This window comes from Cyanistes caeruleus, chromosome 13 (genome assembly GCF_971803275.1).
Source record: "Cyanistes caeruleus chromosome 13, bCyaCae1.hap1.1, whole genome shotgun sequence".
Lineage (NCBI taxonomy): Eukaryota > Metazoa > Chordata > Aves > Passeriformes > Paridae > Cyanistes > Cyanistes caeruleus.
The window spans coordinates 5,411,557-5,647,163 of NC_141713.1; the positions used below are offsets into that span (position 1 = coordinate 5,411,557).

At 41.6% G+C, this 235,607-nt stretch overlaps 1 protein-coding gene across 5 annotated transcripts; it reads right to left on the minus strand.

The window, feature by feature from the left end:
* Nucleotides 1-54,712: 54,712 nt before the first annotated feature.
* MCTP2 (multiple C2 and transmembrane domain containing 2) lies at nt 54,713-172,422 on the minus strand. 5 transcript variants are annotated; one of them, XM_086848288.1, is made up of 24 exons: nt 172,296-172,422; nt 167,819-168,002; nt 156,323-156,901; nt 151,020-151,082; nt 149,785-149,893; nt 139,029-139,171; nt 138,147-138,223; nt 136,897-137,008; nt 134,971-135,006; nt 126,377-126,541; nt 124,903-125,033; nt 118,258-118,444; nt 117,430-117,523; nt 113,531-113,633; nt 111,781-111,883; nt 102,664-102,765; nt 101,619-101,693; nt 100,670-100,789; nt 77,555-77,677; nt 74,661-74,702; nt 64,472-64,581; nt 62,034-62,143; nt 59,615-59,712; nt 54,713-57,429 (listed from the first exon to the last, which is right to left on the minus strand). In XM_086848288.1, exons 2-24 carry the CDS (start codon nt 167,822-167,824, stop codon nt 57,361-57,363), a joined length of 2,757 nt encoding a protein of 918 aa, XP_086704414.1. In that variant the 5' UTR covers nt 167,825-168,002; nt 172,296-172,422; the 3' UTR covers nt 54,713-57,360. The 5 variants fall into 5 exon arrangements, with proteins under 5 accessions (XP_086704414.1, XP_086704416.1, XP_086704417.1 ...); XM_086848290.1 differs by having other exon boundaries at nt 167,864-168,002; nt 172,296-172,415; XM_086848291.1 differs by lacking the exon at nt 156,323-156,901.
* Nucleotides 172,423-235,607: the final 63,185 nt, after the last annotated feature.

Sequence of the window (235,607 nt, forward strand, 5' to 3'; positions counted from 1 at the left end):
CTTTATAGAGGGGGATAACCTTTCGTGTCCACGTGGTCTTCCATAGACTGAGGGTGCTTGAGGTCATGGCCAAGCAGGGTGTGGGCAGCCCTGGCTGTGCAAACTGCTCCTGGACACATCAGGAGAGCCCTGAAATGCCACATCCTTGGGAGAGACAGGCTTGGGGCGAGCAAGAACAGCGTCCCACAGCCCTGGGACATCCCACAGAGTCCTGGCACAGGAACCTGCCAAAAGCAGGGGGGGTCTGTGGTGAGAAGGTGCAAACTGGCCCTGCCTGCCAGGAGCACGGCTGGATCCTCACCGAGCCCACAGCCCCTGTCTGGGCACCTTGTGCAGGCAGAGGAGAAGAAACAGGAATCTTCAGCAAGTGATTCATCGTGCTCTAAAATCTGAGCCTTGTAGGAATGCTTCAAAACACACAAGTTCATTTCCTCCCAAAATGCAGCAAAACTGGATTTGTTTTTTCCCTTAACTGCCTCTGTCCTCGCAGGTCTCAAAAATGTTGAAGAGGGAAAAAAAAGAAAAAAAAAAGGAAAAAGATGTGCTTCAATACTTTTGATGTAAGCCTGCTTTGGCAGGTGTGAGGTGGGAATGGAGAAGGGATTAACAGGATGGCAGAAAGATCCACTGATGACTGCATCTGATTAGGGTTTTTTCCAGCCCAAGACTACAGGTTCAGAGAAGGGATCTCCTTGTGACTGCTGCTTTTAGCTGATACAAATGTTTGCATAGCCAGGCTAAAATACAGTAGGAAAGTTGTTTTTGTCTGGTTTTGCTTCCACTTCTTCCTCAGTTACTGGAGGTGAGGCAGCAAGGAGACAGCACCAGGTGAACACCAGCTGTGGGAGAGGCAGGGATGATGGAGGGGATGGGACAGGACCGAGAGGGGAAGGGCATCAGTATCCAGCTTTTGGACATCTGCAGTGAAACATCCTCACCCCTGGCAAAGCAAAAACACCCCTGGAGTACAGCTCTGCCTGCTGGGTGGTCCAGCATGTCCAGGAGCTCCCAGTACGAGTCTGAGTTGCAAATTTAAATACTAAAAAATTCTGATAGCCCAAACTATTTAGAGAGAAAAGGGCTATTGACTCACATTTGGAAAATAAATGTCCTCTTGTCTGCACAACTCTACATTTTTCAATCTAAAATTGGAGTTTTGGCTACTGTGATTTTTCAGGGTATGAGATGTGGGTGGGTATTTTTGTACAAGATAATGTATATCTAAAATGATACAGACTGTTGCTAGAGCCAGAAAGATGTTACAATGTCAGAATTGTGAGGAACACAAAATATGCATTTTAAAGACTAAGAAACAGAGAACATCTAAGTGACCTGGCTGAGGTTAGACCATGAATCACTCATGGAGGCAGGTGGGGAACTTGCTTCTGTGATCCAAGTCAGAAGCACTTGGAATTCACTCACTGTAAAAAAACTCAGCAAGAAGGGTCCTGGGGGTTAAAAAAAAAAAAAAAAAAACAAAAAACAGAATGGAAAGATTTACCATGGTCTATGGGTGCAAACAGTGGCTTAAATGGACACCCTGATGTCTCTGAAGCACTTGTAAGCAAGGGCATGCATTTGCAGCTGTGCATCAGCAAATAGAACTATAGAAGCTCTGGCCTTTTAAATGGAATTCATGGATCATTTTTCCTTCTATAACTCTACAAGATCTCCCATCCTCCTCTCCAGCCATTGCAAATGTTTCTGCATGGCAGAAACAATGGCAAGGGATACATTGCTGTGCTCTACAAACAAACTTTGGCTGGTGTTATTCTTATAAAATCCAAGTAATGGGAGACATACAGTCAGTAGGTGTGTATTGTAACATCTCAATTGAAGTCAATGAAACTGCAAAACTACACAATAGTCAAGGGATTACCTGAAGACATTAAAATCATCAGCCTGACTCTTGATATCATGGAATTAAATGAAAGAGAGAATAAGCATTTGTGAGGTCTTGTTATAAAAGAATATCCCACCACCACCTTACACAAGTGACGTGAATGCAGACTGAAGAACCAAAAAACACAGCAGAAAAGGAAAATTCGTGAAATTCATTTTAAACATTCTGATTCTTTCAGCCCGACTTCATGCTTTTAGAGAGCTCTGTGATGACAATACAAACAGTAGCTCATTTCTCAATCAAATTCCACCCACATCAGTGTGTCACACTTGTGCCTGATGAGCAGGAAAGGGGTAGTGGTGGGGTGCTACATACCCAGGGGCATGCAGATACACAGAAATACAGATACTGCAAGTCTCTTTTCAAGCTTTTTAGTGCCTGCTCTAGTCCTAGATACAGGGCTGGGCTGGCAGCAAAGCAGGTTACCAATATTGCTCATAACAATACCAGAATCTTTTGAAATTTCAGAGGGGAAATTATTATAACTCACATATTTAATTATGCTTTCTGATGTGTCTCTGAAATAAAGTCAGTGGCTGTGATGATTTCTGTCTTGACAGTGGGCAAACTGAGGCTGACTGACCTGATCTGCCCCCAGCCACCCTTCTGTGGCTGCTGGGACTGAGCTCTGAGTCCCCCTCCCCTCGCACAGCCACCACGCCGCTCTTTTCCAGGGCATAATTGCCACATCAGTAACGATGAGAAGATTTTATTTGACTGAAAGGCTGCTCTAAGTGCCCAGCTTGCAGGTTACATCTCACCTGCAGGAACTTAGGGGCTGTACAGACATTCGATTTCATGATTCATTTAAAGCGATACGAAATGTTGCTTTGAAGATCCCCCCCCTCCCCATTCCCTCTTCACATCCGGTGACTGCACACTGAGTGGAATTACACTCAGCATGTCAGTGGACAGGGATGGTTTGTAAAAGCTGATAAGCCTCGTTAGGGTTTGTAACTTTGTATGAACTTCAGTGATAAATACTGCGTTCGTGAAATGCCAAATACTGCTGGAATGTTGGCGTGAGCACGACAGAGATTACAGCTAATGTGGGAGCGCGTAGGTACACTGTGCAGCAAATTACAGGCATGATGTGCAGCCACTTTCTGTGAAAAGTGGTGGGGTTTGAGCCAGGGGCATTTCCTACAGCACAGTACTAATAGAGGATCTAATAGAGCTAGCAGCTTGGAGTGAAATTAATGAAGTGGGAATGATATGACGAGGATCCCGAATGGATACGGAAGGAAGAGAATATTTGTCAATATTCTCTTACTCATGGGTTACCTGCTCTGGTGAGGATGTGAGTTTATGAACACACCCAGCCAATGGCTGATGGCTAAAGAGATTCCTTTTCCTTTCATTTTAACAAAGAAATTACGACTCCCATCAAGAGCAAACTTTCAAATTGTCTTCCTTTCTTTTTTTCCCCCCCTACATGATCAAAAGGAATTTCAGAATGATGTCCCGCACCCAGATGAAAGCAAAGTTTGATGTTCTGAAGTGCTAAACTTTTCCGCTTTGACCTGCACGATTGAGATGAAGGAGAAATTTGTCTGTAGTAATTAACATGACAAATAACTGTGAATGGGAACTTGCTGTTCTGAATGACAGCGTTGTCTTCTGCTTCAGGGTGAGAAACCCAGGGCCAGGATCCTGGGGATCTATCCCTTGCTTCCATCTGACTCTTAGCAGGTTTGAAAATCTGTCTCCCACCTGATGGAGACAAGGATGGAGGGTGGTGTCCTGCAGGAGCACAGCACCTTCAGACACATCCTGCTACATGCTGCAAGATATTGCAAGGGGGGAGAAGAGCTGATTGCCCAGAAAAAGAATAATCACCAGTGATTAAAGGTATTTCATGAGCCCTGCCTTTCATGCTGACAGTTCTGCTATAATCATTCCCAGCATACTGCTCTGCTTCTGTGCGTATTCATCTGTTGCCAATTGCCTTGTAGTTACTTTGTGAGCGTGTTAGTTGGGGACTCTTCTCTTCTTCTTTGTTTTCACAGCCCTCAAACACAAGGACCAGGATCCTGGATGCTTTGAGGCACCTAATAAATAATTGTTAGCATCCCAATACCTGAACTATGCTTTGCAGTATCAGGAAGCCTGTACAGCAAGGAGATAACTGGTATTAGCTAATTGCTATTGAGTGCCTTTCAGGCAATAGATCATGGAGGTTTTCCTTTGTTTTCAAGTGGGCTGCTTTTTGCCATTTTTTAAAAATTTTAATTATGGTATGAAAATGCAATGCATTTTATCATTAACTTGATAGTAGATGGCTCCAGCAGAGAATCCTAAAACTTTCCAAGCCGCAGAAATAGATTGAATTGGGTTAAGCTGTATTATCAGTACAGAGGGGGACGTGTCTTGATGTCTATGCTACATCCATTCTGTGCAAGGCATTTGTATCTTCAGACATATCATTTTGGCTTTGCTCATCAGATCAGCATTATCTGCAGGAGACACTCCTCAGAAATCCTCACCTCATTCATTTCTCCTTTCTGCTCGCTCGTGCCTGGTGGGAAGAGAGCAGCTCCTGAAACCCTGCCCCAAGTTGCTGGTGGCAGCAGGATCTGTAGAGCCGTGTGGGAGGAGAACAGAATCATCCTCACCCTTCCCAATTAAAACTTCATCACCAGCACCAAGATAACAATGCAGCAGAAAAACACTGAATGCTGCTCTCACTGGTAACCGACTTGACCTCCCAGCTCAAAAAACCCAGTGCCCTCTTCTGCTGCTATTCCCCTGCAGCCTCACCCACGGCGCCCATCAAACAATCAGTCACAGACCCCATCTGTCAGCACGGGGTCTGCAGTTCATGGAATCTGCCCGACCGTGGTGTTCTATTACTGAGACTCTCTGTAAACAGAGGTGCTTTGAATGACTTGTCGTCTCTTACAAATTGCACAGGGAGAATGAAGGCTACAGGACTGAGTGACATAATTGTAAGACAAAAATTACAAAGGCTCTTCTTTCACTTACCCTGGCAGTCTCAGAACTGAGCTAGACTTTCACACGCAGTGCCAGGGCCGATCAAAGCTGCCTTGAAAAGTTTTTTTCTTCCTTTTTTTAAATTTTTTTTTTTTTTTTTTTTTTTGGCTAGGGATCCTTGATGGTAAGTAAATTTGCATCAGGGTTCCTTTGTGCATCACAGTCCTGTGTGTTGTGATGGCCAAGTGTTCCCCCTCCAAAGGCAGTTACTGATCTTGATGTTTAGTGTGAATCTTGACAAAATACAAACTCCTAACATTATTTTTTTGTTTGTTTGTATTTTGTGTTTATATCTTCTCACTTACATGTCTTCCACCCCTTTCTTCATCTCATCCGTTAAACAAAATTCACAGCACCTTGAGGCTCACGCCTGAAGATCCTGGGGAAACCTCCTCTCTCATTTTCATCCAAACCAGTCACATCCTGTTGAAGAAGCACTTCTGTATCCCAGTCCTGTCCCTGAGAAGCAAAGGTCACGGTTAGACTAAGTGTCCAGATGTCAGAACAAAGGGACCACATTTGTTTAATGGATTATGGAGTCCAGAGAGATATTTGGGATCTAGTGATACTTCCAGTAGGTCATGTGGTCCATGTATTTATCATGTTTTCCATTTAAACAACACAGAGTCTAGCTAGATGCCATTGTGATGGGTGGCTGATAGCTGTGTGTAATAAATAATTTTTTAAAAGCAGGAATCAGTTACATTACCAAAAAAATAAGTCTGGCTTCAAGGATGCTTTTTGTGTCCCTATGTGTAATGCTGTAAAAACTTTTTTTGCTCATATGAAAAAGATTTGAGACTTTTGTAAAGTAGAAATCAGCACCACCAAAGGCTTAATTATATAATGTAACATTCTCGAAGCCCTCACATTAGCTCACTGATGCTTAGTGGAAAAGGCATTACCTAGCAACAGTCACTTACAAATCACAGGAAAAGTAATGGAGATTATATGCTACACCACTCCATATAGTCAAAATTGTTAGCAGGATGTGCTTGCCCTTTCATTACATGTGGAAAAATCCATTGTTTACAAGTGTGTGGATGTAAGGGATGCACTTCAGGGGGAAAACAGGCCTGTTTATCCCTCATTAAAAAGTAGTCTTTAAAAGAAGCCCAAAGATGGAGTGAGACACATTAACATGGCCAGAGAGGGCAAACTACAACACAAACACTAGAAAAAATACCTCTACTTTTCTTTCTCCTCAAAGAAATTGCTCTTCATATGTCATTCATTCTCAAGTGCTTAATTAAAACAAGTAACTCATTTTTAAGTGCTGACAGGCTTGATTTCCCCAGCACCAATGTCCTGCATGTGCCTCAGACAAGTTACTCACATCAAGGTGTTCAGCAGTTCCTCAAACACCAAGATTTGGTGGACATTGCCTCTGTATTTTGTTTCCGTCCCACTTCTGTGCACCACAGTGGCAAAAACTCTTAGAAACTGCAGGAGAAATACATTGGTATTTAAGAGACAGAGTTATTAGAACCAGCTCCATATTGCAAATGCAGCTAGCAAAGAGAGAGCTGGGTTTTATTCCGAATTATGCTTTGTTAACAAGTTGTTAACTAAGTTCTCACTCCAGAATATTTAGAGCCAGCTAAATAATATGTGTCAAATCATTGATCTGACAAGTTTCACAACTTTTTTTTTTCCACTTTAAATTTCAAATATCTATTCAAAAAATAGCATGTTCAGTTTCTTCGCTCAGTTTTAATTACTGGCGACAGCAGGGGAGGGAGAAAGAACAAAGCTGAATGCACAGATCCCAGAGGGAGTTTGCCATCTCTGACCATTAGGGGAAAAGAGAAAAAACAGGATCTTTTCACTTGGAAACTGAGCCCACTTAGTGTGGAGGTCCTGGGAAGAGAGGAAACACAGAGTCCTCCCAGTGGAAGAATCCTCCTTTGCCATCGCTTTGCTGATCATTCCTGTAGGCGGCTGCTATGGCAGAAAACCTGGTACAACAGCACTCTTGGACTGAGGCAGAAGTTCTGCAAGGGTGCAATGTTTGTTGGGTTGGGAATTATACAGCTGGCACTGGGGACAAAGGGAAAAGTTACAGCAGAGAGCTCTGCTCATTATACAGAAAACTGTTCAGAAACAGGTGGCTTCGAAGGATTGTGATTCTGAGGGATGAAACTTTGCCTTTTGCATGCGTTGTGTGTGTGTGTGTGTGTGTGTGTGTGTGTGTGTGTATGCAGGCACACGTGCACACATCGATGAGGACTTGTCTCAAAAAGCAGTGAAAGTGTTTCTGCTTTCCCTGGGCAGTGCTCAGGCAGTCAGCTGTGGCTCAGAGCAGGCATGTGTGAAGAGAGTCCCCCATCTTCCCTCATCAGCCCAGGATTTTGATGATGATGTCAAAAGCAATGTCCGTGAGACTGCACTTGAGATTCTGCTTTGGGACTCCTCCCTTATTACACAGGTAGTAGCAGGATTTCTGTCTGGACCTGAGAAATAAAGATGTATTTCCTAAGTGAAATACCCTAACCTAGCTTCCTTAATGCAGCTGAAAGTCCCTCAGTGGGCACAGACCATTAGCAGATCCAGCTGGAGTGAAGTTTAGGCAAGGCCATAACTTGCTTATCAGTAAAGACTTGTGCTCTGTGACAATCTTCCCTCCCACTTTTGGAGATCTCAGACCAAGCAGGGCTGCTGTGGATACGATGCTGCTCAAGTGGCACAACTGGATTCCTACCAGCTCCAGTAATTATCAGGTATACACGAAAGAGCCAATCAAGCATCCAAAAGGACAGGCTGCCCTCTGCTCCCCCCGGGTGCAGCTGGCTCCTTATTTCAAGCACAATCTTAAATTACAAGGAAAAAAGGATTTGCTGCAGAAGCAATGTTGTTTGGTATCAAAAAAGATTCCTCCTTCCTTCTGCCACCTCCCCCCATCTGCTTTTCATGTTTTATACAAAACTTGCTGCTCTGAACACTCCTGGATTTTCTCCCCTTCTAATAATAAAGAAGCGAATCTGATGTCTCCCACTGATGGCTTTCTAACCTTCAAAAGCATGTGTTTATCATGAGTTTCAGCTATCCAAAATAGTTTTGACCTGAGGTTACCATGCAGGCTCAGCCTGCTTCGAAGCGGGTTAAACGGATGATAAGCAAACATTTCATTACAGACCCTCAGTCGTTGTAAGGATGTGCAAATCCCCGAGAAAGATTTTCAGCATATCCTCCCAAGCAGTGTGGGGCTCCGGACCTGGGAGGTTCACTCAATCAGAGCCCTGCTGTCACTTTGCAAATATCTCCGCTGACTGTGCCCTGCATCATCACTTTGTGAGGCCCCGGGTGAGCCGCGGGGCTGGGGAGAGATCCCTCCCACCTGATGCGCTCTGAGGGATGAGATTTTTAAGTCTTAATTGAAAACACTCTTTTTCTGCTACCCTGTCCCTTCTCTGGTTTCTGTCTGAGCACAGGAGTGTGGAGAGGTGCTGATGAAGAGTTGGGTGGCCCTGGGGGAGGTCAGGCCTCCTCCCAGCCCCTGCCTGCTGCCTCACGTCTCAGAGCTGTACACATCCAGCACTTCCAAACCTGCCAAAAGTGCTTTAGGCAGCACTATTGCTGTGTCAAGTGGCAATGGTCCAGTGTGGACATCACACAGCCTCACCCCACCAATAGGGAAACCAGCACTGCTCAGAAAGCAATGCTTATTCTGCACCTTCCTCAAAATAAAAGAGGTGACAGCCCTAGTGGCTAAGCACACCCCAATCCCAGAAAGGCACATCTACAAAGCACCAGGTACTTTGTGTCTCTCAGCTCTGTCTCTTTCCTAGTTTAATCCACACAACAGCAGCCCTTTATGAGTCGCCACTTGCTTTAATCCTGAGCAGGAGTTGTAGCCCCAGCTATCCAGACAAGGACCAGGCCTCATTTTCTTTATTCCTGTCTCTCTTCTATATCCCTCCAACTAAAATGTTCTCTACTAAAATGTACAAGAGCCTGGACTGATTAAGGGTAGAGAAAGGTGAAGCCTGGGAGAGAACTCAGAGTGTACACCCAAAATGGGCACATCTCATGTCTCTGGTCCCTGCAGCACAAGGGATGTGCAGGGCATCGTGTGCTTGCTCCGTGTGCTCCAGGTTCATTATCCAGCCGGTGGATTGTTGTTCTCAAGCAAGTTTCTGATAAATGCATGAAGAATATTGCACTGCTGGGAAGGGAGCTTCCCAAATCTCTAATTCCAGCCAAACTGCACCAAGGAAAACAGTACCTCTGCTCTGAAACTGCAAGAGTGACATGCTAACACAGCTGTGCTATCCAGCTTAGCTTCACCTGTCCTCAACAACTACTGGTCTCCAGAACTATTTTCCTTCAGTCCCAATCACTCCTGGTGTTGAGCTGAACACAGAAGTGTTCAGTACAGCCCCTTATTTCGATGGCATCACTGGGACTAGCATGGATTTACCTATATATTTTTAAAGAAAAGTGTGCAGGAATACATCTAATTATGCTTTGCTAAGTATGAAATGTCCTTCTATTTAGCAGATGCTTGGGCCCTACTTTGACCTAACACTGAGTGTTTCAAGTAAACTGCCAGCAGCCCCGTCAAACTGTTGTGGGTAATTTGGAGTATGAAATGTGTTAAATTATTCAAAGAGCTGAATAAGCATAAACAGGCAGTACAACAGGAGAGATATGCATACCCAGCGATGCTGGTGTGACATTTAATACATCATATTAGCACTCCTGTTAGTACAAAGAGCTGGATGCCTAGCACAGCAGCCTGCAAATTCACAGGCAGAACACAGCCTAGCAGCATTTTGTCCCCCATATAGCCTTCCTCCAATGGTTTTCCTTTGAAAAGCAAAATACTGCTTGTCTATAACCAAAGGTGAAAGCTAGGAAGCAAAATTTGATTCCTTCCTGAAATTCAAAGTGCATGAGGTCCATCTAACCCACCTCTGCTTCATGCTGGGGTCAATCATCCTGATGAGAGCAACTGTCTGGTTTAGAATAGTGGTGTAAAATAACCAGAATCAGGCTCAAAATTCTCTGAGGCTGGAAAGTAGACCCCAAGACAGACAGACTCTGCTTAGTAATAGAGCTGAAGCAGCAGAGAACACACACAGGATCATAACACATGTCTAGCTCAGGAATACACATAAAACCCCATGTCCTAGTAAAAGCTGACACTAATTCAACACAAAACCCTGCCTTTTACCTACTGTGGAAGTAGTCCATTATTTCTTATCCTTCAAAACAAAGAGTGTTTTCAGGTTATGGAGTATTTCTGAGTTCTCAAGAGATTACACTTCAGGGGATGAATGAGATGCTTCTGTAGTCAGGGTTTCGTGATGGTGAGCAGCAAGGGGGAGGTGATTCTACTTTGAAAGCTTTTTCCCATTCTCAGAAAAGAAAAAAAAAATCCAACCTGCACTGTGGAGAAGCTTGGGCCTGGCAACCCAATCTTTACTGCTTGGTTTGTCAATGGAAATAAAAATAAAACTTTAAAAAAAATCCATACAGCCAAATCATAACAAATAAATGGAATGATCTCTCCTGAGAGAGGATGGAAGCCCCAGTGATGGAGGTAAAGTAGCCTGGACAAAGCACTCATGGATGTGAAAATACTGTCAGCAGCATGCCTGGATCAGCAAGGGATGGACTAGCTGACCTTAAAGGCTTTTCCTTTTAATTTTCCCCCTTTTTCATTTTTTCATTTTCCTCCTTACAGTTTTAAGTAAGGGGCTGTGGGGCAGCAGAATTCCCTTGTGCCAGGGGGAAGTCTGATTTTTAGTGGTTCTGGAGATAGTTTGCTGGCTAGCATAGAGCCACCAGTTTTGTCCCATTTGGTTTATGCTAAAATTTGATTTTAACGTTCTCTTAGAAGGTGAGAAGAGACATTGGTACATTTTTTTTCACACTCCTTTGGGACAAATACATTGCAGGGTGTCTCTTGGCTCTCCTCTTCCTTGCTTCTAAACTCCATTTAGTGATAACATGGGATTGATGAGTCTAACTTCATGAAGAATGTTTACTAGTTTTGTTATCATGAGTGCTTAGTGATACTAAAAGGAGCATAGCTCAGTTCTCAGATGGTGAAGGGGAAAGTTGTAATATAGGCACTTGGAAAAACTCCATTTGAATTCATAATCTGAGCCAATTTTCATTCCTTTTGGAGCGAACTACAGAAAAAATATTAAATGTCAACTTGCCAAAAACATAACCTCTGCCTATAAACACAATGGAGACGGACAAATATAGTGTGGGGAAATGTCAATTCAAATTCAAATCTTAATATAAATTTGGGATTTGCAAATACTTTGAGACATACAAGTTGGCTGTTTCCCTAGGAAAATGTATCAATTATTTAGGAGTGTTTGTGAGGAGCCAGCTTAAATTCATAACAAGACTATCAGTTCAAGCAATATGAATCTAAACACAAAGTTCACTGAGTCAGGCAACAAAACTAAACCAATCTCTTGATCCAAACTGAACCAACGTCTAGAATCACCTACCGAAATTATGTGAGAACCATTTGAAATTATGAGTTGATACAAAGAGCTTTTTGCCTTCTCATAAATATCTCAAAAACAAGAAAGGGGAGGGGTGAGGGGAAGCTTGTATTCTCCATTTCCCCTGTTGCTTACACCAGTCTTTCTGATTTAGGGAGGATCGCTTCTCTGAGCCAGCTCCTCTTCCTCATAAGGCAGCTGGGAAGAGGGAAACGTAGGCTGAGTCTATATTTGTATATCTGTTTGGATTAGAAATGTGCTTTTATCTCCCAGTCACCCCCACAGTCTGCACTGTGGTGCGTGTTACACAAGGTCAGATAAAAATAACAAAACTTGAGCCCAAACTGTTGAGGGAAATTCATTTTATGGGACCACAGTGGAGGAAGCAAAAAAACAAATCATCCCCCCAAACACATATAGCACAGAAATCAGGCTCACAGCATCAGCTATTGCCCTCCTTGGAGTAGCTCAGAAGGTGATGGATGACTTATTGATATCGATGCCATCACACAGGAGGCAAAACCATCTGGGGAAAGACTGGGAAAGGCAGCGAGACCATCGAGGGCTAGCTGACACGGCTTGGGAGCCAAAGTGGACTCCAGGGTTCACCCACTTCCCAGCACCTCAGCAATAAAAATAAATCCCATTAACTTCCATCACAATTGAATTCTTCTTCAACCCTGCCACAGTAGCCAGCTCTTATTAGAGAGAGGGCACGTCAAGAGCCCACGCTTAATCCCTGCTCCCAACCCTACGTGGCACCGGTCAGCATCCTCTGGTAGTGAGACTCAACTGGCCTGTGAGATCCTGGAAATTGGTTCAAAGAGGCTGGAGAACACTTTTATGAATCCAGCTGCCTGCAGACAGGAGCTGAGTCCCTTTTCCTTGCTGACTTTACGTGCAACAAAACCACTGCATAAAGCACGATGTATTTATTAAGAAATAAAGTAAGTGCAGATTAGTTCCTTTTAAACGTTTTAAGCTACCTACTAAATCAGATCTGTAATAAAAGCTAAAGCAAAAAAACGTGAAAATCTTCATTAACATAGAAAAAAAAATAAATGGTCACTGCTATGGTTTAAATTAGATGAATTGGGAGGGTGAGGAGAGATTGCTTTGAAGTGCCTTCATTCTCCAGGAATATGATTATTGCTGCTGTTTTTTGCTTATGTTCATTCTCACAAGCCCAACTCTTTCATGAATCACCTGGAACTGGTTTCAAAGTTTTAATATTGCAATCTAGAAGTCTTATTGCATCCAACCTCACTGCAGCTTTCTTCTTTTAGCTCTTCTAAATGATTTCTACAACTCTGCAAGGCTTTGTTTTGACTTGGTTTTTTTCTTCATTTTTGGTATTTGTGTATTATTTTTCAAACAAATTCTTCCTGCAAAGCACCCCCTCAAAGCAAAAGCCCCCACCCGTTTTTATTTTTTTTTTCTCTTAGAAATCAAACTATTTGTGTCATTCTTGTGCATGCTACATGAAATATGATCAAAGAGAAGTCACAGAGCTAAAAAAATAAACCCAACTTTCACTTTTCTTCCTGCTTTACTGATGTAGTAGGTTTTGCAGTTTCTCTGCACTAGCCAAGCTGCACTTACTGTTTTCTTTACTTTCCAATTGCTGATGTCAGTGATGCCTTCTTACACACTTCATCTAGCCTAGAAGAGTGCAAGAAGAGCCAAAGCTGAAAAAAAAAAAATTCTGAAAGCTTTCATAGCAGCCTTTATCCAGCAAGTTTCAAAGAGGGTCATTTTGCACTTTCCCTGTATTTAATGAAAACAATTTCAAAGTTGAATTGTCCTCAAGCACTTTCAGTTTTGTTTTCTTCTTCTCATTCTCCTTTCTTGTTCCCCATCTGTGAATGGACTCAATAGCAGTAGAAAGCCAAAATACTCAATCATTGTGCCCTTTCAATGGGCCATAATGGTACTAAGGCTGCATAGAGTATTAGGCAATACAGTGTGAATAAACCTCTCTTTTTATATAATAATCTGGATTTTACAGGTCATTCCTGGGAAAACTGTACACTCATCTGTGCAAGTTTTCCACAGGAACATACAGAGCTATTATCATTTGCCAGAACTTTCTCATTTTAGTCCTAGAACTGTCATTGTCAAACCAATCTTGTGTTTCTTAATGACTGAGAGGTAGCAAGAATCGGTACTGAAAGCTCTCCAGGGCCTTTAAAAGGTTTGTGTGTTTGTAGCAGCACATCTATCTAATCTGCAATGGTCTGCTCACTTAAGAACACTAACTGGTAGAGAAAAGCACAGGTTTCCAGTTTCTTACCTGCAGGGCAGTGGTTACGTGGTTCATAGGCAAGATGACCTCAGGTTGTGGCCAACTTTATCCTGTTATTCTGGGTGCTCACGTAAATGTCTGAAGTTGTACATGTCACATTAGCAGGCACCTGAAGGCTGGATGTGCTATCTATTCTCCTCCTTCACAGGAATGGGGGAGAAAGCAGTGGGAACACATCCAGTGCTTTCAGCAGGTGCTGAAGGGGAAAGAGGAGAACAAAGTGAGCAACACTTTGTGACTTCATTAATAAATTTTCGTGCACTAAATCAGAATCAAGGAAATCTGAGTGCATGAGCATCACACAGAAAAAGACAAAGTGCAGAACAACTGATGGGATTTTTCATAATCTTAAAGATATTTTGAATAGTCTATTTAGATTATTTAAGAGCTTTCACCAAAGCAGAAGAACTGCCTTACCTGTTGTGTGATGTTTCTAGATTCTTCACTGTTCCTCTGTCCATCCATCCCATCTGTCATGGCAGTGTGGCTGTCTCAGATCACTTCTACATCCAATGGAAAATGTTTGAATACAGAAAAAAAATACAAATTCAGGACCATCAGGGTAAACTGGCACCCCTAAATCCAGCAGCTGGAGGATTTTGTGTTGCTTTCAAGCCCAGGGCAGAGTTATATTTTTTTTTCTGCTATAATCTGGCCAGGGTCACACCAGGCTCTGGTAGCATTTCAGCAGCATCACACCACAAATGGGTGACCCTGAGGTGACAGTCTCATGCCTGGGTGTAAGGAAAATAGTGGATCTGATTTTAGGGTTTTGCAGCTTTGACGCTTAGATCAACACCTACTCCATTAATAAATGGAAGTTCACCTACGAGAAGACACACCCCACACTTAGTATAACAAGTCTCTGCTTTGCTAATCAAAATAAAAAAGTATTTGTGATTAATTTGGAAAAGTAGCATCAAGCAGGTGACTGTGGCATCTGCTTGACATATTTCCCATACCTTTTCCCTCACATGATGCAGACTCTGTGTACTAGTAAAGCAAGGTATTATAAATTCAATATCCAAATTTTCCACCATGCCAGCAATTGTTTTAGGCCTGCTTCTTGTGCCTTTTATCTCTCTTACAAATCTTGAAGGGAATCGGATTCATCATTACACAAATGGCCTTTATTTCTGGCTGTTAAAAACCTGATGATGAGCAACATTTCCAAGGAAGAAAAAGCAGTCAATTTCCGAAGCATGTGCAGAGTTAATGTCTGCAGTAATTGCGACTAAGTACGGTAGAGCAGAGATGCTCTGCCAGCTGGAGCCAGGGATTAAAAAGGAAACATCTGTGCTGAGATTATAGGAACAGAGGAAGCTGTGGGAAGGAAGGAAGCAAGAATGCCCATGTAGGTCCACCTACCTCGTTTGAACTTCTCCTTTTCCCCATGGTTTTTTTACCTCTCACTAAATTCTATGTATTTACTACCACGAGTGCAGAAAAAGCTTGTCTGATTTCTCTGCTGCTTGACCTTTCCTTAAGATCATCCTCATGGCCACACATCTAATCAGAATGAGACTTAAGAGCAGGAGTTGGGCATATCCTTAAAACTGAGCATTTTTAAAAGTGGTTTGCTGAGCAAGGACACCTTTGAGCATAATGACTTGAGATAAAACTTTGGGCCTCAACCAACAAACTATTCAAAAAGAAACTAACTTTAAGCAGGCAATAAACTCCCTTACTCTCACTGGGACTATACACAAACTTAAATTTAAGTGAGTTTAATTATTCAGCTAGAATAGGAGCTAAACAAGCAGGAAGAGTACAGTCCAATAAGTATTGTTCATTATATCAGAACCGAAATGCATCATTGTAGATATTGAATACTGACTGTATGCTTCATTCTGTGTTCAATAAAACATGCTGAATGTAAGGAAAATTGTCTTCTTTTCAGGCATCACAATTTTAAAACCTGTTCTGCCTTTAGGATTTTTTTTCCCTTCATTCTTACTTAAATAGTGAATGAAAGCTACAGGAGATGCATTCCAATAAAATGATAAAAAACTCTGGTGGCTAGGTAATGTGTCAAGGAAGATGAGACATACTTAAAACAATTTTTAAAACACAGCAAGGAGAAATTTCTACACATGCACAGACACACATTTAGCTAGTCAGCTTAAATTCTAATGAAATATTTCATGTTGCTTTTATCCCTCCCAGTACTGAAGATTTACAAGTTTGCAGTAGATTTTCAGAAATTGTCCTTTGTACAGGAAGGTCAAAAAGAGATTAGAGAACTCTTCACATTCACAATATTTTGTTTTTATTTTTATTTCTACTCCAATTGCTTTTGAACTCATGTTCCTCTGGTGAGGTGAAAACTCAGGAGTGAAGGAATTGAAGGTGGGGAGGAGGAGGGAGGAGAGGAGGAAGAAAAGCTAGAAGGGAATTACTCCTTTCAAAAATAAATCAATCAATAGAAAAAGCACAGAAGTATTACTTTAAAAAAAAAAAATAAAAATTCCCAGAGCCAGCACACACACTCCATTTCTACTAATTGGATTGTGATGTGTTTGCCTTTAATATGTGCAGCCAGCCCCTATGCCCTGCCTTGTGCACATGTCATGTCCTTTTAACATCAGCAGCCACTGGCCTGATTCTCAGTCCTTGATAACATGTTCCCAAGTAGGATCGTGTAACGAGGGGGAAGGAGAGGGAGAGCTGGGGGAGAGCAGCCAGTGCTGGCACAAGAGATTGGTGGCCCTGTTGAAATGCTACAGACAATTCTCTTCTAATCACCGACCCTTTGGTTTGATTTCAATTCTTTGTTTCCTGTTGAAATGTCGAGGAAAGGCTGCATCAGCCATAAAACAAAAGGATGGGTTCGAGCAGGGCTTTTCCTTAATCCTCTCTTCTCCTTTCCCCCTCGTCCTGCTTTCAGCAGATTTCCAATATCATTAGTTTCTCTGAGTGTCTGCATTTTGCTGTTCTTGTTTAGAAAGGGAGGAGCTGTCAGAGACCACAAAAACTCTGTTGGGTTCAAACCACACAAGTTTGAAATGCTTCAATAGCATTGATGAAATCCTAAAAGACCGTGAAGCTAGGGAAGAGCATGATGGGCAAGGAGAGGACGCTTGCTTGCTCCATCCTCTCTCAGACCAAGTTCCCTCTTACTCCTGCACCTTTAGACTCAGTATTTTATCCATTTATTTTATGCAATTTGCTGAAATAACTTGCAAAGGTCCCCTTTGCCTACCTGGTGGGACAACACATTCTCACTCCATAGAGGAGCCCTCTGTGCTACATGGCTGCCAGAAAAACCAGAAGAAATTTATGAGCTGCACTGCCATAATATTTTCCTTTCTTTTTATTCACTTATTCTGTAAAAGGCATTACAGGAAGCTTTAGATCAAGTATTTTGCCAGTTCCTTGAGGAGAGAAACAGGTTAGCCATCTAACTCTACTGTTCTTTTAGTGAGATTGCCCAGACAGGACACTCAAAATAAAGAATTTTGAAAATAATTCGCTTCCACCATCACTAAAAGTGAAATACACTTGAATAACTTTAACCTTCTTTTAAAGTGTATAGATGCTTCTGCACAGGTTAAATGTCAGATTAAAATCTACATGGACTTTTTGAGTGGCATGTGAGCAGAAATCAGACAAGACCCAGACACCACAAAACAGACTTTGCACTTATTCTGGGACCACATCTGAATTCCTGATCATTTTGCCTGATTTTTTTTCCATTTGATTTATAAAAAGAGAGCAGTGAAGTTGGACTGGGATACATCAGACTGCAAATTACTCCAGACTTGGAGGTCTCACTGGTTGACTCTCCAGGGTTTATCTGAACTAAGTGCACATTGGGTTTGCTCAATGGAACCTTCTCCTAAATGCAGCTTCTCACCGGGTTCCTGATGTGTCCATACTGGTGTGAATAAGAGATACCTTCTGGTTCAGTGAAGATACAAGTTTGCCTGAAAAGTTACTCAGTCAACATCTCCAGTGTTTACTTTCTGCTTTAAAGTGAACTAGAGGACTTTTTTGGACTCTATCAGAACCACTGAACCCACTGACAGTGGCATTTCCTGAATTCTGAGATCCTGAGTGATGCTTTGCCTAGAGATCAGATATCCCTTGAATACCCTGAGAAACAGTTAATAAAAAAAATTCATTCAGTGGGGAGCAAAAGAGAAATCAGATTCACAAATCCAAACTAGAAAAGGGAGTATACTGCCTTCCTTATTTAAGTCATAACAAACACCAAACTCTGCATAATAAAAAAGGCTTTATGGTGCTATTCTTTGTCACACTGTATGGGGTAACACAGAGATCAGCCTGCCTTTCCTGTTTTGGATCCTCAGCTATCCCAGATCACCAGCTAGGTGACAGTTACCTGCCCTTAGCATCTCTCATTGTGTCACCTGTTAAAAACAAAAGTCCAGCAGCAGCTTTAAAATTTTGCGAAAAGACGACTTATGGTTGTCACTATCAAAACAGACCCAGAATTTTAACCTGTAGCTTTTATCACTTTACACAGCTGAGCCATTTGTTTTCTTAAACTGCTCTGACCATCTCTTTGGGCAAGAGCAGGTCACCCAAAGCTTTCAACTAATGACAGACACGACAGAGAATAAAAGAAATAAAAGAGTGCAAGCATGGACCATTTCAAAGAAAACCAATGCAAAATTAAAATATCCTTGGAAAGGGGGAAATAAGGTAGCATATGGGAACTCAGCACTTTACTCACTTTCCTTAAGGAAATGCTAATAGCAATAAAAAACCCAAACCATCGAGAGCTACAGGGGGAAAAAAAACCCAAAAACAACAAAAAAACACTGATATCCTTAAAACAGCAAGGATCCCGGCTGATGCAGCTTGAAACATTAATTAGTTCCCCCCTTGACCTGTATTTGATTAGCAGATGTGCACATCCTGAACTCTGAAACCTCTCCTGCACCCTTATTGTGTGTCACTCCGTGCTCCATCCCAGTTCTGCTGCCGTGGGTTTCAGTGGCTCTGGCACAAGCTGCTGACAATCCCTGTACCTGCGAGCTGAGCCCGTGCTGTGCCATGCACCAGTCAGATGTGCAGCTTACCAGCGTGTTACTGCGAGCAAAACCCTGTAATGTAGCAGCTTGGCAAGGGAATAGTTTCCCTTTTATCTCTTATTAAAGGGGATCAGGTGTTTGCCCATGAGAACTGCACTCTAAGCGACATGATTCTATTTTTTTTTTTCCCTTGAATATGCCCATAAACTAGATATGTGTCTGTTTAAATAAGCATAAAATTATGAGTATCCTGCAGCAAAAATGAGACAGCAGCGTTCAGGAGTAATGTGGATAAAAACGCTCATTCTTTTCCCCTTCCATGACTTTGGTGGTGAACTTTGAGCCTACGCAGAATTTTCAAGGACACAGAAGAAGGGTCCCTACAGATGACAAAGCCTTTTTAGAATAAGCTTTTCAATGTATTTGATTGAGAAGTAGCATTATAAAAGCTGTGATCTGTATTTCTGTGCACATATAATCCTCAGTATGCTGGCAGCTCGCTGTGTTGAGGAGCAGCGTCTCCCTCAGGTTTGCCATACACCCTCCACTTTTCCAAACAGAGAGGACTTTACTGTTCTCTGAGTCGAGACTTTATTAGTTGCACTGACTGCAGGATTCTCGTGGTCTTGAGCCTTCTTATTTTAAAGCCTTTCATTTCCCACGACAGCTGCAAGGTGTCCCTTCAAGGATTTTGCTTTTTTTTTTTTGATTTATTCTTTTATACACTCAAGCCTCAATGGAGATATCCCAGCCTCATTCTGTTCCTGACCTCACGCTATCAAACTGGACTGACCCTCCATCTCTCAGGACTGGGCTGGATTCCAGCCCAGGTTATGGAAGCACTGGGGCAGAGCTGCCAAGCAACCCATCATCAGAATCCCAGGGAGACACTTCACCCAGAGCTGGCCACGTGAGCCCGCTCAGCTCTCCACCCGCTGAACTCCAGCCTTGTTCTCAGCCCAGGGTTCGTCCTGGGTTCACTTTGTTTTTCTGAGAAAATCCTGACCAAGCTGAGCGTGGCAATCCCACAGGTGGCATGGAAGTGGATGACATGGGGCTGAGAACTGCAGACAATACTGAGAATTGTCTTTTTTTCTTTTTTTTTTTTTTTTCAAAAAAAGCAGCAGTTTCAGCTAGGAGTGAGCTTGTTGGCAGTGAGTTGGAGTTCCTGAGAGCCAAGGCACCTGCTTCTGGTCATTGTTCTCCATCTACCACACCTGTAAGCGTGAGGATATCCAGGTATTCGATAAACCCCAACCTCAGCCAAGAAGATCCAGCCCACAGAGAAGCAACACCCAGGGGCTGACACTTCTGTGTCACAAATCTGCAAGTGAAACACACCCAAATGAAATAAATACCTTCACATTACATCATCACGCTTTTTTTAACTTTAAAGGGAAGGGAAAAAAGGAGGTGCTTTACTGGAGTAACCTTACTGTCAGGATCAGACTGGAAAAATGCAGCTGTTGTGTAAACCTCTTGCTGAACATCCTTTTGCTATCAGAAAGCCCCTGTTCTGCACAATATATTTCTCTTAAATTAATACTATACAAAAAAAAAAAAATAAATCAGTAGAAGTAAGAGAAAAGCAGCTCTAATTCAGGAGAAACTGAGGCAATTTGAGACAGTATAGGCTGGATTAGCTTCCAGCATGGAAGCCATTTAAATAAACCTCTAAACAGTCCTTAGTACTTGCTTAAATAATAAAGTGGGGGGGAGAAATAGAGGTTTTAAAGCTGGAGGTCTATAAAATCTCTATTCTTGTCCTATTCAAGAGCCACCCTTAGCTGCTGCTGATGAGAGCAAAATTGGGAGCAAATAATACTACCATCCTGCTTCCTCAATAATGCCTTTAAAACATATAAGTGCCAGTTGAATTAGCCTATTTACAAGACTTCTTTCTTCCCCCTGACTGTAAACTCCTAATGACTCTCCGTTACACAATGCAATTCAATATGACTCAAGCTTCCAGGGGTCTTGATCCCCTCTAGATAGTGTACCACAAAAGTGATTTATAAACTACAGTCTGAGAAAGTCACAGAGACTGAAGTGATTTGAGAAAATAGTTCAGGCTTGTAAGTGAATACAAGTGCTATGAATTCCAATGACAGAATAATACCCCCTCCCCAAATCTTTTTTTAGCTCATTTCATACAACAGAGAGAAAGGTAGTGTTGAAGGAAAGAGAGGAAAGGAATAAAAAGCCCAAAGGGGATAAGAAAATTGAGAGCTGTATGGTGAGGGCTAATCAGGCACACACGAAACTAAGATTTTTATTTTTTTTTTGGTATGAAAAAGTGTAATGAGAGCCTGTTTGCATTGCAGATCATATCTCTGAAACTGAGCAATTTCGAATGGAGCACTCTGGCTGGAGGAGGCAGGGAAAGAGCTAATAGAAGCAGAGACCACTGATAAGCTGAACTCAGATATCAGGTGTATCATTGGAGGGGAAAAATACATATTTGTCATCCTTCCTTCTCCTCAAAATAGTGAGCAGCAAACCTAGGTTCTTGTATTTTCTTTTCTCAAGAAGGACTCTATATCTCAAAAGTTATTTTGGATTGAACCAGGGCTGGGGTGGGGGAGAACAGAAAGAATCCCCGAGCATGAAGTTCCTTCTCACAACACAGATTTTCCTATCCAAATTTCAAAAGGGGCTGTTATTTTGGAGTCTGTTCCCTTCCCCCTCCCCTTATCGCCTCTCCCAGTCTTTCATATTGAGGCGTTTGGTCTAAAGACAACCAGGGAGCTAAATATATATTAATTAGAACTCTTGAGGCTGCCATCAATGAGATACAATTATCCCAAACTGTTGCTATTACAGGCTCTGATAGCTTCATTTAAATTCCTGAATAAAACATGAAATATCTTTAATGAGAAATGAATATAGTTGTCAGGAGGGAGTAGTTGTGATATTGTTACTAGTTGAGATATAGAAGATGAAGACATAATATGAATACCTTCGAATTTATATAAAAATGATGGCTGTTAGCAAAAGACAGATACTCCTTCAGAGACTTCATTTGGGCTGCATATCAAAAAACATGGAAAATAGCAACACATCTCTTGCAAGGAAACTCTGCTATCCGAAAGGCAGCTGGGACTGCTGGCATGCTGCAAACCATATCAGCTACAAGGTGTAACACTGGTCTAAAATATTCTTTACCATTAAGGGGAATGTAAACAAATCATGTGAAGCCCAGTGAGATATTCCTTTTGCCTTGTTACTCAGTGGCTGGCCAGGGGGCTCAGCATGGAAAACTCCCACACTCAACCACACACTCCCTTGGTTTTCTTACTTTTTTTTTTCTTTATTATTTTTAAGACAAATGCCAGTGAGGGAGCAGGGACACGGTTCTCTCCCTTTCAAGGCAACTGAAAGGCACAAGGCCAGGCTAGCAAAGAGCAGTTCTTTAAATCACACTGTCAGGGAGAGAGGAGCTGCAGCACCTCGTCATTCCTCCACAGCTGCTTGATGGACTGCACCAGACGTACTGAAAATTCACCCCTAAGCTGCAGCCCAGGTTTCCTCACCTGCTGTTTATTTTGCTGCATTTAATGAATCTCCCCTCCTTCCCACACTTGTGTATTTGTCTCTTTTTTCCTTAAAGTGAGATCTCCTGCATATTTTAGACTTTTCATCCAGGAGAATTGCTGAAATAGCATACAGAGAAGGGGCAGTCTGACTCCACCACTGGAATCCCTCACTTTCCTGGTTCCACCAGACCACAAAGCTCTCCCACTCTGGCATCACTCCTGGAAAGCAGTGGCTCCTGGGGTGGAGCACAGCAGCTATTTAACAGCATGTACCATCACTTACACTTCAGTGTAGGTCACAAAGTGGAGATGATTACCATACTAATTGAAAGGGCATGGGAAACATTAAGGAAGCAGAACATAATTATCCAAACTGGAAATTGCCAGGTCGTTCCCATTCTTGAAGGATCCTCTAGTGACCACAGAGAATGGTCAGGACCTCAATTTAAAGTCTCAGCACAAGTTTGCATCAAGCTTTTTTACATTAAATCAATTAATATGTATGTCCTGACTATTATTTTTCAGATACTTGTAGTGTGGTGTCTCCGTTTCTTCTCCAAGCATCAGAGTTGCCTGTAGTCTCTAGACAGAGAGACAGAAAATTATCTCAGGGATACAATTCAATTTCTCTTAATCAACACCTCTTTGCTTCATCGAGTAAAGCATGTTTAATCCATTTAGAGTTAGTTGTCAAGGAACACACACTCTAATTAATATTTTCCTGAAGATGTTCATACATGACAGTATAATAAATTAAACAAAGAAAGTGAAGGATTGAAGAGGTCCTAAGTGCCTCATTCAGACTGGACCAGAAGGGAGACCTCCATGGATTCTGTTTTTCTTCCACACAAGATAAGACCTTACAAGAATTAAAGGGAATTCATGTATTTAATATGCCTTCTATTCTTGGAAGCTGCAGTTTTGGCAATGAACTGCTGTGCCTCAAAACTTGCCCTTCCAGAAATGGATCAACAATTACTGGCAGGTTCCTGGGATGAGAGAAGAGTTTCTCAATCTATTGCAAAGCTTATTCTGTCCTTACACTTGCCATGTTTGTGATTTTGAAGGCTCACAAGCTGATATGTATTCACACCCCACAATAAGAAAATGGTTATAATTCAGCACTCCAAAACTGGGCACAAAATGCCTTGGAAGCAGAGATGTGCAGTCATGGGATCAAGAGTATGACACAACCTCAACTGCAACACAAGCAAGAGTAAAATACAAATACCTGAATGTCAACCTGAATATTTATGCCACGTTCACATGCGTTAGATTTATATGAATAACAACCATTCCTGGGATCAAAAGTCAGCTTTAAGGTGAAATATTACAACCCAAAAGCAAATAGGTTGTATTAACAAGCAAGTCCTTTTCCTTTATAGCAAATTTGGGATCCCCTTGAGACAGTCAAACTTGCTGAATCAAGCACTCACCCCTGACTGCATAAGTCATCCTTAAGGAGCAGAATTAAGGGCCTCAGAGCCTGACACTGTGAACATCAAGCACAATTTACAGCCCTAGAATCAATGGTACCAGAGCCATATCAAATTAAACTCATTTTATTTATATAGTTTATTTCCTCCAAAAATTAATTTTATGTTCCAAAAAATTTCTGGATTAATAGCCCTAGTAACTGAGGCCATCCATCAACACAAAATATACAAGGCAAAACAGTGACTCTGCAGATTTTACCATTTGTTTGAAAGCAGGATATGGCCAGAAAATGCTTGGAGAGTGACAAGAACATCCAGAGACCAATATTTTTACCCTTTTCTGAGATGTCATCTACGGTGTCAGCCAGCTATGACCAGCTGCAGTGGCGCTATTTCTGATGGGAACAGGCATTTTTTTCCAGGAGGCAACTGACAGCAATAACTTTTTCACTGGCCCCTTCCAGTTGCTCAAATCTTAAACTGTGGTTAAATGGAAAAAAAAAAAAAAAAAAAAGAATAAAAAAATTAGTGTTACCCAAAAGATGGATGTTTACTTCAAATTCAAAAGTTATTTTCTCCCTTTGCTAGATTTTACCCAAGCTCTCCCTTTTTTCCTCATCCCAGGACTGCTGTATTTAGGCCCTGGCAGCTTTTGTCCATATTCCTGCTATATCCTGGGCAAGGCAGGGAAGTTTTCTGGGCAAAGGAAACATGAACATGAGAGAGAAAAGAGAAGCACTGTGATCTCAGGGTGGTGACATGTAAGAGCTAAGATACCTAAACTGTATGCACAGAGAATTTACCATTGGGTGTGGTGACAATAATTTGCATGTGTTGTTTGTACCAAAATCTTGGCTTCAGATCTTCTCCAAACACAGATTTCAACTTCACCTTCCCATTGCAACCTCCCCCAGATTCACCCCTCGCCCCTGGGGCTCACTGGCAGCAGTGGGAGGGGGAACAGCAGCCAGCGAGGGCTCAGATAAGACACCCACCTTTGGCCTCACCTCTGCAAGATGTTGGTTGTCCTCTCTTTTCTTCCATTGTTCTCCTAATTCTTAAAATAAAATCCCTTCTGACTGAAGGTACCTGTTTGTTCCTATATCCTGAGAAGCCTAACAACAAAGCACTTGGAATTACTTATTGCTATGGCTTGGGGACAAGATTACATCTCTAAGTTTATAAAGCAGAGGCTACATTTGCCACTAAATACAAATGATTTTAATAATCAGCATTATATTTGCTTCCTTCAGCAGGGTGCCTTGTCATTACTTTAACGATAATAATACTCGCTTTTCATTTGCTAAGTGTTATTATGATTATTATTCAGAAGCTTTACTATAATTAACTAACTGAGCCTCACAACACCCCTGTGAGTCAGGTAAAGAATTATGACTCCTTGCTTTTTTTACCTGGAATTGCTGCAAAAAGGAAGCTGAGGATTGGAACACAGAGGAGGCTTGGATTAAAACCAGCAGTCCTTACCTCAAAATCCCATACACAAACCCACACCCTGAATTCCCTGCCTGCAGTTCACCATCTAGTGATGCTGTCAATTCAAATTCTCCAAGATGACATTTTGGAGAGGCAAGAAAAAAAGAAGGAGAAGGAAGAAGAGACGTGGCAATCCCTAACAATGCTGAGACACTTTGCTCTCTGCAGCTTTAACAACCTCGTCTGGCAGCTCCCGCTCCCGGCTGGTGTCAGTTCCCAAATCCTGAGCACTCATGTTCAGTGCATGCATTACACACATCTGTATCTATACAGGCGACAGCTTCTGCCTGTAATAGCCACCTGTGAGACCAGGGGAGGGGCATTAAAAATTAAAGAACTGCAGAGTAGATTGGAAGCCAATCTTGGGCTTTATAGACAGGGAAGCGTTTGACAGGTGGTCTCTGCAAAAGAAGTGGCCTTAGAGACACATTTCTCTTGATTTTATTTTTTAATTAACTTTTATTCTCAGTATTATCATGTCCTCCCCACACACACACACTTCCTTCCCTCCTCGTTTTCAGCCTGAAATGCTGATTAACTCACCAGACTCTCACCACAGTGCAATTATAGGTACCTTCAGTGTTGAAATCCAGCAGGAATGTTTTAAATATCTTTTCATCTATCTACATCCTGATGCCATCCATCTACCCAACAAGCCCAAAGACCTTGACAACCACACATAGTCAAACTGCAGTGCTTATCATCAAATTAAGGCAAGTGGCTTATCCTGTAACTTGCTATAGTGACTGTCCAGCAAAGCCTGTAATTACAGGGCTGCTCGGTGATGAGCAATCCAAGCCCTGGGTCAAGCATGTGCCTGTTAAGCTCTTCCACATGTGCCATTCAGACCCTTCCTGTTTGGGTTTCGTGTGCTGGCTTTGCACCTCTCGCCTGACATAAAACCAGATGACCTCAGAGGGACCAGAAGGGCCATCTCCATCACTGTCTGCGGGGTAGGCTTCACCTCCTGCCATAAAAACGCTTCCTCACCTTCCCTCCCGCTCACCCCTCGCATTCCCGCTTTCAAGTTAATTGGAATAACACATCTGCAGCCAAACAACAGAACCCAGTGCATCCCCTCCAGGCCCCCCCTGCCCTCTCCACCCCCCTAATCCCGCTTTGCTTCATTGACTCCTCCAAACCCACCGCATTTCGACAGGAGCACTTAACCTTCTGCAGAATATCTTTATGCTCCATTTTCCTTTCCATTAGGAAGGAGATGAAAGCAAGCAGAGGATGCTTTTGTACAGCTGCTGCTGCTGCCAGCAGATGTGCTCTCCCAAGCCTCTATGTGTTTTAAGCCTAGGCTTGAATACTTTGGGGTGTGAGGGGTTTTGGTGTGGAAGGGATGTTTGGAGGAAGCTTAAACAATGCTGAGTTTAAGCCAAATGCAATGATTTACACCCAAATCAGAGTAATTTGAGTTCATGCTGTCCTCCACACTCCTACCAGAGACTCTGCTAACCAGAACTGCTGCTGTACTTTGAGTTCAATTTTCCAATTTCTAAATGTATAAAGTCAAGACTCAAACAGACTAATCATAGACCTTTACCACCTGAGGAAAAGATCTGTTATGAACCTGCAAAACTTTACTGTGGTATTCACTTCTTTACTTCCAAATTAAAAATCACTTCTGAGGCTTTCTTCATAAAATTTAATTCATGGCAACAATGGGAATGCATCCATGTGTATACATACATATATACATACATACATACATATATATATATAAACACTTTCTAAATAATTTTTAGAAAGATAAAAACAATCATTAGGAGCTTCTACACTGAGAAAAAATACCCTGCCCAAGTGACTGATGAGCAGCAGTAACTTTCTGTTCATGTGTGTTCCTGAGGTTCCTGGGTTCTGTTGCATCCCACTGAGAACCAATTCTGAGTCAAAGCTTGGGAAGCTCCGAGTGCAGGAAAACTGGCTCTAATAAAACTGTCCACATTGTGTCCTCCCAGGAGTCATTTCACCCACCAAAGGTGCAAACACATCTGGGGTAGGCAGCAGCTGAGTATAAATATAATATAGAGGGAAGTGATGAGTTTTTTCTGCACCTGAACTGCTGAATGTGTTTTAGGAAGATCCTGTTTGGAAGCTGATCAATCCTGTGCCTACTCTTGCTTGTTTTCCATGCTTTAAAGCATGCCTGGTTGTGACCTCTCTTTTCCATCTCGGGTTGGACGAAGGAGGATGGTGTGGGGATGGGCAGGGGTTAGCTCAGGATTTAAGTTTCCCCAGTTCAATCCTTTGCCCTGGACAGTCTTTGTGTATGTCTTGGGGCAAGTCAGTTAAACTCAATTTCCAACCTCTGAACTCACAGTACTATTGAAAGTGCAAACACTGCTGGGCCAGGGAGGGACAGAAAGCTGCCAAGTCACCAGAGCAGCAGCACCATTGTGATAATGGATTGTAATGAAAGTGTCCCTCATTCCCTGATACCCAACCCAAGCCAGCTTGAGGTGGTGTTAATGAAGCTGTAGCATACCCAGGCTTTGGAAGGGCAGGTTCTGGTTATAGATTTCAGGCAGAAGCTCTCCTGCAGCAGGGCATGGGGGGACTGCAGCAAACAGGGCAGTCTGAGACCCCCTCAAAAACCACTTTGGTGGCTTTCCCAGCTCCAACAACAACAATCACTCTTTCCTCCTTAGTGCCATCATGACAAAATCAAAGCTACATGAATCTCTGTCATTCTGTCCCTTCTCTTATTGCACCAGAGGCTCAGAGAGCCTGGCTCTGCCTTAACAGTCTCATTGTATTAGCCTGATAAACCATCCATTTACCTATAATTCAACAGACTGTAAAAATCCTCGTGGCTATTGCACAATAAGGAAAATAAATAATAATATGCCTTAACAAGCATCAGTCGAAATAACCAGGATTTGATGGACCCGGTGATAAACAGCAGATTTACTTTCCCGGGAATGCAGACAAACTAATCAGATTTAGTTGGCAGCTATGAAAACACAACTGATGGGAGGCTCAGCGCCGGCTCACACAATCCCCTCCGTCCCCGCGAACGCAGAGGGGCATGAAAGGAATGGGCATTAAAAAGATATCCTATCTTCATGTCCCTGTGCTGGATGCAATGCCCTGGCACGCTGACAGCTGGCTGGCAGCTTTCCATCCCTGGGAAAGGGGGATCCTGGCCTGCACAGCCCAGACAGCAGTTTAACCCCAGGGTCAGAGGCCAGTCAGGCGTTATCTACCGGCTGGGCGCATTTCCTCCGCATCTGTGGCTTCACTATTCCCCAAAAAGACACTGATGGGAGGATGAAAGCTAATGGGAGCTCCTCTGGTATTTAGAAATTTAAAGGCCTACATTCATTTTTAATGACCTTGGGAACTCACTTTTTAAAAAAATAAATAAATAAATACCTAAAAACAAACAAACAAATAGTCAAAAGCAATTTATGCTTTGTGAGAGGAAGAAAATTACTCTCAGCCTGCCTTCCCTACCTGGTTTTTCAGGACTTCTAGCTGTTGGACAAGAGGAGAATTGCTGTGTGCTTTGTTAACTAAAATGTAATTTTCAGGATAATATTCTGACTATGAGATGGATTGTACAGTTGTGCCTTGCATGCACACCATTAAGCTTTTATTGAACAGGATGAAAATAATTCCTACCTTAGCAAGGTAAAAACCATCATTATCTCCTCCCTGTTCTTCTGCACAGGTAGATTTTGACAGACCCTTGTCAGTCTGCATGAGGCACAGGACCAGTTTTCAAGAGAAGGACTTATTTGGTGCATCTCTGTGAATGTTTTAAAGCCACTCTTGCTTTCCAGCTGTCTTGGAGGTGCCAGCGCTGTATAAATTTGAGCAGCCCCTAAATCTGATCACATTTATGGTGCCCACAAAAGCAACAGGGAGCTGCTCCAACACCTCGTGGCCAGGCAGGCAGACGGGGGCCTTGATTGTGTCCCATCTGCCAGACACCAGGATGGAGAGGGCAGAGATGTCCCCAGAGCCCTCCTGCTGGGCCAGAAATGTTCTGCTGGTGGGTGCCCCAGGTACCAGCCCTCCCACCAGAGCTGTGTGGCAGCAAGGGCCACCAAGCAGATGATGATGCTGCCACAGACCACAGGGCCAAGGTCTGTCAGGAGAGATAAAATCAAGCCCTTTGCCATTACCCAGGTGGAGCTGAGCTCCTTTTATTGATTGTGCTACAGCACTAGTTCTAGAGGAATGCAGCTGTGGATGGAGCCAAGATGACTGTCTCCAGTGGATGATGCTCCAATGTTTTTAGGTGTACTGCAATTTAATCTTCTGTCCTTTGTTATCTTTTATGATGATGAAATCAAAACACTACCTGATGGGGCACTATTAATGGACCAAATAGCTTTTCCCATGTGCTCAGTTGATTGCCATACAGACCTCACCACAAGAACAGTCACCAGAAGACACATCAGAAGGACTTTTTGCCAATTCTTATGAGTCACTGATATTTACTGTCTCCTTCCCATCCATATCACAAAACCACCTCTACGATTAATATCTTTACTGGCATCCTCTGTGGAGTGGTAGCCAACACCAACATAGCCTCTGCATTTTAAAGGTGACAGAGATGGATGAGGTCATTTTCCCATCCCTCATGCCATTTCCCTCCCTCTCTACAATGGTGCTCCTTAGGAGAATATCCTAATGGAGGGTTTGTCTAGACTAGCCTTTAATTGACTCTAGCAACAGGACTTCCTCCATTTCTCCAGGGAGATCATTCCACCACCCTGCAGACCTCACTGCCAGGAAATGCTTCCTGATATTCACCCTACCAGCTCCTTCCTCCTGGAGCTGTGCTCAGATAATGTTTTGTACAACCAAAGCTGTAGATCCCACCCATCCCACCAGGGTATTCTCACATGGACCACATTTCCAACAGGCCTGATAACTTTCTTCTTGTCAACTTTTTTCCTTTCAAAAGCCCTAGATCAACAGAATTATTTTAGTTTTCTCCCTTGGCTCCACATTAATTTTATTAGTTTATGGAAAGGGGTTTTGATAGCAGTGGCAGAGGAAATAGCACCTTTTAGGCAGCCATTATAAACAGTCAAATGTTTCTAATTTACTACAGGAACAAAAAGGTGCTCATGTGTATTCTTCAGCAAATTCCAAATTCAGAGTGTAGAAGAATGACTTTTTCAAATGATTGTTTAAAAAGAAATCGGTTTAGATTAATTTACTGCCAGAGCAATCACATAAATAGTGAACACATTAATAAGGTAGTAATATATATATTAATAATGACTAAATTGATTGTTATGGGCTGTTCAATACTGTGCTTATTAGCCAGGTTTATATTCATCTGCACTACTAGAACTGATGAGCTTTAAATAATCTATAACATGTTATTCATGACTTGGGTATTCTTCTCTATTAATAATTTACTAACAGTTTATAAACTATTCATAATTGCATCCTTCATCTCAAAATATGATCTTTGATCTAAAAGTGAATTATAACTTAGGACAGTCTCCACTGGCCTGACCTGATCACACACAGGGGAACCACCCTGGAGCTGCTGAAGCACCACCCGAGCAATTCCCACAGTCCCCACAACTTGCTTCAACTCGTGTTGTGGCTCTCAGGAAACCTGATAGGCAACACAAATCTGATTTGTAATTTTGCAAAACTCAGTAGCAAAAGATGCTTAGAGCATGGCTAACACTCTCATTGCATTTGCAAATCCCTTTTCATCTGCTGGTTTGGAAACATGAGGAAGAAGGGCTACTAGGGGGTCACCTAGACTACCATGCAGGTATTATTACTGTTATCATTATTATTATCATCATGGTCATGGGACTTGAATTCATCTTACCAGTTCTGTCAAGGCACAGGAACAAGCCCTGCTCTTCTTGGAGCATAAATCGTGCAGAAAATGGCTGAGGAGATGCCAAGAAGAAATGGAGTTTTAAGATTTCACCAACAAGCAAAGGTCAACAATCAAAGCTCTGGCTTCCTCAAACTGGAATTTTCATATCTGCACTCTTCCAAAGATTCACCAAGTCCTGGAAAGAGAGATGCCAAAACCTTGGAAAAAAAATAATCCAATATGTGCTACAAAGGAAAAGAAACTGGCTTATTGGTCATTCAGGGAACGGCTAGACTGTGTTGGGAGAGGTGTTTTTGATAGAAAGCCATCAATGCTCAAAGCTTGGATAAAAACTTGTGTAAGTATTTCATCTAGTTCTGGTATTTAGGAACAGTCACCTTACTGGGACAAGTGCAGAGTAGGATATAAATATGAGACAGGAATGTGCTAGCTCCCTCATGAAGAGGTTAAGGGACTTTGTCTTATTTAAACACCTAAGGATTTAAAAGAGGTTATGATGGCACTTCTTAAATGCATTCAGGATGGTGAGACCAGGGAAACAGTAAAGAAAGATTATGCAATTTGAAGGACACCATTTGAACTAGATCAGTTAATTATAAATCAACCAAGAATAACCTCACCATGAAAATAAAACAACACAGGTATTTATTATTTGAGTATTGAAACACTGTTATCATTTTCTAAAATTAAACAGAAGGGAATCTGAACTGAAATTTGATAAGCCTTCAAAAGGGGCTGTATTGCCAAGGAGACATGAATCCTGCATTTCAGTAAAACCCCAAAGGACCGAAAGGAGTCTGGATTCTTCTTTGTTTGCGTTGTATTTATCTTATGCATCAGGTTTCTGTGGTTACTTCTGGAGAGCAAAAAGGATTTATCCCCTCCTCACCCTTTTTGTCTTCTGACAGGCCTGTGGGGTTTGTCTGGGCCCAGTTTGTGCCTTTCTTTGAGCACAAATTGCTGATCAGCCATCATAATGAACAGGATGTAGAAAGATGCAGTGATATACTTACAGATCCACATGTCCCCAGCTTAGTTGGAGGCTGGAACTGATGGATGAACTCTTGAGAGAGGAATAAAGTTTGCTGAATATACCTAGATGACATAAACATGCTTTATTTCTTTAGATAACTCAATAGTACAATATATGAGTGATGGGGCAAAATAGAAAATGGAAAGAAAATTCTTCTGGGTATTTGTAGTACCTAGATTTGATTTTGAACTCAATCCCCACATGCTTGCTAGATGGTCTGTCTTAGTTTTTGTCTGAATGACCTTTGAAGGCTTGAATATCCTGGACCCTTCAGAATCAGGTTTGGGGCTGCAATCCTCCCTCTCTGGAGGAAAAATAATTTCAGAAAGAGCTGGAACAGAAGAAAGATTTGTTATGGCTTGTAGATTGGGTGATTTATCCAGTTTGGAAACAACGACAAAAGCACTCTCTCCTGTTTCCCCAGAATAAGTCTGAATGGTGGAGAAAATTAGCCAAGTTTTTTCAATTCTTTTTTCCCTCTAATTATTATTATTGCCAGCTCAGCCCCATCATTCGACTACACTTAGGAGATTAATTTTTTTTTTATTTTTTTTTTTTTTGTCACCCTGCAAAGTACTTTCTAACAATACTTATTAATTTTGCTGGAGGAGTGGCCCAAGTAACTGGAGTATTCTCCTGTTCTGTCCTCCCACACACGACTCAATCTTCCCCCGTGCTCATGGAGGAACAGCAGCCTCCTCTTTCATGCGTCTGTGCTAAAAGTGGAAAGAGGATTTGACTTAAAGGCACACTGACAACTGGTTTAAAATCTTGAGTTAATTTGGTGTCAAAGTAAATTTTTTTAATAAAATTTGAGGGTTTCGTTAGAGTGTCGAGAGAGTGAGAGATCTGTTAAATTAAAAGAGAATTAATTATTCCCAGCCATTACTGAAAATACAAACACAACCTGGCTGCGTTAGAGCAAATGAAATTGATTTTAAACAAAACTGAACCTGACCATTCTTGTTTCACCACCTGCTCTGTAGCACTGACAGCCACCCTTCTCCAAGGCACTCTGGCTACTCCAAACTTCACTTCTTGTTTGACAGAATTAAGTATTAATCTGGCCACTTTTTGAGAAAGCTGAACAATAACCCTGTTTGCTCAGACTGTCTCAGCTGATTAAGTCTTGCTTCCAAACTGATTGGGAAGACACATGAGGGTGACAAGCTTTTGTCTTGTAGAGATCCTCATGTTCAAAGTCTCTAAATTCTCATCTCTCTCTTACCACTCCTGTTTCTCCATCTAAGCAGACACAAACCTAAACAGCAAACCTGAAATTTAGGAATTGAACAGAAAGCTCTAGCTTTTCTCTTCCCAAAGCCCTTCAAATATTTCTGGCATGTTTTTCTTAATCTGCCACTTGATGTTACCCCTTTCCTGCTAAAAGATATTAGAATACAGGTTTTGTTGTTGTTTGTTTTTCATGAAAAACATACTATTAGATCCATTCACACAGAAAACCAACACAGCAGTAAAGGCAGAGTAGGGGGTTGCTAAATGCTGATGAGAGCTGAGGCAAATTAACCAGGTATGAATATGCTGCTCTATTCTTTGGCTTGGAAATCATTGCTAACAGGCTTCAAACCTGCTCTCTCACGGCCTATAACAAAGACAGAGAGGTGCAGAGGAATGTAATTAATTCCTCATTGGCTCTTCCTTGCCTCCATAGCTGCACAAGAAAGGATGGTGTGAGACTGATTCAGCTATTCCATTAAAAACAAAGAGAGATGGTGAAATGAAACCTTTCCTGGTGGGTTTTTCCAGCCCCAGAGTGGCTCTTCAGACCACACAGAGACACAAGCCTTGCTCAGGGGGTGCTGTGAGGTGGCCAAGGCATCAGTGGGGCACGTGGAGAGGCACAAGGCAGCAGCAGTGCTGGGACGTGCAGGACAAACCCCTGGCTTGGGAACCCTACCAGCACATTATCCAGCTCTCCTCAGCCTCCTCCTGCATAGAAAAAGGGAGAGATGGTCAAGAGATGTTATCCACGGAAAGAGTGGGCAGAGGAATTTAGAGGAACTCAGAGGATGGCTTAGGTTGAGCTCATGGCACCCTGCTGGCATAACTATAAAGTCAGTGGCCATCACATCAAAAGAGCTCCAAGACACCTTGGAATTTTCATCAAGGCCAGGCTTGCCCCTGACAGAAGTGAGAGCTGTGCTCCTTGCCTGTGACAGTACTCACAAGCAGATACAATCACTCCTGGTGGGGCATTTCACAAAAACATTTTCTGTCAGCACCTTTTTAAATATTAAGCAGCGAGATCTGCTGGCTGCCTCTCCGGAATTGCTGTTTCTGACACTGGTGATCCCAGTGTGGCAGCAGAATTCAGCAGCCAAACCCTGCCTCTCAGCGAGCGGCTTGCAGATGTGGATTTTAATTAAAAATATTTAATTTTCAGCTCTGAGCTCCATTTGCTCTACCTGGCATTACAGAGTGAGTGGCGCTCATCACACAGACCGCTGCAGTGTTGCTGTGTGGAAAGCTCAAGCCTATGGCAGCTCCATGAAATGGCCCTGCTGAGCCCTGTTTTGTGTTCAGCCATAACAACCAAAAGAGAGCTGAAAAAAAATGAAAAACATTTGGGGCTCAGAACCTGCCTTATACTGGAACAATTCCCTCAGAGATTAGCAATATGGAAAGAGCACCTTTCTAGTCCCACCAAGACACATCCCTGTAGAACCTCTTTATTGTTTTTCATCTGCAGGAGGCTGAAAACTCTAGGCATTGCTCACTTCGAGGGGAAAAAAGTTAAATTTAAATTGGCACCTCAGGCTTGTATCACATCCACAACTATCTCCAAAGCCCCCCTCATCCTGTGGCCATTTTTCCTTGAGATGAGATGCTGCATTCCCAGAGCTCCAGCAGCTTCCCAGGATGGACCTCTCATGGTCCAGTGGGACCTTACATAGTTCCTTCATTGTCCTATTTTCCTTGTAAAAAATAAGTTAAGACAGTTGTTCAGTGAAAAGCTGCTGTTCCACTTGTTATTACTCATCATTTAATTTGCCTCTTTTCAAGTTATTTAGTGAGCAGCATTATATACTTTATATACTTATATATATACTTTATATATATTTTCCCTAGTAGGTTTCTACATCTACGACTTGAATGAATGAATCCTTAATTGACATTGTGGAACAGGATTTAGTTCCTGCTCATAAAAAATGTTCTCCCTTTGTCCTCTGATTGTCCCCTGCAAGCAACATACAGAGCATTCTTCCACATATAAACACTTCTTCAGAATTCAGCAGGGAATTTTCAGCATTTTGAAAGTCCTACATTATGGCTGATAAATAGCTGAAAACCAATTTTATGTTTAGGTCCCAGTTTTTTAGGGAATGTGGAGGAAGCATGTGGAAGAAAGGGCAGAAAGCAAGAAAAATACTCCAGGGCAAATAAGCTTCTCTATATTAAATATCCAAATATAATATACTGGATTTTGATGTATTTCTAATTATTGTGAATTTTGATTGTGAATTTTGATTATGAAAAATATTTTGAAATATTATTGCACTTTTTATATCTTGTTTTACTTCCAGTTAGGAGATTCATAGGAGAAATAAGGAGTCCTACACCCTCTAAAGAAACTCGTGTTAGAGGGCATGTACAAGTCAGTGTCTGCAGTGCCAGTGAGAGCTCATCCCCAGTGAAAGACTTTGTGAACTGTTTGTGGGAAGGACAGTACATGGTTACATGGCACCTGATGCAAGGGAGGCATGGCATATGACCCTTACTGCAAACGGAAAAATAAACATCAACAAGACAGATTGAAGAACACATCAGAAACAGTAAAAACAAAGTTAAAAATAATCACTGGTAACATTTAGCCCGGAGTGCTTTTCGCTTTGTTATTCTATATTGACAATCCCACCTACAAACGGGTCTCTAAGACTTTTTGACTTGCAGACAGCCTGGTTTGCTCTGCAGACCCCCATGTATCCATTGTCACCCGTGGGAGGGCCTCAGGGACTTCGCTGCGCTGCATCTTTGGGGACGGATCAAATGGCTCCCAGACGAGAACAGAACCAGACATTTTCCAACCAAATACCTCTCAGGTCACTGAGCAATGCTCTGGTGGCTCTGCCTCGCCAGCAAATGCCCACGCTGAGGCACGTCAGTGAGTAGCTTTGCCTGAGGAGCCTTCCTGCCTCCTCCAGGCTTTCTGGATGATGGCAGGAGGGACGTGTGCCCTGCTTTGGCCGGTGCCAGCACGGGCCAGCGAGCTGGCAGCAACCACTGACACGGGCTGGGCACGGGCTGAGAGCCCAGGCTGGGAACACAGACACTGCCACCACACACAGAGGTTTAGACCCACCAGAACCACTGCTGAGGAAGTTAGAGAAGGTGCAGGTGGCTGAGGGAGAGCAAAGGAGGAGAAGAAAGGCTCCCCTGATTGACACAGCTCCACGGTCACTGCTGATGAGCACTACCAGACATGGCAGGGCACGAACACAAGGAGTGTTTGAAAGGAGTTTCAAACTGGGCTTGGGGGTGAATTGCACCAGCCTGTTGCTGCTGCTCCAAAGTCCCAGACACAAGAGCCCCCGTGCCAAATATAAAGCCAAAACAAAGCCCAGTCCCTGATTACAACAACTTACAGCCTTGGGACATGCAATTATTCATTCAGATGAAGCTTTATGTCAAGAGCTACTGCTTTACAAGACAATTGGGTATTGCTGCAGATGACTGCCACAGCAAGGACATTTAGGAAATCTCTCAAAATCACCCTGTGAGTGCTGCCATAGGATCCAGAGCACAGCTGCTTCATCACTCTGTTCCGGGCTGTCATGTCGAAGGATAACAAAATAATGTCAGGCAGTTGTTTCTACTCCATGGAAATGAGCTGTGTTACCTCCACAGGGGGATAAATCTCTTCTGTAGCTAAACCAGACAGGCTTTGCAGGACACCAAGCCCTCATCCCCCGCCATCTCAAGTGACAGACTGGACACTGGAAATTATGCCATGTCCCATGATCCACACTACAGGATCCCACAAAGACCCTCTGACTACTGCTTTTCTTTTCTTGTGTCTGGAGGAGTCCACCAATAGTGATGGATTGGGTGGGCAAGGCCTGTCAGAGGACACTTTGGATGTCAGACAGCTTTCCTATGCCCTCTATGTGGCTCCAGAACATGAGCAAAGATGAACTTTTGTTGTCATCTTGCTCAAGTCCCTCTACATGAAAGTCTCCAGGCTGATTTCTGAAGATCCTTGAAGCAGTCAAAGAGAAGTATACCAAGGTGTCAGACGTAGAAAAAACATGTCAAAGCAAGAGCATTCCCTTTCCCTTTCTCCTCTTGTCTGCCTCAACACAGTCAGTGGTTTCAACATCTCTCCTTCCTCACCACCCATGAGGAACAGACCATGGACCAGCAAACCCAGAGAAGGGCAATTCCTGCCCAAATCCAAGCAGTTTCTCCTTCCCCAGTCAGAAATTGCATGAGTTTATGGTAATGATGTTCTGCATGAACTTGTTCTCCAAACAAGGACCAGCTTGTCACCAGACAGAAGTGGAAAAGGGTCAACCTTTCCTGCCCTTTCTGCACATAACAATTCCTCCTTTCAGGGGGGAATGACTTGAAATCTCCAGTTATCAAAGCCTGTTTTCCAGAGTGACACCTCCAGACCCAGGCTCCTCCTTTCCCTTTTTTAGCCTATGAACAAGTCCTTGGTGTTTTGGCCAGGCCTCTTCTCCAATGCAGCTTCTGTCCTCAGGAAAAGAAAAAGGAAAACAAAAAAAAACAACATCTGGAGGGGGATTAAAAAAAGAAAAATCTGTGCTTTTTTGGGGGAAAGTTCTGCAAATATTATATGCCTCCTCTTTCTTTTTTCATTCTATTTCTTGTATTTTTTTCCCTTCTTACATTCACACAAGCAAAACAACAAGAGCGTCCTCTGATGAATGTGGCAGATCGCCATGGTTACGGTTCAGAGATGCAGCAAAAAGCAATTATGGTGGGACAGAGTAGAGAAAAAAAGAAAAAAGAATAAAAAAAGAAGAGAGAAATGCACCTCTTTGTCAGAATTTCAGAACAGCTGTAATAACACTTCTGCACCCCAACCACTGCAAAGTAACTGAAATATTGTGGCATGCTAAATGCCAACGCATTAAATACCAGGATTTCAATGTCACATTATTTAAAAAGACAGGAAGCATTAATTTCCAGCTGCACTTTCAGCTTGTTAAATCATCTAGGGGGAATAGGGAAAAAGGAGCAAGTCCATGGCACAGGGCCTCACATTTTGAGGTGTGAAATAAAACACTGTTCAGCAAGGCAGTGGAATGCACTTGTAACAGATTTAATCTGACAGCAGCTGCGGTTTCCTATTTAAGCTTTGTGTGATTTATTTTTCCCCTTGGTGTTGGAGCTCCTGGAAGAGAAGGCAATGCTCTCCTGACCTTTCCTAGTCAGAGGATCTCAAAGCACTTTACCCCCGTGCATCCAGCGTTGCTGCCTGTGATGGGCAGGGGAGGTGGGCTCTCATTTAAGTGTGCTCACAGAGTGGGTGAGACCTGCTCAGCTCTGACCAACCAAGGGTCACAGGTGGTTTGTCTTGGCTTGGGCTTCTGCAGTGACTGGAAGAAGAAGGCAATTCTCCTTTTACATGCTACTGTTTTAATATTATATTGAAAATAAAAGCTGCATGTCACAGGTTGGGATTATCTAACTTTTATATCTCTGCAGGTAATAAAAAAAGATTCACCTCTCCTCTCTTCTATTTAATCGTGATGGTTTCCATCATTGGTCTAACAGATCTATTTTTGGTGATAACAGCAGCATAAAATATTTCCCTTCCTTTTCATACCTGTTGCATACTTGCAGCCTCCAGCTGTGTCTTCCTGGCTATGAATCACACCAGAGATGAGATCCTGCTGAATTTTAGACCATGGAAAGAGGCATAAGGTGAGAAATGACTAAAGTGGATCTGTCTCTCATCCTGTTCACCAAGATGTTCTGAAAATTGTAGTGCCAAAGGGTAGAGGGAATCATGAAAGGAACAAATGGTGCTGTGTTTGGTATACTTGGGAGTAACAAAAACAAAGGATGGACAGAGTGAAAAAACAATGAATAAACAAAACAGCCCAAACAGGACAAAGACTAAACACTTCACAGGTTATTTACCTCTTTTCTGAATGTTCCCTTCTGGTTTTGTCTCCTGTCTCTTCCTCCATCTGACCATAAGATCAAGCTCCTCCATCCAGCCAACATCAACTCAATCAAAGGACCGAGACAAAAATTAGGTTTCCCCATCATGGAAGAGGTCCCCTGTTCCTCTCTTCTTCTTTCTATATTATGCCCAGCAAAATCAAAGCTCCAGACTTGCTTCCTCACAAAAGAAATCTGAGAAAACCTGTGCATGAGAAGACACTAAATTTGAAGGAAAAATGAAGTATTGCCAAGTCTTGTGGTTATATATCACAAGTCTATTGATATTTTGACTTTTTTAATTGCTTTTTATAGCGCTGTCTTCTAAAATCAAAAATCATCATGAACCTCTTATGAGAACAGCAGAGAAATCATGAATAATAGAAAGAAGGGACTGCTAAAGGTTTAGCAGTGAGAAGGAGCCTAAAAACACCCAGAGCTAGAAATTGTCTTGCTTTGTAAAAGCAATTAATGATTTAGACAAATCTGTTGCAACTTCTCAACACTGGGATACATCATGTTAGATAATGTATTTAGGAAGGACTGAGTACTGGGGTATCACAAAAAATTTGTCATAGGAGAAAAGCTCTGTGGAGTGAATCTGAGACCTAATATTGCAGGTCATGCCTTTACTGACTTCTGCAACAGAAGTCTCAAGGGCTAAACCAAACCCCAAAATGAATGCTCCTCTAAATCCAACATTTGGATGCACAGGGAAGCTGTAGGGTCTCAGAGAATTCCACTGCTAATGCATCCTCAAGGCTTTTGTTCTGTTAGCACTGGAAATGTAAATCTGAAAACAAACAGTAAAATTTACCTCCAGTTTAATTTTGTATTGGAAAAAAAAAAAACAAAACAAAAAAAAACCAAAGAAATGAACAGCCTCAGTTTCTCTAGGCAACTCAAAAAAAAACGTAGTGTTTAAACCCATCAAAGCATTTTTCTATACATAAAATTGAAAAGGAAAACAAAAGGCCATTGGAAACTCTTTTCCAATTAAATTCAATTTTGGTCCAGAATCACTTCTACTGTTAAACTCTCAGGGGAATTATCAACAACCCATACTCCAGGAAGGTGGGGTTAATCCTTCCCTTGACAATTTACACCTTTGGAGGTTTGGTTTCCGCTTCATTTTCTCCTGTCTCTGAGCAGCTCCCAAAGCAGAGGTTTAGTTTAGGTTTAACCAGCCTAAGCAGTGGGGCAGGCTGGGGGTCTCTCAGGACTTCAAGGGTCCCAGGGCAGCAAACATCAGAGCCAAAGCCAGGCTTGAGGTACCAAACAGGAAGGGGGGCAAGGCAGGTGAAACAAGCTCAGTTTCTATGTCAGACTTCAGGTGAAAGCAGAGAATGTTTGCAAAAGTGTGTCAAATGATGAGGAAAAAAAAAAAAAATAAAAAAAAAAAAAGGCTGTTTTAGGAGTTTCAAAATCCACTTCTCTTTCCAAGAGAGGCAAGACAGCAAAGCCTGGAAACCTTAAAAGTGAGTAATTTAGGAAGCTCTGTTTTTGAACATGGTGATAGCCCTGAACCCACCATGGAGAGCTCCAAGAGGGAAGGATCATTAAGGTGAATGAATTCCAAGCTGCAGCTTCAGACCCAGCCCTGCAAGTGCTGAACTACCCCAAAACCAGAAGGATCTACAAGCACACTGAGCCATTTCTGTCAAACACCCTGTGTGCCCAAAGGGGAACATCCCTAGAGATGGAAAGCAGATCAGAACAACCAAAAGTGCCCCAACCCTCTGCAGCAGTGAGTGCCATTGCCAAGGCATCCTTTGTGCACTCGACATTTATATGAGAGAGAGATAAAAGAAGGAAATTTAAAACAAAGGTTTCATTGCAGATTGCTACTCTGCCATTGCTTTATTATTTGTTATTTTCACATGTCAGATAGCTGGACTTGCAAATAGCCTTAATTAGAAATGCAGATTGCACTGGGCCAGAACACAGTGGACACTTTCACTCCAACAATCCTGCTGGGAAAACACATGACCAGTTTTCTAAGAGACAGACTGAAAGTCAAAGTTAGCTTCATTTTTAGGCTGTGTCCTGTTCATAACCCAGCAGCTGTGAATAATTCTTCATTCTTAAAGAATTTAAAGGAAGAACTGTGTTTCCAGTAGGAATTCCCACTGAAAGAGGTCTGCAGCTCCTTGTAGTGGTTTTATGTATTGAGGTAGAATCAGACATGACCAATCCTGAACTTGAGAGCTGCAACCAGAAAACCAGTGTGTTGTCTCAGACCTGACAACAGGCTTTAATACTTGAAAACTTGTCTCCCTGCCCACAGCTGAGATTAGTGTGTCAAATAAAAGGTGTTACCTTTCCTCACATCCCTTGGCTTGTTTACCAGCCCTCCTCCTAAGAGGGACCTCTCCCTCTGAACTTCATGATACAAAAGCAGAGCTACCAGTTCCTGGAATAAATGGCCATTTCAAATCCTACTGACCATTTGATGTTTTGCAGGTGATTTCTTTGAGATTGGCCCATTGCTTCATTTGATTTTAGCAGTGCCTAAAATCCTCCATGCGTTACTCGAGATGTGACTGTTTTCTCAGCTGGTGCTTTCCAATCATTACCAAGTCAAGAAACAAGCAAAAATGGACTAAAATTAAGGATGAAAATAAGATGTTTCATGTCATCACACACACTTCATTACACAGGACACTCACCAGAAGGATAAAAGCTGCTCCAGTCCAAGTGAGGTTCACTGTTTGCAGGCAGAAGCTCCTGGATGTTTGTACTACTGGACATCAGGTGGCAGAGCAGCAAGATGGGTCCACAACACAGTGAAGTCCCAGCTTAGCCTGAAGACCAAATCTGGAAAAACAGCACTAAGAAAGAGGCTGTAGAAATATATGTCTAAAAAAAAAAAAAAAGGTTGCCTGGAATGACAGGCTATGGATATGGGCAATACTTTTGCTTTTGTTAAGTGTTTATTAATCATTGTGACTTTGTTCAGTGTTCACTGAAGAAATGTAAATATTTCACTAAAGACAAAGATAAAAAGTGTGCAGCTGGTTTCAGATAAACCATTAAACCTGTGAACCTGAAGGGAAATATGGATGTACATCCAAAAAAATCTGGTGTGAAGATCAAGCCCATTCTCAGACTCACAATTATACAGAAATCCCCATCTTCATTGGTAATGTTTTTGAATGGGTTTGTGAGTGGCAAAAAAACAAATCAGCAATCTGCTCAAAAGGATGCTATCATGGTTACAGAAGGCCACAACTTGATCCCAAGACATGTCATAGCTGTCTTGTGTGGCTGGACAATCTGGTCAGATCCATTTCAGGAGGAGTTAACCCTGCTGCATCTCCAGCTCCTCAGACATTGAATTCACACAGCAGAGGTGTGATTTGATGCTCTCAAGTAAGGCTGAAATTCAGGTGAGAACTGGTATCCTGACTTTATCTAATTTGCACCTGAGCTGATATAATTTTGGAGCCATGAATCAGAGTTTTAAATGTAAGGGACTGAATTTCAGACCTGAACCTGGTCAATCACACCTTGTAAATGTGTCATTTAATGCAACGACTGTGAGAATTGGCAGGTGGACAGAGAATGAGAAGAGAATTAGCAAATATTTAAAAAAAAAGAAAAGGTACAAGACTTTCAGCATGGAAAAGAGAGCTGTGAGAGAAAGCTCAAGGACCCAGAATGGCCTTCATGCTCTGAAACACTTCCCCTTCCACAAGGCTTTAAAGGAAATCTGTGACTTTGAAACTTTCCCCACCTATTTATTATTTCCATTTGTTTGTCCAGGGAGGTCTGTTGAGAGGATGTGCTTGAATTGTGATGTCACTGAAATCCTGACCTTTCTGACAGCTCCCAGCTTCCCGTCAGCACCGTGTCAGGGCCAGGATTGGCACCTTCCAGCCTCTGCTTCATCCAGCCTGCAGCACAGTAGCAACTTCTTTAAAATCAGTGGATTCTTTCTTTTTCACTGCATCACAATGGCACCTGTGCAGGTATTTTTAGAGGGGGGTGCTCCACCTCAGCTCTGGAGCTGCTCAATTCAGGTTAAACAGAACTGGGCTTATTTATTATAACTCCATTTCAACCCAAAACCAACCAATGACTCAACTGCTCCTCTCTGTTAATGCAAAAATTAAGGGGTTAAACATTTATTCCCTTCAAGTCAATGAAAAAAACTCTTTTTGCCTATGGTGGGAGTAAAATGCCATTAAAGTCTTCTAATACTGCTTCTAAGAAAAGGTTTGGGTGGGAAGGATAATTGTTGAGAATTTTTTTTCTATGATATCTTACATTGACTTACTGTCAGAACTATTGCACTGTTACAAAATATTTTCCAAAGTCTTGCAATAAAATGTAGCTGGAGATGTAAATAAAACATATAACTACGTTTGTGACTTTCCAATTTAGAAATGGCAAGAAGGTCTCAGCATTTCAGAGCAATGTATAAATTTCTATCACAGTACTTATTATCAGGTTATGAACTCATTTTATCCTTATAAGTGTCTCAAATGTATACACTCCACTAAATTTCACAAAGTATTAGGTCTAGGTGAGGGTTTTAAACAATGTTTTTCAGATATTTGGATCCACTTAAATTGCTCCAGTGGTGCTGATGCATCTTGGGTGTTTTATAGGGTCAATTTTACAGGGAGAGAATTTTATGTGAAGTAAGGAAATTTTAGACACATGGAAAATATGAGCAGCCACAAGTTAACATCAGTGTCAGAAACATGTCTTCAAAAATGTACTCAAGAAGCCAAAAATCTCCACAGGTCAGAGTCCAATGGAAATTACATGAAATGCAAGTGGAACTGGCTATGAGCAGCTTAAGAACATCTTTACCTCAGAGTCCAGGACCAAGACATTTCAGGTTGCTCATGAAAATCCATCAGGACAAGGTCTCCGTGTGACATCATTTAGCATTTTCAAATGTTCATTTGACAAAGTTCTGAAAAATACTTTCCCTGCTTGATCAAGAGAATATGTAAAGGGAAAATTTAAATTATACTCTAAAAACTATTCATTTCCATGGACTATGCCAGCAAACCTGCACAGTTCTCTCTCTCTAGACAGGACCAAAGCTCTGCCCCTGGTGCTGAGCAATTCTCTTTTCCCCCTCTCTGGGAGCATCCAGACCCATTTCTTTTCCAGGAACTGCTCAGGACTCTGAAGTCTCCCTCTGCCACCATTCCCTGCTCCCAACATGACCCTGTAAATGATCCCCAGCAAGCACCCAGCTACACAACTCAGGCAGGCAAACACCAACCTATGGAGAAACCCTAATTTCAAGGCAATGTTGAATTTCTCCCAGCAGGAGATGCAAAACTCTTCTCTCAGCTAAAAACATTGATTTTCTCATACTAGAAAATCTTCCATTAGCTTCTATAAATAAGAATTAGCCAGTACTAAACTATCATATCCCTGTGTGTTAATAATTTCTTTTAAATTCACATGATTTTGGATATCTTCCTGTCTCTAACCTTATATTTACTTCTAATCTGTGATTTCAGTGTTTTAATATTTCACAAGGAAACCTGCAAACAAGGTTTCAAACAAACTATATTACTGCATTAATGACCTCAGTAAATGTTTATTTACATCAAGACAAGAAACCAAACATTCTTTCCCTTAGGTCTCTTCTATGAAGCAGGAAAGAAACTGTTTACAATAATGAAGCATTTCTTCTTCAGTGTGGCTTTTGTCACTTTTCCAAAAGCACAACACCTGATCTAAGGCACCTGGCCAGGGATTGCCCAAGGCATCAAGATTTTACTTCTAAAAATGAACATTAAACTTCAAAGCCACTTGATCAGGCAGCTTTCTCAAGCTTCCAGTTTAATCTAAAACTCTGTGATTAGGTGGCACACTTGCATAAATTTGGTCCCTAAATATTAGAGACATAACAGGTTTCCAGTTCTTTTTTCAGAAAAGTGACTTCAGTTGGACAAATTTTCAAAGTGTACTTTCAAGCTTGTAATTCAGATATTCATGGACTTGATCTAGTGGTTGGAGTAGGAGAAATAACCCTCAAACAGTAAAGGACAGTGCAAAAAACCAAAACAAACCAAAACCCAAAGACACAAGATTCAAACAACAGGTTCTTTTACCAATGAGAAAATATTTTTTTCTCACCATTTCACACAAGGCCAGATGTGAATGTGTTTGGTATGTTGAGCAAGGGGTATTGGGTGACAACCATCCTTAACTACGTTGGACTTGAAAAACTGGAGCAGAGAAATGTTCTGTGTCTATTTCTGGCAGCCCTATGGGACTGTGTTTTCTGTCCCAAGCCCTGACCTCGTCAGAGGTTCCATCCATTTGGAAAGCAGAGATAAAACAAGTGCTCAGCGCTGTAGTTTGCAGCACAAAACATTGGTGATGTTTCAGTTCACCAGGCTGCACTGTGGTGGTTGGGGAAGGAACCACTGGAGCCCTCCAAAAGTGAGTCATCCTCAGCTCCAAAGGATATAAATTCACTTCTCACAGCAGTGCTTGAGAGAAAGTTTTGCCCCATGAAGTCAGTCGTTGAATTTTCGGACAACAGGCTCCCTACCTGGGAGGGAAGCTGCTCTCAGCGCTGGTATTTTAACTTGTGGAGGATGGAAAACACGCTAGCAGAGAGTTTGTTTTGGCCCCACAATACAGGGATGGCTGAGCTCTGCATCCAGCAGAAGATTGTTGTTCCAACAATGGAAAACGGAAGGGGGGAAGAGATGAACTCAGAACAGACAGCACACCAAAGCCAAAACACACATTGCAGACATTTCTGCTGTGGTGGGATACACAGGTTAAGCCAAGTCAATGCTCTGCAAGTCTAAAAACTCACGCTCCAACAAGCATCAGCCCTCGGTAGACCTGGGCAGAGCAAAGGTTTTTACTGTGGCAAAGCGACCATTTGAGGGGAAGTGTGAGGTTTTCAACAAGTTGCTCCTAAGAAGATTTAATATCATATCTCCTCCTCTGCTGCATTGCCCTCTCACAGCCTACCCCTCCCAGGAGGCTGTGCAGAGTTAAATCATTTGGCTGCAAAACAAAGGAAGAGGAGGGTAAAGAGCAACTGAGGGAGCAAAAGATGAGAGAGGTGGGAAGACAACGGAGAGGCAAAGGAGAGTGTTCTCCCAGGGATGTGAGGGAGCTGCTGAGGGCAGCGATGGCAGAGAGAGCACACAGGAGAAGCCACTGGCATAAGCAGGTTGTCCTCCCCCAGCTCCACACATCAGTCACAGCACAGGGATGTCTGGAGCAAGTTCCTCTGGAAAACACAGGCATCCAAACTCACTGGTGGCAAAACCAGAGGCTGTGGCTCGGCCAGCTCCGTCAGTGGGAGCAAACACTGGTGTGTGCAGCCCTGACAGATTGCAGGGGGTGAAGGTGGCCAGGGGCTGTGTCCAGCTGCTGGCCCAGCCACAGGCAGGGGGAGGTTTGTCAAAGCAGCCCCATGGAGCAGGTCAGCACACCTGAGCATCTGCCTGCCCCTTTCCCCAGTGCAAGCACAGAACCAGCAGTGCCCTTGGACTGAGGTATCCCAACCTCTCCCTCCCCTAGCTGAACCTCAAGAGAGATAATTAAAGCAGAACAGTGGGGTATTTTTTTCCTTTTTCCTCTTCTAAACAAAGGGTGTGAATTGAGCTTTAGAAATATAAATTTCTTTACCCCAAACACAGAGGACAGGACTGTGTGCTTTAGCACTGCACATATCCTGGATTTTATACCTCACTTCCTTCTTTGCCTTCACTCCCTCTTTCTCTCCTTCCATCCTTCCCACTGGCACAGGCTGAAATCAGCCCTCCTTCCCCTCCATCCTCTCTCACACCTTTTCATGCTCTTCCCAAACCTGATCCAACATCCCAGCATCAGCTGAGTTCAAGCTAAAGCACTCAAATATACTACTGTGAATTGGATGCAAACTCAAGCCTGGGAATTCTGCATACCCTCCATGAATTTAGCTTATATCAACAGCAGTAGATATTTCTGTCCCTTCTACACAGGCACACACATGCTCCTGTTGCTCCCAACCCCACAGGCATTCCCCAAAAGCCATCTAAAATTATTGCAAATGCAACACCACATTATGGCTTCTAAAAAATTTAAAAAAAAAAAAAAGGAGTGAATAAAATAAAACACTATTACACTAATACAAAATTAAAACAAGATAAAATAAGATAAAAAAATAAAATAAATAAAAAGAAATAAATTAAAAATAAAATAAATAAAAATAAAAATAAAATAAAAATATAAAAATAAAAATAAAAATAAATAAAAATAAATAAAAATAAATAAAAAATAAAATAAAATAAATAAAATAAGAAATAAAATAAAATAAAATAAAATAAGAAATAAAATAAGAAATAAAATAAAATAAAATAAAATAAAATAAAATAAAATAAAATAAAATAAAATAAAATAAAATAAAATAAAATAAAATAAAAGTCAAGCTCTGGAGTACCTCCAGAGAGGAAAGCATCACATCTCAGCTAGTAAATAAGATGTTACTGTGAAGCTTGTAAAGCCAACGTTATTTCTCCTTTGTAAAGGCTCTACCTGCATAACATGAAGGGGGCTCAGTGACAGACACATTAAAACACCATTAAACTGTGAAATAGAACACAGTGTGAAAATAGATTTAACCTTCACAGCATATTGATCTCTACCCCGCGCCGTGCCTAAGTTCTTGGACAACTGTTTTATAATAGGTTTTACTTATTTTCCTGTTGCTATTCTGACTTCCTCAGAGGAGGGTGTTATTTCTAAAAGCTCCTGACAGCTAAGGGAAAAGTGGGCTTGTTTCTTAGTCATCGCTCAGTGCTCAAGCCTTGCTGCTGCCAGCTGCTCCATAAACAGAAATCAGTTTTGTGCAAGTGAAGGATGGGTCTGGGCAGCAGTGATTGCAGTGGGATGGGAGGAGGAGGAAGGGGAAGCGGAAAGGGAAGAGGAGATGGGCTGTTTGCGAGGACTCTGCTGAACAAAACTCTGCAGGATGCAGGCAACCAGGCTGAACCCAGAACGCCTCCTGGAAAGGACAGTGCCAAGATTTATTTAAGCGTGCAGGGACACGGACGCTGTTTGTGAAGATAGGTAAAATAATTGTGCACACATCTGCATATTCAGACGGGAAATCCTTCTGATGAATTGGCTGCCACAGATCACGCTGCTGCCAGCCAGGCCTTAGACTTTCACTGGGAGATAGGGATTTCTCACAGTGATGAGTTATGCCACAGGACCTCTGACCCACCCGTCACCTCCCTCTGACCATTCATCCATCTCCCAGAGCCTTATGCTAAGAGTTCAAACCCTTGCAAACAGCCAGGTATTTTTCTTTTTCACTTCAGTTCAACAAAAATGTTCCACCCGCCTCTCCACTAGGATTTCCTTTCTGACCACCCCAAAATAAACCCAGCCGGAACACAGGACAGATAATGTCCAGCCGCTTCCTGTAGCCCTGAACAAGGGTTTTGTAACACCCATGCACAAACTAAATGAATTTTTGGGGGCCGTGGAGGGGTTATATTTACGGAAATATTTCTGATGCCTTCCCCACTGCGGTCATCTGGCAAATTCTGGTCGGGCTGGAGATCTCTAAACACATGTGAAAGGGAGCCCATCCATCAGATATCCCTGACACGCTGCATAGAAACCAAACCTCTACACTGGCTGCTGGGCATGGCTGAAGCACCCCTGGAGCAGAGTGCTGGAGCCGTGTACCCAGCCCTTGCCAGTAAATTAGCACCATACCAGACACGTTTGCACGCATGGTTCATGGGCAATTTGCAAATTATCTGTGAGGCGACCGTGCAACTGCCCCAGGGGTCACCACTCAGCAAGGGTGGCCAGGGCTAATTCCAGAAAAATGGTATGGACTTCAGCAGGGCTGGGATGGTGCCCACTGAATTTAAGGCAACTGCCCACTGAAAATCTCAGTATGCTTCCCCTTCTGGTTAAGTCTTCCAGTTTTCCATGACATCGAGCATTCTGGTGTAGCATGGATGCCAATCATTCCCCAAAAATCTGCAGTCAACCAAAAGGCATGACAACGTTAAATTTATCTCATGCACCTAAACTCTAAAAATTAGAGTTATAAAATGGACAAAGCTCACCTTACAATCCGGCAATAGGAAGAATTTTTTCTCATTAAAATTTCTGAGGTTTTTACAGGATGTCCTGTTTTGAATTACCTTTGATCCAAGTCACACTGTGATGATGGAAATGACTGAATATGTGAGAAAACAGAAAATAATTTTGGAAAGAGATTCCCTGCAAAGAAGCCTAAGACTCTGCATGTGCAATAGAAAAGTTGCCAAAATCCCACTCCACAGAGCCCTCACTTTCTGAGCACATTCATACCTGGCACCTCTGGGCACTGCCTCTGGTGAGCAGCAGCCCTGCAGAGCTTCAGAGGACAAACAAAATCCCCCAGAATCCCTTCCCTCTGGGGAAGGAGGGAGCTGGCAAGCGGAAAAGGGATAAGACTGAATTTTCTGCTGCAGGGGGTAAGCCAGGAACAAGTGCTGAAATCATCCAGGCTCTGCTGGCACAAGCAGAACGATGGTGCCCTTTCCACTGTTAGTGCTGCAGAGGAGGAGAGAACCAGCCACTGCTGCAGAATGTGACCTGTGCAGGAGCTCTCTCCTGACTGATTATATGGAAAGTGGTTTATTCAGAGTGTTCTCAGCAACCTTTTAACCTCGAGATGTTCAGAAGCTGCCAGATCTTCTGTGCTGCCCCATGCCAACCCTGGGCAGATGGGCTTTGGCTGTCTGACAAGAGCTGCATCACATCATGCTCAGGGCACAGATACCTTCTGCTGGTTTGTGATGTAGTGAACTCACATAGTTTGGGTCTTAATGGGTCTGAATTAAAGTATTTCCTCTCTCCTGTAGTGGATCTGGGCATGGGATCTCCTAATCCTAACACTAGCAGAATCATTTCCATGGAACACTGTCTTACTGTGAGGAATCCTCTTTTCAGGGCATCAACATCCTCTCAGCAATAGGGGCACCTACTTTATCAGCAGCAAATTTGGCCACGGTTTATAGAGTTTTTGAATGTTCATAGAGTTTTGAAGACTGATCCAAAACCTTTGAGCTCCACAGGCATTTCATTTCAGTGCACTTCAGGTGCAGCTCATGAAGAACACCACTTTAGTACAGCAATGCAAGTGCAAAACATCAACTCTTCATTTCTTTTTCATGTAGAGGGGTGGTTACATTTACCTACAGGAATCCTGACACTGCTTCTATTCCCTGAAAGGAATTTACTTTTTCCCTGTGCTTTAGAAAGGGCAAACACACTCTCTCCAGCACAGCTGAAGAAGTTGTTTCCATTCTTGATGATGCTGGATCACAAGGACAAGTCACTCAGCTGTTTGACTTGAGGGGAAAAGAAGACTTTCACCTTCCCTATGCCTCAGCCATTCATGGACATTCCCCCTCTGTTTTTAGAGACTCTCCAGAAGCTTCTGTCTCAGCACACAGGGTCTTAGACAGCCCACAGCTCCTATGGATGGATCATGGCCGGGTGGTACAACCAGTTTGCCACACAAGCAGAACAAAATGTAAAAACAATGCCAAGGAAAGTGGACAGCTGAGACTAGGGAAGCCTAAATCAAAATCCAGGCTGCTTTTCCTGCCACATACATGCTCTGTGACCCTGGGCAAATGCTTCTTCAAGAAACGGCTCAAGTTCCTCCACTTGCCCTCTGGCCTTCTGATCAAAATAGCAAAATCTTCAGGGTAGCACCTGAAGGTTACTCATTGTGTTTGGATGTTGAAGTTCAATCATTTAATAAACCCATTTAACTGTAATCTCAAGTGCAAAGCCTGAGATGCAAATACCTCATTCAAAAACATATTTTGAAGTAGCTGTCACACATGGCTATGGAAAGATGATGTTAATTGTAACTGCTTACATCAAATGGTACTGCCCAAACTGGTATCATATCCTACTCAAAAGGTCTGAACAGAAGCATCTGGGCCATCATGGCAGAGTTAAAAACAAGCCCATCGAAAATGGATAAACAATTAAAAATGTATTGAAAGAAAAAAGAAAAAGAGAAATCATTCCTAATTAATTCTAGTGCCCTGCACAACCCCAGACTATTTGTAATCCTACAGGGAACATCTTTATTGATCTGGGGGACGCTGCAGCAGACTTCTGATGCTTATCTCAGCATAAAAATAGGCTCTTGTGATGAGCAGTGATTTAATTACATGACAATCACTGCTAACAATGCATGGCGAATACCAAAAATATGCAGAGCAAGAGTGGCAGTGATAAATGCAAGGGAATGGCATTGACTTTCAGTAAAGTCGTCTATTGCCAGAGCTGGAGGGAGACTTCACCCCCCTCCCACCCCTTCTTCTTAGGCTGTAGCTGCTGTGTGGTTTCTGATACTCTGGAGTGAGCTGACCACGGGCAGACAGAAGATGGAGGGAGAAAGAAGACAGCCATGATCAAAGCAAAATTTAGCACACAAGTCACTGAATCTAACAGGCTTTTTTTGTCTGTAGGAACATATGCTCTTTCCACTGTGCATCTCCTCTTGAAAATGAGGATGAGAGATATTCTTTACTTTGAGAGATGGCAGTACTGAGCAAGTGAAAAATACGTGGTTTTGCTGAGCACGGATTCAGGCCCATAAAATCAGCTGCCCTATGTGCTAGTGAGAGATCAAAGACCAGTCAAACACCATGGTCCACATACAGTAGCTAGGATAGAACTAGCAGCGTTTGCTCAAGAAGCAGAAATAATTTGGTTTGTTTCTTTTCATGTGTTCTCATTGAAAAAAAAAAATACCCAGAATAGAAATAAATAATGTGACACTCCCCTTTATATTCGCTTTGCAGTACTGAGTGTGAAGTATTCAGCAGCATCTCTGAAGGCACTGTAACATTACTGGTGAGAAGACTGCACTGTCCTGAAGGCATTTGGACCCTTTGGGACTGCAGGAGTGTCGAGGCTGATCATGCATTTGGAGGTGGCAGGCCCAAGCCCTTAGATTTTATCACCTTCAGTTTCTTGATGACAGCTCAACATTCAGTGTTTTATTCCACCATAAGAGCAACTTACCAAAATGCAGAGATCAAGAGCAAAAAAATTTGTTCTTTCATCTGCTGGAAGCCTGATCACAACACATCCAGAACAGAGAAGAGACCCCCAGCTAAGCAGTCCCTAGGTTCCCATACCCAAACCACTGAGGGCCAGGGCCTTGTGCTTCCTTCTTGGACTGAAAGCCACTCTTTAAATGTGCTGGCTGAGCCATCCTAGCAGACAATAATTAAGAGTGAGAGGCAAAATCTGTTGACCATCTAAACCTGACCACAGTTGGCCCTTTAAGACCCAGAACCAGTGCCCAGTCCATGAGACTGTCCCACCTTCCTTCTACAAGAAGTTTTCAGGAGTTTAGAAGGCTGGTTCCAGTAGGACATCAACACAAATTTTACACCAGCAAGTCTTCCAGCTCTTACTTTCTTCCCCTGCAAGAGGCACACCGTCATGTTCAGCCAAGAGGGAATTTGCAGGTGTTCAATCCAACACGCAGGAACCAACTGGAAACATTCATTCACGTAAAATTTAACAAGAATCACCAGCCCTCAGGTTAAAGCCACACTGAGAATTTGAACTCATGCCTGCCCAGGTGCTGGTGCTGTTGCAAACACTGAGACCTGGATGCCATCTCCCCATGCTCAGTTTCATGATTTATGTCAGATGAGCACGTCTTTCATGCAAAACCAAATCACCCTCTAAATTCTCCTGAAATGCTGTTTTCAGTCAAAGCATCACAGAGAAAAGTAGATTTAAAATGCTGCAATGTCAAAAGACCTTTTTTTTTCCCAACACTATTTCTAAAGATTGGTGAATATTTACATTAATCATAAATATATCCTTTGCTCACATTTTCCTTGAATTACCCAACAGTAATTGGGGTAGGCTGAGGGCCTTCCCCTCTGACAAACTCTCAGGCAGATACTTTGTCCCAAAATCATATTTCACCTGGCTTAATTTACCCAAGTTTGAGAATGATTAAAACACTCCATCTGGATCAAACCAACAATAATTTGGTGTATCTCAGCTTCCTTCTGAGTTGGTAACTCTTAGGATGCAGAGGAGCAGATATACTTATCAAGCCTCTGTGGGATTTACAGGGATAGATGCACCAGGGCCCTGACACATGGAGCTTTACAGATAAAACACACAATATTAAAATCAGAACAGGATTCACTACTAACACATGCCATAGTCTCCAAAGCCAAAGCTAACATTTCCAAAACAGTCCACCAGCTTAGTTAAAGGATGGAAAATCTAAAGGTTAAGGTTTGTTTAGAATGTATTCTGTCATTTTTTTAATTAAGGTATCAAAGAAGCCAAATTCCTTGCTGGTGTGAACCTACTGGTCTGATGGGAAAATAATTCCAGTTCCATTTGTGGTAACACCTGCAGAATCAGGCCCTCCAAATTAAAAATACAAAAAAATGTAGCCCCATATAGAGCACAGGAAATTAAATGGCAAGCCTCTGTTTTCTAGTGGGACAGCCCAGTTCAGGGAGCTGTTGTACCCTTACCCCAGGCAGGGAATTAGCAGCAGCCAGTTTAATTTCTAGGGGACAAGCAGCTTCCCTTTCCCATGCACAGGGGTGCTGGGTGCTGATCCAGTGGGATCCCTGGGCAGCAGGACAAAGCCTGGGCTCTCCCCTGCTTTGTGGGTGGCTCAGGAGGGGACTGAGGGGGAAGCAGAGCTGTGGCTGAAGGTTAAAATCAGAGGCTTTCAAGCAGAGAAAAAGGAAAGGTGTGTGGCATTTCCTGCTGTGCTTTACTCAGTTATTTGCTTGCTTCCCACAAGCTGTGTTTCAGTGATTGACTTTTACTAACAATGATCCATAGGGAAGCCAGGTCCTCAGTCCTATTCATGAATATTCCAAAAAAATCAAACCTTCAAGCACCACCTTATGTTTGGGCAAATGTGAGTAAATATTGCATTTGCACATACACATCAAATCCCATTATTTACAGACTGTACAGTCAGTGGACATGTTTCACATTCCCATATCTCCACGATTCTACAATCCAAAAGACCCAAAGTTAGACTGGAACTTCTGAATGGCTTGTGGTCCCAGAGACTTTAGACATCATGCCCTGAAACAAGTACCTTGAAGTAAAAAGCTAAGTTTTTAATTTCTATGCTATACATTGAATACATTAAAAATGTAAAAACTGATAATTTGCATGGGGAAATGGACACAGAGAGATAGTCTTGCTTTTAGAATTTCATGACAAATCTCAATTTAGAGTTTGATAAGTGGACTGTGCAGTAAGTACACATAATCTTCCTTTCCTTTAAGTAGAGCCTAGTAAATCCCAATATAGAGCTGTAGGCAGGTGAGATGAGGCTTTACCTCATTTCCTGCTGCAGCAGGAGATGCACTTACACTCCTTACTCCAAGCAAACTCCAGTGTGAATTGTTACACTGCACTGCCCACGGATGTCCTTGCTTACCTAGTCAGATACTAAATGTTATAGCACAGCATTTTGCAAAGAATGTGAAACATATTTCCTAATCCAGACAAATTAAAAGCATCAGTTTAACCTCAAATGTTTATTGCATTTCAAACAGCATTTATCAAAACAAAGAGCTCATCACAACATATATAGGTACTGGACCATCCAAACCCCTTCATTTGGTATGTCTCCAGCATAACAATTAACACAAATTATTCTGAAACCCAAGATATCTACACCAAAGGAAAAAAAAAATAAGAAAAAGATAACACCCCATCTCCTGAATAGAAATCAGTTCCATGTGGAAAAACCTAAAGAAAAACCCCCCAAACTAGTAAAGAATCAATCCAAATTTCTGAATAAATAAACAGTTTTTCCTGCAGTTTAATGTTTCCACTCAAATCAACGATCAGATCCCACACGCCTGCTTAAATATGCCTGACTTTGGTCCTTACAAAATGACAAGATTACAGTATGATAAACCAGATGATAGTTTGAAGCGAGACAATGAGGCATTGTTTACAGAGAAGATTGAGAAACTGGTTTAACAAAAGGGTTCCGTGGACATCTATTGTATGTACAAGAAGGAGATTTACTGGAGATTTTGTAATTTCTACAAGGCTCTTTCCAACCAGCTTCATTAAGTTGAAGTAAATCAAATCATGCAGAGATCTGGCTCAGCCAGAGAGACATGCCGGGAAAGATACAAAATGAAGAAGAACAGACGCGAGATGATAAGCTTTAGAATCTTTGGCATTTTTCATAAACATTTTCAAGGTTTTTAAATCTGTATACTCACCCATTTTCCCCCACACACTCGCCTATAAATACATTATATATGTACTCTTTATACACAACTCTGTATATGCATGGGTACACAAGCACACGTGCAAACAAAGAGGCATTTTTGTGGCTTTTTAAACCAGGATAATCTTTCCTCAATCCTTCCATTTGCAGCTACACACAGCTTTGCATGAGCAAAATACATTCTTTAGCCAATCAAGTATATGAAAATGTGCCTGTCTTTATTCAAAGGCACAGTGGGACTTTGAAAAAAGAACTTATGAAAAACTACTGAATCTGGCTAATAACCCCGTGGAAGATAGTCTGCTGTTAGTTTTCCTTCTCCAGATTCTTGGAACAGGCCCCCAAGACTGCTACAGAACCACACACGACTCCATCTGGATCACCAATCCATAAGTGAAGTTTTAACCATTTTACCTTTTATTAGATGACTTTCAGAGCCTTTTTCTTTTTTTTTTTTTTTTTTTCCAAAAAGAATCCTTTCTCTCAGGATTTCTGTATTTCTTTGTACTGTCAACTGCCCCAGGGAATGCTGGTGGTAATCCCTGCCTGGGAATCATAAGCAACAACTCCAGCCCTCATACTACCGAAGGCTTGTGGTGACAAGTCACTCCCAAAATCTCCCACAGCACCTAAAGGACCGAGGGCTGCAGTATCACCAAAATTAAGAAGGTTTTACACATGATTCTGTGTTTTAGTTTCCCCAGCCAAACAACCTGACTAATGCTGGTTTTCTGGAATACATAAAGCAAATGCACAACTGCTAAAAGATTGGTAAGCAAGCAAGAAATCACATTCTCCACAGAACACAAAATGGGGTCCTTTCTTCTGTCTTTCCCTTGTTGTTTCCACTTGACTTCACTTTTGGGTCCTCTCCTTGTGAACCACCAAGAAAGACTGCAAGAAGACATCAGTGGTGGACCAAAGCCTGCACACTATTGCACAACCACTTCTTTGGGCACATGCTCTCTTTCTGCACAAGCACTTGTTTCTTTAAGGCTATGAAGTGTGTTTTTTTTCCTCTTGGATCTGTAGTGTTGACCCCTCTGGATTTAGACAGGAAAACAACAGCTATGCTGAAGATATCTGATGAGATGGAATTATAAAAGGCAAGCCAACAGAGTCTTTTCAGGTCACTGAGTTAGCCTTTTCTCTTAATCCTTTCATGGCATAAGGTTTTCATGCATCCATTGCCAGCAATGGATCTCTGATGATTCCAGTATACAAAGAGTTAACCACAGTCTGGGCTTTAAAAAAAAAAAAAAAGAAAAAAAAAAGGAAAAAGAAAAACCCACAAGTGCTGGATGAAATATTGAGATACTGTTGGAGCTCCTAGCTCTTTCTGCTAATTATGATAAAAAACTTTTTAAAATGTACACTGCTTGAACAGAAGATGGGTATCAAAGACTCGTTAATTCAGAGCTTAAACCTTTCTAGGCACAGTGATTTAACTCAGAAAAGAATAGCTTTCATATCTTAATGTAAATCTGTTGGATATGTTAAAAACTGGTTCAGAGCATCTCCTCACATCAGCTCAGCTGATCTGGTACACTAAGCAGAATTATCTCTTCCTACATAACACAGGGAGTGCTGCCACATCCAGCCTTGTCTCTGCAATCAAAGGGGGGGAAAAAAAAAAGAAAAATAAAAGGTGCAGTTGCACCATCCTCTCCCATTCTCCTCCCCATCCCACAAACTAATTCATGTTCCACCTTGCTCTTTTTTTTGGGATGCCATGCCAAAAAAGACAACCCAGAAAACAAACCCAAGATAGGTGTTTATCAGAAACCACATCTTCCAAGAAAGAGAAAGTCCGTGGCAGTGACTCTAGTGTTGTTCTGAAGCAAGAAGGAGGGGAGGGATGCTGTGTGTGCAGGCGTGTGCAGGGAGGGAGGCGCTGCATCCCCAAACCCCGCCGCATCCTAGAGCGCGCTCCGCTTCTTCCTGATGGGGCTGGAGCTGCTGGATGGTTTCAATTCAGCGTGCTGCACCTGTGAAAACAAACAGGCATGACGTCTGCACTTAGGTAACTCTAGCTCACTACAGCGTGTGTTAATGGCTCCCCCAGGACAAACCCAGGGAAACTAAGGAAGGTTCAAAAGTAATGAATCATTTTCTAAACACAGGAACATGGGGGATTAATTGCAGGAAGGATTTGAGAAGTCATGCATCATTTCTTGAAACAAAAATATTAAAAGCAGATTTTTCTAATGAGATACATGGGGTTCTACCTGATTTCAGCGATCTTTTGGGTTTGTTTTGGTTTGGGAGTTGTTTTTCTTATCTTTCTGGCATTAACCTATTAGTTTAATAAACTTCTCTCAGGAGTCTCAATTCAAGTGGATCCCAATAGACAATAAGATGACAGTTGTCTCAACCATACACAGACCCTGGGATGCTGAAACACTTAATAATTTCAAAAAAGGAAAGTATTGTCCCAGATAGAACCTGGACAAAGCTACCTCCACCTTTCAAACAAATTCATACACAATATAATGATTAAAACACGTGTGGTAAACTGTCAAGGATGGTGTAATCTCCAAATTGTCTTTTGTGTGAGACAAAAGCATTCCCACTGAAATCACGGGGGAAATTGGGCTGAGCACACCATCTTTTTCACTCCTTCTCTGTCTTTTGTCCAACACACGTGGTTGTAAATGGGTACTGTACAGACAGGAGTAATTTCCAGCTCACTGCAGCAGCCCAGTGAAATGCTGATGCATTGATAGCACGCAAAACAAAGCACATGGAGGGGCTTTGGAGCTTCCATGGATGACTATGTGTGGCTATCACCATTTTCAGCTCTAGTGGAAAACTCCAAGGTTTGTCCCATCCAAGGAACTCCTATCATTCCTCCCATAGAAAACGGTGATCATTTTCCTTGGAGAGCTCAAAGGATCCCAATATGATAGAAACCACTCAAGGAAATGTTGTAAGTGTAAATGTTAAATAAAGCATAAATAGAAAAGCAGCTTATCTTTAAACATAAACACTTAAAGGGCATATGCAAACCATCACTGCAAATCCAGTGGCCTCTACAAGAGCAATGACAACAAATAAAAATACACTGAAGCTTAATGGTTCTATGATTGTTCCTGCTTAGCCTTTTTCCTCCCACCAGTCCATGGTGGGATTTCTTTCCAGCCAACCAGTCTGGTGGCCTCCTGAGATAAATGTCACCAGAAGCTTTTTCCAACCCTGCTTCTACCAGATGCCTCAACACTGCATGTGAGCAATTCAATTTCTGTCTCTAACAGCATGAAGTCACTACAGGTGAGATTGTGATTCCCTTATTCCCAGTGAGCAGCACCTCACAGGGAAAGTGCCACAATTCACAGAGAAAGGTACAATGCCAGAGGGATCCTGGGCATCAGGATCAGGGCCTGGAGACACAGATTCCAGTTAGTTAAAACAAAAGAAAGAATCCTTTATCTTGTGTGGCTTCATTACCCAGCAAGACTATTTTCCCTCCTCCAAGAGAAATAAACAGATCTTGACATTCGAAAGGATTTATTGTTCAAATAATTTCCAGGAAGATAGGCGAGATTGCTGAAGACAATGTTGTTGTTTCAAAGAAATGGGAGAAGAGACAAGACTTGACTGAAACTGAGGGAGGATTCTGGCTAGATTAAAACTTATAATTCCATAATGGTAGAAGATTGATCTGATCAACTGTAGAGTATTTTATACACATTTGAGGGGTTTTTTTAAAGGAAAAGATGAGCAGGGCATTGTCCAAAGGAGGCCTGGAGCTCAAGCACAATGTCACAGAAATAATTCCCCCCATTCCTCCCCCTATCTTGAGAAAAAGGAGAATTCAGCAAATCCTTTTGGATGGTTATCTCTATCAAAGAGACCATTTTTCTCCTCCCTCTGTACAAATACCGGAGCAGAAAGGTGACGAAAACCACAGCTCAGTAACCACGCTGAGTGATTTTCCAGATCATTTTTAAGTAGGTCTTTTCAGGATAATTTTTCTGCAATCATTTTATCCTTCTGACAAAGGATTTTGGCTCCCCTCTCTTCTAACACTCTCTCCCCCTCCCTTTGTGGATTTTCCCCAGATTCCTTATCTCTGTTATTCAAAAGTCTTTGGCATTGTATTCCCAAAGGGAGCACCCAGCCGCTCTCTGTGTCACTCCCTGCCTCTGTTGGCTGTGGCCATTCATTACTTACCTTTTGAACATCAGATGGTACCCTGGAGAGGAAATCTAGTAGCTCATTATTGTCGATGGCATAGGGATTTCTAAGCTTCTTAGTAAATTTATTTATGCCTAGGATAAAAAAATAAAAAATAATAAAAAAAAATAAAGGCAAACAAAATAATACAGCCCTTTTCTCCTCCCTCCCTCTAAATTTGTTCAGGCAAGGTGAAAAAGGGAAAGGGAATTCACAAGTAAAAATTAGTGTGAAAACAGTGCCCCAGACTTGAAGCCATACACATGTTCCCTGTCACGTGGAATCACTCACAAGTGCTTCCTGGAGGAAGTAGAGGACATTATTGATAAAGGTATTTCTCTACTTTCGGGATCATGTGTTGCCAACAACGTGGTGAAAAGCTATTGCAGCATGAATTCTTTCTGGGGGATACTACAGGGAGAATACACACATTGAAAACCAAATGTGCTGTTAAATCTGCTACCCCATGTGACCAACTGGAAAGCTCTGAAAATAATTGGGAAAAAGGCTTTCTTTTCCTTCCATCTTCAGAAAATGAAAGCTTCTCTTCCCCATCCCCCATGGCTTATCCCCTTTTTGCAGAGCCACATTTGCCAAACTGCCCATATTATGATGCTGTGGGACACTGTAAAACCTTATCACAAGGTTTACTTTAGTTTGACTTTTGTGTGAATAATTAGGCTTATTAACTGCAGCAATAGCATCTCCATGGACTTAGTTAAGCTTCAGTTGGCAGAGGTGATCCCTAGTCTGGACAGAAGATCCATGGGAGTGTAATATTATTGTGAAGTTCATAAGGTCTTCTCTTGCCTCTCTTAAGGTCTTCCAGGTGAAGAAAATCAGCTAACCCATTTTAAAGAATAGCAAAAAATTCAAATGTTGGTTGCCTCTCAGGATCATAATACAGCATTCAATTCCATCATGCCCCTGTCCAAAATCTCATAGTGGTTTCCCTGAAAGTGATTTCAAATGCTCCAGCCTTCTCCTCTCCCTGAAATGTACCTGCTTCACATCTGAGATTCAGCTTTTAAGCCATATACTTGTAGCAAAATGACAACACAATTTTCTGTGTACCTGATTTTTAAAAAACAGAAAATACCATAAGGTCTTTTGAGGCCTTGCCACAGGGTAGTTGTTTAACATGTATCATATTTGAAGGCCCTGTCACTCTAGATGATGTTGAACGGATGTATAGTTTTCATGTACTCACCATGTCTTCCATACAAGAACAACAATATTTTGTTACTGAACTTTTTACTCCCAGCAATTTCTCCTCTTTCCTTTTGCCCTTTCTTTTTGTTTGATTTAATCCTTTAGTTCTTTGCTGCAGTTGCCCAAGAATGGCTTTTTTTTAATGCCACCTTCTCATTCCCTCCCTTTTCTACATCCAAGGCAGCAGCAGATGGCTCAGCCCCAGGGGTGATGGGGGTCCCTACAACTCAGAGCCACATCAGGGCTGAGCTTCTGCAGGTCAGTGAGAATTTACCTGCACTGTGCTCTCCACACCTTTCTACCTCAAGGCTGAGATAAAAATTAGCACCCTAAATAAGGCAGGAGGTCATCTGGAGATGCAGAAAGTCTTCAGCAGCTGGAATCATAGAATTGTATGGGTTGGAAGGTGCCTTAAAAACCATCTCAATCCAACCCCCTGCCACAGGCAAGACACCTTCCACTAGGCCAGGTTGTTCTAAGCCCTGTCCAACTTGGCCTTGGACTCTTCCAGCTTCTCTGTGCACCCTGTGCCAAGGCCTCCTCACCCTCTCAGTGAAGAATTTCATCCTCATTTCTAATCTATACCTGCCCTCTTTCCATTTAAAGCCATTCCCCCTAGTCCTATGCCCTGGAATGCCATCTCCTGTGAAAGATGATCCCACATTTCTTCACAACACCACCAGGAAAGTTTTACTTTCTAAAAGCTCCTCTTTTAGTTCATTATGTATCTTCAAATAGTTTCTGACCCATGACAAAAGGAGATGCTCAGCGTGTCCCACTGGGCACAGCCTGTCCTGGCTGCCAGGATACTCAGATCCAAAAGGCTCCCAGGGTCCAAATCTACATGGTCCAGCTCTGAAAACACATCTTGTCCACTTCCTACCATTTCCCAGCTGGAGGGCTCCAGCACCAGGAAGCTAATTACTTTCCTGCAGAAGAAGAATAACACTGAAAGTAGCTTATCTAGGCTAATGCTCTTCTTGTGGTGCTGTTGGAAACTTATAAAGAACCCTAAGAAAAGCAAATTATCGGATAACCCAGGGGGGAGAAACGGTAATTTTAAGAAGTTCATAACATCTTTATTCACCTCTAAGCAACAGCACTTGTTTGTCTGTGTAACAGGTCGTTTAAAGCTTGTTTGATTTCACTCTGAAGACGTATATTATATTTATCTCATACAAATGAGACACTGTGGAGTACTTACCCCAGATTAAAACAATGTACCTCAGTGGTATAAAATACAAAATAACTGTTGCTGCTGCCAGGACCAAGCAGGCCAGGACAGAGAGGAAAGGCACGGTCCAGTTGAATGTGCTGTAAGGAAAAAACACAACCCCTCTCAACATTTCTGTTCTTGGACACTGTTTGTGCTCTGCTACCCAATAATAATTTAATGACCTCTTTGCAGTGCTCAGTGCAGTGGGATATGCTGTAAATTGCAGACCCTTTGGAAGGTGGATAAGCAGATTCCTCCATCTGGATGTTATAATGGATTAAGGCAGAGAGAGGCAGATATTGTGATAAGGAAGGAGAAGAGGAGCCCTGGGGAGCTCAGTGAAGTTGTTAGGTGTGTAAGTGAGTTGTTTTGGTTTCTTCTGTGTGTCACACTTGTTACACATCTCTGCTCTCCATTATTCATGAGCAGGTTATCTGATCTGGAGACAGGGCTGAGCCAGCTCCACTGGGCCACAGTGGAGATAACACGAGATGTGTGACCAGCCCAGGTGTGGCAGGTAGCCAGAGTCAACCCCAACACATAACTTGCACTGGATTAATTATGATACCAAATTGTGAAAGAGCAATTTGATTAATTTCTGTGTACAACATTAGAGCCATCATATTGTATATAAATCTATGTGTATATATTTTTTCTTCTATATCTTTACATTTTCAGCAATGCTTTACTGTACTGACTATAGGAGGGAGGCTGGCTTGGATAAGCTGTAATAAACCAGCAGCAGCCCAAGCTTCTGCATTCTAACAATCCACATCGGATTTTTCCCTAGAGAAGCATTCCTGAAAGGCTCAGTTACTACAGCATTTCAGACTTTGGCCACATTGTAGTGAAAAACAGGATTTTATTTCGCTCAGACCTCTCATCTGCAAGTCAATGATGGACTGAAGGTGAGAAGCCACTGCTAACACATCTTTGAAATATTATTTTGTCCCCCTGTGCCCTTGTAAGACATAACCCTATGCCCTGCACCAGATATTGAGATACCTGGACTACAAGGATGCCCACTAGCCCACAGGTGGATTTATGGATCTGGGCATCTCTGTTTCACACAATCTGCCTGCTAACTTCATCATACCACTATGATGGGGAGTAGGAAGAAGAGAGAATGAATCTGGACCACTTCTCAGGCTATAAAATAAGACAAACTTCCCTTGACAGATAAAATTAATAGGACGCTTCAAGAATTACATTTAAGCTTCAATAGACGTATTAAATATTAAGTAAAAATAGGTGGGAGAGGACCCATCATTATCAATCAATGTAGCTTAAGTTAAAGCAAAAAAAAAAAAAAAGCAAAACAGCTCAATTGAGTTAAACTATGAAAACTCCCTATGATTGTGTAACTGGAGTGACAGACGGAAACTGTAGCACAATTCAGTCTGTCACTTACAAAAAAAACTTTGATAGTAATTTTTTAATGGCACATCACTGCCGAGCTACAACAGAATTCTTCTGAAATTACATCGGGCATCCACATTAATACCCAACGTGTTCTTTAAGACCATTGTTGCCAAAATGAATACAAGAATTAATAGTGTTTAAGTGCTTTGAGCCTTCCTGCCATGCAGCTGGGCAGAACAGTGCCCTGTTCATGGACTGGAATACATCTTTGGGCCACTTCCACCCCAGCTGGGGTGTCCAGAGTGGCACCACAGCACATGTGGTTGTTGTATTTTTAGCTTGAACCCGGCTCCTCATTAAAGTGAGGCTCGGTCACAAACCATCACTTTGTGTTCAAAACAGACAACAATATGGATCAATTAAGCTCCAATAAAGACTGAGTTATGAAAGGTTTGTGTGGGGGATTTTTTTTTATTTTTTTTTAGGCTCTTCACCTCCCTCCTTTGTAAGGTCAGGAATATCCTCTGTGCCTCCCCCCTTGCCATGAGACCCTGAAAACCCCCTTTGGGCTTCCTGGTGGCACCAGCAGGAAGCAGACAGCTCAAAATGGTAAAGACAGAAGAAGATCAATGTGTTGGCCAGGGACACAAGTGACTGATAACCCCCACAGCCAGGTCAGCATGGGGAGGGCGTGGGAAAAGCAACACTGACCATCAGTACCCACTTTCTATGATGAGACTGAAATGCCTGAGGCTTCTGTGCCCCACATCTTCAAGCAGGATCTGCCATCCATGACTCCCCACCCCATCAGAAACAAGCAAGACCAGGAAATCAGGAAAACATGAAAGCTACATCAGTAAAGAACACTGCTTCTCCTCTTCTCTGTGCTCTGCAAAGGTTTTTTGGAATAAAAAGACTGAAAGAGAAGAAGCAGTGGTGGGACTGGACAGTTCATCCTGCTGCACCTTGCAGCCATTTTTGGGGCAAGACAATTACACCACATTGATTGTCCTGGTTCTGCCTCAGTTCAAATCATGGTCAAGCAAGAAAAATTTATTACTTACTTTTTAATTCTCTCTCCAAATGATGCTATTTCTTCCAGGATGCTCTGAACAGCTATGATGATCTCTTGGACCATGTGGATTCTCTCAATTAGCCCCTTTTTCTCAGACTCCTAATCAAAAGAAACCAGAAAACCAAAACTTTTAATAATTTGCTAGGGTGTTCACAGACCTTGGTGAAACTGAGATTTCCAGCACTGCTGATCCATCCATGACCTCAAGTATTTCCCTGAAGGAAGGACAGAACAAATTCCCTGGGTTTATCACACAGAACTAACATTATTTGTATAGATCCCTGTATTCTCTTCCTTTTCCTCAACGCATGGGCAGAGTTTTCTTCATCTTCTAACACGACTGCAGGATCTCAACCAGGATTTCTCACAACTGGATGCTAAAACACAAGAGGTGCTGAGCACCCCTGGTGTGGAGTGCTGGCTGCTAAGTGCTCCTCAAGAACAAAAATATTCTTGTCCAGAGCTTCTAAATATCACTTTTCTGAGCTTTGTAGGCTCCCCACAACCACGCTGGTTTGTGTATATAAATTAGCAGCAAGATGGTGAATGCAATATTTTTTGAGCATTCTGTATACAGAGACTCATTCTTTTATTGGGAAAAAAAAAAAAGGATCAAAGGAAAAAATGTCATTTTGCCTTTACAGCGGCCATCTCAACTTCATTTCTTACTGCTTATTTTAGGCAACAACATTACAGGACATTACTACACATGTGCAGAAATAAAAAGGAAGCACAGAATGAATTAAAAATCAAAATTACTTAAATCAGGCTTGAAAACCAGTATACAATTATCAGCATTCAGCATTTCTTTGCCAGCAATCTAACACACATACAGGCATGCAAATTGGCATGGTTGCAGATATTCTAGCAAGAAATCAGCAAAACATTCACTTATTACAAAATGCAGAGCCCTGGACACTGATTTTTTACATCACATTTAGACACTTAAAAATCAGTCCAATTCAGGAAAAAAAAAAAAAAACAACAATAAAAAGCCCAACAAAACATTTTAAGCTGTGTTTTAACCAATCTGTTCCCAGAGAGGGGAGATGATGGCATTCTGTATCCCTGCTCTCTGTGGCCCACACCGGTCAAGGCAGAGGAAAGGGTGGGTGGGAGTGAGCAAGGGCCAGAGATTTTTGCATCAACACTGCTGCAATCCTGACAATAATGTTGTCATCCACATTATTCCTCCATGCAGGAAAGGGTCAGAGGCTATTTAAAATCACACAGGGCTGCAGAGGTGAGGGCCCTTGCTCCAGCATTTTGGCACTGCTGTGCTGGGAGAGCGTCTGTATGGGGCTGAGACAGGGCACCACTCTACAGAGGGTGCAGGAATAATCTGTGACCCATCCTTGGATGCTGAGAGGCAAGCATGGGAATGCTGCCCTTATACCACTTTGAATTACTCACTGCCCATTTCTCTCCCCAGTAATTTCTGAGTTTAAAAAAGCCAGCCAAAACCACCATGGAGTTATCAAGCTCCAGACATTTGAATATTTGCCTTTAGGTTGCAAGTCAGTGCACAATGAATAGAAGCAGCATTTTAAATAATCACACATTTGGGTGTGAAAATGAGTATTTTTACATTAATAAAACAACCAACAAAAATGAAACCCTTGGGGTGTGAAATAACCCCAGAACAAAATAAATAAATAAATAGTCAGTTTATGTGAAAATAGCACCAAAAAGTCATTTTCACACAGCTCCAGTTATAATCTCGTTAGGCTCAAATGTAAATGACACATTGAAATTATATTTAACTATTTCCTCACTGGAATGGAACAACAGTCCTTTAACCATGTCTGGCTTTTTTCCCACCAAATTTGGAAGCAGAAGTTGGGGAGCAGCTCATGGAAAACCAGACAGTGGGAATTTCATTCTGTCCAAATTCAGGCAGAGGGGGTAAAGAAATATCACTTAAATAAAGTGATATTGCAGGGCAAGCCTACTCTTGCTGCCCAGAGCTGCAAGGCAGATCATCTGCCAGCTCTGTCTGCATCATGCTGACTTCATTTACACGTCCTCGATGGAGCTCAGGGATGTGGTGATAACACAGTTTAACCAACACAACACAACACAGCTCCTTCTGCAGCCACAAGGCAGAGCCAGAAAATAAACCAGAAACTGCCAGTCCCTAAGTTATGACAACTGCATGCCCATGCTCACCTGGCCACATGCTAAAATCACCCCCAGACAACAGTGCCTTCAGTTTCTGGTATAAAACATGGCCAAACAATGTAAGGGCAAAGACAAACTGGGATTAGAAAGCCTTGTAAATAAAATCAGTTTTTTGAGAGAAAAACAGGCTGCAACTGTCCCTGCAGTATGCACTGTGTGCATAATAGTTTGAAAATCCTGGGAATTTGTCAACGTCATTTCTTTGTTATTGCTGTTTTGTTCTGGAAACCTGCAGTCTAAACACATGGACAGGATTATTGGGTCACTGGTTAAGCAGCAGAGAAGCAGACAAATGAAGTACAACAAATGGGATTTTCCAAATTATTTAAGTTTTGGAGCGTTGTTTATGCTTTGTGAAGCCAGCACCTCACAAAACCCTGTCAGAAGCAGTAAGGGTCCATCAGGGTGACAGTCACTGGACCCTATTTATTAGAAAATGGGAAACTATCACGGAGAAAGCTAGATTTGAACACTACCATGTTCGTGGAAAATGTAAAAAAAGAACCCAAAATACATCTTCCACTAAACACACTTCCTTATCTATGCAAGGCCCCACCACCCAGACAATCCTTCTCCATCCTCCTCAGGTATCATTCCTTTCTGATTTCTTCTGCACTCAATGTATTATACTGCTTGAAAACTGGATGTGGATACCGATAGTTTAAGATCACAGCTCAGAAGCTTTTGCATGAATTGAAAATGAAATGTCCTGCCTGTTTCTGGCATTATTTCCCTAAAACCAGTCATGATAACTTCCATTAATTCAAGGCCTTTTTCTCATTTATTTCTCAGCTGATTACAGCACTGTGGGTGGACCAAAACTAGTCTTCAGCCTCTGGGAAAGAATTAACTCCATCAAAATGAATTTACAACTGAGAATTAATTATATAATCAGTGTGTTACTTCAAATCTTCCTTGCATATCCTGATTTAGGAAACCTTCATTTCTACATTAATTGCCTGAACAAAACCACGAAAGAGGTTTACAAAAGATTAAGCATGACACCAAGACCCAGCAATTTCAGAAATTAAGTCTTTTGTCTCCAGCTAACATACATCAACTCAGAAATGATGATACTGAATCTCTGCTGTACTGGAAGATGCTCCTAGATTTTTCTGTTTCTGAAATATGAAACAGTTAAACAGGATATATAAACACACTTAAAGAGTTACCACAGCTCTGGGATCTCCCTCCCTTGGAAGGAATTTATGCTGCTCTGAGACATTTGGGGTCTCAAAAAGAAACCTTCACACAACCATGGAGGGGCTCCCAGTGCTGAAGACTTTATAAGAGTGGGAATATGGGGCAGGCCAGGACAGGATGTCCCCAGCACTCACACAGCAATTCACAACGGGTGAGCTACAACAGCCAGAGCTGCTCTTGCAAGGGAAAATCCTAAGAGTTATGGGGGAAGACACTGAAGGCAAAATTCTTCAATCGTCTGCTCTGGAACAAAGGCCAAATGCCACCCATTAGTGCTTCTTCTCTAGCCAAGCATCCATTACTGAATTCAAAGCTTGGATGGTGGAGATCCCCTAACTTCTTTTGATCATTTGTTTCAATGATTAATAGCTTTCATCTTTACAGAAAGCTGTTTCCTATTTTTTTAAATCTATCCTTCAAATATTTTTCCTCTGGATACATCCAAACCAGCAAGCAACGCTCCAAATGCAAAGACAATTTTTGCTGTTGTTCTCCGAGTGTGTTTCTGATGTATACTGCAAATATCATATGCACACAACGAGAAGTTAGGCTTGAAGCCACGGGTAACTTCTACATAATACTTGCTCACTTGGATTTCATGGAAAACACTTGCAGAGAAAAATCTTGCATGCAACTTTCAAACAAGTGGTATTCATCAGCAGATTTCTGGCCTGCCAAGGGAAACTTAATATATAAAGCTGAGGAACACTTGGGGGCAAAGATGAGGAAAAGGGGAGGAGAAAACACAAATATTGATTAATGCAAAAGGAGGAAGAAAACAGGATACAGGCAGCTCAGTTAGGAATGAAAATCCTGAATATCTTCAGGGACTGGAAGAATTAGTCTGTCTAACCCTGGGCTGGCCTAACCTTCAGGATTAGCTTTCTTACAGTAGCTGTCTCATTATGCTACTGCTGCTACAAGCACATTAGGGCAATGTTTTACCAGGATTTATCTAATGTACCAGTTATTAATTCTTCAGTGTATTAGCAACAAAACAAGATTGATGGAATGGGAAAAGAAAGGAAAATAGCTCAGGCATGCATTCCTTTTTGCTCCACCATTATTCTGCTTTAAAAAGAAAAAAAAAAATCCAACAAAACATGCTGTAGTTATTTAGAGAAAAGCAGAGTTAGCCAAAGTTGGATTTAATTTTCAACTTGCTGGACTACAAAACTCCAACCTTACTGGTGTCCAGCAAAACCTGTGCCAAACAACATCTTAGGGCCAAAATACTCGTCCATGAAGAACTTCTGAAACCAAAGGGATTTTATTTGGTATAAACAGCAGACCACTGGCCTCTATTGTCTGCGGGGAACACTTCACTAACAGCTCCAGTCTAGCAGCAGAATGAAGCTCTTGTGGGAGGTGGCAGCCATGGAGTGACAGACAGTCTCTTGGTAGCTAAAATGAATTCCAGGCAGAGCTTTGCAAACAGTCACCACAGCAACCTTGAACTGGCTCCTGCCTTCGTTGGGAGCCAAAGGCTGCTGAGAGGAGCCCAGCAATGCGCCTTGCTGAGTCACTGCCCTGCCCTGTGCTGCAAAGGCTGCTAGGAGAGCTCCTCGGCACTTCCAGGAGGACGGGCACGCCGAGGGGACGGCTGCCAAACTCCGAGCAACTGCCTCGTGCAGTCCTGAAACTGTGCATCACAGGATCTTTTTGTTTATTAACACCATGCTGCAAATGTGCCTGCCTGTGGAAATTTAGCGAATCTGAGTGTACTTGAAATAATTACCAAATAGAGGAAATGCAACACATACAGGTCAATTTATGCTCTCAGTTAAAAAGGTGTGAAATCTGGAATAATTCCACCAGAGCCAATAGAATCACTTCAGACTGGTATGAAGGAGAGCAGCATCGGTCTTAAAAGGAGACATTTGGAAAGCAACAGCACATGATGCTACAGCTCAGGCTGGGGAATACTCCCTGAAGGGCAGAAGATGACCACTTCATGCCCTGTTCAGCCATGCCTGCACCTTCTCTGCCTATAAGATTAGATGAATTTCATCCATGCACAGGGGTCCAGCAGAAGTCTCATAAGCCAAGCCCATAGGAAAAATCTTATATGGAAAACCCTAAATCATAATTCAGTTTCTTTCTCTATGCACAGGCATGAAATGCAGGAGGCTTAAGAAGCATTTTCCGTACTTGCTCACGTTTTCATAGATGTGTAAAGTAATCTAAAGTCTACTGGTATTGCCACAAGATTTCAAGCAATATCAGCAGTCACAATAGAATAAAACACAATTCAGGTGAGGAAGACATGCTTAAAAAGCAACAAGAATCAATCCTGAATGGAGATACAAAGTCATCAGTCATCTTTGATTTAAAAAAGAGAAAGGGAAAGAAAATAAATTTTGTCAAAATAAGTGTTTTCTCCTGGAAACACATGAGACTTAAGAACAATCACATGGATTTTAGACTTAAACTACAGGATCATCTATGATCCAGGTAATGATCTTCAGCAATTTGGGGTACAGGAGAAAGAGATCTATTCATCTATCTTGCCAATTCAAAATGAAATTTAACAACATTATAAATAGTTTGAATTTTTAAGGGACGAGAACTCCCTGAGGCTCATGTGCTTGGTCCCGTGACCTGCCTAGTGCTACTTAATATTTTTCCAGAAATTTAGAGAAGTTGCAGTGTTGACTTTTACCTACATCTAGGTAGGTAATTCTCTCTAAGAGGGAGAATTCTGGAGTGCCATAGGGCTGCTAAGGTTTCCTTGCGAGGATATCTAAAAGTCCCCTGCAAGAACTTTCTTTCAGCTCCTCTCCCCCATCACCTCTAAACCTACAAATGGGTGGCTCATGGCACTGATACAAGGACTGTGCCAATTTATGGGATGCTTATGGATAAGACCAGCCCTAGACAATGCTGCTGTGCAAGATTTAACAACAGACCATTTAACTTCCAGTTTCTTGCACAAAGAAGGCTCCTAGGAAAGAATCAAAGCAAAACCAAAGCAAGCCCTGCACTTGGGTCTTTTTGCCCATAATTTTGTGGAGGACATGGATGCTCCTTGCCAGTCTGAACATACTCTATGTATCACAGGGCATTTTCAAGTCCTTACCATCATTTCTCTTCAGCAATCTTAATGGGGGATGTTGAAATATTATATTGCAATGGTTTTATTGAAGAGAAGAAGAAAAAACTAATGAAATTATTTATACTTCCAGGGAAGAAAACAATGAGATGATATTGTCTTGAATGACCTTTCCTAAGTATGGGGATATAGCATCTTACACAATAGACTCTTGGTTCATGTTTCAATTACTGACCTTTACTGCGGAGAAAATTAATGCAATTTTCATCGTAATCCACCCGTACAAATAAGATCCATACGGAAGGTTTCCACATGCTGAATCTAACTCAAATGGAAAATGTCAGCTGTTTGCTACTGGATGAATTTGACTTTAATTTGTTCTGCTGAAGTCTTTTTGAATTGTGTTCATAAAACTTTGTATATCTTTGGTACCTGTATTTGACAGAGATTTTCCTACATTAAAGGCACTGAATTTTTATTCTTCGGTGATTTTTTTCCCACTTCTGTTTTTTTCCCAATACATGAGATACTAAACATTTCTTGGAAGTTGCCAAATAACTTGGCTTAGAGCCACGGTATCATTTGATTCTTCCCTGTTACATTGCACTAGCCAAGCAGGACTACACTGGCTCAGCACAGGACAGAAAATCTACAAAAAAAAAACAAACCAAAAAACAACAAAATCCCTGTACAGGAATTGCTGTTGATTCAGTTTTGTCCCTGATTTTCTTTTGAATCAGTTACCAGACCTGAAAATAGTAGTAAATTAGGTTTTGTCTGTTGTGGAGATGTAAAGAGACAATGGAGAAGACTCCAAGGCTCTTTCCAGTCAAGTGCTATGACACAATCATTCACATGTCTGCTCTTGAAACTCTACAGTTATTATCAGAAACAGAAAAAAAAAATAATAATAAATAGAACTGGTTAACAACCAGACAACTTAAAGTGAGTTGCATGCAGCTTGTCTATACCTTCTTACTGGCAGACCAAAGATGCTCCAGTGATGCAATTTTAAAACAATCCTTCCTCAGCCTGACAGACCCCAAAGCTGACAGGACACAGGCTGAACTCCGTGTCCAAGATGGCACAAATCCGAGAAGGCATTTATCCACTGCAGGGCTCGTGCCAAAGGGACAGAGCACTGCTATCTTTTACAGCCCTCCATGCTGGTATGTGGGGAGGGCAGAGGGGGAAAGGAAGGGGGAGCTGGCAATTAAGCCCTGTCATTTAAGACAGATAGTCTAGGTGGAGGGAGTTAATCTGCTCTTGGGTTTTTGAACTAAGTGTCTGTGTATTTATAATTTGTAAACAGTTCATCTCTTCGAGGGTGTGTTACAATTCCCAGAAGCACGGTCTGTTATGTCTAACAGGCAGCAGAACCCAGAAGGGCTCTGTGTGCGAGTATTTTGATACAGCAGGATGACAGGAAACAGAAACAGTGACCTCGTACACCACAACCCAACTAGCAGATTTCAACTTTGGGAGCTCTTGTATTAGGGAGGAAAAAAAAATACACAGACTTCTTTTTAAAGTAGAGTTGTCTGTTTAAATGTTGACATTGCCATGAGATAGTGTCATAAAATCACATTTTTCTTACACTCCCCAGAGAGCACTGGCCACCCTCAGACTTGGAAAAGAGACTTAGAATAACTTAATGTACTTAAAAATGCAAGTCATGGGAGTGCAAGCGTGGCCCATCACTGCACAGGGCTACACACAAGGCACAGTAAAGACATTAAGGCAATTCTGCACAGCACTGGACATGGGACAAATGTAGGGGCTGGCAATTGTCTCTTCTGGCAACTCTGTGAGAGAATTCCATAGACCCCTAACAATTAGAATGAATTATGAATTATTACTGTAATGTTGGGATGTAAAGTGCTCAAGAGAAAGCTTGCTGAGGGTGTCTGCTGTGAGAGGCTTTAGCCAGGGCTACCAGCCCTCTGTGTCAGAGAGTCCTGGAGAAATGGAGAGAGAGGCAGCTCCCATTACAAAATGGTAGGGCCAAACCATCAGCAGCTCCACACTGACTCTCAGGAGTTTTACCAAACCTGCACATTCAGAAGAGAAAACCAAGAAAGGGAATGACAGTGAAGCTGTTTGGGGGAAGGCAAAAACCCAAAGTCATTAAATCCATATTGAAATGACCCAGTTGTATTTGTAGAGAGAACCAAAGTCACTGGAGTTAAATGCAGGGTAAATGTAACCTAGAATATTTTAGCATTGCAGCAATGAATCCATTGCACGCCACAGGAAACAGAGGATTTGATACCTATTTAATACATTCTTACTTCTCTTTTCCCACCTCAGCATTTGCAAGGGAAAAACAGGATTATTAAAATTGAAAAAAGTAAATGGGATTGTTCCAGTGAATAAGTTACACCTTTAGGCATCACACAAATAATACTTACAGGTGTTCAGAACCAGGTACCCACTAAATAGACATTATTTACTTTTACAGATATGCAGCATTCTTTTGAAAAAGATGCAACTTTCATTTGGCAACTTCTGATGAGTTTCAGATATTGGTCCATTCAGTTGACACATTTTACAATGTGAAGAGTAAATTATAAATGAGAACATTTAAACAACTATTGTGTGTTGCAAGAAACCTGTAATTCAGCTGGATTGCCTAAACTTCACTTTATAACTTTGACGAATTTCTGGTTGCTCATTAAAATATAACCACAGCAGAAGAGCAAGTTAAATTGAAATAACTATTCCCATCAATTAGTCTGCTGAGCTTCAATCCCAGGGTCTGTCACTGAGAAGAGTTAAGGTGAACTTGCTAGCTGCATTATTGATTTACTTCTTAATGATCAACAATTTCACTGTAGCATTTTTAAAACATAGAATATTCAAGAAGAGTCTTATTAACTTAGTATGCAATTTGAAAGTTTCACATCCCCTCATGAACATTTTCTTCCTAACAGCTAATGTTCCTTTGCATGCTGTTGCTCGTTAAATAATTCCTCACCTTTTAGCTTTAAAGTATTTATAGATTATCAGATCCTCCTTCACTTACTTATGTTTTTTCAAGCTGTATACATTAAGTTCTCTTAATCTTTCTTCATATGTCATGCCCTCTAATCCTTTTATCATTTGTCACTGTGGTTTGATAAACTTGGAAAAAAATCCAATGAATTTTTCACAGTGAGAAGAATGAGTAAGTATGTTCCAATAAAATAAAAAACAGGCCTTGCCAATTCCAATTCTTTCCACATTTCAGCCGCTGAACTAAAACTGTTTTTTTTCCCAGGCTCTGAGAGAAATGTTGAGAAAACTCTAACCAGCCCTCCACAAATCACACCAATTCTGGCCTACTGAAGTGGAAATGCCAAATGGTTTGGGGAAAGCCATTAGTAGGGAACGTCATCCAGCGCTCCAAACAGCAGCGAGGGGGGATTGTACATCCTTGTGTGCATCTTTGCAGCTCCCTGACCCACACACACCCCTCCCTGCAGGGGCACACACATGAACATGTGCCCACTACAGGGTCAGGCACAGCCTGGGGCTGCCCAGAGTCACTTGGTTCTGGTTCAGGTCTCACCCAGGTACCGCCGCTGTGCAGTGTTTCACAAACCAACCCCTTCCTACCTTCAAACTTGCCAAGCAGCAAACTGCTGACAACTGTTTTCCCAGTCAGTACAGATAATAACTGAAGATTTATGGAGAGATGATTTGTTTGTGTTCTCCCACCTTCCCTCTGATTCTAGCCAACACAATTGAGAGATACGCTTACCTTGTCATCTTCATCCTCGTCTTCATCCAAGCCCATAAGCTCCTGCAGAAGCAGATGTCCACATTACAAAACACAACACTTATTTTTTAGTGACAGGCAATGTTCAAAAAGCTTATGATACTCCCACAACGTTTCACTATACAATTTTCTCCCACTTCTATTGAAAGTCATTAAAAAACCCCACCACTTTCTCCTTTCCAAAACAGTGCTTTATATTCAAGGACCTTTCTTTTTTGTGGTATTCTGAACAAAGCATACAACACCCTACAAAAATTTGAAGTCTAAATAAAGCATTAGTGGCTGTGTCCAGTAATCTGAAGGCAACAGGATTTCAAACACATTGCCAACTTTTACTATCTGTAAACAGCTTTGTTCTCAGTCTTGCAAATGAACCAACTGGTACGTCAAGGCTGAGGACTCTATACTCAACTTGTTTCATCCCCACTGCCACAATGACTGCTCCCTCCCTTTAGGGCCATTACTGAAACATCAGACTTTAGACATTAGTATGAACATAATCAATCTCACAAAGAATCACAGGCAGATTTCTATGCAGCATTATTTCCTCCTTTTAGCTTCTGTGGTGACAGGTAGGACAGAAAACAAAAGACTTGGCAAAGGCTTGGAATTAGGAGCACTTGGCTTTCAATTCAGGTATTTAATAAACTGAGCCTTTAACAGGGACCTTCAGGTTTTTTCTTGGTTATTTAATATCTACATTTGAATTTGTGTACTACAAGTTTAAATACAGCAAACATGCAAAGAATGTGAAGAATCACAATAAAAAGATGTTTTGGATTTAGGGTTTCTTAGGGGGTTGGGTGTTTCTCTTTGGGGTTTTTTAATTTTCCCCTGAAAAGCAGTTGTACTGGGAGTTCAGATACCCAGATTTATTCTTTGGCTCTCTGGAATACCCTGAACAGCTGAATTAACACTGATCATGGCTTAAATTTCTATAGAAGCTCCCCATCTGTAAAACATAAAACATTTTACTAATATTCACGAATTTAGCCTCCTGGCAAGTGGATCAGGAGTACAAGGTTAATTCTGTTATTCACATTTTATAGCACAGAAATCAGAATTTGAGGTTCACTTTTGCAAAGACACTTGCTTGCATTCCTCTGTATACACAAAATGTGTGTGCTGGCACACAAAAACCAAAGGCAGTGAATATCCAGCCAAGGCCTGAAGAAGCAAAAAATAAATAAATGACTGTGTAAAAAGCATTGGTATTTTGTAGAAAACCTTTTCTCATCTGCAGGACAGATGTGACTGGGACTAGCACCTGATTGTCTATTTTTGACCTACAGATGGTTGGAATCAGAGACACACATAAAAAAGGAATCAGGTAATATTAAAGGCACTTTGACTACTTGTTCCATATGATCCCAATCCTGCAAAGCACTTTGGCAGACGTGTGATTTTGCTTATGCAAAATGCACCCCTGAATTTCATGGCATGGCACTGCTTACAGAATGTGTGACAGGAAAAAAGCCAAATTCCTGATGGACCTTTCCTTCATATTACCACAATTAGCTGTATTTTTAGAAATAGCCTTTTTGTAGTGTCCACCTAAATGATGCTCTGCTCAGTTTTTCTGTCTTATGTGAGACTCTCCTCACCTGAACATGCAACAAACTCACCACAGGATGAGAGAAGGGGCTGGAAGGCATTCTCTGTGTATTTTTTTCTGGATAAGTTATTATTGTTATTATTTACTGCCTTTTGTATTAAAAACAAAAACATCTGTTTGCCTGGGATTCTCCCACATGGGAAGTTCTGCTTTTCTTGATGAAATCAAGTCATCACTGAAAACACACAGTGTCTTTCTGCATTATTCTGGACTTGGCTGAAACTGGGGAAAGGCATTTCTTTTACCATGTTTTCAAATTAAGCCTCCCCTGGTCTGGATAATGCAACTTCTCCTGTTTTCTGAGAATATTTCCACTTGAGAGTGGGTGAAAACTAAACTAGGAGCAAATTTTCACAATAAAACTAATAAACCAGCCACTGACTTTTTTAATTCTAGGATATTAAGCCTTTATGTAAAATCCACTTGACTAATTCAGGTAAAGTTATTCTTCATGGATACCAGTGAAAATTGTCCTTTTGTTAGAAGGAATCATCAAAAGTCAGAAGCAAGCTATCCTTTGACTTCCATTTCATTACTGTATTTACTTCACTTTTTAAAACAGAATATTATGGACATTCATGAATTTACTCTCCTTTCTAGCTCTAATTACCATTGTTATGGAAGTGAAGACAGTGGTCAACATCAAACAGCATTTCATATCCCAACAGTAGCACTTTTTCACACTCGGTTATTTCTGTATTCAAAACTTCTGTACTCTCGATTATTTCTCTATTTAAAACTTTCTTTTTCCCAAGTAAAAAAAAAACCAAAGGCTAAATTTCTGGGGGGAAAAAAAACCATTAGTCTTTCAAGAGCTGGGAGTGGGAAGGAGGAATAAAAGCTTCTTAAGACCTCAGATCACAGGACAAGCTTTAAAAGAACGACATTCTCTTTTGGATTCTATTGACTTTCCTCTTCTGTGAAACATGAATCATTAGTGTGTTGCAAAGTGTAATGGCAGGAGGGGAATGGCATTTAGGAACTTGCTGCTTTGCAAACCTTTCTTAATTCAACTTTAGAACGCTTGTAGTTATTTAGTAAGTGAAATCTTCCTCCTACACACTCTCATCTTCTTCTCCTACTCTGAATGGTTTATTGCTTTAATTGAATAATGAAAATTGAGATAATTGAGGTTTCTTTTCAGTAACTTTGAAACAGAAGTGCTGTTTAGCTACACAACAGCAAAATGCCATTCAGACGCATGACACTTTGCTCCGGGGCAAACTGGGGCTACCAGAAATCTTACTGCCATTCTACTTGCCTGGGCATCCTGGGCATTATTGACCTTCCCTGTTGTGATGAGGGAGAAATTGTATGCAAAGAGCACCAGCAAAGCCAGGGGCACCATGTACAGCTCCACGGTCCAGACGGTGACCACAAATACCTGGGAGAACACATACAAGTTTTGAAAGAAAAAGACATGTAAGAAAGGCTGCCAGACATTATCACTCTGCACATTCATCCTTGAATCTCTGCTAATCTCATTCAGATTATTAATTATTTTGGCAAAGAAATCTGCTCCCTCTGTTCTGTGTGAGTTCATTAGGCTGCTGCTCGCTGGGTTCTGCTCCACTGAACCTGGGGCAGGAGAAGGCCATGAGCATGAGGTCAGTCCAAAGGCTTTCTCCACTCCTTCCTGGGACCCCTCCAGCCTTTTGTCCTTAGTGCTGGAGTACAACAGATGCACTTGAAGAGGTAAACCTGCTCCACTTGATCCAAACCCTAATGCCAGAAGATCTTTCCCAGGCTAGGGAAGAGCATTTTCCTCTTGTGCAACAGGAGCCACGGAGCTCCCTGGTCACTCCACAGGGGATGATCAGCAAATGCATCTTCACCATCAATCCACCTATATTCTTGGCCCAGCAGCACAGAGAATAGGACTGTCACCTTGCAGGGGGCAAGGCCTTAGGTTGCACATGATGCATTATTTTGGAAAGGGTTCCAGTCAGCCTAGTCTCCATTCTCATACTCTTGCCATCACAGCATATTCTTGTCAGCACAGCATATTCTGATTTCACTGGTTCTTTGGAGTCTCTTTTCCTAAAAACCAGTATGAGTCCGTGTGTTTGGACTGGTATCTGACAAAACCCACTAGCAGCAAAACCAGAAGCCAAACTGGAAGGGCAAAACACACAAATAACACGATGGGAATCTAAAAAGCACATAGGATTTAAAAAGAAAAACGTTACAAGCCAAACTGCAATCCTATCTTACAAGTACCAACAACACCTGCAAACTTGGAGGGGTTGGCAATGCAAAGTTAATAAACTAAATCCAGAACTGCCATAAAATGTATGTTGTGATCCCATTTCCTTTTCTACTACATACATAGTGTTTCCAGAAGAACTGCCTAATGCTGGTAGCAACTTGAAGCTATTTTAAGCAATCTCCTTCAAAGACATGGCACAAACACATTTTTCTGATTTTTCCTCCCCCAAAAGAGGTTGGTTTGATCAGAAACAACAATCACATTTTTAGAATAATACAGGTAAGTGGAAATGAGTCAGATCCAGTAAAAGCATCTCCAACAACAAAGGGAAAACTCTATGGGTGATGAGGAAGCTAAATCTCCACCTCCTCTCATCCTTGGCCTGACAAATAGTACATATAAAGACAATGCTGGAAGTTGTAGAATGGGAATTTTTATGGCAATGTATGTTGTGTTATGGACCTGAAAGTGTAACCACATTGTACCAAAGAAACACTTCCCATTGCATTCAGCACTGTGAGAACTTACACCCCCACAAAACAACAGCTGTTTTAACTTTTTAAACAAAAAGACTTGTCTGACATCAGACAAATGGCAAGTTAATACCTACCATGGGCCAAACATAAACCAGGAAACAATGCCTCTATGCATAACCTTGCCCAGACAGCACTTGCATTTTCTGGAGTGTACCTGATTTCATGTTAGCTGTTGCTATGCAAGGAATTAGACTGTCATCCTGTTCTTGGCATTTGTTGGCCAGTAAAGCAATCTCTGAGATATATTCATTTATAAAATGGGCTGACATCCAGGCAATATATCCCCATGCTATTGATTTGCAGCACAGGAATGTGGAAGACGATTTGGTTTGGGTTTTTTTTTTTTTTCCCTTTTTGATCCTGTTTTTCAACATACTAAAAAATTAGAAGTGATAATGATTCACACAGCCACATTTAGTATGTAAGCAAGGCAACAGAAACACATGAATCCAGGCCAAGAATTGGTACTTGTCTTACAGGAGTCTTGCATAACTTTAGCTAATAAAGCCTTCAATAATTTTGATATTCCCAGTTAAAACATCTCCCATAAATGAAAAGTTCTAACCTGAACAAGTTCCTCTGAAGCTATTCCAACTCCCTTGGATGAATATATGCTTGTCTTTTAAGACAAAGTGAAGGTGATAACAGCTTCTGTCCTACCCTAAATGTCACTCCAAAGAACAAAGACCTGTTATTGCACATAAATCCACAGGTATCTCTCTCAGGTACACACAGATTAAAAAAAAAAAGACATACATATAAATATACATCTGATTCTTATGTAAATTCCTTTAATAGAAATTCTTATTTCCAGGTATTAATTCAAAACATTTTCTCCAGTCCATGGGAAGGGGTTGCCTTTGCACCACCTCCCTGGGCTACGAGCAAACTCAGCCTTCTCCTGATGCAGCAAAAAGGCCCCAGCAGCAGCCAGCCAGGCAAAGTCCTACAAGGAGTCAATGAAGCTCTTGAAGAACCTCTCTTCATTCACTCAAGTGCAGGACTTGACCCAATTTTAGTGCATCTGTCACCATCCTATGTGAACATCACCCTGCTCGGCTGCAAGTGCAACACAACCTTGCAATCACAGGTCACTCAGGCAAGCTAAGAAACCAAGACCTTGGTGATTTTAGATCTTGCAGTACATTTTGTGTATTATTAAGTTGCAGACCTCAAACAAAACTTCAAACCTAATTACAAAATCTCACTGTAGGCTCAATGGGTAGCTGAGGCATGCTGTCTCTTCCTTTCTAATGCTGACTGGTTAATCAGCTGCTGAGTTATGTCTCAGACAGTGAAGCTTTGATAGAGCTCCCACATCTCCTTAACAAGAGCTGCTTTGCTGCTATTGCCACAGTACAGGGAACTTTCATTACTGTGACACGACACAGACACAAGACAAATTGATTTAGCTATTCAGAAATTATTTAGCCTCGGAGGTATGGGAAATGATTGCTGTGAACATACAGTACATAATTAAAGTTCAGAGTGTGTTTATAGAGCGAATAGAAATATTTCTGTTGTTCTAACAGCCTTTTGAGTAGTTCTGCAGCATCAGTTTTCAAAGCAGATCCCAAGCAGGCCCATGTCCTGTTTTATCAGCTTTCAGGCAGCTCCCTGACACTGACCACAGCACCAGCAGTCCTGTGACACAGATCCCACTCTCCAAATGACAAGGTCCTTAATCACGCATGCTTTTACTCTCTCCTCATAAAGTGATACTTTATGCCTGGGAGAAGGTCTTGAATGATGCTCCCTAAATTACTTCCTTATCAATTTTTTTTTGCCAAAACTCAAGAATGCTTCAGCTGCTGATGTAAATAACGGCTAATGCAAGGAAGAGTATCTTCTTGATTTCTTGTCATCACCAGTCTGCCTTTTGCCTAATAGATAACCTAGCAAGGGAATCCATTAACAGGTTCAGATCGCTTTCCCAGCGCCACAGAAGTCAGAAAGCCACAAACTATGGCCCTGATTCAAATGATCCAGTTTCAACAAACCATTTCTTTTTTCAATGTTTCTCGTTGTTAGACAAAGTTCTGTCAGACATAATCTGTTACATAATTGATAATTTTTCTGCTGGACTTCACACTGTGAATGGGAAAAGTTAAAAGCACAGCAGCCAAATTCTAAACTAAGAGTTAATGTAGTAGAAGCGAGTTTTCTACAATACTCCTTTTAATGCAATTTGAGAGTATAAAAGCCTATTATAGAAGTGAGCACTTTAATTCACAGCATTCTAAAACAATGATCAAAATAGAAACAGGAATGAGATAGACCTATCTAGAGGGAAAGGAAAAAAAAAAAAAGAGCTCTTGAAACTAATATTTAGACTAGAGCTCTACCTAAAAGACAACAGCAATATCACAGCCTTGGAGAAAGGACCACTTGATTTCAGCTGATTAATGTGTTGCTATTTCAAAGGGCCTAATAACTACAAGTTAAAGCTCTGGAGGTTTGGAAGCTGTTTCATCTGAAAATCATTGAAGAGGGGTCCAACTGTTCCTGTCAAGAAGCATGGAGTTTGAACAACCATGAGAGTGGCCCTTTTGACAGCAGTACAAAAGATGAGAGAAGGCAGCCTCAACTGAAAGTAAAAACAAACCCTTAGAAACACGTTTCAAATCTGGTTTTTCTGCCGTTCTGGTTCCAATTTAGCATCTGACTATTAAGACCAGATTTTAGACGGGTGTCTACTAAAATATGCCCATAAAACATTTGTCACCAGCAAACCCACAGTCATGGGATAGAACAGTTTTAAGAGGCTTAGAAACCTAGCGTAAGATAGGATTTTCTGCGTCATTTTTCTACACAGTAATTACAATTTTTCTAAGTGTAAAATTAACAGGTTCTTTTTGACCTGGCAAGCCTTTGAGGTGCAGAGAGGGATGCTGTGCTGTGTGACAGAATAACTCTTGAACAACACCAGTGATGGGAGGAGAGTGTTACATTCCATCAGATGGAAGAAATAAAAGTGAAAGGAGATTAAATGCATGCAAGGAACCTATGGTAAAAAGTTATTTTCTTGGCCAGTATAGGCTCCAATGCTAATGAAATGCCTCATCAGCAGAGCTGTGAAAAATATTGTTTGAAGCTCCAAGTTTCAAAAGCCACAATTTAACTGAACTCTAAACTTCTAACAGCTTCATCAAAAGTTTCCTTGAGATTTATAAACACGTTCTGTGTAACTCGTGAAGGCAGGAGGAAAACTTGGGCTGATACTGCTGTGAACCTCCAAGTTTTGTTTTGAACTAAACTAAACTAAAACAAATCAGTGCATTTAATTTGAGACAAAAAGATGTGCTCTCCCTTATTCACAGGGGAGAGGGATTCTGTATTTTTAATTTATTTCTGGGCTACATGAGTTTCAAGTTACCATGTATGCATTCAAATGAACCCTAAAAAAAAAGGGAAATTTTTGAGAATAAATATTCAGGGATGAATTCTCTATTTTGGGGGGGTTTCTAAGCTTTAAGTCCCTCTGCTCCAAACAAAATACAGGATATTAGCCAATAACATAAGATACTGGCTCCCCAAAAGGGCACTCAAATCCCTTGGAGGCAATAAGCCTGTCAACAACAAATTATTTCTGACAGATACTTATTCCTGCCCTTAGACAGGGAGAGGACAAGAGTAGAGGAGAGAATGAACACACTCACAGAGAGCAGTACATTTGTGCATATGTGCATATATAGCTGTGCATATGGAGCCATCTCTTCCCGATATGGGCAATATGGATGCAGGAACACAGCAGTGCTGAGCCTTCACTGACAAAAATCAGGATGCCTGGGGAGGGCCCAGACTGATGGGAGTACAGCAATGAGGCTTGTGCTCTTGGGCTGGCTTTCCATGGAATAGTGAGAGAATTAAACTAAAACAAGCCATTAAAAATAATGCAAATTATCTTAATACCCCCCTATACTCTCAAGACATAGGGGAAAAAAAAAACCACCAAAAAAACAAAGGTTGAGAAAACCATGTAGCATGTATTTCCCACTAAAGATCCTCTTCCAAAGATGCATTCCAGAGTCGTTGTGACTGATCCTCTCCTTCCCACATCCACCTGATGCTCCCTCACCTCAGAGCCTGCTCTCATTGCACTTCACAGCCGGGAAGCTGGAGCTCAAGGAGGGTCAGCTCTGAGCAGAGTCTCTCCCTCACTGCAATGCAGTAATGGAGAACGTGGCAGGAAGAGAAATTATACTTAAATAAACCAGCACTGGCAGAAGAAACCTATTTACTTTAGATTCAATTTGTTTTTTGTGTCCCTGGCAGAAGAACGCAGAGCATCTCAACGGCGGCGCGGAACGTGCGCTGTATTGAACGGCAACGACCAAAATCAAAAATGACCTGAAGGAATAGAGGGCTTTAAATATTTATGCCACATTACAAATTATCTCTGCATTGCTCCACACACCAGTGTAGAACTTAGTAATTTTTTAAGGGTGTACCACAAGGCAAAAAGCTCTTTGAAGCCAAGTGTAAGCACAACCAGAATCCAAAAACAAAAGAAATCCACCTAAACATCCCAAAAGCCAAACCAAAGAATCAAACTGTGACCCAAAAAACCCTCAGTCTGCCTAGCATGTGATTGCACAGAACGAGAAGTAGAAATAAAGGAGATGTTTGCACAAGTTGTTACCATGTGCAACAACCTAATGGGTTTTTTCCTCAGGTAATGCTTTGGATAACAAACAACAAGCCATGTTTGCCCAACCCAGTTGTCTGCACAGGCTAAATGACACGAAGCCATGTCCTGCTGCCATATCCACATCCCAACTCTTCTTTTCCCAGCTTCATCTTGCTGAGTGAATGGCCCAGGATGAGGCTCAGGGGGGAAAAGGGGGCCCCAGCTTGTTGGGAGGTACCCAACTTGTGCTTGACAATTTACATCATGTGTGAGGATTCGAGAAGAAAAAGGAATAAAAGAATAAAACCTGTGGTGGATGGGAACTGTGATCAGCATGGTTGCAATTTTACCAAATATTCAAAAGCAGAAGAAAAAAAAAAAAAACAATGTTCCCCACTCTCAACAAAAAAAAAAAAGATATGCAAAACCAACAAAAATAGTCCCAAAAACATGTGAAAAAACTCATACTGTTTAAGTCAATATGTGTTAGGGCCTTTTTTGTCATTGCCTGATTTAGACTCTTCAGGGGGATCTCATTTTCTCTGCTGCTGGTAGGAAGTAGAGACTCATTTGTGTTTTAAATGAAAGCTGTGATTCATGTGCAATCACAGGACTCTTAAGAAATAGTGCTTTAAGAAGAAGCATGTTCTGCAAAAGTCGCAGAGGAATCAGAAGAGCTGACAATATTGCAATCTGTTCTCCACCATCCTCTTGGGACACTGCCGTCGGAAGCTCCATCAGGGAAGGTTGGGATGCTACTCTCAAGACTGCAAACACTTACAAAATGTCCCCACTCTGAGCCTGAATTACTGTTGTCATTAACACCTTCAATGGATTTATCCCCTACTCATAACAATGCCTGGAATCAGAAAGAGATAACAGCAAAACAAAAACGAAGCTAATTAAAAAGTGACGGTTTTCTTTTATTCTGATTATTTTCATTATGTTAATGAGGTTACCCATGCTAGAAAAGTGGAACCAAGATCCATGGGTTTATTTCTGTAATGAGGAGGTCAGGGAAGAGGCACTCAGTCTAAATTTATTTCACTGAACTTATCACTTGTAAAGTCTGCGTGTGAGTTAAGATTTCTACATTGCATTCCAGCTATTTTACAATTACCTGGCACATTGGTCAGTGTGGATGATAATTTCCAACACGAAGGGGTGCCACCTCTGCCCTCTAAAATACATTTAACCCCCAAAGCAAATGCCCACAAGTCCAGTGGGTGCCCCTGCCCAATTTCCCTGTGGATCCTACTTTATCCCTAATCCCTAAAAGAGGTTAAAACAGAATCAGCTACAACATGAGTTTTGGGTTCTATATTTATGTACGTACAACAGTTTTAGAGTAAAAGATTTCAAATCCTTTTAGGCGGCAGACACTGAAGAAATAGCTGTTTGCCAACATGCTGACTGGTCTAATTTTTCTCTCATGCTTTTATCTAACGTATTTTACATTTCCTGTGCCAAGTAAAATACAGTTAAGACCCTCAAGCAATAAAGCTTAAAATCAGGAAAAAAAAAGAGGAAAAAAATAAAAAAATTACAGCAGTTTTCTATGTTTTGGGGTAATCCTCTGGGAATGGGCCAGGGGAATAAATCTGCATGCTATTTATTTCTACAGGGGTTACTATCACAGACCAAGGTGACTGGAGAAGATCCCAAAACAAAGAGGGGGTGACATGCAAGAAAAAAAAAAAAGCAACTGTTGTTTTACATTGTAGATAAACTAAATGGTAATTTTTTAATTCTAATGTTTTGGTTTGTTTTTCAGCAGGGTCATAGCTCTGGAATTATTCTCATACACAAAGTTATAATCTGTTTGCAGGGAAGACAGGCATTATGCAAGTTAAAAATCTGATCTTAAAGTAAATAATTCTTCCAAAAAGCATCAGAAAAAAAAATATTTGTTCTATTTAAAGAAAGCAAAAAGTGTAGGCAAATTTTAGTTATTCTGGATAAGGTGAACACCTTAAAAGGGTCATGGAAAAAATTATCATTAGCTGAGCTGATAAATGTCCACAAATTTGGAGATGTATTTGTTAACATTTTGAGAAACATTAGCAGCAAGGGACAGATGGTGACGTAATTGTTCAGCAGTGGAAGGAGTGGTGGTAGAAGTGCTCTTAAATTTGGGCTCCCAACTGGGTTCCAATTGGTAACAAATGGGAGTCTTAAATGATATGTTTAAACCACTTTAATGACTCCTCCTTCACATTCATAATATAAATTAGAGCTGAATAAGGGGAAAAGAGCTCTCTAATAAAGGAAACATGTTAAATTAGATTGTGTTCAATGAGAATCACACATAAGGTTACTTCCCTGGCATTTCCATCTATGGCACAAGGGGAAAAGAAAAAATCAAAAAACAGATTTGTAGAACCTGGCAGTAAACCCTGTCAAATGAGGATTAGATGATCGTAACACCATTGGTACAAGACTGCCTGGTACCCTCTTTTCCAAAACCTCCAGTCCTAAAAAAAACATTTCTAGACTGAAACAGAGCAAAGGAACAACAACAAAAAAAAAATTGAAAAATATCCCAAACCAACAAACCAGTAAAAAACAACCACAAACCCAGAAAAACACCTCTAAATCACATATAAAGCAGTGAGATTATATCCTTTCAGACAAAGAATTCCAGATTATTTATTCTCTGTCCTTAAACTGGGATTCCCCAACACAGCCCCGTGCCAGAGCCCAGGAAGTCTCTTCATCTTCCTGGGATAGATTTCCCACAGCAAAGAGCAGAAATGCTGTTCATAACTGAGCCCCAGCCCTGACACACACCCAGGACACCAGGAACAGTGTGATTGCACAAGACTTAAACAATTCCAGCAGGTTCATAATCTACAGTGTGACAAAATTGCTGCATTACAGAACAAATGCATGAAGCTGACTGAGGCTCACTGTAATTATACCCTGGATATGTTACCATTGTAAGCTAACAGCAGTGACACACAAAAACACCCCCTGTATATTGACAGCATGACTATGTAATAGAGATTTTCTACTAGCAGACCTGTAGCAGGTTGCTTTTTAAAACACAGAAAAATCTTTTTTTAAAAAAAAATAAAAATTAAAAATTGCAAGACTCCCGCAATTTCAGGCAGCTGTTCAGGTAAAACTAAAGCGAGAAGATTGTTTATTTTAATAAAGCTATTATATGTGCAACTCCAAATTAGGAATGGCAGGAGACTGGGGGATGCCTAAACCATCACCACCTGTTTGCCCTGAAAATCAATTAAAGTCACACTATCACAGCAATCCCTTCCTAGCTAATAAAAGTTATACAGCTTCAACATGCAGCTTTAGGTGCTTTGTGGGAATGTGCCTGAAATCTAAATCCTGAGTCTCACATTACTTCAACACTAAACACAACTCTTAACCACTGTAAAACTTGCTTTTTTGGGGTTAGAGAAGGTGTTAAGAGAAAAGAGATCCCAAAATGCTGTTTTGATGCAGTGGATTGAACTAATAATCAGTAAATTCTAACGATTCAGCCAAGAACATTATATAGAGTTTGAAGTAGGAGAAAACTGAAGTCCTTTATGACACATGCCTGTTCAACATATTCTGTGCTGCAGAACAGATCCAACTTTACAAGTTGAAAGCAAGGGCAGTAGAGACATCCCAAGTGTTTTAGTAATTAAACGAATATGCATAATGAACCATATGCCCAAAGGGCCTGTTCTTCATGTGGGCCAGATTTTTGTTTGAATTTTTAATTTTTATATACAGATGAAACATTTCATGTAATATAGCAACAGTGCAAAGGAACAGGCTATGCAGGAAGGGAAGGAGGAACTACCCATCTGAGAACGATCAGAATACACTTGATGAATTCTGCTCCTCAATTTCCGATTCAGAGCCAAGAGGGCTTTAAAAAAAAAAAAGAAAAGAAAAGAAAGAAAGAAAAAATCCTTTTCTCCTTTGAACAGCTGTATTACTCATCTGCTCAGAGTCTAGAAAAGAGGCATTGAATATATGTATATTTATATAGGTCATATTTATACGTTTATGTGTGAAATGGATTCGATACACCAACACATTTAGATGCTGCAAGACTAGCAAAAACACAGACACTATCAAATTGAAAAGCTTCTGATCCACCAGAAAAAATAACTACAGGATGGCTCTCTGGTCGGCAGGACCTGTCACGTCGTGTGAGCTGCAGTGAAACAGGACCCACTCACATCTGCCTGTGAAACAGGAACAGGCATTTTGAAAAAGATGGGTCAAATTCCACTCTTGTTTCAGCAATGTTGCCCTACTGTGAACGTGAGGGTACCACAGCCTTGTTGCAGAAATATTGAACCTCCCAAGTTCTCCTGGGGTGGAGCCGTGCTTCTCCTTTCTCTGTAACATTTACCCTTTTTTCCATTCCTTGCCTTTAAAGTACTTTCCAAGCAAAAGCAGCATCCTTTGCAAACGTAGGCTATTTCAAATATCTAGACTGCCAAATAATAAACCAATTATTTTAAGTGGTTCTTATCCACTGGGCAAATTTTTATATTGCTTCAAAAAAAATCCAGTGACAGGAGTCAGGTACTTGTCAGTGTGGACATTCTGGTTCAGAAGCAGAAAAACTTTCCTGCCTTGAGCTTTACCAGCCTTCTGAGTAAATTTTTGTTCCAGGATTTATGGACCAAGAGAACTCAAATGCTCATCAGACTTGGTGAGAGAGGAAAATGCTGGGATTGAGTAGCAGAGTGCCTCAGAGCAGCTGAGGTGTGGCACTGCCCTGGGATAAAGAAGCTGTGGCAGTGAGCTGGGCTCGGTCCCACAGAGATGGGCTGGGGAAGCACCAGCCCAGAAATAAGGGATGGAGACCACAACGTGAGCACTTCTGAATTAAAAGGGTGACTTCTCATCAAATTCAGCAGTTAAAACTTTTCATGGGACTTCAGGAACTCCTGTAACCAAAAGTAAGTGGCATGGCAATGTAGGAGCAACCCTGGTCTCAGGACTTACGGTATTTAAAAGCTGAAATAGTTGTAAATAGTAACATTCATTGCTCTCAGTCCTAATTCAGGGTCTGTGCTTTTGCCACCGCTTGGTTTGCATGATCTAGTGGTCTCCATGGAAAGACAGATAAACTTCAACAGCTGTCAGAAGACAAAAATTGACAAGGAGCATCACCTTTCCTGACTGTTTAAATCCTTTAAGGAAGTGTTGGAGCAATTAGAGAGGGAGTTTAATCTTTGCAGAGTGCATTAACACTCTCCGACCTCGCAGACAATAGATCAGACCTCAGACACATAATGCTTCCCTAAGGCTTTTTAACCGGAGCATTTGATCTCATCACCACTCTGTGTGTCTTACTGTAGGTATCAGAGTGTGAGACAGGATTCATTGGGCACTAAAGGACCACGGGGCTCTGACAGTATTCTTACAACTTTCAAGAAAGAAAGCAGGAATTGCTTTCATTGCAATGCATGCTGCTGCAGAAGTACTACTTCCCAGAAAAAGAAGAAAAAAAAAAAAAAAAAAAAGAAACAAAACAAGATTAAAACCATCCAGAGTAGCTCTGCAAAATGTCTTCATTTTTATTAATCTCATATTTCCTTTCTACTGCCACTGTTTATTTCCCAGCTTTGGAATATAAATCTATTTTTTTTTTTCTTAAAAAAAAAAAAGCTTAGATTAGTTTTTTATTCATAGAAACAGTTATCTGATAATAATTTCAAAATACTTCATTTCTTAACCCCTGCAGAGGGACTTAAGGGAAAGGGAATTAGGAAGACAGGTCTAGTTTATTAAGGAAATTGAAATATATCATTGCAAATAATTTTCCCAAATGTGTACATGGAAGTATCTGGGGAAGTTTTCTTAACTGCTAGAACAAGTCATCATCTCATTCCTGATGGGCATGTTCAGTTTAAAAAAGAAAAAAAAGCTAATATCGCTGTATCAATTATGCATTTCCCATTTAATATTCTAAACATTTTAAGAAAATTTGCTTAGTGCAAATTTTTAATGGAATTAGACTTTCTTGCCATCATGTTCTGACAGAAGCCGCATCTCCAATGGCCAAAACATAATGGGAGGATAAAAGCAGCTCACTGCATTCCCACCCACTAAAAAATGGGTGCTGCAGTCTCCCAGAGCACTGGGGGTTCTCCCCCACCATGCAATGCATTTGAGGTACCCACATGGCTAAAAATATTTAGATGAGGCTATGAATAGTTTTCATTAGCAGCAGGTTTTGTTTTACTTTTCTAGACCAACAAAAAGTGCCTTTTTTGTGGAGTACCTGCATTACAAAAAGGTTTGGATGCTGTTGAAATGGGTATCTCAAATTTGCCAAGCCAAGTGCATCACAAATGACAAAAAGGTCACATATACCCAGTATATTTAAAAACAAGCAAGCCTTCAAAGTCAAAGTGTAATGCAGTTATTTCTAATCTGAACAAACAATAGAATGCATCTAATGAAAGCTGACAATTGGCTTTGATACAGAGATGTGCTGCTCTTCTCTTCCATTAAAAGATGAAAGCTGAAGGAAAGTACAGAAGACAGCGACTTCTCCCAAAACAAAAGTAGAAAGTTCTAAACCTCAGCGAGCAAAGTAGTTAAAAGCTGTTTTAGTGAAGACTTTTGCTCACCTTTGGCACTCATCTCTCAGTAAACATGCTGACTTTACAGGGGTAATGCTAAAGGTAAAATAAATCAGCATATTAGACTGGTACAAAACACTACATGTTTTACATATTTATTAACACTTCTCAAAATCACAGCACTACCTTTAGAAAATAATAAAAAAACACCCACACACAGAAAAACACCAAAAGAAACCTGCTAAGCTTGAGTACAGTGTGGATGCCACAATTAAGAATAAGAGATTTAATTTTCATGAAGCTGTTGGGGAAGAGATCAAAACTCTATTGATGTTATTGGTAGCAGTGCAAACCTTTACTGTGGAAGCAGTCAAATTTATACATAATTAATAGTACAGACTTTTTTTTAATCAGATTTCTGGGATTTTGCAGTCCTCCCACTGCTCCAGGTTTATTTCCAAGTGAATATTTAAAAAAAAATAAAATAATGGAAGGGACATACCCTGATTTAAGGTATTTTTACTATTACTGCTATCCTCAAACAACCCAAGAACTTTCTGCTTACTTAAGAATTACCTCTAAGTTAAAGCACATCTTAGCAACATCTTAGTTGCTAATAAAGAAAAGTAAAGCTCAATGAGAACAGGCTTTTTTAAACAGTGTATTTGCTCTGCAGCTTCTCCACTAATCCCTTTTTATTTCAGAACTTGTAAAGGATCCAACTCTCTTATTTAAAAGAAAAAAAAAAAAAAGCCCAACAAGCAAAACTCCTTGAGAAATCCCTCAAGGTGTATCTGTCTCCATCATAAAACCAAAATGTTGCATTACCTTCAAATAGGAAATTTCTTCCAGTTGTCACGATTTCTGCAACTAGTGTTACATTAGCACTGAGAGAAAGGGTGAATTAATTTTTTTTTAAAAAAAATAGTTCAAGCAAGAGAAAGAAAACCTGCCAAAAAAAATCGGACAAAAGCCTGAATGCCAGAGCTGGCTCATTCCTGAGGGTCCATCGCCATCTACAGGCTTTTCCTCCTCTCAGAAAACCTGATAATTCTATTCACACAGGATTTTTTTGCCCAAAACGAGGATGTAGTTAGTTTTTTTTTAACTGATGTTAAATAACACAGGTTTGCTGAGCTAGAGGAGTTACAGTGTTTTAAACCACCTACAGATGAGCCTCTACTTATTCCCTCATTTTGGAAGAATAAAAACTTCCTCTGTGATTCAGTGGAATGTAGTGTTGCTCTAAGCTTACATTTGTGTTAAAAACAACAAACAAACAAACAAAAAACCTACGTTCTTAAAATTAAAAGAGAAAAAAAAAAAATACTGACAGGGGTGTTCCACCAATGACATAGGAAATAATAGTCAATATCTAAAATTTTCCTATAAAACCGAGTGCTTTAAAGCACTTTCTGGGAGGTGTCAGGTCAAAGTACTGTGAATAATGAGCCAAACCCAAGCAGATGCTGACTGAAAGAAAATCAATACACCTGTGGCTCTGGGGGGAAAAAGGAGCACACTAAGTATAAGAATTTTTAATTTCAGTAGCATTTTTGCTTCCTTATATATACCTTTCTCATCCTACAAGCCATGGGTTTCCTGCCTTTTTTGTTTGTTTGTTTGGGCTGAGCCGTATGTTTTTCCCATACAGCTTGCAGAGTCTAACTCCATGCCAACTTCGGGAATTTTACAAATAAGCTTCTCAAATTCTGGTATTTCCAATAGTGGTGGGTAAGTAGCTTCTGTCTCACACTCCTGTTTAATGAGTCTCACGCAGATGCAACATTCATTCAACTCAGAATACTAATTTCATCTTTGTTTATGCAATTTCTAGTCTATGAATAAAGTGAACTTTCAGAAAAAGCACCAGGCAAATTGGGAAAATGAAAATGACTGGATCCTGACATGGAAAATCATCTCTTTGGGATCAGATAAGACAGCAAATTATTGCACATAAATTTTTCTTGGTTTTCAACCTGCCATTCAATTCAGAAGACTTACAAGTCAGAATCTTGTGACAAGAATCAAAAATTCAGAAGATGCCCAAGGGTTTTAATCCGAAGTTCCTCTAAAGGATTTAAGACTGCAAAAAGAAATACAGCACAAGAGAAAAGCCAGATTTCAGGTAGTGGGCACAGCAGCCTTGTCCAGTTTTTTGGTGGTAAATTCCTGAAGTCAGAATGGAGGTTTGTAAGATAACCAGAAAAATCATGAGCTAAATTCACTTTTGACATAACCAAAATTTTGCAATTTTGTTGGGAGTAAAGGAACCAGTGCTGCCTTCCTGGAGAGAGATTTTCACCTTTTCTAAAACAGTTAATAGCAAAAAGTAAAAAAAAAAATTTAAAAAAATAATAAAATAATTAAATGCTAATGTGTGATTACTCTCACAGTTGGGAGAACACAGAATATCTGCCAGTGAGGCGTTAGATACAGGAGTTCAGCATGTTAAATATACAAATAAACCCAGCAACAGGCAAGAGCATTATTTTACTGTGTTGAATAAAGCAAAATAAATACAAGGCATGCAAAAATAAATAGGAAAAGTACAAAATAGCATATGATCAACAGCAATCTTTTGCAAAACTTCAGGACTTCGAGACACAAGACATTATACATTAAGGAAAAATAAAAAAATTGAAAAAAAAAAAATAAATAAATTAAAAAGGGCTTCACAAATCAAACGGCGAAAGTACAACACAATATAGCAAACTCCAGCCAGACCACAAAGAGGGTTTGCTCTTCATAAACATCAGATCAGGCAGCTAAAATTATTACCAAAGCGCTCTTGTAACTGTCACCTGTGGTGGGTATAATTACAGGCTACTGCTGCAAGCACGCCCACGTCATATGGCAATAAAAGGACCTACAGCTTGCCAAGACCAGGCAGACAATGGAGGACACACACCACCTGACGAGAGCCCAAAAAGATCAGCCAGGGAGACTAATAAAAATGACAGCTTCGAAACAAATGGCAAAGCTTCTGTGGCAGAAAAAAAAAAGGAAAATAAAATTAAAAAAAAAGGTAAATAAATAAATGGTGCTATCAAATTAGCTGGAAATACAAGCACTGAGCAGGGTTCTCCAACAGGTTGCACCTTGAGCACAAAGGCAGGCAGAAGGATTTGTGGATGCAGTTAGTTCAGGTTTTAGTTAGAAAGAGCCCTTTTTAATTTGCCTTTTTTATTATTATTATTAGATAAACTGTATCCATTTGATCTTGGCTTTGTGGTCTGTCATTAAATAGCCAAGGAGATGAAAACTACATTTCCAATCTGGTTTAGAAAAGTGACAGATACCTGTACTATTCAGCTATTATAGCACCAACACCTTCTAGGGATAAACCCACATACTATAACAAAGCTGGATTTCCTTCTCTTTGCCTTAATTCTCTCCTGGATGCCTGCATACACATTCCTGCTGACCAGCTGCACAGAGGCTTATCCTACATCAGGACTGCTCTTCTGCCCAAATACTTGGACCACAGAGAGTTTAACACATACAGCCAAGGTATTAAAAGGCTTTATCATCAATTAAACCCAACAAAATGCAATTAAAGAGTGAGAAGCAGTGATTCAGGTCTCTCTCGTTACCAGGGCTGAGGGAATCATTTTGATGTGGTGCATTCAAGTTTTGAGTACATGACACAGAAAGCCTAAAAAATATCAGCACAGCATAGTTTAAGAGGAAGATCCCCAACCCCAAAATCAAGGGAATTGCTATATAGGGTAAATGCCTTGTTAGCCACACACAGAGGAAATGACTCCTCAGATGCAAAACATAGTTGTGCTTTTATTTTTATTTTGGAACATTTCACTGGTAAGAAGCAAATCCCCAAAACTCCTGAGCAGGAAATGTAAGGCCATCCATCTATTTCCAAGTTAAAAGGGATATTTGTACTGGTCTCTGCTCAGCTCCATCTCACCCTGACTCCAAAGCTTCAAACTTTGCTTTTTAAATCTTGTTTATTGTGTTGTCAAGGCTCAAAGTGGTTATTTCCCTATTAACTTTGTCCTTGTTTGTTCTTGCATTTTTGAAAGAGCTGGAAATAACATGTGTTTACTTTGCTGTGCGTCTCTCAGCATCGTCAATAACACTGTTGCTATTCCAGGAATTTTAACTGCTGCAGCAAAGTCTGGGATCTCAAGCTTAAATTGTATTCCCCCTCAACCCCGGAAGAATAATAGTGGAAATGTAAAAATTGCTGGGGAAAGGGTGAAACCATCTCCTCTAATTGTCTGGAGAAGCCTGTTTCTCATCTGAGCAGCCACTTGTGTCGGGTATGGTGCTCCTGACAGCTCTGCAGCCACAACTGGGGATTGCACAGGCACTGCCACCAGCAGCCAGGGGGGAGCAGGATGGAAACGTGTCCTCTGTCATTAGGAAAATACCTTTACTGGGATATAACAGCCCGAAATAAAAACACACCTCTCCATTCCAGCCTTTTCACTGGAGTTCCAAACGATTTTAAAGACGTGCCTTTGCCAGGGATTTGCAGAGGGAAAGAGGGGAAGAGATGTTGGGGGCTCTGAAGAGTTACTTACTAAGTCAAATTCCTGAAACCTGCATCTTGCTGCTCCTCAGCAGCCCTAGGCTTAACACGAATGAATTTCTGTAGCAGCGTTATTTTTCAGCTTCCCTATTTAAATAGAAACTGCCTTCCTTCCTTTGCCGACTGCTTCTTTAGAACTGTAGCAAAACACAAGCTGCAAATGGGCTGAGAACAGCCCTTAGCAAAAGCTCTACAGTAAAGCGGATGTAAAGACCATCTCTTTTGCATTAATACTTTTTTCCTTCTTTTTTTTTTTTTTTTAAGTTTTTTCTTCTTCCAAGTTCCCTATTCAGCGTTTGAAGAATACTCATTCTTCTCTCTTTAGGATTACATCTATTCATTTTATTTAGCTTTTTAATGTGGAGACATTTTAATCTACCATTACTTTAATGCTGTTCCCGAATAGTTTGGGAACAATGATTTATATTTCGTCTTCAGCTGTGAGGATGAAAAAAAAGAGGGGGAAGAAAAAAAGACTATATCCTTCTCATCAGTTACACATGTAGTCATGGCAGGGTGGTTTATGCTTTGTATCAGGAAACTGCTTGTTCAAAATTAGCAGACAATCCACAGTGAAAGTAAGAAATGTTTCAGGGGAGCTCATCTTGCTTCCTCACCCTACAGACGAGTGAGTTATTACCACCTACTGGTAAACACTCAGTTAAATTAAACCTCTTTCTCTCTGCTTGGTTGGCCAGAGGTGCAAGAGAGGTTTGGTGACTCAGTCTCTTATTCCATAGCTGCTAGTGGTCTCCCTTCTCCATAGATTTCTCATGTTCCCTTCATCCCAAGAATTTCCTCTTATTGATCTATAACTCCCCTCCCATCAAGGGAAAAATAAAATAAAATAAATCACTGTGTTGCAAAACAATGCAGGAGTTAGACTGGATGTTTTACCCGTATATTGTTGTCATGTCCAGGGTTGAATTATGCTCAGCACAAACAGGGCTGGAACATTTTGTGCTTTGCTTGGGAGAGCCAAACCATAATGTGCAGGAGACACTTGTCCACATACAGAATGAGAGATTTACCCCAAGTAAACTCCAGAAGGCTCAGATTTTGAGTTAGAAAATATCTTTTCTGAGGGGATAAAGAACATTTCCCTCTTACTGATAGGCAATTAGCAATTTTAGAGGACACTGTAAACAAGCAAATGGCCTTTTGCCCATAGTTCATCAGTATGAATATAGCCCAGCTCAACAGGGATTAAAAATTGTTCAAGTGTAATAAGATGATTGGTATCTTCTCTCTGAGATGAGTTTAGCTGGGCTCAGATCCAGCTCCTGTATCAGGAGCTGAAGTGGCAGTGTTCAATCACACACTCAGCAGAGATGCCCACAAGTTCCCAGGCTGCAGGCTCTGTCCTCTCTCTGCCACTGCCCCAGGTCAGACCTGAAGCAAACTGGCAGAGCAGTGCACATCCCTGCAGCCTCACCCAGCCAGCCCTGGGGCTTTTCAGCCTTCCAAGCTCCCACAGCCCGAGGGGCCAGTGCCAAAACTCAGGCATCCTCAAAGCTCCCCCTAGGCTTTGGAGATCTCAGTGGAGAACAGTGACAAAATCTCACCTCTGCAGCAAGGAGCACAAAAGCTTACATTTGGGTTGTGCTGCTGCACCCACAGCCCCAAAAGCTTCCTTGCTCTTGCATCAGCCAGCTTTCTGGGCAGCCCAAAGTGATCCAAAACGACCCCACACCTGTCATTTTCCCATTAAATAGCTGCAGTGAGTTCCACCAGAAGCCCCACATTCCCAACACCTTATGCTGCATCACCACACATTCCTCCCCTTCCTCCCAGCACTAAACCATCATAAAATAATTAGTAGACACAGTGCAATGTCACTGCAAAATAAATAAATACTGTCTGTGCCTGCTGCATTCCTTTGTCTGGCTGGCCCTGGCTGCCAGCAAAGGCTGAGCTGGAAAAATCACTCCCACCTGTCCCCACCCTGGCAGCAGCCTGGATCAGCAAGAATCCTAAACCTGCTGGAGAGTGGGAAATGCTGCCAGTGAAAATGAAGTGTTCTGGCATGGGTGAGTGTGCAGGGACCCTGAAGGAACTCAGCAGCAGCACTGCCAGTCACACCAGAGGTGCTCTGGTGGCTGGTTTCCCATCATTTGCCTGATCCTGTCAACGTCTCTTGCAAATATCATACAAACTTTAAAAATATATATATATGATAGTAAAAATTCAAGTCAATATATCCTTTTAATTCCCACCAGATTTTTTTTTTTAATGCAATTACTGTAATTTCATTAAATGGCATAATTACCATTAATGCAGAGAAAACTGTCAATAGAAGGTGTAATTATGTTGTATAAAATCACAAGCACAATGTGCAATGATGCATAATTCCTCATGAAAATCATTGCGACTAAAATTAACTTTTAAATATTTTAAAAATACATATAATACAGTAAGAATGATTTGGTTATTACAGATTTCACTTCCACAACCAGCAAAGGGGGAACAGAGCAGGCAGAGAGTGTTTGCATACAGAAGGGAGGTTTAAGTGTGCAACAGGAAAGTAAGAAAACAAGTTTTTGTATGCATGGGTGGGGAAAACAAACAGGTTATAATCAGACTTGTACACTGAGTTGTGAGCAGACATTCCCCAAGGCACATTACACCACACAACTCCAGCTTTTGGACACCAGTAAAATACTGTGTGGAAGTGATGTCCCAATGGAGAAAAGTGTGATAAGGAAGAAGTGAAGAGGACCAGGCTAAAATTACAATACTGAGACTGCAAATGGGTAGAAAATTGTCCAAGGTAGGATGGGAAGTGTGTCAGGCACACAAGAAGGACCATACAGGGATGTACTGAACTGTGTCCAGATATCTTCAAAATAAAGACCTTTTTGTGATGTATGCTTCAACCAAAACACATCTTTGGCTGAATACAGACATAACTGTACAAGATTAACCAGAAAGGAATGTCTGAAGGTCTTTTTGGTCTTAAAAAATCTACAAATCCTCCCTATCCCTGAACTGGTGGAGAAGACTACACAAAGTGCTTAAAGTATCTCTTGGTATATGAACACTGTCAACTCTACAGGCAACATTTTTCACATGGGGGGAATATTCCTGATATTCCCAGGCACACACAAACATGTGTGACCATTTTTCACACCAGACCAGTGAAGAGAGGTAAACTATGAAGAACCCAGAAATCCTATGTGTGACCCTTTCCTCTGACCCAGGATGTTTTCTCCAGTTGTGTAACACCATTTCCACCAAACCCTTTATGCACAGGGCAAACATCACCAAAAGTGAAATTCTGCTCTTCATCTCATCTCCCTTTCAGTCTGCTTTTCTAAACCTCTAAACTTGAAAAAATTCCCATTTTACATGTTCTTCAGCAGAGCCTAGTGTCCTTTGTGCCTATACAATTAACTCAGATGAAAAATCATCAGATTAAAAGCACAGAACGCTGATGAAAAATGTGATTACATTTTTATAGCAGAAAAAAAATTCATCTACTCACATGTTCTTGGACTGTCTCCTCTCACCATTACATCCTAATAAAGAAATTTAGCCTGGGATGATGAATCTTATAAATGAGGAAACAGTGAGAGCATTTTTCTCATTCACTGGTGTCCTGCCTGTGCTGTTCTCTGTTTCCTCCCTCTTTACCTGTCCCTCTTTTCCTCTTACACCCCCAAAAGCAGCTGATGTCCTTGTCACACACAGGAGCTGTCTCTCTAATGGGGAGGGAAGACTGAAACAGGAAGGTGAAAGATTCCATGTCCTTGGCTATTGCTGTCCTCTGACAACCTCACAAATATTTTATCTGCCTGGCAGTGGGTTTTGCCTGACTGCTGGAGAAAACAAGGCTCAAGATTACACTGTCTGCTTGTCCTCCTCCTCCCTCACTTCATTTCCCCTTGGAAGAAGGGGCATGGGTTACCTGCAGAGGGAAACCAAGGGAAATACCAGATCAAAATGGTAATTGCCAGGGGCTCAAGGGACATCATCTGTAAGGAAAAATAATTTTTTAAAAATGCATTTTCTAGTTTGAGGGCCTAACTGGCACTGAGGCTACCAATGAGGGTTTTGTGAACCCAGCTGAAAAATGGGTAGAGAAGCTTTGTGCATCCTCCTCACCTCATCTTTTAACCAGCACGTGAGGAGTGGATTTTCCACCCAGACTGGGCAGGGAGAGATGCTGCACCTAACGTGCTGTGTGCGTATTTCCAATACTATGAACACTCACGCTGGAAATAGTGAGAGAGAGATGTATAATTAGCATTTCATTTTTAGTGCCAGAGCTGAATTATCTCCATGTGAGAAAAACCAGATAGACTTAAATTTTGGGTTGTAGAAGAAGCCTGTGGTAATTATTCTTAGAGCTGAGTATTTTTATTCCTTTCCCATTACCTTTCCTTTCAGGAAACCAGGAGTATTATGGTTTCCAGTAAAGATGCTATCAACCTGCAACTTGTAACCTGCTCATACTCCTATACACTGGAAATAAATTCCTTTTTCCCATTTTCCCACCTTCTTATTTTTCTGCCTCTCCCCCCCTTCCAAACTTTTCCTAGGTTTGGAAAACAAAACTTGACAGCTGTAACTTCACAAGCAGTTTGGTGAAAAAAGAGCAATCCTTTCAAACATGTGCTTAGATTCCTGCTGTACAGTGGTGGCAGGACCTGGACATTGGGATTTTACCCTCTCTTTCCAGTCCCTGCATGAACAGCCATCTGATTCCCTTGGACACAATCACAGAACTCTTTTGCACAGCCACTCTTACTTCAGTGATGTACCAACCACTCTGCTCTCCAGCCATTAACTATATATATAATACCTACAATATAATATCTTCTGAATGAACTTCAAGAAACAGGAAGACAAAAAATTAGAGAGAAAAGACCCACTTCATCCTACCCACACATCTGTGTGATCCATCCTTCTGACCTACAGGGTGAAGACAGCTCCTCTGTCCTTGTTCTGAAGTTTCTTTCAATCAAGGATTGGTCTACTTTACCCATCTGTGGCAAATACACTGAAGTGTTTTCCTTAAAAAAGCCTTTAAGCATCTTACAATTCACAGACAGTAAATGCAGGAGAAAATCTTAGAGATGTGGATGTTGTATTGCCTAAGAAACACTCAACTCAAAAACTTTCTTTCTGCATGCTGGACCACCACAAAACGATTTTTGCAACCTTTAATGGCATGCCAAACATTTCAAGCATGAAGAAAATGTCACACTGCAGAATAAAGAGCAGGCAAAATCTTTTTGTGCTTGAGTGGGTTATGAGAAAACTGCAAATGGGGTGTTTACAACCAAGAGGAAAAAGGAGAGAGATGAGAAGTGGGAGAGGCAGGTGGAGAACTTGGCTTTTTGTTTGCTGAGTGCAGTAGAACTCACTGACCAGCCCTCTTTTTTTTTTTAAACAATGTATTATTACAGCCAGGTGAATAAACTTGCAACAGGCAATGCCAACACAGGCAGAGCAGGAACTGATAAACTGCAGTGAAATGATGCCTCATTGCAAAGGAAGATGGAAGGGACAAAACCCATCATCTCACTGCATCACCGAGACCAAAAGCATCTCCCTACATCACCACCACCTCCTGCCTTTCCTACCCCGCAGCTGCCACCTTCAAATTAAACATCATTAACCATTCCAAAGGCACCACTCAGCTACAGCCTGTGCCTGGTGGCAGGACATGGCATCCCCAGTGCTCGGTGCAGGAGGTGAACACCTCTGCTCCAGGCCAGGAAAGGCTGCTCCTCAAGGTGGAATTTCCATCCCCACCAGGCCCAAGCTGCCCTCCAGCCACAAAACATCAGCAAACCAGAAAGGGCTTGGTGCTGCTGGGGAGGAACACTCCACATCTCAGATCACTCAGCCCCCATGCAACAAAAGCAAAAATCCACTTACCACAAATGCTATCAGGCTCTTTACCGTGGACTCCCAGAGAAAGCAGCTCCAAAGGAATTGTATTGTATTCCATATTGCCATGGTGATTTTTTTCACGCGATCAACATTTCTTGATAAGATCTGATAAATATTGAGTGGGAGGAAGGGAGGAGAAGAGGAGTTTAATCAAACACACTAATATACTACTATTGCTTCAGAAACAGGGATAATTTAAGCTACAAATGCACGCCGGGGCACATATTACAAATAAAGCCTCTATTTCAGACACATTCACCAGCTCCTGTCTGCTTTCTGATTACACACAAACCTTCCAGATTTTCCTCACTCCTTACAAAAAAAAAAAAAAAAAAAACCAAAAAAAAAACCCAAACAGGAAAAAAGGCACAAAAAGATGCCAAAACTAAAATTAAAAAAAAAAACAGTTAAACAAACCTACCTCTATCCTCATTCAATTCTTAAAATACACCAGCGTCTCAGGAAAAGGGACAGAGAGAATGTAGCCTGCTCCTCTTTTCTACATATTTTGGACTAGTCCATAAAAATAAATAGGGATTTTTAGACTTATTATAGGGCCCCTCTATTCTAAAGAGCATAATGACCATTGTTCTGAAATCCTATGGACTTTTTGCATAAGGAATTTAGCCCTGGTTTCTTCCTTCACAAAGAAGGGAATAAGGCTCTCATTGAGCTTTAAGTGCTTCGAACTGTGCAAAATCCACAGCTATCATTTTCCCCACTCTGAAGCACAAAGCAGAACTACTGATGCAAGCCAGATCAGAAAGCAATTTCGTGTTAACACAAACAAACCTTTTAATATATACAGAAATACACTGAATTTACATGTGTTCAGCATTTTATGCATAAATAGGTTTTGTTCTTGCAACCGTGCTACAGCAATTCAAATCTTCCCAAAACAGACGCAAAAGCTTAGCCCAGACACAATTTTCACCTTTTTAGAAAATTTGCGGTTCTCCTCAGTAAAGCGCTTTTCCCGGGGCTTGAATGTTCTAATACTTGCTTTTATCTAGAAAGAAAAAAAAAAAAAAAAAAAAAAAAGAAATAAAAATAACACCATGTAGTTTAAAAGTAGTTATTTCATTTTCACAGCAGCAGCACTGCACTGCTCAGGAAGATTAGGAATTTCAGCATCTCTCACTCCTCTGTGTGACACAGGAGTTGCTTTTCATACATATTTTCCACAATGAGGATGGAGAGGCAGTGGCGCAGGCTGGCCAGAGAGGGTGGATGCCCCATCCCTGGAAACATTCAGGTGGACAGGACTCAGAGCAGCCTGGTGTAGGGGTCTCTGCCCATGGCAGGGCAGGTGAACGAGATGAGCTTTAGGGTCCTTGGAAACCGAACCATTCTGTGATTCCATGCTGAGGAAAATGCAGACAAGTTAAATGGGGCGAGGCTGGACTCACTTCAGCAGGAGCAGAGCTGAGGCACAGCCCACGATGGCCTTAATAAATAGGAGTTAAACTCAGTAAAAGGCTGGAGGGCATAAACGATTGAGACTGACTCAGCCACCTAAAAACTAAGCACTGTGTCCATGCCTCATTAATTTTCCTGTCAACACCCTGGGAAGAGAACATCCTGGGTCAGCTTTTTAGGGGAGAAGTAGGTGTTAAAAGTAATGTATAATGAAATGAACCTGAAGCCCTTTTTTGGCTGTTGCAATTGAATCTGTGGCTACAGCAATCAGAACCTCCTTCCTAATGTGCTTTTGTTAAGCACTTTATTTTTATTTTAAGGAGGGTTATTTGTCCTTCCAGAAATGCCCCTTCTCTGTTCCATCCACCTGGAGGGGCCACGGCTCTGACTGCCCAAATCTTATTCACTCACAACATCAAACATCCCTCCACCAGATGCAATGGGGACAGGACTTTTCTGGCTTGGTTCATGGTTTTAAAAGCATCACCCCCACCCTTGTCCTTGCAGATTAGTACTTTTCTTACACCAGTGATAAGCAAAAAGAAAATACTTCTACTTACAGGATTAAATAGGACATCCAGCTCCAAGTAAATCACTCCTTTTGAAGCACGCTCCAAGTCTTTATTCTTCAGTGTGTAACAACTTTGTTTACCATTTCTAATCTATAGTTTGGGGTGGGGAGGGGAGAAAAAGCATCGATATTTTCCTGGCTATAATCCTCAATATAATTTAAAGACATTGAAAACAAATAAATAATTAACTATAACTCAAGCACAAAGGAATAAAAAATAAAAAACTTTCCCCAAACCCTGATAATATACTTGGAGCCTAAAACACAAAACAACCATTGGATTAGAGACCTATAAAATTGCAGATTAAATCTCTTATGGTCCAACTTTAATTTTCAGACCTTGTACTTTATAGTAGAGCAGTGCACGCAATAACCAGTCTGAAAATTCTGCCCTGGAAGCCAGTGAGTTGATGGAAGTAATCAGCCTCTGTTATTACAAGTTTAAAATGGGATTTTTCTTCCAAAGTTTAGGAAAAGAGCCACAAACAACAACTTTACCTACCTATTGCACACCCCAGTACATGAAACCACTTCTTAATGCTTAGTTTATTGCGACGTTATCAAATTATTACCCAGCAAACAAATACAATCCAAAGAAATGAATCGGCTGAAGTGGAGCGAATGCTAATGTAACAAATGTTCAAAATTAACTAATTCATGTAAAAGACTTCTCCCCCCAACCCACCCCTGAAATTCAATACCACTTCTCTGCTCTGATCAACGGGTTGGCCCTATCTTATTTAAGCATCTATTAAACAAAAAAACAACCAGCCCAAAACCAAAATATCTTCCTTGCCATTTTGTAAACTATTTGGCTCAAAGCAAAAGCATTCTCTCTTCAAAAATGATGGCAGAAATGTATTTATTATACACAGTAGGATATGTATTGATTAAACATTTGGCTTTTTAGGAAGCAGACCAGTTAATTCTAAACCGCAATAACATAAAAAACTGCAGCTTACCAAAAAGCTATATTGAGGGACTGTAATGATCAAAGATTAAAGATAACGGAGGAAATTTGGGGGCATGAAATTGCAACCATATTTAAAATGGCTATTGCTGCTCTGGCATTTAGAAGAGGCACTCATATAAACCATGGTAGAAATGACTAAAGAAAAAAAAAAAGGTGTAATAGGAACGAAGTGGTTTCACAAGACAAGGGAAAGGTCACTTTCTTTCCAATGTTGCTCCACCCTTTCTATACCAAAACTTGTCAAAGAGTGGATGGGATTTCTGCCTAAGGGCTGAAAGGGAAGGGGGATCTCACAAGGACCAACTTTGCAACCTCAGTGGTGTAAGGCCAGGAACTATTTCCTATTTTCTCATCCAAAGCCTTACACAGTTACAGAGACCTATGTGGAATTCATTTACTACCAATAAATAATAACAATAACACTAAACTCTCACAAAGCACCTCTGCTTTCACCACAAGAGAGCACACACCGTGCTGGAGCTGGCAGCAAAGGATGCTGCAGCTCCCAGGAAAGGGACAGGTAAAAAACCATTTTGCAGTCCTGCAGCCTCAAAACAGAAGAGCTGCCAAAGGGATTAGACCCTTTTCTAGGGCCAAATGGACTGGCACCAGAAGGTCCTTGGGCCAACTGCCACATACAGCATTGTCAACCCATCATAAAGGTTTCTGCTCTCTTACCAGTTTGCTTTTCCTCCATTCAAAAAAAGAAAAGCCAAAAAAAAATTAAATTTACTGAATGAAAACAAAATTTTGTTTAGAAAACTGTGATTTTGTTAAATTTTACAAATTAAAGGATAAATGGTTTTACTGATGGGAGGGATACTGAGACAGAAATATTTGCATTGAGGTCATTGGTGCAAGATGATGCCCCAGCAACAGGTTTAGCCTGAGCTTTGATTCATGGATTCTGCTGTGACAGGATCAAATGTACTTTATTCCCAGTGTGCCTGCAGAGATGCAGATGTCCAGTATATATCACAATATCCTAATTCTGGATTCTCCATGGTTATTAATTGTAGAGCTGAATTTCCTTGTATTTCAGGTACACATATTTCTCATCATATTTCAACCAGTTACACCAAAAGCAACAGCTAGTGGGAAGGTCTCTTTATATTCCTTGGGATATATTTCTTTCTTACATCTTTCAAGAGCATAACCCAAAAGGAAAAGAAATGTGACATAGAGGTAAATTGAGAGAAAAAGGAGAATAAATGTTTCTGAGTATCTGAGCCTGATACTTTCAAAAAAAAAGCTTTGGGGAAAAGACTCTTCATTTTAAGAGCTGGAGCTGAATCAGGCATTTTGGCCATGTGTGCAGGTGTTTTCAAACAGTAAGTTTAAAATCAGCAACAAGTAATTTCCACCTCTGTATTTTCCAATGGGGGTTGCTTAGGAAACTTCTTGAATGGTGTCATTATTATTGTTGCTGCTATTCTTAAATTGAACAGGGCAGGAAGTAATGAAGTGCAAATGAAGTTTTAGAGTCAGATTTATTTGGTATATTTAATTCTGTGTTCAAACTCTCTGGAAAAAGATGTGCAATTATAACTCAGCCTAGGACTAAGCATTCATACAGATACTTTAGCTTTAGACTTTCTTCAGAGGGAAAAAAGCACAAGAGGAGGACGGCAGGCTATGGAATGGCTTGCCTCCATTGCATTTTCATTTGGATAAAATAGGAAAAAAACCATGAAAAAGTCAAACAAAAGACTCCCTTACAGTTTTGGCACCGTGCTAGGGCAGTGGCATTCAACAAAAGGTACAGGGTAATTCTAAGACCCACGACTGCATGGAGATTACACTGGTGGCATGCCTCAACTGTGCCCACAAAAAAACACGCAAAAGAGCCTTAAATACTCCTCATTTTCACTGCATCCTGTTCTTGAGGCAGAGCTCAGATTCTGTTCAGCTTCTCCCCCAACTTGAGAGACAGAGTTACAATAATTTCATTTTGCATCTATTTCTTTCTGCCCTCTGGGTACTTTCCCCCAGTCTCTGCTATTCCCAAAGACTGCTTAAATGCTCTCTCCAGCTGTGGGAAAGAGCAGCCAGGGCTGGGGGAGCAGGATGAACCTCAATGTCAGAAAGATCAGGTTTCTTCTGCCACCCAAACACCTTTTGCTACAAACCTGATGATGTCACACGGACTTGACTCAATGAGTAATTCTGAAATCCGTGTCTAGAACAGCTTAACATCTACTTATAGGAAAAGGAAGGGAAAGGAATATTCAAATTAAACGTGAAAATATCTGCAGGTAAGCACCTTAAAGAGACATAATCAATATTATTCCTTTATTGATGATGGTTTATATCCTCTCTGAATACTAATGCCTGCATTCTCTGAAAGCTTCTTAATAGCTTACTGGGGCTCAACCACCAAGCAAGACTGCTCATAACCCTGGGATTAACACGAGGACAGCAGTGCCTACCACACCCACATGCTGCATTTTGCAAGGTCACCATCAGAAAAACAGTCTGGCTTTTCATCCCATGGGAATTTCTGATGTTTGGGGCATTCCCCTCTTCTGAGTCAACACAGAAAGAGAAAACCATATCTATATTTTCACAGAAAGAACTGTATATTCTGTGTCACATCCCTTCTCCATACAGGACCACGGAAAGGAAATTATCAGTTGGAAGAAAAGCTGAAATTCTTTTTTGCGATAAATATTTCAAGCTACAGAGGCACTTGAGGCAAAACACTCTCTGAAGTTGCCTCTAACTGAAGGAAATGTTGAGGCACACGAGACCACCATCCAGTCAAGGTCCAAAGTGCACCAGGTTCCTCTCAAATGAATGAATATATTTGCTAAACTCTTCGCACAGATGTCCCCAGTAAAACAAATGTGACTAAACACAGTATTGATGTAGCCAGCCAATGCTAAATCTATTAAGCAACAACCTTCTGACCGCTTGGGAATTTTAATGAAATAGCAAAAGCCAAGATTGATATGACACAAAACACAGAGAAGACAGGACCCTTACGCAGCAAAGCGTGTTTTTTCATTGCTCTTGTCTTAAAGAAATATGGTTTAGAGGCTTTTTTTTTACATTGATTTTAAGAAAACTTCACTCTGTATCCAGCTTTGATGCAGATTCAATGTCATATATTGATGACCTGACAGAAGAACGCTGGGTTAAACCTCTGTACATCAACACCCGTGACGTGTGGAGAGGGTAATGGCTACTCTCCAAGGGTAATTCATCTAAAGCATTTGGGACCTCTGATATTCCTGCTTGAGCTCATTGCTGATGCACAATGTCATCCCATTTGCCCTGCATAGCATAAAGCTGTCTTGTAATAGACACACACCTCCCCTTATCAAAGGACACGTTTCCCCAGGAAAAGATGAAAGCAAGCCACATATTTGATCTACCTGTATGTGAATAAAGAGGTTTTTGTTCCTCCCCTTATTCACTGAACCAATTTTGTACAAAATGCCTGTTCCTTCACTCCAAAACTCTACCCCAAACACTTCACTTTGAATAACCTTCTGTGGGATCCAAAGCGGAACGGAGATTTGGGGTTTTGGCAGTGGACTGCTGTCCAAAGACCAAAGAGATATGGAGCTGATGGACTGAAAGAAAGCAGGCAGGGCTTTCATATGAGGGCTTTGAGCCAGTTTGAGGAGGAGCTGAAAACCCTGGGAGCACAAGGACCCTAGGTGATACTTGAGACAACATCCCTGTTGATACCTCTTCAGTGAGCAGCGCGTGGCTGGGGGAGATTCTAATGTCAGAAACAAGACATTGTTTTGCCTGGAAGAGATGTGGGGGCATTTTTCCCCAATCCAAAAATCCTGGTTCATGATCAGGACAAGAGGCAGAACAGACAGCACACTTCACAGATGCCTCCATTGCATAAACACAGCCAATTTCACTTTTCTCGAACACTAAAACTTTCTCCTGGAAAGGACTCTGCACTTATGGTCAAGTGCTAAGTAAGTGCAATCATCAGGTGTCTGCTCTCTGAATCCAGGCCATCCTTTAGACAATTAAGCTTGCCAAAGGCACACTCCTTGTTTTCAGTGTATCGTTGGCTATTGACCTTGCCTGGCACTTGAGAATATTTCAGACCTCTTCCTGTTGGCTGGAAAAAAAGGGTGCAGCTGAGGACTACTCTGAGCTGATAATCCAGCAGATAAAAAACATCCCATTCTGCGCTACAACTCTTCACTCAAAGGCCTTTCTACATCAGGATATTTGATTTACTCTGCTTTCAAATTCATTGAAGCACACTATATGCTCCCATGTCTCTAATAACTTGCAGCCTTCTAGGAGATAGGAGTCTCTTGAAGCAGAAGAAAAAAGACAGACCCTCACAAAGAGACACGCGGTTGCCTTTACTAAGATCCAGGACACAAAGGAACACAGAGATAGAAAGGACTCCTTTGATAATTAGTTCAAGTCCCCCAAAACCTACAAAACTTCTAAAACCTATCAAACTTCTTTCTTGAAGTAATAAAGTTTTTGCCCTACTTCTCCGTTCCCCCGGTTCTTCTCCGGTTTCTGGCACAAAAACCTGCTCTGTTCAGCGCTCATGGACTTCCCTTTCACTCCCCACGCCCCAGGATCCCCCTCTTGGCCCAAGGCTTGGCCAAGCCATACTCCATGGGTCAGCTCTGGCAAGAGAAGGATCCATTTTGCTGGGCACCGTGGTAGCACTAATTTCTCTTCTAGTGTAAATTGTGAATGTGGCTGATCAGAGCAGTGTTTGAGATGAGGTCTCATACATGCCTTAGAGGAGGACGGTAATTTGATAAAAAGAACAGGAGAAAAAAAGTACCCTAGGTTGATCAACATGGAAAAGTGAAACTCCAAACTTTTCTCCCTCTGTTGCCAAATTCAGTTTATTGCTAGCAAAATGTGCATTTATCCAATTCTGCTTTATTACATCTACCAGAAAGTGACGTTTGCAGCTTTATTCATCATTTGGCACCTTAAAAGTCTTCTCATGATGCCCAGCTTTTTATTTTTCTTACTTGGTTCCTGTAATAATCCTAAATCACAGGATTGATGTTCATCAAGGATGAACAGAAAGAATACATCATTTCACCATCCCTGAATTTTTGTGCTGTAAGGTTATTCCTGTGCTAATGTGATGATGAGGGTGTAGTCATGTTTGTAAAATGCCAGTGTGGGACTACTGAACACATTTAACCCAAACTTCAGTGTCATATTAATTAAACATTTCATATCCCTCCAACATATACTTTATTCAAGGCAATTTTTCATTAAGAAAAGAATCTAGTCATCCATGAACAATTCCTGAAGTAAACTTCAAATGCTGACAGCTCACAAGTCAAACTTGTGCATTTTTAACAGGAAAAAAGAATGGCAAAAGCACATCTATTTTCAAAAGGCAATTCAATGCCAGGCAAATATTAGGCCTGATTACATACAGAAATTAAATCTACATGATTTGTGAGGCTTCCCTGAGTCTTTAACTTTTGTTCTCCTTTAGTATATTTATCTAAATGGTTCAAAGGATACATTCAAAGTTACAGTCAAAATGACAACATACACTGAAATTCCCATTTGAAGAAAAAGAGCTCAGAAAATTACAGTTCTCTGTCTGAGCAGACCAAGTTAATAGGTGCAAAATGTTTTTAATCAGAAGCAGAGATGAGTATATTTACACTAGATTTGACTGAAATAGGAGGCAGAGAAGTTTGGATGGGAAGGAAGAAGATCAGTTGGCAAAGGAAAGCATAAACAATTTTTTTTATTTTTTTTTTATCCCAAACCTTGGACACAGAAAAACCTACACTGAATAGTTTGGACATTACCACACACATGCACTCCCCTCCTCTGCCTTGTTACATGCTTCCTAAGGGATACTTGACAAATGCCTATAAAATCAACAGAAAATCCAAATCTAACATCTTCTCACTGTGAGCCCACACAGCCTGCTGCTGATCATGCAGGCCATTTGGCAAGCACTGGGTCTGCAGGAGAGCAGCTGCTCCAGCCACTCTCTTCCAGTAACATCAGAGATACGAGGACTTGGGGAGTAATTAACAAAGTGATCAAAAATGGAATAAAAGATGTTAAGAGGTTTTTTCCTCCCTGTAAACATCAAATAATCCACCATGCCCAACTGACTCTAATATTATTCTAAAATAGGAGATATTGACAACTCAAGCGACAAAAATAGATGAACAAACTAAAATATTCCCAAAAAGATCACGTAGTCTGATCCACGGAGGGAAGGGCATTGTAAAGCTCAGAACAGTGTGTGGCCACACAGAGCTCAGTATTTACTCCTGTATCTTAGGCTCTTTATACCCCCAAAATCTGGGGCTCCCCTGTTTCAGACACCAGTGTGAACAGCACAGGGTGGATGAAGCCATACACACTTTTGTGAAGAGATTCAGAAGCCACATTGCTTGCTTTTAATTCACATATACAAGAAATACACTTATTTAGACAAAATCACAACTGGAGCACATAGACCTATTTCTTTGCCACTATAAAGTATTCCTTAGTTTGGGATCATATCCTCTAAGTCACCTCAAGAGTTTTCTGGGCAGTTCATTATTTATTTGGAAATACCAAATGTTTCAGTCCCCCTCTCTGTTCTTGACTGGTCCCTTACCTAAACTGTGCTGGTGCTGTGAGGCTTATATGGTCTGCCTTGATGAGATGAGACCTTTGCTTTTTTTCTAGAAATCTCCCATTTCTCCAGTCTCTGCTGGGACAGAGCCCCACAAATCTATCACTGCCTTTCCTGCAACAGCCGACCTCTAAAACTCAAAGATAAACTCTCGCCTTAACCCTAGAAGATGTGTGCCAGCCTTTCTGCAGAGGTGAATCTGCTTTCACAGGGATGTTTCAAATCCATACTGCAATTTTGTACTCTGCAGTTTCAATCAGGATCCACCATCTGCCTATTTGAGAGTGCTATTACCCACAGCATCACACCGAGCATTACCAAAAGCATCTCACCACAGCTTGTGTTGCTGGAATTGGGTTACACATGGAAAGCATAGATGTCATCATGGAATATCCTGACTTGCAAGGGACTCACAAGGATCCTTGAGTCCAGCTCCTGCATGGGACAACCCTGAGAATCACACCACGATGTTTGTACAACAGATCATCAGCCCACACGCTTGCACAGGGCCCAACTGCACAAATTATCTGCCACAGCCTCCCCTCGGCACAGGGAATCTCCTGCAAAGCATCACTGCCTCACAACTCACAGAAACCCCCCTGCTCACAGCTAAACGTGTTTACACAACTTGGCTAATATGACACAAGAGTCCCATGATGTTTCAAGCCTCATCTACTAATTGATTTAGTAAGTCACAGCCTAGAAAGTTCTTCCTGCACGTTACTGTAAAAGCTACCAGAACCTTCTGTGACACTGCACATACACATGGAGCTGTTTATGGCCTCTTGATCTGGTTTGCTCACTATTACTACCAGTCTTGTTTCAAAATTAAATCAGTCTTACCAAACACAAAGCTGCTTTTCCCCCATTCCTCTATTAAAGTCTTTTAATGATCCTTTCATGTTCCACTCTCTTTAGCTTGGCCTTTTTTGGCTGTTTCTGAAAAAGCTTCTCCTTAATCTCCAGAGCAACCACTTTCCCCTGAGCCCGCTTTGTTTCCAGTTCTGATTTTATACTCCCATGGTAGCGCTCACTCCTCACATATTTGTTTACAGAACAAAAGCCACCAGTCTTTAAAAGCACCATGGAGTGGAAAACACCCCTTTTAGGTAATTTCATTCTGCTGTGCCAATAACAACAGCTATCTCTAGTCAGTCCTACTGCGATGTGCAATTACTTTCTTGGAGTAAAAAGAAGCAAGATGGAACAAAGACATGCTTAAAATGTTACCTTCAGAAGATGATGTGGAAACACACAGAACAACTCAATTATGTGTTCAGACCTACGTGGCACTGATGAAGTATGGACATTTCTGCAATTTGCTTTCCAATCAACCAAATGTGCACTAAGACAGGTTGACAATGCTCGTTACACTAAGGAGAACCATAAACATTGCCAATTAAGGCATGCATAGATCACAAAACCTGTTTAAATCTGTGGGGTTTTGTGCAATGGGGGAAAAATAAACCACATCTTGTTCCCAGCCAACCATGATACATGTGGTAAAGGTAACTTACAGACAGCAGAGGGATGGCAACTTTTCCAAGGAAATCAGGGGGTTTATCTCCATCTTCATCAAACACTGTCACTTCCAGAACATCGTGAATGTCTTTAATAGGGCTGGAACAAAAAAGTGCAGACACATAAAAAATAATATTCAATACAAATGCACACAGTCTCCACAAAGATCTGAGACTACTGTTTTACTAATTAAGTTTGCATCACCTTGGGGTATATAACTAGCATTTAATTAAATTCCCCCCAAAATGAATCAAGTGATGGGTATTCCCCAAGCTTTCCCCTCATGTTTCAGTTGCATAACTAGGTGAAGAAACTACCAGACAGGGACTTTTTGGTATTTTTTGTAGTGGTGATTCTATCAATGTTAAACTCAGCTCTCCAGCAGAGAATGCTGGTGATTGGGAGAGGCCAAGGACTGAATTCAAACCCAAGTTTCATTGCATTAAAACTTGGTGATACACACAGGTATTGCAGAAAACCTGGATATAATGGGTGGACTTTCTAGTGGTATTGAGAGCTCCAGCTGAAATGAACTCATCCATCCAAAACAATCCACACTGCTCCAAAATAAATCTAAATCATCAATATCTTTTAAGGAGACTAATTATTTTTTTTTTTTTTTTTTTAATGGACAAAAATCTAAGGAGAGATGCTGAGTGGCTGTGTGGATTTGGATTAGCCAGGCAACATTAGTTAGAAAGTTAGAAAGAGTCCATAGCTGACATTTCTGAGACCCACAGGAAGTACAGACACAAACTTTCTTTTGAAATAAAATAAATTTGGATTGTTATTGGATTTATTTTCCTGGCAGAACATCCAACAAGACTCATCTGCTGGCATAGTCTCAGAAAAAACAGCGATGAGTGGAAGCTTCTTGAGAACAAAGTATGAGAAAGGACTCTAAGGGAGAAGCATTCAGCTGTACCCTTGAATTAAACAGAAATCCAGCGAAGTATTTCTATTAAAGAAATCAGATAGTTTTTCTCGTGTTCTCATCCAGCTTAGTATTTATAAATGTTGCTTTAGCAAGAAGTTCATAATTTTCAAACTGTTCTTCCAGTGGACAGATGCAAATATCACAAATGCTTCACTGCCAGCCTTTGCACAGACTGCTGCAGCCTTGGGAGACATTTATCTCACTCACTTATTCACAAAAATCTTTGTCAGCATAAAGCAAGATTAAAAAATTGGGCTGCCTAAAAGCAATACCTAAATTATTAACTTTTATTATTAATAAAGTGAAAAAATAAAAGAATATCTTGATTTCCATAAAAATTTAAGCATCTAATTTGGAGAGTGTTTGACTAGTTTAAATTCAGAAGATATACCAAAACCAATGTGAGCTCTAATTCTCTGCTTACTTCAAATTAAACAAGGATTCTACCAAGATTCAATGAAACATATTTTATTTTAAGTTACGGAAAATGTAGGCGTGAGTATCTGGTCTCAACTTTCTGTTACATTATCTCTTGGATCAAGCTATGACTCCATTATGTCTAGTCATGATTCTTCCTATAAATATCACAGTAATTTTTCTTTTAATGACTTCTATTAATAAACTCCATGCAAGAACTAGTAAAAAGTAAAAGGCTTTAATTAAGTTGTATTTGAGATTTCTCCAACATCCTCTCTGACTATGAAAAAAATTACATATCTTAAACTTGACCTTTGTATTTTCCCAAAGTCGATAGCTTTCCTAGCTAAGCTGATGGAGTTGCTGCATGGTTTCCAAAGTAATCCACTTACAATGTGAAAACTTTGTTCCACTCTGGATTGAGGTTCTTGTAAACAGTGTGTGTTTGAAGCATGTCGTTTCCCAGCTCCAAGACACAGAAGGGATCACTTTTGCCTAGAAAGAAAAAAAAAAAAAAAAATTAAGTGGATCACTTATGGTATTTAGTATGCAGACTCCTTCTTTGCAGTAGGGTTGAGGAAGTGATTGGCTAAATAAAATTAGACCCATTAAAGCAACTGCAAAGTGCCCCATTCTGTTGCAATGACTTGCCAAAAAAACAGTATCTCTGATCATGCCCAGTTCTGGAAACTCCTCACAGCATCCTAAACAACATTTACCTGGCAGCTCAGTCAGGGGGCTTCACTCTAACACCTGAAATCTGTGACCTTCAGTGACTCATCTCTCAGCCTTTACAGCAAGAAAGATCAGTTCATGTTGACAATCACTCAGATGCCCTTCCCAAAGCAGCACCATTGCTCTGAGCCAGGGAAGGAGCAGTGCTGCAGTTACACTCCCTATTTTATCCTCTGCTTACAGCCTGTGGTCTTCTTCACTTGATGACAGGATTAAGTATCCACATCATGAGAAAAGAAGCGTGACACTGACTGAAATCAGAAGCATTTCTTCAATTAGTTCCATGTGAGCAAGTTCCTGAAGCTACGAAGGCTCTACACCGTGCCACAGTTTAAACAAAACCCAACATCAACTGGAGAATCCATGCATGATCCAGGTACTGTACTTACAACAAACAAAGCAAACCTCCCAAAACAAAACAGACAAAAACAAAAACCCAAATAAACAAACTAGAAAAACTCCTCTTCAAAGAAGGATGTCAACATGGAATCTATTAGGTGAACATGTTTCCTAATGTATTTTTTGATCACTCATGTTAAATGAATTTGTAGTTTTCCCAACTCTTTGCAGCTCAGCAGTTTTCTTTTTGAACAGAGTGGCCCCTTATCAGCATGTCTGGCTCAGTATCTGATTTAATCTCATCTCCAATGCTCATGTACAACTCAGCCACAGACACTCCAGCCTAAATTCTATGTAGGCAACTAAATATGTCAGCAATGCAGGGATTTAGATACTAGACAAATAAGATATTTAAGCAAAAGCTGTCCTTTTCTTAATCCTTATTTTCTGTATTATTAATGCAAAGCTTTTAAGGGTCTTACTCTCAGAAGTTTATAAACTAAACAAGAATCTTTTCAGTATGTAAACAGTGGGTAATAACTAGTCAATATTGGTAAAGTTTAAAGACCATGTGTATTACTGGAATCTATTTGTCTTCTCCTTTTCAGCTTACATGCCCATTCCCTGATAAGTGTGGAAAATGCATGTAGTCTTTCAGAGAAACTGCTTGAAATGCAAACTGGTATATGCCAAAAACAATCCCACTGTATAATTTGGTATTCTGAATGCTATTTTTTGGTCAGTGAGCAAATGCAGTGTTTGAGAAGAACTCTCATGCGTACACAGAAAACATCCAACAAAGCAGAAAAAGTCATTTCCACGTCAACAGAACTATTATCTAGGAATATATAAGTATGGAAGGTTTAAGCTGGGCTAGCTGTGGCTGAAGAGCTTCTACATATATGATACAGCTGTCTGGAAACCAGCCCAAAAATTTATGTCCAAGAGTAAAATATGGATTTTCAGAGGAACACTGTTCAAAACCAAAGCAGATAGTGTGTGTTTTCTGATCATTATTATTACAGCAGGCTAAAAACTTGCAATTAAAATCTATGATGACAACATACAAGCAACTGACAGAAATCCCAATCACACCAAAATGCAATCTTTACTTTGGGAATGAGGTACAAGGTGGCATTACACTCATCACACCCACCGGTCTGCAGGACTTGGGGGATGTAAGACTGGTGCCTGCTATGGGAAGGGACAGGGAGGAGACACTACCTGCTCACACTGCTCCTCTATTAACCCTTGGAAATCTTTGTACCTCTGATTCCCTCTGTGATTTTCCCTTTATTAGATTTTTAGCTGGGACTTTGAATTTACTTTTATCAATAACAATAAATCTGAGCAGTCTCCTTGGCAATGCAGGAAATATGGCACTGCTCTAGGAGGGCTCTATTATGGAAGCCCATAATTGCTGCACTAATCATTTATGAATGGCTCAGAACAGATAATTAATCTTTATGTCTCTCATTTCATGATCAGAAATTATGCTATTTTTACCTAAAATGGCTGCATCCTTTTGCAATTTGGTGGGTCTATTACAGCATAATACTAGGATATTTTCAGCACTGCCATTGAAAAACAATTTGTCATTTGCTTCATGAATCAGGCTCAAAGCCTGGGTTATTTTGAATATAATGACAGACTGAGTAACCTTTTACTTAAGCAGAATTTCATTCTGTGCTATGCACAAGGAATGTGTGTCACATACTCTGTATGAAAAGTCTTTGAATTGCAGAATCAAGAACCTGCGTGTCTCTTCCAATGTTCATTATCCACCCACATGCTCCTGTTTGAGTACTGAGGGAGAGGGGGCCAAATCCATCACTGATGCAACTGCTTTAGCATCAGCAAAGTTTTCCAGAGGGTAAATAACCTTTTGGGCTCAGCTCTTTCCATGAATTCTGTCCATATTCACATATTTCTAGATGGAACTTTTGGCACATGGCAAAGCTGGGGCTGCTCTGCTGTTCTGCACTTATTAAATCCAATTAGTCAGCAAGGTGCAAGTTACACTCCTAATTCCATATGGACCTACACATTATGTCAATTTAGATATGGATTTCTTTACAAGTTACTTTTCATTTTTGACAGGTTTTGGTTTGGTGTTTTTTGGGGTTTTTTTTTTTCAAATTAAGTTCTTCAATTCCTTAAAATACTGCTCTCTGCTGTAAGCATTTTTTTTTCCAATTCAGGGTTAAGCAGTGAATTGAATATAGCCCTAAAATAGTACCATGATTAATCATGGGCTTTCTCCTTTGCTCCTTTCTTTAGGAGCAGCATTCTCTTATGTAACAATGCCTCCACAAATGTAACAATTCCTCCACAAAGGAATGGGGCAAGAATGTTTTCCTTCTACCATCTTTCCTGCCTTTATCAATAAGTTATCTTAAAAAAATGAGTGTGTCAGCAAATACACAACACACAATGCTCTGCCTATGAATTATGAGCTGCTGTGAGATAGAGAGGGGAATTAAAAGGTCTCCAGAATCCTGGAGATGATGATAATAAAAATAATAATATCCAGGCAGTTGCTACAGAGAAGTATCAACCTCCTAGACTTTCCTCGGAGGTACAATATAAAGTTGTGGTTTTAAAAGGTGTTAGTGTCCACTGCTGTCAGGACCAAGCACAACCTGAGGAACAGCTCAGTGGAAAATCCATACTTTTCATGAAGTAAGAGCACCAAAAAGGTCATCCCAAACTGAAGTCTCAAATAAGCTCCAAGAGAAAGCATCTCAACCCAGTCCCATTTCTGACAAGCTTTCTGTCTCGTTCAGGTGACAGCCTGCAGCATCACCCAAACCCACACAGCACATCAGACCCCCCAAAATCTTTCAGTCTTGTTCCAAACTCACAAGACACCTGACAGAAGATGGAGAACCTTTGCTTTGCAGGCAGCATCGCTTTGTATCAACTCTTATTTTTTACATATTCCTGGTGGAAAAAACACTTAGCATGATGTGCTGTTGTAAAGTTATCTGTCAGATTGCTCAGGTCTAATGGGAAATTAAAATCTCCATCCACTGGACCTTCCCACATGCTTTTGGCAGTCAAAGCCATTTGGTATCTCAGTTCCCTGAGGCAGGTTTCACTGCTGGAGAGATGAATGGGATGATTTACTTCTCCTTGATCAACTGACAGTACTGCACAAAGTCTATCATTTGCAATATATTACAGAATCAAATGCTGCAAAATAGAAACAAAATACCTGAAAAGTCTGCTGCCATCAGGTCCACTGCCTTTAAAACTTTGACTTGTAAGAAGCCAATGTCCTTTATGTCACGAAAGGAATTCTTTACACACTGCAAGGAGAAAAGATGTATTTCACTTGCAATTCAGTAAGAAACAGAGACAACTGGACCACTAAACAACTCATCAGCAAATTGGTTAGGTTGGAAGTAACTTCTGAGATTATCAAGTTCAACAATTAACCCAGCACTGCCACACCCACTCCTAAACCATGTTCCTAAAAGCTGCATCTACCCATCTTTTAAATACCTCCAGCACCGATGAGTCAACCACTTCCCTGGGCAGCCTCTTCCAAAGTCAAAAACCCTTTTGGTGAAGATATGTTTCCTAATTTCCAATCTAAACCTCCCCTGGCACAACTTGAGATACACTTATTCTTTCCTGACCAGCTTTTGAAGACATGGAAGCTATCACAAAGCTTTATTTCCCAACATTTGAAAGTCTGGAAAATAACCTCCCTAAAGGAGGGAATAAAGCTAAGTATATTATTAGCTTTTCACCATATTCAGTGTTTCATTCCCCATGAAAACCTCCTAATACAATTCAAGTTTGCAAAGAACAGCATTAGTAAAAAACTCAGCAAATACAAATAGACAAATTGCTTGGGTCTATCTGCCCTGTAAATCTCCTTGTCATTTGAAATGCAACTACTCCATTTAATAGTTTTCTTCAGTAGGGGACACGTTATTATGACTGGAGAAATTATTTTTTTTTTCCTGCAATTTGGACTATTAAAAAAAACAAAACAAAACAAAACAAAACGAAAAAAAAAGAAAGACAAACTCACATAACGCTGAGAAATCTGTCGCCGTTCATTGGGGTCTCCCAAAGGACAGACACACAGATCAGAGATAGACACTCCTGTACATGGGGCAACAGCAATCAGCATCAGCAGGGACCCTGGATGTCTTTCCAGAGGCAGCTCCAAGCAGTTGGTCTGCTTTGTTGGCAGGGCAGTAATGTCAACGTGGCACCTGGAACGACATTGCCAAGGGTAAATAAGGAAAAGGAGATGGTAAAAAAAGAAATAATAAAGCAATGTTTATATTGATTTCAGCAGCAAGCAGGGACCAAAACTTATTGCTTCTTCAGGATAGAAAGAGTGGGGAAAAAATCATCCCAAAATTAAACATGGGAAAACCAATTAGGCAGTTTCTACTGCACTTAGTGTCAGATTTTGCTTTCTGGTCTGTCTACTGGTAAGGGGAGGTAAAAGGTTTGGGCTGCAAGTGCAGGAGGAAAACTTAACTCTGGCCTGCCTCACTTCCCATCTAAAATCCCCCAGTGTTTTGTGATGGATTTGAAACACAATTTTATTTCACCTGGGGGAAAAGAAAAGGGGCAAATGCAAAATTTAAAACATTAGCCTAAAATAGATTCGTTTCTTTAAAGCCACATACTCCATTTTATGCTACATTATACTGTATGCCCCAATCTCTTTTACAAGCCTTACTAGAGTTACATTTTCAGTGTACTGTTGTATTTCCCAAAGGGAAAGATTGTCTTAAAAGTCACCCCCCACCCATTCTTTGCACGTAATACGTATCATTAACCTGATGCTTCTCCCAAAAATAAAAATAAAGAGGATAAAAGAGAAACATTCATAAAAAGACAACAATAAAATATGAGTATGGGCTACAGCAGAGAGATCACCAGGCAGCCAGTTACACACAAAGGGAGTGGTTAAATGTAACAAAATGTCTAATCACTTGGCTCGGCTAAATTCCTTCTATTTAGAAGTCCAGTAAATGGAGTGGAACTTTCTTGAACCTCCGTGGGGCTTGGCTTGTAAGAGCAGGCTAAATAAAAGTTACAGATGAAAAAGGGTAAAAAACAAAGCAAAATAAAAAAAAACAAACAAAATAATAATAATAAAAAGAAAAAAAAAAGTAAAAGGAGAAGGTTTGCTGCCACACTACAAGAGGAGGAACATTCCTCAAAGGGACGGGCAGTGGATGATGGAGAGTGAGGGGTTTTGCTTCACTTAATGCCTGCCGACAAGTTTTTATTTAAACTAAACTTGTTAAGGTGTTGTCTTAATAAGCTAAAATTCCACAGGGTTCCCCCAGGTGGGTTTCTTCTGGGTAAATGGTGCATGTAGTGTTCCTGATTGATCCCATTCCAGTAGTAGAGCTGGAGCAGTTTATGCCCATCTGCTATAAATTGCATGCTTTCCGCTTCTTAACAGCCTATTTTCTGTGAATGCTAAAGGGGGAGAAAAAAAAAGGAAAGGAAAAAAAATCTCAAAACATTTCAGCCTGAGAGCCCAAGAAGCCGTGTTATGAAGTAAAAGCCACTGCTCTGATGAGTTTCTGAGTTGTCCAGTAGCTGCGTGTATTAAAACACAGCTCCTTAAGCTTCCTCTGACCACAATCAACCAGAATGACTTTGCCTTAAGTGGGCTCTTTTCTCTCCACTGCTCTAGAGGTACAACAGGTTTCAAGTTTACTCTTATTAACTGCTTTCAAGTGCTTTGAAAGAGAAGGAAAATAAACCAGGCAGAGTACCAAGACGGCTGGGCGCGTAGGCTGCCTCTCAACACCATTTCCAAGTGTGAGAGGTTGCATTTAAAGCTCATTGCTACGCCTAGACTCTTCAGAAAAATATGACAGGAAAAGTTACAGCAGGAAGGAAAACAAAACAACAACAAAGAGAGAGAAAAAGACCTTATTTCTTTCTGAGAAAAAGCCCTTATCACTTCCATACTGGAGGTCAACATCACCTTGGCTGCATTAACGCTGCTGATGTCTCAGGCTGCAGCAGTTTCACTGATACTTTGGGTATCAGCACAAAAAGAGGGGGGATGTATCCTTATCCTGGAGTTTAGTTTTTTGGGTTTGTTTGTTGTTTTTTTTTCCCAGATGCAGAAAGTGAAGGAAGGAGAGGGGAAATCTCAAGGTCACCCAGCTGGTCTGAGATTCAGCTGGCAATAGAGGCCATGTCTCCCACACCAGCATTGCATACACCACCCACTCAACACAGGCCACAACTGGGAAAAGCTCCAGTTGCTTTTTATGTTTAAAACTTTCCACGGAGTAAGACAGAAAACACAACTAGTTCAGACAACAGTGCATCTCCCACCAATAGATAACCTCAAACTCTATCATGTGTCAAGGGCAAAGTTAAATATAATTCTATCTTGTTTAGCAAATTGGAATTGTTTCTCTTCTTAAAATAATTTGATTTGCATAAGGTTAAAGAAAAGATGGAGTATAAGGGTGTGGGGGTTGAGGGATGCACATGTGGAGGGGAAAACAGCAGGAGCTGGAATGTAAGTATTTCTTCCTCAAATCATGTCTGATTTCTGTGCAAACTAACTTTCCTTAAAACATCTGCGTTCACTCAAGGTATGCCTGTATTTTCTTGTGAGAAGCAGAAAAGAAAATCCACATTTGCTCTGGCAAAAGGCTTAAGAAAAAACAAAAAAAAGACAATCTGTTTAATTTAGGTTATACAACAAAATTGACCAGACTGCAGAGAATGCAGCTTGGTAAAACAATTAGACATTCAATTTAGTATATAAATTCAGCAATTTCCACACTAACACTTCCACACTATTAAAACGAGTCTAATGACTTCCCTCATTCTCTTGAAACAGAAACTCTTCCTTCTTTCCCATCTTTCTATCTGCAAGATCTTATTACAGATAATTATTTTACAGGAAAGCAGTAAGAGACTATTGTGATGGGCACAGAATCAAACTAATGGAGGCAATCCACTTTTGTTTAAAATCGCCTGCTCTGAATGCAAAGGGCAAAACTCTCAGAACATTTATATTTTAGGTGATACAAATGATCTCCTGAGTTAAATTCTCGACAGTAATCCTATCTTAGGATAGCTCTGCTTGTTGTCATCTTTTGCTATGCAACATATTAAATTCAGACATAATCTTTCACACAAGTGGCTACACACACAATCTATAGGGGCTTCAGTTCTGTAAGTTAAGAATACATTGTGCACACAACTGTATCACTCTTCTTTCTTTTAACACATTTAATTCAATTAATTAAATTCTTTCCTTCCTCCTCCTGATCACTATTGAGGTCTACACCTCTATATTAGCCTCTAATCCTGTACAGATTTAGTTTTCATTTAAGAATGTTCTTCTGACTTGAAGCCCTCACCTGGAGCTTCCTTTTCCCCCATTTTTTTTTCTTTTTGCAAAGAAATATTACTTGAAACACTACACAGTAAATTTGGGATTGAAATACTTATCAGGAAATCACATGTTAAAATTTCACTAAAAGGTGCTGAGGTTAGCTTCTTCCTAGCCATGGAGGTCTATTTTATTTTCCCATTCACAGTTAATCAAATTATGACAGGAATCTTTAAATATATATAAATACATACAAAAAAATCTGTACACAACAGTGTCATTTTACCTCCTGCAGACTTCTTGAAAGCCCTTCACAAAAGAGAACAGAATCATCAGAGAGTACAGAAAGATGTATCTATGATTAATACCTGAAATTTCAAATGCCACAAGTGTCAGGGAAGCAATTAATAAGATCTTATTGTGACTTATTCAATGGACAAATTTTGTTTTTTTCTGATTCATTCTGCAGCCTGATAAGATTTAAGTGCAGGTTTTGGTTGCAGCCATAATGGGGATTTTACTGCTCCATCCCAACAGCACAGCCTTTAAAACACAGGTTGTTTCTTATTGCAAAGACAGTTTCCTGGAGGCATTCATCATAAAGATATTGGATGCACTCCAGTCTCAGAGCTCATGGTCTTAAGTTTAGCAATTTTTGTAAAATCTCTTTCTTGAGGTAAAAATGTGAAGGAAAACCCTCCAACATTCTGCAGCATCTCTTTTTCCTGAATATATCTCCTAATGCAGAAACACTCTCTAACAACCTGGCATAAACAATTTAACTCTGCCTGGACAAATTCTGCACACGTCAACACCTTTGTTTATTCATATACATTAACATCTTCTCCTGTTTATAGCATGCCTCTTATCCCACAGGACACAAAAAGCACTCAATAAACATTACTAACAGTCCTGTGCAGACTAAGTAGAGGGATTATTTCACCCAGCACCAAAATGCAGCCAGCCCTCAGTGTCAGAGCTGCAGGATTTTAAGTGAGGAAGAGTAAATTGGACCCAGCTGAAACTGTAAGAAGACTGCAGGTAGGCTGAATGTAATAATTTAGCTTGTGATATACACTGACAGTGAGGGTTTGTTTTGTGATAGAAGGGTGACATGAAATGTTTCCTCACTAATTCAGAAGCACACAAACACCCCAGGTGTTTGTGTTCAGCACCAGAGGTCCAAGGCATTCCTTATTCTGCATGTTCCATGTTTCCACAAACACTTCAGGTCCTATTTCAAAAAGAGTATTTTACCTTGAAAACAAATTATGCCTGGGAGAAGAACCATATTCCAGACTCTTAAGGCATCTGTACTATCTGAAATCCTGGGTCTAAAGGAATTAATAGGAATCTTTATGTCACAAAAGGTCTGCAGTCAGGATTATCAGATTTGACTCCACTGTGAGCACCTCCAACTTCATTTAAACATTAAAAACATGCATATATTTAAAGGTTTAACCAACACAGTTGGAGGTTGAACAGGCTGGAAGGGACCATAATGAATTCCAACTCTATTCATAAATTGACCACAAAATTATTAAGTCAGATCCAGAAAATTTTGCTTTTTCCTTAAAGCCATGCAAATTATTTGATGGCAGTTGGCTGCACTGCTGTGTGTAATGACCGAATATAACCCACAAAGAATATTTCTTACAATGATGTTGTGAAATCCAGAAATCTCAAAACTCAACTTGGAAATCATGGAGACAATAAACATGGCACCTCATAATGCTGTTTTTCCAAAAGAATCATTTTCCAGATTAGACTGCATTTGAACCCTTCATAAAATATTATTTATAGGGTGTCAAAAAGTTTCTACACAGTAGAAACAATACCTGTTATTATGCACTTGGTGTTTACCTATTCTTGCAATTGCTCTTCAAAAACTAGTGTATTTTTTCCCTTTTTGATGCTACAGCCAATTTGCTGTGCTTAAGACAACAAAAGCAAAAAGGTTTTCTCCATATAGTCATCAAAAATAAATTTAAACATAGAATCACAGAGTTGTTTGGGTTGGAAGGGATCTTAAAGATCATCTTGTTCCACTCCCCCTGCCACAGGCAGGGACACCTTCCACTAGACCAGGCTGCTCAGGGTCCCCTCCAACCTGGCTTTGAACACTTCCAGGGATTTGCCCTTAAAGATTTACCTTTACTTCAAGGTAAATCTACCACATGGACCTCACCAGTGCTGAAAAGAATAAGCATTTCACTGGTAGTTTTTGCCACACTAAACACCACCTGCCAGAAAGCAGTAGGAAAAAAGTGGGGAGAAGCCTAGGGAAAAATTAAAATAAAGGGGAAAAACCTAAGGAAGAATTGCTCCAGCATCAGAGACTGACGTAAGGCAAGCTGCAAACAGCTCTTTATTTCTTAACTCTAAACAGAATATCAGAAGTAATGGAAGTAACTGTGAGAATGGAAGGAACAGATTCATCTTCAGCCACTTCTCCATGTGATGAGCAAGAGCACTCAGCCAGAAAGAATTTCCTGCTCTGCAAAACCACAAACATTTGTAGAGCCAAAGGGCATTGTTCTTCTCAGTGAATAGTCTCAAACTATTTGAATGCCTAAAGTAAGAGAATGTTCTTCTGAGTTACTGTTATTTAGTCAGCACATTGTGAAACCCCAGCCAGGTGAGAGCAGCAAACAACTGCAGGCAGGGTCCCACCCTCAGGAAATTTAGAGTTGTGGCAATGATCCTGCCAGCAGAAGAGCATGGACAGACCAAAGAGGGTGTCCAGTAAAGTGAATGGTTCCTGGTGCTGCTAAATGTACCCAACAGCACAGATGTTGTCTGGGGAGATGGGTCCACAGGATAATGCTGAAAGCCAAAGGAAGGAAGAGAGAGGCACTACTAAGAATAAAACACTACGAATTCAGATAGAGTGGAATGGAATTAAAGAATCTTAGAAGAACACAACATCAAAGTGCAAACAGAAAAAAAGGGACATCACTCTCAAAGGAGCACAAAATCCCTGGGCTGCCAACAGCAGACCGTATAAAGATGTGCAGCAATATCATCACAAAAATACAGAAAAATCCTGCCTCTTGATCCCATTGAGTTCCCACAAGATTTTGGGGTTTAGAGGCAGCTTGAGCGTCTCTGCATTCAGATTTTGGCTAAGAGATTACCCATTAATAGGTTTTAATAAACATAATATAAACATAACCTGGACATGACTGGAATAAGGACAGAAAAATGCATTATGATGCCAGTAATGAAAACAAATTGATTAGTTTAAAAAAATAAAGTCAAAATAACTTTATTTTTAGTGCTTAACACATTCTCCCCCCCCACAAAAAAATAAAATCGAACTCAAATCCAACTTACGTTCCCAAAAGTTCCTCGTGCTTTTTGTTATCCTTTCTCCACACCTCAATGTCCAATATATCCTTCCTGTCAGAGAAGTAGTGAAAATCAAACTGTTCCCTCCACTGAGGATTTGCACTCTTACACAGTGTCTAGAAAACATGCAGTTATAATATTTACTTTTCTTAAACAGTACTTATTTTCACAGTAAATCAAAAAGAAAAAAGAAATCAATTCTACAGAAAAAGGCTGGATGTTAGAGCATCAAGTACTAATTTAATTCCAACCAAAACTCCCCAGCCCATCACATATCGTCTCACCTTTCTAAATATTCTATTTCCTCCCTCTCAATAACAATAAATATACAGCTGTTATCAGAATGAATGGCTGGGAAAAGGTAGACCACACCAGCTCCACTTCCAGTGGACTGTGTTCATCATTCACCATCACACACTGGAAGAAATCAGGAGTAACCCTTCTGAAGACAATCACCTGGAAACAGGTTTGAATGAACTAAGGAACCCAAAGCAGTATTTTTTCACCCTCCTGTGTTCAGCAAACAGCTCAGCCTTGCAGATTCACATCTTTGGGCCATTAAAGAGACACATAAAAAGGGACTGTAACAGGAATAACATCTACTTATTCTAAAGTAACTAAACCATTTGTTATTTTTCAAAACTATTTTTCTAAATGAAAAACATATCATGACCTTGGTTTGAGGTCTGATGTGAGGGACAGAGTGCAGGTTTCAGATGTGCCTACATCCAAACGTTATGTTCTGTGAACTTGCTCTGTACATTTTGTACAGGAGGAGGTTTGTTTTCTCCTCCTCTGCACTTCCAGTTCATGACATGCAGAGCTCCTGCTCTCTCAAAAGAGTATTATTTTAATTATACCCTTTCTTCTTATTAGACTTTCCAGATGAAATGTGGTTTTTTTGGGAACCCCATTCATTTGTTGGATCCTTATATAACTGAACTGTGTACAGATAAACACAGCCTAGAAGAATAAAAATTAGTATCAAAACTGTGGAACATTTTATCTGTTTGGGGGGGCAAGTTCTGCAGTATGTAACATATTTTTCAAGGAAAGTACTTTAAAAGAATAATAATTCCCCTGCACTGGAAACCATTTCAGGTCTACTTTTCCAGCAGATCTAACCACTGCAAGCTCAACTTCTGTATTGGCAGAGAATAAAACACACGTGTGATGCATGTAGCTTTATTTCATTTCATATTAATGTCAAACATCCATCAACATGATGAGTATGTTAAATGCACAAAACACTGATAACACACAATATTTCTAACTTGCTCTTTCTCTACTGGCATGAAAACAGAACAAAATGTTAATGCTTCTGGTCTGGTCTCCTGGTTTTGAATTCACTTATCTAAAAGATATCGAGAATAGTTCCATCTGAGGTAGCAACACTGGTAAAAGAAACACCAAGCACCTTATTGACTTCAGACAACTTAAGGAAATCCTTAATACTTACCTTGCTCTTGTATCTTTGATCTCCCAGTTTGAGGAGAATAAAAATCTCTGCCAAGCCCCCTCTGGGCATGTTCTTCCCCTCCAAGAGGGTGATGGTGACCAGCCCGTTCCACAGCTGGTTCTTGCGCAGAGACTCCGAGAGCCGCATGTTCCGCATGAAACTCGACTGAAAAGCAAGGCAGCAACACAAAATGTGTCAAGACCAAAACACATTTTCATGCTCACGTTAACTGTGCTATGAAAGCACACCAGGAGTGAGAGAGATGCTTCCCTAACAATGAGCAGGCAATGGAAGGCAGTAGGATGTTATGGATTTTCTTCCCGACTGTACTACAGTCCCTGTGAAGGGATGGTGCTCAATGTCACAGCAAAATCAGCAGGGTTTGCTTAAAACCACCAGAGAAATCACCTTCAGCTACCCTGGCTGAGCTCTGGCAAGAGCAGACCTCGAGTACTGAGAGCAATCTGATACCTTGACTCAGGGAAAGGCACGGGAGAGCAATGGGGAACGGAAGAGGGGAGAAACTAAACTTGAAAATGTCTCCAGCTACGTCCATAAAACGCAGGTCTGTCCTGTCTGGGGACACAGCCCAGGACCATAAAGCCCACAGCCAGGTGAAAGGCTGAGCAGCATCTTCCACCTCCTCCATCACTCAGCCACCCACTGCCCGCCTTAGCTCTTTGCCCGCTGCCTCTGCTGTTCCTGCTTCCAGAAACTGAGCCCACGAATCAAAAATACTGATGCCTGCTGAAAAAACACTGACACCACCAGGCTCTTTATCTGGAGTTATGGTTACCTGGTAGCCACATTTGTTACCTTCGCAGCTTCATCTCGCACAGCACGGCTGCGCTAACAGTTTGCTAACTGGCAATATTTTATTGGACAGAGGATGATTAAATAGGCCTTTATTTGGGGGGAGTGAGCTGGAAACATTAAAACTCAAGGCTATACTCTTCTTCCTGCAGTAAAAATCCTGCCATATTTTATTCTCCTGAAGCAACTTTTAACTCGCCACACTTTGGAGCTTCAATCATGTCATGTACAGGTGGGAGCAAGACGGAGGAGAAGATTTCACAAGTCACTTTAAAACAGGACGTGTTAGCTTTAAAAGCAAGTAAGAAATGTTGTTGCTAAATAAAACGATTGCAAAAGCACCTGATGTCTGAAGATTACTTTTTATGGATCAATTACCCAGCAACAAAATTCTTAAATCATAGGTGGTGAACTCACAAAATTTTTACTTGCTTTTTACTGGTTAAAATACCAAATTCTGAATCCCACAAGCATATTAATATACTTCTATTTAAACACCCCGTTTGGCTTTCCTGGCACAATGGGTAAAAATTCCTACCTTTAAAAAGAAAACGAGATTTTGATTCATAAATCCAGCTGCAATGTAATTTCTTTTCTCTCTTTTTTTTTTTTTTTTTTTAAAGTTCGTCTTTTGGGCCAAAAAGCTAAAGCATGACTGTTCCCATGGACATACTTCAAAGTCCCAGCAGATATACTCCTCCCTAAACACTGCAACTATTTCAAAATCCTTTTTATAAAAAAGGGAGTAATGTCCACAAGGGATCAAAGGGCATTCTACAGTCTGGCAATCGCCTTAGAAAAATGGCAGTGCTTCCATGAAATATGCCCTAAAATAATTTTGCAGCTTGGTATGTCCTAATTTCGAATTGGATGTTTATCTTGGAAAGGCTTCTATCTAACTTGTCCATAAAACAGCTCCACTTAGCTCTATGAGCCCTGTGAAAATGGAATCCAAAGCTGGCTATTAAGGGGGCCTGGAGATTGCTTCCATATGGCGTAACAGCATGGGAGTGGAGGGCTAAGGCCTACAGCAGGCGCTGCTTGGCTTGAGCTCCCCATCTATCCATGGACACTCATTGCATTACACCATAACATCTGGATTATTGCTTGTAATGTCCCTGGGAAATATCCACTTCCCATCAAAGCCTTTATCTATCTCGCTTGTACTTTGAACATTTTAGTATTTAACATAGTCATGTTTGATGTGATGTACTCGCTGCTTTAGGAGCAAGGATTTTTCCCTCCCCCTCCTGCTCCTTCCTTGGAGGAGGAAGAGGTATTTGATGTTAGTTCACAAAAAAAAAAAAAAAAGTAAAGGAAAAAAAAAAGGCAGATGAAGTTTATTATCCACGTTACAATTTCTTTTAAAAACAAAGCATCCAGCTCTCTTCAAAGCTTCCAGGCTGAACACAAAAGACAGTTGTTATCACTCAGTTTTCGAATCAAACTTGGATTCTTTTCTTTTTTTCATCCAGGCCAGTATTTTAGGGATTCACTCAGCACTGGGGACCTTCCTAGCCCAGCTCTACAGCACACATAACCCCACCCTTGTAGCTGCTGACTTGACAGTTCAAAGGACTTTTGGGAGGTACCCAAACCAGCCTGGATCCCACACAGCCCCAGGAAAAATCAGCACCTGCACTCAGCATTCCTGGAACACATTGCAATGCGCCAACCTTGACCTCCCAAAACAGGTGGCACCAAGCAAAGAGCCTTCTGCACCCCCTTCTCTGGCTGTGCAGCTGCAGGAGCGCCCTCAGCTCCTCTCAGAAGAGGGGTGTGCTGCTCTCCAGCCACAAGGACCTGCAGGAGATCCAGCAATCCCTCTGCAGAGTGGAGCCAAGATGTTTGCAACTGGTTTTGGGCACGGTGCTGACCTGCAGCAGCTCCACACAGACCCCACGAGTGCCCCCAGCTTCCCAGCACCCCCCGTCCAGCCCTGCCCCTGCACAGGGCTCTCTCCAAAGCGAGCACAGGAAGGCTGCTTGCCTTACACCCCTGCGAGACACAGCACACCAGGAATGCTCTGGATTTCCTGGACATGCCCAGGTCGCCCCCACAGTCTGCTCAGCAGGTCTGGCACATTTCCTGTGCTTCGTAGCACCAAAGAGCCCCTCTGTACTTGCTCTGTGGCCACCTCTCCAGCCTCCCCAGGTATTTGGCAGGCTGTTCCCCTGACCACCCTGATGGAAATCCCGGTGAAGCAGGCAGTGTCTCAGATTCCACTCACAGTTTCTGGAAGGAAGCACGTCTGGGGAAAATCAGATGTGTGGTAGACCCACAGACCCAGGCCTTCAATGAGGCAACTTTAGTGCTGCCTAGGGAAGTCTGCACTATGGAAAATGCCTCCCAGGTGACAAGAAAATGATATTGCCTTCTTTATTTTAGACATCTTACCTCCTTTCTGATACCCCACACCTACTCATTTCAAACTGATTTACACAGAGCTAATTGATTAAACTTCACAGCCTCCCTCTGAGCTGGCAAAACTATTGCAGAGCAGAGCACAGAGAAGCACAGCCATTAGTCAAACAAAGTTACTTGGACAAAACAAGCACTGAAAAAACCACCCCAAGCACTCTCCCTTGCCTCCAGCCACCACTACCCTAACCTGCCTTCACAGCTACACCAGAAAAGCCAAAACCCTGGTCCATTCTGGCTTGAAAATGAGGACATAATTGCTTAATCAGTGACAATTTTGAAGGGTTTTATCAATTCAGCTCTTTCTTTTGCTGTTACCTCCCAAGCTCCTGACACCTCCACACTTGGGTACTGCAGCTCCTCCCCTGCTGAACCCGAGCCCTTCCCAGCTGGGCTCCCACACTGGATGCCAGGTCCTTCAGGCCTCTCCTGCTTTATTTTCCTGTAAGCTCTCTGCTCACGCTCTGGCTACATCCCAGACCCAAGTAAAGGTGCCTTGCTGAGGAACAGAAAAGTTGGCTGAAGCTGGGATCAGGCTACAGGGCTGGAAATTAAGAAACATATGATTTATGGTGGAAGCTGGCACATATCCCAAGCACAAGGCATTGGACAAGCTTGCTTATTCCTTCCCCTCATCATTTCTGAAATCAAGGTAGCCTTGAGATCAGAATTTGAGGGCTGTCTCTAGACAGAGCTCTAATTTTGCCTGGGCTCTGTGTGCAAATAAGCAGTAACACCATAAAGGTCACCTCTGTGCGCAGTTCACTGCTGTAAAATGGATAAAAACTGGAACTAAAGACATCCCTCAAACAAGCCAGCCAGAAAAAAACTAAACAAAATGAAACCACAAAAACCCCAAAAACAGACAATAAGCACAAAAATACTCAGAGATCCTTATTCCTTAGAACAAACTAGATGTTTTTTGAGTCTAAGAACCCATGTCCACTACAGATTTTGGGACTGTAACTCATCAGATAAGTAATGAGCAATATCTGAAGCCGAAGTACGGCCTGGTCATAGAGCAGGACCCTGCCACAAAAGGACCAGAAGATGGTTCTTCTCCATCTGCTTAGAAAGGACACTTGCCCAAAAAACATCCCACAGTTCTGAACAGAAAAATTAAAAATCAGCACTCACATCACCACTCTCAAAATCTTGTTCCTGGTTTCAAAATGAATATAAAAGTTTTTCACATCAACTTTCAATTTTTTTATCACTTTCTGGTCCTGGTTTAAAAAAGAAGAGTGAGCAGGTGGGCTATACTCTGCCTTCACAGAGCCAAATACAGGAGCTGAACAAGAATGACAGAGCTTTGGAGGGGAAAGAACCGGCTCATTGACCCAGCTTCACAAAATCCTTTAGGAGCTCCAGTCTCCCTGATAACTCCATTTGTCTATAATCTCCCTCTATAGGCACCCAGCAAATCCCCTCTGGTGCATCAGGGCTGCTTTCAAATCCGTCTCTTTTCCTGACACACACATACATGCCCCAAGTTCAAACTTGTTTTTGAAGCAATAAAGAGATGCAGAAAAATTGTACATTTAAATGACACGGCGAGGTGGCCAAGTGTGAAGTGAGCCCATCTCTCCCATCTTTCATTTAAAAGGATGAGACAGGACAACAGAAAGCCTGCTGCAATCCCTGTGAAGAGGTCAACGTCAAAACTGGGCCACGTAATTTGCCATTTGAGAAAACAACAACACACAAATAGGAGGACTCTTCGGACCTCTCCTCATTAGGCTGAGAAACCATTTTTGCAGAGGCAGTTTCCCCTTGGGAAAGAGGAGAGGGCAGTGGGAAAGGCAAGTGAACCAACACGAGATTGGCACCACGAGGCGTGACCCTGTGGCGAGCGCGTCCCCGCGAGCGCCCGGAGAGCTCCGCTGCCCACGGGGGACTGGGGGAGAGAGCCAAACACAATGAGGCAGACAAAAATGAAACCTAACAGCCCACACAGGGAAACAAAAAAAAAAAAAAATAGAAAGGAGATTGAGGGATTCTCTCCTGCGATGAGATGCTTGAGGAGCCCTTGGGTCCGGTCAGCCTTTCAGCCAATTTATTCAATCAGCTTAGGCTATCAAGGTGGCAATTCCATCGCTTTTGTTTCAGGACTGAACTGCTGCAGGTCAATCCACCCCAAGCAGACCTGCTTATCTGCCTCCTGGATGTTCAACACTTAAAGGTTATTCAGCTGTACAAAACTGGAAATAGCGTGCAGGGCACTCAGGGTGAGACTCAAGCCACCCGGGACAAACAAGGGTACTGAGCATCAGCATGTTGGGCTCCAGCAGAGAGCTACCCCTCCCTAACTCCCTCTGTGCCCCAGAAAGGAAAGCAGAACAGAGGGGAGAGCTTGTCAATAGACAGATATGAGTGAATACATTAATGCTGCCTAATGGCATCCTCTTTCCTTTGCAATGCCACCCTCCATGAGGAAAAGAAGAAAGACACACTCTTGAAAAAACAGCTCCCACCGAGGACAATGCTGTTCTCAGCTCCCATGAAAAATGAGGGATCTGAATGTGCTGCCCATGTCTTGGGAATCCACCCAAATACGCAGTGATTCCCTTCCAGCAGCAGTGAAAAATATATACTGCGTAATAACCAAGAGATACCTAAATCATGCAGTTCAACAGCTCTTGCTCCAAAATGATTTAAAAGACCATACTGAGTTGCTGGAATCCTTCCTGCATACTCCCTGTAATGACCATGAGGCTACTGGAGCTGGACTGGAGATCTTGTGCTGACACAGTTTCGGTTGCTGTCTGAAATGCAGCTCTTTCTTCAAAAAGCAAGGGAGCTCAGAGAACACACATGAAGAGAGTGAAGTATCCACCACAGCCCACATGAGCCCTGCTGCCAGTCTGACATGGAGCTGCAACAGGTATCAATGCCATCAACATTTGGGGTAAATTTGGGAAGTCAGCAAGAATCCCGTGATTAATGTGAAAAGACTCATTTAGGACACTGATGTGCCAAATCTGCATTAAGACAACACAAAATGGTCAAATTAGAGGATAATCAGATTTCTTTCATGTAGGCAATACAGATTAAAAAACAGCTGTGAAAGTTATATTCATTTTGTCCATCCTTAAAATAAGTCATTTTCCCTGTATTTATAGAAGAGGAAAAGCTAAATATTACAATAAGGGTCAGCTGCAGTTCAGCACATAAAGAAAAAAAAAAAAATCCCAGGAAAACTATTTCAAATAGAAAACTTTTATTTGCTTAAACCTGGAGAGAGGAAATTTAGATGTCTCAGTTCAGCTGCTCAAATGGAAAGTAAACTGTGTTTTCCTCCTGCAGCACCCAACCAGAGTCAGCTCAGGAGCCAAAAAACAGACAAGCTTGTGTATCCATTACAGAGCTCTCTCCATTTCCCCTGTTCTCCTTATCCCTGTATCTTTATCTCGTCCAGCAGCATTGTTTTCTACCCCATCATACTCTCTGGCTATTCTTCCATAACCTCTTGTGCCTTCCCTAGACACCTATATTCCCCATGCACACAATTTTTCTTCCTAGCCTTTATGTTCTGCCACAAACTGCTAGTACTGCTTCCACAGAGCAGAGTTTCCTAACTAAAGATGGTTATTGATGTACAGTACTAGTGTTTTAGTGCAGTAGCAGAATCAATAAACCAGGAAATACTGCTTTGTCAGATTTTTTCCGGCGCATGCTGGGAAATATTTTTTACTGCCTTTGGATGGTCACAGAGGTTTTCTTTAGAGATCACACTGGAGCATGAACTGTGTCTTCCCTAGGAAGAGCTGAAGCTCTCCTACCCTCTAGTGACTGGAACAGAACAGAGCACAGGGTTGAAGCTTTTTTCATTTTAAACAATTCTTTTATGTCTCCTACATCAGCACCACGCTTCAGCATCTCTTAATTTTATTTTGAAAGGTATTAAGGCACAAGACAGAGTCTTGTGAGATGAAAGGATGACAGCTAAAGGTCCAAAAACACATATGAAAAGAAATTATACAAAACGAAATGAGATATTGCATAAAAACAAAAAAGGAAAAAAAAAAACCCTAAACAGAAAAAAAAAAAACACCCCAAAACTTCCAGTAACAGCAACCAAGACAGAATTTTGGCTATTCTGAAGAAAAAGAACCTGAGTTTAAAAACCTGACCCCCTTTCCCAGGTCCCAAAGCCAACCAGCATCCAGTGACAGCTGTGTGAGAAAGATGGGGATGAAGCAACACTGACCGAGCCAGGGCACAGTAATTTCCAGTGTTTTAGTTAAAAACTGAAGTGATGAGCTCTTCAGTTATTCCATCACTATCTACCAAGTAGCATTCAGGGATTCCTGGCAGCTCTCTGCTCCAAGCACTGCAATATCCCTGCAATCAGGGCTCCAAAGGCTGTACTTTGCACTTCTTCTGTTGACAAAAACATTCTTGCTGGCACAATACCTGAGATGGTTGGCTCCTCTACACAGCACACCACAGTTGGAATGAATAAAACAAGAGGAGGTTAATGATTCAATCTATTTAGGCACAAACCGGTAGTTACAGAGGAAAAATATCATGAGAACACACTCATCTTAAGAGCCAAATTCTGCTTTTCAGAGACTGAGACTGTACAGCTCTCAAGCTGGGTATTGGGGCTTGCACTGTCTGTATCATTGTTATTTACTCAATAGCAAATTAAGGCTTTACAGAACACATAAAAAGCCACAGTCTGTTTCCTGAACAAGTCAAAATCTAATGCAAAAATGATACAGGAATATAAAAGTAATGGAAGCCTGCAGGGATCCTACAGGAGACCAAGGGAAGCAATCTACATGGACATGTGGCAACACACAAATCTTGGAAATCCTGTTACAATGGAGGCAATGAAAACTCCCAGCTCAGCCTCCATCCCAAGAACAAAAGAAATTTCAAAACCCACAGGGGCAACCAGAAGAAATACTGCCTCACAAAATTCCACCCATGGTGAGAGGCAGCCCCAAAGACAGACAGGGATCCAGGAGAGCCTCATCCAACTCCTGCACCAGCCACAGTCTGGGTGCTCTGGAACAGATCAAACCCTCCACAGCTCCTTCCACTTCAGTTGAATTTACACCCCTTTCCTTAGTACAGAAAGTTTGTCTCCCTTTCTACAGCTCTTGGTGAATGGGGTCTTATGTTCACTTGCCACTAGACACAATCATGGCACCTACAATTAGAAAACAGCAGCAATTTCCCATCACAATGAATAGAAAAATCAAAAAAGGTTATCATAGCCATCACATTGTGACAGGTTGCCTCTACACTTGTGAGCTTTCCTTTGTTTAGCCTGTTTCAGAGGAGGGCACAGATTTTGGGAGGGGACCTTCATTTTCGTTAATTGGAAAAAAAAAATAAATATGGATTACCTTGGATGAAGTTCGTTTCTTTCGACTTGACCATCTCTGTTCATGACTCCCCATTATTGCACCAAAGAGAATCCAGGGAAAGGAAACAGGTAAGGAGTAAAATGGGGAAAGTGTTTAGTAAAATAATTCAAACAACAGCTTGTCAAATGAGTTAGAAAAGCCTATTACAAAATACAGGGCTAAATCTACAACTGCATCTCCATCTACCTTCCCTGCCTCATGGAACATAACAACCAACATGCTCAAAATACCTGCATTGCACCAAAAAAAGAGGCAATAAAAAAAAAAAGTAATTGAGAATAAAAAGTGGAGGGACCCAGAGCCATTAGTAAGAAACATGGCTTATACTTTTGGTGCCATCTGGTTCTACAGTAAGCTAATTTAAAAAGGGGGAAAAAAAATCATCGTGCTGTTAAGTGCTAATGTGGACAGAGCTATTTCACTGTTCTGATTCCTTTGGAAATGGCTGAGCAATCTGCATTTGAAATATGAGGGCTTAAAACATTGTCTTTAAAAAAAATTACAGTGTGCACCAGCTCTTCTATCATCTGCACTCTGAATGTTAACTAAGCACCCAAGAGTACCAAAAGCTGCTATTTAAACCAATAAGCTTTGTTTCACTGGCTAGGTCCACTTTAGCCCAGGCCTTACTAAAAATCCTAGAATTCCTGAGGTTCTTCTGACTAAACTAACTTTTTTGCTGAAGTAACTTTACATTTTTGCTTCACCCTTTCTTGCAATTCAGTTACACATGCCAACAATGCTGTCTTGTACAAGTTAGAGGGGAGTTCACACTCCAAATAAAAACCGTCTCATAATATAGACGTATAAATACACCATTATTTTAAATATTGCCATTCAGCTTTCAAATAATCACATGGTGAGATAAAAATAACTCTATTGTTACCTTATTAATTAAGACTTCACAATTCTGAAAAAGGCATGTATTTGGAAAATAAATAATGAACAGCAGATATCCCACATTAGCTTCTTCTCATTTTGCTTTCCAACCCCTTGAAACATTTATGTTTCTATAAATAATCCCATTCAGGCTGGAATTCCATACCTATAATTCAATAATGTGCTGTAAACAGCAAGTTTCATACTCAGCTCTGCAGAAAACTTGTAGAAATATTTTCTCTTAATATGTATTACATATATTTAAAACTAGTTCTGGTTTTTAAGACAGTCCAAGTAACTGCCTGATCTTGGGTATTCTCCATCCCTTGCTGGCCAGGAGCAGGATTATTCACCAATATTTGTGTGCTGCACACTCTGTATAAACACTAGGAGAAAACTTTAAAAATAGAAGCAAAAAAGCCACGTGCAGGACCTGAAATTTTAAAAAAAACTATTAGCTTCAGTTATGGTGTTCCCAATCTCTGCCCAGCTTCTCTGGGTTTCTAACATAACTGATCACCATATTTCTGCATCAGGAGCCAAGTTCAGTTAACTCAGTGAAACTGCCAGTGGGAAGATCAGGGTTTTTCCAGCAATCTCCTCCTCTCAGCCTGGTGCTCCTCCACAGGACAGTTTAAGTCTTGACATCCACACTCAGTTTTTAGATTTCACCTGGATAAGTTTTTTTCATTGTTGTTAAAAAAACAAAAAGGAAATATAATAGCTTTTCTTCAACCTGCCCATTGCAGTGCTGGACACATGGCCAGAGCACAGAGAGCACTGCCACAGTGCACATCACACTGACACGACAGAAGCACCCAGCTACAAATGTCCACACAACTTTAACCCACCTAAATACATGGGTTGTTGCTTTTTTTTTTGAAGTTATGCACTATCTCGATTTCAATATTGAGTCTCAGAGGATGAAAATAAAGGTGGCATTTCCCAGTAAATCAGATTATGCCAGCTCTTCTTTTCTCCCCCCTACAAATTCCAGCTACAAATTTGATTTCCTAAGCCACTTACATTTCTCTTGAAGTCTCCTTGCTTGACTGCTAGACTCAAGTTTAATACAATCACTCCCATGTCGTCTTCTAAACTGTTGGGATCTTCCAGTTTTAAAATCTGTTCAGTAGTTCTACACAGCAACAAAAAAAGGAAAAAAAAATAAAAAAAAGTTGTGCATTTATTGACTCCAGTTAACTCAAGTTGATTATTAAAGGTCAGGCTGAGCTGTGCAAATTTCAGCTTCTTGTCTGAAATTCCCAGTATTGAGTTTAAATGTTAAAATGGGAAATCTGGAAAGTTCTTTCTTGGTCCTGAAAAAATACACCCCTCTTTTAATAATGCAGCACAGTGCTCCTATAGCACTGCTCACTACTCATAACCCTCCATATGCAGGTACACACTGAATTAAGTTACTACTACCTCTACTACACAGAAGAGTGACAGGGAAACTGTCACTCCAAGTGAATTTTCTAATATTAATGGTTTGTATTTGACTCCAGAGATATTTATTCTGCTTTTAATTCTCCTCCATGACTCTGTTCCCTTGCTGGAAATAGGAATGCTGGTATTTTACCTGGTGGCACTATCTCATGGACAAATTAACATTTCTAGAAATTCAGATACAACAGCCACAGGAGCTACAACACCCCCCACACAGGGAAAACTCATTTCCCAAAAAAAAAAGAAGTCATTGCACAGCAAGAGAGTATAAAAGAAACAACTAAAACTTGAATTCCTGGCTTCCAGCTCCACACTGAGCCCAAGCAGCAGCAGCAGCAGCAGACAAAAGGCACAGGGCTTGCCTCGGCACTAAATCAGGGCCAGATGCAGCTGCTGCAGGCACGGATGGATGCGGGGGGAGGCTGGAAAAGGGCGCTGGCAGCAGCCAGGCAAAATGCTCCTCAGCCCCAGAGAAAGGCACCCCGTGGGGCTGAGGACAGGTCCCAAACCTTCTCCCCCTCTTCCTTCTTCCACCTCCATAAATTGTCCTGGTGAAGCTTTCCCTAAACAACGCTGAATTCAGAAATTCTTAGTCCCAGAACTGGGCTCCGTCCAGGCTGGATTTGAACCCGGCACATAACGCCGGATAAAAACGTCTGCAGAGATAGATCTCAAGTGATTTCTCTTGAAATCCCCACTCTTCTATCAAAAATAAGTTTTCATGAATAGAAAAAAAAAATCCCCAAGCCAGAAAAAAAGCATTTCACTACTTCCCTCTGTTTCTCAGTTAAGCTGCATTAATAACCTTTAATTAAATGAACTGTTACCTATTGAGTTCAAGTTCAGTGAGCGCTACAGATGCCGAGCCCATGAAGTCTGAAGAGGTTAAATCACGATCGTACACCTGGTGGCAAAATAAGACAAATATTTCCAATTTTCACATCATAAGCCAGTTTTATCCCAGGCGATGAAAGAACAGATATTTTAAGCCCTTTCAGTTCAATTTTGTATTTGAAAGATCAAAGCTTAGATGTAATTCAGGGATCACTTTCCATCTCCCCGCTTTAATTTGTATTTTTAGCTAAATATTTAACCAGCATTTTGAAAGTATCTTCTTAATATTATGTAAACAGAGACATGTGTGCTGCTATGGATTGTGCCTGCTCCTTTATACTCTGCACGACAGCATAATGAAACGCTGCACAAAAATCAGGTACTTCTGCTTACAGATGTTTTAGCAATTAGTGCTCACAACTGGTAGCTTGTGGTTCTGGTAACTGTAACGTTACTCATAACCAGAAAAGGCTTTGCTACTTGTCACGGCTGCATCCCAGGTAATAATTCTGTGCAGCCCAGCCAAATTACACTCCTAAAACGTGCTTCCGAAACCGCCCTTGGTTTCCCTGAGTTTGCACAAGCACCGGGGGAGAGAGAGAGCAGAATTCAGCTCCACGGCTTTAAACAGATCCAGTCAAGGAGTTTTATTTCAAACTTGGGTTTTTACAGACGGAAAGCAAAACATGCAAGTAAAATCTGGGAAAGACATATGTGCATTTTAATTTGAAATTGCTGAAGCTCTTAAATCGGATTGAGTTTTATGCCATGCTGCTACAGCGAATAAAAATCAGTATGTTTCTAAAGCTGAAAATAATTGCTTAAAAAAATATTGGCCAGTCTTTCAAAAATCTTACCAAAAGACCAAAACTTACCTTGATCCAGAGTTTTTGATCGAGGGTCTGTATGGGCAGCACAACAGTTTCATCCCAAACTGGGTTGAGGTTCTTGTAGACTACCTTACTTTTGTAGAGGGTTTTGCCATTCAGTTTAAACTTCACATATGGGTCACTTGTACCTGTGATATTAAATAAAAAATCGATTAGCATGCCTGTATGCAACTCCACTACCGTAAATTGTATTTTCATAAAATAATTAAAAACAGTTAATGGTAATTACCTATTTTACAAATACATGCGTATACTTAATTACCTATATAAAAATTGCTCATTCATACAGGAAATTTACAGACAGAACCAGAAAGTTATCTGAAAGCAGGCAACCAAAAAACCTTCATTGTTTGCCTGATCTCTGTTGTTTCATTTTTAAAGAACATTAATTGTTGTTTAACAACTCTGTTAAAATTTTAATTTGGTAAAAGAGCAAACAGAAGCAGAATTAAAGCACTATTTACAGGCCAACTAATGACACAGTGGAAGAGAGAAAATGTGATGCTGTGACTAGGAATATATTCAAAGGACCAAACTCCAGAGCATCGTAACTGGGATAGGAGCTCCAAGGAAACCAGTAACAATAGCTAAAATACCCGTCAGGATTTCATCACTGGTGTCACTTTGCCAATTTACTTAAAACCCAATTTGGGGTTTCAGTGGAAAAATGCCGACGTTATTCATCAGCTCAGGATAAAAACCACACAGAGAACAGACTCTGTAAAAACAAGCACTGTCCAGGTAACATGATTTTTAATCCAAGTGGCACAATTCGCCATGGCAATTATGTCCCTTGTTTTTATGGAGCAGATGTCCATGGACAGAGCGTGAGGCTCGTGCCACTCAGCAGCAATAGAAAGACTTGCATCTGTCAAAGGAAAACAGAAGAGGGAATCAACTTTTAATTATTGTTATTAAACTGGTGGCATCTGCACTAACACCAGCCACCATGCAGGACACCAGGTAAGAGGGGGAACAAGGCACAGGGAGGATTTAACTAGATGATGGTTGATTTAGTTATTCATACAATTTTTTTTGCAAAAAAAAAATCTTCACAAGCTGCAAATAAAGGGGAAAAATCAAACTGAGATGTAGCAGCATCTACAATTAACTGAGCCTAGGTGCCATTCACCTGTCATATCCAGTATTTTCTGTATTGTACATTATAGTTGGAATTAAATTTCCCTCCTAACAGTTCAGTTTCATTAGAAGGGTAACAGCTAAGGTGATGGTCCTGGCTTCCCCCCAGCCTGCAGCGAGGGCTGCTGGAGGAAAAGACTGATTTCTACAGCAGACTTCAGAGTCAGAAATAATCTGAACTTCTCCTCCCTGGTTCCCACTGGCCCAACAAATATATGGCAGTCCAGGATAACCCAGCCTAAGAGCATTATTCAGTCTTGCCAATGATTTGGTGCACCTGTATGTGAAAAATCTGTATTTAAACATCCAAAGTTTTCATCAGTGTTATGTAAGATAGACCTAAACTCAATAAAAAATAATTATGTGTAAGCATCTATTTGGAATTACGCAGCATTGTAAAGAATTGTGCTCCTGGGAGACAGACATATTTCTAAGAACTATAGAAAGTTTTTATTCTACTTTAATTTCAAAAGGGAAGAGTTGTAGAACCTGGTCTGTTCTGCACATAAAGTGTGTTTCATTCACAGAAGGAAAATATCAGTTTCAAAATATCAGGCTTTCAAATACAGTCTGCAGCTGATCCTTTTCCTGAATAATAATTGTTGAAAAAAACTTTTTTTTTTTTTGTTAAAAAAAAGAGCAAGCTGCAGACTTCTTAAACAGAATTTTCTTTTTCTTCTTCTCTCAGAGAGAATAATAGTAAGGGCCTGATCCAAAGCCAGGAAAGTCGGAGGGCAGATTCTCATTGTTCCCGATGGGTTAGGACTAGACCTTTCCCTAAAAATTTCTCAGAACTATGATTATACTCTTATACAAAGCATCCAGCTTAAAACCAGCACAATTTCCAGGAGTGGGAACACACAGATAGATCATAGCCCCACAGTGTGGGGGGCAGCAGTCCTCAGAAGATGCAGAATTAAGAAATAACAGTGCTGAGCTCTTTGGTGTCACTTCAAAAAGATTTTAAAAGACCAAAAAAAAGCAAAAAATCCACGGACTTTTATTAACGGGGTAAGCTGGACAAAACTGCATAATTAAAAGTAAGAATAATAATAATGTTCACAACCTATTCTGTGCATGAAATAGCAACTGGCCAAGACAAGGAAAGCAAGTGATGAAATGAAAGCACAAAGAGACGATAGAGGCAGGTGGTTTATGGCCATAACTCATCTGCTTTTGGCACAAAAAACCCATGAAAAAGGGCAAAACCTGAAAAGGGAGAGAAAAATAGGAGATACAGAATAAAAGCAAACAGCCAGCAAGTTCAATACCAACAAGCAGAAAACTCCAAGCCCTTTCTCTGAGGATGGGAAGCAGGAAGACTATAGCTAAGTAAGCCTCCCAATTGCATTATTGCTCTGAAAAGCTTTCCAGGTTGTTATACAGTGAAGTAAAATAAAAGGTGGGGGAGGGAAGGGCTGCCCAGCACTGCTCATGTGAGCCAGGCTTTAGCGATCATTCTCATGTATTTATTTTTAATAAACTCTTCCTTTATATTTACACATATTTATATATAGAAACATACACATATATAGAAAAATAATTTATATAAAAGGAATATATAGGAAAGGCATATATATAAAAGGAATATATGTTTTGTTTATATAATAGTATACATTGTACATAAAAAAAAAAAAAAAGGCGGGGGGGGAAGCTATAATAAAAAGAGGCCCTTAATTAAATAAGATTGCCACTCTGGGATCAGGCCTTCATGCTTGTCAGCTTACTCTCAAAATAAACATCTCAAAGCGGGGCCTCAGTGGTGTCACTTACCCCAGCAAGGCAGCCTGGGTAATCCCTTGCTATCTTGACAGCTCCATAATGTTCCAGCGGCTTCACGGGTGAGCGGCGGCATCCGCGCCGCGGAAAATATTAACGCCGCGAATGAACGGCGAGAGGGGGACGGCGGCTTACAAAAGCCAGACAAGGGAAAGGTGTCAAGTTAGCACCGGTGTTAATTGTGAGGGAAAATAATTGTGGCGGGGCGGGGAGGGGGGGTCCTGCGGCGCTCGCCTGTCGGGCTGTCACGGGGGTGACATCTCAACTAGGCCAGAGGGGGACAGGGGTCGGCACCAGAGCGCGGCTGCCGCGGCCTACAAACGACAGGATGGTGCCTCGGTGGCACCCAGCAGCTGGACTGTCACCTGGGCAGTGGGACACAGCACCTGGGGGCCACTGGTGGTCACTGGGGTGAGGCTGGGTGGCCGTGGGGAAATGTCAGGGATGGATATGGCACCACGGCCTCCCCACGGGCCTGCTCCAGGTCGTTCCCAAGATGCTGGAGAAGCTCCCTGCTCATTGTGTCTGGTTCTGGTTTCCTTTAAGATGCCCCAGATTGCATCCAGGTGAGCAGAATAGTTGACAGGGAATGAGAAATAAGCCAGGTGGGCAAGCCTCTCCTGATGGGATGAACAGCACAGACTGCAAATTACTGACTGCATTTGAATTCAGGGCTTGAAGCCTTCTGGATTCAAGCTCAGAAAGACGTCTGGGTCTATTAAAAGCTATTTATAAGAGACAATCTACAATCTAGGCAGAAAAACATAACTTTTCTTGAAAAGAGCCTGGTGATGTTAGAGATGAACCAGTCTAAAAAAAGGATTTTTTGTTTATAATCTTCTTTTAACTGTGACAGAAATGGATAATTTTCTGAAGATGCCAGACCAATTTAAAAAAAAAAAAAAAAAAGGCTTTTTACCATCCATTTCCTAGTGAAGGCAACTGAATCAACAACTTTTAAGCACGTGCATGCAGGCTCTTCTGAAAGCAAGGTCTCACTCACATCAGCTGTAGCAGTACCAAGAGGGGAATGGATTATTGTTAAAACCAGTTGAGAATTTTACCCCCAAAATACATCTCTCTGGTGGGAAAAGCAAGGTGCTTTGAGGTTAATTTGTATATTGTGCAGTGAAAGAAGTAGGTTCCCCCACAGTATAAAATATATGGACAAAAGATATAAAAAGCCAAGATAATCTGTTTCTAAGCCTAAAGCAAACCAAATAACAGTAAAAAGGAAGGCTGGCCTCTTAAAAAAAATCATTCCATCAGCTAGGCCTCTTTCCCCATGAGAGAAAGAACGATCAGCAGTGATGCTCCCTGGAATTCCTTTGCATAATACCAATTTAATTTCTATGTTCTTCCACTAACGCTAAAAAACAATGAGTGCAGGTAGACCAGACATCACCTAAAATCTCAGAAAGCTTCAGTGAGCAGAAAGTTGCTGGGACAGGGCAGCAGGAGAGGGTTTAGTAGCCCAAGAAACTGTTAAAGGTGTTTTTAAATGGATACTGCTGCCCTCTAGCAGCTACAGAGGGATGGATCACATCCACCGCTTCAGAGCGAGGGAAAAAATAACCCAACAAACCCAGAAGACCCAATATAATTTCAAGCCACACACTGTTTTATGGGAGCAAACTTACTGGAAATGTAGCATATGAAACAAGTCTCGTTCCATAAATAAATAAATAAAAATGACCACCAAATTGCCTTAAAATCTTGAAAAAATCAAAGAGCAGTGTGAAATATAACCTAGACCATCTTAAGTTTTGGTTAAAAAACTAAATTTTAATCTGAAGAAGGAAATTAAGGATTTATTTTATATGCATGTAAAGAATAAATATCTGAAAATCTTCCTAGAAATAGAATCACTGGAGTTATTTACGACAAGGAGTAAAAGACATTCTAAAATGGAACACACATTTTTCTTTTTAAGTAGAAAACCACTACATCCTTGTAGCAAAACAGCCAAGATCAAGGCTTCAAGGGGAAATCAGAAAAAGAAGTATTCTGCTGGCAGGAAATTCAGGTGATTTTGGAAAGTTTTGTGCCCAGCTAGTTTTACGTGGCCAGATGGAAATGAAACATTGCTTGGAAACAAGCAGAGTCCCAAAAGGTTCCAGGGGAAAATAAAACCAACCAGAAAAAAAAAAAAAATTACACACACAAACCTAAAAAGAAAACCACCACAAAAAAAGCCCAAATAAACTGAAAACACCAGAGAAGTGTGAAGGAAGTGTGCAAACACACTCCCAGTTGATGGGAGGATGAAGGTGGGGAAAAAATGCCTGAACTTAACATTAATAGAAAGAAAGATGCAGATAAAGCACTTTCTATTCAAGACACTTTAGAAACACCAAAAACAAAAGCAAAGGAACTGAGGAAAAATCTACCAAAATGCCACATACTCTAGGGACATGTGACATAAAGCACAGAATTGTCTTTGGTAAGAATTAGTCCAGCTGAGCACTGCTGTAGGCACTGGCTGAGGCTCCAAGATCTCCCTGGAGCGTTCTCTCCTGCATGCTAAACAACCCCAACTCAGTGTTGTTTCTTGTATTCTGAGTCTTTACACTAATAAAATCTTCTTACAAGGTCCCAGGAAATGCAGTGTGAGCTTTTAACGCAGGCAGGTGCCCCCCAAGACTCAGCTCTGACAACGGATGGAGCTAGAACAATTTAAGAAACCTGTTTTCTAAACTACAGTTCTGACACAAGAGGAGTCACAGGCTGTTCTCTGGGCCCAAATATTCTCCTTCTATGCTATCATTCCTACATTACCTAATTTAACATTACAAGCATGGGAAGACATAGAAATTGCTTTTGTTTGAACTCCTCCAGACACATAAATTGCTTTTGTTTGAACTCCTCTTGTTTTTCTGAGGTTCCTATCTCAGTGCATTCCTTTCCCACGCCAGTGCAGGCAGGATGCTCACAGGGATCACTGGCTACAAGGCAAAGTTTCAGGCACACACTTTGCACTTCCAGAAGCTGGCACAGACAGGCACTCTCAGCACAAGCCCTTGCTCACAGAGCCACAGGGCATCCAGAAAACATCCAAACGAGTGCTCAGCACCGTTCCAACTCTCAGCAGTTGTAAATGAGCCATGATTGCGCCTTTCAAAAAGAAGTGAGAAAAGTTGCCTAATACATGGCAATAATTAATAAATCTGAAGGCCTAATGATCTAATTGCAGATACCCTGAAAACAGAGAAAGTCTGAATTAATCAGCGTGTTTGCAGAGAGCAATTCAGCCTAATTGCTCTGAGCATTTGCTTTCCAAACAATTACTTGCTCTAAGCTGACAAATACCCAGCACAGCACACACACACATCCCTTCCTCTGGCACTCTGGTATCTGCACGGACCCAGGCAGTGAATCACAGAATGATAAAATACCCTGAGTTGGCAAAACCCACCAGGATCACCAAGGTCTAACTCCTGCATAGCCAGAAGATAACCAGGTAAGCAGAGCTATGAGCAGTGGGTTCCTGCAGATTCACTACTGCTGAAAGTTAAAACTGTATGTTATTCTACCACCTTTCAAGGCTGTGAGATGTGAGAGCAGAGAATGATGTGCTGAGAAGGAAAGCAAGATGCACCCATCAGGGCATTGCATCTTCCGTACTACAGCTGCTCCCCTTGCTCCCTCTTCCCACGTTCAGCTGCCTCTGTCATGAGAGGAAAGGAAGGAGAAGAAAACCAAAGTGCAGCAACAGGAAACAAATGAAACCTGAAAGGAAGAAACAAAGACAGGCCACAAAGGTCCTGTAAAAAAGATCTACAGAACACAAAACCAGGTAGAAAAGAGACACACACAAAGTTCAGGCTGGAACATGTGGTTAAAGGGGAAAGAAAAAGACCACAGCCACTCACCAGCTGACATCACATTCGAGAATTATGTGTTCTGAAAAAGTGTGTTTCCTGTAACCACACTGTTTAACAGATGAAAAATGAATTTCAAAAGCACAGGATTTGGAAATGGGGATGGGGAGGCTTCTCACTCTCACAGACACTCAAAACCCAGTTTCTGCTTATTCTTACAGCAGCAGAGCTGGGTTTGCCACCTGAAGGAAAGCAGCCCTTCCTTACAGCTGTGCCATCACTTTGTTCACTGCTCTGTAAGGGTGACTCCACCAGGAGCAACGTGCACAGTCACAGCACCCCAGTGCCAAAAGGGAGCAGGACCTTTGAGACTTCTTTAGGTTGACTCAAACAACCACGAGGCATCACCCTGCCCTGGGAAGGTGAACCAGCAGGTGGAAACAGGCTCCAGCCTCTCCCAGCTCAAAGCCTTAAGTTGAGCTTCACGAAACAAGGGTCAACAAGACCATAAAACCACTAAGGGTGCAACAAGATGCCAACACTTAGAGGACCAGTGATTTTCTATAAAGCCAAATGAGATAGAGAATAATCATCTCTCTGTCCTGCTGAGCTGCTGCAGTGCTCCACAGATTTTTAATCAAAAAAATACATTTCTGCTTTCTTACTACCTTCAGTATTAAAACTACACAGACCCAAACTTCTTGACATCACAGAAACACATTTAATAACAGCAATACCATAAAAAAATACATCAAAATTGAACTTCTGGTGCTGTGTATAAACACACAGAAATTCATAAGCTTCAATGTTTGGCTCATCCCCTACAGGAACTATAAATGTAGGACCCCTGCACTGTCTAACACTGGCCCCAAAGGTGCACCCAGGTAACATGCCAAATTTACCAGCTGCTTAGGCAGTTTCTGCTGTGTGACTGGGTGAGACTGTAAGCAAGTAAATCAGACTGCAAGGAAGCTGCTGACTAACAGGTAACACCTCTCTCATCCTGTGTGCCTAGACACTGATTTTGACCCATGAAAGGGTTTTTTTGGAGCTTCTCTTCTTTCCACCACAACCAAGATTCTGCTCTAGCAGCACCTGGATTCCTTGGCTGGGGCACATGTACTGGGTGCTGCTGAACAGAGGAATTTTCTTTCACTTACCCTTCAAAAAATAGATAAAAGAAGAGAAGAAAACACTGAAACTCCGATTTATTTTTCTTTTCTGCATTGCTGTGCAATGTAGAGGAAGCACATGCATCTGAACCGGTCTCTCTAAAGGGGGCAGTACAAGGAGAGGAGCTGCAGAAAGTCAGGGACTAGAGAGATGCAAGAGACAGATAAAAAGCAATGCAAGAAGTAAAAAGTGAAGAAAAAAAACAGGAAAGAGCAGATGTTAACAGGATTAATACTATGAAGAGAAAAAAACATGTAATAAAAATATGGTCAAGTGGAGGAGGACTTTATATCCCACCAAAGGGAACAAATCCTAGAAAGAGCAGGACATAGTGAGGCAAAGAGTCAGAAAAAATACTGAGAAAGTTGGAAAAAAGTGAAGTTGTGGTGGTCTTACAGCCTGCAGCTCTAAGCAGAACTCCTGCTCACCTTTACTTGGCCAAGCATAATTATTTTCTAATTAATAACTGTTAAGCATACAATGAGTAAATTCAGGGATAAACCTATTAATTTGATGAGTAGTGCCAGGATTTTTTTAGCAACAGCTGTCTCCAGTGTCAGAAATATTCCTCCTTGGTCACACATCTTAGATTTATTTTTATATGTACACACAGATAAATACTGACATTAGGACAAAACAGGGGCAGAAACAGAATGAACATAAGCGCAAGAAACTTTACTCAGCTGCCAGGAGAGGGCATCACCCACCCGCACTGCAGCCCCTAAGCCTGAGCTATTCAAACTGATGTAAAATAAAATTAAGGGGAAAAGTGCAAACAAGAGAAGAAGGCAGAAGGTGTGTGGAAGACACCACACTTAAATACCATTTTCTTTATCTTTAAGTAAAGAAACTCCCTCAAAAAAATGTAAACTAGTGGGTTTGAGGACTGCTTTGAGATTTTTTCCAAATGAATCACAGATTGCATAATAAATGAAAATTAAAATATAGGAAAACAACAAGACTTATTTCAACCCTTATTTAGGCTAAAGATGCTGGGGCATAAACTCTCCACTCAGCCCATGCCGACTATTTTGCTAAATTCAAATTATTCAGAGCACACTGATACACCTCAGAACAGCAGGGTGGGGGGGAGAGAAGTCACACACTCCCAGCCCACAAGTTATCTCTGAGGCTTTCTCACACTGAAGAGATGAGCAGAGCTGACAACCTCCCACTTCCAAACGCACATTGAGAAGCCCAGTGGTTGAAGGTCAAGCCCCAGCATCACACAAAGTTGTCAATAACCAGAGTGGCAGCAGAGGCCTACAACGATGGGCATCCACAGTGTGCTTTTTATTTTTTTAAGGAGCCACCACTGCAGCATGGCGGTGACTGATGAATAATCATTAAGTCACTGTTTTCTCCCCTCCTGCTGCCAGTGCAATAAAAAGCAGCAGTTTTATTGAAGGAAGCATCACCTCACATACTCAGTTTACTAAATGAGAGGTCATTTGCCACAAAGCAACAAAGACTCATCAAAAGGGATTTTTTTTCCCCCTTATGTTGTTTCACTATGCTGTCCAATGCTTCACTAAGACAAGCATTTGCTTTCTTACACAACAAAACACAGCCTAGAGCAAAGTATGCTCTGTCTTCTCTAGAAATACTACTCTGCTGGAATTGCTCATTTCTAGCATCTTTTTCATAGGAACAGTTGGATGTGTCCTGGCTTGTGCAGCCTGCTAGTAAAAGCTGATGAACTGCTACACTGCTAGGAAATACAGGCTTCTCTATAACCAGGAAAGATCTTAATCTAAGTATTGCTTCACTCCTTCCAAAAACTGGTAGGAAAAACAAGCATTCACTCAACCAAAAGTTACTGTTTTGTCAAGCCATGAAAAACCAGCACAGAAAAAGTGAAGTACCAGATAACAGAAATCCAAAGGAGCACCTGATGTGAGAGCCTAAATCAGACAGGTCCCTCCAGGTACAAACCTTCATACCCCTTTAGGTTGTGCAAACTTCTTTTGTTTAAAACCAAATGAATAAACCCCATGATAACTTCATAAACTTCACTTCAAAAGAAGCTGCTCAGACTTTTTCCAAGACAAAACTACCAGAACTGTTCCTACATGCAGGAAAAAGATGTGAAATCAAGACTGGATGTATGGAAGAGCTCTCTGACAGGTTCAGATGGAAGGTCCTGACACAGCTGCTGTCTCACAGTCCCACAGCCTGCACAGAGCCTCTGGAGGACAGCTCCTCCCTCCACACCAAGTGACTGGCTGCTTATGAGCATTTTTTTACTCCCTTTCAACAGCCTGAAGAAAAGCCAGGTTAAGGGCAGGCATTTTCACATATTTTTTCCCAAGAATTCCCAGAATAATTAACAATTTATTTGATACGTCATCTGAGGGTGGGGTTTGGGTTTTTAGCATGCTGTCACAGTTCAGTCACAATCCCAGGTTAAAGAGGATTGCTGACTTATAGCCCTGCTCCTGTGGTTTCCCCCTTTTATTAACATCTTTGCAGATAACCCCAAAAACACTCCTAAGAACAGCTCCATCATTTAATAAACCTCTGATTATTCTTTGGATTTATTTTTTTTAAGCTCAAACAGAATTTCTTGCAATTCCTGAATGGGTAGAGGTGCTAAGGGCAGCCAAGAAGGAGCTTTGCAGCTGCCCAGGCTGGCAGGAGGAGCAGCAAGCTCCCTCCCCTGTGAATCCAGGATGGATAAACCCAACCCCTGAGTGCCCTGACCTGGAGGAGAGACACAAGCCTCGTTGCACTGCAGATAAGCAGCCAGCTTTGCTGCCAAACTGAGGTCAGTGATAAAGGAGAGCTGTGTGAATTCCAAAGGAAGGCAGAGGAAAGGCAGGGCTCACCACAGCGATCCCTGATAACCAGGTTCCGGCCTTCCTTCAGGTGGATGGTCAGCAGGTAGGCAAAGGGGCTGGGCAGGTCACTCAGGCAGTCGTTTGCTTCCTCCAGAGCCTAAAGGAGAACAAAGGAATCAGTCACACACCTCTTGAAGCAGATCATAAATGGGGCAGGTGTGCTCCCCATGCTGCAGAGACAAAGTTCTGTTCTTTCCTTAGGGTAATCCTTTACAGAAAGGAAAAAGAAAAAAAAAAAAAGAGGGAAAAGAAAAGAAAAAATTACTTCTTTCCCAGGCTTCACTTCATTATGCAAGTAGGTATCAGCATCAAGTATGTTCAACAAAGGGTTTTACCTGAAAATGAGTGGTGATAAAACAATCAAAAATGCATGCACAGGCCTTTCAAAGCTTATCAGCACTTTTTTTTTCCGAGCTGTTTCTTGTGCATTCATAGCATCTCTCAAGTTGGAAGAGACCCCTAAGGATAATGGAATCCTTTGCATCCATCTGATAACCTCACGAGGAAGAACACATCTCACACAGCTACTGAGAGGAGAGGACAGCATTTCTTTGTGCAGCTCCAAAAGAGAGAAGCAGGCAGTGCTGGTTGTGAGGTTTAGCAGAAGCAAACTCAGAGGATTTTTGCTCATCAAAGGTGCTGCCAGGGTTACACACCTCAGCATCATCCTCCAGCCAGAACACTTGGTGAAAACAGCTCTGGACAGCACTTGAGAGGTTATCAGAGGGCAAAGGTAGAGAAGTTCATCCACGAGGCAAACATGTTTTACATGAGAATAACATGGCAGAACTGCCAATGCCTTTTCACACTGCCCTAAAACTGATTTTGCTGTCTGTCAAAGCCTACAGCTGTGTTATTTACTGTATTTACTTTAATCCAGTTTGCTCCCACACTGTTATTTGAGTATTTATGCTGATGCTTTCATCAGTTACCAGTACAGCACAGATATTATAGAGAACTGTAAAAGATCCAGAATGTATGGGTCTGTTCACAACATTAGCAACCACTTTGAACTACTAAAAACCCAAACAACAGCAAAAACACAAAACCACCCATAAACACACAAAATTCTCAGGGGAAAAAAAAAAAAAAAGCAAAACCCACACTGGGCAAATCTCTAGATGGCTTTTTCACCTGATGAGTTTTTAAATTTGTAAGAAGCAAAGAATCTAAAGCTAAAATAAATTGTGCTGCTGATCAAGCTTCAAAATAACAGAACTTACCACTTGGTCATCAAAATTTTGAGATGATAGGGAAGAGTCAAAATCCATTTCTCCACACTGGTACTATAAAACAAGAGATACAACGAATTAGACAACAATACAGGAAAGAAATTGCTCCTAGCATCAGTCAAGAAATTACTCATACATACTCGTTATGAATGAAATGCTCTTCCTTATGCATATAGGTAATTTAAATATATAATTTTTTTTCCTGTTTTACATTAACTGCACTTAGTCTCTTGAGTTTAATCCAGGAAAAATAAGTGCCTGCTTCCAGCTAGGAATAAATTTCTTCTTCTCCTGCCCAGCACTGGTTGCTGAAGGTCCTTATCACAAACTCTCCTGATGTCTGAAGGTTGTTGTGTCTGGCATCCGGCTGCTCTCACTTGACCACAACTTCTCTTTCACCATCCAAAAAGCGAGTTCCACTTAAAGGTTTTTTAAATATTTTTTTTTACTTGGTTTCATGTTTGGTGTTTCTTTTTGTTTGTGTGGGGTTTTTTTGTTTGGTTTGAGCTTAAAAAAAATGCTCAGGGGAAAAGTTAAATTGTAGAAGGGAAAGGTGGCCTTGTTTTGGACAAGTTAATTTTCCTTCTAGTAGCTGGTATGGTGTTCTGTTTTGGATTATGGTGAGAACAATGTTGATAACACTCTGATGTTTTTAGTTGTTGCTGGACAAGCACTGTCCCTCTGCTGAGGAACTGGCTGGCCATCAGTCAGCAGGTGATAAACAATTGCACTGGGCATCACTTGTTTTGAATATTTTAACCGTTGTTAATTTTTATGAAAATACTAATTTTATATATATCAAATATATAATTAATATAATTAATATTATATTATAATATTATATTATAATATTATATAATTATACTTATATTATAATACATAAAATATTATTAAAATAATTACTTCTTCCTTTTCTGTCCTTTCCTGTTTTTATCTCAACTCGCAAATTTTACCTTCTACCCCCAATTGTCTCCTGCATATGATAGCTCCCACTGAGCAAGGAGTAATAGAGAAGCTGTGTCATATTTAGCTGCCTGGTGGGTTAAACCACGACAAAAGAGGAAAAAAAAAATACAAGGAACATGTACTTCCCCCACCTTCCCGCAGTAACTGGAAGATCCAAAGGATTTTTTATCTGTAGGAGAGGAAGTCAAACATTTCTTCCTAATCCAAAAACTTGAGGCTACAGTGGCCCAGCATCGAATTCTCTGAAGTGGTTCATCAGCCAGGACACCTCTGATGCTCTTGTGGCCGCTCCAACAGCCCATGGCCATCATTTAAGCTGGAGAGGACCTACGTGCCTGGGAAACATTTCTGGTGTGTGATGCAGGGCAGTCACAGCCCATCCAAAACACAAAGATTTATGCTAAGGACAATCTCAGCCTGCAGAAATGCACACAAGGTGGAATTCGATCCTCATGTGAAAGTGTTCTCATGTGCAGTGCGGTAACCTCCAAACCTCTACAATGAGAGCAGCATTGTGTGCAGCACTACAGAAACATTTAAAAGTCAACCAGCTTCTGCACCAAAGTACATAAATCTTAGCTGTATTGACATGCTGAAATAAACATAAATACCCTTTGTGCAATTCTTTTCTCCTCCTCCTCCCGCAATACATATATTACATATCAGGAAGTACAGTAATCCAGCATTGCAAGTAAGATTTCCCTTGCACGACAGACAAAATCTAACTTTATGGTTCCCACAGTAATCATAACTTGGCCACCTTGCAAAAACACATTAAAAGTGGAAAAATTATCATCATAAAGAGCAGCAGAAGAATTTTCTCACACAACGGAGCTGAGTTACAGCTGCTAGGGGAACCCTAACTTTGAATTTTCTGACTAGCATGCATAAAATCTCACTCATGTGCATTAAATTTAGTGTTTCTTGGAGTCTCTGGCTTCACAGGAATCTCCTTCAGGCACCATCATTGGCACTGGTAATGGTTTCTCTTTACAGCTTGTTTTGCATGGCACAAACACAGGATCAAATAACTGCATTGAAATTATAATAATTTTTAAAGTACTGTCTTGGCTAGCTTGATATCATCTATTTAAAAAAAACTACCCTCAAAATTATGATTTTGTCTTTATTCTGTTTTTTGTTTACTTGCATTATATCCTCAGATACTGAAAACAATTATAATTTTAACTAGAAAACCTTTTTTTTCTTAATTTTAGCTCCACATAATATATACTACTGTTATTCTAGGTAGCTAACTGCAATGGGATCACTGAATATAGATAAAAGTCTCGATGAAAACGTGGTTGTGAAACCTGGATTTTATTAAACTATGGTGACACTTGTCAACTTTAAACAAAAGTGGGCACACCCAGGGGCGTCACAGCCCCAAATGTGTCTGAATGAAAACAAATCAAGCTAAAGTAGATGTATGAATATACATAAATTGCAAGTTCCTCTTGACAAGTGTTGCCACCTCTTCCTCCCCTTGTTTTTTGCAGAAGAATTATTCAAAATGCAAGACCACTGAGTGCATCAGCAGCAGGACAAGGTTTTGGGTTGCCAGTGACTCACTGCCAAGTGTTGGCAAGGAGACAAAGAGATATCTTTAGAGATAGAGAGCACTTCAGCAATGACACCTGGCCATGGACAAAATCCAGTGGCAAAAAAATTTGCATTACAGGAACTCTTTACAACCCAAACCACGCAGGGATTCAACGCAACTCCACTTGGCTTCTTCAGGCTCTCCTGGCTGCGTGTAATGGGGAACAGAGAGGAAATCTCTCGACAAATGGAAAAATGCTACCTGTGGGCAGAGCCTTGGTGAAGATGGGCTGTGCTGAGCACCCACAGCTCTGTGCAGAGAGTTCAGACAAGTGTGAAAACCACCAGCACACACTGATCTCACCCACGAGGCTCAGGGAGGATCTCACGATATCGGGTGGCCAAAGACAACCAGGAAATGAGTAGGTGGCATGTGACAAGCAATTCAGGGGGAAAAGAAGCTCAACCTACATTTTGCTGCTTTTTTTAGTTTGTTTTGTTCCAGGGATGTGATTTACCTCCCTGGGCAGGGAATGATGCTCACACAAGAACAATGCGAGGCTCTTTGCTCTTCAGAGCAGCCTCAGCCAGCATTCAGGGACCAAAATCCTCTGTAACAAATTATTCCCCTCCGAGGCACACACAGCACAAATCTGGTAGCTGCTCAGTTAAGTACAAGCAAAGCTAAATATTGAAGTTGTCATAGAATCATAGAATATTGAGGTTTGGGCTGGAAGGGACCTTAAAGATCATTTAGTTCCAACCTCCCTGCATTGGACACCTTCCAATATTGAATTTGTTTTCCACCAGATTCAATATAATTAAATTTGCTCAATACTTCTTATTCATTTCTACTTTCCTTTGCTTCACTCTCCTTTTATTTTCGAGGGAAAAGATCTTTATAAATTGCACTGGAGGCAGATTACAGTAAAGAAACATGATCAGAGAGAGAGATGATCTGCCATACAAATAAATACAAAATGATTTACACACATTAGCAAATATAGAAATACACATTTAGGGAAAGATGTAAATGCTGCAGAAAATAAGCCAGACTCCGATTGTGCATCTGGATGAAACTTGACTTGAGGTTAAGCTATTTCATCACTATACAGGTACTTCATTCTCCTAGGACATTCAGTTTACCCAAAATCAAAGCAGGACTTAATACAAACTTTGTTGTGCTGAGGTAGAGTTTAGATTAGGGTTTCTGGCGTACAACAGCATGAAAAAACTGCTGCTGTCATTAAAACAACCTGGAAAAACTTCCAGAATAATGAAAGTCCATATATTTACTATACACCGAGTGAAGTGCTACAACTTTGAGTAACGTTTGAGCAGAGAAACAAAGCACTGTACTATTTCAGTCGCTTTTTTAAGTACCCCTCAAAATAATAAACACTCCAGAAAGATGAAACCAATTTGTGAACAATTTAGCAACACTAAAAGCAAGTGATGCTCAGTAACTACCAGTCTGACACTTTGCATCACAACACACTGAGAGCCAACACCCATTTGGTAGGAATACACGGCCTTTGAGATGCAAAATAAGCAGTTTATAAAGAAAGGACCACTTTCCCCACATCAGCGCTAATCATGCTTTTGAACAGTGCAGTTAAAAAACAATTAACCTGTGAAATCCCCATTCCCAAGGGAGGACTTGGAACAAAAACGCTCAGTTCCCATTTTTGCATCTTCGATTACTACAGAGGCAGTTCCCACAACTGCAACAGGTAATCAGGCAATGAGAAAAAGGCCTCAGAAAGTTCAAAATGAAACCTTCCCAGAGAGAGCTCAACAGGAGCAGACATACTTCCACAAAATACAAATTAAACAAATTTTGCCTGAAGTGTTTCCTTCAGCCACAGTCTTCACCTGCTGTCTATATAATGAAGCTATCATACAGCTCCTCAGGATTCCCGACTTGCTCAGGCCAGGCAGGAATTCATTTCATGACAGTATTGGTCTCTGGTCCTCTTGCACATGGATATTATGTCCAGATATTATGTACAAATACTGACCACAGAGGCAGGGGGGAAGGAAAGGGGGACAAGACAGGGAGTGCAGAGAAAACATTTTAGTTCTTCACCTCCTTAAATCATCACCACAAAACCCCAAAAAACAGTCCTGAGAACGGTGCTACATGTTCTGCTCCCCTTCATGTGCTTGTTTTGGTTAATTCCAAGCAGAGCTCACCTTGCTCACAGCCATCTTTCACCTATTGCCTTCATCAGTGTCTTGAGTGGGTGGGTGGCAAATTGACTGTGCTATATAACAATTCTGGTAACTATATTAACTAACAAGCAAATGTATCAGCACCTCATTTCAGAGCTCAGAGAACTGCAACAACTTTTGATTTGAGCAGGCAGTTCCAACAAATCCGAAAAATATGAAGTATCATTACAAACAACAGAAAAATAATAAAAGAATAAAAAAATTGGAGCAGTGTTATTTGCAGCCCCAGACTGACAGGAAGGATAGCTGAATTAGTCTTGCATTATGCCTATATCATGTAAAGTTTAGGCTTATTTGTAGTGCTCATTCATTCCTTGAACAGAGCCCCCTCCTCACAGAATGGTTCAGGTGGGAAAGGATCTTAAAGCTCATCTCATTCCAGCCCCCTGCCATGGGCAGGGAACACCTCCCACTACCCCAGGCTGCTCAGAGCGCTGTCCAACCTGGCCTTGGTTGGATCCTCCATCCTTTTATAACCCAGAAAATTAAGGAGAAGCATGAGGAGCCCACAGGAGGTGGCCACGGAGCCCCAGGGCTGCGCGAGCACCCACCTCTGTCCCCTCGGCGCTCAGCGCGGCGCTCAGGCGGGAGCTCTGCAGCAGCTCAAAGAGGTCCTCGCTGCATCTCCTCTTCCCCTGGGACACGGGGCCACCCACGGCCTCAGCTCCTCGTGAGGACATCAGGTGAATGCCCACAGCCTGCGTGTCTGGGGAGGTGACAGTCACCTCTGTCCGTGTCCCCTGCTGTGATGCCCACAGCCAGTCCTCTCCCACTGCAGTCACCGAAGCGTTTCTGCTTTTCAGGGACACCACAGACCTAGAAAAGCTCTTGGGGGAGCAGCTTGACAACACCTGAGCACTTGAGTAAGTCGTTTCTTCTTCTCCCACGAGAGTCTCCACCTCCAGCATGTCAGGCACTGACACACTGAGACAGCGGTCCAAGGAGTGGCCCTTCCTCTCCAGCATTTTGCCAGACCTCTTCTTCGTCTTCCTCACACTCAGGTTTTGCAGGAACGGCCGGGTCTTCTGTTTCAGGGATCCCCACACGGATTGTTTATCCAAGTCCATTGCTGCAAGGGGAATCTCAGCAATGCCTCCTGCACAGAACAGCTTCAGCGATTCCCAGGGTGACTAAAAGGAACGTAGGAAGGAGGCAAGTCAATCACAAAAGTGAACAGCCGCTCAAGACTATGATTCATGTTGTCTCATCTTAAAAGTTTCAGTCATTTCTCTGAACAGTTAAAACAGAACATGTCACATTAGTAAGTGCTTCCAACTACAATCTGGTGGGTAGGTTTGATTATTTAGGAGGAAAACAGCCAGAGCAAGTATTTATTCCTACACAAAAATGCAATATCTGCCCACAACTTCATGATTTCTAAGAGGGGACATTGTATTTCTTCTTCTGTCAAGCCCTGATTTGTGAAAACTTGAGATTTATCCAATTTGAAAATGTTTCTGTACAAATCTTACTGATGGGAGTTAAATCGTGATAATGCAAGCACACGAAACATGCTGGTAAAGCTGGCACTGACATTTCACTTTCCCAGGCCATGTAGGGCATTGTTGTCTATTTCCAAGGCTACATGAATTCTTACAGGGTGGCACATGTGAAAAATAGCTCCACAAACTAAACAGCTGAGGCTGAAGAGGGTACATTGAGCATGAGGACCCCAAAATACTCCCTTACATTAACCCACTGTCAGTAAAAACTGCAGAATTAATTTTCATTGTAAAGTAGGCAATTGAGAGAAAAATAATACAAAAATGGATGGGTGCATCACTTTTGAAAACCTACTGGTGGACTCACTTTTGAGTTGATTCACTGTGAGCATTTACACAGCTGGGAGGGTCAGGAATAAAAGAGCTAAAATAGAATAATTCACTGTATGTTGTACATGGTAAGGGAACAGGAACACCTCTGTGCTCAGGAATATCCTCACAGACAGACTATTTCGTGGTTAACAGCTGAGCAATCATCCTTATTCTGTGAAAAGAGGTGGTCAAATCATCATCAAAACTCAGTAAAGAATAAGCTGGTGAAACTTGCAGATTTACTCCTTTGCAGTCAAACACCCAGAGGTTACAGTACATACCCATGTCCTCAGAAATATACACCCATTAACTACATGAAGACTGCTTCCTAAACTCACAGCATCTTTACTTTCTAACTATTGCATAGTCGATAAAAAATTACGTCCCACTGTTTTCCTGATTACTAGGAAAAACTCCAGGACAGGCAACAGAAAACACAACTGTTAGATTAATTCACAGAGAGAAATTACTGCCTGCTTTCAAAGAAATCTACTCTTGCATTCATTAATGTGAATGAGGCTGTATAACCAGTTACTTAATAACTTATTTAAATAACTTTATGACTAACCTCACCACACTTACAGAGTGTTCAGGAATCTACAAAAGAATTCTCTAACTGCATTTATTGTGTAACTAAAGCTGCACAATCCTCCCCTCCCCCATTTATGTTGGAAATAAATAATATCAGCATTATTATATTCAATACAATAAATTAATAAGCTTAATGGCATTGCATGCAATCATGCAAACAAGGCATTAGCAGGTTTTGCCCAAAAAGGAATGTGTGTTAGTGCATTTGTATCAGCTTAACACAGCCACAATATTAAAGTGCACATGGACAAGATGAATTTTTTGTCTTTATGCTACCACTAAGTAAAGACAGTTTTCTGAACCTCACAGAGGAAGATTTCACATAGGAAGACCCACCATGCCTTTGTGTTTCTCACTGAACACAGGCTGAAGCACAGCAGATTTACAGAGGGAGGAAAGAAGACATAAATGCCAGCTCAGTTTGACTGGGGATGGAGGGATGCCCTGCACACCCCAGACATGGCTGGCTTTGCTCACAGCAGATGAGAGCTTTCATTTAGGCCCTTCCCTCTTTCCATGAAATCTTGACAAGGCAGCCACAGTCCTCCCTGGTAGCGTTACATCACGTGCCAGCAACAGAAGTTATTGGGATAAACACGTTTGCACAAAACATTATGAAACACACTGTTGGGAGTCATTTAAACAACTCATCTTCTGCTAGTGCTCTCTGCATGGCTCGCCTACTTGTACTGAAACCTGCTGGAGCCAAGATGTTGCAAATAAAGGCAGAGCCCAGCTCAACATCCACTTCCCAAGGCACTTACAGCTCCCTATTCCCTTCCTGTTGTTCTCCACCCCTCTCACTTCTAGGACCCACTGCCGTTGTTTTTATTTTGTTTGCTTTGAGATTTTGTTACCAAGGAGCAGACTTGTTCCTGTAGGTTTTTCCAGTTGCTTTCACCAAGTGAAATGTTCTTTTTCCCAGTTACACTGCCTCAGTTGCTGATTAGAAAGGCTCATTCAGAAAGGATGGTGCAGGGACCACACTGAAACCCTCCTGCACTTAACCCAGAGTGGGCAGAGTCCTCCTCAAGTCCGGCAGAAATACAGTGGAATCAAGAAGTTAAAAAAAATTTCAAAAGGGTTCTCTCAAGACAGCAGGGATGGCTCCACTGAGCTGCCACCTCTCAAATCCTACACTGGAGCAATACATCAGTGATATTTGCTGCACAGCAAGCAGCAGGTTGCCTGAACTGAGGCCACAGAAGAAATAAGCCCATCCCTGGTCACTGCATTGCCTGGAAGTTTAACCACACTCTGCCCCTGAACCTTTACACCCACATTCCTGCAGCAGCTACAACTTCTCTTATATAAGCATTGTATTTACAAATAAATTAACCCAAATGATGGCTATGATACACAATTAACAACGAATACAAATGTGTTCTCATCTGAGAAAAGGGTAAATACAGTCTGAAGAGCAAATGCACTTTGACATCAGCCACCTGCCAATGGCCCTTTTTCACTTCCTCAGTTCAAGCAGAAGACACACAGATCACCACCATGACCAGAGACGTTCCCTAGGGAGATCACTGGAAGACTGGGAATGGGGACCACCCTCCTCCCCAGTGGTGCCAGGATTACTTGGGTACCCCCTGCCAGGCCAGCCCATATTCACACACAACTCTTCTTTCTTCCTATATCAGTTTCCTCTGCTTTTCTCTTCCACACAGAACAGCATCAATAGCAATACTTTATTTTGAAGAGAGAGGAATCTTCCCTTGCATGTAGAAAGCGTGTTCTTGGTAGCAACATGTTGTTCATGTAGTCCTTATCCTCTACAGGCCACAAGTTTTCCCTCTTCCTTCCTCAGCCTCAGAAGTTCATGGCCAACTGTATCGCCAAATCCTCCCTAAGCAACCACAGGGAAAAACATACTTTGCCACATTCTTGGTCTAAGCTTGGCCTCTTTATTCTTCCCCTTTCAATGGCACATTGCAGCAAAAATCTGCAAACAGAAAACATTCAAAGAGACACACTTCCTGTTATCAATTTAACTCTGTTGTTTTTGATTTAATTGAACGGCTCCTTGTTCTTATGTAACAAGAAAAAAATAATGTTTTCAGTCTATCTCCTTCAGCTTTCTCTTTAATATGCTGCCAAATCTCAAATGCTCAGAAAAATTCATATACTTTAATCTCTTCCTTCAGAGAGGCTGCTTTTGATTGCACCTGTCATTTTTATTATATCCTTTTATTTTGCCATCTCCTCCTCTTTTGGGGGCAATAGGGACAAGAGAGAAAGGATTAGTGACAAAGAAACTGGTCACAGCTCACTATGATTGAATAAATATTTCTAGCATTTTATCCTCCCTTAACTATCTTCTAATTATGGTCCTTGAGATTTTTTATGTTTTTTTAAATGTGCTTTGGTTTCTTGCAGTAAAACACTCCATATGCACTCCCTTAAATTCATATAATATTTAGAGCTAAACGATTTTTTAGATGTTCTACCAGGTGGTTGTAAGAGATATTTCAAATGCCATTGAAAGCCTAGAGAAATCATCCTGCAATTCTGCTTCTCTTACTGTCTTGACAGGAAGCCAGCAAAGCCACAAGTGAGAAACACTGCAAGACACTCTGAAAACATTATAAAAGCGCCCAATATAACCAAGAAAATAAACAGAACAAACCCAAACTGATTTACACACTTGAAATTATGGAAGAAATTGTCTTTCTTCACTATAGAACCATTCTGTGCACACTCAGAAGTGCACACTGAAGATTCTCCTGGTTAATATTTTTAAAGTATCATCCTCAAAGTCAGCCAAGATGACAAAAAACACACTTCAGCACCACACCAGCATTATTACAGCTCTAGACTAATTAAATCTATTAATCCTTGTACTCATTTGTTTATCTAAGGTGAAAACTTTGGCTCAGTGTACATGCCAGCCACCTCTGAGCTTGAATTCAGTCAGTGTGTTTTCAGTTACAACTAAATGCTAATAAACACTTAAATCCATGGCAGCAGAAATTACTAAAACATGCATCAGAGGCTGCTAGGAAGATGCTCCTCACTTGAATTCATATTAACACAGGTTCAAATTGGAAGGAACTAATGGAACCCCCTCGGAGTAAAACCTCTGATGGTTCTGGCTGTTCTGGAATAGGATCCAATCTCTGCCTGTCAGGCACATTCACTAACTTAAAACCTAATGCATGAGACATTGTACAAATTACAAGAAAAGATAATTACATTTCTGTTATGCAACACAGTATTTGGCTATGGAAAGTTCTAATATGAGTTTATAGCCTCCATCAGGTTTATAATTTCTGAATTCAGTGCACTGAGAGACAAGGCTGATGAGAAGGTGATAAGGGAGCAGGGGGGTAAGGGACTGAGGACTGTTTTTCATATTTTTCTTTTGCCTTTTTGCTATAAATTGAGTCTTCTGGCTCTAGAAGCCATAAATGAAACCACTCCTCTCTGGGAGAGAAAGGAAAATATCAGGGAAATAGCTCTTTGCTGACTGAACAACCACTGTATGTGCTGGGTGGTCATTTCTCTAACAGAACATACCAAGTACCCCAGGTTTTAATATCATTAGTAGCTCAAACACAGCCAAATACAAACCATTACTAGGAATGAAAGGACTTTTTCTAAAGAAACCAACACTTCCTTCTTTGCAATGGCTTATTTCAGTACCTTATCTGGCAGTGCTTTATGCTAAGCACCAACAGCCACAGAGATAAGAAAATATCATCCAAATAAAGTAACCCTTTGTTCAGCATTACCAGTTTGCCCTGGAGCATTCCAGACCCAGCACCAGTTATATAAAGAAAAGGGGCAGGATGTTCCTTGGATCATCAACACCTTCAAGCAAGCATTGTGCCTCCTCTGAAGAAGGAAAACAAGTGCAAAGGGGAAGGCTGAGCTGGGTGGGCCTGAGGCCATTCCTCCCTGGGTATGATCCCAGAAGGCAGCAAGGGACACTGAATTCCAAACAGCACAATGTGGAGAATCCGAGAGAGCCTTTTCTCCCTGCAGCATATGGAAATACCTGTTCTTGAATGTGATAAGGCACCAGAAAAAAAGAGTCTGATCTCAATCTGATTCTGCACAGGCTAATTACCCTGGGGAAATCAGTGTTAGAATTATTTTTAGCACTAACAAGCATCACAGGGAGTGCACTGATGCAGTGCAGGTAAAGTCTTCACTGCACAGGTGATTTGCTGCTAAAGCAGGGTCATGGCTTGGGCAGCTTCCAAATCTTCCCATCGAGCTTAAGCCTCCCTGTAGGGCTTCAAATGATACCAGTCTGTGGATACAGATCCTGCTGTTCTCTTGTTCTGTTGTAACACATTCATTTGCAGAGCCTAGCAGGATGCTAAACTTAAATATATTAAATAAAATAGAGACTTGACCTGTTGCTGTCAGCCAAATTAGAACAAGTGCTTCACGAGAAACAATTTTATATGCTTCAATGGAAGCCAGATAACCAAAACAAACCAGCTTTATTTTCCTGATGTGGGGTGAAAGAAATCTACAGTCTCTGCAGAAGATCACAACACCCAGGGTAAATACAAAGCTTAAAAAAAGCCTGTTTGTTACATGCAGATAATACAGGCATCTAAAGTAATATTTTCTATTTTAGGTTTAGTGTTTGCTGTTTTAGGTTAGGTTTGGGATTTTTTCACAGATTCATGGTTTTTTAGGCTCTGGGCTTTTAGATCCCATGCTTAGGGTTTTTATTTTTAATTGGCTCAGATATGACGAGTTTCATTTTTCACAAACACATGAAACAAGCACACATCCTCCTCCACTTAGCAGCAAGAGAGGAACAGGGGCACTTTAACTCCTTAGAGCCTCTTTTGCACAATCTGGAGGGCTTTTTTCTCAACATTTATGAGCAGACAGTAACTATGAGAAGTAAGAGAACGACCAGCTGCTACAAGCATCTTAAAATAGCATTTGATAGTGAAAGTTACTGAGAAAATACCCTGCACCTGCCTCCAGCTTATGAAAGTATTGCTTTCATTTTGCTTCTGCCATCCTAAAAGGAAGAAAAATGATGAGTGTGTATAGAGGAAATGAAGGAGGAAGTGTTTGGGTGTATTTTTACAAATATATTTCACAAGTTCCTTCCACTCTTTGAGCTTCCTTCAAAATATTGTGGCTTGCAACTGTACCTGTGCGAGCAAAAAGGCTCTTGCAACATTTTCAGCCAAATTGGTGGGATTTCACCAGAATGGGACAATCAGATTTGATCTTTACAGTGCAAAAAAACACCTGCTGAGCAGCAGACCTGTCCAGGGACACCTGTGCACAAAGATCTGCTTCCTGCAGTGATGATGTGTGCCTCAAACCAGACTCCAAGAAAGATCCTGGAGTTGGATCCCTCTCCTGGAAGGTGCTGTGTCATCTGCTGAGATCACACCAGCAACTGGGACACTTCTTCACCACTGACCATGTCTGGTTTATAATTTGTCTTGTTCCAAATCCCACCAGAAGGTCCCTGGGAATTCTGGCACCTCGAGGAGCAGGGGGAGAGGGAAAGCTGATGGAGCAGCAAGGGGAAGGAGGTACAAGCAGAGTAGAAATGAGACAAAACGAGCTCTAGAGTAACTGAGGTTTATCAGGGCTCACATGAGGGACAACCCAAAACCAGGACAGAGGCAGGTACGCACATGCTGGTCCCTGCTGGTGGAGCTCTGCTGGGAATCCAGCCCTGCAGCCTCCTTCCTCCTCACTCTCTCCTTCCAGCCCCTGCTCACCTCCCTCATAACAAAAGGTTTATTTTTGTAACAAGAGGTGCACAGAAATAGATCCTCCCTTTCCATAACTCTCAGGGAAAACAAACCTAGGAAGGAAACAAGAGACTCATTTCCACTGGAGGCCAAACCAACATGTGCCTTTTACTAGCACTTACAGCATATATTTCAATAAAAGAAGCTTGTGACTATATGCAAATTACTTGTCCATGTGCCAGCATTTCTCCCTAAATAACTACTATTACTGTCACACTTCTTATCAAAATTCAGTGACTATAGAGGAAAGGTCTATTAAAAGCTCTGTGTGATTCTTTATTTAACAATTTACCAAAATAACCCTAACAGAACACTTTTGATTCATAAAAATGCCCTGATGACAACTTGAGCAGGACAAAAACCTGCTGATTTGCCTTTTTTTTATTTTTTTTTTCTCCTTTCTACAGTGTGCTCCTCTTTCCAACAGTAACATGGCACAAGCCAGACTCAGAGCTCACAGGCAGGGTTGGGCACATGGGAAAGTTGAGATTATTTTGAATCTGTATTGACCTGTGTGATTAAATGTCCTCTCACATTTAACATCTCCACACAGCTTGGGTGTAGGTAAAGTGAACAAAAGTATTTTTGCAGTTTTTTAATTCCCAGAGGCAGGAGGCTGAAGAACCCTAAAGAAAAGAGAGTTTGGGGTGTTGTAGCACAGCACTGAATTGTACCAGTAGTCATCCTGATTTTCTGCAAGAGTGACAGGTCTCCCTACAGAAAATAACAGCATTTAAATATCATCATTAAACTGATGATATTTAATTAATGCACCTTAAATTGTGCATCACCCTGAGAAAGCTGGAAAGGACACTGGGAAACCCAGAGAAAGCTCTTAGGAATCTCTTGGTGAAATCAAGTGTTTCAGGGTCTCTCCCTGGACAATAATTTAGTACTTTAAATATGAAGAAGCCAGTGCATACAACTAAAATCAGTCACATTGCTCCCCTGAAGTCATGACAGCAAAATGTTCAGCATACAAACAGCAGCACAAACCCAAAGGCTCCTTTAACTCCTTTAAACATCCTTTTTTTCCCCAACTGTTATGACTGAACATATGCCAGCACACGTCTCTAAATGCCAGTCATTTTTCACAGGAAAGAGCCAGTTTTGAGGTTTGTCTTTCCATTCACCATCTGAGTTTTCAGCCTCCTGGCCCTAGAAATCTGTACCTTGTCCCCAGTTTCTGTTACAGCATTATCTTCCCACTGAGAAGACCAGGTAAAGTTTGTAAGTTTAACTCATGTGCAGTGGCAATTACACTTTGGTGCTTCCAAACTCTTAACACTGGTTTGGTTTGTTAAAGGTGGAGTCCCTAAATACAGGTAGCAGCAGCAGCAAAAGAAAATTACAAACTATTATTCCAGTAACTATTTTAAGCTTGAATAAAAGGGATAAAAATTAAAATATAGGAATATCTGCTGGGGTGAGTAATAAGTGACCTGCTCAGGATTTTACTTGCAGAAGTTCAGAGAACCTCAACTGTAGCAAAGCCTGGTTTTGTTAATTCTGATTCCTGGAAGTGGTCCAATCAAAAAAGCTCAAAAAACCAGAATATTGCCATTGCTGAGCTAGGATGATACCTGATGAAGCAATTTAAAATTCACTTTCAGTGTTTTTATGATTCTATGTGACAAACCTGCTCTGTGAAAAACCTGCAGATACATTACACAGTCCTTGAAAAACTACTTTCCCTGATTCATCTGGGGCAAACTTGCCACAAGGCAGGGTGGGGTAGTTTGCTGAACTTTAAATACATTCCCTTAAGCATATTTACAGCTCTTGCTGCCCAACCACACTGGCTACTCCTTTGTACACTGCCACCACAGTGGGGTTTTTTTGTTTTTAATCCTTCTTTCATGCACACATAGCTCCAGGCAGGACAGCTTAGATCAAGCTGACCACTTGTCAGTATCGTGCCCCATTCACATATTCTCCAAGTAAATGTTAAGTGCACAAATTATGACTACTTAGCCTTTAATTAACCAACAAAACAGAGTTTATTAATCATGGATGTTTAGTTCTGGTGAATACTGACTAAAAGGTATTTTAATTCAGTTGTCATAATTATGCAATTTCCTGGTTTGGCTTAGGGATTTAAATCACATAAAGCTCAAATCCAGAACTTTTCAGCAGGTGTCAACAAACCCTTTAAAGATGCAGCAATGTTTGTTTGAATGGATTTAAGAGCTACTCACATTTCAGTTCCTCCATCTAGCAGATACAAACAGGAGCCACCAATCTGGCAAGTGTCTTGAAATACAAACTGCTCACAGTCAGCTAAACAGATCTGCAGGTTTTGTGGTTCAAACAATTTTTGCACCCATGTAGGTGAATGTTTGATCAGCTTTCGTTTGCTTACTATTAAAGACGAGACAGATTTTTTGCTCAATGCTACTATGAAGCATTTGGTGAATGGGAGGAAGGAGAAACCTTCCTGAACTGAACACAAATGCTTGTAATGAGATTTGTATCTTACAGTTTTACAGAGTTGAACAAATTTCAGCCACTTATACAATAAAATAAATTAAAATCGCACCCCAACCACAAAGGCACCATTCCCACTATCTGAATTTGGGTATGGAACATTTATTCTAAAATAATTATGAGCAAACCCAAAAAGCAGGACTTCTACAAAATCCACTAGAATGTATAACTGGAATTAGATGTTTGCATTCAAAAAGGAAAACAAGACAAAACAAAACTCTCCAGTTAATTGTTTCCAAGTCGAAGAAACTGGGAACAAAGCCTGCTATTGAATGAGTATTAATGATCTGCCATTTGTATCTGCAGATGTTTCCCATGAGGGAAGACAGCAAAAAAACACTCCTCTTCAAACCCAGGGAAGCAGCGACAAGGGGATGAGTTATGTTCATTCATTTGGATATTTTTATTTGAAATTGTCAAAACCATTAGGTTAAATAACGTTTTACTTCAAGGAGAGCCTGCATCCAATAAAATTTCAAAGAACTGAGCTCTTAATCTCTCCTCACTTAAACCCAAATGAGTCAGACTTTAAAAAAAAAGAACTTTCCCAACCGTGATAAAGTGAGCTGAGAGAGAGACTGCCCCAACCTCGCTGACAGCTCCTGATCATCACCACCTCCACATCAATGGCAACTCAGACAATTGCCTGCTCAAATAAATTAGCATGGCTCCCTCATTTCCATTCACCCCCATTAAAAGATTATCGAATAATATGGATTATATACCCTGTCCTGGCTAGAAACTTAACTTCTAGAGCAGGGCTTATCTGTTTGGGAGGAGAGAATGAAAGTGTACACTCATGAATCCTAAAAAGTCACAGCTGCTTCTGAGTCTTAATTTATGGCCTTACACAAAAGCAGAACTGTTTTATTTCTAAATTGGCTCTGATCTTAAGGCAGCAAAGCTATACAATTCCAAGAATTCCCAAAACAATGAAATTCTCCCAAACCTAAAGTTTCCAGTAAAATAGACTCCACAGACTACATCTATAGTTCTAGGAGTGGGCAACAGGAAGAATTGTCAAGGGTACAAGTATTTCCCAGAAAGGAAGGATATGAATAAGATCTCCCTTTATTTTTCCCCATCCCAAAAGGCCAACAAAACCAAACAAAGACCTCAAAAGCTATCTTAGTATTTAGCTTGCATTTTAGCAAGTTGTTTTTGTGGGAAAGTGAAAACAAGCCAGCGAAGGAGCATCTGTGTAAATACATAAGAAACAGACACTCACCATGGCAGGAGGAAAAGTCACCCCCTGGGTCACTGTGTTCCAGCTCTCACCATGCACTGACCAAAACACCAGCAGCAAGCAAAACTTAATTAGTTTGAACTAAAGACCACCAGAAATTGTTCCCAAGAGTCTCTCCTTTAAGGCCAAAAAGGTGCTCACAGCGTGCATCCAACCTACCCACATGAGGGTCTTCTCTGGTGGCAGGAGGGCTTGGACACCTACATGATGAGACTGGAAGCTCCAGCTTCAATTCCACAGGTAGGCTTGAAGACTCTGAGCTCCAGGCTCTGTTTTCCTCAGAAAAGCAGCAGTGGAAGTCAGTAGGAAAGCACAGACACAATTTGTCCCCATCAGTCCCGACCTAGGGTTTGACAGGAGGCAGTGAAAGAATCAGAAGCAAAGGTTAAAAAAAGGCCTAAAGGTCAGCAGGCTGCTTATGTGAAGAAAACTACAAAAATTCTTCTTAGAAAAGCAGTGTGCATTTCAGAAAATAGAAATCAAAAACTCGAATTATTACATGCTCCAGATTTTCCCACAATAATCCAATGATTTCACAATGGAGCTTTGCAGCAGGAGTGCAGCCTTGCAAAAGGTCAGCTCCATCTGTGTTCTTTACAGATTACGTTTATGAAAAGTCAGTTAATCAAAATTTAAAGAAACACAACATCCAACACACAATTTACTTCAGTTTTTTTCCCCCAAGTGTGAAAATTGAACACCCATCTAATGTTCACCTGCTTGAAACTGTTCCAGACAAAACAGCAGTGATCCCAGGAAAATCCATCCAAATTTCCATCATGCACAGGAGGCAAGGGGACCACCAAATATCATCATTCCAAATATCCACTTAGCCCAATAAGCTGCCTCTAGCTGTGGCCAAAAACAGATGCTCAGGGGAGCACTATAAGGTCACGAAATCATACTGTGATTCTGCCTGCAAAATAATCTCCTTGTTTCCAGGAATCTGTGATTTAGGAGCTGCTTCAGCTGCAAATTGTATCTGCATCCTTGAGATTAACAGCCCCAGCATATGTTTGCTCTCTTAATTTGACAAACAACTTTTAAAACTCTTTTATATCTTTAACAACAGGAAGGTATTGGAGTAATGAGCCCCACAGATAAATGTGGAACTATTATGTTTGTGTGAAGCAGAAGCATAATTTAGCTATGGAAGAATTTTTTATTGAGAGTACCTTAGGAAAAAAAAAAAAATCTTTTAATCTTGCTCATTTATTCTTACCTCTTTAACATGTTGAATTATGTGAAATTATAAATAATTGTTCTCTGTTTACTCCACATCACTCAGATTGTTCCCACTTCTGCATTCTCCTCTCTAATGATCTCGCTTAATTGAAAGAGAGGTTCATTCAAGGAACCTGGTTAATGTTACACCATTCAAACATTGAACTGGCAAACAGCACAGGCTTTTTTCCCCCCCCCAAGATAATTGATTTGTCTGAATATATAATGTAGTGCAAAACAACCTAAGTTCAAAACTGTCTAGGAATGTTTCAAGAAAAGGTAATTAGCATCTTATTTTCTACATTCTTTACAAATATTTTACCAAGTAATTTCTAAGTTGAAAGAATAGTTTAAAGGGTTTGAAAATTACCTCTGGCTGTGTAGCTTTTTAAAGGACTGAAGTTTTTTATTAAGAAAAATTTGTAATCCCTAAATATTTTTTTTTAAAAATTAGAGCAAGACCCTCCTTTATATCACTCCAGAGTAGCTTATTGATGATCTACTGTAAATACAATTATAGTCCTGCAAGTGTTTACCCTGGCACAGCAAGGCATGAGGTCACAGGGGTGCCAAAAGTCAAATTTGACTCAGGAGGTGACATCCTCAGGGCAAGACAGACAGATTGCACATCCACACTGCCTTGCAGCTCACGAGATACCCAATATCCAGGGAAGATGGAGAACATCTAACAGAAACAAAGTCTCCATCAACAAGGCTTCCTTACTACTGATCCCTAAATTGGACCAAAACCACCTGCCCACGCAGCAATCAACCCACTCAGTGGTTATGCTGGTAAACCTGTTGTTACACCCAAGCTGATTTCTCCAAGGCAGAAATTGCCAGGTGTATAAAAAGGTGATCAATCATTTGATCTAACATGGGAGACTTGGCCCAGTTTCTCTTATCACCCTTGGTCTTCTTTAGAGCCCTCACACAAAAGATAAAGGGGAGTTAATTCTCCCATGGACCACAAAAAATCTTATGTGAATTATAGTGGAATACACAAAGACAGGCTTGATATTGAGACACATAAATTGTCCAAATGTGAATATTCCATCTGGTTCTATGATTTGATTTTACAGCATCAACATCTTAGGAAACAGAGGTACACTCAGGATCAGCTGATATCTGATATGTGATTTAAATCAGAGTTCAAGGCACTCGTGGTCCCAACATCCTCACAATCCTGCAGAGGCCAGTTAAGCCTTAAGAAACAGATCCCTTGGACCCAGGGGAGATTTTAAGTTAAATAGGAATAGATTGAAGAAAAATGGTCTTTTTCTCATAAACAAGCTTCATGCAAGCGTGTTATCTAATAAGTACAACTGGAAGTAAAATGGGAATGTGGGAAGAGTGCCAACATAAATCCTTCCAAATCTGAGGAAATCGGGAACAATTTTCCACTCAAGGGTGGAAACAGCAAAGAGGAAATGCAGAGCATACTTGGCATGCTTTGCTCTCCTCTGCTGAGGTAAAGCTTCCCTCTTCCCTGTGCCCAGGCAGAGGGACCCCAGGTGCTGAGACCCCCCAACTCTCTGCCCTGGGAGACTGGAATTCAAAACCCTATGCTGTAATTAGTTTATGGTATAGGTGATGGTGAACAAAGCAGCTAAAATCCAAAATTCTCACAACAAAGTGACAGCACAAGTTGCTATATGCATCCTGCCTGAATTTGACTGGTGGGGGCCTCATGCCAACCTTCTGCTGTCTATGAGAAATTGAAGATGAGATGGGCAAATCTGCACAGAGTAGACTAAAGGAGGAGAAGCAGACACTCAGTATTGCCCAGAAATGTCAGTGGGAGCAATCTTCTGGGGTGAGGTTTATCCCCTGTCCCAAGCCCACACACACAGCCTGCCTCCAGCTTCACCACAGGCAGTGAACTTCAACATTCACTATTCTCCTCAGGAGTGTCCCTTGCCCGAGCAGGTAGATTTTTTTAATAATCATCTGTTCAAGTAAGAGGTGCAGTTAGTCCAAAAGCATCTGCTTGCATTACCAAACGCAAAAGACACTGGGGGAAAAAAAAGCCTGCAGTGAAATTAGTGAAAATGATCCAGTTATGGTTCTAATTACCTTGAATGACATGATAAGCAACACTTCTAGCACTGTTACAGCCTCATGCACTGTTCCAGGAGGGGATGATTACAGGAATCCCCGGGTTGTTTAGACACCCACCTTCCTGTCAATGACAGCGATGCCTCTCCTCATGCCCTTGTTTATAATTGACATCTTAAACCCACACATCTACAAACTATCCCATAGCTCCTTTAATATAAGCAAAGGAGCTTAACTTGTCTTAACAGCACAGAATTTATCATTCTTAATTTTTCAAAAGTGAAAAATTTTTAAGAAATGAAATGAAAATTTGCTCTCTGCACCACTTTTGATTTTTTTTCTTTCCTTGGGTACAGCAAAGTGAAACTACACATACTGAATCCATCTTCAGGCTATAGCACATGCAAGTTTATTTGCTTTATGATAAGCTGTTTTATGATGGCATTGAACAGCAGCAAGAAATCAAACAAGAAAGATTATTACTCAAATACACTCATTCATCCTGACAGCTAAATCGACTCACTCAACAGTATCACCTTCTGAGAATTACTGCAAAATACATGACAAATTCTACAGTTTAATCACAGTAAATTAATAGTAAGATATCCAGGTGAGAAATTCTATTTTCTTAATGCCACATAGCAGCAATTCAGCTTTCAGTTTGCTTTGAGCAACTGACTGTCATAAAACTGAGGGCACCAACTGGATCCAGTTGCCATAGTTGTGCTAGGCGAATAGCAATGAAAATTCACACTATTTCTCATTACAATCCTACGAACAGCGCTTTAAAAAAGAAAACACCCAAAACCAAAAACAAACCATGCCTTACACACTACATTTCCCTTAAAGTTACCCTTAAAAGAATTCTGCTATGTCAATGCACTTGTGTGAATGTTCCACTTTGTTGCTTGTTTTAAGTTTAGGGATTGTTTTATTATTAGTGTTAAGTGGCTTATTTATTTAATCAAAGTCAACAGCCAACTCAATTTCAGCCAGCGAGCGCACATGGGGATGCGCCGCTTCAGCCAGAGTTGGTTGAGGAAGGAGAGAATTTCCCCAGCATCATTTTCTCACATCAACGGCAACAAAAAGAATTATTCACACAAGGTGCGAGTCCCCGGGGCAGCATCACTAAAGCGACACCCAGCCAAAAAAGCGAAGTAACCCCGAGCCTCCCACGGCAAAGTTATTTCTGCGGGGTGCCTGGGGCAGCACGGACAGCGAGAGCGAAAACCACCAGATCTCAAAAAGCAAACAAACAACCGACAAGAATAAAAAACCCCAAATTACAGAACCGCCCCGTCCCCGAACCCGCCGGGCCGCCCGCTCCAGGCGCGCTGCGGGGCCCCTTTACCTGCGGGCCGGGCCGGGGCCGCGCCGCGCCCGCAGCCGCCCATGGGATCGCTCCGCTGCCGCCCGGGCACCTGTGCCTGTCCTGCCCGTCCTGCCTGTCGTGGCTGTCACCGCTGTCACCGCCGCCCGGCCCCGGCCCCGTCCCCTCCCGCCTGCCGGGGCGGTGCCGCCGCCGGCGCCTCCTCTGCCCGCAGCCCGCCCCCGAACCGCCGGGGCTCCCCGCAACCCGCCCCCGCCGGCATCCGCTCAGCGCCGCTTCCCCGGGGCATCCCCCCGGAGCAACACCTGGAGCAACCGCCGGGGCATCCCCCTGGAGCATCCCCCTGGAGCAAAACCTAGGGCATCCTCCTGGAGCATCCTCCTGGAGCATCCCCATGGAGCATCCCCATGGAGCAACACCTAGGGCATCCTCCTGGAGCATCCCCCTGGAGCAACACCTAGGGCATCCTCCTGGAGTATCCTCCTGGGGCATCCTCCTGGAGCATCCCCATGGAGCATCCCCATGGAGCATCCCCCTGGAGCAACACCTAGGGCATCCTCCTGGAGCATCCCCATGGAGCAACCCCCTGGAGCAACACCTAGGGAATCCTCCTGGAGTATCCCCTGGAGCAACACCTAGGGAATCCTCCTGGAGTATCCCCCTGGAGCATCCCCCCGGAGCATCCCCCTGGAGCAACACCTGGAGCAACACCTAGGGAATCCTCCTGGAGCATCCCCCTGGAGCAACCCCCGGGGCATCCCCCTGGAGCATCCCTCCGCGGGTCCTATCGTATCACCATCCCCTCCCGGACCTGCATCCTGCCTGCCCACTCCACACCAAGACCAAAGCACCAAACTCCCAACACCCCAGGGCCGTCGGGGATGGTGGTGACAAAGGGCAGGGGACTGGCAGCACTGCCCTGGAGAGCCCTGGGTGAGGGTGGAGCTAGGAAGGAAACCACGCGCATGACGACAGGCCAAGGGAAATATAATCAACAGCAGCACTGCTGCCACGTAACACTTGTTCTTGGCTGCATCTCCCAACACATTTTTTTGGCAGCATCTCCAGGTGCCTGACAAGGCAGCAAAGGGCTGCAGCCACGTTCCAGGCAAGGAAACTGAGGCAGGATTGGGTAAGGTGACACGCTTACCTGATGTCTCTGCAGCTGAAACATGGTCCCACACATTTCTTCATGAGCTTGCCACAGCATGGAAGGGCAAACCCCTCCCAGCAACGCCTTCAGTGCCAGGCTGTTTCTGGAGCACGCTGGATCACACACCTTCCCGGAGAGCTCACCCAGCCACCACTCCCACCTGCGGTGTTCAACATCCCTTGAGTGTGGTATCACTGCAGGAGGTGCAGAGCAACGAGATGGGGAAAGACAAGCTTGGTGGTGGAACATATTTACATTCCATACGTGTCATTCTGATCAGAAATTACACCTTGGCTGCGAGTGTCGCTGACGTAGGGACACCCTTCTCACACCATGGAGTGAAACTTGGTGATGCAACCACATTGTGCCATTGCAAAACAGAAATGGTCATGGGCAAGTGGGAAGGGTTTGTCACAGTGCAAAGAATCATTCTCTAATCACTGAATAAATATGTGGGGAAAACATAAAAGCCATTAATCCAATTCTTTCAACAAGATCTGGAGAGTAAGAGCTCACACCTGTGTATGATCCCTTATGGATCTACAAAATGAGGATCAGAAGCCATTGGTACAAGAGCTAGGAGCTACACATCAGGGAGATCATTGCTTGAACACGTGAGCAATTCCAAAAGAACAGGAAAAAAAAAAAATCTGCCAATGGTTTATTTTGCCTCCTGACTTAAAGGTCATGTTTGAAGGGCCAGATCCTGAAGTTCCAGCACAAGTTCAACAACAACATTGGTTACTGCAGACAGTGTTGTAGGTATACAGCAACTCTAAATTGCATAAACATTCCCAAAGTTTGTCTACATGCCGAATAGGACAGTTTTACTCAGCTCATGCAATCAAAAATCTAAGGGGAAGTTGGCTGAGACCAGAAAACTAATCAACAATCTCAGCTGAAAACAGAGGAGAAAGGAAACTTATGCCACTAATGTTTGTGTTTTCCTTTCATCTAAACCAAGAAAAATATCAGCTTCAGATAATTAGATAAGTTTAGAACTAAAACAACACAGCCTTTAAAACACTTTTCTTTTAGGTGTGTGATTTCACAAAAAGTGTATCAAATATAGTTCTGTGCATGTTTTGTCAAAGGCTGAGCCAAGAGAGAAAAAACTGTAAATATGCCCAAAGGCAATCTAATAAAGGTGGCTGCTGATTTCGGGAGTAGCAAAGGAAAGCAGCTTGTGTGTGCCTCTGCCAAAATGAAATGTAACAGTTCTCCTTGGATACAATAGGAGAAAGAGATACAGAAATTAAATTCTCATAGCCAATATCCACCCAAAAGAGAAAAGCTTGCCACAACTTAGTGTCAATAAAGAGATAAATTGATTAACTGTTACCAGATTACCCAAATATGGGCTCTGCAAAACATTAACTTGAGACGTTTTCTCGTCTTAGGCATCATGTAGCTGTATTAAGGATGCTGATAAAGCCACAGAATGGTGAATATCAAGTTCCTTGTTACTTCACTGTTAAGAGAAGAAAAGGAGGACACTACTGGGAAGATCCTTGGGATAGGAACTTTACATCACTGGCAGGTTAAGGGGAAGAGAGGAGGAAATGTGGAACTTTGGAAACATCAGTGTCAGGGTATTCTATGAACGTATCTAATGTAATCTGAAGTCATCCAGAGCCAAGATATGCATTATTATAACAGTAAGTCATTAAGTAAGACTTAAAAATGAGCACTAATTAAATCCCCCTGTAAAACACATTGTCACAAAGAAAAAAACCAGCACAATTAAAAATACAGCAAACAGAAGCATTTCAGTATAAGATACTGGAATGTGTATGTCTAAACAATATTTCTTATTAGCTTTCCCTACTCAGAAGAAGCCCCTATGCACCTTTTTCTTCATGCACACAAATGTTTTTCTTCTGGATTTTATTAAAGATGTCATTATCAATTCCTGTGAGAGAAGAGAAAATACATAATTGAGAACCATAGTTGGCGTTATCAAATCCTACTCATCTTTTGTGTGAATTTCTCATTTTCTCAGAAGGGAAAGAAGACCTGTCTTCTCTGCAAAGAAAAAAAAAAAAAAAAAAATTGTATCTTTTCTTCTTTGCCTGCATTCTCTTACCCTGTATCTGACTGTTGAAAGGAAAAATGACCTTCTCAGCCTTTACCAAAACCTGGCCGATGCAGATCAATGTGAGGCTGCTGAAAATAATGGGTTTAGCTCCTTTCCTAATTACAGGTTCAGCTGCCACCTTTCAAAGAGGCAGCAAGTGAAGCATTTGGATCTAGCCCAGCCCTCTGCAGAGCCTGCTTGCAGCAGCATTTCTTGTGAGGCAGAGACTTGAGCACACAGGGGCACAAGGAGAACAAATCACAGAAGAAAAGAGTCGTAGAATGGTGTGGGTTGAAAGGAACCTTAAAGCTCACCTAATTCCAACCTCCTGCCCTGGGCAGGGACAGCTCTCACTGGAACAAGTTGCTCAATGCCCCATCCTCTTCAACACTGGCCTTGGGCTCTGCCAGGGAAGGGGCAGCCACACTGTGCCAGGGCCTCATCACCCTCACAGAAAAGAATCTGTATATCTAACCTTAATTTCCCCCCTAGGTAGGTTAAAACTCCTTTTCCTGACCTCGCTGGTAGTGTGTCTGGTAACGAGTCTTTGGAGCACAATCAAGTTTAAAGCTGGTCAGTAATTCCTCCTCTTATCTCGCCCACAAGTGGAAGGTGTTCACTGGAAGCACCACCAGAAGCTTTGAAGGTGTCTTTATCATGATTTTGAGCAATTCTGTTTGCACCCACCTGCTCACCACCAGCTTTACTGACATGTTTACAGCTCTTGGCTTGACAGATTGCTTGGGACATTTGTGAGCCTGGGACACTACGTGGCTTTTCAAAACCCCAAAGTGAAATCTCCTGCAAGAGTTAAGCGTTATGTTTCATTTCTCTTGGACAAATGGGTCCCAGAGACCTGGTGACCCCAAAATATAGAATTACAGGTCCTTAAGTTGCAGCCCATTTTCTCTGCAGCCCAGCACCTGGTTTACAGGCAGAATTTGGAGCAGGATCAAGGGTGTGCTTGCTGCCAGGTCTTTGAGTGTTAAGCCATTTCCAGAACACAAACTAAGCCAAATGCAAGGTTTAAGCTATTCTGTGCAATTGCACAAATAAATGCACTGAAGGCTTTAGAAGACTTAAGCATGTCAGTAAGTCTGGGATTATTAAATGAATAATGATAATTAGTTATGGCTTGACTACACGCTTTCAGCTCCAACAGGTTACCTTGAAAAACCACATATTTTCTGTCTCACTTAACGTCATTATGATTCACCTCTCCAGTTAAATGTGTGATACATTCTTTAGGGATGTATTCTCTGCTCTGAAATGTCACTGACCATTTTTTTGTGTCAAGAAATGCCACATGGGCAAACCTGAGCTTAAATTTCAAATAAATGAAACCATCTCAGCCTCAAGCTTCCTCTTCTCTCTTGTTTAATTCCATGCACGTGTTTGTGTGCAGCCTCACCATTTGAACAGCACTGACAACATTTCCATCAGCTGTACAAGGAGAGAAAGAACAAAGATGTGAGACAATTGTTTCAACCACTCAGGATTCATTATTAGCTTTTAAATGCCATTTAAACAGGCTGTATTTTGTGACAGAACTTATAATTCAGACTCTATGCAGTCATTTTCCTGACAATCCATTGAGGAGCAATGCTGGGGACTGTTTCTTGTGCAAACAATGAGCTTTCAGAACATTTGAAAATTCAGCTTCTGATTCATCCCAAGAGTAGAGCGGAGCTGAGCAGTGGGTCTGTGGGCTCCTGAGACCAGCTGACAACTTCTAGAACAAAAGTGTAGTCAGGGATTTAAACAAGGAATTGTATCCAGGAATCTCCAAGGAATTTACCAGCATTAATCAATGCATCCTCATCAATCTCAGAAATATTGTCAGAAAAAAAAGGCTGATGTGAGCAAAGTTTTTTTGGTTTTTTTATGATTGGCTTATGATTAGATAGTGAGAGTCAGGGATAAAATATGAAATTTTGCTCCTTTCAGTAATATCAAAGTGTTTGGTAGGGGAGGAGATGATGAGTGAGTTATTTTGGTTGGGATTTTCTTGTACTTCTTGAAGAGGGAAAACTGGGCCCCAGTGTTTGCAGCTCCCAGCCCCAAACTCTCACCAGAGCTGCAGTGAGACATTTGGTCCTTGGAAGAGGGGAGGCTGGCACCTCACAAGCTGTGGAGGGTCTGAGTAATGCAGATAAGTTATGAACACAGGGCTGGAAAAATAAAAACAAAAATAAACAAACAAAAAAAAATAAATAAAACCATCAAAATCAGTCTTTCAATGTTTTTGTAAAATTTCCCCTAAATATCCTCTCCCCATTTCTTCAAGTACAGAGTCAAAAAAAGATGATTATTGGTATACCATTATTCCTGCTTCCTCACGAAGTTATCCTAGATGTTGAATGAATTTTTCAATATTAAGGTTCCTGGATAAGAACAAGTGTTTTCCTGTAGACATGGCCACAGATATACTTAGAGCCTCACCTACTGTTGCTCTCCAAATGTAATCCCATAAGCAAATAGAAAGACTTTGTTTTACAGAACACCGACCTATGGACTCTTTAGTATTTTAAATTAAATTTAAATTTAATAAATTTCAATCAATTAATATTCAATTAATAAATAAATAAATTTAAATTTAATAAATTCAATTTTTTAGTCTTTTAAATTGAATTACTATTTAATATTAAAGTCACAGAAATTACCAAAGGTGAGCTGAGAACTAAAACTCAGCCTAGCACAGTTTGAGAATGGCAGGCTAAAGGTGACAAGCTTGCAAAGCCAGGCCAAGTGTCACACATATCCTTAGAACCACCAGTAGATAGATCCCTAAGGGTCTTGATGGAATTGTTAAAGCCTATCACACTTCCCATGCCAAGGACAACTGCACTTGCCAAGGAGGTTCCCAATTCCATCTGCACACTGCCCCCCCGTGCCAAACATCATCACACACAGACCTGTCAGCAGGGCTGCAGCTGTGAGATCTCATTAATCCTCTTCTGTCAAAATAAACTGCACTGGCAGAGCCCTGTTAATTAAACTCCTTCACCTTCCTCCCTTGGCTGCTGCAGACATGCCCTAAGTACCTCGTTTAGGAGCATCTCCAGTCCCCATATCCCTCTCCTGCTCTGAGCTGCTCCAAGAGGGCTGGAGATGACTAAACCTGTAGGAGGGGTAATAAAACTCACCAAGCAAAGCACAGCTCCTATACTTCAGTGTGATATGATCAGAAATGCTAAAACCCAGTAGTGCCCACAAGCAGGCCCCGTTTGGACACGTGCCAGGTGTGATCAAAGGCTGCTAGCACAGCACAGCCCCTCTCCCTGCTCCCAGCCATTGTTCTCCAGGACAGCAATTCCTAACGGGAGAGGTGCTCTGCAGAGGGGCTGACAGCCTTCAAAGCAGGTCTGTCATCCAGGCAATCTTCAGAACAGCCTGAGAGGAGGGCAGGAAATTGTGTCAGAACAAGGAAACGATAAGAATAACTGCCTATTTTTGTAACTATGAATTTGTTGGTACTGGATCATTCCACTGATCCATCAATTTCCCTGTCCTCTGTCAGGGACCAGTATTTGTCAGAACCGAGGGAAATGGAAACCCCTCAGAAGGCGTAGGGGCAATTTGCACAATGCTGGAAGTTCAGAGAAATTGTCCTCAGCAGCTTCAGGAGTGGTTCTGTTTGTAAATGAAAGCACAATACCCAGGAGCAATTATTCTAGCTGTGTTTTTCCTACTTCGTCAGTCTGTGTGCTCCAGAACATAAACAGGAATACTGAATTACAGTAACTGGTGACTGTCTGTTTCCCAGCAAGGCCAGTGGGCTCTGCTTCTCATCCTCTTTGCTTCTTGTGAACCAGATATGATGATTTCCCAGCCTACCTAGGAAAACCCACCAGTGATGCAAAGCAAAAGAGCTGTCTCTGTGAAAAGGTGAAGATCTGAGGTTATTATAAAGAGTGTTGGTGGAAGAGACACAGGGTGGAGCGTGAAGTGCTGGGGTAAGGCCTCAGCTGCTATGATTTAAAACAGCCCCTGAGGCTGCTCTAATTTACTTTGGAATCTTTCCTAGTACAAGGTTGAACATTTTACAGAGAGGACATGAAACACAAAAGCCTTTTGCACAGGCAAAACCAAATGAAACAATCCCTAGGCACAAGTGTCTAATCCCTCCTCTTTAAAAGCCCAGGTGTTTTGACGGGGAGTTTAAACCCTTGGATAAGTCAGGCCAGGTGGAAACCCCACCTCTGTGTACACAGTTCTGTTCCCTTTCCTCTGGATTTGACAGAATCCAGCTTGAGTGTAGATAATTAGAAGGGAAAAAAACACAGAGCAGCCTCTGATATAGCATAAAAATAAAAAATGGGTGAATTTGAGGCATAGAAGCAAGAGGTAGCACTTAGCTTTGAGAACACTCGTTAAAATTCATCATCCACATGTCTGGGTTGTTTATGGTGGATCACCTCAGCCACTCAGCCCCGATAAACTACAAGAGCCAGTCTGGAGATTTATGGCACTGCAGCCTGAAAAAAACCCACCTGATTCTTGTCTCAGCAGTTTGAGGCTGATATAAAATATATATGTATAACAAAAGTACTTTGAGCTTGCTTTTTCCCCTGCTTCCCTGATAAACCCAAAAGGTTACTGTTAAGGTTTTTAATATAAACCTAGGGACCAGGTGGGTGAAAGAGCACTAAAAGTTGAATGATGTTTCCAGGTAACAGCCAGAGCTGACAGCCAGGTGCTTTATAGATCCAGCTTCAGCACAGCTGATAAAAGATAGGCAGGCATCAGTAAGTTGGGAATAAAAGCATATTCTGCATGTATTTTATGAAGGTTTTAGTACAGAATGACCAAACCCAATTATGTCTGTACGTTTACCATCCTCAATACCTAGAGCTAAGATGCAGCAAAAGAAAATAGAGGAGAAAAACAACCTGTTGAGTGTGGGTGTTTTACAGGGTTTTGTAATGCATAAACACATTTGTAATGCATGCATGCATTTTTATGGCATTTCTATAAATCTCATGGTGAGATGCCCCAAAATGATGTATTCTTTAAGCATCTTGTTCATTCTCTTTATAAATCTCCAATTGATGCAAACAATTTAGTATTGAGAAAGACTAAGCAGCCAAGTTGGGAGAGACTTTTTTCTTCAAAAATCAGGATTTTTACCACCATTGCAGCACAGCCTTAGCACCAAAATGTCTTCTTTTTTCTAAATCTTGGAGACAACTGATGCAATTCTATTGTTTGTCTAGTTCAGTGGAAACTGGGCTCCAAATCCCCCAAGATTCTGGGGTAAATATTCCCACATGTTAACTTTTAAAACTTTCCTTCACCACAGACAGCATTTCCATGGTGCAAGCTGTGATCTAGCAGCCGGTGAAGGAAGTTGTGACATGCTTCCTCTTACACCAGGGGGAAAACACCAGAGCATTTTACTTTCCTTTGAACCCCCATGTGCAGTTTTCCAAGCCCCTTTCTGGGCAATGGGAGAGGAGGAGGAGGAGGAGGAGGAGGAAAGGGGGAGGATTGTCCAGCAGTAACACAAGAGGCTGAGAGCTGACAGGAGGCCAGCAGCTCACAGAACTTCTCCTGGCTGGAATCACACTGGCACATCAAGGCATTCCTGGCAGCCAGCTGCTGCTACAGCCTGCCTCCACCTAGGTTTTATCAAGGACTAAAGAGAGCAATTCTGTGGGATCAAGGAAGAGGGCAACCATTTGCAAATCAAGCCTCTACAGGGAGCAAGGAAAGTTCATGAGAGCTTAAACATCTTTTTCACACAGCAAGGCAAAAACTACATGTCTGCCTGAATTCAGTGCTAGGAAGAGTCAAATGATGCCAGTGAAACATCCACATAAATGCCAATCAGCACGTACTATACTCAATATCCTTGAACTTCGAACAGTATAATTCACCAGGCACCAGCTGGTGAGTGCTTTTATTTGTTTTCCTATGAATATTCCTTTCTAAGAGATGAGACACTCTGTTCTGCTGAAGGCCAAATGTGAAATTATAATTGTGATGATGCCTAAGTGGAGCAAACTGGGAATCCTTCCAGACTCTTATTTTGAAAACATGCAAGTAAATTGGAGAATTAGAGAAGGAACCATGGAAAGAAAGGGAGTACGTACTGGGTAAAGGAAACAAATATTTGTTTGATTGTAAAGTACAAGTTCTTCTCCCACCACCAGTAAACACCTTAAAATTTAGTATAGGAAAGGTTTGCAGTCAAAAGCAACACTAGGTGATAAATCCAGGGGGAAGTGCACAACTTCTACTTGCTATGCCAGACGCAATAAAATGTTCTTGGTACCTTAGGACCAACCTACATCCATTTCCTAGGAAATCACAAGGTATAGAAAACAAAGTCCTGCAGAAAAACATCAGGTGAAATCAAGAATATTTTCTCTTCTTTTAGATTCCTTTAGCAGAAGATGGTTTAAACACAAAGGTGGTAACTTTGTAAAAATAAGAGGTGGTCCCTGAAAGCAGACCCTTGTGCCACATTAGAATAGACTCTAGAGGTCCATGACAATAATAGTACCAAACCCTCCAAAAATGAGTAATATTTTCTGGTCAGTCCCTGAATTATTTCCCTTGCCCAGCCTGGCTCCCATAACCCCATTTCTCTGCCTGTGGCCAATACTCCAGAATGTTCCATAACTACAAGGGGAAGACACATTCCAAGACTGATATAATCCTGATGGAAAAGCAAAGGTACTCTGACCATAAAGACCTGAATGAGCAGGGATTCAGCATCCAAACACTTACCTGTTCCAGCTGGGGGAGGAGAGAGAACTCAGCTCTGAGCATCCAGGGTTGGGGTGACAGGGACTCGCAGGAACAGAGAGCTCCACTGCTCTGGGACAGCACAAGGGGAATTGCTGAAAAAACATTACAGTGCTTTTTCATATTGGTGCAGTTGAATTTCATTAATTAGGAGATGCCTTCAAGGTTACCCTCCCACTGCCTCTAATCCTGTTCTCAAATACCCAACATGGATCTTCCTGCCCCCTTCACTGCCTGTTGCTAAATAATTCACTCTCCAGAGAGAAAAAAAACTATCTTAGATCCTTTTATTCTCCCAGACTTCTCACAAAACTCTTCCCAGATTGCCTGGCCTTTGAGTTCTGCTCTTCTTGGTTCTGGAAACCCTGAATTTCAGTGAGACTCTCCCACTTTGCCTGGTTTTGCTTCACTTGGAAAAACCTAAACTGGTTGCATAAATTTGAGTGGCTATTTTGGCTGACACAAGCTGACAATCAGGTTTGCCTGAACCCTTCTCTGCGGCTGTGAAGGAGAATCTGAGCTTCAACAGCCCTTTAAACACTGGTTTAATAGGTCTGGCCAGCAGAAGAGGACTCTGCCTCCTCCCCAGCCCCCTTCTCCTGCACATTGCTGCTCACTCAACTCAGCCCACCTGGCATCAGATCCCTCTGTCAAAACCTCCAAAGGGTTAACCACTTCCAGCACTGAGATGTGACACGGGTCACCTGGGAACAGAAATGTTTTCCAGTATCTTAGCTCCATGGAGGGGCTCTCACTGGTCACACCATAGGGTTCCTTATGGTTTCTTCAGGTCACACCTTCTCAACAGAATTATTGGTCTTGCCCTGGTTCCCAAAGACAGAGCAGATTAACTGGGTCAGATGTGGATTCTTACAAAGCAAATCACTTTCTGCCTGAGGAGAATTTAATTTCTAAAAATGGTTTATTAATATTTGGGTTGAATTTGTCTGCCTAAAGATGGTGCAAGATGAAAATGTTTCCCCTTTTTGGTTCTCGATGTACAGGAAAAAAACCCACATGAGTGTGGGCTATTGCTTCATTTGCCTTTATGAATATTTCACATGGCTGTATTTTGCATACCTTTAAACCTTTGTGAGAAGGAGGAAGAATGCTGAGAAACTCTGATACAACATAAACCTTCTTCAGTCTTACAGACTGGCTCCAATTTGTGGCCTATCCAAAGAGTAACTGTTCACCATCACCTTTTGTCCTTTTAGAAGAAATAATGAAAACTTACATGGGTATCAAATTTAGTTCCACAATTTTTACAGAGAAATTAAATTTAGGACTATTTATTTAAATGGTCAAAATGTCACATTTCTGAGGGAAATAAACTTTTTTAGGAGTCTGAATCTCAAAAAAAATAGGAAAATTCAAGAGTAAGGAATGAAGTCTAACCTAAAAGCAAAGGTTAGTACACTGATTTTCAAAATTACAACACTAAAAATAAAGGAAAATGCTGCTTCTTTACAAGTCTATCACTCCTAACAGCTGATATATCAATGATGTACACTGACAATCTTGTTTCTAAGACTGCTAGTTAAATAGAAAATATCTTTAAGAATTTGCCAAATTTCATTACATAAACCCAAAATTATATTTATGAGGACTCAACTTAATCAAAACTGGGAAAGTTATTTTTATACCACTAGAAGAATTACAAACATCCTGTACAGTCTCCAACATTCATTTCCTCCAATAGCTGTAGCAAGTCAGAGACTTCAAGGATAAACCTTAAGAGCAAGGAAAACAGTTTCAGGAATAGTGCGTGCCCAGAGTTTAGCTGTGCTTTCAGTAAGACAGATCAACTTTTGAGTCATTCTTTTCCTCCATGCTATTCTTTATTCAGAGCCTGATGTTCCCCATATGATTTAGTAAAGTTATAAAAAAGCATGAAATATTTCTCTCCGGTGTTGACAACGCCAGACAGACTTGATGGAAGCCTCTCCTTCTCTGCCTGAAATGAGTATTTCCCCTCTCTTCTTTTGCCTCTCTCTGACAGGGAGAAACCACATCATAGCCCTGTCACAGAATATTATTTCCTTCTGGTTATAGGAGGCCATGGGTTCTATTGCACTTATAAGTGGATGTGTCAAATACCTGTTTTCACTGATAACTGTATTTCCATTTTAAAATGGCCACAGCATCTGAACTCTAAAGAAAAGAAGTAGCTGTTATGGTAAAACAGCTCAGACTCTCCATTTGCTTTTCTTGCATAGGAATTGCTTTGTACCTGAATTAAATAAGGTTTAAAAGGTTTTTTAGCCTATACTATTTGGCATTACCACATTTCTTCCACTCCCTATACCACTAAACTTCATGCCATAGTACTCAGAACAGCACCACTCTAACGTGAGGGAGCTAAAGAGAAACACACCTGGAGCGTCTTCCATCATGAGGTTCCAAGGCCATGGGCTGGTTTTTGGCTATCTCTACCAAAGAAGAACCTTCTTTTGCCAAAGAAGGCCATTTCTGCAGTGTTCAGACAACAGGTGGGCTTTGTCTGCCCTTGTCTCAGCAGCACAGAAACTCCTCCCTTCTGGCTGAACTGCAGGTTTTACCCTCAGAGATGGAAGATCCAGACACCAGAGAGAGCAGGTCTGCTGACAGAAGAGACAAAATGTACAGTGGATGAGCAAAGTGCAGCTGTGCAGCTCTGGTGCTGAATGGACTTTAAGTGTCAGCAATAGAAATGGCAAACACAGGAGGAAAAGCAAAGAAATAGTCTTCTGGCTTGCTTGAGACAGTAAAGATGATCAGTTGACACTCAGTAGATAGATGGCTTGGAGGAAGAATTGTAGTCTGCAAGAAATCCACATTGAATCTGAAAATCAGAGGGATAACAAATGGGTATACAGAAATATCAAAAGCTTGAGCTCAAAGTGCATTTGAAGCATTATTACTGTTCAGACTCTATAAATGATTCCATATCCTGAAAACTTGGCTTTTGAGACAGTCTCAGTTTACAGCTGCATGGTGAGAAGGTGAATAATGTTTAGAAACTTTTGAGAAGAATTGAAGTAGGAAATGTGGTACCAGGCACTTTCCCTCAGATCATCATCAGGATCACATCTGGGAAGCTTATCTTTGTACAAATTCCGAGTACAGTGATATTTGGGGTGGGGGAGAGGCCAGAAATTAAATCACAAAGTGACTGAATGAGACCTGAATGAGTGAAGCTCCTGGGAGACCCTGCAGAGTATGTGAAGCACAAACCCACAGCTCTGAACACCAATTCTCCCCCATCCAGGATTACTGCTCATAAACAGATCCCAGGGACACATGCCAGCCAGGAAATACACTCCTGGTTATGCAAACAGCCAGCAAGGGTTCAGAGAACATGTGCAAGCAGGAATGACACTGAAGAACAGGATCCAGGCACATTCAGGGAAAAAGCCCGACCACAGAATGACTGAGCTGGTGGAACTGGGCCCTGGAGAAAGGGAGGTGCAAGGACAGCTCACCCAACCCCTCTCTGCTCCAAAGCTGGCATTGCACTGTGGGGCTGAAAGTCTGACCACCAGCTGAAGGAGGGAAATTAAAGATTTATCATAGAGGTTAAGAGTATGCATAGAAGAGTAAGAAAAACAGTGAGATGCATGATAATGTATCAGGTGAGATCCAGAGTGTTTGTGCCACCTCCTGTAGAGGTGTTTGTACCTTCCCAAGAACAGCAAGAGACTGGTCAGGGATTCATCAGGCTTGCCTAGGAATGGGGTTGTAAGGATTCTGTTTAATTCCTTTCTCTAAAACCTTCCAGGTTATCCAGGTTATCTTCATGATCAGAGTAGCCCTCCAAAAGCTACTTGCAGTGAAATCACTACAGATTCTGTGCCAGAACATTTAATTTGCAAAGTGTAGTGGAAAATCATAAGGAGTCTGCAGAGGCTGTGCCAGTGTTCCAGCCTTGTGTTCACAGATAAGCATTAATTTTGATCAATATCATCTTAAAGAAATTGTTGTTCTAGACAAGGAGAGAAACCATAGGGATTTATGAAACAGAACATAAAGGTGCATTTTGGTTGCCACTATTTTTCTTTTATAATTAATGGTTAGTGATCAAAAGAATAGTTTAAAATTGCAATATGCTCTTTATTGCATCCAGCTGTTGTAAGCTGCAAGATAATTTATCTCCATCTCAGCTGCAGAATCATGGAATTCTTAAGGGTGGAAAAGACCTCTTAAGATCATTGAATCCAACCACTAACCCACCATGGAGCTGAAGGTTTTTCTACAGTCTGGGTAGACAACATTCCATCTGGGCAGGTCAGCTCAGTGACACTGCCAGCTACAGGAGGCTGCTCAGGCAGGACCTGCCCCGTGCTGGCTGCGCCTGATGCCCAGGTTGTCCTGCAATCCCACTTCAGAGCATCTCTCCATAAAACTCCTTGGCACCCACATCACTCTGACAGGTGTGTGTGCCTCATTTCTGGCATACTTGAAAAGACAAGAGAACAAAAGTATTGAACAAGCATGCATGCAGGAGTTACAGCCCAAAGTGACAGCCTGTGCTCTGGGGGTACAGCACGTGTGTGACTGGAACCTTGAGATACCCCTTCCTACAGGACAGGCATAAACCAGAGGGCTGAATCAGCCTTGCTCTATTTGATGAGTCATTTAAATAAATTGCACTACATTATTTCCTATTTAAACTAGTAAATTACTCCATCTATAGGAAACAGTGTTAATTGGGGAAGGTATTCAAGTTGTCTCTAATCCATTTACGAGGAAGGCAGAAAAAATTGCTGCAGAGTTCACACACCTGGTGCTGCTTTGCCCTGCTTTCCTGTATGACCACATTCCTTCAAGCAAGTGCTGTCCCATGCTGCTCTCAGAGCCTCATATCTCACTTGGTGATTGCTTAGCAAACAGCTTCTACTTTAACTGGTGTCCCATACTAATTATGGCTGCAAATAATGAGCAAGCATTTCCCTTCTGCTGAGCTGGGCATGCTACAGACACAGCCAACATCTTTTTTCCTGGTTACAAAGAAACTCCTGTCCTAGACAAGCAGAGAAACTATGAAGATTTATGTACCAGGAGGCAAAAACCCATTTTGAGCTGGACTATTTTCTTTTATAATAAATGATTGTTGCCTTTCAGCCCTGTTCTTAGTTGTGGCTTAGGCCACGGGGCAGAAAGTGGGCTTGGAACCGGGATTGTGATAAAACTTTGCTTTCCAGTCACCTCCCAAGGTATTTCCAGTGTAGTTTTAGGCAAGAAGCATTCAAACACTTGAAGACTTTATCCCAGGGGAATTAGGCTCTTTATAAAGACTCTGCTTTTTAGCTGTCTCTAGAGAAATCCTTAGCCACATGAAGGAAGTTTCCTCTGTCTCCACAGGCTTTTTTAACTTACCTGTAATGGAAGGGTCCTTTCCCTGCTGCTTTTTATTCAGGCTTCAAGGATTGCTTAGGGAATGGTTTGATGCTGTGTTTGTAGAGCCTAACAGGACCCTGAAGCTGCAGTGACAATGTGACAGGACTGAAGTAAAGCACATATGCTCCAAAGCCAGACTGATTTCTCCTATGCCTTTAACTCATCCTCAGAGAGAGGCTAAAAAAATGTTTATTCGTTTCCTTGAAAAACCATGCAACTCAACCAAAACTCACTGGAAATGTCCAGAAAAGCTTGTGCCACTCTCACCTAGTCCAGTTCCTGCAGGAGCAAAGCACAGAAAGAACGGAGTTCTGCTGGAGGTGAATCCCAGCAGCCTTTCCCTGCAGCAGGATTCAGCTCAAGTGGCACCTGAGAGCCCCAGGGGCTCATTCCTGGCACTGCTTTAGGATGGGGGAGCCTGTTTGGATTTTGCTGCCGCACTGTGGCTGTGGGGAGCAAAGATCTCAAGGCGAGATGCTGCAACTCAGACAACCCCATGGCTACACAGACTCCAGCCTTTGTAGTTTCTTGCACAAGTGGCTTATGTCGCTTATTTTCAGGCAAAATTAGATATTATCAAAGAAATATATTTTTATTTTTTTCCTGATTTAATTTCTGAGAAATTAGGGCCTGAGCACGAGCATCCTGGTGAGAATTAAGCAAAGTATGATATTGGTGGAAGCTCTTGGCATTCCCAAGAAAGAGTTTTCAGCAGCCCTCAGGTGAAAGTGGACCCTGAAGGACTGAAAATGGTCACCAAAGAAAAAAAAAAAAGTCTTCCCACTACTGTACAGTTGCTAAATAAGAGCCCTTGTGGTTTTCCTGTAGTAGTTTCTATTTTGTATCCCCTAAATAGTTCAGTATTTTTGTCATTCAAATACTGATAAACCATCTCCCACCCCCAAGCATAACCATCTCTGGGTTAAACCACATGGAAATTTTAACCAAGCCCAAAAATCAAATCAGTTGAGTGCAAAACAGTGCAGAGACAACATAAAAATAAAATATAAAAACTCTTATGCTCCTTCCAAGTGAATATTAGCACTGGTGTGTGGAAACACCAAAATTCTTCTTTCAAATCCCATTTTGACTCTGGCATTGAGGCTTGTCCCCCATGAAACTGAAAGCAAACCTCACTCACATATAAGTGCAGGAATCAAAGGGCACCTTCTCCAACCCATCCAACTCCCAGGTCCTGGGGGCCTGCAGGAGCTGAACTGGAATGCAGAAAATTGCAGGCAAAGAGAGCAGACAATGTGAGAGCTTCCAAGGGCAGCTGCTTCCATTTCACTCCTGAACTTTTGTTACTACTCTAATAGCAAATCAAACCTGTGTATTTTATAAGCAGCCAGAGCATCCTCCAGCTTTGTCAAGCACCCCAAAAGTTGTGCAACAAGAGTGTGGATAAGATGCTGTTCCAAAACCCCCAAATGCAGGGCTTTTATAAGTCGCACCCCCATCCTTCCCATGATTTAGAACAGCCTGAAATGTGCTTTAAATTACACCCTGAAATCCTTTAAATGGCTGTGGCACCCCCTGATTTAACCCTGCCAGTGAAACACCATTTAAAGACAATGTCCATTGCAAGGTCTGATCACTCAAGTATTCATCCATATATTTTTTTTTCTTTGTTAACTGGTCTAGAAGAGCTGAGATTGTCCCTTTGTGACTGTCCCAGGACAAATTAACACATCCCCTTGCAGACATTCAAATTACCTCTAAGATGGAACTAAGTTGTGTCTTAAAGCAATCTGGTCCCATTAGTGCTCACAGCTTGCTGGCAGTTTATCATTTCTCCTGAAAACTAATAAGACTGTTCCTGTCAAAACAATGGTTTGCATGCAATCTGCAAGAAAAGTTTCGGAAGAAAGAAGGAAAAATTAAGATAATAACTTGCAGAGACCTTCTAAGACTTAAAGCAGCAGTTCTATGCATCCTCTCCCACCTGGCCAATGTTAAAACATGAAAAGTGATGGGTCTGAAATACTTCAGAATGTAAAGTGCTTGAACATAACTTTTAGGTTAAATATTGGCTCAAATTCAAAATAGAGGCAGTATGTCAGCTACTGTTGAGTTTTTATACTGCATTTTTCAGAGGAAAACTTTCCCTTTTGTAGAAAATCAATGCCTGCAACTTCACTATGAACTTGCATCCTACAGCAATGTCAGAATATCTGCAATTATATATCCAGTAAAATTCTCTAAACAAAGAGACACCTCTGTCCAGTAATGTGAGGGCAATGCTTTTTACATCCTGTCATCTCAAAAAAATACATGAAGCCCATCATAATGTCTATGAATGCTTTCTACTGATAAATATTCTGTATTAATTTGAATCATTTTGATAAATATATGACAGTGAACACAAGTAGCAATATCCCCCAGCACAAAATCAGGTGCTGAAATGCAGAAAAGCTGATTTATGTATGTGCAAGACAGAGAAAACAACCCTCAAATGTGGCCACTTATTGACCAGTGAGGGGAAAAAAAAAAAAATCCATTTCCACTACAAGGTTATACTTCAGCATTAGCTATACTAGTAATGGCTGAAGATGGAGAATTTCTTTACAATATTTCCCCAATTAAGAAAAAGAAATCTCTGGGAGATCTGTCCAGCAGGATTACAGGACTCACTTGGTAAAACAAAATTACTTCATTGATCCCCACAGACATCCTCCTTCCTTTCAAAGTCCACGTGAGTGGGAGGCACAAAAGCTGCAAAACTGAAGCCTTAGATGTTGCTGAAAAACAGACTAGAAGGCTTGATTACATTTTCCATCAAGTTACCCCGGTTTATTGCATTGCAGCCCTGGAGAATTTGATTAGCAATTTCTCCTCTTCATTCATCCTCATGTCATCTGGATTTCAAACCTCTGATCCATATCTGCAAACATGCTAACACAGATCCCAGCTAGGTCTTGTCACTACCCACTCCTGACATACCAGAATTGAAGTGTCAGAAGCTCCACTTTATTTGTGGTTAACTGGTGCAAGTCCCCCATGGGCAGAAATAAGGGAAGCCCAGGGCAAACTTGGACTGAAGTCAAAGCAAGGTGCATGAAGCAAGTTTACATTTTTTTTTAATGTGGTGTTTACACAGAATGATTTATTACCTCTGAAAAAGGGAAGATTTAAAAGCAATTTGGTGACTTGGTTTTGACACGCGTCCTGTCCTTAGGCTGGTGCAGTGCACATGGGCACCATCAAGACTCTGACAAATACCAAAATGTGTTTCCCAGCAGCAAGGAAGATAAAGAGACCAGTTCCCAGGCAGCACACAGCATCCCAGAGCAGACACTGTGATGGAGGCAGTGAAAAACGCAAATTTAAAGTACAAATTTGAAGCATTAAAACAGCTCTGCTGGGTTATCTGGAGTTCTGACTGCAAAAGCTGAGGAACATCACCAACTAATGTAGTTATCACAGCTCATCTTTGCTTGACACACATCCCTTTTACTAGTACAAAAAGGAAGATCTTCCCTACATCCTCTGTCACATGGATTTCTTTTTGTCCCCCTTTTTTCAGGCCATTTCAGACATTTGCACAAACTAAAGCTTCCATTGCTCTGAAAGCTTTCCAGCAGTGTCCTTACAACCCCCCTCAGCACTATTACTGGTATTGCTCTGCAGCAAAGACGAACCCTCTCCCTGAACACCACATGGATTTAAAGGTTTATCCTGTGAGGTTACAGAACAAGCTCCACCTGCAATCCCCCCTGGAACAGACAGAGCTACAGCAGGACAAAGGGAGGTGTGGGAAGCCCGGGGGGCTCCCAGCTATCCAAAACTCCTGGAGGAACCTTGAGCAGAGCGGTTCTGCAGGTGCTTGGCTGCAGGGAGCATTGGCAAAGCCCAAGAACTCCTCCAGGATGGGTGGGTCGGGGTTTTTTTTTTTTACTTTCTGCGAAGAGCAGCATCATCTGCCTGGGAGAGGAGCTGCAGGGCTCCAGCCAGCTCTGTGCCAGCAGATGGCACCGGGAAACCATAAATCCATAACCCGCAGCTGCCCCAGCCCTGCAGAGAGCCTGACAGCGATGGAGAAATACCCCCCTAAGGGCAATAATTCTGCACTAACCCCTGCTCAGGGCTGCTTCTGCTGCAGCTCCATTTATCTGCTTCCTACCCTCGCTGTGGGAAGGCTGATCATGCCTATGTTCAGAGAGGGGAGAAAGGAAGGGGGAATTCGGTGGGCTGCCTGTTGATGCATAGAAAAAGTGGCAAATATTCTCCTCAGCCAAGCCAGCACTCTGCCCACTTGTCTCAGCTGCAGGAAACACGATGTGAATTTGGGCTCAGCATACCTGCATATACAGGCAGGTGGGGAGACTGCTAAATATTGTGGTTGAATTTTAATTCACTTGTTTTTCTTTATTTGCGCTGTATCTAGGCAGTTCTTCGTGAAAATTCCTTTTCTGCTTATCGTGTCACGGAGCACCTGAAAGGCAGCTCACATTTCCACAACCTTCTCAGAAAAATGACACCAGTTACTGGCAGAAGGTGAGAGAGAATCGCTTGGCTAAGTACAACAAATATTTTGTTTCTAACTTTGTCCCGCAGCAAGAGGGCAGAGTAGTTTTTCCAGCAAAATCCCTAAAAACTGTTCCCAGCGTTGCTTCAGAGGCTGGGGTGTGGGAAAATGCTGCCTTGGTGGCAGCAAAGGGAAACACTGGGGAACAGAAGAGGGCAGTTGAGATTGTAGGGCTAAGCCTTGGCCACGAGAAACTGTATTTACCATATCCCTGAATTTCTGGATTTTATCCATTCCAGGTACTGCTCTGTAGTCTTCACCTCCAAATCATATAAAGTTTCTTCCAAATCTAAGGCCTTTTCCTCACATTACTGTTTCCTTCTATAGATTACTCAGAGGGTTTCCAGTTTTTAGAACAGCAATATTTACATTTGCTGCTGCATACCTCCTTCCAGAGCCATGTCTTGGGGCTTTTAGGAGTGTGCCTGAGCAAACATGACTCTTTATATAGACTTCAAGAAGAGGTAACTCGAGTAAACACTGTGTGACTTAAAACCTTGAAAGCTAATATTTGGCAAGCTCTTGTGTTCACAACTTTGGAAAGGCCCGCCTCTGGAAATAAAGCAAGAATATCTTCTTAGGAAAGAAAAAAAAAAAAATAAAAAAAGAAAGAAAAAGAAAGAAAGAAATAAAGAAAAGAAAAAATGAAAAAGAAAAACGAGTGGCAAAAATCCACACCCAGAACTAACACTGGAATTCCTGACTTCACACATTATGCTGGGAACAACCATACCCAGATGCTGCTTTTATAGAGCCAGGTTTTGCAGATGCAGACCCCCAGGACAAGACCTTCAAGAGGAGCCTTTGTACCCGCCTGACCTGTATGGGCAAGTTGCCCCAAGGCTTGTGAGAAAGCTGAATATCCACACAGCACAAGTGGGAGGAGTGGAAGCAGCCAGGGACCGATTAACAAAACAAAACGAAACAAACAACCAAATAAACCCAACAACCTTTACACCAAAAGAACCCAAAACTGAGCATTTGACTTGGTGGAGAAGTAGCTGGGAATATACTGTGAGCTGTAAAGATTCCCCAGCCCTAACAACTTCGCTCCCAATAAGTTAATTGAGGTCTCTCACAGCTTTAGCAGATACTCTAAGAGAGGTTACATCTCTAAGGCAGTCCTGAGCTATTTTGCAAACTCATATGATTTCATTGCACTTCATGTTAGCCCACTACTGCAGCAAAGCTCTCAGTTCCATAAATTAGGAATAAGGAGGGAGGGTCCTACATGAGCAATGCTCAAATTTTTCTTTCCTCTTCCTAAGCAATTCAAAGATCAGCATCATCTCCCATGTTTCAACATGAAAATGAAGGCACAGAGCAGGGCATGGGCTGTGCCAAGCAGGATCACCAACAATTTGATTAGCAGATCTTTCCAGATTTCCTTAGCTGCACATTGGCTTGGCCCCACAGGAACTCTGAGAAGAAAAAAAGTCCAATTACCATTCTTCTGCCACTGCTTCCAAACTCCTCAGCAGAAAAGGAACACAAAGATCATTTTCCTGGGAGGTTACTGATAGCAGGCTAGAAATAACACAGTAAACACAATTCCCTTGAGCTATCTGGCTCAATGTAGAGACCAAAGGGTTCAATCCACAAAACAGCTGCACTCAGCTCTGTAGAGGTCTAGGGGATTAATTTCTCACACATGGTGGACTGGATATTTATCTGATTTTTTTTCCTGCTCTTCAAGAGCACAGTTCCAGCTTTCCCAGTGTCTGTTTAGGAGCTGCTCTCAGGTTGCAGATGGTCCTTGCTGCAGTGAATGACACTTCCATGGGGACACTGTCTGTGAGCTGCCACAGCAGAGAGCACAGAGCACTGCTGAGGTCTGTACCAGGGCAACACAAACTATTGCAATGCCACGTCTTTGACAGGCTCTCCAGGGACCTTCACAGATGTTTTGGAAGCTATTTTGCATCAACAGCTTCATTAGAAGAACTCAGCAGGAACTCTGAGCTCCGCTCCCTTCTCCTTGCAACCACCCCCTGCCACATTATAACAATGGCAAGTCTTAATTTTCTTTGTTGAGCCTGTGACAGGAAGAGATGAAGAGATGATCATATGGAAGCACTGCTAAGAATCCCATGTGTAGGTAGTTGTTTGCAGCACTCCCCATCACTCCCCAGAGCCACCAGCTTTGGAAAGTGAGAAGTGATGTCCCACATCACAAACAACCCCAAACCATTTATATTTGGGCACTGGAAATAATGGTAGCACAGCCCTGCTCACGAGCACAGGTTTTAATCCTTTTCAACATGCAATAAGGAAGCACAGCAGCAATGAGGAAAAAAAAAATCTCTACGCATGCAGGTATTTGGTTAAACACAAAAAAGGTCCTGGCATCTCTCCAGCCCAAATTGCTCTTTCCTTTGATGCTGGATTCCATCTACCTCATGTAATGGCCCATTGGTTTGGCTGTCAGCAAGAACTGGACCTGAGGCACATACCTCTGGAGGTAGCTGACTAATCCAATTAAGTGGAAGCAACAGAAAGTTGAGACCCCTCTTGTATTCTGGACATGAGCAGGAAAGAGGCATAAACAGGGGATTTTTATTTACCAAAAAGAGTTAACTCAAAAGTTTGATTTGGGAAACTTGCCACAGACAATCATGGAAATGATTTTACTATTATAATTAATAACTTTCCTTCAGCTTATCTCCACATGTTTTCATGGTAGCTGGTATCACTGCTTTGATTTTACAGGAAATCAAAGACAGATGAAATATCCTCTCCAAATTTCTTCTTCCTTCCAGGCCAGTAGGAGAGCCTGGAACAAAACATTGATCTCAAGAAATACCTGAAAGTTTAGGTCCTGCCAGACTAACCTTCTAATCCACTTTCAAGTTTGTGTTCGGACAAGCTCTTCAGAAGCTGTTAAATAAGCTCAGATAAATTCTGAATTACATCACTTATCCATACTTGTTCTGATGCAATTCCTTTTTGCAGATGAATTTGGTATCCTTTTTCCTCCCCATCTTTCTTTCTGCAATCATTGCAAAGCCACCACGTGGTGCCTGTTTCGTGGTGAGCTGGATTCTCTTAGCTGGCCCCACTCCTTCAGTAAGCAAGAGCAGCCCAGCTCCAAGTGTGCTCTGGAGCTCAGGTTTGTATAATCATGGAATGGTTTGGACTGGAATGGACCTTAAATCTCATTCCATCCCCCTGCCATGGGCAGGGACAGCTTCTCTGTCTGTAGAGCAATGACTGCTAAGAGCAGTGCTTGGCTCTGAAAACACAATAGAGGACAATAGAAGTATCTACTTATTTTTTTGATATATTTTTTTTACATTTTAGTTGAATGCAAGCTGTCATTGATACACTTGGATTTTTGCCTGCCCACCCCTTCTGGCAGCTCTAGGTCCAGTTTCCCTCCTCCTCCAGGCACTGGAAAGGATTACAGGGACTGGTTGAACACCAGAGCAAGATTCATTCCTGAGCAGGTACCCAAACCAACTGCAGTGGTTGCTGACCTCTCCACTGCATCCTAATGGAAAATGCTGGAAGCACCAGGAAACACCAAAGCAGGCCTTGAACTGCCACATTTTTCTGAAGAGTTCTTTACAGGTCAAAAGAAAAACCAGCATCCTGAATTCCCACACAACCTCACTGCCCCCTTGGAGGCAACAGGATTTCAAGAAACAGCTACTTCACCTCAAACATAATCACAGCTGCCTCTGTCACAGCCTACCCCAAACACTCCCATGTTAGATGTTCACTGTCACCAGCTTTTCAACAAGCTGAACTTCTTTTACCTCCCACAAAAGACACCCCAGCAGCTTTGGGGCCTGACAATTCACACTCTCTCTACAGGATAACTAGTACAGCTCCTGTGTGTTTGTAGGCTTGTTAAAAGACTTATTTTAAACTTGAGTGAAGCTTCACCACAGGAAAAATAAAACTTTATATCAGCAAAACTTCATATCAGATCGATAAATGCCTGAACAGGAAGTCCCTTTCAATAGGGACTTTTGATAAGTAACAAAAATTCACATAAATCAATCAGCATCTTTATGCCCACACACTTCTGATTCTGCCAGGGGAATCCGCAGCCATCACTGCAAATACTGGGCTTGAATAATCTGCTCCAAAGGATGGGGAGATAAGCAGCAACCACAAAAATCTACTGACACACAAACAGGTAATCTGAGAATTAAACTGCCAGCTGCATCTGCAAACCAAATTTTACATTTTCCCCGTGACCTACATTTTGACATAAACCCCAGAAATTTTAGGAGGAATCTTCCAGAGTGTTTCTGCAAAAATTCTGTAACTGATTATTCAATCATCCTTGGCCACAATCCTGACATTTCTGTTCAGAGTTTATGCACACGTAGAAGACCTGCACGCAGGACAAAATTAAATTTCACATTTTGGTCTCTGGGATGAAAGATTTTTAGGAGGAATATGGCAAGATTTTCACACCACGAGCCTTTCTCTCAATATTTATAGCAGAAAAACTGGGCTTAGGGCTGGGAATAGCTGATTAATTTTCTGTGGACTTGTCCTGCACTCCTCCTGCACCTATTTCTCCAAACAGCTACATTTTTTGCCTCAAAACAATTAAAAATGTAAGCCACAGTTTGAGCAAAATATTTTCTGTGGAATTTCTGGGGTCTAGGCAATCATCCCTTAATAGAAACTCTTCCAGCATGTAGGGAATGTTTGATATTTCTGCATGAGGAGCAGGGGGCACAGGACACCTGACTTTGCAGAAATGTTCAAATTTCCCTGAAAAATTATACTGGGAGCCCCAGACATATCTCTGAGCTCACCTTTCACACCCAAAATCCATTCTGTCCAGCTATCCCAGCTCCCTGAGAATGACTTGGCTTCTGGGTTGGGATTACCCTGTCTGACCAAAATTTTGTTCGGTCTGTTTTGGGGATATTGCTCATTAAAGAATTTGTTTAGAGAGATGGAAGAGAATCTCCCTTTCCTTTGTTTTTGAATGGATCCAACACAACATAACCCCAAGCTCTTTTCTGTGGCTGAAACCAGCCAGCACAGGTAGCCAAGATGTGCTGGCAGGCAGCAGATCACCACTCAGTAAATACACATTACTCACCTCACAGCAGCCAAGCAAACCCAACTCTTCATTTCACCTTTCAAGCACTAATTAATGGCAACAGCGTGAAAATGTAATCTATGATCCCTCTATGAGCTGTCAAGTGTTTAGAGAGGGGAAAAAGGAAAGTTTTAACAGAGCTGGGCAAAGGCAGCTTCCACTCCACACCCAAATTTCTGCTCTGCCTCACAAAAATCTGCTTTTATTTCATTTTTATCATCACTGTGTGTTTACACCTGAAATGCCTTGGTGGGAAGTAAAGGACAGAGGCAGTGCAATAGGAATGGGCTGTGAAACTTTTAGATTTCATAGATCCCCTCCTTTGGATGAGCCATCTCAGTGCCTTTGTTTCTTCTCCCTGCACAGCCTGAAGGGGGAAAAGTCACTGAAAATTCAAGAGAGGAGGAAAAAGTAGTTCTGGCCTTGCCTTTCCCACAAGCAGCTGTGCCAATGCACCCTTGCCTGGTCCAATTCTCAGCAGACAGGGATTTGCAGCAGACAAATCTCCTCCACTCTGGCACTTCATTGGCAGCCTCATCAGGACTTACAGCCCAAAGGCTGGAACAAGCCATCCCAATTAAACCACTGTCACCCCTGGAGAGATTTCTTCCTTTGAAGGGAGAAAATAAGCTCCAATTCCACTGGCAGCAAAGCTGCCATCTTTGCCACAGATAAACAGCCAGCCTTTTCCTCTGCAGGTGCCAGCTTTGCCCCTACTCACTCAAAATTCAGCTTTTTTTCCTCTAGTTCTGTCATCACAACTCAGTGCCAGTAGCACTTTATCTCATCCCATTTTATGGGTCACATGTGCAGCATTGTCTCGTTCAAATTATGAAGGCACAAACACCACCTGCCACTGGTTTGTGGGTTGTTAATCTGCCTTATCTGTGTTCAGGTAATCCATGTGCCATTTTCTAAGCACCAAAATTCCATTATTTCTATTTGTTGTAACCAAAACTCCATATCCTGAAATCTTGTGGTTATGAGAACCCTGGGTTTGATTTAAAATAACAGTAGAATCAGCAAATCACAGAAATTACTTTCAGTCAAGTGAATGACCCTGTGCTAAAATCAAAAATAATTTAAGGCAAGAGTCAAAAGGAAGAAACAGGGGAAAAAAACCCAGCACCACCAGAATAATTTGTAGTCTGGACCACGAGGGCAATAATGAAATCCAGATACAAGGTGCTTCAGCCTAAGGTTAATTCCCAGTGAAGTTTCCAAATTACATTTGCCTTACATTCATATCAGCACAACTCCTCTGAGGGTTGGAATTGTATCACTGAAGGCCACAGGATCAGGCCCTGAAGGAAAAATAAATAGTATTTAACTGTTCAGAATTCCATTTTTTTCCCTCTGCCGGGATTTCCTGTGGCTTTTATCCGGAATTGGTGCAATATACCCTGATTTCCAGAAATGTGCACTGGACACTCAATACATGCATTTTCTTTAAGGATTTGGTAATATCTTGCCTAGAGGATTTGGGGTCGAACCCCTTTCCAGCAGGAGTGTCCCCTCTCCATCCTCCCACATTCCCTCTGCACTTCCCTAAATGTGCCTGCAGCATTTTCAGACACCTTTGCAGGAACCAGTCCTCCAGCTGAGCACATTCCCAAAAAGGAACAAAGACACATTTACCCAAGCAAAAGAAATATTTGAAAATTCAGATGATTAAATACAGCCTGCTGTTCTTTTTACCTCCGTGGTCTCTGCTAAGTACCATAAATCCTGCTTTCCCTTTGAGACAAATTGTCACATTATAGCCCTGCTATACAGGCATATACACATTCCTTGCTATAAAGAGGAGAGAAATCCATGCCAGATTAGGACATATGGAATCTCTGTTTATGGATAAATCATTTTTAAACCTCCTCTCTCTCCCCCCCTCCATGAGTCATGCGTGAATTGCTTAAAGTGTCCTGTCAACAATAGTTTATTTACATACAGAACTAATTAGCATTATTATGGCAGATTGGAGAAGCAGGACTAGAGCTGGGAGACATCATCAAATGAGTGATGCCATTTTAGGAGGGTTGGGGAATGGAGGTTTGCATCTTTCTAGCCCAGAATTTCATAAATTGGCCAACTTCCAAGGATGTCAAGATGAAACTAATTTTTAACATTTCTCCCATTACTGATAATATTCCTTCACAATTAAAAGCCTGAGTCCTAATTTGTATTATCCTGATTTTTTTTTGTAATATGCATTTCATAATAGAGCTTGGTCAGCTTCTTTTGCTTGTAGCCTACTTTCTCAGTTCCATATCTTAGCACCACAAAATTGAGTTTAGATTTCCACTACTACAGATCCATTAATAATTTTTTAAAGCTTTAAATGCCCTAAAACATTTATATTCTCTATTTGAAGATTATTTAAAGTCAGCAACTAAATTTTAAACTAAATTAAATTTATATAGCCTCTTTAGGTTACTGAGCATAGTACATACAGCTACTCTGGGACTTGCATGGACCTTTCATCATTAATAAGTGGAACAAGATAATTACATGCTCCAGTAGCTCTTAGGGGTCTAGAAGTTATCACCACATAACCTGCTTTATAATGCAGGAAGAAATCATCTGTGCTAGAGCTGGGGATATAATTCAAAGAGATTTCCATAAATATATAAACACTGTGAAATGAATTCATGTGATGTGCAGGCATTTCATTTCAGAGCTGCTAATGTGTTTGCCCATTAATTTGTCAGGAATGCTCACTTTGATTTGCTCCATTTACCTTCGGAGGATGTTCAACAGCAAAACAGCCAAAACTGCAAAATTAGTCTAAAGAAGGGCATCTTAGGTAAGTGCTGCTGAATTTGCTCTAAAAGGTCCATGCACAGATGTCTGCCCATGCAGAACAGCCAAATGCAGAGGAGCAAGGGCCAGAAGCTGCCTTGAGCTCCTGAGAGGATCTCTGACTCCACACACACACTGATGGATGTGCCTCCTCCTTTGCTCCACAAAGAGAGGATCCCCTCTTCCATACTTCTTTTGGCAGGATCAGTCCCCAGACAGACACCTTGTTCCCAACTTACTGCCTCCCTTCTGGGGCTAGACCTCCACTCCAGCTGCGACAAAGGACCTTAGTACTCAGAACGCTCTGGGAAAACTTTCACATTATTTGGAATTTTCGTTTATAAGTGCTGCCTGGCTGCTTCCAGATTTCCCTGGCATTATTTCCAGCAATATTCAGACTGTGATGGACATGTTTTCCCTGCAGAGCTTCACAATACTCTCTTCACAGGCAGAGTGGCTCTGTGAGAGGGCACGGCCTCCGCGCCCTGCGGTGGAGCTCCCGCAGCTCCCTGGGGTCAGCAGGCAGCTGCCTTCCGCACCAGGAAGGAGCCCTTTGCTGGGAGATGCTTCACTCCTCCCCACAAGCCATAAAACAGTGATTCCTTGAGCCTTCTGCACCCCTTTGGAAGGACAAAGGCCCCTATGAGACCCGTGAGTTCTTCAGCTGCTGCAGACACGGGCACGGCCGTGGCACTCGCGACACACCAGGCTCGCTCGGCTTTGTGTCACCCTCGAGTCGCCCCCGTGGCTCCCACACAGCCCCTGCCCTGGGGGCTTTGCAGGTGCCCACGTGCCCAACCTGTGCAGGCAGCTCCACAGAGCTGACTTGGGAGCATCACCCAACTCTGGCACAGGATCAGGGGCTGGAAAAGCAGAAAGCATGGCCAAGCTTAGGAATAAGCAAGTGGAAACCTGCACAGCCTTGGGCATCTAGAAATGGTCTGAAGAGGTATGAGATAAGATGAGTGTTTTTGCCATCTGAACAACTTCTCTGTTTCTGTTTGGAGCAGCTGTTTACATTTTGGGGTGTTTTGTTTGATGGTTTGAGGGGGTTTTTTGCAAGTATGTTCCTAATATTTCCCCTTGTTGTGATTTTTCCAGTTTCTGACCATCTTTAATGGTTAACAACAGCTGAGCAATTACAAGATTTGGACTGGAGAAGCTGCATTGCTCAGAAACCAAAAGAGGAAGCTTTAGTTTTGTTAGAAACTGAACTTGATAGCAGTGAGGGACAGAGACCATTCCAGCACCACAAGCATTTCAGTGGGCATTACCCTGCCTTTTCCTCAGTGAAAGAGGACTGACACACAAGCCCTGGGCTGGAGGCAAGAGGGAAGAATACTGGGAAGAGCACAGCCAGTCCTCACTCGCCAGCTTGGGGACCTAGAAAGTTATGCTGCCACTGGGGATAGGAATGAGTATGAATAAAATGGAAACACTGGGGACCTCAAGAAAGTGTTTCCAAAGCCTGCCAGGTGAGATTGCCACAACAGTTGACAGAAACAAATGCTGTTTAAAGGTTCTTCACCCCACAGATCCATTTGGAATGGTGACCCCCTCAGATTCTGCCTCCCAAAGGAAGATGTCAGCACTGCCCTGCAGGTATGAGGCAGATGGGCTGGGCTCCCAGCAAGGACCGCTGCTGTTTGCCTTGCACACTCCCCAAACTGATATTTGAAACTTCACATCTTCGGAGAGATACCTTTGTTCCTTTGCTCTTGGCATTTTGATCTCCAAGCACTTGAGTAAGTGGCGTTTGATTGTGTTAGGATGAGGGCAGCAGGGATCCTCTCCTGCCACTGCAGCACATGCACTTAGTACACAAGAGGCTCTCAGCGAGTCAGGTTTCACTCCTGACATTGAGTTTTCTGTGTGAACCATTTATTTCGCTGAGTTGGCATTTATACTCCCTCCCCCTTTCACCATCTGAAATCTGAGACAAATATAGGCTTGAAGTCCTGACTTTCCCCCCACCCAAGAAAGCTAAGCTGGTGTTTACATGTGGCCACCCAAATTCCAGAGCAAGCTGCTGAAACCCCGTTTCACTGTTCATAAAGCGTGTAAGGTCTGGCTGGTGCTGGTTCCCACATTCCTGATCCAGGCAAGCCGGATTAAAGTTCCTCCCTCACCGCCTGCACCTCTCCTCCATGCATCTAAACTTACAGGGATGAATCGACACAAAGGAAAGCCTGGACAAGTGCAAACTAATTTTTTCCGCAAATTTAAGAGCAGGATAACCTCCCCTCCCTGGCTTTCTCCCCACCATCCAGCTGTGCCCATAAACCAGAGCCTGACCAACCAACGCAGGAGTTGAAGGCAGCTATTAAATCTGCTCCCTGGAGCTTTAACACTTGGAGCAATTTGTAGTGGAATTATTCTCCCAGCTCAGCTTGCAAACCACCTCCACACAGGGTTCAGTGCTGGGGTCGAGAAACCTGCTCTCCACCACTCCTTCCTCTCCAGAGGAGGGGCTGAGATGGGCACACATCCCCACACTGCCGTTCCAGCTGGTGAGGGAGGCCAAGCTCAGCCTCTTCTCCTTCTTGAAACACGTTATTGTTAGTGTTAGCTAATCTGTGAGATATGCCAACTGTCTGGCAAGCAATTCCAGGCAGAGTTGTTTGTTTAGGATAGGACTGGGCTCTATGAATCCAAATTAGACATGTTTTTTTTTTTATAACTACCTCAGCCAGGAATGTCTGAAGGTGTGTTGGGCTTGAGAAGGCAGGGAAACAGCGAAACAGGCCACAAGCCTACAGCTTTATAAGGGATTGTGTGTGTTTCTTTTTTTTAGTTATTAACTTCCCTCCACTTGAGATTCTTTGGGAAGCCAGAGTGTATCTGTATACCAGATTCTCCTTATCAGCACAGAACAGAGGCACTGATTTGTTTTTCAGCAATGGACTACAGAAACCAGATTGTTTATTGTTTAGGTTCTCTTGTTTATGGGTTTTTTCCTCCCTCTCCTCTGGAGGGCCCTCAAACACTTTACTGGTGAGCACTGGAAAAGTGAAAAGAGGAGTCCATCAGCACTTCAGCTCCCTCTTCATTGCCACCACTGCTCCAGAGGAAATGCAGACCCTCAAGTTTCAGTAATGATCAGAGGATGAAGTGGCTGGTTCCTCAGCATCGAGCTGTTCTAGAGCCCTGGAGCTCCAGCCTATCCCACTTCTACAGCTCTCAGATGTTCATGTGCAGGTACCTACACAAAGCATCCCAACAGCTCAGCCTTGGCACATGGAAGCTCACAAAAAACCCAGGCAGCTGAAGAGCTGCTGCTATTTGTCTCCTATCCCAATATTGCCAAAGAAAGGGAATAAATGGGGACTTAGTGGAAATGATAATGAGCACCTGTTGCTCCATGCCCATGTGAAGTAGCCAACCTGGGAAACCTCTTGCAGCCAAAAAAATCATAGACCAGGCTTCAGCTCAAGGACTAGAAAATGGCTCCATCATAGTTATAAAAAATGAACATTATATTTAAGCCTCAAAATTACTCACCCTTAACAAAAACCAGCCATTGTCAGCTCCTTCCTGGGAGCAGCTGCCCTTGGGATGGGGCAGGAGAGCTGATGGTCCTGGCCCAGGAGCCCTGCAAGCGTTCCTCCAGGGAGCACAGACTGCCTCTTCAGGCAAACCAAACCTCCTTTTGCCACAGCCCTCCTGGGCTCATCCCATCCTGGCTCATCTCTGGCCAGTTCTGCCCCTCAGATGCTCAACTGCAGATCCCTTGGTGCTCTCTGGCCCTTCCCAGGCTGGTGCCATGGGGGTGGGAATCACCAGCACATCTCTCCTGCCCACAGGTGGGCAGTTCCAGCCATTTCCCATCAGGACCATGTGTATATCATATCAGCAAAGTGCTTTAATCCACTCATGGGTGTCATTTCCCCAAATTCAACCTCAGCCTTTTTGCATTCACATCATTCCCAGTGCCAAGTGAAAAAAACACCTACATTTGCTTCCCACACAATCCACAGCATCACTGTAGGTGTTTGTCTTAGCTTAAATAAATCACTTCAGAAATAAACTGTGGAATTGTTAAAGAACTATGTTCACCAAAAGTAGCATCGTAAAATACAAAGCACCAGCAAGTCTCTGAGCAACCCAGTGCCCTGAAGTGAAGCAGAAACTCACATAAACCTTGAGCAAGCACACACCAGGGAAAACTGCCCTGAAATTACCCTCTAGGATCTGCCTGTTGAGACAGGGTGAAGGTTCTGTGCAAAATGAACTTGCATTTATTTGGAAATAAATGACAAATGGCTCCATTTGTCTTTTATTCTCCCGCTAACGCTTGAACCTGGGGATTATTATCCCTGCAGTGCCTAAGGCTTGCAGATGAAGTGACCTCTTCATCTGGACAGGATTTCCTTCATTTGGGGAATACCTTTCATCAGCCCATTCAGCCTTTTCACCTGTACCTTTGACCGAATTCTTATTTTTCAAGTAATTTTGAAGAGTTTGCCAATTTAGTTCCATAGCTGGGATTCAGCTACACAGCTCTGGGGCAAGGAGAGCTCCTGTGAATGGTGCTTGACAAACAGGATCCACAATATAATAATTAATTCCATAAGCATAAGCAGGAGCACAATCTCCATAAAGAGACAGTCTGAGCTATCATTATTTTTGCTTTAGCCATTTCTAGCCACCTCGAGCCATTTATCCCTGTTTACTTTCCTCCCTCAAAGAGGAAATGATTGGCAGGGTGAACAAATAAAACAACCCAACCCAAAAAGAGCGTGAAAACCTGATTTTATCATTTTGTACATTGTCAGTGGTATTTGTTATGGATTTGTTATGGAATTTTCATTGTATTTTTATAAAATCTAGATATTTTAACTCTCAGCACACACATCTGGAGGAAGAGCAGGGAATTAGGATTCTCTAGGATGTAAAATATCTGAAATATCTAGATTTCAAGTAAAAATTGATACCTTGGAGAAGGAAATTATGATGAATAAAAATTCCAGGGTGCTGTCAACAAGAACATATTCAAAGAATGCAAGTTCATACTCTTCTTCTTGCTACCACTGCAGCAAATGTGGTTATGTGTATTTTTACATTTCATTTCCTCATGCTTCTCCCTTTTTTCTTACCCAGTCCAGCTGTAAATTTTCTCTCTCCCCTCTAACATTTAGTTTATGTTTATAATTAATTGTTTCTGTAGTAGATTATAAGTAAAAAGAAACGGAGATTGCTTTTTAATATTTGATCTTTAACAGCGAATATCACATATCAGTGGAATGATTTATATGCCAATCCTAAAAATTCTGTTCTCCTGTTTATATCAAAAGGTTAAGGCATCATTCCACCCCATTTTTAATAACGTGTTCAGGGCTTTATTTTCCAGTGAGCAGCAATATCTTTCCACATTGGGCCTGGGGGAAGAGGGAAGATTGCTCCTTGGATGGAATTATATTAGTTTCTGTTCTTTTTCATTGTCCTGGTCATTAACTCCAAAATACAGGAATTTAATCCAAAAATTAGCTGTGTTTCTTGTAGGTTTTTTTGCTGTGTACCTCTCATCCCCAGCCTGAGGTCTTTGCAGTGGTCTGGAGATGTGTAACACCCAGTAAATTCACACCAGTATTTCTCCAGTACTGCACCTCCACCAGATTTATCCCACAGCCAGCAGGAGGAAAAGCCCCAGGTACAGCAGATGAAGCAGAGAGAGGCAAGAATAAGCTCAGGAAACATACTGAGTCATCCAAAATGTTGCAGATAATGATTTAGGCCTGGCTGAAATGAGAGATTGATTTCTCAGTGTCGTTTTCATTCTTTCCTACAGATTGCCTCAACCTAGGGCACAGACAGAAGAATTTCTTCCCTTCACTGCAGTTTCTCTTCTGTCAGAGAAGGCAGCAAAACCCCACAAATGCTCTTTTTAAGAGTCATTTGAATAAATGGACAGGACATTTATAGTAGTTCTGCTTTAATATATGTGGCTGCCTAAGAGGTTTGTTCTGCCCAGAAATATCCTCAGACTGGAATTTTCTTTTCTTCTCTTCTCCCCCCAAAAAAGCTCAAGATGTTGGATTACGTGGCTTCCAACAACCCCAGGAAAGACACACTTGTCAAAAAGGGGCTTGCATTGCAATAAATATAAATGTAAATTAAATATAAATATAAATATAAATATAAATATAAATATAAATATAAATATAAATATAAATGTAAATACAAATATAAATACAAATATAAATATAAATATAAATATAAATATAAATATAAATATAAATATAAATATAAATATAAATATAAATATAAATATAAATATAAATATATTTATTTGGTTTCAGGAAAAATGTAGTGGATTTTTTCTCTCCCAGTGCAAAGAACCACAAGCACCAAGATCTGTTTCATTTTCTTCCATTTTCAGTCCTCGCTTTTTGTTTTCACTTTTTTTTTTTCTGTTGAGAAAACAAAGTGCATGTAGACAGAAAACCTACCTAAAATGGAGAAAAAAAAATTAAAAATATGGATTGAAAAAAACTTCAAAAATTACACTTGAAATGAGTCATGTTTCTGAAGTTCAATTTTGATTTCTGTGGGTTTTTTCCACGGGAATATCAAAATATATGAGGACAGTAAGTTAATAATGTTTGGACTATAATAGAATATTGACCTATTTTGCCTCTGAGAGAGGGGAGGAATAAATCTAGGAATAAATCTAACTCACAGTACATCCTGTTGCAGTCAGCTCCTTTCCTGCAGCAAAGAGGTGGGAAAAAGTGGCCGTCATTATCATCATCATCATTATGATACATAGAAATGTTGATCGTAATTATAGTGCATGCCAGAGAGAGCTGTGAAGTGCATTTTATTTCTCACAAAATATCCTGGAGGTGCAAATTAGATAAAAAATAGGATTAATTAAGTCTCTTTTTTTCTGCACATTTCCATGCTGATTTTAGGCACTTTTAAATGTGTTAGAGAAAAATCCTCAGCAACAGCAAGATACGTTTGTGACATAAAAATACATTTTTTAATGGAGTTGCTTCCAGGGATGCCTTTCATGCTTGACCTAGCAAGGATGTTTTAGGTGGTCCAGAAGAACTTGGGACCTGAGGTATCCTATGCAAGTCTTTTGTTGTGAGAAACAAACACTGAACCAACACAAACTAATTCTTAAATGAACACAGGCATCTGTTAATTTTTTTTCTTGATATAAGTGTGATGGATATATTGGCAACTCCAGATCCAATCAAGGAAGAGAGATAAGCTCTGCTTGCTGATAACAGCCTGGTTCATGCACACAGGGGATACAGAGGAACAACAGGGAAACTGAATTTCCAGGAATCAAACAGAAATCAGGGGGTGGAGGAAGCCTTACAGAGGTGAGGAGATGCTGCTGCTTCTTGCTATGGCCATACATACTTGTGTTATTCCACTGACACACAAAAATTCCACATCAGTGCAGTGATGAAGGGTTTTCCTGGGAAAATGAGTAGAGAGGAGAACAGTACCAAATGAGCCTGGAAACAAAGGCACTTCCATGCTCTGGTAGTACTCTGAGAGAAGAGGAATCAAGTACCCAGGATTTTGTCATGAGCAGGGTTTATTGGGGCAGAACTGCTCAAAATGCTGCCTGAGAAAAGGTGTTCTATTGAAATCTGTCTGAGGTGTCCAAACTTCTCCCTCATTTGGCTCTCTAGAATCAACAATTAAGTCTTGTAACATGAAGAGATACTAAGATCTAAATGTCTGACTCACAGTGCCCAGATGTGCCCTATCAGCACAGCTCTCCAGCTGCTTTGCCACCCTCTACTCTGAGCAAATAACCTTTTCTTTCACCCCCTCCCTGAACCCATTTCCCAGATTTATTTGGCATTCTTTTTACTTTGTTGAAACTCTTAAGTCCAAGCCTGGGGAAGTTCACACCACATCTTGTCTTGGGCTTTCCATCCAGTATCACCATGTTCAGGGTTTTCTTGCCCACTGGGGTGTTTGTGATGATTGAAGGAAGTTACCCTCAGTCATGTCAGCAAAAAGACCCAGCAGGCCTTCATGAACCAGACTTCCTTCTTCTCCTCCACTTCTTTCTAAGTCCCTTCTGACAAAACCAAGGACCCTTGGGCCATATTTCCTATTTATTTCACTGTCTGAAGCTAATTTGAACAGATGCACGGAGAATGACAGTTAAACAGCCTGAAAAATAGGTTTCCAACCCCTAAGGCAAAGTTTAAACTATTCTCTTTTTTTAATTTTTTTTTTTGCCTCTATGAAAACAGCCTGAGACAACCCTGCTGCTGAGCTAATGGCTAGTTTAGAAATTGCTGCATTCTCTTGTTTTACTCTTTAACCAGGTTTAGACTGAAAGCTTTGTGTTTCAGATACAGAAAAGTACTACAACAAGAAGTAATTGTATATCACTGTTGGGTATCACCAGTCAAAGAAGATGAAACCATTTGTGAAGTGCTCCTATTTTCCAGGGCTGATGTAGCTTGTAAGCTGTTTTATTTCTTCATTACTGCTCTCCTTAAAGCTCACTCATGCAGTTCAGGCAATTCACAAGCAATAGGAACTCTAATCCTTCTGCCTTCTTTAAGATCTCCTGGTACTTTCTGAAGAGAACCCTCACAAATCAAATTCTTCCCCTTCATCCAATTCTTCTCTCTTGATTTTTCTTTTCAAAGAAACAGATCTGTTTTTCTTCTGGGCTGGAGTTAACCAGAAGTGTTTAACTCCAGGGGCAGCTGCAGTACAGCAAGGGACTACTTCTTTCCTATGGAGATCACCTGAAAAAAAATGAGAAAAAATTGAGAAAAGGTAAAATATCCTTGAACATGGATTATGCCATTAAAAGTGAACCATAATTTCATCAGAATCAAAGGGGAAAAAAAGAGAATTTTAAAACACCCATTCCTTTATACTAAAATAATGCTGGGTCATGCTCTGGCATCCTTCTAACAATTTAGGCAAGTGCTTGTGTGATTACCTAGGAATCTCTGATTTTTTTACTCTCTGTTTTATAGTGTTTTTAGGTCTCCAAGTATAAACATCTACTTGGATACTGAATGTCACACAAATGCCTTTAACAGCCCTGAATACAGCTGAACAGCACTTTACTACCAGGGTGTTGAAACACGTTTATACAAAATATGTATACAGAATTTCAAAGACTATAAATGTGTACCAAAAATGCATACAAAAATAATTGCAGGATACCAAGAAAAGCGAGACAGGTCTAAAACCAAACATTTGCCATGGGCATTTATCCACTTCTACTCCTAACCACCAGCAAATGGGTAGAGAGGCTCCACCAACCCATTTTTCTTTTGATTGCTTTGTTTGGCTTTTATTCTTACTAGAGACAACCAGAAAACTCCAGGGGGTTATTGGTCATCAGAATATATTTAGAATTCAGGTCTAATATTGTTATTTATTTGTGGAGATAAGAAGACAGAGCTGTTGGAGAACCAGGAAACTCACTGATAAACAAACACATTCATGTTACATATGTGTGGTGTCCACACACACGCATACGTAAGTGTGAATGAGAACATCTGAATATTAAAATAAATATTTCTCCTTTAGCTTTCCCACATGCTGTTGCAGAGCTGAGCCAAAAGCAGAGCAGAAGCAAGGGGCAGTGGGTAACTCACTCTTCTGCTTCTGCCAAGGCTGTGGCTTCTCCCCGTGCCCAAAGGAGCTGTGTGTGACACCCTCCAGGTTGCAGAAAGGTCTCCAAACACCACAAGGCACAGCATGGATCAGGTGTCAGTATCTTTGTACCACTGAAATTTTTCCTGTACTTGGAATAATTCCAGACACTCAGAGCTCACTTCTTTGGAAGTTAAAATGACACAGCCTGCTATTCTCAAAGGCAAAATACTGAAATCCTGCTCCAGTCACCATCACCAGTGGAGGTGATGCAGGGCAGCTCGGTTTGGCTTCCATCTCTCTGCAGGTGTGGGCCTCCTGGGCCTCTGTAGTGGCCTGAAGGAGAAGGGGTGGCAGTGTAAATCTATCAATACCTGTTTTCCTGTGCCTGGTGTGAGCATTCCTGGGTTCCCAGCACCAGCAATGCAATCATCACTGCTGCAGAGGCTCAGGGTGAGCCCTCCTCTGGAGAGCCCTCCTCTGCATCTCCATGCTGGACCAGCCTCTGTCAGCTCAATAGGTTTGATTAGAGCTGACAGAAGATCCCATAACATTCCCTTCAGTGAACACTAGTGACCAGCCCATACAGCCTTCACTCCATTTACTCCAATTCTTATTTTCTTCATTCCTTGCAGCATTCTGCTCTCCACACATCTTGTAGCCACACTCCTCTTCCACTGCAAGTCAAGAATATACATGTTCAGTAGGAAAAAGACCTGTTCTGTTAGTTAGGTACTGTCTGTGATGGGATAGTTTAGGATAAGTTTAGTTCCTTCCTCATGCCTGAGCTTGTGCTCCTATAACAAAATATCTGACAGCATCACAGGAGAAACACTGAGGCCACCAAGCTTCAAGTCACTTCAGAAAGAAGCTGTGCCTGAGCCAGATGGCTGGAGCTGGTGGAGTGAAATCCAGGGCCTTGGAACCAGTCCTGAAGCATTATTTCATCTGAACACAGCACACCTGGCAGTCACGGGGACTGGGTAAATGCCCTTCCATCTAAAGCAGCACAGTAAATTCTAACACATCATCTCTATGATAGGAAATCAATGCCTACTTTCAGTGTTCAGCTTCCAGATCAGATTTTCCCTTTCCTTTTCTCACTGCCAAGTCCCTGTCCTTCCAGTGGCTCCCTCTGCTTCCCCAGGAGAGTTGGATAAAGGGCTGATGTGGAGGAAAATGACCATTGACATTTATGTCACAGTGAGGAGATGCAGGTTAATGACAGATTGGTCACAGCCCTCAGGTGGCAGGTTCTGCCTGCACTGTCAGCCTACGAAGAGAATGCTGTTTAAAGCACTCACTGGTCAGCTTTGCAGCCTGAAACACTTTGCAATACTGTTTTCAAAATCTTTCAAAATGCTCAGAGCCAACAAAAAGAAAGCAGGGACTCAAACACGAAACCTCCGCAAGGCTCATGACAGCAATGTCTGTGCCAAAGAAATCTGGCATGTCTGAACTCCTCATCCTGAGAAGGCTGGCTTTTCCCCCTTTCTTCCCCACTCTCTTTCTTTTCTTCTCAGTTTCCCACCACATCCTGAGGTTTGAGTCACTGTGGGTTGTACTTTTATCAACAATGGAACACAGAGACACCTTTCACAGCTGCTGAGCTCGTTTCTTGCTCGGAATTTGGCTTTCTAAAGGTGAGTTGTTTGTCTTTGGAGAGTTCACACACGTGTACACAGCCTCAGACTTGCTCACAAAGAATACTCCCTGTGCTCTACAACAGCCATACACAGCTGGGTCTGTCACTGGGGGTGGTGGCTGCTGCCCTGTTGCCTTGGGGCAATAAGGGGATGCCAGATGAGCACTATCAGCCTAATTAGAGCCCTGCAAAATAATAAAATAAATAATAATTTTTAAAGAAAACAATGGAGGATGAGCCTTTTACAAGATGCCAGACACACTGAGAAGTGACAACAGCATCAAGATTAATGTTACTGGTTTGGGATTTTCACATGGAAAAATCATTTTAGAACTGCATTTGCAGCCTCTCATTTAATCCTGCTGCATTCCTCAGTCACAGGGGAATGTTATTACCTGGGCTGGACCAGTGAGTGGGCTGAGTTCCTCTCGCAGAAGCTGTGAGAACATCCTGCTGCTACCTGGCACAGCATCCCATCCCCATGTGCTGATACCTTTCAAACCTGGCATGTTTCTGTGGCATTAGAGAACTTGATTAACTTTCCTTCTCAGTATCCCTTATTCCCCCACATCCCAGCCCCAGCACACTGTTTGACATTCTGCCTCTGAGCTTTCTAATTCTCTCTCCTACCTAAAATTATGAACTCTGGTGAGAAAGGCTCATTGGGTTGTATTTCCTGCCTGTCAAACAAGAGGAAGCATCAGCAGCCTTGTGAGAAAACCATTTCTCATGACACCATGAGGTGAATGAGCTGGGCCCAGATGGTTTGGAGAACTCTGGAGAGCATCCATGTTAGTGTCTAAGTGTTAGGATGTTTATCTGAGCCTTTGACCCTGTAACTCTTTCACATTCCCTATACACTTTGACTCTGCCCACCATGGTTTCTCTGGCCAAAGGCATCCCATGAGGAGGGTTATTTATACCTCCTGATCAGCTCAGGGTGTGCACAGTGCTTCAAACTGCTCTGGTTGCACAAAAATACTTCCTGGCCATGTTACTTTTTTTGCTTTGCTTTGACTTGTGGGGTTTTAGCTCACACATATCCCAACAAGTGGAGATCTGTGTATGTTGACAAACCCCTTTGCTAATCCCTTTGACATAAGCTAAAACTCTTCCAAGTTAAGAAAATTTTCTCCTTCATTGTGTTTCAGTCATCTAAAACTGGGAAAAGGAATTGTGTTGTGTGGTTCAGTTCACTCATCATGTGAATTGAATAGGAAACAACTGATTCAAAGAGTGCACACCATCCAAGCCTGTTAATGAATATTGGGAGAAAGGACTTGAAAGAGTGTAGGTTCACTTTACAAATAAATTATGAAACAGAAAAGGAGCTATGGTCTTACTTGGAAAAGCAGTGGGTCCTTGTTGGATTAAACATTTACCCGTAACAATAAACACATGCTTGAATCCACGTTAGACAAGTGAGACTAAAGAGTGCCGAGCTGGGACTCCATTGTAGAATATTTTCAGCTGTTTTCAACCCTGGAATTTTTTCCCCACATCCTGCAGACGCTGCCGGAAATCCCCAAGACAGCCGAGGGTATTTGGGTATTCACTTCTGCACGTCAAAATTTCCCTGTAGGCTTTGTAAAACTTCAGCCATCTCTGCTTTGTGTTTGCCTGAATGACAATGTTAGCTACTGATTTCTGTTGGAGATGGTATGGTTCCAAAAATCAAAGGTTCCATTTTGCTGTAGTGGTTAAATGGAAATAAAAAGCAGGCAAACTACCAATTTCCTGCCTGAAATGAAAGTAGCTACCAAGATGCAGTGAAGAAAGTCAGAGATTCAAACTGTGTTATTGAGCAGATTTTCTCAGGACATACCTGAAAGCAATTCTTCACTTTATTTTTCTCATCTATTTCCAGGTAGAACAGTCTTTCTTTACTGCAATGTGTTGGCAGCAAATAACATTTCATGAGACAGATACAGTCAGCAATGTCCTGTCTGCAGTTCTTATTAACAATTTTTCCTGCTCATCTATGTCTGTGTCATCTGAAACAAAGAGTCTACATGTCAGATGTTCATTATATTGATGATGTCCCAATGACAACCAATTTATTTTCCTGCCTGCACCTCAAAGAATTGTATTAGTAATGATGTCTATCTGCTCTAGAGATGCTTTGTTAAAACTGGTGGTCTGCCATGAGGATACTTAATTATATCTTCTTAAAGGAACACAATTAAGTTTTCAGGTAAAAAAGATGGCTCTAGAGTTAAAATGTATTTTCAAATTAGTTTTCCTGGTGGGTAGGATATTTAATTTTCATTTTGGTAGCCAAACTGGAGAACTGATCAAAGCAATCTGCTAAGATGAATGCTCTCAAAAGCAGAGCTGACACTTATCAGAACTCTCTTTTAACCTTCAGCCAATGTGACATTTGGTGGTAAAACCAAGGAAACAAGAGACAGTCATGGGAGACCCCTGTGGCAGAGACACTGCTGATGGGGACATCCCTTGGGGCTGCCAGCCATTAGAGCATTTCATGCTCTGCTGAAACTGCAGCTCTTCATTTGCATTTCCATCGAGGCTTCCTGGGACAACTACAAGGAAACTTCATTCCCAGCCGAGATCTCCACTGCTACTCCTCCTGTAACAAGAAGCTCATCCTGCACACCAGTGTGTGTTTGGCACTGGAACTACAAATATTCCTTGCTTGAACGAGCCTGTAGCCATCCCATAATGGGGTACAGGGCTTGGGGCACCTCTCACACGTGGATCCTTTGCCCAGAAAGGGTTGATGTGCATATAGGCTGGCCAAGAACAAACTCATTGACCAAAACCAGCAGAAAGTCTCCTGTTCTCCTGAACCCTTCAGAGAACCAGGGGTCTTTCAGCTGTGCTTTCCAAACTGCCCTGACACTGGTAGAAGTAGGGCTTTCTGCAATAGCTTCATTTGATTCCTTTTTGGGATCATTTGTCCTTTCAGTTCAGTCTGCTCCAAAGTTTTCCACGTCACCTCTGACATATTGAGTTTCCACATTATCTGTAGCATATTCATTATTTTTAGCTGAGCAATTACCTTCTGAAAGCAAATCACTGTTTTGGTTTTTTTTTTCATAGCATTTTAGAAACAACCCCAAAAAGATTCCTGCAAGGAATGTTATGAAAATGCATGTAGCAATACTTTCCTGCAATACAAAACAGAACTCATTTAACATGAAGATCTCTGCAAATGTTGGAAGCCACCTGCCTCCCAAAGCACACAACTCTGTAGTCCAAACCAGAAAAATAAATAAATATAAGTATCTACATGCACACACACACTTCTATGGATCCTTATCCAAGTCTATTTTAGTACAGCAGAAACCAGAAACTGTGGATGTAAAAAAGGACATAAAGAAGAAAGTCCTTTGTGCACTACTAATTTAAAAATAGTCTATCATAATTATTTCCAGAATAGGTCAACATATAATTTAAAACAAATGTTTTGGATGAAAAAGTAGCTTTTCAAATTACTGGTGGCAAGTAATATTTATAATAATATTGATTTTATTTGTGGTCTCTTCTCTCCTGCTTTCTGGTAAGCCACTCATTACTGGAATATATTTACCATACAGTTTGGGCAAGAAATTGCCAATCTGTTGGTTTTTTTTGCAAATTGTACAGTATGGTATTTTTTTAGTTGATTTTAATAATGATGATGATACCAGCTGGCTCAATCATGTGCTAATATCTCTGTTTATTAACTGGGGAGACAGAAAAACTTAAAACTAAAACAAATTAATATTAAGTCACAAAATGGTTTGTGTTGGAAGGGACCTTAAAGATCATCTTGTTCAATGGACAGGGACACTTTCCACTATCCCAGGTTACTCCAAATCCCATCCAACCTGGCCTTTAACACTTCCAGGGACGGGACAGTCACAGCTTCTCTGGGCAACCTGTGCCAGGGTCTCAGCACCCTCACACAAATAATTTCTCCTTCACATCTAATCTAAATTTCCCCATTTTCAGTTTGAACCCATTACTCCTTGTCCTATCACTACAGCTCCTGATGGAGAGTCCCTCTCTGATAATTGATGATAATAAATGTACTTCCAGGTGCAAACATCTGGTTCAAATCAATGAATTTAATTAGTTTAATGGGTTGCAACTCATTAAAAGAAAATACTGCAGAGAGTTGGCAAGTATTAATTGCAATGTGACCAAAGTCTTCATGCTGATTAAATTTTCCACGTTATTCATGAGTCAGTTTTTGAATCAGGCTTTAAGCGCTATACCTGCTCCAGCTGACAGAAAAAACAAAAACACAAAACAAAAATAAAAACAAAAACAAAAACAAACTGTTCTGGAAAAAAGCCAGATGAGACATTTAATCTGGGCTGTGTTCAGGAACACTGGGAATATTCTTTGCTCTCCTGGTTCCCATGGCTGGAGAGACCCCTCTCCCTCACAGATGCTGCTGATGCTGCTTAAGCCACTCTCTTCCCAGGTTAAGCTTCCCCTCTAAGCCAGCCCACAGCACCAGATCCAGTGGATCTGATCCACTGAGGAAACACCGTGCTCCAGCACCATGGATTTTCCACGCAAGTACAAGAGATTCAATCAAACCTCCAGATACAACAAAAAAAAAAGCCCCACAAAAACCCTCCTGTTCTTTAGCAAGGCTTGGATGGAGGTTTAGATCCAAGCTTCATGGCTCGGGATTGTTGCCAATTCTGTCGTGTCTTTCCATTCCTCTTTCTGGACACGATCAATAGCGGCCGTGCCAGTAGAAATGAGTGTTGGAGGCTGTTTTCAGAACCCTGGTGATTTGTGCAAAAGCAAAAAAAAAAGGAGCAATACTCCAGCTGAAGCCTCACTTCACAAAATTTCCATTTCCATCCTGCAGGCTTGGGGTTTGGATGAGGTTCAGTTTTGAGGTGCTTAGCACTCAACTCACCACCTAACGAGCACCGCGCTGGCCAAGAGCTGGTTCTGCTCTGTTTCAACACAGCGTCAACTCAGCACCAAAATCAGTGGATGGGCTTGAGATTTCACCATAGTAACACACAAGAAAAATTTAAGAGCCCTGGGAATTTGCTCCTTTTGAGAGATTTTGAATGCCTTAGTCTAATTCTTTACTACAGCACACTGACCCTGGACTAAACCTCTTGAGATCAATGCATGGACCAGCTTTGGCAAGCTCTGCATTCAGCTTATTCTGAGAAAAACATCAACCCTTCATATCACAAGAGGAATGAAATTGTGTGGGTGGGTGTACCTGTGAGAAAAATGTTAAAATTATTCTTGTTCTCTTACACATTTCAAACACGAAACACAGAATTCGTGTACTCTTTATAAACAAGCCCTCTATGAGACTTCCACATAAATATTGCATTCAGTGAGGTTTCTGACACATTATTAATAGGTTTTCTGTTTTCACCCAACAGATTTGATAGGAAACATTGTCTGCTCTGTGAGGAATACACAAGAACTAGTTGGCATCCAGGCAATATATGCTGCTTGATGTAAATTGCTTCAGAGCTAGACTTACAAAATGTTTATTCAAGGCCTTGCAGCAATCTGTTTGGATACATGGCAGCTAGGGAATGTGTCACCTACAATGCTGCTGGGCAGAGTCTCCATTTAAATAATTTTAATGGAAATAAAAGCCATGCTGCACACAGCCCTGTGCAGAGTCTGCCAGACAAGCCATGTTTAAGAAAAGTTGATTTTTTTATTTATCTTTATGGGGGAGGCTGATAAACTGAGGCTTTTGCTGGATACCCTCAGCAGAAGCACATGGGGCATTTGGTGACAGTGTATGTGTTGGAGTGAGAAGCTGGCTGTGACACCCCCTGATCAATTCCCCATGGTAGTGTCTCCACCTGCATTTAACACTTTACCACTTTCTCTACAGTTTAATTTTAAAGGTCTTTCAGAATATGTTTTTTTTTTAAAAAAATACCATTGGATGATAATAAATTACTTGTTTCAAATCAAAAACTTTGAGGACTGAAAAGTCACCCTCACATTTACAAACCAGCAACAGGCTTTGCCATCTGAACATCCTACAAGGAATGCCACACGTGAATGACAACCCACAGGTAAGCTTTCCATCCTCCAGCAGCAGTAACATCTGGGGCACCCTATTGATTTGTTTTCTCGGTGGCAATCTCACAAGGATGTGGAAGAGCCCAGTGGAGTGTGCATGTCAGGAGCTGCCCAGGGCACAGCCAGGTGTCACAGGGCCGTGGTGACAGGAGCACCGTGTTCCCACCAGGCTGTGCCGAGTGCTGCAGTGGGTGTGTGGCTGCTGTTGTGCCACGCTGCTTGCCAGTCACAACCAGAGCAAGCTGCTGGTGAGGTGCAAAGGGACAAAGCACTGATCCATCACAAGCCCTTTCTATACCGTGAGAGCGACCACAGGAGTTTTGCTTTGTTTCTCAGCTTGACTCAGCACAGAACAGGTGCAGAGCTGGCAGCCAGAAGCAGCAAAGCCTAGAAAATGTTGAGCTGAGCAAGGAGGAAATGATGGTGACCCACCATATAATTGCTGTGTGGATAATCTTTCCTCCCCAAAGGCCCTGCAGGGCTGTCTGCAGGCGAGCTCTCGCTTCAGTCGCTCACACACCGAGTTCACAGGATTGGAGAGGCTCTTGCAAACCAGTGCAGCCTCCAAGTTTTAGGTAACAGTATTACCTCTGACAGCCCTACCCCACTCTGTGCAGCTGTCAGATGCATGGTTGTACAGGGCTAGAGCCACATCTATCCCCTCACCTCTTTTTTGTTCAGCTCTTTGGATTTTTCTATTCCCCGCTGCCTTTAACTCATTGTCTCCTGTTAAAGTGATTGACAGGCTTGGCAACCATGCCCTCTTAAAAAAAAAGGGAATTAAAAAAAAAAAAAAAGAATCTTGCCAGACAGAGTTTAGAGACGGTTCTGCATACATCTGGAATGCAGCAAACCATGAAACACTGGTGTCCTCTTAAAGCTCCCCTTCAGCCAGCTAGAGGTCACATAAAGACAGTGCTGTAAAGGTCCAGCCCAGCTGGCCAGGAGGTAATGTACCAATGGTGGAGGAAGAACATTTTAAAAAGGCTGGATCACTCTGCTCCTTAAGCTCCCTTGTATTCTCCCAGTAAATCTGGCCACACTCACCATGACTGATCTAAAATATTCCATTTTTAATTAGTTCCAGGCTCACAAATGTGATTGCTACATCTGCACGACATAGCAGTGCCAAATCAAAGTCTGAGGCTGATGAACAAGTACTGCACAGTTTAAAGACCTGTTGAAGTAGAAAATAGGGCTACTCTGCTATTGGAAATGCCTTTTGGAAAGTTTGGAACAGCCAGGTCTCCACCTGAATCTCACAGGGCCACTAAAAATGAGAAACTGGGAGATACGCTTTAACTTCTCCCAGATTGAAATAAACAGCTCTCTGAAATAATGAACATTTATAAATGTCCTGCTGTTCTGGAGATGTCTCTCTGAAGAGGTACCAGCAGGAATTGTATGTGGAAGCTGGGAAATACCTTGACTCACTGAGCTTGTGTTTTAAAGCTGTCACTGACAGTGTCTGTGCTACTTTCTCCCCAACACAGGAGTGGAACAAACATCCCATCTACAAAAAAAAAAAAAAAACAAAAAAAAAAAACAAAAAAACAAAACTTCCATTGCTCTGGATCTCTGCTTTCAGTGTCCTATTTTGGTGGAGTCTAACTCGATGCTGTTGATTCCCTGTCCTGTCAGAGACATAAGAGGTTAATAAGGATGAGACCTAAATGCTGATGGGAGCCCTGTTGCCCCAGTAGCCAGGTGTGACCTTTTTCTCCATAAATACAAGTCCCTCTGCTGTGGAGCCCTGCTGAGCAGCTACTTGAAATGCAAGGCATTTCAGGGGGAAGTTAAAGAATTCCTTGAGAAATTATCTTATAAGGAAGACAATAAGATGAGAAAGAATGCATCACTAATAATAAAGCATATGAGCATGGCTGATAGACAGAGAGACAGATAGGCTGCAAGATAGTCCTGAGTATTACTCTGTGGAATTTTCTGCCAACTGAAACTAACATTTCTGTGGTTCACAGAAATCATTGCTGTCCCTAATTAGATGTCATGACTAAGCCACCCAAAGTCTGTGCATATGGGGTTTTTTTTTCTTTAATTTTTGTAAATGTTCTGTGATACTTTTTTACTCTCTTGAGAGCAAGGCTGAAACTCTCACAAGGACTAGGAGGTGAAATCTAAACCATTACAAACTGTGGCTTACATAAATCTAACCATATGCACTTTTGGAATGTCTCTTATATTTTAAACTAGAGGTCTGTGTGAACTGTTCTGGCTTTCAAGTATCAAACCCAGGAAAATGGATGGCTCTGGGCTCTAATAAGATCTCTTATAGGCGCAAGGATACTAACACCTGGCTTCCCACTGCAGGATAAAAAGAAGGATTTCCCCCTCTTCTCTGCCTTTGTGAGATCCTATCTGGAGTTCTGTCTCCAGCTCTGGGCCCCCAACATAAGGACATGGACCCATAAGAGGAAGTCCAGAGGAGGCCACACAGATGATCTGAGAGCTGGAACACCTCTGCTCTGGAGCCAGGCTGAGAGAGCTGGGGTTGCTCAGCCTGGAGAAGGCTCTGGGTAGACCTTAGAACCCCTTTCAGTACCCAAAAGGGTTCCAAGAGAGCTGGAGAGGGACTGTGGACAAGAGCATGGAGTGGCAGGACAAGGGGGAATGGCTTCAAATTGCAAAGGGGTAGGGTTAGACTGGGTGTTAGTAAGAGATTCTTCCCTGTGAGGGTGGTGAGGCCCTGGCACAGGACTCCCAGAGAAGCTGTGACTGCCACATCCCTCAAAGTGTTCAAGGGCAGGTTGGATGGAGCTTGGAGCAACCTGGGCCAATAAGTGGCATCCCTGTCCATGGCAGGGGGATTGGTCAATTCCAGCCTAAACCATTCTACAAAATCTTATCACACAATCACTTTGTTTGCAACTTCTGACTGCTCCCGTGGCTGAGGGCTGCTTACAAAGAGGTGCTGAGGAGATGAGACTGAAGGGTGAGTCCCTGAGGTTCAGAACTGTCTAGAGGCAAAATGCCTTTGCTTCCCGAGGGCTGGAGTCTCTGGCTAGCTGGAACACAAGCCTGTCTGTTTCTGCCTTGCCTTGTCAGGATTAGCAGTACCTACCTGGGATCTGCAGTGTTGACCATGGCTGTCAATTAAAACTAAACACATTTCAGTGTGGCTGCCAGCCAAAAACAGAGAACCTGCCAAATAGTAAACACACAAGATCTGCCTAGTTTCAAAACCATTGTGCCACCGCTGCGAGAAGAGAGTGCATATAATTCCTCTGTAATCCAGGGGCTGTCAGTGCCAATTCCCAGATGACAGATGAGGTCTTCAAAAGGAGCCCTCCAGAGCTGACTGACTGCTATCTTTCTTCAATGTAAGATTTTTTTTATTTCATTATAACCTTTCTTAAAATATCCCTGATTCATAGCAGCGCTTTTGTTCAGTAAGCAATGAGGAGACTAAAATGCATCAGACACAAGGAAAACCACAGCACTTGATGAAAAGACCACAATAAGTGGATCTAGATTTTTTAGAATGGATATCTATTTGTGATGTTCCATTAAAGAATCCATTGAGCTTGTGTAATTAAATAATAAAGGAAACTATTTTCATATAACTGTTACTGAGGGTGAAACTTTCCCATAAACTCTATTCTGAAGGGCACATGACAATCATCATGTGGTCATTCAAAAGAAAAAAAAAAGGTGTATCAACTATAAAAAAATGTCATCTGCAACTTCTAAACTGTAAATGGATACTCACTGAAAGAAATAGGTCTAAAATAACAGTGATGATTGAAAAAGACCTCAGAAGATGGAAACAGATTGAGCTGTGCCTGAAAGCTCTGGGATATTTTGACCAGTCAAAGTGCCTCAAAGCTGCTTGTGGAAGCAGGGGAGAAATGGGACTGCTCTCATCCCACCTCCATGGGGCTCCAATCCAAAGCTTGGCTCTAATCCTTTGGAACTTGGAAATAAACATTTTCTATTTCCTGAATTATTCTAGAGCAATAGGAAATACCTGAGAAGATGATGAGGAATGGTGGCAGCTCTGCATGCTGCCCATAAGGTGATGGCTAAGGCAGCCTGCACAAACTCTTGTGGAGATGATACTGTGGAGATGAGGAGAAACTTATTTGCTGGCATCTCAAGGCCCAGACCTTGGAATGCTATAAAGTTCTTTTTTTTTTTTTTTTTAAGTTTGTAAATCATCCTTAAAACCTACAACAGTTGAAATATGTTTTTAATTTTATATTTAAAATGGAAACCAAACAAAGATGCCAGAGCACATTCTACTGTTAAACATTCTGTTTAACTGAACTTGGTAAAGTCTATGACAGCCACATTTTCTTTTGCCAGAGAAACCCACTTGCCTTTTCAATTAGGCTTAGATTCACTCCAGAAATATGATGGTGCTGGGTTTAAATAGGGCTCACATGTTCCAGCTTTCACCATTATTGCCTCAAACCTCAACCATGAAGATCTGACAACACGATGGGACAGGTAGATCAAGGGAAAGAAATATGGAGACACTAATAGCCAAATACTCTACTTCAATCCCTGCCTTTCATTCTGAAAGCCCCTAAAGCACATTACAAATTGGGTTCTTTATCTCCCAAAACAATTTAATTCACCCATGAAATAAAACCATCCCAGGAGGTGGGGTACTAAGGAGGGCAGAGAAAGAGGCAGATGTTTAACATCAGCCCAAGAGAATAATTTTCTACTGAAAAAGAAAGAAAAAAAAAAAAAAAAAAGAAAAAAAGAAAACTAGAAAACCCAAAGACTTATTTATGCAAACACCAGATACTGTGTGTCTCACCTCTTTCCTCTGAGTTTTCTATAATGCAGGTAATGGAGCTGATACTCAAAATGTTTTGGCAGCCCACAGGGAGTTAAATATTACATAAGACTGAATGCCCCTCTGCCTGTCCAGGAAAGGTAAGTACTCACTTGCTGCTACAGCTTTTCTCCAGGGAAGTACTGCAATGTAAGCCCTCAATCCAGACTTCATCCAAGTATAGCAAGATGCCTTGGTTATCATGATTTCTCTAATTTCCTGAGTGCAAATAACTTCAGTGAGGAGACAACAGGAGAAAAATCACCAGTGTATTATGGGGGTGCTCATCATCTCTCCTTCCATCTGAGCATGATGGGCAGCAGTGGCAGGGAATTTTTGGCAGCAAACAGAAAAACAGGTTTGCTGTCTCTGGACTTGCCCACCTTCTCTCAGCAGCAGTCTCAAACACTGTTTTGTTTTGACACGTGTTTCCAATAAAAACACAAGGTTTGTATTGACAAGAGGAATGCTGGAGCAGACCACTCGCATTTCAGAGCAGCCACAAATCCTTCTTTCTCTGAACCCCCAAGGGTCAATTCCACGCAGCAAGAATCCCACACTCTAATTATTCACGTTCCTCCACTACCAGCCTCATTATCTGGTGAACTACTGTCAGCTGAAGCAGATTTTTTCAATTATTTGAAGAGACATTGTAAACTCAGCTATGCTTTATTTACATACATAAAATCAATAATCTCTTTCTCATTACCTCTGTTATGTCTGCTTTAAATACTACTGATGTTTGGAGAGGGGCTGTAGAACTTTTCTTCTTTACAATGAATATTCCAGACAGATATTCTGGTGACCCACATAAGGGCTGGGCTACTAAGACCTGTGAATAAAAGCAGAATATTGCCACTGGGATGTGTTGCTGGAATGTCCTTAGTTTCATGCCTCGGCTAGAAGATTCAAGATTTATTTTTTTCTCAGTTTGCCATCTAGGAGTTTGTGATCTAGAGGGTATTCTGCTCCTGACTTAGAAAAGAGCTCTTCTTGTAACCTAGCAAAGGACTGAAAAAGTTGACAGAAAGTTGTCCAAGTGAGGGAAGTTGTTCCCAAGAACCATGGCTCCTGGCTGTCATCAAGCCAAGTGATCAGGGTGTTAAAGAATCAAAGTCCTAGTCTGTGTTTCTCACCCACTTCCTCTTACAGATGAGAGAGGAGCAGGAAAAGCTCTGAGGCTCCCTAAGAGCTCATCCCTTTGGAGCAGGGATGTACAAGGCCCACATGGTCTGGGAAGGCATCAAATCCTTTTGTATCCTCAGGCTGGGCAATCCCAGCTTGCTCCAGCTATTCACCTCTTCAGGTACACAAAAATTCACCCCACAACCCTCCAGCAAGACTTACAGTGCCATGACCTGGATTTTCCTCCTCATGTCTGCAGACTATTGTCAGATGGATTAAGATGAAATGCAGCCTGTGTGAGCTAAATGTCTCCAAGAATCCCACACAATCCTAGCAGAATAACTGGGAAAAGGGCATTGGCTCCTTTTCATCTCCTTCAGGGGAAAGAGGGGCACTTTTAGTGAGTCTCCTTTATTCATCAGTCTCAAAGACATGATCCATGTGTTAAGAATCCTGTCTAATAGGAAACAAGGAGTATAGCCAAAACAACTGATACCACAGGACTTTTGCTTTTGCCTCACTGACAAGTATGGTGTGACATTTATTTTTTTAAAATAAATTCTACTCAGATTTCCAAAAACAACCAAAGGGAAAAGATCACAAAGAACGCAGGGAAAAAAAAAAAATAAAAGAGAAAAAGCCACTCTTGAGACACATTGCTATTACACTCCATGAATTGCCATGTCTTCCCATTTCACCTCACACTGGCACAAACGATAATGGAAGCCCGAACAAATTTCTTGAACCAGCAAGTCAGGCTCTCAGGAGAGCAATTCAGAACATTTGCTGTCTTTCTCACTCTGATGTGCTCCACAATCTCACACGAAATCGGGCCTCAGTGGGAACGGCCAGGCTCAGCGTACCAAAGGCAATGGGCTCCCCTCCTAGGGAGCTAATCAAAACCATCCAGTGTCAGCAGAGGGAAGGAAAAAGCAAAGCACCAGCAAATAACTAAATAAATACAATTGCTACCCCTTAAATAACCTTGTCACCGAAACACAGAAGTACACTGATAACTCCATCCTTCTTCTGAGCAAACACACTGTGTGTATTTAACTTGACAGGTTTTCAAGACTCATGTTCCATAGCTTTCCATATTGTCCTCAGCAGGACACAGCCAACAGTCTGGAAAATAATATCTTCTCTAACTCCACTATTCCCTCCCCCACTTTTTTTTTTTTCTTGTAATCATCCATATTATTAATAGGAGGCAGCTGGTTCCCATTAATGTTGGGAAAAGTGGTCTATCTCAGGAATTATGGTTTAAATTGGCTTGTAGTCTGGGGGAATTAGCCATCTGCACCTGGCCTAACATGGATATTTTCAGCCATACTAATCATAAACAGGGCTTTGTTCTAGTTGTGTCCACTTGGGTCTCTCACTCTGTCTTTTATTTTTTTCTACTTAGAGAGTGGGGGAAAAAAAAAAGAAAGAAAAAAAAATAAATCCCATTAACCCTTTCAAAGAATTAATCAAAACTTAACTACTTGATTACTGTCCTGCATTTTATTTTGTGTTTGTAACTGAGTACATCATTTAAGTCTGAGTGGGGCCCAGCACAAGTCCTGTAGCTTTTCAGAGGCTGAACAAAATTGGCAAGAGGAAGAGGCAGTTGTTTGGCAAGCCAGCTGTGATTTAGCAATAACTTCATGACGTCCACACAAAGCTGAATACCACGTGGGCAGGAAAGGCTGAACACCAGGGTAAAGCACAGAGGGAGGGCTGAAGTATGTAAAGCAAGAACACCACATTTCAAATTATTCCGAAGAATGTTCTATAATGTAAAGGGAATGCAGAGTTTGGGGTAGCTTTTCCCCCCACCTTCCATTTTATGCCCATATTTGGCAAAATGGTTGTGTTTTCCAGTGGTTTGGGGCTGAGAAAAGAGTGGATTCAAAGGTGAGTGAAAATAGATGACATCATCAGGTCAGGGAACTGCTCTCTTTGTCTCACAGACTTGGCAGCGAAGGTATAAGTTCTATCCCACCTCCAAACTCCGTAGGGAATCCACCCACAACTGCAGTTATAGGAATAAGGGGTTATTCTGCAGAGCCTATCCAAAAGTTTGACCACTATTTTTTTTTAACAGCTGGATCTTTACAGAGATTTGTAAAAGACAAGATTTTTTTTTTCTCTCTCTCTCTCTCTCCCCATCAATCTTTCTGCCTTAGTGATTACAAATGGACAGTGCTAATGTGTTTAAAAACTGTATAGATAAAGTCTGGGTGAATAGGTTCATCAGTGGCGCTTAATGACCTGGACAAGAGTTTTGCCTTGAAAGCCACTGAACTACTGCATGCTGGAACTGCTGAGGCTTTGCCAAGGAACTGCTCAGTCTGATCATGTCCAAATCTCCTACTCTCCCTACAGACAGGATATTGCATTAGCTACGACACTGGAGCTGTTTGTACACACACCGTTATGAGGGCTCGTAGTGCAAGCAAAAATACAGTCTTTAATCTGTCAGTTACAGCTCTGTCTAAAGATCTGGGGCTTTGTCTGAGCAAAGCCAGCTCCAGTGGCCACTTTTTGTGGTGCAGCATCCCTTCTCCACCCAGACCTACCCCTGGGCTACGGCACTGAGGTGCCAAATCCAATGTTGTGCCAATACAGTCACTCCATCCCCCACTCTGTCAAATGCCAGCAATGCACAGCTCAAGTAGAAGGAATCAGAGAGCTCCTTACAGCTGCCTCGTGTTTCCACCTGGTTGATGGGACCACCTAGCTCCAAATGGGCTTGTTTGCTTGCTCACTGCCTTTTCAGGATACAGCTAAAACGCTGACCTCTCATGCAAGAGCCTGTTGCCATGCTATCTGCACCTTCTCTGGGATCAGGAAGTGCCAAAAAGCTCAGAAAACAGCCCGGGTCTTGCAGGCCAATTTGGAGTCTCAAGAGGCCCAGATAGTTTGGATAACCTACAGTCAAGCATTACAATTTATGGGAGCTTATCCAAACCAAACTCTGAATCAAGTCACTCACCCATCAGTAACTGAAACACCTCTCAGAACAAGGTGTGCTGCCAAGTGCTGTGAGGTAGGGCCAGGCAGCAAGGGAAGGGACAGGGTCAGCTGGGGATGGGCTGCTGAAGCCAGGCTTTGGAGGGCAGGGAAGGTGCAGTCACCCTTTGATGAAAACATGGGCTAACATCTGGCAGCAGAAGGAAACAGAGAATAAGGGAGGTAGATTTTAACAAGCAACTTTGAAAAACCCGTTCAGCTGAACCCAGACTGATGTAAATCAGGAGGAACTGGTTTGTGAGAGTAGGGAATGGTGATGAAGCCACAAAGGGGAAAAATGGAAACTACATCCACAGTGAAGATCAGTGTAGGTCCCAGGGGACTGCAGCTGAACATGAGCACCTTGTCTGCCCAAATGTAGGGTACAGTAAAAAAGAATGAAAGGAGGCAAGGGCAGAAAGACATCTCTAATTTTGGTGAGCTCTTAAGTTCACTGAGACAGCCACAAATTCCTGGAAATGTGAGTTCCCACCTCTTCAAGGAGGAGGATTTAGGCACAGAAGCCAGAATAATGAATCTTGCACAGGAAAGGTATATTAAAAACAAAATAATAGAAACTACACAATGTAATAACTGAGAGAAAAGGCACCTGCAATCCCCAGATATGTCGTGTTGGAGGTGTGCACAGTATCCACAGTAACTCAGGAGAAATAGAAACCAAAATCAAAGGCTCCCCTGTGACTTGCTCCTTTGCCTGACTCCACCAGCAATAAACCAGCCCATGACTCCCACCTGCTCCAACCCTCCTCCTCCTCCTCCTCCTCCTCCTCCTCCTCCTCCTCCTCCTCCTCCTCCTCCTCCTCCTCCTCCTCCTCCTAGCTGAGGTCCTCAGGGCCCATCTTTGGAGTAATTGGTGCAGTGTCTGGTACACTGCAAACCTGCTCTCCATCTCTGTGCTGGCTGGACAGTTAAACTTACTTCTTCTTCATGACAGCGCTGATCACAAAGTCCAGAACAAAAAGTGAAAAGTCTCCTGGCTGGAGATGCAGCTGTGGAACAAACTTTCAGAGGAAATGAGACAAATCCAGTTAAAGCACCTTTGGGACACAATGAAAAACGTTTTCCATCACAAGCAGGATGATGTTCACAGCATTACCATCCCTTTGCATCTGAGGAGAGAGATATTTTTAACCATAAAAAAGACAAGAACCAGAGATATCCCAATCTTGCTTTTGCTGACCTGTTTTCTCTCATGAGCAACAGTTATTTATTAAATTGCTGTGATAACCAGAAGGATAAACAATCAGGAAGCTCAGTTTAAGAGCAAGGAAAATACTGATGGGAGATACTTTGGGAGCTTGTGGAGATGCACAGTTCCTTAAACCTGTATGGGAGATGAAGTGAGAGTGGGGACCTTACAGACAGTGGAACTATTTGCAGAGATTGATTTCTGTATCCCAGGTGTGTAAAGAAGCCGTGGGTTTGATGCAGGACATGAGGATTCACAGAAGGCAGAACAGTGATGGGTGATAAGGGCAGCACCAGCATAGTGTGATCTGGAGTGTATCACACACCCTTGCTGTGGTCATACTCATAATATTCTTTCCCTTCCATCCTTCCCAGTTCAAAAGATACATTTGTTTTCTAGGCATCTCACAAATCACCACTGCTTTTGGCTGTGTTTTTAATTGTTTACAGAGCTGAAATCAAATAAATATCCTGTTTCCATCAGCAGTCCTGTCTGGCTACCTATGGAATGCTTCTCCTAAGATGCCAGCAGTGCTTTATTTCTTTTCCCCTGTGATGTTACCCCTCAGGAAAACACTTTCCCAAATAGAGTTTCCAGTTTTGCAGGCACTAAAAGAGGTGCCAAACTTATGTGTATCCACCCAGCCAGGGCTCCTGTGTGTTCCTCTGAGAAAACAGGAAATAAATGGCTGACCTGGAGATTGAATGTGTGTGGTACAGCCCAAATGATGAAGCAGAGATTTCAAGTTAGGTTTAGTTTAGATGGAGATGAAGAAAGGATGAAAGAGGGATGAAAGAAAGGAAATCCACACACAGATGGTCCATCAGCATTTTTACTTTTGGTTTGTGTTTTGGGTTGTTTGTGGTTTTTTTTTTAAATTTTGCTCCCTGTTCAGGAAAATCTTGAGGTAAATAGGTAATAAGCAAACAAATTCATGAAGACCAAAACTTATTCTCTGTTGTGACATGAATATCTGGGCTTCAAAGAAAAAGACAGATGTGTCACAGCACAGGAGCAATCAGAGCTTGCCACACAGAAATTAACCCACTGGAACTGAGGCAGAGAAAAAAAAGAGAGTTGTTGACTAGTTAAGGTCTTGGAAGACTTCCTGAAACTTATTTCCCTTGTGATGACCAAATACAATGGGGAAAGCTCTTAAGTGCACTTAAGGATAGGGGGAAAAAAAACCAAACCAGCTGTAGGGACTGGGAACACCACATTTGACTTCTGAGTGACACATCTCCTTCCAGCTTTGCCTACCTGCTGCTCTCAGAGAGCCACCATCACCCCCCAGCAAATAATCTACCTGTGAAAAAATGTATTTATTTCCATCCCATTCCTGAATTTCTGTGCACATCCCAAATAATCCTTCTTGGTGCATTTCAAAACCAAAACTCTTGGAACAGCCTGGGTCTTGGAGACTGAAACCCTCACCACTGTTGGTCCTCCAAGAAGAGGGATTCGTGTCACCAGCCTCATCACATGAGCACCTCTGAAAATCCAAGCTTAACATGCTGCTAGACTCCAGCAAAAATGCAGCCTTGTAACAAAATAAACAAGAAAAACCTCATAATAGCACAAAGACCTAATTTGGGGAGTAGATTTCATTATGGGAATAGCACATGGCTGTCTTGCAGACCTTAAAGTATCCCACATGCTTCACTTATTTCAGAACCTGACTCCATAAAACAAAACACTGCAGGATAATCATATTTATTTGTTTGGTTTTCCACTTTGTTCAGTTATCCTAGCTTAAATCTAAGCCAAATGCTACACTCCAAAAACCCCATGGATATACATGTTTTTTGATTTACCAACAAGAAGTAACAAAATAGGTTACGAAAGCCAAGACCAGAGGTCCTCATTTGTAACCATTTATCCTCATGTAGTTAAAGGTCACCCACAAATTACAGACTGTGGCTTCTAGCACCGTTTTATATATATAAATACACATCTATATTTACAACTGCTACATACTTATTTTCCACGGTGTGGTGCCCAATGTTTCTGCTACAGCCTGAAAGCCTCGCAGGAAGGCTGTGCCTGGTGCTATATTTAACACACAGGAACTGTTTTCATTGCTTACAAGTGGGAGGAGAAGAGCTAACATGGTTAAATCAGTTGTGCCCAAGACAACCAAAGGTAACTGTTGTGGTTTGTGAGCTAAACAGCTGCTTGTGTCCCACATGAAATAAAGAAACAAACCTAGAAAACCATCCTGTTAAGAAATGACTCACTAAAACTGAAAAAAATAATTGTTGGCAAGTATCTCTATCTTTTTCTTAAAAGAATGAGAAATTGGAAATTGGCAAGCTGAAGTTTTAAACAACAGAATGTCTAAATGGCAATAAGATTTTTGAAGAATTATAGAAATGATGGAATAATATTTACATGCTCATTTATGATTCTTTAGGCACGAGCCTTTCAACATTTCTCTGCAGCTCCTGTCACTTGAAAAACTGAAAACCTGCATTTTGAGGGAAATACATGACTCAGGAAATCAACACTTTAATAAAAACTGCAAACACAGTGGGACCAGCACTAGAACTGTGAAAATGGGCAGTAAGCCTGTGTAAATTGATTACCCAGCAAGTTTATAGGGCCAGTGAAATTATTAAGGAGTAATTTGTAGTCACCTACAAAAAAGAGATCTCAGGTTAAGCAGACGGTGTGTTAACATGCAGGGAACACTTAAGCCAGTGAGACAGAGATTCTACATTATTTACAACTTGCCATTTAAATTAGACTTCAAAGATGACCAGACTTTTATAGGTCTCTTTCAGCCTGGAACATTCTGAAGATTTTGGCACATATCTCTCTTCACTGGGGGGTGAGGAGGAAGGCTTTTCAAAATGCAAGAAGAAGGCAAACCTGGTTGAAAAGTCAGAGGTGAGAAAAATGAGAGGTTTATGCTCGGGCTTTAAATAATGTCCTCCCTGCAAAATGTGTTTTGAAGTTTTGGCATTTTCTAAGTGGTTCTTCAAGGAAATTATACAGGCCCTTCAGTTCTATGCTGCTGAGTGAGGTTCAGCACAGTGTTGCTCATTATTTGACTTGGTGCAGTATGTACAGACTGATGCTCCCTTTGAATTCCTACAGCTCCTTCCCTTAGTTTCTAGTTTTATTTCTAAGCTAGTCTCAACTAGTCTAAGACTTGAAACTAGTCTAGACTAGAGTTTAAACTAGTCTAGACTTGAAAAGTCACCACAGAGTTCCTGAGTCCCTAAAGGTAACTTAGGTTTTCTTGCAGACTCAACAGCCCCACATACTCCACCTGGGAATAATTCCTGGAAAAATTACCAAACCTTGTGTTTCATACAAAAGATGTTTATCTCATTAAAAGCCATCCTTTATATTCCAGTTTTAAATGGATATTTCTCACTTTGTTTTCTCCTTCTTCTCACCTTCCATCCCTGTACAAGCACAACAGCCCCAGGAGACAGAACCATGGAATTGTTTGGATTGGAAGAGACCTTAAAGATCATTGAGTTGCAGCTCCCTGGCATGGACAAGGACATCTTGCACCAGATGTGGTGGCTCAGAGCCCCAGGACAGTCCTCATAAACAGAAAGGGGACAGTCCCCATGAACAGAAAGGGGACAGTCCCCAGGGACTCGTGCCCGAGTTCTGTGTCAAGAGGGCACGGAGGTAAACACGTGAAATTGCACCCCAAAAGTGGGAAATCCAAGTGTGGCACACACAGGGCAAAGGGAGAAGAAACCAAGCCCTGTTTCTCCCAGCTTTCTGCTCCCTTAGAGAATCACACAAGTACAAAACCATGAAAACAATAACCCCAGCTGCAAAGGCAATGAAGCAATTTGTTAGGGAGATGACATTTTTAATGAGAAACACTTGCTGGAGGAGAACAAAAGGCCCTGTTTGGTCAGAGAGATGCTCTTGATACTCTTCTGAAGTGCATGAAAAAGTAATTTCATTTAAGCGTCATACACAGAGCAGCTGAATTTCCTGGGGCTCCAGATGTTGTCCTGTGCAGATGCTGAACAAATGGAACTCTGTCTTGATGAAATGAAAAGAAAAAAGCAAGCTTTCCTAAACCAAAACCCATGCACCAGAGTATTTCACATCTTAAAAGAAGAAAAAGAGAAGACAAAAAAAAAGAGAGAGAAAACCAAACTGGGTGAAAAGGAAGTTCTTGAACTCGGCAACGTTGCCCATAGGATAGACTGTTCTTTATCACCCGATGGATAATTGAAGGAGACGACAATCTGGATTTGCAAAATACCAAGATCTGGCTCTGTCACCTCTTTTTCTTGGCTTTGCTCAGTTTCTCTTTGACAGCTATCTGGCTGTGATTAAACTGAGGTTGTTCCCTAAGAAGGGACAGATTCTGCAAGCTTTTATTAGGCCAGAAGTTGCTGGAATATTCTGGGGTGAGTGACAGATTCAGAATCAACAACTGCAAATCACAATCGATATTTCTCTGTATTGACAAAGGGTAAAAGTTCCTAAGTGAAATGACACCAGTTTCTTTCCTGAATTTTGGGGAGGGCAAGAGGTTTGGTGCCTGAGTAGTAAAAGCTTTTGAAATAAGAGATGAGACCAGCATTAGCTCTCACGTTAATGAAGACTAATGAAGTATAATGACCTTGATATTCAGACACTTCATTCCTGAACTTTGGGGTGGGTGACAGAAGTAGATGTAGATGATTCCTAGGCTTTGTAAGCCATTCAGGGGCTATACAGATCCTGATGCAAATCAGAATAGCCTTAGGCCTGCTGGCTTATGCTCTCATTTTTTTCTTCTGCCTTTTTTAGGCTCTGAAGAAAATGGACACTATTCACTCCTTCTTCTAAGGCACAACTCTCCTTCTGACACAACATTATCCCTCTGCTAAGTGGTAGCAGATGACAGAGTCCAAAGCACTGCACAAACACGAGAGCATTCCTGCCTCTTACACAGGGCCCCTTCCCAAGAAGGCAATGCTGTCACAGACAACCCTGCCTTTGAAAAAAAAACTAAACCAAAACAGTAATAAAAGCCAGGTTTGTGATGCTGGTCCATCAGCAGGTGGTACTGTGTAGTCAGTTTATAGTGAGCAAAGTGAGAACGATAATATTGTTTTAAATTGGGATTTGGAAAGGGTGGTTGGCATCGTATCTGACACCTCCCCGAAGGGCAAAACTAAAGAGTGACACACCAGAGTATACACTAGAGGAGGGGGGAGCACACAGTGGGTGTGTTAAGTAGATCTGAATAAGAATAGAGCTAAAAAATTGAAAAAGAAAACAATGTAGTACATGCAAGTTATGAGAAACTGGGGACTGACCTTTTGCTTCTCTCTGTTGAGAGGTAGAAACGGGCAGAGAGCAGCTGCTCTCCTGCTCAGAGGGAAGAAGCTGCTTCCACTAATCCTCACCAGTCAGGGAGAAGTGATCTTAGAGTTCAGGCAAGAAGCAGATAAGAGGGCTGAAAAAGAACATTCCTTGTTATTTTTTAAAGGCAATGCATCATAGGTCAAATGAGCTAGTTTTGTCCAAACTCAGTCAAACCTAAATCTTAGATGACCTAATGTAAACATCAGCAAACCAGCCGCAGTGCTGGTGGCTCACAGAGGAGCATTGTGCTTTGGAGAAACCTGCTTGAAGCAATGCAATAAAATGAATTGACCTTAGGATGGAAAAATCAATTTTTACAGAATTATTGGGTGTGATCTAATGACTGCACTGAACAACCCAAATTCCAACAATGGGTAATGCTTTTAAGCATGTTACCAGGTTTTGTTTCATGCATATGTTGCCAAAGTAATCCCTTTGCACACACAGAAAGTACTCAGTGGAACTTCTGCTGAGCACTTACCAGAGCCTTCCACAAGCAAGCAATCTGTTACTTTATATTCTAAAGAGGTTTGCCTTAAGGCCTGCCCCACCAGCAATCAGCAGCATACTGACAGTCTCCAAGTCTTGATTGCTAATGAGGAGGAAAAAAAAAAAAAAAAATCACTGGGGAAGAGGGAAACTAGAGATAAAGAAGTTATTTTGTCCTCATTTTTCCTCCAAGCACTCCCTGCAGCAGAGCATGCTTGAGCCATGTGGGATACAGGTTTGATCCCACAGAATTTTTGCTGCAAGGATTTGGGGTCAGGGAGCGTTTTAGAATTTCCAGAGCAACAGCAAATGCTGCCACATGAGCCAGCATGAAGGAGACAAACAGGGAGTGGTGCTGAGGGACTGGGGACTTCAGGGCAGTGAGAACTGGTGTATTTTTAAGGGTGTATTTTTAAGGGTGACCATCTTATTAAGGATAATACCATTAAGGCAGGCACTCTTTAATCCTGCTCGTGGGGGTAGACAATGCAGAATGTCACTGCAACCCCATGTTGCCACTCCTGTGTCATTTTACCCAGAAATCCAAGGATCATCTGCATGGCAGATGCTTCATCTGACAGAGAAGCCAGGGGAAATGGGCTGTGTGCCTCTCCCTAGAACCATGGAATTATCTCTCCTTGTGCATCTCCAAGCAATGGACAGCCAGGCAAATCTTTGGTAGTGTTGCAGCATCCAGGGTATTATTAGAAACGACCTGGGTTCAAAATCCAAATTTTCTGTACGCAAACTTTTAGGGACTTCTTGGCCTTCTTAATATTTCTTTTGATATTTTAGAATAATTTTAAAAATTCCCCTGGGAATAAATATAAAATAATTCTGTAAAATCATCTGGAATACCCAGCTTCCCCATAGATTGCTAAGTGAGCACACTTATCCCCTCAAAGACACCGGGGAATGATGATTTCCTCATTCAGGAATCGAATGTTCATTTTCATGGGTCATTAGAGATGGATAGCTCTAAAGGTAGTCTAAACCTTTAAACTCCCCTGTCTTTTAGTAACGGGAGAAAACCAGGAGAAAGACAAAGAGAAAGGAAATAATGAACATTTGCAAAGCCACTAATGAGCTATTGCGGGTCATTACTTTTATTTCCAATAGGAATTTAAATTTCAAACTCTTTTGAGAATCACTTGCATTAGGCATTTACTTCATAATGAATGTGACTGCAATTTTAAAAAGCTGGTGTGCAGGATGGTAGAGAGGCCATAAAAAACCCAAGTAACATATTGAATTCAGTGTACACATAATGACCATATTATTTCTAGAGAATTAACTTTTTTTTTCCCTCTAACTTTCCAGACTCTGAATCATTTTCTAATAGGATCTCAACAGGCAATAGTATTAAAAATGTGTTAGATGTTAGGCATCTGGGCCAGGAAAAGCATGACAATCTAATACAGAGAATCTAACTAGGGCATTCATCCAAGCCTGCCATCCATCTTTCCATTCTCTGTGGTTGTCTCTCCCACTTCAGGGTACACAGATGGAGCAAATCCTTGGAATAATGGCATTTAAATGAGGTAAAACCTACCTGATGACGTTTCTTTGCCAGGCAGGTTGCAGGTCCCAGAGAACTGATACCCAAACTACAGCTGTCTCCCTCTCAGTAATGGCAATTTGAACACAGGAGTCGTTTCAGTGCATGGAAGCAGATTAAAACCAGCACTCTCATTCCACTGCAGGGAAAGGAGAACCCCAAAGCCCCAGCTGTCATGATCTCGACGCTTGATTTTCCTTCCACAGTGGAACTAAAATGAAACCTTTCAACAATCCTCATGAAAACTTTCAGGAGAGAGAAAGACAAGCCAGAGTAATGAACTTGCTGGGTGGGAAAGATCAGCAAACTGGAACGGCCACATTGAAAACAGGGGCTGATGCCACCTTTTTTTGTACTCAAGACAGAGGATTCAGTTTCAAGATCCTCGTTTATATTAAACAATCTCATAATGACTATAAAGCACTCTGACCTTCAAAATTCATTCTTTTCCAGTCTTTGATAAAATGGCTTCTTTAGTAGATATATTTTTAGCCTTTTTTTTTTTCTTTTTTTTTTTCTTTTTTATTTTGTGATCCTAATCCTTAAGACTGCGGGGAAAAAACCCAAAATCTCATTTTGACTAGCATGAAATTTGCTGTCTAGATTTAAGATGTCCATTTACCCTCTTCCTATTTATCACAGTAGAACAAATGAGGTAAGTTTGGGAAAAGAACAGAAAATACCTAAATGAAAAATATCTGCATCTTTCCACTATGTCCACTTTTTCTGAGGTACCCTGGGAGGCTAAAAATTTATCAATTAGCTTCAC

Excerpts from the sequence above, each read along its gene's own strand:
- MCTP2 (XM_086848288.1), bottom strand. Across the intron at positions 135,007-136,896 it reads AAGGAGACTTCAAGAGAAAT|AGATGGTCAAGTCGAAAGAA; the intron begins GTAAGTGGCTTA and ends AGTCATGAACAG. Across the intron at positions 117,524-118,257 it reads GACAGATTTCTCAGCGTTAT|TGTGTAAAGAATTCCTTTCG; the intron begins GTGAGTTTGTCT and ends TTCTCCTTGCAG.